At 41.9% G+C, this 288,358-nt stretch overlaps 1 protein-coding gene, 1 non-coding gene and 1 pseudogene across 21 annotated transcripts; all 3 read left to right on the forward strand.

Annotated features, from left to right (window-relative positions):
- Positions 1-3,145: 3,145 nt before the first annotated feature.
- On the forward strand, positions 3,146-241,508 carry KANK1 (KN motif and ankyrin repeat domains 1). 20 transcript variants are annotated; one of them, XM_031654160.1, is made up of 14 exons: positions 3,149-3,398; positions 83,047-83,172; positions 133,372-133,543; positions 173,292-173,411; positions 206,231-208,891; positions 225,718-225,915; positions 226,802-226,910; positions 228,057-228,296; positions 230,418-230,505; positions 233,770-233,989; positions 236,227-236,369; positions 237,334-237,534; positions 239,904-240,002; positions 240,580-241,508. In XM_031654160.1, exons 4-14 carry the CDS (start codon positions 173,375-173,377, stop codon positions 240,640-240,642), a joined length of 4,059 nt encoding a protein of 1,352 aa, XP_031510020.1. In that variant the 5' UTR covers positions 3,149-3,398; positions 83,047-83,172; positions 133,372-133,543; positions 173,292-173,374; the 3' UTR covers positions 240,643-241,508. The 20 variants fall into 20 exon arrangements, with proteins under 20 accessions (XP_031510024.1, XP_031510020.1, XP_003911811.2 ...); XM_031654159.1 differs by lacking the exon at positions 3,149-3,398 and adding an exon at positions 43,989-45,342; XM_031654158.1 differs by lacking the exon at positions 3,149-3,398 and adding an exon at positions 76,492-77,287.
- Positions 56,332-56,437, forward strand: LOC116270128. The gene has a single exon (XR_004178065.1). It is a non-coding gene; the product is annotated as a U6 spliceosomal RNA (small nuclear RNA).
- On the forward strand, positions 150,444-156,262 carry LOC110741435 (annotated as a pseudogene).
- Positions 241,509-288,358: the final 46,850 nt, after the last annotated feature.

The following is a 288,358-nucleotide window of genomic DNA, read 5'->3' on the forward strand; positions in this document are numbered from 1 at the left end:
TTGCAACTTAGGACTTTAAAACTCTTAAAAGTTCTGTTTTAAATCTATGCCAAGAACTTTCAACGAGGACCAAACAACTCACTGACTGGTTAAAGTGGCCTCAATAAGGTGTCTGCCTGCAAGGTCTTCAATACTAGTCTCTGTCTTTTCTTGAAAATGAGAAGAAATCAATCAAGGCACCAAGGACCAATCACAAACTTTACAAAAAAAAAAATATATAGTGTTGAATAGACCATTCGATATTTAGAAGCTATTTGTTGCCTCCATTTATAGCTAAGGGCTTATCCATTGACCAAAAATAATTCTTTTCTTTCATATATCTCAGTGTGAGCACATCTATTGCAAGAAGCCCAGCTAAAATATGCTTCATTGTTCCCAAATACAGGTATTCACACACACACACACAAAATTGGAATTTGTGAAAATTACTGCTGAGAGTATTTTAATTTTCTTAATTGTTAATTTTTTAAAATAGAGATGAGGTCTCACTTTATTGCCCAGGCTGGTCTCAGTCAAATTCCTGGGCTCAAGCTATCCTCCTGTTTTGGGCTCTCCAAATGCTGGGATTACAGGCACGAGTGCCCAGCCAAGAGTCTCTGTATAAATCCGAGGGCTTCTATGCTGACATGTTTGACAATCTTTCGCATGTTATATTTCAAGAAATGTTTCACTTAGTAAACAGTTCTATTCAAAGATTGTTCTTTTGTGACTGTTTTCCAGTACAATTCTATCATCAATAAATGGTATAATGGGTGGGGAGAGGAAGAAAGTACAGAAATATACTACAGCATGGATGAGCCTTGCAACTATTACCTTAAGTGAAAGAAGCCGGACCAAAAGTAGCATGTTGTTATGTTCCTAGTTATATGCAACGTCCAGAATCAGCAAATCCATAGAGACAGAAAGTAAATTAGTGGTAGCCAGCGGCTGCGAGTAGGGAGGAATGGGGAGCAACTAATGGGTATGGGGTTTCTTATTGGGATGACAATGTTCTGGAATTAGTAGTGGTGGTTGCGTGACTTTGGGAATAAATTCAAAACCACTGAATTATATATTTTAGGAGTAAATTGTATGGCATGTGAGTTGTATAAATCCACTAAAAATTCAGAATCTGCCATACTTTTGATTGATTAGTTTTGCTTACTCTTGAGGGCCTATCAATGTTTACTGACTAAATGCAAAGAAGGAGAAATAAAGGAGAGATGAAGGCTGGGAATTCTGGGGAGTTTTTGTTGTTGTTGTTTGTTTTTGTTTTTGTTTTTTTAAGACAAGAGACACGCTCTGTCGCCCAGGCTGAAGTGATTACAGGTGAACGTCACCATGCCCAGCGAATTTTTTTGTATTTTCAGTAGACATGGGGTTTTACCATGTTGGTCAGGCGGGTGTTGAACTCCTGGCCTCAAGTGATCTGCCCATCTCGGCCTCACAAAGTGCTGGGATTATATGTGTGCGCCACCGCACCCAGTCGAGGGCACTATTTATTTATTTTTGAGACAGGGTTACACTCTGCCGCCTGGGCTACAGGGCAGTGGCTCGATCTCTGCTCACTGCAGCCTCGACCTCCAGGGCTCAGGTGATCCTCCCACCTTAGCCTCCAGGGTAGCTGGGACTACAGGCCCGCGCCATCACTCCCAGCTAATTTTTTTTTTTTTTTTTATGGAAACGGGATTTCACCGTATTGTCCTCCTGGAATCAAGTGATCCACCTGCCTCTGCCTCCCAAAGTGCGAGGATTATAGGCCTGAGCCGCCGCACTGGGCCCACGAGTACTTTTTAAATGCAGGAGTCCTGCTGCCTCTGATATCTCATCCCTTATCACCATGGAAACAATTCTCCTTTTCATAGAATAGTAGACATTTGGGGCGGAGTGGGGGGGGGGGAGGATTTTAGAAAATATCTACTGCATCCAATGCCCTATTCTACAGATGAAAAAGGCCCAGGAGGAGGAAAGAGTTTGTTTACTGCCACCCAGTGAGCTGGCAAAGGGGCTGAGATTCAAAATGAGGTTTCCTGCCTTCACATCTCTTCCAGCTGCCCTTTACCTATTCCCTAAACAGTCAGGAGCCATCAAGTTCAGGAATTTGCAGGTGTGCTTCGCTGTGAACTGTGGAGAAGCAGCGTCTTCTCCCCAGAGGCAAGCATGTTGCCTAGTAAAGTTTGATGGCTCTTCACTTGCACACTTACAAAAAAGACTAAGCGTGTGCAACGCCCTGCTGGATGTGTGCGGTGCTAGAGAGCTTGGGGGTGAGGGGAGGACTCTCCCCCTTAAGAAAATCAGTTGATTGAAGAGCTGACATTGTTTTTTAAGTAATACCTGGTTTTATAAAGTCGTTCCTTCTGTTCCCAAGCTCTTCTGTTTATTCTAGCTACCTTCAATTTGAAAGACTAAAGTTACAACTTCTCAATCCCTACTAATTTCTCTTGTACCTACTGGATTGCTCCAAATCGCGTATTTAGGACTGAACTAGGAAGCCAGTTCAATCCTGAGTCCCTGAGGCAGGCATTGGGTCTTCTATGGAGTCCCCAGACACCTGGAACCTTCTGAACACGCATCCTCCCCTTTCCACTGAGGACTCTGTCCTGCCGCCGAGCCAGGGCGAATGCACGAAGGTCACAAGGGAGGTGCCCTTGTAGGCGGGAGGTTTCTGGCCGCTGATGAGGCACCTGTGGGAAACACCTCTGCACGCTCCCGTCCCTCTCTCATCCGCGGTCAGCAAACTTCTTAGCGGCGTGGAGGGAGGGGCGGTACAAACGCGCTGGGGTGGACGTTGCAAGGCCATCCTCGTTGCCAGGACCCCCCGCCCGCCCCAGTCGGAGATGGGAGGACCGCACCGTCTCACGGTGGGGTGGATTTCTTTTCCCCTTGCGGGTGTGTGTGCGAGGATGGAGGTGGTAAATACGGGTTGGTAGAAGGAGGAAGCCGGGGTGGAGGAAGCTCTTCTGCTTAATTCTCGCCGCGGCAAGGCCCGCGGGCCAGGCGAGGCGGCCAAGGTGCACGAAGGTGCCTCGTGGGCCTGGTGGAGTTGCAGCGGCGCGCAGGCGCAGAGATCCGCCCGCTGCCGGCTCCGCGGTACAAAGAGCGCGCGGCGGAGAGCCGGGCGTCCTCGGGACTGAGGGAGCAGTCAGAGCTTCACCAGGCGCGCCGTTCTCACGCGCCGCTTCGGAGTGCAGCCGCAGCCACAGCTGTCTCCCACCCCGGGTTGAGAGGCTTGCTGGTCTGCCCCAGCTTCCCCGCCCAGGCGGCGGCCGCAGAGCCCGAAGGCTCCTGTGCCATTCAGGGTTTAATTCTGGCGCTTGCCAGCCGGGGCCGACTCCGCCCCCTGCGCCCCGCCCCTCCCCGAGCTCCGGGTCCGCGGCGGAGTGAGCGAACGGCCGGCAGGTTGGGAAGAGCGGCTGAAGGTGAGTGACGCGAGAGGGTTGCGCTGCGCCCCTTTTCGCTAAGGGTTTGCCCCGGAGCGCCAGGCCCCTACCGCTGCCTCAGGCTGGCCCCCGCGCCGAGCCAACTTGGCGCGCGCTGGGGTCGCACGGTGGCCGTGGGGGTGGCGGAGGGCAGCCCCGCGGGCTCCCGCTCGCCCGGGTGAACCCGGCGGCCTCGGGGCGGTCCTAGGGAGGGGTCCGAGAGGTGGTGTCGGCCCCGCGGCTGTCGGAGTTTGGCGCGCTGTGCAGCGGCGGAGCTCGGCCGGTCTGGAAGACGGAGAGGCGCGCTGGGCACAGAGCAGCGAGAAAGTTCGGACTGGGCCGGCCGGCGGGAAGGTGCGGGCGCCTGCCCGCCCCCGGCCCGGAGCTCTGGCCTTTGGATGCCTCTGGGCCGTTCCCCAGCCCAGGGTGGAATGGGGGACCCTCTCTGAAGCGGCTCTCCGTGAAGTTCGGTGCTGTGCTCTGCAGGAGGGAGTGGCGGTCAAGACCCCTTTATCCTCGGCCCCAGAGGGGCAGGTGGCTTCAGGTCGCCCTCCGCCAACTCCGAGATGGCTCCGGCCAGGGTTGGAGGGCGGGGAGGTGGGGGAGGGGTGTGTGTGGGCGCTGCGGCGCTCAGGGCCTCTGGGGGCAGCCCAGCCGGGCGCGGACAGCGTGGGTTTCGGAGGACCAGCTGTTCCAGGTCGAAGGAAGGTGCAGGGGCCGTTAAGCGGGCTTGCCCCTGAATGTCCCGTTTTCCATGCCGCTTTGGCGAACACGCAGTGGCACTCGCAGCAGCCACTGCCCCTTGACCATTCGTCTTCTTCACCTGGGTCCCATGGAACTTTCAGAGGCAACTGTTCTTGGTGACTCTTGCAGGTCAGCACGAGCCGTGCTGCACGAGCATGACCTAGTGAAGGCCTTGGCCGTGTTAGCGTTAACAACAATTTATGGCGTCCCCCAGCGCTCGCTTTCTGCACATGGCCTCTACGGAGGGTCAGCCCATCTTATTAAATAATGGATTCTATTAGACCCTGATACCCGAGACTAATAAAGAAGCTTAATCATCCAGATCTATAATCGTGCAATTCCTTTCCTCACCTTCATTGCCCCCCACCTCTGGAGTTGAATGGAAATTAGGGTCTGTTTGCTTATTTTGGATTCCTGAGTTTATTCAAGTTCATTTTTAGGTGGTGTAACAGCTAACTAGCATTCATCTGCCAGTTTCTCTTTTCATCAAACTTTCTCTACTAAAGTGTTGAGAAGTGTCACGTTTTATTTAAAAAGTTGAAGTGTAATAAACATAAAAATTTACTCTTCTAAAGTGTAAAATTCAGTGGTTTTTAATATATCCATAAAGTGATGAAATCATCACTACTATCTAGTTCTGTTTTGTTGCCCCCAAAAAGAAACCCTATACCGATTAGCAGTCATTCTTAACGTCTCCCAGCCCTTCTCCCTCATTTTAAGGCAGCTACTTAGGAAGTTTTTCCAAGATAGAGGTTGAGTGAAAAAACGAGAGGTTATTACCTTCGGTCCTTTTTCTGTTACTAGGTTTGGGGAAAGGTGCTGCTGAAGCAATGGAAGAAAAATTAAGTATTGACTGTCCTATGGGGAGGTTAAAATGAATAAGGATGGACGAGAAGCTTCCAGTAGAGGAATAATTGCCTCCTTTAGAGATACACAAATTGGGAATACATTTTATCCCCTTAGGGCACAGGGATGCTCTCTGGACTCTAGACTTGCCTAGTCCATAAATCACTCTAGTCGAGGTTCTACCTCAGCAAAAGTGAGTTCTGGGTGTATATGTGTGTGCGCTCTCGGCAGGGAATGTTAGAAGGAAAAAAGACTGTAGGCTTAAAAATAATTTTTTAAAATATCCAAACTGGCCCCAAGGAAAGAAACCAAAAAACCACAGGCAAATGGCTACTGGAATTGATACACTGAAGACTAGTTTCATTTCATGAGTATCGGTGTCTGTTCATAAATAGTTCTGAGTTAGTGTGTGCATACATTAACTTTTTAGCCCAGGTGGGAGGAGGAGGATGGAAAAGGATCTAGTTGGGGGCAGTGCAAGGAACTGGGGAGAGGGATGGGAGAATGGCCTAAAGGGGCAGTGCTTGTGGGAGCTGAGGACTGTTAAGATGGAGTAACTGTAGGGTGAGCAGATTCTGAAGCAGCAGAGTGGGTCTGAAAAATTGGACCCTTTACTCTGGCTTTTTGTTGGATAATGTGTGCATGTATTAAAAATCATTTTTAGTAAGGAGAGTTGAAGCTATCCAAATTATGCAATATTCACTACACTTCTCACTCACCCTTCAATAAAAAGTCAACTTGTTTTCAAGTGTTTGGGGAAGTTTTAGGCCTGTTGCATGGGTGAGTTGGCTTATGCCATCTTTTTTTTTTTTTGTAATTTAGAACATTGACATAGCAAGACTCCATCTCTACTTAAAAAATAAAAAATAACCGGGTGTGGTGGCACATACATCTGTAGTCCCAACTACTTGGAAGGCTGAGGCGGGAGGATCACTTGAACCCAGGAGTTTGAGGTTGCAGTGAACTGTGATCATGCCACTGCACTCCAGCCTAGACAACCGAGCAATATCCTCTCTCAAAACAAGAGGAAGAGCTGTACCATAGGCATACATCTCCCACACCCCACACCCCCGCCAACGGAGTTTTGCTCTTGTCACCCAAGCTACAGTGTAATGGCACAGTATCAGCTCACTGCAACCTCTGCCTCCCAGGTTTAATCGATTCTCCTGCCTCAGTCTTCCAAGTAGCTGGGATTACAGGCATCTGCCACCATGCCCGGCTAATTTTTTTTTTTTTTTTTTTTGAGACAGAGTCTTGCTCTGTTGCCAGGCTAGAGTGCAGTAGTGAGATCTTGGCTCACTGCAACCTTTCCACCTCCTGGGTTCAAGCGATTCTCCTGCCTCAGCCTCCTGAGTAGCTGGGACTGTAGGCACGTGCCACCACACCCAGCTAATTTTTGTATTTTTAGTAGAGGCAGGGTTTCACTATGTTGGCCAGGATGGTCTCAATCTCTTGACATCGTGATGCACCCACCTCAGCCTCCCAAAGTGTTGGGATTCCAGGCGTGAGCCACCACACCAATTTTTGTATTTTCAGTAGAGACGGGGTTTCGCCATGTTGGCCAGGCTGGTCTGGAACTCCTGACATCAGGTTATCTATCCGCCTCTGACTCCCAAAGTGTTGGGATTACAGGTGTGAGCCACCCAGCTTGGCCCTTTTTTTTTCCCCCCCCGAGATGGGGTTTGTTCTTGTTGCCCAGGCTGGAGTGCAATGGCGTGATCTCAGCTCACTGCAACCTCTGCCTCCCAGGTTCAAGCGATTCTCCTGCCTCAACCTCCCGAGTAGCTGGGATTACAGGCATGCACCACCATGCCCGGCTAATTTTGTATGTTTAGTAGAGATGGGGTTTCTCCATGTTAGTCAGGCTGGTCTCGAACTCCCAACCTCAGGTAATCCGCCATGCCTTGGCCCCCCAAAGTGCTGGGATTACAGGCGTGAGCCACCGCGCCTGGCCCATAGCTGTACATCTTAAGAGTACATCTTCACAAAGTGAACGTAAACATATAACAAGTACCCAGGTAAAGAACCAAAATATTGCCAGCATTGCAGAAGTGCCCCTATACTCTTGTCCAATCACTGCCCCTCCCGAAGAGTAACCGTTATACCAACTGTGGATAGATTTGTCTGTTTTCATGCTCTACACAAACACACTATATAGCTTTTAGTATCCGGGTTTCTTTCTCTCAACATGATATTTGTGAGATTCAGCTGTGTTGTTGCTTGTGGCTGTACAATTATTTTCACTGCTGTGTAATATTCAATTGTATGACTATAATTTATCAATTTTTAGGGTTGAGGGGCATTTGCATAGTTTCCAATTTCTTCCATGGCAGATAGTGTGACTTTGAACATTCTAATTCTAGTATATGTCTTGATACACAATACCCAATACAAATGTGTACATTTGTACAAATTCTATTCAGAAGCAGAATTTCTAAGTTCTGAACTAGGATTCAGTTTAGAGGATATGGTCAAGCAGATTTCTGATGTGGTTGTAGAGTTTATACTTCTACCCGCAGTGTGAGAGAGTTCTGTGGCATCCTTTTTAAATTGGAAGAGCAGTAGATCTGCAGAGTTTGGCACATGGACAAAATATGACCTATTTATTGTTATTATTTTTGGAGACGGAGTCTCGCTGTGTCGCCAGGCTGAGTGCAGTGGTGCGATCTGGACTCACTGGAACCTCTGCCTCTCGAGTTCAAGCGATTCTCCTGCCTCCGCCTCCCGAGTAGCTGGAACTACATTCACATGCACCATACCCAGCTAATTTTTGTACTTTTAGTAGACACAGGGTTTCACCATGTTGACCCAGATGGTCTCCATCTCCTGACCTCGTGATCTGCCCACCTCAGCCTCCCAAAATGCTGGGATTACAGGCGTGAGCCACCGGCCCATTATGACCTGTATTTAACCCATCCTCTCAGACTAATTATTTGTTGTCTTCACTTCCAGTGCTTTTCCATGTCTGTTCATGTTTTTATGAAGTCACAATTCTAATATTCAATTTTGTATTTTGTTTCTTAACACAATATCTTAATACTGCTTTAGTCTCTATGACTTTTTAGTCCATGAATGTGTCTAAGGATATGCTTTCATTTAATAATCCTCTCATTAGAAATGTGTGTTAATTTCTGGTGTTTTACTAGTACATACTGTTGTGGAAATCATCTTTGTGCGTACAGTTTTTACCTCCGTCTTGGGTATTTCATAAATTTGAGATTTTTGTTTATGTGGCTTGAGATCTTTATTGTTAAACTGCTGCCTGCAGAGTTGTCCTTGAACCTAATATGGAATTGGTTAAAGAAATCTTTCTTTTAAAAATTTTTTTGAGACAGAATATCATTGTGTCACCCAGGCTGGAGTGCAGTGACAGGATCAGAGCTCACTGTAACTGTGAACTCCTAGGCCCAAGCAATCCTCCCGCCTCAGCCTGCCTGCCGAGTAGCTGGGACTACGGGCACGTGCCACTGCGCTCAGCTAATTTTTCCTTTTTTTTTTTTTTTTTAATTGAAGAGACAGGGTCTTGCTAGGTTGTCCAGGCAGGTCTCAAACTCCTGGCCTCAAACAATCCTCCCTCCTTGGCCTCCTAAAAGTGCTGGCACACAGGTGTGAGCCACTGCACCCAGTCTAAGAAATCTTTAAATTGCTAATACATTACCTGCAAAAGGGTGTCTCATTGGGTTAAACTGCAATTCTGAAAATAATGGTGAGGTTGACCCTGATAACTTCTTTAAAAATAGCATAAATTGAACTTTTGTGGCAGTTTCATTTACCGATCACTTACTAGTTTTCTTTATATGATACTGTTTGCAAAGGTATTGAGCCAAGAGCTTGAAAGGATATAAGAAGGATCATACCATTAAGTAGTTGATTGTCCAGAAATTGTATCTAAGAATTAAAAATACCAGTTAGGCAAAATTCTTATACATGACCAAGGAGTGTTTATTCTGCAAATGCAGTACTTGTTTAAGTTCTGAGGGAGAAATCTTTTTTGTCTGGATGGTTAGGAGTTGCTTCCCCCAAAAGTAAGACTTGAGCTTAGCTTTAAGGAATCTAGAAATTGGCTAGGGAGCAGACATCACTAAAGAGACACTGAGCCTTCTCAAGGAGAGAGATCAGCGGTGCACAGGGAGAGCCCCAGTTGACCACTGGACAGTGGGGTCAGTGATGCTGGCTTCCTTACCATTCTTTTTCTGGAAGATGCCAAAAATAAGTGAACTGATATATAGGCAGAAAAAAGTACTTAGAGCTTTTTGGGAGAAAGCTGTTTGGTGCATTCTAGTCAGCATCATGGAGTTTAATGGTAAACACCTGCCAGAGATTAGAATGCAGTAGGCTGCTGCTTTGCCTAATTGTAGATCTTAACTCCTCTCCTTTCCCCTCAGGTAAAATTCAGTGATAATTTCTCTAAGATGAAGGCTGCTAGACCAGCCTTCATTCAGAATAAGCCAGTATCACTTAACTTTAGTAAACAGTACTTAAATTTCTATTATGTGCAAGGCCTTGGTGGGGGAAATCAGAGACTAGAAAGCTAAGAGTTCATAGGGAATGAATGTATAATGATGCAAAATCATATTAATAATAGGCAAAATGATAGAAATACGCAATATTGATATGAAAAGTTCACTCTGGAAAGGAAGGAGATGGAGAAATTAATGCTGAGTAGAGAGATCCGGGTGATATGCCTTGAAAAATGTGTACAGGTGGGAGTTAGAGTAAAGGGCACTGCATTTAGGCAATAGGTTTTGAAAAAGTAAAAGTTGGCAGTGCTTGATTCATAATACCATGGTCAGTCATATGCTTGGAGACCCAGGTGAATGGCAGTTTGAGGTTGTACCTTTCCTCCTGTGACTTGTGACTGCCAAGCCAGCCTGGTGATCTCTGGAAATATTGCAGGTGTAGGCCCAGGCTGGCTACTTTTAATCTAGCATCTATTGCTTGCTGTGTGACCTTTGACACAGTTACTGAACCTCTCTGTGTGTCAATTTCCCATTTATAAACAGGGATAATAAAAGCACCTCCTTTATTGGGTTCTTGTGAGGATTGAATGAGTTAAAACCAACTCTGTTGGTTGAGGCAGTCACAAACCTGTCCAGACTCAAGAACACTTAGAAGGGTGGCTGGTATACAGTAAGTTTTAAACATGTTTGCTGTTATTCCCTTAATTTTTAGATATCTGAATTTTAAAATTTGTAATACACATAGTGTAAATAATATAAACCACAGGAGTTTAAAATAAAAACAAAACTCATCACTCTTGTCTGGTCCCAACTCAGCTACAGTCTTGGTTTAGGTGTGATAACTGCTGTTTCTGTTTTTAGTTCTTCTAGTTGTTATTTTAAGCAAATTAGCCCCCAAAATTTAGTGGCTTAAAAATTTGTTTTATGGTATTTTGAATTCTGTGGATCAGGGATTCAGGCAGGGCTGGGTGATTCTGCTGCTTTTGGTGTTGACTGAGGTCATTCCCTGGTACCCAGCTGGTGGATGTTCTGGTCCACAGGGTCCAAAAAGGCTTCGCTCCCGTGACTTTCTGCCTTGGTGGGACTAGCTGGAATGCTGGGCTCAGCAATGACTGTTGAGCAGAGCACCTACACATGTTGACTTCATTTGTCTTCATGGCAACTACGTGTCTTCGTGGTGACTTCAGCATGGTGGCTCCAGGTAGTTGAACTTGTGTGGCAGCAGGCTTCCCTCATGTATTGCTAAGGGTTCTCCAGAGAAGCATAACCAATAGTGTGTGTGTGTGTATATATATACATACATATGTGTGTATACATATATATGTGTATGTATACACATACATTGTGTGTATATATATACACAACACGCGCACACACACACACACACACACGAGATTTTTAAAACAAGGAATTGGCTTATTCAGTTTAGAGGCTGGCAAGTCCTAAATCTGCAGTGTGGGCCGACAGATGGAGACCAGGAGAATCTAGAAGAAGACTGAAGGTGGTCTGCTGGAGAATTCCCTCTAGCTCAGGGAGGCTGGTCTTTTTGTTCAGTTCATACCTTCAGCTGTTTGGGTGAGGCCCACCCACATTATGGAGGGCAGTCTCTTTTACCCATAGTTACCTAATTTAAATGTGAATCTCATCTGAAAACATCCTCCAAGTCAACACATAAAATTAACCATCACACCCTGCTACGAGCACCTCGGGCAAACCAGTTGGAAGCTGCATGGCCCTTTATGACATAGTGTCAGAAGTTACATAACTTCCCTTTTGCCAAACTATTGGTTGTAGCACAAAACTTGCTCAGACTCAAGAAGAGGGGACATCGACCTGCCACTTGATGGGAGTGTCAAAGAATTTGCAGTATAAAATATACTGCCAGTCTATCCTTGGGTTCATAAATTTGACAGTATCTGTTAATTTCCTGCTAAGGAAGAAGTGGAATTTATATTCCCTCACACCTTTCTTTCCTCTTCTCTCTGTCTCCTAGTTTTTATTAGATATCTTATTATTTTTGTCTTATTATTTTTAGTTGTCTTCTTTTGGTTACCTTTCTGATTTAAAATAAAGCAGTCTATTCTTTACCAGACCATAGAGATATGAAAAACTCAGGTTCGTTGAATGGTATGGTGTTGGGGAGGGACACAGCAGAAAAACAGCAAAATTGCCTTGAATGGGGGATGCTTGACAATGAGGCTCTTGTTAAAACACTGCAGCCACTAGAGATGGGAATTGTCTATGAGCATGTCCTCTTTGTGAGCCTAGCAGGTGGCATAATTTGAGTTTTTATTTTCTCTCTTTGGCTTTTAAACTCAGATACCTGTTTACCTTTTCCTTCCCTGCACTTTGCATTTAAATTATGAATGCTGGAAGCAAATGATATTTTCACCAATGAAGAATCTTATTACAAACACATGGCTGAGTTGAGTGTTTGTATGTGGATGTGCATGCAGAAAAACCTGTCAGAAATAGGTGCTCTCTTGCTTTTTTCATTACCAAAGCAATCAGTTAATTGGAAACAGTGTCAGGAGCCCTGTAACTCTGTTGGGGGTGTTTTGGGGTTTTTCTTTTTTTGAATTCATTTAGTTAATATAATTGAGCAATGGGGCTTAGTTTAACTCTCAGAACACATAACTAATCCCTTTTTATAATTATCTGATCACCCAAGAAACACATAAGAACCTCTAGTCTTGTTGGTTTGCATTCATTGTATATTGCAGATATAACCTCTTTTGATATTTGTCTTATTAATAAAATATGGCTTGGTTAGTGGCAAGAATGTAAATTTGTGTTTGATATCTGCATAATATTTTTGGCTAAATTTTTTCAGATTTCTGTTGTTAATTCTGACTGGTTCACCCTTTGACCTTGGGGAAAAATAGAATAAAAGCAATTAGAACAAAAGTAGATACTTTGGGAGGCCAAGGCAGGCAGATCACTTGAGGTCAGGAGTTCAAGACCAGCCATGGCCAACGTGGCAAAACCACGTCTGTACTAAAAATACAAAAATTAGCTGGGCTTGGTGGTGCACACCTGTAGTCCCAGCTACTTGGGAGGCTGTGGCAGGAGAACTGCTTGAACCCGGGAGGTGGATGTTGCAGTGAGCCAAAATCACGCCACTGTATTCCAGCCTGGGTGACAGAGCGAGACTCCATCTCAAAGAACAAAAGTAGAAATGAAACCTGAATACTGTATTCACCTTTTCTCTTTTCTTCCCTCCTTCCCTCCCTCCCTCCCTCCCTTCCTCCCTCCCTCCCTCTCCTCCTCCCTTCCTCCCTCCCTCCCTCCCTCCCTTCCTCCTCCCTCCCTCCTCCCTTCCCTCCCTCCCTTTCCTCCCTCCCTCCCTCTCCCCTTCCTCCCTCCCCTTCCTCCCTCCCTCCTTCTCCCTCCCTCAGTCCCTCCCTATTCATCTCAATAGAGCTGCTTTTTCCTATAAAAAATAATAGCCTAGTGGGTGCCCCTCTTTTAGGGCTGGCCGACCCTCATGAGATGGTTCAGTTCAGTGTTCTGCCAAATACTCCCTCATTTCCTTTACCCAAATGGAGCCACAGACCAATCTGACCATCTTGGTGTCATATCCCCTTCTAGTCACAACTCTTACCCCAGGGGTATCCTTATATCTAATATCATAGATCAATTTAGTCAGTTTTTGAACTTCGTGTACCTGAGATCACAGAGCATGTACTCTTTTGTGTCTAGCTTCCCTCTGTGTTATATTTGTGAGATTGATCCATGTTGTATGTGGTTATGGGTTCATGCTTATTGCTGTATAGAGTTCCATCATGTGAATACTGCTATTCATCCTATCGTAGATGTACACTGGGTTTCCAGTTTTGGACCAGTATGAACAGTACTGTCATGAATGATTTTGTATTTTCTGGTGAATATATCTACACATTTAAGTTAGATGTAAATCTAGGAGTGCAATTTTTGGGCCCTGCAGTTCAGCTGGAGTAGATACTGTCAAAGTGGTTTTATGAAGTGATATTCCCAACAGTGGTGTATGAGTTTCAGTTGCTTCACAGTGCTTGTTATTGTCTGTTGACTTATTTTAACTAATCTAGTAAACGTGTGTTATTGATTCCCTGGATGACCAATGAAGATGAACACCTCAAAAAGGGTTCATACTTTTTATTTTATTGCATAGCAAAGTAGAAAAACAAAGCCAATTAAAGAATTCATCTAGAGACATTGTATCAGTTCTTTAACCACTCTAGCTTTTCTGTTTCTCTACACTCATTCATTGTAGTTTTTTCTTTTAGTTTTATGAGAGATGTATTTCAAGGAATTTACTTCTAATAAAAATTTAAAGAACAGAGAAGTTTTTGGATAACTCTACTAGTTCTGAGAATTAAGGTATTTAAAGGGTGAAGCTTTGCTTGTACTGTATTACTCTTTCAGGTTTTCTAATTTGCTAAATCAATCTATTGATTTTTGCCTTTCAGTTTGATATTTTCATAGGAGAATTTGAATCATGTTCTGTAGTTTCCAGGAATTAAATTTCCACATAAATGTAAAAGAAAACTTGAGAAGCTGATGCACAATTTTTTAAACGGTAAAAGAGGAATTGTTAACATAGGGATAAGCTAGATAGTGTGAGGCGTCAATAGCAGTGCTGTAAGTTTTTGTAACTTCTTAGCAAGTGAAATGGGTAGTTTCAAGGAAAACTCACGTATGGTTTGATGTGTTTGAGTTTGTTTTAATTTATTTTCTGTTGACATTTTGAAATTTCTTCCTTTAGCCTTATTCTGGGCACCTGTTTTATCCTCCCAGTTGTTTCTTTTTAAGACCGGTATGCCTCTTTAGGAATCCAACATGCCACTGTCATCTAGCTTTGTACGTCTGTGCATATATTCCATCTTCCCTTAAATATTATTGGAGTATTGCTGATCACGGAATAGACACAAGGTAGTCTTAAATATCTGTAAGGTACTTACAGGTATTGTTTGACCTCTTGGTGGCAAGACTATGTCCTGGGTCGAATAATCTAAAGGGTTTTTGGAGAATTCAGGCTTCTGACCTTGAAGGCGAATAAGATATCTGTGCCTCCAGAGACACCACACTTTAAATTCCTTTTGGAGTTATAATTCAGGAGTAGGAGGAAAGTTTGCTAAATTCCTATGAAGGAAAGTTGATTGAGAGACATGATTGAAGATTGCTTAATTCATCGCGGTTTCTCAGCTCTGACATGTTTCAGTAACAGTTGGGAGAAGCGATTCAAATAACTGCTGATGAAAGTTGTATATTGTTTTTACTTTTTTAAAGTTTAGGGAATTCAGGGCTAGCTCCCAAATGAGATCATATGAACTTAGTGATGTTCTTTCTGGTGGGTCTTTATTAGAGTCAGTGAGCAGGGAAGGGGAGAGGTTTTGGCTGTAGAGTGGGATCTGAAAATTGTTCATAATGCTGGGAATGACAGAAATGTGGGTGGGAGGTGCAGTGCAGAGACACTGGCTTGAGGAATAGCAAGGCCTTTTATGATGTGCCCAGGTGGGAGGGGAGTTACTAGGTTATACTTTATAGACATTCAGAAATATTTGTTGAATGAATATGGATCATTTTATCAGTAGCATACTAAGGCTGTCAGATCTGCATGAAGCTATTGATTCAGTAGTTATCATTATAGTGGCTTAGCCCACTGGGTGGTACCTGTCCTTCAGTGTTATGAAGAGATTTGTCCTAATGAGGTTTGACCCCAGCTGCCCTGCCAGGTGTGCATCTGAGTGTGGTTTCTGTTCTTCACCACCCTCTACACACACACACACGCCCTTCTTGTGTTTTTTGGTGAGCTTAGAGCCATGAGGGAGCTATTAGTTATCCTTCAAAAATTCAGCAAGCTGCTTGTTTTTGTTTTTGTTTTTGAGACAGAGTCTCGCTCTGTCCCCCAGGCTGGAGTGCAGTGGTGTGATCTCAGCTACTGCAACTTCCGACTCCCTGGTTCAAGTGATTATCCTGCTTCAGCTTCCCAAGTAGCTGGGATTGCAGGCATGCACCACCATGCCTAGCTAATTTTTGTAGTTTGAGTAGAGACAGGGTTTCACCATGTTGGCCATGTTGGTCTCGATTTCCTGACCTCATGATCTGCCCGCCTCGGCCTCCCATAATGCTGGGATTACAGGCGTGAGCCACTGTGGCTGGGCTGCAAGCTGTGTTTTGTCAGGACAGTTTTGATTAGTTTTTAGGTTAATAAAGAACACTGTTTCTTTTTGTTTCTTTTTTAGGTTTATTTTAGCCAACCTCAGGAAACAAAAGCCTACTGTTAGGATATTCATGGGAAAATAGGAAAACCTAATTGGAAGCTTTTTTTTTTTTCCTTTTAGTGAAATCCTATGTGCTTATAGAGCTTTTTCACACTTTCTAGAGAAGGTAAGCATCTCTTATACTGAGAAAGAGAGGGAATAATATGTCTGGGCTCAGTTCTGCCTGTTGTGGGGAAGGGTGTGCCAGTGGCTCACCTTTTGAGGTTAAGAATGAGTAATAAGACCTTGAGGATTTTTTTCTTTTTCTTTTCTTTTCTTTTCTTTTTCTTTTTCTTTTTTTTTTTTTTTGAGACAGAGTCTTGCTGTCGCCCAGGCTGGAGTGCAGTGGTGTGCTCTCGGCTCACTGGAACCTCCGCCTCCCAGGTTCAAGCAGTTCTCCCGCCTCAGCCTCTCAAGTAGCTGGAATTACGGAGTGCCCCACTGTGCCTGGCTAATTTTTGTATTTTTACTAGAGACGGAGTTTCACATTATTGACCAGGCTGGTGTTGAACTCCTGACCTCAAGTGATCCACCTGCCTCAGCCTTCCAAAGTGCTGGGATTACAGGTATGAGCCACTGCACCCGGCCAACCTTGAGGGTTCTTAGCCATCCTCAAATGACCTGATAAAGTAGCCTTAGTACTGTGGAAAAAACTGTCACTCTTTCATGCTTTGTCAACTTTGATAGCAAAAGGAGGAAACACTGCTAAAGGGGCTTGACGTTTGTATAGTTTATGAATCATTTTCTTGGGAACGTTTCAAAGAAAGTGTTGTAAACCTCTGACCTCACATCCAGTTTGACCAGATAACTGTGCTTACCTGTTTAGGAGGCCCATCTGATTTGAGTCCTGGCTTAAAGCAATTGTTCACATGTTGAAGTCTGTATTTAAGCTCAGGTCCCAGGCTGGGTTGTTTCATCCTGAGCCTCCCCGTCTCCCTCCTTGACCCCCAGTGACCCAGGGCAGTTTTTACTTTCCCGTTTCTTCCTGGCTTTTTACCTTTATTTTTTGGCCAGACACTTCAAGGGGATCTGATTCAATCTAGGCTAGGGGTTAGGAGCATGGGTTTGGGAGCATGGGTTCTAGAATCGAAACTCTACTATTTCCTGCCAGGTGTATGTTTTGTTTGCTTCTTTGTGTTTGGAAAGAAATATTACTGTCATTCCATGGTGTTTAAGTGTGTAAGGAGGAGAAGCTGGGAGGAAGATGAAGGAAGACCTAGGATGTGGTATTTCTGGACTATAAAACTCCCTAGGAAAAGTCCCCAAAGAGCCACCTCATTTACTTTAGGCCAGAGGAGCAGAGAAAGGGCAGTGACCCTAGATGAGATACAGTGAACAAGAGAGGTAGAACTCTGGCAGGAAGTAAAGGGTAGAGGCAGGCTCAGAGACCCAAGTCTTGTAGGAAACCATAACTCCATGAAGCCTATGTGGACTTTCTTAGCATTGTGTTAATTTTTTTTTTTTTTTTTTTGAGACAGAGTTTTGCTCTTGTTGCCCAGGCTGGAGTGCGATGGCGTGATCTCGGCTCACCACAAACTCCGCCTTCCAGGTTCAAACGATTCTCCTGCCTCAGCCTCCCGAGTAGCTGGGATTACAGGCATGTACCACCACACCTGGCTAATTTTGTACGTTTAGTAGAAACGAGGTTTCTTCATGTTGGTCAGGCTGGTCTCAAACTCCTGACCTCAGGTGATCTGCCTGCCTTGGCCTCCCAAAGTGCTGGGATTATAGGCATGAGCCACTGCATCTGGCGTCTTTCAGCTTTTACTAGGCACCTTATAATTGTGTCTTTTCCCCCAAAGCCCGCTCTCACCACAGCCTCTGGATATCAAGATCTGTCAGCCTTATCTTAGTAAGTGTTCTGAGTTTCTCTGGACTTGCAGCTTGTCAGGATCTGCCACAAATTTGTAAGAGGTGGTATTGAGTGTTTTTCCTTCAGAAATTAAGTTTTTAATTCTTGTATATTTTCATGAGAGTAGCTATGAGAGGAGTCTTAGCTTTGGGTATTGTTTCTCTTTGGCTTCTAGAAAAAAGTTTGAGAGGTCTAGTAATTTTCATCAAATTCTTTTTTAAGCAGTCATTTGTGAAACTATTCACATCCTCAGATCTTGGTAAGATTTCCCATGCAGAGACGAATACTAAAAAGCTAAAGAAGAACCTGGACTTTTTGGAATGATTTTGACCTCTCATAAAATCCCAAACAATTATATTTCCTTATTTTGCCAGGAGACTAGTATGCCGGTTAAGTTTATAACCTCGATCCTTGTTTTATCCTCCATCAGTTAGAGATTAATTACATGCCTTTGGAATGGCAAGCTGTTGAACCTTGTCGTCTTTGAACGTACTATTGTTCTCAATAAGGTCTTCTAAAGGTCAAACAAGTCATTTAGATTTTTCTCCTCCCCTTAAATCATGCATTTATAAGGCAAAAACTTAATGATCATTCATTCCATTCCATTGATCATTGAAACAGCTTTAAAAATGAAGTGGTTTCATTACTTACGTTAGTCTAGTTATGCTCAGTGACTTAAAACAATATATTTTAATTTCTAGACTTAATGAGCCACTCTACTCTGGGACATACTTATGGTAGAGGGTAAGAAAGGAAATGACCATGGCCGGGTGCGGTGGCTCACGCCTGTAATCCCAGCATTTTGGGAGGCCGAGGTGGATAGATCACTTGAGCCCAGGAGTTCAAGACTAGCCTGGGCAACATTGCAAAATCCCATCTCTACAAAAAATACAAAAATGAGCAGTGTGTGGTAACATGCACCTGTAGACCCGGCTACCTGGGAGGGGGAGGTGGGAGGATCACCTGAGCCTGGGGAGGTTGAGGCTGCAGTGAGCTGTGATCGTACTACTGCACCCCAGCCTGCTTGATAGAGTGAGACCCTGTCTCAAACAAATAAATAAAAATTAAAAAGGAAATAACCAGTTCATTCATAGTTATTAACACTTCTGCTTGTGTGTCACTTCTACTCGCCTTCATTTGGCTGAAGAAAGCCAGATGGCCAGGCCTGCTAGCAATGGGGTGGAGAAGTGCGATTAATTCTTCCATCTGGAAATGCTATAAGTCACATGACAATGGGGGATATAATCCTCTTTCAGGGAGGTTAGCGAATAATTGAAAACAACAATATAATCTACCATAATGGAAAACTATATTTAACTCGAAAAGATTTACTGGCTTGTATTCTGATTCAGAAATAGTTTTTAGAATTGGTTAAATCTGTACTTTGAGTTTTATTTTGAAAAGGTTATGCCTCAGAAATCTGCCTAGATATGGAAAATAGGGTCTAGTTTTTGGACAGGACTGATTAATCTTTTATGAGTTGGAGAGCTGTACCAACAACTTGGTAACTTTCCATTAGTTGTTTCCCATGGCTCTAGATCTGTATTTTAATCAAGAAATTGCACTTCTTCTCTTGACTTTTATATCTTGATTTTCCATGCATTGTTGCTATCCTATTGGTCAGTTGATTTTTGTTTAATTGCCTGAATTAATATGGTTTTGGCAGCCAATTAAAAGTGGCAAAAGAAGGGTAGTGATGGGGCCTTTTGACAGAAATAAAATTTATTAAGGCCTCATCAGTCCGTCTTGGTATTTTTCTTTCAGAAATGAAACTGCTGAACTGTTGCTGATATTCTTACTAGGAAATTTCTGTCTTATGTAAAAGATATGAAATCAGAATTCTTTGAAGCAAGATGACAAAATATAATCACACATTGCCGTGAGGAACAGAACATTTGTGCCTCAGTTGGTTATTCACCATCTACATGTTGAGATTCTTTTTGTGGGGAAGCTTGGCCATTTCTGCATGTTCACCCTCACACTCTTTTTTCTGAGGTGTGGGGGCATCAGAAAAGAGTCTGAGGTAGATGCTGTAATTTTTATGAGAATGCTGACGTCTCTTCTGCTTGGTTGACTTTTAGTGTAGGCGGACCAAGCTTCAGCTGGTGTCAGACTGCTGCACTTGGAGTTCTTCCTGAGCTGTTAACCTACTTCCAACTCTTCATGAAAATTCGTTTTTGGGAAATAGTGTTCATTCATGAAATTTCGTCAAAACTCTGGGCACTTGGAATTCTGTGCTTTCTTTTCCCTCCAGATTCTTTTTTTTTTTTTGGAGACAGAGTTTTGCTCTTGTTGCTCAGGCTGGAGCGCAGTGGTGCAATCTTGGGTCACTGAAACCTCTGCCTCCCGGGTTCATGTGATTCTCCTGCCTCAGCCTCCCAAGTAGCTGGGATTACAGGTGCGTGCCACCACGCCTGGCTAATTTTTGTGTTATTAGTAGAGATGGTGTTTCACCATGTTGGCCAGGCTGGTCTCGAATCCTGACCTAAGGAGATCCACCCACCTCGGCCTCCCAAAGTGCTGGGATTACAGGCATGAGCCACGGTGCCTGGCCCAGATTCTTTTATTGAGTGAACATCTAGTATGTCTTCAGCTTACATTATTTAGAAATAGAGAATAGTTTAAGAAACAGCCACAGGAAACTCACACATGGTGATCCCTTTTGCCTCTCTCAGTGGCCCTTTTTTTGAGAACTGTTAGAAAAGTTGCTGTAGGCCTTGGCATTAGAAGATGTTGGCACATTTCTTGGGAAAATGTTTGATTTATTGAATAATGTAAATATTGTAAGAGATTGTGATTTCCTCATTGCTTTGACCAAATTTATATCCCACTGTTAAAAAGAAATGGAGAGCTTCATGATGGTTATTTACTAATTTAGGTCTCATTTTGCAATTCTGTTCTCCCTTGTGCTGAATTGTATTTATTTTTAAATTAAAGGTAAATATTACATCTAGTTTTGAAAGATGCTGCAGGTGTTTTGGACCAAGATTGGGTACAGATACATATATCATGGTTCCTTCGTTCTGTTAAAAGTTTTAAGAGGGCTCTGTGTAAGGGAGTGCACATACACACAGCTAGATAGCACTCCTAACGCTCCTTTCCATGCTCACTCGGTCTCCTGCATGGTTCTCACAAGCAGAGAGCATATGCTCGGTGTCATACCGAGAGTACTCAGTACTCTGTCTCAGTACGGAGACTCAGAGAAAGACGTTCTTTTTGAGCCCTTTTGCACATGAGGAGGGGGGGTCCTGGTGTGCCCCAGGGTCTGTTCTCCAGGCCTGGGACCCAGAGTGGGGTTGAACTGGCAGAAGGCAAATACCATAATGGTTACTTCTGCAGGGACAGACTGGAAGGGACTTCATGCTGACTTTGGGGTTTTTAAGTTGGTATTTTCTGATGAGTGACTTTGGTATCTAATGTAGTTCACTCTGTAAACTCTAATGCACTCTTTAGGCTTAGCAATGTGTGCCTGCCTGTGCTGTCCTGACCACCAGCCTCTGACCTGCCCTGGTTTTCACTTCATTACTCCTCCCTTGGTGCTGACAGCTCATGGGAATCAAGCCAGAATTGGCCCGAAAGCTAAATGCCTGCACTGCTGAGCTGTGGTTTCCCATGAAAATGCCTTCCCTGACTTAATGTTAGCCTTTTGCTTTTATTGATGGATAATGCAAAAAATCTTCTGTAAGGTTTCAGTTCTTGATCTCTTTTCTGTAGACACTCATTCTCATGGTGACCTAATCTTCTCTCATGACTTTAAGTGTGGTTGATATTCTAATCATTCCCACATTTAGGTCTCCAGCTCTGACTTTTTTTCTCCAGTTCCACTCCATAAGGTCCAACTACTTCCCCAGTATCTACACCCGAGTGCGTGGTGGCCACCTTAAATTCAACGTCACCCAAACAGAATTTCTTATTTCCCCCAAACTCCTTCTCCCCACAGGCTTCTGGTGGTAAAACCCCTAAACTTTGTAATCATCTTCACTCCCCTATCTCATACACCCTACCTTTAATTCAGTAGCAAATCCTGTTCCACCTTCAAATATGTGTAGAATCTGTGTCCTCCTCCCTCTTTCCACTGCCACCATCCTCTCTCACCTGGATTACTACACTAGCCTGATACCCGGACTCTCTGCTTCCCTTGCAGTCCATTCTCAACACCCATCTTTTAGAAACAAAATTCACATTGTGGCACTGCGTAGACTCTCTGTTGGCTCCTTGTTTCCCTGGGAAGACAAGTTTTTACAGTGAACTCCATGGCTGTCCTTGCCTGGTCCCTTGTTATTCTGTAACCTCTCCTGTGCTCGCCCCTTCTCTGCTCTTCCACAGATTACCCTGTTGCCTCCCTTAGGGCCTTTGCACTGACTCCTTCCTGTGCTTGAAGTGCTCTGTCCTCACCTCAGTGAGGTCCTTGCTCAGATGTCCCCATGTCAGTACCGTGACTGTTCAAAGTTATAACCTGTCTTCTCCTGGTACTCCTGGTCCCTCTTAATCTGCTTGGCCTCTTCTTCTTTTTTTTTTTTTTTTTTTCATATCACAAATTAACTAGTATTATTGTGGAATTTACCTATTATATTTATTGTTTATTTTCAGCATATCCCAGTAGAATATGGGCTTCTCCAGGGCAGGAACCTTTAGCTGGTTTGCTGATTGGTGGTACATCAAGCTCCTAGAACAGAACCGGGAAACACAGAAGACACTTGAATAGATGTTTGCTGTTAAATGAACTGCCGATAAGGATTTACTGTGCTGTTCAGAATCCATTATGTGAGGAAATATATATTTCAGTTCACTTTTTATTTCCTTGATGAACAGGAACTCCCAACTTACCTGATTCCCTTTTCTGCTTTGGCTACCAGGATGCCAGGAACTAAGTGTCATGCTTGCTTATGAAAGTGATTGGCTTCAACTTGCTGGTGAAATAATACAACCCTTTCCTTCCTTTCCCCTTTCCCCAGCCTTTACTTGATTACGTTGTTCTGTTTTTTTTCTTGACAACAACACTGCCTTTTATTGTTTGACTTTTATTTTTTTGTTTTTTTGTTTGTTTTTTTTTTTTTTGAGACAGAGTCTCGCTCTGTCGCCCAGGCTGGAGTGCAGTGGTGTGATCTCCGCTCACTGCAAGCTCCGCCTCCCGGGTTCACTCCATTCTCCTGCCTCAGCCTCCTGAGTAGCCTCCCATAGTGCTGGGATTACAGGCGTGAGCCACCGCGCCTTGCCTATTGTTTGACTTTTCAAGTAACTTTTGGGAGTGTATGGCATATAAGAATTCAAGTCAATCTTCAAAGGAAGAGAATTCGTTTATTACAGAGATTTGTTTATCTTAGCTTATGGCTGGTTTTATTTTAGCTTTGGCTAGGTTGGCACCATTGTTTCAGGTAGTATGTCACTTACTGTTTTTGCTTTTTTTTTTTTTTTGATGGGTCTTGGCCTGTCGCCCAGACCGAAGTGCAGTGCTGCGATCTCGGCTCACTGCAACCTCTGCCTCCCAGGTTCAAGCGATTCTTCTGCCTCAGCCTCCCAAGTAGCTGGGATTACAGGTGTCCACTACCACACCTGGCTAATTTTTGTATTTTTAATAGAGACGGGGTTTCACCATGTTGGCCAGCTGGTCTCAAACTCCTGACCTCAGGTGATCCACCCACCTCGGCCTCCCAAAGTGCTGGGATTATGGGTGTGAGCCACCGTGCCCGGCTAGTTACTGGTTTTTATCAGTGTTCTGAAAGTAATTTTAGGTATGCTGTCTCTCTACAGGGTTCTGTTTGATTGAATTTCACTTATACAGGTATTAACATGCTTGTAAACTACTGTTGTCTATTGCTTTATTGCTTTGGTTAGTCAATCCCAAATTCTTGCTGTTTTGTTTTTTTTTTTGAAATGGAGTCTCACTGTGTCACCTAGGCTGGAGTGCAGTGGCACGATCTCGGCTCACTGCAACCTCTGCCTCCCGGGTTCAAGCCATTCTCCTGCCTCAGCCTCCCAAGTAGCTGGGACTACAGGCATGCACCACCACACCTGGCCAATTTTTATATTTTTGGTAGAGATGGAGTTTTGGCATGTTGGCCAGGCTGGTCTCGAACTCCTGACCTCAGGTGATCCGCTCATCTTGGCCTCCCAAAGTGCTGGGATTGCAGGCATGAGCTACTGCTCCCAGCCAACTCTTGCTTCTGAAACCCAAAGACCCTCATTTCTGACAGAATATGTATATATACGTGTGTGTGTATATATATGTGTGTGTATATATATGTTTGTGTATTTGAGACAGAGTCTTGCTTTGTGGCCCAGGCTGAAGTACAGTGGCATGATCTCGGCTCACTGCAACCTCCACCTCTCTGATTCAAGCGATTCTTGTGCCTCAGTCTCCTGAGTAGCTGGGATTACAGGCATGTGCCACCATGCCCAGCTAATTTTTGTATTTTTTTAGTAGAGATGGGATTTTACCATGTTGGCCAGGCTGGTCTCGAATTCATGGCCTCAAGTGATCTGCCTGCCTTGGCTTCCCAAACTGAGGAATACAAAAAACTGTAGAATTTTGTATTTTTGAGCTGACCAGATTTGTCAATGGCTCTAATAAGTGTTATATTTTTATTTAAGGAGGCATGTGGTGACGTTAGCCCTGTGATTCAGGAGAATAAGCACCAAAGGTTGAGCTGGTTTCCCTGCTCCCCTGGCTGCTGTTTCTCCATTAGACCTGGAATTGGGGATTTCACAAGGACCCCTTGGAAACCGCACGGTTTTACAAAAAAAAATTGCATTTGTCACCCAAAGGATCAGTATTTTTCTAAACTTTCTAAAATAAAGGATCAGTTTGTTTCTGAAATTTGGTTACCTGAAGCCTTTGACAAATTAGTTGTTTCTTATTCAGGTTGCTTTTAATTGAGTTCTGCATGCAAACCCACATGTATCCCTCTCTGCCTCTGAGGAGAATGAGGCCTTTCTTGGAGAACACAAAAGTAGGAATTCTGATTTTATTTTGTGATCTTAGTCACTTTACAATTATAAAAATTATGGAGCTAATGAGAAACCTGCAAAATCCTGAAGTCTTCAAGGAGTGTGATCCTGGTACTGTCTCTCAGGCATTTCTCCCAGCGAATGGGATGGCAGAGCAATGACTGTTCCCCAGCCCACAGGTGGGAGCTGGTGGGCAGCACCAGCAGTGGTTGACCTAGAAGTCTTAGACTGTCTTAGATGTGATTTGAAATATGGCTTTTGTTATGGGAGCAGCACACATAAGACCATCATTGGTTCTCATATGGGAAAAACCCTTGAATATTGGCTCTAGGACAGATTTTAAGTCTGGGTGCGGTGGCTCATGCCTGTAATTCCAACACTTTGGGAGGCTGGGGCTGGAGGATTGCTTGAGGCCGTGAGTTCAAGACTAGTCTGCACAACCTAGCAAGACCCTCTCTGTACAAAAAAAAATTAAAATTACAAAAAATTCTTTAAATGAAAAAATTTAGCCATGTTTTATATACGTGTCTTCTCACCCTTCAAAAAGTCAAGTTCTACAAAACCGTCCATGAAAATAGTAGCTCTCTGCCCTGCTCTTCCCACCTGATTCCCTCTCCTCAGAGGAATCGCTCATCTATCTTCTGATGTTGAGCGATAAGAAAATGCTGATATTTGACTGCTTTAGACCTGTGAAAATGACGGTACCTTAAGAAAGCATTCTTATCATGTCATTTCTTGATTTTTTAAAATTCAATTTTGGATATTTACTTTCCTGACACTGTGGAAGATGAAGATAAACTCTTATGACTTCCCCCAACACATCTCTTCTCCTGCTCTAATATTAATGAGATTTTTATTTGGTTAATATATAATGTTTGTAGTATTATTTTTACTGGAAATAATTCACAGCCAAGACATGTAATTTAAATGACATTTCCTTCCTCATATAGCTTTTGCCCACCCAGAGTTAATAATTGTTTTGAGTGCTTGTTTTAAGTACCTGTCACTGACTCACTCCCAAACTGAAGCCTAACCCTGCTCTCTGTGTGTTTGCACACCTCAGGGTAGCTGTCCATTCATCCTTTCCTCCTGAAGGCATCCCTTCTGAAGTGTCCAGGCCATTCTGTATGTTCTCTTCCCTGGATACTGTGGTATCCTCCTTCCTTGTAGTTTCTTTTTGTCTCTGGTCTTTTTCTTTTTTTTTTTGAGATGGAGTTTCACTCTTGTTGCCCAGGCTGGAGTGCAGTGGCGGGATCTCGGCTCACTGCAGCCTCCATCACCCAGGTTGAAATGATTCTCCTGCCTCAGCCCCCCAAGTAGCTGGGATTACAGGCAGGTGCCAGCACACCCGGCTAATTATGCATTTTTGTTAGAGATCGGGTTTCACTTTGTTGGCCAGGCTGGTCTCGAACTACTGACCTCAGGTGATCTGCCCACCTCTGCCTCGAAGAGTACTGGGATTATAGGTGTAAGCCACTACACTCGGCTGCTCTCTGGTTTTGGTAGAGAGCATTGGCCAACAGCTTCTGCAAAAGGTTACAAGGGAGATAGTCTTCTTGAGATTTGGCATATCTAAATTGTCTTTTTTCTTTCTTTCTTTCACCTTCACACTTACTGGTTTGGCCACGTATACAGTTATAGTTTGAAAGTCCTTCTCCCTCAGAACTTTAAAGAGATTGTTCCCTAAAGTTCTAGCTTTTTATTAAAAAAAAAAAAGTTTCCCATCACGTCTCTTTAAAAGTTTTTAGGGGCGGGGCACAGTGGCTCACGCCTGTAATCCCAACACTCTGGGAGGCCAAGGCTGGCGGATCACGAGGTCAGGAGATTGAGACCTCCCTGGCTAACACGGTGAAATCCCATCTCTACTAAAAATACAAAAAATTAGCCCAGCATGGTGGCGGGTGCCTGTAGTCCCAGCTACTTGGGAGGCTGAGGCAGGAGAATGGCATGAACCCGGGAGGTGGAGCTTGCAGTGAGCCAAGGTCCACGCCACTGCACTCCATCCAGCCTGGGCAACAGAGCGAGACTCCGAGGCGGGAAAGTTTTTAGGATTTTTCTTTTTGTCCAGGTATTCTGATTGGTCTTTTTGCATTCATTTTTCTGGGCACACAGTGGCCTTCTCAAACTGGAAACAATGTTTTTCAATTATTGGAACATTTAAAAAATTATATTTAGATAACTTTCCTTCTTTTCATTGAATTTGCATTTTCTAATGTTGGTGGTCCTTCTGGGCAATCCTCTGATTATCTTACCCTTTTCTCTCCTGTTTTCTATGTCTTGGTCTTTTTATTCCATTTTCTGGTGGATTTCCTCAGCTTTACCTTGCAACCATTTTACTGATTTAAAAAGTAACTTTTTTTTTTTTTTTTTTTTTTGAGACAGAGCCTCACTCTGTCACTCAGGCTGGAGTGCAGTGGCTTGATCTCGGCTCGCTGCAACCTCTGCCTTCCGAGTTGAAGCGATTGTCCTGTCTCAGCCTCTCGAGTAGCTGGTTTACAGGTGCCCACCACCATGCCCAGCTAATTTTGTATTTTTAGTAGAGACCCGGTTTCACCATGTTGGCCAGGCTGGTCTCAAACTCCTGACCTCAGGTGATCCACCGGCCTCGGCCTCCCAAAGTGCTGGGATTACAGGCATGAGCCACCATGCCATTTTCAAATGGCTAATATGGCTCAATTTTTTTTTCTTTGAGGCAGGGTCTTATTTGTAAGCCAGGCTGGAATGCAGTCTTATGATCCCTGCTCACTCCAGCCTTGACCTTCTGGGCTTAAGCAGTCATCCCACCTCAGCCTCCCGAGTAGCTGGGACTATGGGTGCACACCACCACGTCCAGCTAATTTATTATTTGTTATAGAGATAGGGTCTCACTATGTTTCCCAGGCTGGTCTTGAACTCCTGGACTCAAGTGATCCTCCTGCCTTGGCCTCCCAGAGTGCTGGGGTTACAGGTGTGAGCCACTGGGACTGGCCCATAGCTCAAATTTAAAAGATATAAAAGGTGTATAGTGAAAAGCCACCCACTTCCTGTACTAGCTACCATATTCTCTCTTTAGAGGCACCTGGTATTCCTCCTTCCAGAGATAACTCTGTTCATATGTATATATGTGTATATATGTATATATGCATATATGTGTATATATATGTGTATATGTGTATATATGTGAGTGTATATGTGTATATGTGGGTATATATGTATGTGTATATATGTGTGTATATATATACTTTTTTTTTTTTGAGATGGGGTCTTGCTCTGTCGCCTGGCTGGAGTGCAGTGGCGCCTCCACACCCAGCTAATTTTTGTATTTTCAGTAGAGACGGGTTTTCACCGTATTGGACAGGATGGTCTCGATCTCTTGACCTCGTGGTCTGCTCGCCTTGGCCTCCCAAAGTGCTGGGATTACAGGCATGCGCCACCGCACCCAGCCTCATATATATTTTTAAAAGTGTGTGTGTATGATCATATTCTCTCTCCCTGTTAAATCACAGATGATGATAGACTTTATATATTGTTATGCATCTTTTTTTCTTAAAACCGTATGTCTTCAGACTGCTCCATATAGAGGTATGGGTTTTTAAAAAAATCATTTTAAATGGCAGCATAGTATTATTTTAACTCCATATTTTGTTTAATCGGTTTCCTATTGATTTTGCTACATCCAGCAATGCTGCAAGGGGTAACTTTGTACATGTATTATTATGCTCACAGGTGATAGTGCCATGTGTGATGAATGTGTAATTACCAGGTGAAAGGATATGTGCATTTGTACTTGTCAAAGATACTACTCTAACTGCCTTTCATGGAAGCTGTGCTAACATATGCCGTCACAGGCAAGGTATGAAAGTACCTGTTTCCTTATATCCTTGCCGGCACAGTATGTTACGACATTTCTTAATCTTTGCCAATCTGTTAAGTAAAAAATGGTATCTCATCTGGTTTTAATTTGCATTTCTCGTAGGAGAATGAGCATATTTTCACAAATTTGTAAGAGCTGTTTGTATTTATCTTTCTGCGAACTGTTCATATCCTTTGCCATTGGGCTGTTACCAAGTTGTATTACATTATACCTAAGGGAAATAAGCCCCTCATGTGATAAGAATTGGAGTCGTTTGCAGTTTGTTCATCTTTTGACTCAGGTTATGTTAGATTTTTCCATGCAGATGAATTTATCAGCAGCTTATTTTAAAGTCTTTGGATTTAATGTCATGAAGAGAAGAAGGAGTTCCCTATCTTAAAATTATTATTTTTCAAATGTCCAGGGTTTCTTTTGGAACTACTGTAGTTTCAGTATTTTTATATTTAAATTATTTATCCATATTGATTTTATTTTAGTACATATGGATCCCAGTTTACTTTTTTTCCCAGATGGCTACTGATTTTCCCAGTCATTTATTAATAGTCCATTTTCCCTCTGACTAAATCCCACATACCTGTGTGTCTGTTTCTTGACTTCTATTGTGTTGCTCTGCCTAGCTCTGTGGTGTTGAGCTATTCATGTTTTAGTTGTGACACTATTCTAATTGTTAAGAATATGTTTGTATTAGGGAGGATTGGGCTTGCATTAAATATTTTATTGTTGATGTTAACTGTCAGTTTTGTAGTGGCATTTAAAAATGAATTATGTGGCTGGGAGTGGTGGCTCATGCCTGTAATCCTAGCACTTTAGGAGGCCCAGGAGGGTGGAGTGCTTGAGCCCAGGAGTTCAAGACCAGCCTGGACAACATGATGAAACTCTGTCTCTATGAAAAATACAAAATTAGCTGGACGTGGTGGGGCATGCCTGTAGTTCGAACTACTTGGGAGGCTGAGGCTGCAGTGAGCCATGATTGTGCCACTGCACTCCATCCTGGGTGACAAAGTGAGACAACATCTCAATAAAACAAAATAATTTTTAAAAATGAATTATGCAAACTTTAAAGGAAACTGGTCATATTTTATGTAACTCAAAAAATGTTTAGGGATCCAGGCTGGTAAAGGTTAGAGTTTTCTAACACAAGATTTGCTTCCCTTTTTTTTTTTTTTTTTTTTTTTTTAATCCCTCCAATGAGGGGGAAACAGATGCTAAAACAATGGTGAGAAGTGCTTAATTGGCTGAGTGTGGTGGTTCATGCCTATAATCCCAGGACTTTGGGAAGCCCAAGCAGGAGGATCTCTTGAGGCCAGGAGTTTGAGACCAGCCTGGTCAACAAAGCAAGAACCTTCCCTCTGTAAAAAATAAATTAGCCAGATGTGGTGGTATGTGTCTGTAGTCCCAGCTACTCAGGAGACTGAGGTGCGAGAGTCACTTGAACCCTGGAGGTCCAGGCTGCAGTGAGCTGTAATTGTACCCCTACACTCCATCCTGGGTGACAGAGTGAGACCCTGTCTCAAAAAAGAGAAAATAAGGTAGTACTTAATTTGGGATCAAGATTGGCTTACAAATCAGAACATGCAGACTTGAGGAAGAGAAAAAGCAATTAAATAGGTCAACAATTACAAAGCAAAACTCAGTTTGAGAGTTGGATAAAGAGATTTGATTGTGGGGGCTCTCTGTCATTTGAGATGTGACTTGCGGTCCAGTCTCAGGTGATGAAAATACAGCATCAGTAGTTAACTGGAGTACAGCAGCATCAGTGATTTTCTTTCTGTGGAAAGTCTTTATTTGCCTAAGATGAAGAAAAGAGACTGTAGTGAACCAGAGACCATTGTATTCTGAACTGTGGCAGAATAAAATGCCTTGTGACGTATGTCCTCAGTATTACTCTGCAATAGCCCATATATTGGGAAAAAAGGTGGCTGCTTCTGTGTGTGTGTGTGTTGTGTGTGTGTGGGCTAGATTGTTGTTGTGTTATATTGTGATACCAAGAGAGAAGAGAACTTTTGTCTAGATGCTCACCTGAGACATCCACCTGGCCTCCAAGCAGCATGCACATGAGTGAGGAATTTCAACAACTTGTTTTTTTCCTATAGGATAATTAATGTAAAACATTGGACATGAGCACAAACACAGAGATATTATAGACTAGACTGTAAAATCATCTGTGGGCCACTCTGAGCCCCTGTGGTCAGTCCTTTTCTTGGATGACTCTAAAGAGGACTTGGTCCCCACTTAGACATAACAGTGCATACACATTTAAAAGGAGTTTGAGAGCATCCATCCTTTTTTTTTTTTTTTTTTTTTTTTTTGAGACAAAGTTTCGCTCTTGTTGCCCAGGCTGGAGTGCAATGGCACAATCTCACCTCACCGCAACCTCTGCCTCCTGGGTTCCAGCGATTCTCCTGCCTCAAGCCTTTTTTTTTTTTAACCATTTCAATCATTTTGAGTGTATAGTTCAGTGATGTTAAGTATGTTTACATTGTTGTGCAACCGTCATCACCATCCATCTCTAGAACTCTTTCATCTTCTTAAATAGAAACTGTGCCCCCATTCAATCCTTAACTCCGCATTTCCCTCCACTCCCTCCAGCCCCTGGTAACAACCATTCTACATTCTAATTGTTTTATTTTTAAATTTAGATATATAGTTGATACTCAGAAGCTTAACATTCCTTATACAAAAGTCTTCACGAAGCTACTTGGCTTGAGCATCTTATTTGCCGCTTAAGCCTTACCCTGGGAATAAAATACAGCCTTTATCACTGTTTTTGAAACATCTTGGAAGTGGGTAAAACTGTTTGAGTTTATTATGTAGAAGTGCATTTCCAGATTTCTGGAGTGTGAATCGAAGATTTTCATACCAGCAGTAGGGTCTCAACCTTGTTTTTCTTATCTCTTGGCAAGAAAGTAAAGCTGGCCATTTGGGTATAATAAACCTTGTGTACACAGCTGCAGGAGCAAGCAGGGAGGTGGCTGTGCTTGGAGGCTGGGTGTTTTGCCGAAGATAATGGGGCATCTCTGGCACCATGTTGCTGGTCGGAACAGTTTTCGAATTGGATTTTGTCCTGCAGTGATGTCTTTGAAGAGGAAAGCACTTTTGAATATTCGCATTGCTTTGAAGCAGGTGCCATGGAGATATTGTGACTTATTGCCAGTCAGAGGCACAGCTGCGTGTGTGAGGTGTTGAACAAAGGTTGCTGAAAAAAGGAGATAATCATTAATTTTTTCAGTAAAATTCATTGAACCCCAAGGGTGATTTGGAGGGGTCATAGCTGTTTTTAGAATCTGTTGCTGATCACCGTATATCATAGATATTAAGCCTAGGTTAAGAGCATTAGTGTGGGTGCAGAGTTTAGATTTGCCAGTTTGTGACTTCAGGCATGTTTGACCTTTTTAAGCCTGTTTCTCCATCTGAAGAAGGGACATAGAGAAAGTTTATCACTGGGCTCTTTGTGGGGGACAGATGAAGTAAGGCACAATGCATTTAAAGTGGCAGGCACAGTCTAAATACTACCTAGTGCTCCTGGACAGGCATAGAAAATGGAAAATTATTTGTATATTTTCCCCTCCTTCAAAACACTCTTAAGACCATCTGATCTTTATTTGACTTATCGGAATCCTGAATAGTTTTTACTGGATCATATTCTGGTATCTGGACTGTCCTAGTTTGAAGGTGGTGCTGCTGGGTGAGAAGCCAAGGATGAGAGAGGCTGTTTTTTGGAGGCCCAGTATGTCAAAACTGAGGTAGCATTTCTAGTTCCTGATAGAGTGAGACAGATGCAAAGGTCATGGGAGCTTTGAACAGTTTCTCTGCATTATGTGTTGTTTTTCATCTTCTGGAAGTAGGCTGGAATTTGTTTTCAGCTGCTAAGTTCATTATGTAGTTGCCTCTAAGCCATGCCTCCCCTTTTCCATGTTTGTGAAAAGCAAAACAAAACCACCAGGCACATTGTCTTTTAGGAGGACCTGGAGATTGACTAGCTGATTTCACATTTGTGTTGAAATAAGGAGAATAATGTAAGTCACCCAACCTTTTTTGTCATTTGGCATTTTTATTCACAGGGATGAACAGAGGCTTGCAGATTGGGAGAAAGGGGTGGGCAGAACCAACTCTGTTTTCTGCTGGACCCAAATAATGCATCTGCTTTGATAACTGCCTGTCTTGATTTACTTGGAAAGGGCATAGAGTAATAAATAGTTTGTGGGAGTGTGAAGAATGAGCCTTTAGACTGACCCAACTTGTGGAAATTCAGAAAATGCAGAAATGTACGTTCTTCCAGCTTGTGAATCCTGAACAATGGAATTGTTAGAAGAACTTTTGAAACTTGTTCTTTTTTTGAAAGCATTATTGTGCTCAGTTGGGTACATGTGCTTTGGTCTCAAAAATTTGTGCCTTAATCACATTGCTGTGGAGGCTGTGGATTTCACTATCAACGGAAAATGATGTAAGATGTGATATCTTCTCAGCAGGCACTAAGGAGATTTTCTTGAAAGAAAAGGGGAAAATGCTGCTCTTAAGCAAAAAATGTGGACCGTGTTGGCAGACATACGTCTTTAAAAATACCAGCAGAGAATTATTCAATTATTTGCCCCTTAGTTTTATCTTGATCACTCCTAGGGTGATTTTTCCCCCTCTTAGTTAGGCAGCAACCTACAGGCTGACATTTAACTATTGACTGTTCATCCTGGGGAATGAATTACTGTAATTTATAGTCAAGGGTACAGATGTAAAGAGACAGAAAGGATCAGATGTTTCTAGTGCCTTTTTTCTTCCTCTGATGGCTTCTCCCAGAAACTTGATAAAAGCACCAACACTAAAACGTGTTTACAATAAGAAAGCTGTTTATTCATCTTAAGTAGTAAATTCTGTGTTTCTGTAAAACTTTGCCCATGTAGGAACAATTAGTCTTTTAATTTGAGTTGTGTATTATAATTCTATGGATGGAGATGGGTGGAGGTTGGGGCAAGGGGAAGCTGAGGTAAGAAGCCAGGCCAGAGAATTTAAAATGATGTCTTTCTTTGAGGATGCCCCCTTTGCCCCTCCTGCTGGCCTCACAACCGTGGGATTGGCCACATCACTTCCTGTCCAAGTTGGCACTGACAGTGGCACAGTAACTCTGCCCAGTGTTCTCAGACTGCAGTGGGCAAATTTCCAGCAATAGAGTCACCCAAAGAAACAACGCAGCCTCCTTTTTTTCTTTCTCTGTTGCCGAGGGCAGTTTCCTCAGACTTCAGTACCTATGTCCCTTGCTTTTGGAATAACCCCATTAGGTCCCCAAACCTTGCCTTTGATTTATGTGGCTTCCTGAGGATCCCCTACATTTGCCTCTGTTGCCTTCCCTTATGCAGAGGCCCTAAGTCTTCAATGCGGGAAGAGTCCTCAGGGGCTTTCCTGTAGGAGAAAGGAAGGATCTATTCCTGCCCACCCTTCTTTCTCTCCAGGTAGAGAAATTGCTCACATTTTTGGTGCCTACTGTTTACTGGGCACTGTACTGTGAGTTTTCACGTGTGACCTCACAGGTACTATGATCATCCCTGAGTGATGTTCAGAGGGGTGGTCCGCCCCAGGTCACAGGGCTAGGAAATTAGTAACATGCAAGGAAAATGGCTTTACTCTCGGCGTGAAGTGAGACAGACAATACAGTACACCTGCTGGGTGACAGAGTTGTCCTGAATGTTAGGGCCTTTGCCCGCTTTGGGGCTCCACTTGCTTGGTGCACAGTAGGCAGCAAATGGGCTGTAGAATCACGGTATTTGTGATTTCCTGTGTTCTTGACAGTTGAGGTATTCTCTGAGGCTATTTATGTTCTCTCTACCATGCTCGTCACAAGCAGTCTTCTCAGTCCTCACAAGCAGTCTTTATTGTTTATATTTCTATTAACAGGTCTGTTTAAGGCAACGTAAACCTTTCCTACCATGTTCCTCAAAATTCTTCCAGGCTCCTTCACTACTCAGTTCCAAAGGCACTTCCACATTTTTTGGTATTTGTTGTAGCAGCACCCCACTTCCAGGTACTAAAGTCTATTAGTTTTCTATTCTTGCTGTAATAAAACCCACAAATTTCATGCTTAAAACAGCACACGTGTGGGGTGCGGTGGCTCACATCTGTAATCCCAGCACTTTAGGGGGCTAAGGTGGACGGATCACTTGAGGTCAGGAGTTCAAGACCAGCCTAGCTAACATAGTGAAACTGTCTCTACTAAAAATACAAAAAAAAAAAAAAAAAAAAAAAATAGCGAAACGTGGTTGCAGTCACCTGTAATCCCAGCTACTCGGGAAGCTGAGGCAAGAGAATCACTTGAACCTGGAAGGCAAGAGTTTGCAGTGAGTTGAGATTGTGCCACTGCATTCCAACTTGGGCAACAGAGCAAGACTGTCTCAAAAAAAAATAAAAATACACAAAAGCACAGACTGGAATAAAATCAAGGAGTCAGCAGGACCAGTTCCTTCTGAAGGTTTTGGGAGAGAATCTATTTCCTTACTGCTGCAGCTTCTAGAGGTCACCTGTATTCCTTGGCTTGTGACCCCTTCCTTCATCTTCAAAGCCACCAGTGGCAAGTTTAGTCCCTTTTACGCCTGACATTTCTTCTGGCTCCTCTTCTGTGATCCCACCTTTCTCTCTCTGACCACAGAAAGAAAAGACTTTTCTAAAAGACTCGTTAGATTGGGTCCATCTAGATAATTCAGGAAAATCTCTCCATCCCAAAGTCCTTAATCTTAGTGCCGTCTGCACAATGACTTTTGCCATGAATGTAACATATTCACAGGTTCGGGAATTAGAAGTTGGACACCTTTGGGGGGCGCATTTTTCTGCCTGCCACACACAGTAAGGTGTAAACACAATACCATTATCTCTCTTAGTTCACAGTCGGTACCCCTTTAGGTAAAGTGTGTGGTTTCTAATCAAGCATTTTATTCCGGGTGCGTCTCTTCCACCTGGATGGCAGCACACACCTTGCAGGCCAGGCGTGAGATGAACAAGAGCTTTTGGAAGACTGGAAGCTACCTCCTTGTCTCTTTTAAAGTAAGGAAGTGAGAGAGAAGCAAAGGAGATCACTTGAGTTGTGACTCTCTTGCTTATGGTGAAATTAAGAACTAAAACTAAAACAACAAGAACGCTTTCATAATGGAAATACTGAAATATAAAATTAAACCACCTCCTAAAGGACACTTTTTCCTTTGAAAACAAAGCTAAGCTGCGCTGATGCTTGCACCTCTGCTCTTTCATGGGAAAATTGGACCCCTCTGTGACATTTGGTAAGTTACTGAGCAGGGTTCCCTTGGGGAGGACGAGAAGCCCCCTCTCCACTCGACACTTGGAATTTGATGCCAGTTCCTGTCTGACAGCTGGTTAGCCTGTCAGGCCCTCACAAGTTAAATCTTGTCTCAGAAAGTAATTTGCTAGAAGATCAAAGCATGGATGGGGTAAATTAATTTTTCAACAAGCCACAGGTTTGGGATAATTGTCTCTCAAGTGTTGCTAATGTCTTTGATAAACAAGTAATTTGGGGGGGCTCTTTTTTTCTCTTGAGATTATAAATCTTGATTGATTTGTATGCTGAAAAAGAACTCTGAAAGCTTGCACCTAAGATGAAGCCCTGGAATAACCTGAAATAATAATAGGTATTTTTCAACACCTGTGTCATTCAGAGCAGTGATTCTCAACAGGTGGGGGTGGGAGATTGATTTTTTGCCCCCCAGGGGCATTTGGCAGTGTTCGGAGACATTTTTGATTGCCATGATTTTGGAGAGGGGTGCTACTGGCATCTTAGGGAGTAGAGGCCAGAGATGCCCAGAACAGCCCTCAACAAAGAGTTATAGATTGTTAGCAGTGCTGAGGTGGAGAACTCTTGATTGAGAAAGGAATATTTTCTATTTTACTTGTTTTCATGTGTCTTAACACTATTCCTGGATTTTATTTCTTTGAGGATAGGGTCCATCGTTTTATTTTCTCACTCAACACAAGTTGCCCTGAGTAGGCTCAAACATCTATTTACTGTTGATTCCCCTCTCTCTTGTTAGCTATTCATCCTTTTTTTTGTCTTGGAGCAGAGCTATTGAGGGCAGTGCTGGTAAGCAGATGGTAGAGCTGTGGCAGAATCAGCATGGTTGGGAGAGCGGAAAGAACACAAGCTCTGGACTTCTCTCAACCCCTGCTTTCTCATCTGTAAAAAAAAAAAAAAAAAAAAAAAAAAAAAAAAGTTAATAATAGTGCCCAACTTAGGATGGTTGTATTTGAGAAAGATCGTGTTGCAAAAACTTGGGGATGCAGTAAGTGCTCAGTAATGCCTTCTCAGGCAGCTGAACAGGAGACTGTGTGCAAGGTCTTCTGTCTGAGGACCCTATTTTTTGTAAAAAGTTGCATAAAGGAGGGGCAGACATCTTACACATTTCCAAATTGTTCTCAGTTCTCCAGGAAGAAGAGGAAAAGAAAAGCATTTATAGCATTTCAGTAAAGGTTTCTCCATGATTGACAAAACAATTTTGAGGTTCCTAAGAGGCACATTCTGCCTCAGGCTGGAGTAATTTTTAAAACTAAACTGACAGCAACTAGTTCAAGTTGGAACAGTCCTAACTTAATTATAGATACCTGCAGAGGTTCTTTCAAACAGGTGGGTTTCAGCAGCATGGTGCTATCTAGCAAAAGCTATTGTTTGCTTAGTTATTTGTTTGAGAGTCAGCTTAGAACATAAGGAAGGAGTCAGATTTGGGGTTGAATTCTGTCTCTGATGGGATCAGAGCCTCCATTTTTCGTATTTGTAATATGGAAATAATGATTGTCCTTCAGAGGATGGTTATAAGGGTCAATTGACAACATATTTGTTAGACATTTAGCATAGTAAGTACTTCATAAATGACACCTGTAAAAGTTTTAGTTTGAAAATTTGCCTGTTTTTTTTGTGTTTGTTTGTTTTATTTATTTATTTTTTGAGACAGTCTTGCTGTGTTGCCCAGGCTAGAGTACAGTGGCACAATCTCAGCTCACTGCAACCTCTACCTCCTGGGTTCAAGTGATTCTCCTGCCTCAGCCTCCCGAGTAGCTGGAATTACAGGCATAAGCCACCACGCCTGGCTAATATTTGTATTTTTGGTAGCGACAGGATTTCACCATGTTGGCCCGACTGGTCTTGAACTCCTGGCCTCAAGCAATCCATCTGCCTTGGCCTCCCTAAGTGCTGGGATTATAGGCATGAGCCGTCATGCCTGGCTTAAAACTTTCCAGTTTTTAAATGTCATGTACGTTTTTGCTCAAGATTGCTTTGGCTATTCGGGGCGTTTTTTAGTTCCATACAAATTTTAGAATTTTTTTCTTCTGTAAAAAATTACATTGGAATTTTGATAGGAATAGTATTAAATCTGTAGGTCACTTCGGGGAGTATGAACATTTTAACAGTCTTAATTCTTCCAATCCATTAATAGAGGATATCTTTCCATTTATTTATGTCTTCAGTTTCTTTACGCAATGTTTTATAGTTTTCAGCACACAGATCTTTCACCTCCTTGGTTATTACTTAGTATTTCATTCATTCATTCTTTCTTTTTTTTGAGACAGGGTCTTGCTGTGTCGCCTGGGCTAGAGTGCAGTGGTGCGATCACAGCTCACTGCAGCATTGAACTCCTGGGCTCAAGTGATCCTCTTGCGTCAGCCTCCCAAGTAACTGTGACTACAGGTGTGCACCATCATGTCTGGCTCATTTTAAAATTTTTTTGTAGAGACATCTCTCTCTGTTGCCCAGGCTGGTCTTAAACTCCTGGACTCAAGCAGTCTTTCTGCATCGGCTTCCCAAAGTGCTAGGATTGCAGGTGTGAGCCATTGCACCCAGCCTTATTCTTTCTTGATGCTATTGTAAATGAAATCATTTTCTTTATTTTTTAGATAGTTCATGATTAGTATTTATAATAGAAATGCTACTGATTTTTATATGTTGATTTTAGTATCCTACAACTTTACTGCATTTATTCTAACAATTTTTTGGTGAAGTTCTGAAGGTTTTCTATATATAAGATTATATCATCTGCAAACAGAGACAGATTAACTTCTTGCTTTCCATTTTTGATGTGTTGTATTTTTCTTGCCTAATAGCTCTGGCTGAAACTTCTAGTACTGTATTGAATAGAAGTGATAAGAGTGGGCCTCCTGTTTTGCTCCTGATCTTAGAGGAAAGGCTTTCAGCTTTTTACCACTGAGTATGATATTAGCTACGGGCATGCCATATGTGGCCTTTATTATGTCGAGGTCCGTTCTTTATACCTAATCTGTTGAGAGTTTTTATCATGAAAGGATGCTGAATTCTTTCAAATGATTTTTATCCATCTATTGAGATGATCACATGATTTTTGTCCTTCATTTTGTTAATGTGGTGTTAATTTTAATTAATTTACATATGTTGAACCATCCTTGCATCCCAGGGATAAGTCCCACTTGTTCATGGTGTATGATCCTTTTAATGTGCTGTTGAATTTGGTTTGCTAGTATTATATTGAGATTTTTGCTTCTAAAGCCATCAAGGATATTGACCCATAATTTTATTTTCTTGTAGTTTCCTTGCTGGCCTTGTGAAATGAGTTTGGAAGGATTGATTCCTTCCTCTTCAGTTGTGGGAAAGAGTTTGAGAAGGGTTGGTGTTAATTCTTCTCTTTAAATGTTTGGTAAAATTCACCAGTGAAGCCATGACGTTCTGGAGTAATATTCTTTGTTGAGAGGTTTTTGATTTCTGATTCAATCTCCTTACTTAACTATTGGTCTCTTCAAATTTTCTATTTCTGTATTATTCAGCCTTGGTGTAAGTTGTATGTTTCCAGGAATTTATCCATTTCTTCTAGGTTATCTAATTTGTTGGCATATATTTGTCTATAGTAGTCTCTTATAATCATTTGTATTTCTGTGGTATCAATTGTAATGTCTCATCTTTCATTTATAATTTTGTCTTTTTTTTTAGTTCAGCTAAAATTGATAAAATTTGTCAATTTTATCTTTTCAGAAAACTCTTGGTTTTATTAATCTTTTCTATTGTTTTTCTAGTCTCCATTTATTTTTGCTGTGATGTTCATTTTTTTCCTTCTGCTGACTTTGGGCTGTTCTTTTTCTAATTCCTTGAGGTGTAAAGGTAAGTTTATTTGAGATCTTTCTTCCTTAATGTAGGAGTTTATTGCTGTAAACCTCCTTGTAGTACTGCTTTTGCTGCATCTCTTAAGTTTTGGTTTGTTGAAAACCCCCCCCAAAAAAACTGGAGGCATCATACTATTGACTTCAAAATATACTAAAAAGCTGTCATCGAAACAGCATAGTAATGGCGTAAAAACAGACATATAGACCAATGGAACAGAATAGATACCCCAGAAATAATTCATATTTACAGTCGGTGGCTCTTTGACAAAGTTGCCAAGAACACACAATGGAGGAAAGAGTCTCTTCAATAAATGGTGTTGGAAAAACTGGACATCCATATACAGAAAAATTAAACCCCTTTCTCACACCGTATACAAAAATCAACTCAAAATGGACTAAAGATTGGGGGGCATGGCTCGGGTAGAGGATTTGACTGCAGAATGGACTAAAGACTTAGTAAGATCCAAAAGTATAAAACTACTTGAAGAACACACAGAGAAAAAGCTTCTTGACATTAGTCTGGGCAATGATGTTTTGGATATGACCTCAAAAGTACAACAGAAGCAAACATAGACAAATGGGATTGTGTTAAACTAAAAAAAAAATGCTGCATAGAAAAGGAAACACACAATAGAATGAAGAGACAGCCTGCAGAATGGGATAAAGTGTTTGCAGACCATACATCTGAGGGGTTAATATCTAAAATATACAAGCAATCCATACAACTCGATAGCAAGAAAACAAATAACCTGATTAAAAAATGAACAAAGGACCTTAATAGACATTTCTCAATAGAAGACATACGAATGACCAACAGATATATGAAAAGGTGCTCAATATTACTAGTCAGGGAAATGCATATCAAAGCCACAGTGAGCGGCCGGGTGCAGTAGCTCATGCCTGTAATCCCAGCACTTTGGGAGGCCGAGGCAGGCAGATCACTTGAGGTCAGGAGTTCAAGACTGGCCTAGCCACATGGCAAAACCTCGTCTCTACTAAAAAATACAAAACCACAGTGAGATATCACCTCACATCTACTAGAATGGGTATTATCAAAGGCAAAAGGTAACAAGTGTGCTGCGAAAATGTGAGATAAAGGGACCTTCTTAGACTGTTGATGAGAATGTTAGTACAACCAGTATGGAAAATAGTGTGAGTATGGAAGTTCCGCAGAAAATAAAAACTGAAGTTCCATATGATCCACCAATCCTACTTCTGGGTATATATCCAAAGGAACTGAAATCGAAGAGATACCTGTACGCCTGTGTCCCTCGCAGCATGATTCACAATAGTCAAGATATGGAGACAATGGAAGTGTTCATCAGTAGATGAATGGGTAAAGAAAATATGATATACGTGTACAATGGAATACTCTTCAGCCTTAAAAAAGAAGAAATCCTGTCATTTGCAACAATATAGATGAACCTATTCATAAATGAAATAGCCTGACACAGAAAGACAAATACTGCGTTTTCTCACTTATATGTGGCATCCAAGAAAATCAAACTCTCACAGAAGCAGAGAGTGGAGTGGTGGTTGTCAGGGTCTGGGAGATTAGGAGTACTTGGGAAGATGTTGGTTAAAGGTAAAAAGTTTCAGTAAGGATAAATATGTTCTGGAGATCTATTGTACAGTGTGGTGACTGTAGTTAATGTATACTTGGAAATTAAGAAATTAGCTCTTAAATGTTCTCAGCACAAATAAGTGTGAGGTAGATATGTTAATTAGCTAGATTTAATTTCACAAAGTCTATGTACGTCAAACCATGTACATTGTAAATATATACAGTTTTTATTTTTTAATTATAACCTTAATAAAAGTGGGAGGAAAAGTGATAAACCGTTAAAGGTAACAAGTTAACTTGTCACCCAACCTGTTTATTAATTTTTCTATACAATATAATGTATTTTGAGAACACTGAGACCGGGCGCAGTGGCTCACGCTTGTAATCTCAGCACTTTGGGAGGCCGAGGTGGGCATATAACTTGAGGACAGGAGTTCGAGACCAGCCTGGCCAACATGGTGAAACCCTGTCTCTACTAAAACTACAAAAAAAAAATTAGCTGGGCATGGTAGCGGGCGCCTGTAATCCCAGCTACTCGGAAGGCTGAGGTGGGAGAATCGCTCGAACCCAGGAGTTGGAGGTTGCAGTGAGTCAAGATCACACCATTGCAATCCAGCCCGGGCAACAAGAGTGAAACTCCATCTCAAAAAACAAAACAAAACAAAAAACATTGATGTTTGAAAATCCCCAGGCTTCAGAAGACACACTACTGTGTGTTTGTCCTTCTATGGAAGTCGGCACAGATCTCAGTGACTTGTTCTCATTTCACCAAAAAATGACCATTCTGCGTCATGCCATCAGTGCAGATGGAAAACTAGCAGCAGTTTACAAAGTTTCCACTTAAAAAAATGTAACTCTAATTGATTTTAAAAAGTAGTTGATTGTTGCAAGACTTGACATTTCTCTAGTTAATTTCTATGCCTGATGTTTTGCCCCTTACCATCTTCAAAATCTGAATCCACATCCAGGGCTTCTCTGTTAGGAGACTCCATATCATATCTATTTAATCCTGATAATTTCTCAATTTTTTGTTTCTTACCTACCTACCTATTTTCTTAGGCTACCTTTATTTGCTTAGTAAATATAACATTTCATATTCTGTTACTTTTGTTTTATTTTTATTTTATTTTATTTTATTTTTATTTTTGAGGTAAGCTTCTGTTGGCCAGGCTGGAGTGCAATGGCATGATCATGGCTCACTGCAACCTCCGTTTCCTAGGCTCAAGTGATCTTCCCACCTCAGCCTCCTGAGTAGCTGGGACCACAAGTGTACACCACCACGCCCGGCCAATTTTTTTTATTTTTTGTAAAGTCAGGGTTTCACCATGTTGCCCAGACTGGTCTCGAACCCCTGGAATCAAACAAGCCACCCCCGCTCAGCCTCCCAAAGTGCTAGGAGTACAGGCATGAGCCACTGCACCGGGCCCTGTTAACTCCTTATGTCATTTCCCCACTTTAATATATTTGAGGACTAGTTCTGTGTTGTCTATGTATTTTAACATCACTACAGCATCTGGTGCAGAGAGGGGCATTCTGTAGTCATGGTACTTATTATTTTTACTATTGCTGATGAGCCATAACAAATTTGAGATTAACAATTAATAGATGGACTGGCCAACAAACACTATGTGGAGGAATAAGTGAGGCCGAAGCTGATGGATGATGCAAAGCGGAGATGTAACATATTTCATCGGGAAACCAGACAAATAAGCAGAGTAAGCCCTCTGATAGGGGAAGTACGGGCTGTTATGGGCACGTAATACTGGGAACATCAGTGGGAGGTGGAGGTCAGAGAGTTGAAGCTGAAACCTGTTGGGTGAGGTGGAGTTAGCCAAGTGAAGTGGTAGATTTGGGGAAGAGGAGAGGAAGGGGAGCATCCTGTGTTTAGAACCAAAGAGAGTTTAGTGTGTGATTGTTGGGTGGGGGGGTGGGAGGGTAGGTCATAAAGGGCCTGGTAAACTGTTAAGAAATTTTAAACTTTATCTCAAGGGTGGTGGGAAATCACTGACAAGTTTTAAGTTGGTAGGTGAAGTGCCGGGTGGAAGAACCCCTCCAGCTTGGGTATGTGAGGGTGGCCTGAGAATGGAGGCACCTGTAGTAATCCCCCAGTGAGAGAAATTGTAGCCTGAGCTGGCCTTGGGACTAGAAAAAGTGGACAAATGGCAGTTTAGGAGTAGAATCTCTGTAAGTTGATTGAATGGGGAGAGGGAAACATCACGCCCAGTGCCCAGACTTCTGGGAGGACCTGGCTGCTACTCAGTGAAAGGAAGCCTGGGAGGTTTGTGAGGGTGGATGATGAGCCCATTTATGGACATACTGAGTTCAAGGATCTACAGGTCATTGAAGGGGAAATGTGAGCTTGAACCCTGCATTTAAGTTCAGAAAACAGAGCACAATGAATTGAGTTCTGGGAGTCTTTTCCATGTGGATGGTAACTGCAGCAGATGAGATGATAACATCACCTAGTTAGAGGTGGGGGAGCAGAAGAGGGCTTAGGGCAGAACTCTGAAGAGCAACCTGCAAAGGAGACTGAGGAAGAATGGACAGAAATCATGGAGGAAACCTTCAAGGGTACATTTCCAAGTGGCAGTGGTTACCAGCATTAGCTCCTGCAGAGCCATGAGAATTGAGTCATTTCTGCTGGGCTTAGCAACAAGAACTTTCAGGGGCTTCATGGCAGAGTGACCGCATATGGAGATGCAGTACTTCTCTTGGCCTGTACAGAGCCTCTCCCCCCCACCCCCCGCCCCATGAGACGGGGTCTCGTTGCTCTGTCACCCAAGCTGGAGTGCAGTGACGTGATCTTGGCTCACTGCAACCTCTGCCTCATGGGTTCAGGGGATTCTCCTGCCTCAGCCTCCCAAGTAGCTGGGATTACAGGCATGCACCACCATGCCAGGTAATTTTTTTGTATTTTTAGTAGAGACAGGGTTTTGCTATGTTGGCCAGGCTGGTCTCAAACTCCTGACCTCAAATGATCCGCCCACCTCTGCCTCCCAAAGTGCTGGGATTACAGGCATGAGCCACCGCGCCCTGCTAGTACAGAGCCTTTGAGGACATTAGAAAATGTGTGCCTTTCTGGATGGACATAGTCCCTGGTTTGGTGAGTGGACCGTGCGTGGGACTTCAGCTCTTAGGTACCACCTTAGCTGGGTGCACTTGTTTAGTATGCGGAATACACCTTCCATGCATGGTGGCCTAGGATATATCTGCACTGCTCAATCTAGGGCAGTGTTGCCTCCCAGGGGACATTTGGTAATATCTGAAGAAATTTATGATGGTTAAAACTGAACCAGAGAGGGTAGGTGCTACTGTCATCTAGTGGGTAAAGGCCAGAGATGCTGCTAAACACTCTGCAGTGTCCAGGACAACCCCCAACAACAAAGAATTATCCAGCCCCAAATACCAATTGTGCTGAGAAACCCTGGTGTCTGCGAACCTTTCAGGCTTAAGGGGAAAGGCGGTGAGAGAGGGTGATAGCTGGAGGTGGGTGGACCCGAGAACAGTCTCCTTACATACTTTGCTACAGTCTCATTTGCTTGTGGCAGTTTTCACTTTGCCTCTCCCACCTCTCTACCATAGAACTCTTATTCATCATGTTGTAGGTTTCATCTGTTTATTCTTATGTAGCCATTTTCACTATTCCCTCTCCCACCCCCACTCTCCCTGAGCAGTAAATTCTGTGCAATCTTGTGTCCTTAATTTCTGTTTCTGGGCACACTGTAAAACATCTGTATTTTAATAGTATCTGTCAGGAAATTCTATTTTGGCAACCAAGTACGGGCTAATCTAAAGTAGCCCATACTTCAATGCTGTGTTGATAAGGCTTTAATGCACAGTTAGCCCCTTGACTGTCAGGCTTGGAAAAAAGACAGGAAGTATTCCTTGTCTTTGGAAAGGAGCCTACTCTGGCTTTGGGAAGGAAAGAGTACAAATGGTTCTCACCAGATAGGGTTGCAGCAGCTCTCCCAGCATTTGGGGAACAAATCAGGTCATTATCTCAACAATGTCAAAACTGTGTTCCCAGATCAGTTGTTGTTTGAAACATTTGGGGCTGATACTGAGGAGAAGAATTAATTAGCAGCTCCCTCTCTTGGTGTTCTTTTTCAGCCTTCTCAAATTGCAGCACGAGAGTCCCTTAGACATGCTGGCTGCTCATTTGGTAATCTGTATTTTGCTCAGTACAAAAGGTTGCTGGCTAAGTTTTGTGAGCCCCTCTAATGTCAGGCTGACAGTGTCTTGGGTTCAATTAACAAGAACGTTTACAGTAACATTTTGTCAATGGGGAAGGACTTGAATTCACAGAACTGTCTTGGAAAGCCCTGGGTAAGTTTGAAGAGCAAAGTTGCCTTTTCTGTTTTCAGAAATATTTTACCCTGAAACAATGTATAAATCTAAAGTCTATGCAAGAATGAAAACAAGCTTGAATGTTAAGATTTGGCACAGAGTGCATGCAAGCAATGAGAGAGACTGGGTTAAAAACAGGAAGTGTCTAGATGGTGATGGGGAGACCGATTAAGATAAACTGCTGGCCATGTTGAATCTGAAATAGGCAGACCTTGGTTGTGGGCACATTCCCTTCTGAATTACTCTTTATGCAGATATATTTTAGACCTCTTTCTATTAAATTGTCTTTCACATTTAAGAGAGGGTTTCAAACATAGGGCTAGTGATAAGAATTCTCTTCCTGCATGGTGGGTACCGTTATATAAATGATATAAGCCTGCTTTTCTTGTGTCTGTGTATAACTGCTTGGTCTGCCACTCTACAAAATAGTAAACCACATTGGAGCTTTTACATTTCTGTAGTGGACTAACCCATGCTATGAAAGAGGAAGGTGGTGGTGGACAAAAAGTAGTAAGTTTTAGGCTGAAGGATGTTGATGTTAAAAAAAAGCCTGAGATCATCTAACTGTTTTTTTTTTTTCCTTAGGACTGCAGGAAGTGTTGTTAAACATCTGTTTAAGTTGCCTATACCATGAAATCCATAATCTTCGTTCATAACTATGATAGCATATGGTTTTCTGTAGTTAAGAAAACTATTTCTCATGTATTTCATGGTTTGGCCAAATCCTTTTATTACATTAGTACTAAACAATTCCTTATGATTTCTTGAGAAAAGAATATTTGTTGTGGATAAATAAGGGAAAGTAAGATAATTATGAAACCTTAGTATCAGCAGTCATTCTAAACCACATTGCACACCTTCAGTAAAAGTGGTTACAAAAGGTTTTTCTCACTTCAGGCAGCTAGCAAAAGATCCTCCAGGAAAGAGTCCTAGCTTTTTCTTGGTGTTATTTTAGGTATTAACTCAGGAGGGCTTTCTGAAGTTTTGTCAGTGAGATAGTTGGGGGGTTCCTGAGCTTTTTATTGCTGTAGGTGAACTTGGTACTTACTTCTTTGGCTTTTAAACCCTCAGCAGCATGTACAGATGCCCTCACATGCTTTCCGGGTTGACTTTAACACTAAATAGCAGGGGTATTTCTCAAGAATGTTTAAGAAAAGAATGCAAACAGATTTATTTGCACAAACAGATATTTGTGACTTCTGTGAAAAAATTCCAATAGTTGTAATAGAGGAAATTTTTATAAACGCACCCCTACCAACTAACCCATCGTGTATTTTTATGTGTGTATAGAAAAAATATGAAAGGATATACTAAAATGTTAATTGCAAAGTTTCTCTGGGAATTGAGAGAATTTAATTAAAATTTTTAATCAAGATTTTTAAAGTTTTATAATGACCATGTTATGTTTGTGTAATAAAAATAAAATAGAGGCTAGGCACAGTGGCTCACACCTGTAATCCCAGCACTTTGCGAGGCTGAGATGGGAGGATTGCTTGAGCCCAGGAGTTCAAGACCAGCCTGGGCAACATAGTAAAACTCTATTTTTAAAAAATAAAATAAGAGAGAGGGACAGTAAATGCAAATATATAAATGACAGAAATTTTATGGTCTGGTCAAAGAACTGTCATTGCATGAAATTACAGATATGGTCACATAGAGTTACCTTTTTTCGTTATAATCCCACCAATAATTGTAAAGTTTCTTTTCTCTTTTTTTTTCCTACTTCTTCCACAGAAAAACAGGACAAGGAAACCTGTGTGAATTTTCAGCTTTTCACCTTTTCTTCTCTGATTTTATTTTGTCCTCACTCTTACTCTGACAGTCCTCCCAGGCCTCTTGAGAGAATAGAGAAGAGCCCCTCCCAGAACCTTCCTGTAAGGTTTCCCCGCTGACTTTCTGTAGTGGATGTGACTGTGTGCCAGGTGCCTGCCGAAGACTCCTGTCACTGACTGTGCCCTTTGGGAAAAGAGTAAACAATGGCCTCCTCCTATGGCTGACTTCGTTCATGTTCAGGCTCTCCAACTTGCTGGTGAGAATTGCCAAGGAGTGGTTCATGGCAGGATAGAACTAAACTGATAGATGAAAGCTCCACAGTGCTTCAAGACAGGCTCCCGTTTGTGTTCAGCATTTTCCTTCCTTCAAAATAAAAAAACTAGCAGTCCTTAGGGAGGACAGTTTTTTCCTTCCTTTTCCTATTCTGGCTCCAACAGCTGTCTCAACACAGCCTGAGATGGGGATCAACCTGGCTTCCACTGGCAATAGCTGTATTGTGGGAGTGTGAGAGAGAAGCCACCTTTTCCTCCCTCTGCCTGAGCCACCTGGCCCCTTTGTTCTTTCTTCTCATCGTTCTCTGGGGTACAAGTGGCTGTGACTCTATGACATAGGAACTAGGAAGCTGGTGGGGGGAGGCGTGTAAATCCTCATGCAGGTGGCAGTTATTGTCTGTGTGGAGGAAATAAGCCCAATTCTTCCTGGAGATGTGCTTTCATCTCCTTCTAGCTTCCACAGGGTGAAATGAACCTTAATGGAGTTGGGGGATTGTACACACACAGTCCTGGGTTGAGGGGGCAGTGGTCAGAAAGTTCCCTAGGGAAATATACAAAGGAGAATTAACACTGGGGACACTGAGGTGGGTTTTGGTCCTTTCCACATAACTGACACCTTTCACGAGAAAAGACTTGCTTTCTTGTGTGGAATGTCAGCAGTCGCAACACCACTGGGTTGGATGCAGGATAATTATTCAGAATCACGAGTTACCTGTTTGCAAGCAATCACATTGCAGGTGGGATAAATAAGCAGTCTGTGGTAGGTTCCCCCCCTCAACCGCCGCCCCACCGGAGGAGATTGTAATTTTAAGTATTGTTTTGGATATTGGTAATTCTAAAGCTCCAATCTTAACTGGGTTTTATGAAAGCTGTTATAGGGTGTTTATTACTAAAAAAAAAAAACAAACCCCACTTATTTAATAACACAGTGCCTAGCCACTCCTTTCTTTCCACATCCGTACATGAAGCCTGATTGCAGATCTTGAACAGTATATTTCTTTGGGCTAAGCAGCAAGAACAGATAAGATATCTTACCAAAACACCACTATCAAGGCCAGGTGGCGTGGCTCACACCTACAATCCCAGCAATTTGGGAAGCTGAGGTGGGAGGATTGCTTGAGGTCAGGAGTTTGAGGCTGCAATGAGTTATCGCACCACTGCACTCCAGCCTCAGCAACAGAGGGAGACCCTGTCTCTAATAAAACAAAAACATTACACCATTGTCAGAAAATGACTTGGTCTCCTTTGTTGGATTAAATTCTCTCACGTGCAAGGTGGTGGCCAGCAGCCTAAGATACACAAGCTCTTCACTGTAGATGTTTGGCGGTGTGGGAGTTACAAGGTTAATTATGAGTGTAAGGGCCAGGAGTCTTTTCTTCCTAACAATTTCATGTTATCCTACTTCTTTTTCCATTCTTTCTCTGAACTGTCTTTGTACTTTATTAAACTCTTCTTTTTCCCAGATTCCAGAATAATTTCCTGTGATAATGTTTTAGCAGTTTCTCCAAGAAAAGGCTCCAGGAGTCTTTAAATCCAGCCCTCTTTCTGCTGTATCTTTGTGCCTCACGTCTTGAGAGAAGTTGAGTGGTAGAAAGTAAAGCTGAAAAAGAGATGGGTGAGGGAGGAAAGCCAAGATGGAAAATGGATGGGAATGAATGAGGAACGTGATGTGGGTTGGGGTGGCAATTCATGGTTAATACAGCATGTATGGCTCAGTATAACCAGATTGTCATAAGAAGCTCAGGCAGCTCTCCCCCTCTGTTGCCTGGGGCTTTTTGCAGTTACAATAAAGGTGGAAAGATGAAGAATGAGAGCAAGCAGAAAACACACATTTGCGTGTTTTCCCTCTTTTTACCCAGATTGAGTAGATGGGAGGCACAGCTTTTACCCATGATGGTATTTCATACCAGATTCAATCTACTAGTTTGTTTGGTTTTATAGGCATGATTCCCAAATTTTGAATCTGAAGTTAGCTGTCAGTTTAAATTCAGAGGGTCCACAGTTTTTCAGATTTTTCTTGATTCTGCTTTTGGAAACCAGAAAGATGTTGAATTTACTTTTCATCTGACAATATTGCACATCTGTGAACCCAACTGATCTGAAAGTGTTTACCTCTTAACTCTGTGAAGTCAACAGGTGATCCTGGATGGCTGAGACAATGGCAAGGACCGGGTGTAATGGTTACTGTCACCTGTGCTCCAGACTCTCCACTTGGTGCTAGAAATACAGCAGTGAACAGACATGTTCTTGCCTCCACACAGCTTGCAGTTTAGCAGGGCAAACTGACAACTTTAAAAGACACGATCAATGTTGTTATAATGGTGATAAGAGTTTCAAAATAAGGAGCCAGGTGCAGTGTCTCACGCCTGTAATCCCAGCACTTTGAGAGGCCAAGGCAGGAGGATTGCATGAGCCCAAGAGTTGGAGACCACCCTGGGCAACATAGCAAGACCTTGTTTCTTCAAAAAAATATCAAAAATTAGCTGGATGTGTTGGCGTGCACCTGTGGTCCCAGCTACTCAGAACGCTGAGGTGGGAGGATCACTTGAGCTCAGGTGGTCAAGGCTGCAACAAGCTGTGATTCCAGCCTGGGTGAGTGAGACCCTGTCTCAAAAAAACAAAAATAAAGGGAGCATGTAACAGGAGGATCTAATCTAGCCTAGGCAAGAACGGCATTCTTGAGAAGTGCCTTAAGACCTGAAGGACTGATCGAATTGTCCGTGTGAAGACTGGTAGTGGGTGCTCTGAGAGGGAAAAGCAGAAACGGCGTATGCAAAGATACTGAGGTAGAAAGGGAGCTCTGGCCTGCTTATGTGATTACTGTGGGAGAATGAACAGTAAGAAGACAAAAGTAGAAGCAAGAAGACCAATCAGGAGGTTGCCTAACTAAGGTTCAGTTAGCTGGTGATTGCCCAAGCCAAGACTCAAACTTATATTTATGAAGACCCCACACCCTCATCTCCTCAGCAGTTGTTCAACAATATTTGATGATGGTGTTCATGTCATCCTGGCCCATATCTAAAAGATTCTTAAGTGACTTTTTCTTTTCACATGGCTTTTTGACCTTTTAAATATAATATGTTTTAATATTATGTTAGCTGCACAAAGGAAGGGTACTGCTCATTTGAATTAACCAGAAGAAACTTGGAATTTTGCCTGCCTTCTGCTTTAGCCCTGCCAAAATGTAATTTCTTTAATTCATCAAATCACATTCTTGACTAATCTGCTCAAGTCTGTACTATTCCTTGGCCTTTTTCCCTATGACAGTTTAGGGATCTTTAAAGAATACATTTTGAAATGTTTTCTCTTGATGAGGGTGTTTGTGGTTACATATATTGCATACACTGCTTTTATTTGCAGAATGAGCTATTTTTCTACCATGGAATCCTTTGTTAGAAATCAAGGTGATTGTGGCTGGGCTCAGTGGCTCACGCTTGTAGTCCTGGCACTTTGGGAAGCTGAGGCAAGAGGATAGCTTGAGCCCAGGAGTTTGAGACCAGCCTGGGCAACATAGTGAGACCCCTTCTCTACAAAAAAAATCAGAAAATTATCCAGGTCTGGTGGCACACGTCTGTAATCCCAGCTACTTGGGAGGCTGAGATGGCAGGATCGCTTGAGCCTAGGAGGTTGAGGCTGCAGTGAACCATGATTGTGTCACTGCATTCCAGCCTGGGTGACAGAGTATTTGTAAAAGAATGCAATTGTAATTTCATCACCTTTATTTTTAGAAATCGTTTATCAGGTGCTTGCTGTGAAAATCAGTTTAGATGTTGACAGTCTCTACCTTCTAGGGACTTAAGTGTGTTCAGAAGTATTTAAAATGAAATAATTCTCTTAGCTAAAAATGACTAAATTACTGTGGAGCATTGAGGGCTACTTTGTGCCAGGCAGTCAGCTTTAAACACCTTTGATTTTCTCCCTGTGATGAGGGGTATACTGTAATTTTTATTGTACATTTGGGGAAACTGAGGCTTAAAGTGGCGGAGTTTTCTTAGAACACACAGGTGGAAAGCAATGAAGCTTAATCCTCAGCTTCATGTCTTCTCAGGGTCCTTGATCTTCAGCACCCTGTAATTCTGGTTCATTTTAGGCAATTATCAGAAGTCACCTCAAATGCCGAGAACCTGTGTAACACAGGGGATGAAGTAAATGTGAGAAATGTAATGAAGCATTTCCTTATAAACTGTTGTAAAGATTTTGTTCCAGAGACCAAGTATGAGAAAAACAGAAGCCAATTGTTCAGTTTCATATTAGTCACCCTCTTCTACTGAACTGTTGGTAAATTCAAAGCTTCCCTCTATACGAATTTACTTTTATAGGAATATTATAAAATCTATACTTAGCAATATTAGAAAATAAACTGTACTTAATAGGTTTAATGGAAATTAAACCCAAATGTTATGGAAATCTGAATGAATGCTCAATTAAAAAATGTAATTTATAGCAGTGGTTCTCAGACTTTAGCATGCATTTGGGTCCTCTGGAGGATTATGTTAAAACACAGATAGCTGGGCCCCAATCCCAGACCTTCTGATTCAGGAGGTCTGGGACTGGCCTACAGATTTACATTTTTGACAAGTTGCCAGCTGTATTAGATATTAGAGTTCTCCAAAGAGAATTAGGGTTCTCCAAAGAGACAGCATAGGTATATTAGGAAGGAGATTCGTTGTAGGAATTGGCTCATGTGATTATGAAGGCCAGGAAGTCCCAGGATGTTCCCCAAGAAGTCTCAAGATCTGCCATTTGCAAACTAAAGAACCAAGAAGGCCGTTGGTCTAATTCAGTCTGAGTCTGAGGGCTGAGAACCCGGGAGCACCTGGCATAAGTTTCCGTCTCCGTCTGAGTCTGAAGATCCAAGAACCAGGTGTGCTGATGTCTGAGGGCAGGAAAAGATGGAAGTTCCAGCTCAAGCAGAGAGCACGTATTTGCCTTTCCTCTCCCTTTTTGTTCTATTCTGGTCCTCAGTGATTGGATCCACACTGATGGGCATCCACAATGGCGGTCTTCTTAACCATTTTCCCACTTAGAAAAAAAGTGCAGTACATAAACATGCTCTTGGAGGCTGAAGCAAATTGGACTGATTTTCAATGTGAAAATAAAATAGAAAATATTATTTCTAAACAGAACTAACATCAGAATAATCTGAATGACCAGAGCTGTCATTCAGGTTGTAAGACAGTAGAACCCTTACATAGTAATAAGTGCTAGTGAAATGAGCTGGCCAGTAGATAATCCCTGAGAAAGCCATTTCCTAGTCTTATACCACATCAGTAATCCAAAGCAGGATGGTGATCTGAAGTCCTCCATAGTCAAGGGTGATAAGATGACTCAGTGGAGCCATCACCACTATTGGGAAGACAGTGGGGACACCTGCCTCCCCTACCTTCCACACCATGTACATGATGGCACGTGACTTAGGTGTGCAAAGTGTACACAGTGTCAGCTTTGATGATAAACTCTTCCACTCAGTCTGCTACGTATATGGCATAGTCACTATACTGCTAAATTAAATAAATGAGTGAACGTAAATCAGGATTGAGATACCAATTAGATAAAATACTGTAGTTTGTATATGGTGGAGATTATCCTTTTTCTGGAATGTTTCAGCATCAAACCTTTGCTGAGTTTCTCTTCTTGTAGTGACTAAGAATTAGCTGAAATAACTGTAAAAGCGTAAGATTCCCATTTGGCTGGAAACGGCGGCTGGTTTACTAAGCCTTAAGAAATTCCTTTAGATTTGATGTGTCCAGACTTGTACTGGAATATGAAATACTCAGTTTGACAAGATCTGTGAGTTCCTAGTACATACGTGTTTTTAAAAATGTGTTTCTCAAAATACAATTAGGAAAAAATCCCTTTGAAATGTTAAAACTACCTTTAGTGGTGATAAGGATGCCGACAACCCCTTCTGTTTAAATAAAAACAAACAACTTTTAACCTTCATGATGTTATAATACATCATTAACTTGTGTAGACAAACATCAGTGCTCACATTTAAAGTAATCATTAAACATTTTCAGAGTTATACTTAAAATGACTTTTTAATCATACTATAAAATATTACTGCAAAGTTGTTGGTGGGGTAGTTGTAATAAGTTGTAGTTCTTATTTCTTCTTTCTCTAGAGTCTGTTTTGGCTTTACCTTGGGGGGAAAATTCCCAAAGAATTGTAACTGAATACAGAAGCATTTTTAAAAAGCTTATTTTAAAGAGGAGGAGAAATTTTAGAGCTATTTCTAATAAACCTCAAAAACTGAGAAGTATTTATCTTGCTTCTTACCTTTTTTTAAAAAATTAATAAGCATGCATTGCTTATATAAAACATTTCTCTGTGTGTGTCCATATCTGATGCAGATAGAAGTTCAGTGTGAATTTAGTGATTCCCGGGGAAGACTTTGGGAACTTTGGTTTCTGAGTTGTGCTCTCCTCTGACTATGTGGTGAGTCTTAGTCTCTGGAGTCAGCCAGATCCAGATCTTAGTCTCATGGAGTTAGCCATGATCATTTTAAACTTATAGTTATTAAAGTGCTATGGTGTACAAAAGTGCTTATGAAACTAAAATGTGGGGAATTAAATTAGATACAATGACTGTGAGGTTTTGCTTTTTAGTAACTGTTTTTCATTACTTCATTGATCCAAAGTGAGATTTTTAAAGCTAAAAGTCCTTGTTCCATTAAGATAATTCTGTCATTTGTCCAATTACTCGCCTTACTGAAATTCCTAGCCCCTTTGGTACTTTCTCTCTAGCTCTTGCCCTGCTTGATGATGTTCCTGAATGGTTTTAGTTTTCTTTGTTTATTTTTCCACTTTCTCGGGCCAGGCCTCCAATTTAATTCTTTTAGTTGAATGAGCTTCTTTCTTCCTTGTTACAGACTCACTTAGAGCTCATTCCTCTCTGCCTTAGTCCCAGTATGGTCTCAGTAATGACATGCAGTATGGGGACTTTGTTTGGACTCCTATTTGAACAAACCAACTGTAACAAGACACCTTTGAGACGATAAAAATTTGGATATGGATCGAGTTCTTGATGATAAGAAATTGTTAATTTTGTTAGGTTAATGGCATGGTAGTTACTTTAAAAACAAATTTCTGGCCGAGTGTGGTGGCTCATGCCTGCAATCCTAGCACTTTGGGTGGCCAAGACAGGAGGATCACATGAGCTCAAGAGGCTGCAGTGAGATGAGAGTGCACCAATGCACTCCAGCGTGTGTGACAGAGCAAGACCCTGTCTCAAAAGGAAAAAAAAAAACAAATTTATTCATTAATTATAAACACACACTGATGTTCTTATAAGTGAAAAGATATATTGTTTTGGTTTTGCTTTAAGATTCCAGCAAAAATAGAACAGAAAAAGAGGGACTATGTTAAAAAGACTGACAAAATATGTATCATTGTTGAAGCTTAGTGATGGGCGCATTGTATTCACTATAGTATTCTCTTTTGTATATATTTGAAGTTTTTCATATTAGAAGGTTTAAAAAATTAGAACAAAAATGAATGTGGAGTTTCAGCATCCTACCAGATGTTTCTAAAGGAACTTTAAGTGACAATGGGGAAAAATGTCCATATCATCCTGGAGTTTAAGGCAGGGAATTTTTGGTAGGTGGCTATTGAAAAATAGCCAACCTGTTAGTCAAAAATGTATATATGATCTCATGGCCACAGATAGTCATGTAGAAGACAGATAACAAGAGTAGTAATCCTTGGGTGAGGAAGAACAGGAGAAGGCAGGCCAAGAAGTTACAGAGGGCCCCCAAGAACTAAGGAAATCTGTTTTGTAAAAGGACCTGTGCGGCCAGGTGTGGTGGCTCACACCTGTAATCCCAGCACTTTGGGAGACTGAGGTGGGAGGACTGCGTGAGCCCAGAAGTTTGAGACCAGCCTGGGTTGGTTTAATTAGCTGGGCATGGTGGCACATGCCTGTGATCCCAGCTACTCAGGAGGCTGAGGTGGGAGGATTGTTTGAGCCTGGGTGGTTGAGGCTACAGTGAGCTATGATCGTGCCACCACACTCCAACCTGGATGACAGAGTGAGACTGTCTTTCAAAAAACAAACAAACAAACAAACCTATACAAACAATGGTAGGAATGTCAAGAAACCCAGGAGTGAAGAGAGGATTAGTCAGATGCTGTGAGAGGAGGTGGAGAAAACCAGTGTAGAATGGGCAGGCACCTTTGAAAAGCCTAGAGGAAAATTTTAGAAGGGCATTAAGGAGGAGCGTAGCAAGGAAGTCTAGACCTATGACTTGGAGCTCAGTAATGACGTGCAGTATGGGGACTTCGTTTGGACTCCTATTTGAACAAACCAACTGTAACAATGTATATAACATTCTGTTATATAAATAGGATATCCAGAGATAGGAAATAGGGGAAATAGAGGATAATTTGGAAAAACACCCCACTGTTATTATTTGTGGCAGTTATGTTCTATAAAGTCACTAAGGACATAATTAGTGAATACTGAGCCATTGCTCCTAGGGGAACAATACAGAGTTAGATTCCTGTGAGCCTCTGGTTGTAACGATTTTGTCAACTGTCAACCCATCAATACATAGCCTTGTTTTACATGTGTTTCTGTTTAAAGATACCTTGTTTAGTATACATTGTTGGTTCATTGACATTGACCTCATGGCCAAGAGCACTATATCTCATGCCTGAATGAAGTTTATCCAATGCATCTCTTCTCCCTAAGGCACATCATGGCCTTGTTGTGATTAAGAACATTAGACAACACTAAGGCATGATGTTTGGGGCTCATTTTAAACAGCAAAATCACCAAGAAACCCACAAAAATGAAAAAAAAAAGTCCTAAAAACTGGTCACAAAAAGGACATTTGTTTATAGTATAAGGACTAAAAGGGTGTAGGCTGGTTTGGCTTCAGCTGTGCGATGGCCAATGTGGAGTGACTCAAATATTTTGGTGTGTACTTGCTGCAGTTGGCACATATACTAAAATTGGAATGATACGGAGAAGATTAGTATGGCCCCTGTGCAAGGGATAGCCAAATTAATTAAGCGTTCCATAATGAAAAAAGAAAAAAAAAATTGGTTCTCTCCACATGTGCGCAAATGACCATGAGTGTTGGTCTTGGGGTTATAAATAAGTTTTAGAAGATGAATTTGCAAATATGGAATCCATGAATAATAAGGATGCACTGTATTTTTCCATCTTTATTTCTTTTTTTTTTTTTTTTTTTTTTTTTTGAAACAGTCTCGGCTCTGTCGCCCAGGCTGGGGAGTGCAGTGGCGGGATCTCAGCTCACTGCAAGCTCCACCTCCTGGGTTCACGCCCATTCTCCGGCCTCAGCCTCCCACGATGCTTCTGGGACTGGCGCCGCCTCGCCCGGCTACTTTTTGTATTTCTTAGTAGAGCGAGGGGGTTTCACCGTGTTAGCCAGGATGGTCTCGATCTCCTGACCTCGTGATCCACCCGTCTCGGCCTCCCAAAGTGCTGGGACTACAGGCTTGAGCCACCGCGCCCGGCCCCATCTTTATTTCTTAATTGACAACTGTGATCTGTATTTTTAATGAGCCTTTTTTGGGGAGCTTGATAGGCATTGAGTGTTTTTCCCAAAGATTTGTCACCTTCTTGTGAATTGTCTAGTCTGTTCTTTTGGTTTTATAGATTTATTCTAAACTAAAAGTTAATGGTAGTTGCCATTTATAATTTCTTGCAGAGGTTTTTGCAGAGATCATCCATTTAATATTTTTGTGCACTGAAGGTTTTAATTGTACAGTCAACACTGTCATTCACTTGTGATTTTCATTTTTTCCAAGCTTAGAAAACTTGAAGGATGATGACTTTTTTATTGGAAAGGTTAAAAAAAAAATGTAGGTAAAAGTGATGGATGCCTAGGCTGAGGGTGGTGACTGAATATGTGGTACTTGAAATTGAGTTTGAGTGTCCAGCCCTGATTTCATTGTATCTTGGGATACTTTAAAAAGTCTTGCAGAGGCAGTCTGCTTGAAAATGCTGTATAAACCTTAAACCTCTGTAAACTGTCAAATGTAAGTGCATAATAATTTCTGATTTGTAGGCTTCTGTTGACAATCTTTCAAGACAGGAGAAAGGTGAAAAAGACTGAAAAGACAGATATTTTTCAGAAATTAAAACCTGTAAATTTTCTGAAATAGAGAATGAGAGATTTTTCTAAATGTGACCCAGAAGGCTTTCAGGTGATTTCCTAACAAGATTTGAGTTTTCTCAGGTTAAATATAGTTGTGGCTCTCTACCATGTGCCCCAGTCTTATCTTTGTTATACCCTTTCACACATACTCTGTTCTTCACAAACCCTTCCTTCTGCTGGCTAGTGCTTCCCTGTTTCTGGAACTTTCTTAAGCATTTTTACCATGTATTGTAGTTATGTGTCATCTTTCTTCCTCCTAGAAGAGAAGTTTCTGTCTTACTCCATGTTTTATATTGTAGACCCTAGTTCAGTGCCTTTTAAACAGCAGACATGAAATAATCCTTTAATGGAATAAATGGATAGAAGAAGGGATAGTTTGTGATTAGCTGGGAAAGAAGTGTGGTTAAGTCAGCATGGGTTTCTCAATAACAAGCCTTTCTTGAATTAACCTCATTTCCTGTATAAATCAGATACTTATTGGAGAGAGAATTTGGGTAATGTTGTTGTTAGGGGATATCAGAATAAAAAACCTCATGTTTCATTAAGTTTCTTAGGATTTTTTATGGATAAGCTGGAAAAGCTTGGGCTTGATTATAGTAAGATAGATGAATGTGTTGCAGGTTGATTAACTGTTGACTTTGTGCAATTTGCTGCCTTGCCAGTGCTATTCTAACTTTTCCATCAAGGAACTATTAAGGAAGAGGAAAGTTTGTACTTTATTTTGGAGGGTTTAGAGGGTTGAGGGTACAGGAATTAAAGGTTGGGTTATGGGTGGGTATAGGGAGACTTTAGAAGCACAGCCAGGAGCAAAATGTCTTTGAAGTCTCATGTTTTCACATAAAGATGCATTCACTTTGTATTTTCAACATACCTGTGTTTGTTTTAAAATATTTTAAATTATCACCGAATAAAATGTTTTAGTAGTCCTTTCCAAATGTCATGGTATTCTGGTTTGAGAAGAGTGGTCTTTGATCAAGAAAGGTGATCAAATTTGTGTCTATCCCATTTTTGGGAGGGAAGCTAACCAACTGGATGTCAGACATCATAATAGAAAAGGCTGCAAAAAGTTCAAGGCAATCAATATGAACACATATACAATTAAGCTCTACTGAATGCAGCTTCCTAGAGTCAGGGGAAAAAGTGCATGTTTATAGAGTGGGAGACCTGGATCAGTAGCAGCTCTTGTTAAAAAGATTTAAGATTTCAGCCAACCATTTGATATGGGTGGCCTTCTCTGGCAGCTTTAATGGCACAGTACTCAGAATTAAGGAGATAATCATCTCGTTGTTTGCTGACTTTGTTAGGCTGCTTCCAAGGGCTTGTTTTCAAACAAGTTCTACATTTTAAGAGGGTAAGCCAGGGAAGTAAGTGGACTAGAAACTATGCCCTACCAGGAATAGTTGAAAGGCTATCAGGTAGAAAGGAGAGCAAAGTTAATTCTCAACTTCAGGGGGCAGGATTGGAACTTATGAGTAGACATAAGAAGGACATGTTTTTCTACTTCAATAAATTAAGATTTTTTGCTCTGTAAACACACATAAAATGGATATCATATACTATTTAGTAATCAGTTTTCACTTGATAGAGCTTGTATATCTTATGTTACTATTTATATGTTCATATGATTTTTAATGGCTACATAGCATCTCTCTATATGAATGCACTCTTATTTATTAAAACCATCCCTGGCTGATAGTTACTTTGGTCATTTCCAATTTCTTAGTATAAACAACAACACGACAATGAAGATATCTCAAATACACCATCCCTGTATATTTGTTGAGTTGTTTCCTTAAGACAAATTCTTAGCAGCAGAATAGCTGAGTCGACATTAGTACTATTTACTTATGGCTTTGGATACTTATTGCCAAACTGCTTGTTACCAGTAATAGGAGCTGCATGTGTTAAAGAAGTCAGATCACCCCAAATTAGAGATGTTGTCATAGGGATTTTGGCAGTGGGTTGAATGTTGGACAGTGATCTCAGGCTCCTTAAAAAACTCGTGTAAGTTTTAATGTAGGACCAGGTGACTGTTTCATCTAGAATTTTCACATTTCAGTCTTACTATGTAAGTCACACTGTTACAGAAAACTGTTAAGAGTCTGTAACAGGGAAAATAACTGCAGAAGTTTTCTGTATTCGGAAAGCACTGTAGAAATTGACCAAGGAAGAGAGGCACATGGCAGGCAACAACACAATGCTGTTAGGTTGCATGTATGATAGAAATAGTAAAGGAGTCTTTGAGCAGATTAACCATTTTATAACTTAGGTAAGTTGGGGTTTTCCAGCTAAGTAAATTGCATTTTCTACATCCTGTCAGAGCTGGGTAACAACTGCTTCTTGGGAAGATGGGAACAGACAAAGAGCTGCTTTAGATCATGTTCCCAGTAAAGAGCTCAAAGTGATTTTGCACATGTTTTATCCTCATGACCTAAAGCTCAATGCAGTGAGATGGTGTAGTGCACTGAGATGATCAGCAAAGGGGACTCCAGCTTCACTGCTTGAGTAAGCCACTGGGCCTCTCTGAGCTGTAGTTTCTTAACCTGTATAGGAGATGAATTACCAATACAAGTCAGAGAGAGAGTTACAGTGAGGATTTCCTGAGATGATATATCGTATAGTGCTTTATGATCTGTAAAATGCTTTACAAATATTAGTTGTCAAGTTAGACAACTGATTCTAGTGGAACTTTCCAACTTAAAGCTTTCTAATGGATGAAAGAGCTAGTGAACTTCATCAAGGCAGAAGTTAGGTCTGATTTTGCTTAATTTTGCCTTACTGTTTGTGTTTGGCTCATAGTTGCAGTTCACTAAATATTTGTTGAATGAAAAAAATGAAATTGTTTTATTAACACGTTAGAGAGGCACCCTTGAAAATGTGTACTTCTTATCTTTGTGAAGTAAGTACTGCTATTCGTATCTTACTAGCAGGGAAACAGATCCATCGATTCTCAAATCACTCTCACAGCCAGATTCTGCATTTTTCAGGTGATTTCTAATTACATGAAAGAGATTAGATCAGGTACCTTTTTTGGTTATTTAAGAGGAAAGATGGAACCAAGCCTGTGTTCTGTAGCTCTGTTGTGTAAAATCACTTAGAGCAAATGAATGAAATATTTTGTCAGACTTTATTTTTACATTAATTACTGACCCTTAATAGAAAATAATTTTATGTGTAGCCCTCCCCAGAGTCTCTGTTGCTGGGAAGCTAATGTTGCTACCCCTAATATGGCAACTTTGTCTATTTTTCTGTTCTTTGTGCATTGTGTTTGGTCTTAAACTGTGAATATTCCATTAACTGAGAACTCTGAACAGCCATTGTGTAACTGGAGTGATAGTCTGTGTCAGTTGGATGTATTGTACTTGAGAATAAACATGCTGTTTCATTTGTGGTGGGACTTCTCTCATTGCCACTAATAATATGTTGTTAACTGAAGATATAAGGCTATTAATAAACCTCATAAGTACTTTGCATTGTTGAAACAATCCTTCAGTGTAGGATCACATGATTTAATAGATATGTATGTCTATATTTTCAAATAGGCAGTAGACCCATTAGTTTCTTATCCTTGGGTGTTAGGTCAGAAGTGTCAGTGAAATTGAGTCCAGAATTGTAGTTATGTGTGCTTTCCTAGGGAGAAGTTTCGTTTCTTTTCTTTTTAATCAGAATCTCAAATTGCTCTGTGGTTCAGAAATGTTTAGGGACCACTGACCCAGCAAATTCAATTCAGCCCTGATAGCTTATTTGATTCATGGTGACTGTGTCACTAGAAAGTGATATAAAATCCCTAGACTAGCACAGGGCACACATAGGTGCTAAACAAATATTTGTTGGAAACCCAATAAAAATCACTGGTGCTTTTTTTCTTTCTTCGCTGTAACACATTATGGCCTGTGAACCTCTAGAAGACAGGATCTTTGTCTTACTGTCCTTGGCAGCTGTCTTAACTTCTCACGTCTGTCTCCTAGTGTCATAGAATGTGCACTTTCTGTAGCAAAGTAGAATTTGTTAACTTTTTCTTACCAGACACCCTCATACATACAAAAAATCTGAACATGTATCCTCAATATGTACACTTAGTTGTAAATTATATACGTGAACATATCTCTATTGAGAATACATGTCATGTTCAGATTGTTTTATGCTAATATGAAACATAGTTGCAATGTTAAGAGATGAAAGGTAGTGTTTTAGGATGTATTGATAACCATGATGGCTTCATATTAATATTAAAAGCTATACCTATTTCTGCCCATGCCTACTTTTGGTGTTCTCGTAATCTGAGCGTGCACCCAGTTCTGGCTCTTTGCAGCTCCTCTTCCACTTCCCTAACACTCTTGCAGGAGATACCCTTACTGCTAACTGCTTATTCTCTATGCTTGTTAATTCATATTCTTGAGAATCAGTATCTGATTGATTCAGTTCACCTTGTCATTCCAGGTCAACTCATGTGAGTCTCATTGACATACAGTGTTGTTTTTGGCTTCTCTTGGGAAGCCCACTCTGGTCCACACAGGTGACTGCATGAGGTGGGAAATGAAGACACTGGCACAGACGTGCCTGGTAACAAGGAGTGTGTGCAGGGCAGCTCCACTGAGAAGTAGCCTGGTGAGGCTAGAATGGTGACTGCTTTCACTATTAGACAAATGTCGATGGTTGGAGAAGAGAGACCAAAGTGTGACTTTAGAAACAGAAAAATCCCCTTTTTTTCCTTTGCAAATCCATACCTATATCTTTTGAAGACCACTAGGCATGTCAGGTAAACCTTTTGCAACTTAAGTTAATCGGAGAACTGGAGAACATTTATTCCTGCTAAGATCTTTCCCACCCATTCAACTCCCTGACTAGTTGCTGCTGAAGAGAAAAATGGTAGCAGCTTCGTCTTTAAGATTTAGCCCATAGTTCTTGCAGTGGGAAAGTGAGCCCTAAAGAATGGTTTCATGTTTGCTCCCATTCTACCTTGTGCAGGCAGTAGTTTAAGAATTTCTTCTGCAGAGCACAACTTGTGTAGTCACCCGATAGGGTCTTCCAGTTCACCGAGACCATGGTATTGCAGTGAACAGTTTAATTGACGCAAAGCTGGCTAGCCACATGGGAAATGGAGTTATAACTCAAATGAATCTCCCTGAAGTTTTGGGGGTTGAGGTTTTTCAAGGATAGTTTGGTGGACAGGGGACTATAGAATGGATGCTGCTGATTGGCTGGGGATGCCATCATAGGAGTGTGGAAAACAGCCCTCATTCGCTGAGTCTGCCTCTGGGTTAGGGGCTATAGGACCAGTTGAGTCATGAGTTGCAGGTCCAGGTGGAGTCAGCCAGTCTTCAAAAATGCAACAGTCTGAAAAGACATCTCAAAAGGCCAATCTTAGATTCCACAAGAGTGATGCTATTTCCAAGAGTAATTGGGGAAGTTACAAATCTTGTGACTTCCAGAACAATGGCTGGTTATCATTTATACCTACACTTTAAAAAAACGTTTATTTTAGGTTCAGGGGTGCATGTGCAGGTTTGTTATATAGGTGAACGCGTGTCATGGGGGTTTGTTGTACAGATTGTTTTATCACCCAGGTGTTAAGCCTAGTATCCATTAGTTATTTTTCTTCATCCTTTCCTTCCTCCCACCCTCCACCCTCCATTAGGCCTCAGTGTCTGTTGTTCTCTACGTGCCCATGTGTTCTCGTCATTTAGCTCCCATTTTTATAAGTGAGAAAGTGTAGTATTTGGTTTTCTATTCCTGCGTTAGTTTGCTGTGGATGATGGCTTCTAGCTATCATGCAAAGGACATGATCTTATTCTTTTTTATGGCTGCATAGTATTTCATGGTATATATGTACCACATTTTCTTTATCCACAGTACCACTGATGGGCGTTTAGGTTGATTCCATATCTTTGCTATTGTGAATAGTGCTGCAGTGAACATACATGTGCATGCGTATTTATGATAGAATGATTTATATTTCTTTGGGTATACACCCAGTAATGGGATTTCTGGGTGGAATGGTAGTTCATTTTCAGAACTTTGAGGAATTGTCACATTGTCTTCCACAATGGTTGAACTAATTTATACTTCCACCAATAGTGTGTAAATGTTCCTTTTTCTGTGCAACCTCACCAGCACCTGTTATTTTTTGACTTCTTGATAATAGCCATTCTGACAGGTGCGAGATGTTATCTCCTTGTGGTCTTTATTTGCATTTCTCTAATGATCAGTGATGTTGAACTTTTTTTCCACATACTTGTTGGCCGCATTTGTGTATTCTTTTGAAAGGTTCATGCCTTTGCCTACTTTTTAATGGAGTTGTTTGTTTTTTTTTTCTTACAAATTTAAGTTCCTTGTAGATGCTGGATATTAGACTTTTGTCAGATGGATAGTTTGCAAAAATTTTCTCCCATTCTGTAGGTTGTCTGTTTACTTTGATGATAGTTTCTTTTGCTGTGCAGAAGCCTTTTAGTTTAATTAGATCCCATTTGTCAATTTTTGCTTTTGTTGCAATTGCTTTTGACGTGTTCATCATGAAGTCTTCGCCCATTCCTGTGTCCAGAATGGTATTGCTTAGGTTATCTTCCAAGTTTTTGAGTTTGACATTTAAGTTTTTAATCCATCTTGAGCTGATTTTTGTATATGATGTAAGGAAGGGGTCTAGGTTGAATTTTCTGCACCTGGCTAGCCAGTTATCCCAGCACCATTTATTCAATAGGGAGTCCTTTTCCCATTGCTTGTTTTTGTCAGGTTTGTCAAAGATCAGATAGTTGTAGGTATGTGGCCTTATTTTTGGGTTCTCTAGTCTGTTCCCTTGATCTGTGTGTCTGGTTTTGTACCAGTACCATGCTGTTTTGGTTATTGTAGCCCTGTAGTGTAGTTTGAAGTTGGGTAGTGTAATGCCTCCAGCTTTGTTCTTTTTGTTTAGGGTTGCCTTCTATGCCTACATCTTAGCAGAATTCAGGCCCTTCTGATAATCCTAACCTTGTGTTGTTTCATTAGTTTTACAAAATTGATTTTGTTTCAGAAAGTGCTATTCTCATTCTTGCTTTAAAGTTAAACTATAAACTAAATTTTCCCTGAAGTTAGCCTTGCCCATGCCCAGGAATGACCAAGCACAGTTTGGAGGTTAGAAGCAAGGGTCAGATATCTCTTACTGTCACAGTTTTGCAAAAGCAGTTTCACTTCCCTCTTCTAAGTCCCTTCTACATTGATTGGAGCCAGCAGAGAGAACTTTTGCAGCATTTCTTAGTTTGAATGTGCCATATAAATGAAACGTGTTTGGAAATGTGAAACCTAGTCATCCATGAGAATGTTTTCCTCTGAAAGGCAGCACTTCTTGATAAGTCCCTTCCTCATGGAACTTTGATGCAGTGTTGGCCCATTTTAAAATTTATTGGTTACCTTGGGAGATGCCCGAGCTTATCAGAATTAGACTTTCTCATTTGAGTGCATTCTTGCAGTATAGAAGGTTGCGGATGTTTTATAACTTTAAGAGGCCCAGTGGTATTGAATTTAGAGTTAATTTTGAAAACTGGCTCCAAAGTCATCAGCATGGACAAAGCTTACAGTCTTCCAAAGAGAGAGAGTGCCAAAGTTCAGCACTTGGCATTCTTGGTTTTATTTTTTTTCTCTGCACCCATATCGGGTAACTATGATTACCTTCATTTTACAGAGAAGAAAACAAAGCTCAAAAGTTAATTTGACTAAAGTCACAGATGAGTCAGGTATAAGGTAGAGAGTGATCCTGTGTGAGAGTAGTTTACATTTATCTTAATGATATGGTTGTAATCTTATCATAATGCATGTTAAAAATCAACCTCTCAAGATTTTTTACACCAAAGGCAAAAATGTTCAAATGTTGATATATTCCCTTCCATTCATTTTTGTATTTTTGTTTAAAATCTTCAACATCATACCCAGTTTTCAACCTAACTTTATAAAGTAAGCGTTTCCTTCATCTTCATAAACATATTTAAGATCTGTATCATAATTTAATCATGATTTCGTTTCTGAAATTTTTGTTTTACAATAGTGAGGCAGTGAATGTATTTATGTGTAAGTCTGTGGGGTTTTTTTTCTCTCTGTCTCCCATAGAGGCAGACTTGCTCTGTGGCCCAGGCTGGAGTGCAGTGGCATGATTGTCACTCTGTTGCCCAGGTTGGAGTGCAGTGGTGCAATCATGGCATGCTTTAACCTCAAACTCCTGGGCTTAAGCTATCATCCTGCCTCAGCCTGCTGAATAGCAAGGACTACAGGTGTGCATCACCATGCCTGCCTAATTTTTAAAAATTTTTTTGTAGAGACAAGATCTCAGTATGTTGCCCAGGCTGATCTCGAACTCCTGGCCTCCCACCTTAACCTCCCAAAGCGCTGGGATTACAGGCGTGAGCCACCATGCCTGGCCAAGGTTGATTTTTAAAAAACATTATTTCCTTAGTATGTGTATTATTAGAAGCAAAATTACAGGTCAGAAGTCACATTTTGAAAGATCATGATCACTTAAAAAATCCTTAATACATTTTGCCAAATTGATGTCTTTTAAAAATGGGATCGATTTCCATACTCATCAGGGTATGTTTGAGTACGTAGCTCACTGTAGACAGAGCTCCTGGGGAGGGATGGATGGCTCTGGTGCTCTTCTACCCAGCTGTAGAGCTTTATCTAGAGACCAGCTCCACTGTGGGGCAGTGGAAGGCTGTTAGTGCAGAGGTATCTTCTCAGTATCTGCCTGACACACTACTGTATCCAGCTGCCTGACCCAGTCCTGCCCACCTGCCTTTATTCCTGTCTCCCCTCTGTTTTATCAACTTTGTCTCAAAAAGCATAGCTTCCTATCCCTGTATGTTCATCATTCTCCTATTTATGGTCCCTCAGTACATTATAGTGCTTGCTAAGGTTTCAGTGTCTCATGTGAATCTCATGTTGAAACTTAATCCCCAATGTGGCAATATTGAGAGGTGGGGCCTTTAAGAGGTGGCTCTGCCCTCATGAATGGATTAATCCATTCATGGATTAATGGGTTATCACGGGAGTGGGACTGGTGGCTTTTAAGAAGAGGAGGGGACCTGAGCTAGCACACTGGGCCCTCTCACCATGTGATTCTCTGTGCTGCCTCGAGACTGCCAAGTCCTCACCAGCAAGAAGGCCCTCACCAGATGCAGCCCTAGAGTTTGGACTTCTCAGCCTTCGTACCTGTAAGAAATAAATACCTTTTCTGTATAAATTACCCAGTTTCAGGTATTCCGTTATAAGCAACAGAAAATTGACTGATAATACATTTATTCTAACTGTGTTCACTTTTCTTTCATCTAGACTTACAAGAAATTTACTTCTCTGGTTGGCTTTTCAAGGAAGCTTTTGAATTTATCACTTCTGATTTTTCTGTTAATGCATTCATTATTCGTGAAATATTTTGTAATCATTTTTCAAACAGATTGGGTTTTTTTTTTTTCTCATTTCAATATGTAGTTCACTTATGTTAATTATGTAGGGCTTACATTTTTCTTTGTTCTCAACCTGCATCAGATTCCATAACATTTGATATGTTGTAGGGTTTCTGTTTTCATTCATTATACACCTTCCCCACCCAGGCCTTTTCATTACTTTCAACACAGTCTCATATTAGGATTTATGTTTTTTAAAACATTTAGGAGAATAGAATAGTTTTTTTCTCCATGTATTGGTTTTTTGTTTGTTTAAATGTCTGTTATTTCTGTGATGGCTTTGTTTTAATCTGTGCTTGGAGAGTGGTCTTTCATTGCTACTTTGCAAAATGTATTTTTCTTTGGCCTAGTATGATTGTGTGTGTACATTTGGGGACAAAACATTTTTGTGGAGATAATGTAGACTTAATATTTTAAATCTGTAGCTGTGTTTTCATTACAATGAAAATTTGATGTCCTTAGCCTGCCCTGAGTATAAAGCCTTGAGTTGCTTTTTGAGCATAGTTAACAGTGTTGAGATAAGAGAGAGGTTTGCTGGCAGTTGCACTGATGGCTGCACTGTTGTCCAGTGGGCCCAGCTGGGTATACAGCGTGTCGTATAAATAGAAATCTAGACACAGGTCCCTAGAAGCCTAATCTGTGACCTAGACCCTGTCTCTGGGGTGCTCTTACCAGAAAGTTAATCTGTTAGAGGATCTTTCATCAACATAAAAGGCAGAAATAATTTTCTAAATGCTGTTGATAAAATGTGAGTGCATGCTGCTTCATTCTATTATGGAAACTGAGCATTGGAGACTTATTTTCCTTTTTAACACCACTTGCCTCCAGTAACTTACACTAATTGTCATATATACCAAGCCTTTGAAAATTTGTAGTTTTTGTAAGTTTTTAGGAAATATGCATGCTAATTAGTGACTAAATTATGTTGCTTTTCATGTGAATTTAGTAAAGTTGTTTTAAGACCCCTTGGCTTAGTTTTTCATGAGACTTTCTAAACATGCTTAATCTCTGCATACTATTTTAATAATAATGTAAGTTTTTGACTTTTTGCTATTATAATGGCCAGTGAATGTATTTGTGCTGAAGTGTGGAATTTTTTTGAACATTATTTTCTTACTGTATATTATTAGAGGTGAAATGTTTGGGTCAGGAGTTACAAACATATATTTTTTAAAAAACTAACCACTCTAAAGACCCTTGATGCATTTTGTCAAATTGATTTCTTGTAAAAATGGGACCAGTTTGCACCTCCGCTGAGGTATGAGAGAGTGCCCATCTCCTTGGGGACCTAGCCACTTGATGGTTCCAGCGCTCCATCCAAAACCGCTTCACTGTGGGGTGTTTTGTGTGACATGGTGGTGTCATATGTCTTCTCTACAAGAAAAGGCATTGTTACCAAGGCAAACAGAGATACTTGATACCGTTATGTATAAACCAGAGGAAGCCTTTGCCAGAGAGACTGTTGACAATTGCTAGAGGGTATGATAATGCAGAAGTTACAGAGTGTTCCTTTGGCAACATGTGTTAATGGATTTGTTCCAGTGTTAGAGCCCTTTTTAATGAAAATTCTGAACACCTACACTGGAAAAATAAAATAAAAAGCCTTAGTCAGGAATGTATTGCTTGTTAAGATTTAGCCAAGGAGGTCACATGTTATTTAACAAGGTAGATTACTTTTTTCTTTGTAGTAGGCAAGGAAATAGCTATGCTTCACTTCTAAATAAAAAAAATTTAAAAGAGAGAATACATTTTTTAAAAAGAAAAACATGATTAAGATAACTGTCTCATTCCTAGGCACTTTTTAATCTTATATAAATTTACATTTAGAGACTTAACAATTTGGCGTTTTTGAATGAATGCCTGAAATACAGTTGGACTATAGAGTCTCAGCTGAGAAACAGACATGTGGAGCTAGGTATATTCCGTCATTTATCAGAAAAGTTAAAGGCAATTCATTTTGTTTACAAGGCGGCACATAGATTATTCAGAGAGAGAAAAACATGGGTTTATAGGAAAATTCTTACCTATTTGGTAAGGACTCTGAGTTTGTACTTTAGCTTTATGTCTCATAAATCAAGTCCCAAGGTCACCAAGTGATAGTATTCCCAGGTTACTTGTGGGTCGAGGTGCAGAACGACTTGGAACGTTGTGGTTGGGCGTCTTTTTCTGCCATCCAACTTTGGAGGTTGCTGGTAGGAAATGCTTATTTTCCTTTTTTAGTGCATTTCAGTTTAAAACAAAATAAAAATGGAAAGTCAGTGTTTTCCCTCCACTAATACATCTCTAACGTATGGTTGTAATAAACAGTGATTAGAAATATACTTTTTTTTTTTTTTTTTTTTTTTTTAAGAGACAGGGCCTTGCTCATTTTCCAGGCTTGAGTGCAGTGGAGAAATTGTAGCTCACTACAGCCTTAAACTCCTGGGCTCAAGGCATCCTCATGCCTAAGCCTCCTGAGTAGCTAGAACTACTTGCTTGTGCTGACATACCCGGCTATTAAAAATTTTTTTTTTATAGAGACGGTCTCGATATGTTGCCCAGGCTGGTCTTGAATTCCTGGCCTCAAGCAATCCTGCTGCCGTGGCCTCCCAAAGCACTGGGATTACAGTATGGACATAAGCCACCATGTCCAGCCCTACTTTTGCTTTTTTGAAGGACACGTCTGTTAAGCAGAAATTTCTAATGTCAGTGCATTCTTTGCATCAGAACATGTTTTAACTCATGAGTTAAAAAAATATATATATTTCTAATCACTGTTTATTACAACTATAAGTTAGAGATGTATTAGTGGAGGGAAAACACTGACTTTCCATTTTTAACTCATGAGTTAAAACATCGCTGTTTCTGGCATAACAGTCTTTACACATTTCCATCTTTATATTAAAAACTTCTGAAATAAAATTTCTTTTGGGGCTAGAAAAAGGTAAGATTGGATCCAGTGACCTCTTTAGGACTTGCCTTTTCATACTTTGCAATCTCATTACTATTATCACAATTTATGTCCTAATACAATAAGGTTGAGGTTTAACCAAAAGTTCTCTTTTCTTCTGGCATGCTTTGTGAGAAAATATTTGAGCTGGTGTAAATTGTAATTGCTGGCAGATATGGAAGAGAGTCCGACTCTGAGTATTCATGATGCTGATATGCTGCTGCAATTAGTCAAGTGCTACATGAGTTAATGTCATTACCAAAGGACAGTCTATTATCAGAGAATAAAGTATAATTTGTAAATGTGGAGGACCTAGAGGAATAAAGTTGTTGCCTTACCAGTCACTAAACTTATCTAATAAATAAAAATGAGGATTTATTATTATTATTATTATATTTATTTATTTATTTATTTTTTAAAGATGGAGTCTCGCTCTGTCACCCAGGCTGGAGTGCAGTGGCGCCATCTCGGCTCACTGCAAGCTCCGCCTCCCGAGTAGCTGGGACTACAGGCGCCCGCCACCACGCCCAGCTAATTGTTTCTATTTTTTAGTAGAGATGGGGTTTCACCGTGTTAGCCAGGATGGTCTCAATCTCCTGACCTCATGATCCACCTGCCTCAGCCTCCCAAAGTGCTGGGATTACAGGCGTGAGCCACCGCGCCTGGCCGAGGATTTTTTTTTAAAGCCAGAAGTAATATAAGCCATTATCAGCGAGAAAAGGTGGTGAGGATAGCAGGGATTAAGTAAGTCGCAGGCATTTTATTTTTATTTTAAAGAAAATGTTAAAATGGTTGATATTTTCTAGCTCAGCAGTCCCACCCCCACCCTCACCCATTGATTGATTATTTGCTTTAAAAATCCTGAGTGAAAAGACAGGAATTATTTCATTGTGGTGGGAGTGACTGATGTCAGAAGGTCAATTTCCCTACATTTACAAGATTCATATACACTTTAGAAAGGTTTTTTGTTAAACTGGGTGGACTGTAGATTAACAGTGCGCTTTTTGTTTTGTAATTGCATTTAGCTTTAATTAGAGGTTTAGAGTAGAAAGCTGAGAGTTGCTTGGAGGAGCCAAGGAGGAGATTAATGGGCTGTGCCCATCCACCGCAGCTCTGTGCTTCCAAAAAGTTTGCCAGGGCAACCTGGATTTGTCTTTATTATAGTGGAAGGAGTCTTGTCCTGTAGAAATAGAAATCACTGATGCATCACTAGCATCATGTGGCCTTTGTTCTCTGGCTGGACATGTTTGAAAGGCCCAGCTCATACCCACTCCTTCCTTAGGAAAGGGGGCCAAAGCTCTGCACCTGTAACATTCTATAAAGGCTAAAGATCATGAGGATGTTGAGTGGGCAGGGTCCCAGTGGTCTTTACTGAAATACCAGAGTCTGCACTCTGATAATGAATGAGACTGGAGAGAACATTTCCTTGGTGTATTTTAATGCTTGACCTAGTTGACTGGAGTGCTCTGGGAAAATGAGCCTCACTTCCTGCTTTTCCACCTTAGATTGAAGTATATCATTTATATGATTGTTAATATTGAAATGAGCAGCTGTACCATTCTGTTCTCAACAGGGAGGAAACCTTTTTATTTGTAATGATTGTAAATATTCTTTCTCAGCCGGGTGTAGTGGCTCATACCTGTAATCCCAGCACTTTGGGAGACTGAGGCGGGTGGATCACCTGAGGTGAGGAGTTTGAGACCAGCCTGGCTAACACGATGAAACCCCATCTCTACTAAAAATACAAAAATTAGCCAGGCATGGTGGTACGTGCCTGTGGTCCCAGCTACCCGGGAGGTTGAGGCAGGAGAATCACTTGACCCTGAGGGGCGGAGGTTACAGTGAGCCGAGATCGCACCACTGCACTCCAGCTTAGGTGACAGAGTAAGACTCCGTCTCAAAAAAAAAAAAAAAGAAAATATTTTTTCTTTTTATGTGTGTATACATACATACATACATACATATATATATATATATGTATATGTTTTTTGTTTTTTGTTTTTTTGAGACAGAGTCTCACTCTGTCGCCCAGGCTGGAGTGCAGTGGCGCGATCCCGGGCTCACGCCATTCTCCCGCCTCAGCCTCCTGAGTAGCTGGGAGTACAGGCGCCCGCCACCACGCCCGACTAATTTTTTGTGTCTTTTAGTAGAGACGGGGTTTCACCGTGTTAGCCAGGATAGTCTCGATCTCCTGACCTTGTGATCCACCCACCTTGGCCTCCCAAAGTGCTGGGATTACAGGCGTGAGCCACCGTGCCTGGCCTATATTTTTTAAGTTGAAACTTGTATTTGCCTTGTCTTTATGCCCACAGTTAAACTTGAAGTCATTTAATATCAAAAGCATCTTCTCATATTATTCTGAATTTTGAGAAGGCTAACATTTGCTAGGCTTTATGTTTAAAAAAACAAAAACAGAAAAAGCTCCTGGGTTTCTCCCATCGTGCTTGGCATATGAGGGGTCTAGGGTACTTGTCTTAAATGTTCTGATGTATTTCAGTTAAAGCAGTGAACAATATTCTAGAAGATAAGGCAGCAGCTAATACTTGGTAATGGCCTTAAAACTGCATAGTAATAACCTTCAGTGAGATTTATATAATTTGGAGGTAAGCTCCACTTATATCTGGAAAGTTAAAGCACAGAGAAAGTTAGTACAGTATTTGCCTGAGGTAAGTCACACAGTTGGTGATAAAAGCCAGCATTCTTAGTACTTTATATGAGACTTCTGTTTTATATGCTAGATTATAGAGGCCAGGCGCAGTGGCTCTTGCCTATAATTCCAGCACTTTGGAAGACTGAAGTGGGAGGATCACTTGAGCCCAGAAGTTCGAGACCAACTGGGCAACATAGCAAGACCCTGTCTCTAAAAAAAAAAAAAAAAAAAGCCAGGAACAGTGATGAACATCTGTGTTCCAGCTACTCAGGAGACTGAGGTGGGAGGATTGCTTGAGCCTGGGAGGTTGAGTCTGCAGTTAGCCATGATCATGTAGACTGCACTCCAGCCTGGACAACACAGCAGGACCCTTTCTCAAAAAAAATTAATTACAGAGATAGTGTTCTAGTTAATAGCAAGGAAGGAAAGACTTAAACAATAAGCTTAGCTGGGCACAGTGGCTTGTGCCTGTAATCCCAGCACTTTGGGAGGCCAAGGCGGGCCGATCACTTGAGGTCAGGAGTTCAAGACCAGCCTGGCCAACATGGTGAAACCCTGTCTCTATTAAAAATACAAAAATTAGTCAGATGTGGTGGTGCATGCCTGTAATCCCAGCCACTTGAGAGGCTAAGGCAGGAGGATCGCTTGAACCCAGTAGATGGAGGTTGCAGTGAGCTGAGATTGTGCCACTGGACTGCAGCCTAGGCGAGAGTGCGACTGCATCTCAAAACAAAAAACAGTAAGTTTAATGAATGATTCCCAAAGTATGGTCTATGGACCAGCGTCATTCACATCATCTGGAAACTTACTAGAAATTTTAAATTCTTGGAACCTACCAGACCTACTACTCACTCTGAAGGTGTGAGTCTAGGAATCTGTGTTTTCAAAAAGCCCTCCAGATCCTTCTGATGCATGATAAAGTTTCAGTACCACTAGCTTCATACCATCCTTTTATAATTTTATGAGTTTAAATGCTTGGGGCTGCTGAGATAACTTAACCTTGGGTCCTGAGTATATACAAGGTAGGAAGCAGCTGGTAGCCTCCTTGAAGGCCCAGCATAGACAACCTTACTGGGCCTCCCTTGTAGTGTACAGATAGGTAAGAAAGCAGAAGAGGAACCAATATTTGAGCTGCCTATGCTCTGCCAGGCACTGTGTCTGTCTTTCCCACAGGTCCCCTGCATTTAGCCCTCATGCCAATCATGTGCTTGTCATAGTGTGCTCCTTATATCTTTTGGGTGCATCATCATTTTCTAGTTGTAATCTCATTCTTGAGAGCAGGCTTAGACATTTGCTTCAATTCTTTCACTGGCAATCAAGGAGACTTGACATCGTTTCGTTTAGGGGACTGTACATTTCCTCATGGGGCATGCAGTTTGTGTTGGAGATACAGAAAGCTTCATCCTGAAGTTGGTGCTTCTTCCTGGAACAGTAATTTTATTTCAGGTTTGTGGGAGAGGAGGAAGGGGACCTTGTCTTTTTTGCAAACCATGACATTCCCTGTACATACCATGTACCTGGTGCATGATAAATAACTGTTAGATTCCCATACTATTAACCGAAAGCTTGTGTTATGTCTGGAATTGGTTCCTTCTGGTGGGTTCTTGGTCTCACTGACTTCAAGAATGAAGTCGCGGACCCTCGTGGTGAGCGTTACAGTTCTTAAAGATGGTGTGTCCGGAGTTTGTGCCTTCCAGATGTGTCCAGTTTCTTCCTTCCAGTGGGTTCATGGTCTCGCTGACTTCAGGAGTGAAGCCGCAGACCTTTGCAGTGAGTGTTAGAGCTCGTGAAGGTAGTGCAGACCTAAAGAGTGAGCAACAGCACAATTTATTGTAAAGAGCTAAAGAACAACAAAGCTTCCACAGCGTGGAAGGGGACCCAGCGAGTTGCCGCTGCTGGCTTGGTTGGCCAAATTTTATTCCCTTATTTGATCCCGCCCACATCCTGCTGATTGGTCCATTTTACAGAGTGCTGATTGGCCCGTTTTTACAAAGTGCTGATTGGTGCGTTTACAAATCTGTAGCTAGACACAGAGTGCTGATTGGTGCATTTACAATCCTTTAGCTAGACACAGAGCGCTGATTGGTGTGTTTTTAGAGTACTGATTGGTGTGCTTACAAACCTTTAGCTAGACACAGAGCACTGATTGGTGCATTTAGAAACCTTTAGCTAGACACAGAGCACTGATTGGTGCATTTTTAGAGTGCTGATTGGTGTACTTACAAACCTTTAGCTAGACACAGAGCGCTAACTGGTGTGTTTACAGTCCTTTAGCTGGACAGAAAAGTTCTCCAAGTCCCGACTGGACCCAGAAGCCCAGCCAGCTTCACCTCTCAGTATTGTCTCCCAGATAGTTTATGCCCACCCTTCAAACTTCTTTGTTTAAGGCATTGATTCTCAAAATGTCCCTTGACCAGAAACAGCATCACTTGGAAACTTGGTAGAAGTGCACATTCTCAGGTTCCACCCCAAACCTCTTGGATCAGAAATTCTGAGGGTAGAGCCCAGGAATTTATGGTTCAACAAGCCCTGCAGGTGATTTTAATTTATGCTAACATTTGAGAACCACTGGCTTTACACATGAGAAGTAGGATTTTGAAATTGTACTTTTTATTATAATTTTCTGGGAAAGTAAAGCTGTTTCACCTGTAAACTCTGGGGATAGGAGCACCCTGAAGCTCACGATGGCATCCTGCAAAGCCCGAAAGAGTGCTAGTTGCTTATCATTACCTGTGCACACATCATTCCCTCACTCAGAGCCCAGCTAGGAGGCCTCCTTCCACCTTGTAACCAGGTCACCCTTAGATGTGGTCACTTCCTCCACAAGAACTGAGAGAGAAGAGAAAAACACCAGAGGTTATGGAACTGGCCATACTGGCTTATGGTTTAAAGGGCAGAACTGAGCCAAATGAGGATCCCTCAGAAAACTACTTTCTCATTGGATCACCCCAGAAATAAATCGGTAAAAGCATTCGCCTTTTGTTTTCTTTGCTTCAAACAAAGTAGGAAACATTCTTCTTGCTTTATATATCTAGATATCAAGTAAGGAAGTATGATTTGGATTCTTGAGTCTATTTTTATCTTTCAAGTGTGTGTGTGTGTGTGTGTGTGTTTGCCTTTGCCAAGCCATGGAGGGTAAAAATGATATATATTAGCAACATTGTTTACATGGACCACAGACAATTAAATGTTTCATTTCTTATTAATCCTGAAAGAAAAAGCCTTTTTTTGTGTATGTGGGGTGGTGCAGCCCTCTATACAAAAATCTTAAAAACTGTATCTATTCTAATTGTTTTCCCCTGGGACATCATCATAGTTTAGGGGTATATCTCAATGTTGATTTTTGAAAATACATGTGTAAACAGCTAGATTTATGCATTGTTACAGCATCAGTGCAAGTTTTAGAAAAAAATCAAGCGTGACAATTGAAAATAAAATGCCCATTACTAAGTTGGACTCTTCTTTAGCCTCGAGAAATTGTACTTGGATGTTTATGGGAGAAATTATTCCAGATTCTACCAGTTCTGTCAGAAAACTGATATTACTCTAGATAATCATTTTCACCCACCTCTGTGTAATATTTAACTTTTATTTGAAATGTAGGCTCAAGCCATGCTAAAAATTGCATCTCAAAGATGACGAGCTTATCCATGGGGAGGGGATGGAGGGCAGAGCACCCTCATAACTCTAGGAATTTCACTGTTATATCTTGACTTAATAAAATGTCTGCAGCTGAAAATAGGAAAACTTGACTATATGCATGTTTGAACACACAGACATAAAAAATGCCAGCTGAAGCAGAGTATTCCGCCTGCAAGCCTAGAAAAATCAGGTTCAGTGAGGCACAGTGTGGCAGGGAAGGCACACTGAAGCTGCAGGGATGGGAGGTCTAGTAACTGGGGAGGTATTCAGTTGAGGACTGGTGCCCTCCATGTAGACTTCCCCGACCCACCCACCCTGGGTCTGCTTCCCTCTGTCCCCAGTGTGGGCTCCCCTAGCACAGCTGGGTATTAGCTTGGTAATGGGAAAAGGATGGTATTCAACTGGGAATCTTTGGCTTCTAGGAACAAAACAAACTTGGGGAAGATGTTATCAGGATACTGAAGTCCTCCCCAAAATCCAGATCCTCAGAGAAAACCTACAATCAAAAATAGAAAAGCCCAAGGAAGTTGAAGAACTCTGTCTCTGTGTGTTGTCCCTGCTTCTCTGAGCTCCATCCTCACCTTTCTGCATTCCAGCTCTGTTGTGTCGTCCACAGCATGTAACACACAGATCCAGCTCCATCTGGAGCCTGCCTGGCAGCTCCTCAGCCCCAATTTTAAAGCCCTAGGGAAGGAGCATCTTGCTCAGCGTAGGTCTCACGTCTTTATGTGGTCCAGTGAGCCATGGTGGGGGAGGTAATTGAGTGCAGGGAGGCACTATGGGAGGTCCACCTCTGACCCTGTGACCCAGTTAGAAGACCCCAAAGGGGAGTAGCTTGCATAGATGGAACAAAAGCATTCTCCCTATGTTATTCCATTGACATGTTGCTGTAGGTTTATTCATTAACCCCACACTTGGAAAGTAATCATCTTTGGCTCTAAGAAAATCTGGAGGTTGGACGTGAAAAACCTCAGGCCAGACAGTGAATCAGTCCTGGATTGTGCTGAATTTTCCAAAGTGACTCCACCCCGTGAGGCTTCATGGCTGTCAGCATCTGCTGTCTCCAGTGATGCCTATCTTAAACAGACCCTTTACATGGCATTGGTGGTAAGTAAGACTGGAAGTTCTTTGTGAAATGCTTGCATGATACAAGAGCCTTCTCGTGAATCTGCTTTAAAAGGGTCCTTTATTCTGAATACCATTTTGATCTCTGATCCACTGATGGGAGTCAATGATGTTGAACTGAGAAAAATATATAGGTTACTAGCTATGAACCTTTCCTTCAGTAGTGTACTTGTTTACTAAGGGGTTAATTTGAATTGGGAATGAATCTTAGTCCACAAACTAGAGGTGCAGAGAATGTTGCAGTTTGCTAAATAGACTTAATCTTGACTGTAACCTTCTACTGCTTTTGGGTAGCAGAAAGATTCATCTCGATTATTCTTGGATTTGTTTCCCATATCACTCTCCCAGAGTTGTGCCAAGGTTCCAGGCTTTACTAATGTCATGATGTCAGGAAGACCTACTAAGTTATCCATTTACACCAGGCCCTACTGCTTCTGGGCTGCATTTGAGGCTAGGGAGGATGCTTTGTCCACATCCAGCCATCCCCCTTGGGTTGCTGCACACCTGAGGGTGCAGCCAGAGTGCAGGTATGGCCATCTGCCACTCAGAGTTTCACACTCATTCACTTCCAAGATCTCCCCTAAGTGTGGCAGACCTTTCTATCTTCTCACCCGCTTTTCTCCTTAAGGAACCCTACCACAACCTCCCTGAAGCAGGTAAGCCAGAGCCCTCGACTCTTGTGAGTGAGGAAATTTCAGAGAGAAAAACATTGAGAACTCTCCCTGCCCCAGAGTCGGTAACTGCTCAAATGCTGGCTGCCGCCAGGTGGTGCAAGAGACACTGCTTCCTCTGTGGTCACCTAGCTAACAGTCGCCTATTGGCCAGTTCCCCACGTAGAGGTGGCAGCTGCCCTTCCTCGTGGCTACTTGCTGGGGGTTTTGGGGAGGAGGGGAGTATGGGGAGGTGTGGCTGTACCTGCCCCAAATTAGCAGGAGGATTTGAGGTATTTCTTGTTGTTGTTATTGTCTGTTTCCAAAACCCATTTGGAAACCTGTTATTCCATAAGAGTAGCCTTCAAATTCCTAAGCATTTTCTGTAAGTCTTCAGTGAACTAATAAAAGTATTTCCTTTTCCCTTTTCTGGCAACGGGTAGTCTAGCTCTGTTAATATTACTGCAAAAATCTCATCTACCAGGCTCACTCACACTGTGCACTTTTGCCCTCGGAATCCTCAGTGGCCAGGCTAATTGAGTACAACCAGTTCGATGATCAGCTACGTTACTTTTGCCATTATTTCAGATGCTGCCTTGCCCATAGCACAACCAATGCATTTAAAAAATAAAAACACTTGGGGGTGGGGGAACTATGATTAAATAAAGGAGATCTCTGTAGAATATGGCAAAGCTTGCACACAATTGTGATAAAAATATGCTGTCTTGAGCAACCAGCATATTACAGAGGCTCTGTGAATGCCTCTTAATCTAGAATTTCAGTACAAGCTGTACATAAAATATTTATACAGCACGGTGTGCTTCGCCCCTGACAAAAGCATGGGTTCAGATGTATGCTGTTACTATAGACGTCACTAAGGTATAAGCCACTGGAGTCCCTTTAATGTATTTATAATGTTAGCAGAGTAACTGCCATCAGGTTAAACTTGTAGTGACTGATAATGTAGCCTTGGCTCCTAGCCAAAAATATTTTTCTTGCTATCAGAATGACACTTAATAGTAAAGATGTCATAGAGGAAGGGGAAGAAGAGAATTTAGAGAAACTTAAAAGAATGGTTGCTGCAGAACCTAGTAACTGGGTTTGTGGCTGGCAGACAAATGGGAGTAGTCCCTGGAATTACTTCTAAGGAGGAAATTTTACTACAAACACAGCTGGGATTAATTCTGTTACCAAGTCTTTTTTAGGATCAATACAGAGCTTATTTGTAAAAATTAAAATCTAACTATCACTTTACTGTCTATGGATATCTGTTACATTTTCTCTGTAAAAGAGGAATGGAAATGCCTGCCTAGTAGGTTCATCATAAGGACAGAGAATACGGGACCTTATTAAGTCCTAAGTAGCAGCAATTTTGTTTTTGTTTTTAGGATGATTAATTCCACTCATGACTTAATACTTGCATGTTCTTGAATCTTCAAAATAGATTAGTGAAGTAGTCATGTTTCCATTTTAGAAATAAAATACACTGGGGAAACGAATTGTAATACACACATGACAAAGCTTATATATTAGTATCCTTCTATGTGAAGGATCCCTCAGTATTCTTATATAAAGATCCTTTCTGGCTCTAATATGCTTGAGTTGATTTTGTTCCTTGTAGGCAAAAGTTTTAATAAATACACTATTTTCTCTCCATTATCCAGGATATATAGATTAATATTAATATATAAATGTAAAAATCCATTGTATATTAATATATCAATCTATACATCCTTAATTAATATTCTGGATATATGAAATTAATATCCTGGATATATGAAAAGGTATTCCAGATCAATAAGATGAACACACTAGTAGAAAAATAGAGAACATGAACAAGAGTCTAAAAAGGTACAAAGTGTTCAGCCCCAAAGATATGCTAATCAAAATTTTAAAATTAAATCTATAGAATACAATTTTAAAAATAACATGACCCAGTGTTAGAGGGGGTGTGGAAGAGTGGGTATTGTTATGTGCCGCTGGGTCAAACATTGTGTAGGGCAAATTGTCAATATCAGATCCTCACATTTTCTATACATTTGACCTTGACCTTATCCCAGGCAAATACTTGATGGTATACTGAAGGATATCTTTCTCAGCATTAAATATATAATAAAAAATTGGAGGTGACTTAAGTACTTCAAGGGAATTTATTAAAATGGATTATTGAGCAGTCATTAAAAATGAAAGCATACAAGACTATTCAGTGATACAGAATTTCCATCAGAATAAGTGGGAAAAACAAGTTACCAGTAATACCATATGATTCACTTTCAGTGAAACTTATATGCACTTACACATTGTGTATTGTTTATATGTGTCATGCATACATATCAAAGTGGAAGGAGGTTCAACAAAGTGCTAATTATCCTCATGATTTTTATTTTTTTCTTTGATTTTTCTAAACTTAACAGTAAAGAACAAAACACTATTTTGAAGGAAGAAAAACTATTTTTTAATAATTCAGCATAAATTACATAGGTTACCCAAAGATAGTAATATGGTAGTTGATCCGAACCTGGACTTCTGTTCTGTTGATTTGACACATTTTGGTGTCTTTCCTTTTATGTTAAGTAACTATCATTTACCTACAGCAGAAGAAGAATGTAACTTAGCTTTTGAGACCTGATAACATATAGCTGTTGAATAGTTCTGTAAGATTTGTTAGGGAACCAAAACCAGGCATGTGAAGGTGGTGTTGGAAGAAAAAAGGCGGGAAGGGTTTGCAGTCAACTGTCAGTTATCTCTGCACATGGACAGGTGAGAAGCAAGGGAAGAAGAGTGAGCTTTGGGTATTTTGTTGAACTGTTAAGTTCAGGATTAGAAAATGACCACTACAAACCTTTTGGCTTGAGAGCCAAAGTTCTTGGCAGGGAAGAAGAGTGAGCTTGGGTATTTCATTGAGCTGTTAAGTTCAAGGTTAGAAAATGACCAGCACAAACCTTTTGGCTTGAGAGCCAAAGTTCTTGGCAGGCAGTCTCTGCTTGTTTCCGTTTGCCTTCCTCCTAGTTTCTCCTCAATGCCCTGAGTCAGCATCCTGTATCTGCCATTTTGAAAATTGCCTTAAGGGGTCATGCCTTCCTAATTGTTAAACCCAGTGACATTTTGTCCTCATCTGCAGCATTTGATGTGTTACTCAACTCTCTTTGGGCTTGTGTGCCTCTCCACCCTTGTAGTTGCTCTCCTGCCTCTGTAACCACTCAGTGTCTTCTTCCATGTCCCTTGACCCTTCACTGTGTCTTCTACTGATTCCCCTTAGAACCTTCATTTATCCCTGGAGCTTCAACCATCATCTTCTGGTGAAACTCTAGTGACCAGTCATCTTTCCCCACCATGCATCATCCTTGCTGCCATTGAGAGTTTAGTCTTAAAATGGTACTTGAAATTAGAACATGTTCAGTTTGTCACAAAATCTGACAGACATTAGTCATACTTAGAACTCTTATCTGGCTTCATGAGACAGCTGTCAGATTGTCTGCCAATGGTCTACCCATTGATAATGGAACCAGCTCCTTGTGTGACCCTCAAATAAAAATGAGGGAATTAATAAAAGACTCTTATCTTAAGGCACAAAGGCCTATGAATTTCAAAAAGCATTGACAGAATCGATCCAAAAAATATGTAGTTTGTAAAAACTCTAATACAATCCACACTGAAGTAAAAAGCTTAACTTGAAATAATCGGAATAGTCTTTGTCAGCTGGACAGCTCATCTCGGTAAACATGAAAGAGTAGACAATAATGTTAAGGCAGTGTGTGAGGGTTAAATTATTTGCAAGGTCAGCATTGGGCGGCTTTGGATTCAAACTGGGTCTTGACAGAGGGGATAAGAAAAGTCTAGGGGAACTGATGGGCACAAAGGCAGGGTGTAAGTGTGTGTTCTTGGGGAAATGATCAGACTAATCTGATTGAATAGAAGGCATTTATTGAAAATTAGAGGAAGATAAAGTAGTGATAGATAATGGAAGAACTAAAGGTCAACAGAGGAGTTTATATGTGATGGAAGAGAAAATCATTATCACTATGGATGTAGATGTAAGAAAATGTTAAGTTTGGAAGTTATGAGACCAGAGAACTTCAAAGCTTGTGGGATTCTGTAAGGTGGGATGGGAATAACCAATATTGTTCAGTACCTGCTGTGTGATCTGCAAGGCATAAGATCCCATTATTATTTTACAGCAGCCTTTGGAGTAGATGTGCTAGCTCCCGTTTTATTTTATGCATTGTAAGACTGAATTGTGAGCAGACATACTTGTCTAAGTTTTGCAGAGTGGCTGGATCAGGATTCATGTCCAGTGACATCTGACTTCAAAGCACAGTGAGGATGGAGAAGGTTGAGACCATTTCTTCATTTTATAGTCAAAGGGATGGGCCCAATCCTGTTCAAGGTTACAGAAATAGGATGAAAGCAATTTTTCTGTAAGAGAGTGGATAGGCTGTGATGTGCAGAGGGGCCAAGTTAGAGGCTCTTGTTATAAACAGATGGGGTATGCCAAGGAAGTTTGGTTTAGCAGTGTGATAGGAGTGAAAAAGAAGGGGTAGAGAGCAGCTGGACATTCGGGGAAAAGTGGTGGTGGACTGTTAGTGGAAGGTAACGATAAGAGGGATGACTTGAAAACAGTTCCAAGGTTTTAGTCCCAGGGAACTGCCGTTAACAGTTTTAGTAGAAAGGCCATGTGTTTGTTATGGAGTGGTCTGAGTAAGTATGACGGAGTTTAAAAAATATATAAAAATAGAGAGGTATGCGTGTGCCTTCTTATGTATGTACTACCAAACACACGGAGGGGGAGAACAGGACAGAAGGTGGAAAGCTGTGAGGGATCCAGCACTTTTCTTTGCAGTGGTGGTGAGTCACAAGAGCAAATAGCTAGCCTTTACCTAAAGCAAAAGCGGCTCTTTGCATGGTATCTTAGGCTCCCTTTTATTCTGGCCTGCCCCTGCACCCCCAGCAGGAAAGTGGCTTAACTGTACTTTGATTTCCAAAATGCATAGCTGTCTCTAATAATTGATTCCTCTCTCCTGTGGATCTCAAGCCTAAAAATGAGTATTGTTCTATTACATTTCCCTCAAAGAGATTTCTTTTTCCTTTCAGAATGATGGTCACTATACTGGATGGACTTCTGAACTAGTGAATTACTTTCATCTTTTGATCACACTAGGAAATTGTCCATGGAGTTGAAATATTTATTGTAGTAATTTCTGACCTTACATAATTAAGGTAACATATCATTTTTTTCTTTATAACTATCATGAAGTTGTCATGTTTGTCTCCTTTAACTTTGCTTTTTAGAGATACAAATCCATTCTCTAGTCTTTTATGCTCCAGTGATCTGTTCAGACTGCTCTTGATCTACGAATGTATGATTGTGGAAAAGACTTTTATAGGATGAAATATGAGCAAGCTGTTTTACTCTGAAGAATAAAAGTGAATTGTATTACTCTTCAGGTTAAATCAATAAATACCCCATTTTCATAAACACAATATGCATAGACTGGATACTACTAGGGAAACTTAATAGATCAAAAGGAGTATTAAGACTACTTGAAAAAAGTGGAGATATTCAAATATTAATATGTTGCTGACTTTATTCAATAAATAAAATCTAGAAAATAGAGTTTAAATCAAAATCTGTTACACTGTTTCTAGAGATAATCAGTGTTAAAATTGTACTATATTATCTTCCAAGTTTTTAGAATATGTGTTTCTGTTGTGTTAGCTTTCTCTATGTTTGCAACTTGAGTAACATTTATTGCATGTTTGTGCTGTGACAAGCTAAATACCAAGCATTTTATATATATTAATTTATTCTCATAACCCTTGAGGATAGTACTTTTATTATCCCCATTTATACACAGGACAATTGAGGCTCAGAGAAATTAGCCAGGCACAGTGGCTCACTCCTGTAATGCCAGCACTTTGGGAGGTCAAGGTAGGCAGATCACTTGAGGTCAGGAGTTCGAGACCAGCCTGGCCAACACGGCAAAACCCTGTCTCTAATAAAAATACAAAAATTAGCTGGGCATGGTGGCACACGCCTGTAATCCCAGCTACTAGAGAGGCTGAGGCAGGAGAATCACTTGAACCTGGGAGACAGAGGTTGCATTGTGCTGAGATCACACCACTGCACTCTAGCCAGGGTGACAGAGCTAGACTTGGTAAAAAAAAAAAAAAAAAAAAAAAGAGAGGAAGGAAGGAAATGACTTGCCCATGTTCACGTAGCTGGTAAACCCACCAGTTCAGAACTTAACCAATCAGATACCAAAGCCCATATCAATGGGCTTTTTTACATACTTCTTTTCCTTAATAAAATGCTTATTCCTTTTTTCTGCAGCATCATTTTAAATGACAGCATAGTGTTCAGATATATGGAAATGTAATGGTTTCTCTATCCCATCTCCTTTTATTAGACATTTATATTGTTTCTTGTTATTTACTTTTAGAAATAACATTGCAGTGAACATCTGTCATGCACATCTGTGATTATTTCCCTAGGATAAATTGCTACAAGTGGCATTGCTGAACACTGATAGAATGTAGCACTCAGGTCTTGATGTATTCTGTTAATTTACTCTGTTGATGTACTCTGTTTTCTCGAAAGGTCACAGCAGTTTATACTCTCAGTAGCAGTATATTGAAGTACCTGGTAACTTTCAGCTCTCAGCAGCATTGGTAGTTAGCTATTTGAAAAAAGAAAGGTATGTGTTTTTAAAAAACATTCTAGGTATTCCTGTTAACCCATATTATCTCTTGCCTCTAATGCTGTAGTAATCATGATCTCCTGACTGGTTTATTTCTATCTGGCACCCACTTTGCCACTAACAGAATTGGATAGGGTATAGACTCTAGAGTTAGATGCCTGGGTTCAAATCATGACTGTGCTCTGCCTCAATTTCCCCATAAGTAAAATGAAAATAGTAATAAAACTCTCTGGTAAAGTACTTTAGAACAGCGCCTGACTTTTGGTATGTGTTCAATAATTATTGGCTTACTGCTATTGTTTTCCAGAAGTCCCTGCCCATATGATTAAAAAAACGCAAGGTTGTACTTGTTTTTGAATGAATTAAGCTAAAAAGCTGACATTGAAGCATTGTTACCATTAACACTGTGACCAACCTGAAGATCACAAATTACCTTGCCTGACTCAGTTGATGCTGAGAGGTCAGGGATAGAGTAATAACAGGAATAACTAGAATGTTAAAGTGCTTTATATTAAGCTGCCAGTGCACTTCCACACACATTATCTCATTTGATCCTCACAACACAGCTGTGAAGGAGATGGAGCAGGTGTTATTAATCTCATCTTACAGAGGAGGAAATTGAGTTGGAGGATTAAGTGGCTTGCTCACTGAAGGTTGTGGAAATGGTCAGTGGCAGAGCTGAATGTGTACTCTGGGCCTTCTGACTGTAAATACTTAATCTTGATGCTTCTTAACATCATGATAAGCTAAGGAGGTGCAGATGTAGAAGCCCAGGTCTAGAGATTTGCTGGAAAAGAAGGAGCAAAAGAGGATGCCACTGGGAGGAGGCAGCAGAGTTGGGGTAAGGAAACTTAGATATACTAAAAGAGAGGGAGGTACCCAGTGGGGAGAGAGGTGGGGGCGGAGAAGGAGTCATAAAGAAAGGGGAAAACTTAGGGGGCCAGGACTTCTGTGACTACAGGATTGGCTGAATAGATCAGGGTGGAGGGCTTTGTCTTTGAGACAGAAGGGATGCCACCCCTGAGCCAGGAAGGAGGGAGGAGATGGAGCAGGTAGACACAGGTGATTTGAAATAGAAAGGAACATTAAGAGGGCTGACGGGTTATGGCCTGAATAAAGGAAGAAGAAAGTATTTATTTCTGGAGAGTAAAAGTGGTAGGTTTGGGGTTTTAGATTTGAGAAAGGGAAACCATTTAGAGTATCTGTTGTGGGAAATGGGCCAAGGAATTAGAAATGCCTGCCAAAGACCTCTGCTGTGCGCAGGAGGCAGGACCCAGATAAAAACGTCTGGGCTCCAAGTCGACAGATTCTGTGAACGCCTTAGGCATGCTGAGGATATTCTTGCCAGATGTATGTAACCATCTGAGGATGTTTCTTTGTGAGCTCAGTGCTAGACAGGCACAGGAGCAATATTAGGATGGAAATATTTCTTAATTGCTTGAGGAGTGAGGAAAAAAACGGCACTCTGCAATAACCCTCTTGTTTCCAAATACCAAAGCAGCTGTCAGGCTGTGCTCTTGTCTGGGTACCTTTTACTCAGGAGTGAAGTGCCACAGTGATGATATTTATGGTTGCTTCTGACGGGGTACATGGTTTTTTAATTAGTGAAGACCTAGTAGCAATAGTTTTGTTTTGTGTTCTAATAGCCTTTGTTATTACAGTCAGGGAGATGAAGTGAGGAGATGGTAGATGTAGATGCTTTCCTAATCTGCAAAATGAGGAGTTGGACTAGGCAGATGCCCCCCAAAGTCCCTTTCTAACATTAACATTTTCTCATCCAACTCCGGTCTACACTGCCTCCTCTCCATCTCCTCCTTTACCATACAGTTTAGTATGTCTCAAGTTTTATTTTATGGTGCTTTATATATATATATATATATATTTTTTTTTTTTTTTTGCTTACAGACTTCATGCATTATTAAAAGCAGTATATAGTGACTAGAAAAATGAAAGATGTATCGATAAATAAAAAACCTGTTAAAAATGTGTAACTTTACCACCATTAAATAACCACTGTTTGTATTCTTCCAGAGATTTTTTTTTTAGGTGTATATGCCTAAATACGATTCTTAAATACAGAAACGTACCCTGCTTTTCTCAGTTGAAAATTATAAACCTCTCTCCTTATCAGTAGTCACTGCTGTGTAATTATTAAAGGTTGATGAATATTCTGCTTCAGGAATGTATTTTATCAAATCTCACTTTGGACATGTACGTTAATGTACATCCTTCTAACTATATTTGTGAGACTGCTCTTAATTATTTCCTTATAAGATTAGGAAAGAGGTTTAATGTATAATACATACTGCCTGGAAGACTGAACCAATGTACAATTCCATCACCAGTGTGCGAGAGATCTCTTCTCCCACACCCTTCTTAACATTGGATAGTGCAGTTTAAAACAAACAAACAAAAAAATCTTAACAGTTTTATAGATAGAGGAACATCTCTTCATATGCCATTTATATTCCTTTGTGATTTTTCTGTTCATATCCTTTGCCCATTTCTCCAGAGGGGTATTTGCTATTTTTGTTACTGACTTGCAACAATAAGATTTTAAAGATGTAAATTTTTAAAAATGTCTTTTATTATAAAAGTATGTTCATTGTTTTGATCATTTCTTCCAATTTTTATACTGCTTTTAAATGTATATATTTAAATTTAGGTTGTCAAATCTTTTCCTTTACGGTTTCCATATAGGCTAACTAGGACGTAAGAATGCCTTGGTATTTGTTGCCCACTGTCAGTTCTTCACATAGCAGAGTAATCTCTTTCAAGTGTGATCACATCTTGGCATACCCCTGCCTGAGCTCGTCATGGCATTCTTGTTACCATGGCCTGCAGGGCCTGGCATGATATTGCTTTGCCTGCTGTAAAGCCCCACCTATTGTCACTCACCCTTGAACACTGTGTTCCAGCCCCACTGGTCTCTTCTCAGTCCAGGGAATATGCCAGCCTCCTTCCTGTCCCTGAGATTCTGCAGGTGCAGTTTCTTTGCTTGGAAAATGTAGGCATGCATGTGTGTGCATTTCTCAGTATGCAATTTTTTATTTATATATTTACTTATTTTTGAGATGCAGTCTCATTCTCTTGCCCAGGCTCAAGTTCTGTGGTGCGATCTCGGCTCACTGTGCAACCTTTGCCTCCTGGGTTCAAGCGATTCTCCTGCCTCAGCCTACCAAGTAGCTGGGATTACAAGTGCCCACTATCATGCCCAGCTAATTTTTATATTTTTATTAGAGTCGGGGTTTCATCGCATTAGCCAGGCTGATCTCAAACTCCTGACCTCAGGTGATCCGCCCACCTCAGCCTCCCAAAGTGCTAGGATTATAGAAGTGAGCCACTGTGCCCAGCCATAGTTATTATTTCTTACTAACTTACTCTTTTCCTGTTTCCCCCTCTAGCCTGTAACTCCATGGGGGCAAGGACCTTGTCTGTATTGTCCACAGCAAGATCTCTCTAGTACTTAACATATAGTATTTGTAGGAGATTGGTCAGGGTGGGAGAAATTGTAGGAAAAGATGCAAACCTAAGGCAGCCAAATTCTCTTACCCGGAGCCTGAGAGCAAAGGTTAGATAACAAGGGGATGTAAAGGAATTGATCTAGAGAAGTTACTTAGGCCTTGGAGGCTGGCCTTTAATCATCTGTGTGCAGGACTGCTCTCTGGGCCGGGGCGTGCCTGGGGAGAGCTGTGGAAACCTGGGGGAGGGGAACCATGTTAATTACCCACAAGTATGTTGACTCAAAGCCTTTGTCATTAAATCTGTACTGAATAAATGCCCTCAGTGCTGGCTTGTCAGGGTCACAGCTGCTAGGACTCTTTCTGTGAGCAGCCCGGTCCCCTAGCCCTCTCTTTCACTGGATACTTGTGTCTGAGTACGTTTTTTCATCCATCGCTTGGCCAGGATCTGCCGGTCAGACCTGGCAAGTATTTATAGAAGAAGTGAATCAATATTACATCTCTAACCACAAGATTCACAGACATTTACCTATATTTACCTTATTGTAGTTTTATGGTTTCATTTCACATTTTAAAATATTTTATCTGTATGAAATTTAGTTTGAAATGTGATTTGAGATAGGAATTAAAATTCATTTCTTTCCCAAATGAATAGCACCTGCAATTTTTGTGGTTCCTGTTTTTAGAGAGTCTTACTCAAATTATAGTCCTTAAGCACTATTATATTGTTTTTTGTTTCTTTTGTTTGCTTTTCTCTCCTTGGGTAGTCCTTTGTGCAAAACGTAAATGCAGAAACTGTTCATTGACTTGAGCCAAATTCCTCATGAGCATGCTGGCTCAATACCAAGAAAGATGATCTTGGGGTCACTCACCATAGCCTACCTTCTAAGAGGAAAGAAGACACAGTGTGACTGACTTAGGGATTTGTACTATTTGCTCAATATCTAATGCTAGTAGACAATCTTGTTTTAGATTATTCTGGCTGCCATTTTTTTTTAAACCATTGAAACCTGGAAATTTGAACATTCCAGTGACTACTTTTCCTAACTGCCTCTTATCTCTAGATGTGGAATAAAAATTCTTTGGCAGACCACGTGTTCCAGTTTTTGGTTTGGAAAATACTGGTCATTATTCTTTTCCTTATTTTAACTCTTTGAAAATTAAGATTAATGGCAAAAGTCACATGTGCCCATTGTCACGTATTCAAACATTTATAGAGACAAAAAAAGGATTCTTGTATCCCACTTTTTGATCCTATTCCTAGTATAACCACTGCTAAATTTATTGTATATCCTTCCAGACATTTTTTATGCTTAGTGGATTTATTAGATCTTTACGCACATCCCCCCCCCACCATATACTTGCATGTTTTTTTTGACTAATGTCATAAACTTTGTTATACACCTCAGTGTTTTATACATTAGAGGTTGGAAGAGGAGAGACAGGGAATCTGAACTCTCCAGATTTTTATATTTGGTTTTAAAGGACTTTTCCTCGTTTAAAGTGTCATTATTAAAAATTATTAATTTTTTTAAAATTCTAGACACAAGCCTTTGTTTTTTGGCTGGTCGCAAAAAAACCAGAGTAACTTAGAGAAGTTGCCCATTGATGTTTTCATAGGGCTTTAAACACAAAGACCTGATTTGTTTGTGTAAATCATTGGGTGTGATCTTCCAGAGGGCAGGGGCTTGGGCACATTCAGAAACATGATATAATCTGATAATGATGATTTCCTTCCCACTACAGAGGAAGAAATGGAGACTCAAAAGGGACAGAAGTGAATTCTTCTAAATTTATGAAAATGAACACTTAGCTAAAATGTGTTCACTGGGTTATGACTGGAATTCTAGGGAATGGGATGGCAGGTGGGGTGCTATCAGTTTATAAAATTTTTTATAACCTTGTCTCTTATTTCTGCTTCCCCCGCACCGCCATGAGAACCCAAGATAAATTTGGAGTGAGTGAGGGTAGAGAGCAAAGTGACTCCCTGGGCTGTGCCCTTCACACTGGCTTTAGAAAGCATGCTGCTGACTGCCCTGGGGTCTGACTCTATGGCGCTGCACTCGAGAGAGAACTGTAAGGTCTGCTGTAAGTGATGGGGGCTGTGGACTGATGCAGAATTGCACTTGTTGGGGGTTTTCACAGTACCCACCTTATTATACTAGAGAGGCAAGTTTCATTGCTTAAGGGGACAATTTATGGCAATAGGCTTATCTCCTTGTTTTAGCTCTTTATGTTTTTCTGCCTTTAATAAAATGTGAAATCACAAAGCAATTAAATAGTAGTGTAGTTTTCAGGCAGGAGGTGGAAAAAGGCTAACTAGGGGGAAAAGGCCAACATGATTGACAGAGGCTGGCTGGAGATTTAAGACATTGAGAATAACTCGTCCTTCAAAACTTTCTTCACTTTCTGGTGAGAATTATGGGACAAATCATATACCAGAAGGATGGATGATTAAAAATGTAGGAGTTATGATTTCTTTTTGACTTTGTAAGTCTCTAAATCCTCCACCTTAACATAGAGTTCTCATTTCAAAATGGGAACCAGCCCTGCCAGAGACTAAAGTGAGCCAGAAACACTCTAAAGTCTTAAATAGTTAATAAGTGTGAGATTGTTTATATTTTGTAAAATGTCTTAAGATACAATGAAATGAAGTAGAGAATCCCTGAGTGTTTTTTTGATTTCCTAAACTCTGATCCACAATTATAGATGTTTTGGAATGTTCAAAAATATTGAATGTGATTTCAATTGTGTCTAGAATTTTTAAAAAATTAATAATTTTTAATAATGACACTTTAAATGAGGAAAAGACTTTTAAAACCAAATATAAAAATCTGGAGAGTTCAGATTCCCTGTCTCTCCTCTTCCAACCTCTAATATATAAAACAAATCCTTTCGGATTCAGCCATTCTGTATTGATAATGGCTTATTTATCTATTACAGTCAGAGGAATTAAACAATAAAGATATATAGATACTTTGACATCTTTTGTTACTATAGAAACAGTTTGATTTTAAGAATTTTTATTCAGCAGAACGCAGATTCAAAAAGAATTTTTAGAAAAGTTGCCTTTTAATTTAAATTTATTGTTTTGTCCTAATAATCACATTGAAATAGCCAAAACAAATAGTTTAAATTAAAATGCAATGATGGCCTGGCATGGTGGCACATGACTGTAGTCCCAGCTACTCAGAAGGCTAAGGCCAGCAGATTGCTTGAGCCCAGGAGTTCAAGACCAGCTGGGGCAACATAGTGAGACCCTGTCTCTATTTTTAAAATGTGGTGATTGATACCTGTTGAGAGAAGGGTTAACTGGAAGTTATTCACATGGCCCAGAAAGTGGCTAAAAGGACAGTGCCTTTTCTGGTGTGAATTTCTCTTGCTGTGAAAGCACTCTGAAGGGGAGACCTAATGCCATTGCAGGAGCACCTCAGCTCCAAACTTGAGCATTGCAAATAGAACAAGAACCCGAGGAAAAGCTTGCAAAATGAGCCTGCTGTGATTTAGGGTGTGCTTTTGGACAGTTATTCATAAGAATTTTCTTTTTTCTTTTTCTTTTTTTTTTGTAAGACAGGGTCTCACTCTGTTGCCCAGGCTAGAGAGCAGTGGCATGATCATAGCTTACTGAAGCCTCAAATTCCTGGGCTCAAGTGATCCTCCCACCTCAGTCTCCTGAGTAGCTGGGACTACAGGAATGCACCACCACATCTGGCTAATTTATTTTTTGTAGAGGTGAAGTCTTGCTTTGTTGCCTGGGTTGGTCTCAAACTCCTGGTCTCAGGTGATCCTCCTGCATGGGCCTCCCAAAGTACTGGGATTATAGGCATGAGCCACTGCACCCAGGCTCATGAGAAGATTTATGATGATAGATAGAAGAATTGTTAATTTCCACAGCTTAACAAAGGACAACAAATAACTTTCACAGTTTGAGCATCCCCTATTCCAAATGCTTGGGACTAGAAGTATTATGGACTTTGGACTTTTTTGAATTTGGGAATATTTGCATATACATAATGAAATTTCTTGGGGATGGGACACAAGTCTAAATACAGAGTTCGTTTATGTTTCATATACACCTTAGATACAAAGCCTGAAGGTAACTTTATACAATATTTTTAATAATTTTGTGCATGAAATAAAGTTTTGACCGCATTTTGACTGTAACCTGTCACATGAGGCGAGGTGTGACATTTCCACTTTTGGTGTCATGTTAGCATTCAAAAAGTGTTGGATTTTGGAGCATTTCTATTTCAGATTTTTGCATTAAGGACGTTCAACTTGTATACCAAGTTAGTAAATATTTTTTTAGTTCCTACCCACATCCCTGTGTATGGGCTCTAGAAGCAGCCATGGTTTAGTTTCCTCACCTGTAAGGGAGGGTGTGGAACTTCTTTTAATGTACATCACTGTAGGTTAAGTTCAGATAGAGAAAAGACTAAAGGCTACCAAGTCTGGCTGTCCTCTGAGCCCCTATGCTAAGCTAAACTAGGCTTTTGTTTCTGGCAGTGGATCATTTTGCTGTCACGGAGCCAGTGATTATTTACCATCCCTGGTTTTGAGTAGGTTTCCTTTTCCCCTGGCAATAGCTCTTTATTTAGAATGTTCCACGGAGAGGCAACGGGTTTCAGAAGATGCCCGTTTACAGTGGTACTACTGTCTCGTTACGCCATCATTACTTTACCAATTCCCCTTGGTATTTTGGTCTTACCTATGCATTATTTTTTTAACTTTTATTTATTATTAATGAGATGAAATTTACGTAATATAACAATAGGCAGTTTAATCATTGACAATTCAGACATACTTAGTACATTCGTAATATTGTATAGCTGCCATCTCTCTCTAGTTCCAAAACATTTTTTTCACTACAAAAGAAAACCCTCTAATCAGTAATCAGTGACACACTGTTCTCTCCTCTCTCTCATCCCTGATAATCATTCATCTGCTTTCAGTCTCTATGAATTTACAATTCTAGATACCACATGTAAAATAAATGTAAAATAAATGTTCTCGTTTATTATAAATGTGACCTTTTGTGTCTGGCCTCTTTCACTTAGTAAATTCATCCATGTTGTAATGTCTCAGCCATTTTATGGCTGAATAGTCCATGGTATGGATATATCATAGTTTGTTTATCAATTCATCTGTTGATAGACTTTTGATTTTTTTCCCCACCTTTTGATTCTTATGAATAAGGCTACTGTGAACGTGGGTGTACAAGTACTTGAGTCCCTGTTTTCAGTTACTTCAGGTTCATACTTAGAGGTGTAATTGCTGGGTCATATGGGAATTCTATGTAACCTTTTTGCAAAACTGTTTTCCATAGGGCCAAACCATTTCTAGTCCCACCAATAATGTACAAGGTTCCAATTTTTCCACATCTTTGCAAACACTTATTTTCCTTTTTAAAAAAATTACAGTCATCCTTGTGGACATAAAGTAGTATTTTATCATGGTTTTGATTTATATTTTCCTAATGATTAATGGTATTTATCTTTCCATGTGCACATTGGCCATTTGCATATCTTCTTTGGAGACATGTCTGTTCAAGTCCTTTGCCCATTTAAAAATTGTTATTTGTTGTTGACTTGTAAGAGTGCTTTATATATTCTGGATACTAGACCCTTAATAGATACATGATTTGCACACAACTTTTCTCATTTTTAAGGTTTTTTTTTTTTTTTTTAATTTTTTGATTTTTATTTTTGAAACAGAGTCTTGCTCTGTTGCCCAGGCTGGAGTACAGTGGCAAGATCTTGGCTCACTGCAACCTCTGCCTCCTGAGTTCAAGTGATTTTCCTACCTCAGCCTCCCGGATTGCTGGGATTACAGGCATGCATCACCACGCCCGGCTAATTTTTTTGTATTTTTAGTAGAGACAGAGTTTCACCATGTTGGCCAGGCGATCTCAAACCCCTGACTTTGGGTGATCCACCCACCTCAGCCTCCCAAAGTACTGGGATTACGTGAGCCACCGCACCTGGCCTCCGTATGTTTTCTTCTAAGAAGTTATGGTTTTATTTTTTATACTTAGGTTGTTAATTCATTTTGAGTTAATTTTCTATATGGTATTTTCTATATGGTAGGGGCCCAACTTTGTTCTTTTGTATGTAGATATCCAGTTTTCCCAGCACCATTTGCTGAAGAGACTATATTTCCCCATTTGAATGGTCTTTGTACCCTTGTTAAAAATCTGTTGGCCATATATGTGAGATTTTATTTCTGGACTCTTTATTAGTCCATACGTCTATCCCTATACTAGTACCACACCGTTTTTGATTACTGTAGCTTTGTGGTAAGTTTTGAAATTGAGAAGTGAGGGTTCTTCACTTTTTTCTTCTTGTTTTTTTTAGTGTTGTTTGGCTATTTGGATCCCTTTCAGCTTCATATGAATTTAAGGATCTCTTTTTTCATTTCTGCAAAAGGCTGTTGGATTTTTGATAAGCAGTACATTGAATCTGCAGATGATTTGGAGTAATACTGTCATCTTAACAATATTAAGACTTCGAATCCGTGAATGTAGGATGTATTTCCATTTATTTCGATCTTATTCTTCAGCAGTGTCTTGTAATTTCCAGTGTGTAAGTCTTTTGCCTCCTGTGTTAAATTTGTTCCTAGGTTGCTTGTTTGTTTGTTTGTTTTTGGAGACAGAGCCTCATTCTGTTGCCCAGGCTGGAGTGCAGTGGCGCAACCTTGGCTCACTGCAACCTCCACCTCCCGGGTTCAAGCGATTATCGTGCCTCAGCCTCCTGAGTAGCTGAGATTACAGGGTCACACCACCACACCCGGCTAATTTTTTGTATTTTTAGTAGAGACAGTCTCGCCATGTTGGCCAGACTGGTCTCAGACTCCTGACCTCAGGTGATCTGCCCGCCTTGGTCTCCCAAAGTGCAAGGATTACGGGTGTGAGCCACCATGCCTGGCCATCCTTAGGTATTTTATTCTTTATATGCAATTATAAATATAATTGTTTTCCTAATTTCCTTTATGAATGATTTGTTTTTATTCGTTTTTTTTGGTGGGGGACGGAGTTTCACTCTTGTCACCTAGGCTGGAGTGCAATGGCGTGATCTTGGCTCCGCCTCCTGGGTTCAAGCGATTCTCCTGCCTCAGCCTCCCGAGTAGCTGGGATTACATGCGTGTGCCACCATGCCTGACTAATTTTGTGTTATTAGTAGAGACGGGGTTTTTCCATGTTGGTCAGGCTGGTCTCAAACTCCTGACCTCAGGTGATCCACCCATTTCGGCCTCCCAGAGTGCTGGGATTATAGTTGTGAGCCACCATGCCCGGCAAGAAATAATATTTTTGTTTTTTAAAAAATGTTCTCTAGTGGTTATTTTAAAATTCAAGGTAAGAACCCCACTATTCCTCCAAATGTTCCTTAGAGTGGTCCCTGTTAAGTTTGATATACATCCTTCTACATACTTTCCATGCATTTATATACAAACATACTTTCTTACTATGAATAAAATCATATAATTTGTCTTACATTTTAACTTATTATTTTACATGATTATAGATTGTGTCTTTCTCTGTGAGTGTACTTATTTCTCTTAAGTGCTGCAGAGTAACCCATCATACTGATGTGCAACCTAGCTGACCCTTGAACAACATGGGTCCACTTAAGGGTCCACTTATATGCAGGTCCACTTAAATGCAGGTCCACATGTAGGTCTACTTTTATGCAGATATTTTCAACCCAACATGGATTGAAAATAAAGCATTTGAGGGATGCGCAACTTGCATAAAGAGAGAATTGATTTTTCATATATGCAGGTTCTTCAGGGCTGGCTATAGAACTTCAGTATGTGAGGATTTGGGTATTTGCAGGCAGTCATGGAACCAGTCCTCGTATATCAAGGGATGACTGTACTTTGCTTAAGGCTTTATTTTAATGATCATTTAGTGTGTTTTTGGTGTTTTATAATATAAATAATGCAACAGTTAACAATTTTGTACCCAAATGAGCATATACCCGTGTACGTCTTTAAGGTAATAAGAATTGCTGAGGAAAAAAAATGCACATAATTACCTTAAAATTTTTTTTAAAGTTTTGTGTTATACATAACATATAATTTGCCATCTTAACTGTTTTTTTAATTGTACAACTCAGTAATGTTATTTACATTCACATTATTGTGCAACCAGTCTCTAAAACTTTTTTTCATCTTTCTTTTTTTTTTTTTTTTGAGACGGAGTCTGGCTCTGTCGCCCAGGCTGGAGTGCAGTGGCGCGATCTCGGCTCACTGCAAGCTCCGCCTCCTGGGTTCCCGCCGTTCTCCTGGCTCAGCCTCCCGAGTAGCTGGGACTAGAGGCGCCCACAACCGCGCCCGGCTAATTTTTTGTATTTTTAGTAGAGACGGGATTTCACCGTGGTCTCGATCTCCTGACCTTGTGATCCGCCCGCCTCGGCCTCCCAAAGTGCTGGGATTACAGGCGTGAGTCACCACGCCCGGCCTTTTTTTCATCTTTCAAAACAAAGCGCTATATCTATTATACAACAACTCCCCACTCCCCTCTTCCCCTGGCGGCCATTCTACTTTCTGTCTCTGTAATTTTGACCATTCTGGGTACCTCATAAGTGGAATCACACAATGTCTTTTTGTGACTGGCTTATTTTACCTAGTGTAATGTCCTCAAGGCTCATATATGTTGTAACGTGTCTGAATTTCATTCCTTTCTAAGGCTGAATAATATTCCATTGTTGCATGTTGTACTTTTTAATGGACAGGAAAATATATTTTTTCCTTTTTTTTTTTTAAGTGCCTGTTTATATCATTGTAGATGCTATTCACTGTTATCTAAGAGCATCACATTGAGTAATTAAATACTTGGAAAGAAAGAAGAAAAAGAAGAGTATGTCTGACTCTTTTCATTCCCATACAATGTGGTAACATACGTAATAACCTAAATAGAATATAAATAAATAAAAAGAAGTCCTTTTAGGTATGTGTATGGGCTATATAAACAGGTATTTGTAAATGCATTGTGGATCCAACTTCATATTATTAGGTGAGGAAACAACTAGTAGCACATATATGTTTCTTGGGCTTGTACTCTTGCCCTCTGTTCACCTCATCTGACTCCCAACATATCTTTCATTATCCCTCTACCTATTGCTGGCAGTCATTTTTAAGTAGCTTTGGATTTTATGCCAAAAGATCTTCTGCTTGTTGACAGATTCTGTGAACACCCGGTGTTCTCTTCTTTTGCACTATCCAAGAAAGATGAGTTTGGGAATTTACTAACACATTCTAAAGTTAAATACTTTTTGTTATGGGATAACTGAAAAGTTTAGCTACACTCCAAAAGGCAGCCCATCTTCATTTTTCAGGGGGGTCACTATGATGTTCTGTCTTTCTGAGTCTCGTGTCTTGTACCTTTCTGTGCTCTTTCGCAATTAACTAAAGCAGAGGGAGATACTTTTGTAAAATGCCCAAAGAAAAGAAAGCCAGATGGAAGTGAGGAGTAAGAGTAACCACAGGTGCTTTCCTCTTCCATCAGTCTTTAAAAACTTTTTATTTTGAAGTAACGTTAGATTTAGAGAAATGTTGCAAAGGTAGTACGGAGCTCATGTACACTTCACTCAGTTTCTCCTAATGTTAACATCTTACATAACCATATTGTGTAAGATATTAATTATATCGTTAATATAATTATCAAAATTGGGAATTTAAATTGGTCTAATACTTCCAGCTAAACAACAGACCTTACTAGCTTTCTATCCAGTTTTCCACTATCCTTTTTTTCTGTTCCATGAGCCAATCCAAGATCCACATTGTATTGAGTTGTTCTGACTCCTTAAACTATCAGTTTGTGATAGTTCCTTGTCATTCCTTGTCAGTTGTTTCTGGTCAGTTATCTTGTGGAATGACTCTAGATTTGGGGCTGTCTGATGTTTTCTAATGTTTACTTTTAGGTTATGCTTTTTTTTTTTTTTTTGAAAGAATACCACAAAAGCAATGATGTATCTTTTTTATTATCTCATAACAGAGGTTACTTAATGTCAGTTTCCCTTATTGCTAGTGCCATTAGTGTGGACTCATCATGGACAGTTACTTCATTCTGTGGGTTATATCCCAATATTATCATCATTATTTTGTTGTTTAAATTATTCTAGCTTTGGCCACTGGGAGCTCCTTCAAGCTGACTCTGATGTCCTTTTGATGTGCTTCCATCTTTTTTCAAGTACTTTCTCACTTTATGGCATCCTCTGATGCTCCAGGCTAATCTTGTATTTTCCTTGCCCTACTTTTGGAATCAATCACTTCTCTAAGGAGCCTGGGTCCTTTTATTGGACAATGGTGTTTAGAAACCAGTATCTGGGTACCAGACAGGCACATTGCAACTGGGGTGGCATTGCTTTTGTCTTCCATGAGTTTTATGGTAAGCTCTTTCCTGTGAACATGGTTGTACCAGGTCTGAAACTCATTTTTGACACTTCTAGGTAGTCAGTCACTTTGATGTAAAGTCATTTGGATCACTTAATGTTGAGTTGTTAAAATCAATGCACATACCCTATAGAAAAATGGGTACTTTGATTATCAATGGAATAGATTAACTTTTTGTGGAAAAATGCTTTTACATTGACAGGCTAGCATTAGCATCCAGATGTTTTTGACATACCTTCAATAACTTCCTGGGTTTTTTACTCTCATTTTTAGCCCATTACATTTTTTAAAAAATTTGTGTATATATATATTTTTGAGATGAAGTCTTGCTCTGTCACCAGGCTGGAGTCCAGTGGTGTGGTCTTGGCTCACTGCAACCTCCCCCTCCTGGGTTCAAGCAATTCTTCTGCCTCAGTCTCCCAAGTAGCTGGGACTACAGGTGGGCACCACCATGCCCTGCTAATTTTTGTATTGTTAGTAGAGACGGGATTTCACCATGTTGGCCAGGATGGTCTCAATCTCTTGACCTCGTGATCAGCCCGCCTTGGCCTCCCAAAGTGCTGGGATTACCCAGGTGTGAGCTACCGCGCCTGGCCCCTATTCCATATTTTAATGAGAATATCTTTTGGTTAGTTATACAGGTAAATACCTGATTTACAATGTCTAAGTACAGATTCATCATCCTATAATAAAGTAACTCTTTTTGCATAAACTTTTGATAAGTTATTTTTGTCCTTATAATTTGATGTGTGAAGTCTTTACAGTCAGAGGACATTGACAAAATATTTAAGATTGAAAGCCTGTTCTCCTTGATGATTCAGTGATTCAGTAGAACTTCTTTTGACTGCTGTTTTTAGTTCTTGCAAGATAGATCTTGTTTAGATGAGATTCCAGCATGACTCCTTTATAATTTTTCATATTTCTGCTATTACGTCTCAACTCTTGAACAGTTATTTCTGTGAATACCAAACATGCAGTCAAGGGACATTCTACATGTGGCTGATGGGGTTATCATAGTTACAAAACATATTTATCCACAGTGATAATTATCTTCTTAAGCATTTTGTTCTATCTCAGAACTCATCTGTGGGCCTTACCACCTGTTTCTTATATATGGGTAAAGAGTCTCTTATTCTCTTTCAGAATATAGATCTAAGAGTAGATTTATATCAGGATTTAAAAGATGAATCTTTTTCAAGGATGTTTTTCCTCTGGACCATGGCATTTTGTAAGAAATTTCCCTATTCATCCCATCCCTGGTGCACATTAATTTGGAGGTGATGTTAAATGTGTCAGTGTGGCACAAATCTCAACTGGCAAATACAGCCTAGTATTGAATTGTGTGCAGTTCAGAAACATGGCTGGCTGACTCTGACCCTGAATGTGTAAATTATCTTTGCAGCAATAAGAGAACTTGAAGTAGCTTTGATACTCAGCCAGAAGAATTTACTAAGAGCAGTTTGTGTGTCTTCCACCTAATGTAAAGGTGAATAATGTAAGTCATATTCTTGGTGCCTTTAGACCTAGTTATGTAGAGAGACGTCACATTGACATTGAGTAATTCTTACTCTTAACAGTACCTTAACTCTAAAATCATCATTTTCTTTACCTTTCCCTACTTCTAGAACAGCAAAATAGTTTACTTCGATTCTATTATTAATTAATAAGTGTACTGGTTTGAATTTTTCTCTTCTAAAAAATGTAGGCCAGGCATGGTGGCTCACACCTGTAATCCCAGGACTTTGGGAGGTCGAGGTGGGTGGATCACCTGAGGTCAGGAGTCTGAGACCAGTCTGACCAATGTGGCGAAACCCTGGCTCTACTAAAAATACAAAAATTAGCTGGGCGTGTTGGTATGCACCTGTAGTCCCAGCTACTCTGGAGGCTAAGGCATGAGAATCACTTGAACCTGGGAGGCAGAGGTTGTAGTAAGCCAAGATCACACCACTGCATTCCAGCCTGGGTGACAGAACAAGTCTGTCTCAAAAAAAAAAAAAAGGTAAAATTATTTTGGCCTTACCATGCTTGGTTTCTTTGTCTTTGTTTTTTCATTAACTTTATGTTTGAGGAGGAGAATGGAGTGTCAGTGATTTCAGCAAAAAGGTTTCCCATCCTGTGGAATTTTGACTTTGGGGTACCAGTTCATAAATAAATTAGTGTCTAAGATTAATGTTACAGCTGATATTCAAAGTACCAAATATGTTATTGTTCTGATTATTATGGTCCTTAAATTTGTATTTTTCCTGGAGACATATGTGGTAAACAATAATGATGACTCTAATAATGACCATTTATTGAACGAGCACTGTGTAGCAGACGTTGTACTGGTGACATGATTTGGCTCTGTGTCCCTACCCAAATCTCATCTCAAATTGTAATCCCCACATGTTGAGGGAGGGACCTGGTGGGAGGTGATTAGATCATGAGGATGGTTTACCCCATGCTGTCCTCTTGATAGTGAGGGAGTCCTCATGAGATCTAATGGTTTAAAAGTGTTTGGCAGTTTCCCCCTTGCACCCGCGTCTCTCTCTGTCTCTCCTGCTGTCATGTGAAGAAGAGGTCCTTGCCTCCCCTTGGCCTTCCACCATGATTATACATGATTATAAGTTTCCTGGCTGGGTGCAGTGGCTCACGCTTATAATCCCAGCACTTTGGGAGGCCAAGGCAGGCAGATCACTTGAGGTCAGGAGTTCAAGACCAGTCTGGCCAACATGACGAAACCTGTCTCTACTAAAAAAATAACAATTAGCCGGGCAGGTGGCGCACACCTGTAATCTCAGCTATTCGGGAAGCTGAGGCAGGAGAATCAAATTGAACCTGACAAATGAAGGTGGTAGTGAGCCAAGATTGTGCCACTGCACTTTAGCCTGGGTGGCAGCAAGACTCTGTCTCAAAACATAATGATAATAGTAAGTTTCTTGAGGCTTCCCTAGCCATGCAGAACTGTGAGTCAATTAAACCTTTTTTCTTCATAAATTGCCCAGTCTCAGGTAGTTCTTTATAGCAGTGTGAAAATGGACTAATGCAATTGGGCAGTGTCTGACAGTTTGCAAGTACCATCTCATTTGTTTTTAATAGAAACCTCCAGCCAGGAGTGGTGGTTCACGCCTGTAATCCCAGCTCTTTGGGAGGCTGGGGCAGGCAGATCACATGGTCAGGAGTTCGAGACCAGCCTGACCAACATGATAAAACCCTGTATCTACTAAAAATAGAAAAATTAGCTGGGCGTGGTGGTGTGCACCTGTAATCCCAGCTACTGAGGAGACTGAGGCAGGAGAATCACTTGAACCCGGGAGGCAGAGGTTGCAGTGAGCTGAGATTGTGCCACTGCACTCCAGCCTGGGCGACAAAGTAAGACTGTCTCAAAAAAAAAAAAAAAAAAAAAAAAAAAAGGAAACCCCCTAATGCTAGCCATGAGGCAAGATAATCACTCTCAGATAGTAAAGCATGTGCTTAACTGTATGTTAAGTTCTGAATTCACACACAGGTTCCTGTGTAGACACAGGGAAGGGGCATCTAAAACAGGCAGAGAGCATCAGGAAGGACTTCCTGGAGGGGAGGAAGTGCCTACACTCAGTCTTAAAGAGCATGTGGGAGGAAAAACCAATGAAGCCCTCCTGCTGTAAACAGAATGATCAGCCTGGGCAAAGATGTAGAGGGGTAAGAGAGCATTAAACATGAGGCAGCTGTGTAATACTGTTTCCTGAAATCTCTTCTCTACAGGTGGAGAGGCAGGGAGAGACCAAATGATGAATGACTGTGAGTGCCATGCCATAGTAAAATTCTGGGTTTTAAAAGAGAAGAAGCATGATGAGGCTGGGGATGTTGAGGGGAAAGAAGGGGGATAGAGATGGGGACCACCCAGTGGCCCACTCTCCCTCAGTACTTTGGAATATGGGGAAATGAACAGAGAGCCACTGTGCCCAGATTTTATTATGGGTTGAGCAGTGATCAGGATGGGAGAGAGAAATGGTAATGGAACTCGCTGGCCCATACACCAGATGGCATTTGAGGGGAATGCCAGGTCTTTGTTGTCAGGGGGCCCTGTGTTCTGACTCCCTTCCCATTAGAATAGGTGGTGATTAAACAAGATCTGCCGCACCCTAAATTCTGGTTCTGGGTTTTACTATTCAGTCAGTTTTATCAAATTAAGATGATCATGTCTTCCCTTTTGAAAAATTATAGGGGAAGAAAAACCATAGAGCTTTCCCCCAGTATATGGCATTGAATTACACATATTCCTACACACACACACACACTCGCACATATATACGTACATACATATATAATAGAACTTTTATATAATATGTAAAATTTTAAAAAATATATTTTTAGAAGGGCTGGGGGTGGTAGGGGCGGTGACTCACACCTGTAATCCCAGCACTTTGGGAGGCCAAGGCAGGTGGATCACCTGAGGTCAGGAGTTCGAGACTAGCCTAACATGGTGAAACTCTGTCTCTACTAAAAATATAAAATTAGCCGGGTGTGGTGGTGCATGCCTGTAATCCCAGCTACTTAGGAGGCTGAGACAGGAGAATTGCTTGAACCCAGGAGGTCGAGGTTGTAGTGAGCTGAGATCCCACCATTGTACTCCAGCCTGGGCAACAAGAGCGAAATTCTGTATGTGTGTATATATATACACACACACATATATTTTTATATATTTATATATGCACATATATATTTTATTTACATCTATATTTTATATGTATACACATGTATTTTTTAGAAAATAAAAGATGCAATATGTCAGTGCTTTGTTATGACAGTGGTAGCTACAAAGGAAGATTAAAGCTTTTTAAAAAGTAGATAAAAATTTATCTACTTTTTAGTAGATAAAAATTTATCTACTTTTTAGTAGATAAAAATTCTTTTTTATCTACTTTTTTATCTACCTTTTATCTGCTTTTTTGTGGAGAGGACTGAAACTAGTAAGCTCTTGAAATGTATTCATCCTCTCATCAAATATATATGGACCTACCGTATGTTCTTACTACTGTGGAAACAGCAGAAAGGAAAAACAAAGTCCCTGCTCTCAGAAGGTTTAGAATGAGATAAGGCAGGCTACTGAGTTGGCTTAAAAACTAAGAAGAAACTAGTGAGGTGTAGTTGCCCATTCAGATTTTTATTTTTAAGTGTTTTATGCCCAAGGAAAACTGTGGGACTGGGACTTGAATTCTAGTTTTATGTTTTCCTGGGTCATTCTCTAAAACAGGGTCTTAGACTAGTAATTAATACAATGGCACTCTCTTTCACCTTCCTCAATTTCTTTGCATGCTTGTTGGGTCATTCGGAGTGGCACTGAGGTAAACTTTGGCATATCAAAATCCACTTGAAAGCAGATGGTTAGCAAGGTGCACTGGCTTATGCCTATAATCCCAGCACGTTGGGAGGCCAAGGCGGGTGGATCACTTGGGGTCAGAAGTTCAAGACCAGCCTGGCCGATATGGTGAAATCCCGTCTCTACTATAAATACAAAAATTAGCTGGGTGTGGTGACACACACCTGTAGTCCCAGCTATTTGGGAGGCTGAGGCAGGAGAATCGCTTGAATTCGGGAAGCAGAGGTTGCAGTGAGCCAAGATCGTGCCATTGCACTCCAGCCTGGGTGTTGCAGCAAGACTCCATCTCAAAAAAAAAGAAAAGAAAAAGAAAAGGAGATGGCTGTGCCTGTTGAACACTGGTTTGGTTGAGTACCTCTCCTGTGGGCTTGTTGGTTCTTGCGCAGATTCCTGCTCCTGCCCAAATCCAGGACCAGCTGCACATACCTGCACATGTGCCTCACCCAGTCCAGGATGGCTAGCCTTATTCTCTTCACCCAACCCAGCAGCAGAGTGCTAGGAAAATTTGCCAGCAGGGCTGTAAGAACCTCTGTAGTTTCTTCCCGTTTCCTTGTTCTCCTTACTATGTTGGGAGGAAATACTATGGTGTGGTGGTAAGGATTTTAGGCAAAGAAAAAAGCACTGAAATGGATGTGGTGTTAAAATTAGGCCAATCTTTTGGAAACACCTTAGCAACCTCCTTTCATGTTCTTGGTACGTTTACCTGGTTGTATTGTAATGTTCATTTTTCCTTGTGAAAATCTCTGTGTGTGTGCGTATATGTGTGTAATTTATCTAGTGTCATGGAATCTTTGAAGGAAAGACTAAAAAACTTTCAGAATTATAACGGTTTCATTTGTTGTGTAGCACATTCTACATGGCAATAGACCAACTCTCCTTTATCAGTATTTGTGTATTCTCTTAAAGAGCTAAAAGAAATAATTTTAAAAAATTTATTTGTATATAATGTTGGCCAATGTTACCTATAAGAAAAGATCATTGTTTCAGAGCATGTAGGATGAAGATGATTGACTTTAGGGTATTTACATGTGGAAACTGTCAAGGTAGTTGGAGTTTACAAGAGTGGGCTGTCTCTCTAGTCACTTCAGGAGGAGTGCCGTCATCACACCGGCTGATTTGGTCAGTCTGTCTTTCATCAAGCCAGGGAGATAAACAGTAAACAGAATTGAAAAATTGTTCACAAAGTTTGTCAGTTACTAGGGTGTGGCTGATGAACCACACCTGAAGAGCTACCTAGATGAGGACAACTCACAGAGTTACTTAACAGCCTCCACCCCAGTTGATGGTCCAGATTGTCTCCAAGGGAGGTGAACTAAGCCAGTGTTGAGACTGAGTGGGATAAGGCCATGGTGATATGCATAATAGATGCATTCATACACATTACTTCAATAGAGCATTTTCTTGGATGGAAGCATGGGAAATAACACATGGGCATATACTCACGCTTGTTAGCTTTTGGGGTCACTGCTGATCTCTCTCCTTCCTTGTTCAGTGAGACTTGAACTTCTGCAAGATCATTGAAAATCTTCATGTTCTCAGAACTCAAAGGGAGGAAAACTTGATCCCTAACCCTTCAGAAAGCTGGTTGAAAAAAAAAAAAAAAAAGATTTTCCACAAATAGCAATTGGCTTTACCTAGTATTATTTACCACATTATTAAACTACTAATTGCAGTGGTGTTATTATAGTGCCACTGTATTATTTTAATTTAGATAACACTTTATAAATTTATTGTTTATAAATTAAATAGATTTGCTTAACAGTTGTTTGGGAATTCCTTAAACTTTATTGCTAGCTACAAGTCCATTTTAAATAGAATCAATAGGCTGGGCACGGTGGCTCACACCTGTAATCCCAGCACTTTGGGAGGCCGAGGAGGGTGGAACACCTGAGGTCAGGAGTTCAAAAGCAGCCTGGCCAACATGGTGAAACCCCATCTCTACTAAAATACAAAAAATTAGCTGGGTGTGGTGTCATGCCACCCATAGTCCCGGCTACTAAAAGGGCTGAGACAGGAGAATCATTTGAACCCAGGAGGTGGAGGTTGCAATGAGCCGAGATTGCTCCACTGCACTCCAGCCTGGGTGACAGAGTGAGACTCTGTCTCAAAACATAAATAAATAAATTAAATTAAATAACGAATAGATTCAATAGACATTGATCCTGTTAACATATTTTGCCTTTTAATCTATTGGTACTTCTTTCATTCCCTTTGAAGTTAATTCTAAATAAAGGAGAAGTATCTTAATTTGATTAATGCCATAGTTTGGAACTATAGCAAAATTATTTTTTCTCAGGCTACTGGCAAGTATTTTATATTCACTAAAGAAAATTTTAAAAATTTCAAATTACCTATGAATTTTACCACTCTCACAATTGTTTTTATCTTTCTTATACATATATTTATGTGATTTAATTTTTATTTGGAATGCTTTTTTTATATGATACCTCTTATAAATGAGGTATCAGGACTTCCCACTCATTCATGAAGCCTTTACAATTATAATGATAAATATTGTTACATTAATGTACAATAATTTCTAAAACTGACTTTCTCATGTTTAAAATTTAGATTGTGTCTAATTCTTTGCTACTTTAAGTATCATCGCAGTGAAATCTTCAGGCCATAATAAGTTATTTCCTTGTGATAAATTCACAAGAATAACTAGATTAAAGGTATGAATACATTTTAATTTGGTTAAACACTTCTGTTTACCAAAACTCTTTATAAAAGTAGCACACAATTATCCTAATAAATTAGAATATTAGAAGTATATAAGATGGAAAAAAATTCTCACTGAACTTCAGTCCTGCTCTCCAAAGTGAACCATGATGAGACCTTAAGCAAATGTTATGTAGAATAAGAAAAGATAGTCCTGAAGAATTGAGTGATATGGAAGTGATAATGGTGTACTATATAGGTGAAAAAATAAAGTACTGGTTTAGATACGTGATATAAAAAATAGAATCCTGGCAGTTCCCTCTGCAGACAAGCCATAGAGGTGTCCAGTGTTGGTTTAATATAGCAGCTGGTTTGACAGAGTACCGTATGCTGCGTTAGGTAATGTTAAATGATGTCCGTGCCCCCTTGACTCTGATCAAGAGACGGCTAGAACCTGCAGGTTCCAGCTTTCCTGGGTTTAAGGGTCATTGAAGAATCCTTGTAGATAAGAGAATTGTACATTCCAGGAACTGGAGGCATAGCTAGCCTTGGAAAGCTCGGAGGGTTAGTTGAGACAACTTTAGACTTGCACATCTGTGACCTGAGTTTGAGATTTGATTCTATCTTCTAGACCTGGAGGCAGAAATAATGTTTGTGGTTATTTTTCTGGGCACTGAGACTAGGCAAAGGGAAAGAGTCCAGTACACAAGAGTGCTGTTTATAAATGGTTAACATTGTCCACAGTCCCATAGAAGAAGAATGCAATGGTATTCTCCTGTGTGGTGGTTTTTGAATTCTTTGTCTCTGACAGAAAGCGTCTTCTGTGTCCTTTATGTTCTCACTCACTTTATTACTCTGGCATGATTATAATTAGATTACCTGCCAGCCCTGTCTCCTGCCACTCCACCTGCCAGCCCTGTCTCCATCCCCAAGACCTAAAGGGATGGTTGACTTGACATGTGAGGAGGTTTTTTGGCCTTCAGAGATGTCGCTGTCAGCCCCCTGACTTCCATTTGCTAGTATTGGGTCCAGCCCACAGCTTTCTACTAAAAACAACAGGCAAACTAAAGAATCTTTTAGTAAGTCACCGACAGTTGTTGCTGAACCAAGAGCCCAGCTCACTGGGCCAGTTCCTTAGCGACTCTATGCCTTAATTTCCAATGTGTAAGCTTCGATGACTACACTTATCTCCAGGATTTTGTGTAGGACACAGAAAAAAGTACAGGACTCAAGTAATGATTTAACTTGGAATAAAAACCTTACGGCCCATGTCCTCTGTCTGTCATGCTTTTCAGATGTGTCTTAGTGCCTGCTCCCTGCACAGAAGCTGAATTCCAAACAAGCCACTGAGGAAGTTACATTTCACTTCACTTTTTCATAAGATAGGTATGTCAGTCCCATTAGATATGAGCATGTCTAAACTTCAGAACCTTTGACACTAATTATCTGTCAAATGACACTGTCATTCCATTTTGTAGGCATTTTTGATAGTTTATCTTCCCAGTAATATTTTCGTAACCTTCATCACCTTGACTTTGACCATCTCTTTTTTTTTCTTTTTGTTGGAGACAGAGTCTTGCTCTGTCGCCCAGGCTGGAGTGCAGTGATGCGGTCTTGGCTCCTTGCAACCTCCGCCTCCCAGGTTCAAACGATTTTCCTGCCTCAGCCTCCCGAGTAGCTGGGATTACAGGCGCATACCACCACACTTGGCCAATTTTTTGTATGTTTAGTAGAGATGGGGTTTCACTGTGTTAGCCAGGATGGTCTCGGTCTCCTGACCTTGTGATCTGCCCATCTCGGCCTCCCAGAGTGCTGGAATTACAGGTGTAAGCCACCATGCCCGGCCGATCATGTAACTCTTATGTATACTTGCCTGTACATATAAAAGTACATTTAAAAATAGGATTGGCTTTTATTTGCATAATGAGCACACATATTACCCATAGTACCTCCCACACAAACCCACCCATACCTCTTACTTTGCACTTTGTTAATAGGAAACTATCTGTTGTTTTGTGCTTTTGGCAGCTGTAGAGAAAATACACAAAGCCAGGTGTTGTGGCTCTCGGGTAAGACTGAGAATGTGATTTTTGTAATCTGTATTTTTTTAATAGCCAGTTATTGGAGATAAGAAAGAGAAATTCAGTACAAAGTCTAAGATGTCCCAGTGATGAACTCTCACTGGGTGTTACTATCTCAACAGGAATGAATACAGTTCAACAGTATGTAGGCCCGGCTTCTCAGACAAGCATGATGTCTGCTAAAGTGGGGATAAGGTATCCCACATTATCCGTTGTTTTTGAAGGAGAGCCTTTAGGGTTTCAGTATCATCATCTTTATGCCTTTTACTACAACAGTTTATGTTCTGCCTTTTAGTAAGCCTTTATGTTAAAAAAAGGTTCATATTTAAAAAAATTATTTGGGATACGTAGGTCAACTATCTAGGAATGGGACAAAGTACGGAAACAATGAGACAGGATTTGTGGGCTTAGAAGTAAAAAAAGCAGTCCCATCAGTTGAAGAAGCTGCAGAAATTTAAGCCAGACATCTCAGGCGGCCATGCTGGAATGGAATGTGGAAAAGGTAGCAGTTATACGTGAGCAATACCTTTGACTGTATCTTTCGAACCCCAGTTTAGACCAGCAGCAGCTCTCCTAATGGGGAGTTAAGAAGTAGAAAGAGGCCCTAAGAGTCATATAAGACACAAATCACCTTTGCCTGTGATATTTGCCATCCATATGCCTATGGTTACATGCAGAGGATCCCAACAGGAGCATCATACACACAGTAAATAACACTAATGTGTTTTATTTATATGTACCAAAGTAAAGGGGCATACAAAATAAAATTTAAAATGAGTAGGTGAACATATTGGGACAGAAGGAAGATATCAAGAGGAGGAAATATGGAGTGAAGATAGAGGTAGCATGTACTGTACAAGATCTTGTAAGTAGACTGAAATAGGGCAGTAATTTGGCTCCATGCTTCCTAGCAGCCAAGGCAAAGAAGGAATTGTGACCAGATACATAGTTCATAGTGTCTTTAAGATTCAGTAAGCTAGCAACTCAAGAAAAGTACAAGTACTCATCATATAGGGACAAGTGGACTATGCTCTGAACAGCACAGTAGATAGCAAGTACAGCTGTAACAATCATTGCTGGAGACAGTGCAGAGCTTCAGTCCTTTATGACAAGCTTGTCCAGCCCATGGCCCACAGGCCGCATGCAGCCCAGGACAGCTTTGAATGCAGCCCAACACAAATTTATAAACTTCTTAAAACATTAGATTTTTTTTTAAAGCTCATCAGCTATCATTAGTGTTAGTGTATTTTACTTGTGGTCCAAGACAGTTCTAGTGTGGCCCAGGGAAGCCAAAAGATTGGACTCCCCTGCTTTATGGAAAATCAAATTTGCTTACCTTCTCCTGTTGTATTCATTTTTGAAATTTTGAAATTCCTAAAAGGAATCCACAGAGTGCAAACTCTCTATTACTAACTTTTTTTCCTCTTCTCAATGTAAAATAAGTAGTATTTCAAATGAGATTAAAAACAGGATACTTACACTTCTTGAACTTTACTTTAAAAATGTAGGCTCATGAACTCTTTAAGTTTTATGACTTTCTGTTGTAAAAAGGACTGTATTCACTAGATGGCAGTATCAACAGCCTTTTGGGAAGTTAAATATGAGCATGACGGTCTTAAGTACTAAACATGCATCAAAGTAGGAAAACCATTTAATTGAGCATAAAGGATCTCATTTCTACAACCTATATGAAAGAGTAGTTTTCCATTTTCTCCTCCCCTCTTATTTGAGGCCAGGAAGAAGGCACTGTTCGTAGCAGCTCCAAGCATCTCTGGGTGGCACTCGAGGGCCATTTTTCGCAAGGAGCAAGTTGGCCAGCAGAGTGTTCAGTTCTTGGTCATGCCAGTGGCTGCAGGATTTCTAGCCACTTGTCCTTGCTTCTTTCTTTTTGAACTTTCAATCCGGGACAGGAGTTACTGATGAATTCACAAACCACCTGTGGGATAATGGTGTATTGATAAGGTACAAAAGTGTGTTTAGCAGATGGGGATAATTTTTTGACCCTCAGTGTTGGTTTAAATTGTTTCTAACATGAAAGCAATATGATCTCTCTCAGGAAATGAGATTATTTTCTCTATTCAGGTAATATGATCTTTTACCCATTTCCATCTTTGAGGAGTGATTATATACTTCTGCAGTGTTTTAAATGAAAAAGATTTATTTTTAAATCATACTGGCATAAAGTTAATGGTATTTTGTTAAATTTTAGGGTTTTTATAGCATATCTTGGGTGACACTGATCCTGGTCCTGTCCTAGCGGCAGTCTCTTAACAGTGGTGCTGCTGGTGTTATGAGTAGGACAGTTTCTCATTGTGTGGGGCTGTCTTGTGTGCGGCAGGGTATTCTGCATTCCTGGCCCTTGCCCACTAAATGCCAAGAGTGCCCATCAGACATAATTGCCCAGTAACACTCCCATGCATTTCCATGTGCCTCCTGGAGTGGGGGCAGTACTGTCTAGTGTTGAAAACTGCTGGACTAGAGGTTTTGGTGTAGGTTATGGACCTTGTGGATTTAGTGAGTATGATCTTTTAAATAAATGTATGTAAATCTACTTTATATTTTTAAAAAATCACAACTACAGCGCATCACCTTAAACTTCTACTCATTCATATTTATGTATGTATGCTGATTGTGATTACTCCTACATACAGTTTTTAACATAGTACAAAATTGTACATATATAACTTTATGGTACCTACCCCCCTGCCTTTTTTTTTTTGAGACAGGGTCTCAGGCTGGAGTGCAGTGATGCAATCATGGCTCACTGCAGCCTCCATTTCCTGGGCTCAAGCAATTCTCTTACCTCAGCCTTCTGAGTAGCTGGTACCACAGGTGTGCGCCACCATACCCAGCTAATTTTTAATTTTTTGTAGAGAGTCTCCCTGTGTTGCCCATACTGGTCCCAAACTCCTGGCCTACAAGGAAGTCCTCCTGCATTGACCTTCCAAAATGCTGGGATTATAGGCTTGAGCTACCGCACCTGGTATAGTATATCATCTTCTTGATACCAGCATTCTATAAATATATTTTATTGCATTTTATTTGAAACTGTTAATAGACAAATAATTTGCTGATGAATTGTATTCTTTGCTCTTTTAGTCCATCTGGCATCATGTGCTCTTCCTTTTTGCTAGAATTCCCTCTTTTTTTCTTCCTACAGAAGTATCATTGGGTGAGAGAAAGCCTTACCTGAGATGGTTTGAGTACCCACATTTTAAAATTGTGCTAGTTAAGAAGAGGGGAGATAATCTTGTTGCTTTTCTCTTTTTCTTATCAAATAGACTAAAAAGGTGACTCGAGCTGAAGGGCTAGAATTTGATTCCCACTTGTTCTTGTGGTACCTAGCACAGAGTCAGTCCCATAGTATATACTCTAGGTAAACACTTGATTAATTGGTGTGTTTTCAGTTTATTTTCCCTGGTTGGTCTCTTGCATTTGTTAACACCAGCTTCTGGATATTAGCTTACCATAAAGTATGTCCAAGACATCAAGAACAAATGTTATATATTCTCTTTGACATTTAAAGACAGAAGATGGTGGTAGAAGAGATCCCAAGTGATGCCTGACCTAGCTAAAGACCCATGAGGAATGAAAGAATAAACAGGGAAAACAACTGCTGAATCCAGGTGGGAAAATGCTGGCCTACTTCTAGTCCTTGGTATGCCAAGAGCCAAAGGTGGTGCCAGCTGATAGCATATGTTCAACACCTGTGTTGATGCCATTTGCCTGCCCAGACAAGCCTCTTCAGGCAGGAAAGCCTAAGGAAAGTTTCTCATAATAAGGATCAACAGGGACTCTTCTGTATCCATCATACCAATGTCACCTCCCCACCCAGCATCAGCTGAGCACCACACCCACTGAAGCTCAATAAAGAAATGTTTAATGCTGAAGAGTTTCAATCAACAAGATGTAATTTTCAGGTTTAGGTAAACTTAGGAACTTGTTTGGGTTACTAGACTTCTAACTTTTATCCAGTCCTACCTTATTGCATGACATATCCATGAAGACTAAAGTGAAGCCATTTCAGCAGTCACTTCAGTGACTCCTCAGCGCTTAGGTGATATTGTATCAACTCACATGTGAAGCAACTTGGAATAAAGATAATAGATCTTGTGCCAATAATTAGAATAGACATCCTGAACACCACTTAAATTACTATCAAACTGCATAGCCAGATCTTTAATTTATGAAACCTCTGTTTTGTCACTTCTCCAAGCTGTCATTTAACCTAAAAGCTGCTGTCTTTACACATATAAATCAAAGAAATATTTGATTTATATTCACTTGACACCTACCAAATTTCGCCCCTAGAATTTCTGAATACTTTATATCCTCTGTCCTTCCATCCAGGCTTGGCTTTACTAAGTGCCCTTTGTAAGCCACTCAGTATCAATCAAGATAGTAATTATTCTGCAAGACCCCAAATCTCAGTGGCTTTCAACAACACACATTGATTTTTCACTCATGCTACATGTCCATTATTTGTCAGCTGCAGCTCTGTTCAGTGTTGACCTCAATCTGTGATGGAGCAGCCTCTGTTTATGTCATTGCTGTTCTTCATAGCAGAGGAGGGAAAGAAAGCAAGGCAAAGTTCCACACTAGCCCTTAAAGCTTCTTCTGGGAAGCGAGACGTGGTATTTCTGCTACCACTTCATTGGTTAAAGCAAGTCACATGGCCACACCCGAGTTGAGTGGGGGGTGAGGATATGTGATTCCTCCTTATGAAGGAGCGGGAAATTTTGGTGAATAGTAATGTGATCTACCACATGTCTAAAATACAGTCCCTTCTCTAGAAGATCTCAGTAGTCTAAGAATATTTTTTTTTTAATATAGTACCATGAGTGAATGGTGGGTCAGTTAGGTCGATTTTTTTTTCTTTCTTGCAAGGAATCATTAAGTCTAATAAAATATAAAGAATTTATGATATATTTGAACTGTCCTTAATGTTATTTTACTGAGTCCAGTTCTTTTGGCAGTGGTTTGGTTTCTTTAACAGTCTGTATTCTACAACTGTCACTTGTTGCCTTCATTGTTTAACATTTATTTTTCAAAACCAGACTTGTCTTTTATCTTCAAAGGGTAAATGGAATTGGTTAGGAGAAGGATTAGGGAGGAGGAACATGTGGCAAATGTCTAATAGCCTACGTTTTATTCCCTTATTTTCTCAAAAATGTTAGCTCATGTTCACACGGGTTTATCTGTTTAGTCTAAGAAGTAGTTACTTTTCTTCTGTGGCTGAAGAGGTTCAGGACCCTGGAGCTTTGTTCTTTGGGACCCTGAAGGCAGCCTGGCAGGCAGAGCCCAGTATCACCTTTACAGCTACTTGATGTTGATACGGAGCCAGCTGCTCTTCTTTCACCTGGGTGTTGGGGGAGGCACACCAATATGGGTGGGCAGGAAAAGTTACTTCCCAGGCTGAAATTTTCCCATCATAAACTTAGGCTGATAGGCTGACACTCTGCACCTGTCTTCCTTGGCAGAAATTCAGCAGGCCAGTTTGTGACACGTGCATGTGCACACTTCAGATTGCTTCTTCCACTTTTCTCTTTCCTGCTCAGGTTTCTCATAGGAGTAGGCTCCATGTAAGACTTCTCTCTTTTGTGAAAAAGAAAACATGTATTTATAGAATGGAATTTCTTACTGAAAGAGGGTGTGGGCAGAGTGGAGGATGACATGAATCCTGACTCAGTCAGTAACATTTATGGAACCACTCTCCGGATGCCACTTATTGTAGGCAGTTATCAAAAAAATCAGTTTGGCCTACCTGCCTCCTACTATAATTCGTCCTGCACACAAGGCATTATCTTGAAGGTTATTTCAGTACTACCCATGGAATTCTGCTTCCCCTGGGTAAAGAAAAGTATTCCTAAGAATAAAATATACAGATTAGAGCCCACGTAATGTAAAATTATGGCATTCATTGAAGAAAATATAGGCTATTCTTATTCCAGATCACATTTATTTATTTATTTATTTATTTATTTATTTATTTATTTATCAGAGTCTTGCTGTGTCGCCCAGGCTAAAGTGCAGTGGCGTGATCTTGGCTCACTGCAATCTCCACCTTCTGGTTCAAGCAATTCTCCTGCCTCAGCCTCCCAAGTAGCAGGGACTACAGGCACACACCACCACACCTGGCTAATTTTTGTATTTTTAGTAGAGACGGGGTTTCACCATGTCGGCCCAGGCTGGTCTCGAACTCCTGACTTCAAGTGATCTGCCCACCTCGACCTCCCGAAGTGCTTGGATTACAGTCGTGAGCCACCGTGCCTGGCCCCAGATCACATTTTTAAAATGAGGAAACAGATATTGTCTCTTTGTCAAAATACTTACCGGAACAATTTTTTTTAAAGAAAAGATTGCATCGTTTAAAAAAAAAATATTCATTGCTAGGCATCTGAATCACTACTTCACATGCACAGTAGACATTCATGAAATGATTTTTTTTTTAAATGATGATGAATGCCAGAGCTTGCTTAATTTTTTTTTTTTTTTTTTTTTGAGTCTTCAAGCACAACACCCAGACTGCTGATTTGGGAAGTGGTGCTTCCCATTCAGTAAGAAAGCTCCTGCACACTAGGTGAACAGGCAGTGTTTCCTCCTCTCATCCCTGACATTTAATATCTGTCCTGAGGCAAAACTGGCTCCACCTTATTAATCCATTGCTCCTCACAAGCCTTAAAACAGAGAATAAACTTATCAAAGAAGAAAAGTAGAAAATTAGAGAAAATAACCACACTACTTATTTTCAGGCACCTTGTGACTTAAGAAAATGTTTTAAAATGTGAACTCTACATTTTCTGAACATAAATTTAGTATCTGTTGGTCAAAATCCACAGGACCTTTAGGAGAGAAAATGGCCATAACTAAGTACATGCCTCTCTTTTTACATGCTTACCCAGGTCAGTTAAAAGCTTCCTTGTAGGTCTGAATCCTCAGTTCTTGCTTTAGAGTCAATACTTAAAGGAACAGGGGAGAGCTACAGTGCTTTTGAAATTCAGAGAGGCCTCTTATTTGTGCCTCAAGAATAGTTTGTATAAATGTTATATTTCAAGCCACACAGCACTTAAAACCATCACACAGTTTAATTTATCTAGTTGGGTAGAAGAGGGGACGAGAGAAAAAAGTAGTATTAAATTAGGGCGGCAGCATCAGGGACAGGCTGATGTGAGAGCAACTTCTTTCTTGGGACAGGTACTATATAATTGTCCATTTGCCTATTGTCAGATTTGGGTGGCCCAGTTGCTTTAAATTTTGAAAACATGTGAATATTAATGCAAAGAAGAGCCAACATTAGTTCAGAGTAGCTGAATTCATCATTCTTTTAGAATCAGATTTGCTACTATATAATCATAATAACTCTTCAGCATTCATCTAGTGGTAAAGATAAGTGATGATCCTCAAGAAAGTTTACCTTTGACTTGCGGGTGCGCACGGACTATAGAATGCAGATGTTCGTAGATCAGCCGTACAGTAATTTTCAAGGATTTAATATGCAATACATTCCCATATTAAGATGTTGAAATGTTAAAATATTAATAATTTGCAATGATTTTTAAATGCTTTAAACAGAGTCTTCCACTGGTGGGAGTGTTTTTCCAAGTAGAGTTAGCTAGTTTAAATTCTTTTGTTGTGGCTGGGTGCAGTGGCTCACACTTGTAATCCCAGCACTTTGGGAGGCTGAAGTGAGCAGGTCACCTGAGGTCAGGAGTTCGAGACCAGCCTGGCCAACGTGGCAATACCCCCTCTCTACTAAAAATACAAAAATTAGCTGAGTGTGGTGGTGTGCGCCTGTAATCCCAGCTGCTAGGGAGGCTGAGGCAGGAGAATCGCTTGAACCTAGGAGCTGGAGGTTGAGCCGAGATCGCGCCACTGCACTCCAGCCTGGGCAACAGCAAGACACCATCTCAAAAAAAAAAAAAAAAAAAGAAAATTTCTTTCATTGTATTCTCAGTTGTCTAGTTCAGGTCTAGGCAGGCAAGAAAACTGTCAGGTACACTGTTGTCTTCCAAAATGCGCATACTCATACCCTCTATTACTCAGTGTCATTAAGCACATCCATTCCTTTCCCACCCTGTCTTGGAATAGGATGTTAACTCTTAAATGACCTGCCACCTAAATAAAACCTGCTCTCCTGGGCCAAGGTAAGCAAGACATAATTCTTTGTGAGAAAAGCAAAATAACAATGATAATTATAACTTTTTTTTTCTTTTTTCTTTTTTTTTTTTTCCTGAGACAAAGTCTTGCACTGTCACTCGGGTTGGAGAACAATGGCGTGATTTTGGCTCACGGCAACCTCTGCCTCCCAGGTTCAAGCGATTCTCATACCTCAGCCTCCTGAGTAGCTGGGATTACAGGTGCCCACCATCACACCCGGCTAATTTTTTGTGTTTTTTAGTGGAGATGGGGTTTCACTATGTTGGCCAGGCTGGTCTCAAACGCCTGACCTCGTGATCTGCCTGCCTCAGCCTCCCAAAGTGCTGGGATTACAGGCATGAGCCAACTTTTAAAAATTAAAAAAATTTTTAAAAACCAATTTTTAAAAAGCCAACTTTTTAAAATTTAATTTTGGAGCATAATAGAATTCAGCAATATGAGATTTGATTGGGAATAAGAAATAACACCTTTTTAAAATGACTACAGTTCTCAACAATTTTACTCTTAACCAATTTTGAGATACCGGTTTACTAATTGATCAAATTCCTGATTGGAAATTAGTCATCATTTGATTAACCAGAGTTAAGCCTCTTGAATCACATTCTCTAATTTTATTATCTCCCATCTGATCTAAATTCTCATTTATGGGATAAATTGCCAAAATGCTTTCAGAATGCCCAGTACTAGAAATCTAAGCTATTCAATTCAGTCTCTTCTCTGTTTTCAGGTTCCTTTCCTGACCCTTTGGGTAACCTAATATATTTAACTAAAAATTTTACTTTGGGGCCTCACCTAATAAAGGTAAATAGAAAACTGACAGCTGTCACATAATGTAGATACTGGTTAATAATTGCAACCAATGGTAAATTAATAATTTTGAGCTATTTATATTAGCTCTGCCAAAATTATATCATTAAATTTGGCTTTATGAAGTGTTGCTGACTGTAGTAAAAACAAGTGTGAGCAAAGTCTTCATATGCACCAAGTCAGGTTTGAGTTCCACGTAATACTGACTTGGCAAGTGTGGAAATTCTCAAGTCCTCATTACCAAAAAAAGAGAGTTCATACAGGGAGTGCTGACCATGTGACCCATTACTGGGGGAAAAAAACACACATACAAGGGCCTTTGACTCCAGTGATTTTGTACTGGTATATTTACTCTGATCTTAAACTGCAAGGAACATCCGCAATTAAAGTTTTTTGTTTTGTTTTGTTTTTTGTTTTTTAAGTCTGAAACTTGATAATCCATTTCTGCCTTCCCATGACTAGTGGACATTCCTCCAGCCAGTGGTGAGTTCCTCTTTCCTTTGATGTCAACAAGAGCATGGGTTGCGCTTCCATCTCCTAGCAGAACCTACCACAAATGCAACTCGAATCTGTTTCCAGCCCTGCTTACTCGCTTGTTCCTGAATCCCCACATTACCCATCGAGGCATCTTACTCTGTGGACTTCACATGTGAACTTTGCCCTCACCGGTGGAAGGGGTACAGTCCTCATGGGAGATGAAATCCAAATGCTCCACCAGAGGGCTTTGGTTTGTTCTGGGGAGCTCTGGTGCTGCCGAAGCCTCTTGAGAAGGAAGGAGGAAAGAGGGGAAGAAAAGTTTATACTGAGTTTGGTTTTCATTAAAAGTTTTTCCAGCTCTTCTTTAAACTGATAGGTTTAGGGTCTTTTTCATACAACAGTCTACTTTTAGAGTTTTTGTTGGTTTGTTGTGTCATGGGAATTTACAAGGGATGGAAGGAAAAGGGAAACAAGGAGTGGTCTAATTTGGGTCAGTAGAAGAATACCTGAAACTTATTTAAATTCATTTGGAACTGATGACTTGTACTTTTAGTCTCCATAAAAGACTTCCCTTGGAGCACAAAGAAGTTAATAATCTGTGTATGTCATCACTTCATGCTCTTCTTAAGCTCTGTGTGTTGGGGTACTGCTCTAAGTGTGGTGAAAGGCTGCTACAGGATAAATAAGGCATGGTCACTGCCCTGGAAAGAAGCTTAAAATCCAGTGGGAGTAAATGATAAATGCGTAATTACCTAAATGTCAGATGGATCTAGTACCTACCTGGAGGATTACACAGAAACACGCTGACAAGGGGTGCCAAGAATACGCAATGAGGGAAAGGACAGTCTCTTCGATGAATACTTTTGGGAAAACTGGATATCCACATGCTAAAAAATAAAACTGGACCCTTAACACTGTATACAAAAATCAACTTGAAATGGATTAAGACTTCACGGTAAGGCCTGAAACCATATAATTTCTAGAAGAAAACATAGGGGAAAAAATCTTCTGGACATTGACCTTGGCAATGGTTTTGTTGCTATTACCTCAAAGCACAGGCAACAAAAGCAAAAGCACACAAGTGGGACTACATCAAGCCAAAAAGCTTCGGCACAGCAAAGGAAACAACCAACAAAATGAAAAGGTAACATACAGGCTGGGAGAGAATGTCTACAAACCATATATCTGATAAGAGGTCAATGTCCATAATATATGGGGAACTCATACAACTCAATACTAAAATAAAAAAGTGAAGGTGGGGGCAAAAGACTTTAATAGACCCTTTTCCAAAGAAGACATACAGATAGCCAACAGGTAAATGAAAAGATGCTTTTCAGGTGCACTGGCTCATGCCTGTAATCTCACCATTTTGGGAAGCCGAGGCAAGTGGATTGCTTGAGTCTAGGAGTTCCCAACCAGCCTGAACAACATGGCGAAACCCTGTCTCTACAAGAAATACAAAAATTAGCTAGGCGTGGTGGCATGCACCTATAATCTCAGTTACCCGCAAGACTGAGGTGAGGAGGCTGAGGTGGGAGGATCACCTGAACCGGAAGAGGTCGAGACTGCATTGAGCCAAGATCATGCCACTGCCCTCCAGCCTGGGCAACAGAGTGAGATTCTGTCTCAAAAAAAAAAAAAGAAAAGAAAAACAAAATGGTGCTTGACATCTCTAATCATTTGAGAAATGCAAATCAAAACCACAATGAGATAGTATCTCACGTTTGTTAGGATGCCTGTTGTCAAAAAGACAAAATGTAACAAGTTTTGGCAAGGATATGGAGGAAAGGGAACCCTTGTACACTATTAGGGTGAAAATTGGTACAGCCATTATGGACATGAGTATGGAAGTTTTGTAAACATTCAGCTATATATATGATCCAGCAATCCCACTTCTGGATATATATTTAAAAGACATCAAATAAGTATGTCAAAGAGATATCTTCACTTTCATATTTATTTCAGCATTACTCACAATAGCAAAGATACAGAAACAACCCAAGTGCCATTTATCCTAAGAGTGGTTAAAGAAAATGTGGTGTATATATACAGGATAGAACAATATTTAGCCATAAAAATAAGCCTGCCATTTGCAACAACATGGATGATCCTGGAGTACATTATGCTAAGTGGAATAATCCAGACACAGAAAAACAAATACTGTATGATCTCAGTTATATGTAGAATATTAAAAAGTTGAATCCACAAGCCAAGAGTAGAATGGTGATTGTCAGGGTCTGGGGCATGGGAGAAACAGTGAGATGTTGGTCAAAGGGTATAGCTTTCATTTATAAGATGAATATGTTCTGGAGATTAGGAAGTATCCTTACTCTCTTCCCTCCCCATGCAGACGGTAACTAAGTGTGATGACAGATGTGTTGATTAATTTGATTAGTAATCAATACACAATCTATATATCAAATAATCATATTGCATACCTTGAATATGTACAATTTCTATTAATTATTCCTCAATAAAATTAGGAAAACCAGAAGCATCGTAAAAGTTGCATTAAAAACAAGGGTGACAACAGGCCGGGTGTGGTGGCTCACGCCTGTAATCCCAGCACTTTGAGAGGCTGAGGTGGGTGATCACTTGAGGTCAGGAGTTTGAGACCGGCCTGGCCAACATGGTGAAACCCAGTCTCTATTGAAAATACAAAAATAAGTCGGGCATAGTTGTTCCTGTAGTCCCAGCTACTCGGGAGGCTGAGGCAGAAGAATCGTTTGAACCTGGGAGGTGGAGGATGCAGTGAGTTAAGATCACACCACTGCACCCCAGCCTGGGCGACAGAGAGAGACTCTGTCTCAAAAAACAAACAAACAAAAACAATATCCCCTTTAAAAAATGCAACTGAAAAAAAGCTACCTTACCAAACCACCAATGAGAGCCCCTCTCTGAGGAAAAGGGGTGTGCAGCCAGACAGGCTTCAGTTTAAAAGCTTAAACCTTGACTTGGACTTACTTTATGTCCTGAGCAAGCTATTTAACTTTTCTGTTCCTTAATTTCTAAATTATGAAATGGCAGTGGAATGAAATAGAATATGAAATTGTGTTTGTACAATGCCCTGGGGTCTGAAAGGTGCTCCTAAGAGTGTGCAGCAGTTAGCACTATTAGTGTCCTGGGCAAACCCACAGCTCACAGATCTATTTGGCAACGAATTCCTGCAGATTAGCTGTAAGAGCCAGATTTCCTCATGGAGGAAAAGACTGCTACTGTCACGGGAAAGATTTGTTTAAACATATTTTTTAGTACAGTTTTCTAAGTCCTTATCAAGTAGGGCCAGCCCGCAGATAAAAACCGTGAAGTATTTAACTGTAAGCCAGAGGTTGAGAATAGGAAATATTTGAATCTTTAAGAACTTGAGTCCAACAAAAATGCTGGCTAACAGCCTGACTGAGGTGAAATAAACCTTGTTTCCAGTTTTCCAGAAAAATTGTTTATTACTGGGCGAATCTTGGGCCTCCAAGATTGCCTATGTTTTTGTTTTTCTTTTATCTTAATCTACAGGAAACTTGTGGGTTGGGTCTTCTCATAGTTATCCATTGTTAAAAGTTCTGTATTTCTACAAACCTTCTTGTGCGAGGAATATCTGGAAAACAACAACATTGAGATCACTCTTTAAAAATTAGTGTTTTAGACAGGTTTCTGCTTTTTCTCTGCTTTGTTAACTGAAACAGCCCCTATAGAAACATTCTGAAAGAGTTACTCAAACAAGTATTCAGACTAAAATGAATGGAAAGAAGTTTTGAGTCTCCTTGACCAAACATGGACCTGTGCTTTAAAAAGCTCAGCCCCTGAGTGTGTTGCACTGTGTACTGAAAGTCTATGATAGTTTAGCCTCTTTCTGGGCTGCCCATATCTCTCACCACTCAGTTCATTTCCCAATTTTAACCATTCTCCATGGTCCTCGTATGATCATTTTCATCCTGAGCCTCTTATTCCCACCTTAAATCACTTCAGAAACTCCCCTGCACTCCAGTCAACTTTCTGGCCCTCCCCTTTCATGCTTGGCCTTTGTGCATTCCACAGCTCTGTCCACTTGTTTTCTGACCTCAAGAGTCAGGAGAGGAGCTATCCCAGCTTCAATTCCTCATCAATAAGATACAGAAAATACTCTAGGATTACCGAAGAAATGAAATAAGCAACTGTATTTTAAATATTTTATGTACTATAAAAGCATTGTGCATCCGGGTACAGTGGTTCATGCCTGTAATCCCAGCACTTCAGGAGGCCGAGGCGGGCAGATCATCTGAGGTTGGGAGTGACTGACCAACATGGTGAAACCCCATTTCTACTAAATATAAAAAAATTAGCCAGGCATGGTGGCACACGCCTGTAGTCCCAGCTACTTGGGAGGCTGAGGTGGGAGAATTGCTTGAATTCAGGAGGCAGAGGTTGCAGTGAGCCGAGTCACAGAGTCGAGACTCCATCTCAAAAAAAAAGCTATGCCAATAAAATTATACTTACTATTCTAGATGTAAATATTCTGAATGTTCCTTTAGTGAGATTCTGTGTTTTCTCTTTTGTTGTTGTAATTTCCACTTAGCAGGAGGCTGTACATAAATCAAGCCCTTAGTAAATCCTTATTTAGTGAATAAATAAATACTGCCAACATCTGGCCCCAGCCCTATTTGGCCTCAGATTTCTGAGGGCTGGTTACCACTATTGCTGAAAATAGAAAAGGAGAAACAAAAAACAAAACCCATCAATTCAGGACGGAATATATTTGTGCTTAAACAAGCACACAGCACTCTCCCAACCACCCTCGGTCTCCCTGAAACTCAGACCTGCAAAACCAAGATACAAGCTGGAATGACATGATGCTTTCACAATAGCAGACTGAAGTTAGACTCCAGAAGACAGCTTTACAGTGTGTTAAATCAGATAGAAGACATACAGCTGCCATTGGTGTTTTGCACTGGTGTACACTGGTGCTTCTCTTCACATTCTAACTCATTCCTTTTGGTGTTCTGTGTATCTCTTTGGTCTTTATTTCATATTTATCTGATTTGTTCTTTTCTTGTACCCTTTATTCCAAGGGGGAAAAAAAAGGTGGGGTTGGACAACAGAGAATGAACAGCACAGAATTCCTTTCCTTAAATACTGCCATCCTGGAAAATCTAGAATCATGAAGTGTAAGATACAGATTGTGCCCTAGATCCTCCTGTCCTACTCTTCATTTTATGGACAAGTCCACCCAGAAACATGTGATGGATGAGGGCAGAGCCTGGAAGAACCCAAGTCTCCATTCCCTCCTCCTTCTCCCTAAACCACAAAGCCTACTTTGAGTACCCAGGGCTACCCAGGTTGGAAATGGAAGTCCTCATCTTCTGCCCGGGATTTCTCACTCCCAGCCACAGAACTTCTCCCCCTCCCACTGGAAGCATTGTGCCCAGGCGAGGACCTTTTTCTCTTATCTCTGCTGGTAAGCTTGATTATCAGGATATTCCTGGGGACCTAAAATTTAATCTCTTCTCCCAAGGTGCTCTTTGATGATGTTGTGGGTCTTTTTGCCAGTAATGAACAATCTTCTTGTTTCGAAGCTGCTGTTTATCTTGTTTAATACCTTGTAAAGTTGTCTTCTGGAGTCTTCCTCAGTCTGCTATCATGAAAGCATCATGTCATTGCAGCTCGTATTTTGGTTTTGCAGGTCTGAGTTTCAGGGAGACCAAGGGTGGATGGGAGAGTGCCGTGTGCTTGTTTAATTAAGCACAAATACATCCTGTCTTGGATTGGTGGGTTTTGTTCTTGTTTTTCCCTTTCTATTTTCAGCAATAGTGGTAACCAACCCTCAGGAATTTCAGGCCAAATAGGGCTGGGGCCAGATGTTGGCAGTATTTATATATTCACTAAATAAAGATTTACTAAGGGCTTGATTTATATACAGCCTCCTGCTAAGTGAAAATTACAACAACAAAAATGAAAACCAGAATCTGCCTTAAGGAGCATTCAGAATATTTGTATCTAGAATAACAAATATAATTTTATTGGCACAATGCTTTACAGTATATAAAACACTTAAAATACAGTTGCTTATTTCATTTCCTCAGTAATCCTAGAGAATATTTCCTGCATCTTATTGATGAGGAATTGAAGCTGGGATAGCTTCTCTCCTTACTCTTGAAGTCAGAAAACAAGTGGACGGAGCTGTAGCCCAAGCCCCAGCCTGCTTGTCTTCAACCTGCCCCTGGCTGCAGAGTGTTTAGTGACTCTGCCTGTCTCCAGTGTGCTTTCATTCCCTTCAGTGGGTAACTGGTCAGACCTCGTCTTGTTTTTGAGACTTTGGTTTCTGTCTTGCCTTCTTCCTAACTTTGGTATTCTTAGCTCCAAATCCTGAATAACTCCCAGAATGGGCCTCCCAGTAGGTGGGGGGTTCCTGTTTTTCTATTCACAGATGTACATATTTTTATAGTTAACATCTGAAATCGGGATCCATCTTAAAAAGTTGCCGTGGAAGTTCATTTCTTCAGTGTCTGCCTCTGCTGGTCACCTAAGGTGCTGGTAAACTAAGACCAAAGTTTAGATTCCCTGCTTGAGGGCATTTGAACCACAGTGGTGGTGTGAGTTCAGAATGCAAATGAGAGTAACTACTGACTTAGGATTCAAATCTTCAGGGGAGATTCTTCCCCTCTCTGCCCAGTTCCCAGGTTGAAACATGCAAGGCTCTTTGCCATCCCTTTCTGCATGGCAGGTTTCTTTGCAGCCTTTTGGTTCCCTGGATTCAAGTGGTCCCTGATCCCTGTTCAGTTTTCCATCTTGGGCTGGGCATGGTGGCTCACACCTGTAATCCCAGCACTTTGGGAGATCAAAGTGCACAGATCACTTGAGGCCAGGAGTTCGAAACCAACCTGGCCACCATGGTGAAACCCCATCTCTATTAAAAATACAAAAAATTAGCTGGGCATGGTGATGAGCACCTGTAATCCCAGCGACTTGGGAGGCTGAGGCAGGAGAATCACTTGAACCCAGGAGCTGAGGTTGCAGTGAGCCGAGATCATGCCACTGCACTCCAGCCTGGGCAACAGAGTGCAACTCTGTCTCCAAAAAAAAAAAAAAATCCCATCTTGCATGCTTTTCCTTTCTCAGTAGTATGTAAAATAATGTATGTTTATGGTCAGTGAGATATCAGATCTGATAAAACACTGTTTTGTCATGAGAGTTGCTCCCCACTGCTGATGGGGTTGCCTTGTTCACCACTTTTTAGCACCAGGGGAGTAAGCTGTGTTCTTGCTCCCCCTCCCTCAGGCTGAGGCTTTGCTTGGTCACCTGCTAAGACAAAAACCAGAGTGGATTACCAGTCACACTCTCTTCCCCCAGCCACAGTAGCAGCTGCCTAACTTGGTTTCTTGCTGGTTGCACACATATGACAGAAATACAATGTTAATAAATATTTCTACATGTAATGGAGAAGCAAGCCATAAAAGCAGTTGTTTGCCATCTGCTCAGATACATTGTTAGGAAAGACGATGACATTTTATGATTCAGTAACTTAACTATTCTAGTGTCTTCTGTAAAGGCACATCACATATGAATAAATTATACAACATCCAAACACATCCTGAGAGAAGTGTATTGGTCTCTGAAGCAGATATAAATAGCAAATGATGCCTGATTCTTCCTTCTTCCAGTGGAGATCTCGAAAAACTCAGTTACAGTGCCTCACAGTTGTAACCTATAGTACAAACGTGTTGGAGATATAACACCTTGTATACATATGTAGCGAGAAGTGGCATAACAAAGTAGAGAGGACAGTTAGACTAATGGGTACCCCAATCAGTGATTCAGGGAGAGGACCATATTTTAAACAGCAGGCAATAATAACTCATTTACTGAGTGTTTTCTGTGTGTCAGGCACTGTCCACTTTGCTCATCTATAAGTGGAAGAGTGCTTGTTTTTCAAAAACCAAGGGAATAATGATAAGAATAAAAATGAAGGCCAGGCGCAGTGGCTCACGTCTGTAATCCTAGCACTTTGGGAGGCCAAGAAAGGCCAATCCCTTGAGGCCAGGAGTTCAAGACCACCCTGGCCAACATGGCAAAACCCTGTCTCCACTAAAAAATACAAAAACTAGCAGACGTGGTGGCATGTGCCTATAGTCCCAGCTACTCAGGAGGCTTTGGTGGGAGGACTGCTTGAGGCTGGGAGGTCAAGGCTGCAGTGAGCTGAGGTTGCACCACTGCATTCCAGCCTGGTCAATAGAGCGAGACTCTGTCTTTAAAAAAAAAAAAAAAAAAGGCAGGGGGCCAGGCGCGGTGGCTCACCCCTGTAATCCCGGCAATTTGGGAGGCCAGGGTGGGCAGATCACAAGGTCAAGAGATTGAGACCATCCTGGCTAACATGGTAAAACCCCATCTCTACTAAAAATTCAAAAAAATTAGCCGGGCACGGTGGTGGGCGCCTGTAGTCCCAGCTACTCGGGAGGCTGAGCCAGGAGAATGGTGTGAACCCCAGAGTCAGAGCTTGCAGTGAGCTGAGATCGCACCACTGCACTCCAGCCTGAGCGACAGAGCGAGACTCCGTCTCAAAAAAAAATAAATAAATAAAAATTAAAAACAAAAAAGGATTAAAAAGTAATAATCTGAAGCTTTGTTTCAGGTGGAAGGTGAGAGAGGCTGCAGAAAGCTTAGGGCTGGACGCTGTGGCTCATGCCTGAATCCCAGCACTTTGGGAGGCCAAGGTGGGCAGATCACCTTAGGTCAGGAGTTTGAGAACAGCCTGGCCAACGTGGTAAAACCTTGTTTCTATTAAAAATACAAAAATTTAGCCAGGTGTGCTGGCAGGTGCCTGTAATCCCAACTACTTGGGAGGCTGAGGCTCAAGAATCACTTGAACCCGGGAGGCAGAGGTGGTAATGAGCCGAGACTGAGCCACTGTACTCTAGCCTGGGTGAAAGAGCAAGACTCCATCTCCAAAAAAAAAAAAAAAAAAAAAAAAGGCTTAGTCAAGATCTGGTTGTTGGTTGTTTAAGGAAAAGGCCAAGTGAGGATATGACTGGTTGGTAGAAATGTGTGTCTTGGTATAAGCAGTTCTAGGAGTGATAGGTATCTTTTGCTGTTGTTATTGTTGTTTCTGTTCGGTGTTAATATGTTTTGCATTGCACCACAAATATTTCCTTACTCCTTTGCCTTTGAGACAAAGGGCATGAATTTATAAGTTGAGATGAAAATAGATTAAATATATAGTACAGCCTATGCCCATCAAACAGAATTATCTATGCAAGTTATGCAGCCCACACAGAAAAAGAAATGCTGTGTGGCCTCATTAGCACCCCAGGATTTGTGGGGCTTCCCCCCTGGGCAGCCTTAACCAGGAAAATTTCATAGTCTCCTTGGTATTCCATCCCAAGATTTAAGACTTCTCCTTTCATCTCCTTGAGGACCATCAACTATACCCTTGAGCTCAGCCATCCCACGCACTGAGGCTTCTCATCTGTACTTCCAGCCTAGACCTCCCTCCTAATTCCCACACTATACCTCTGCACTGAAACAACCTTTTGGGATCTCCTTTTTAACACATTCTTCCTCCTCTAGGTAAGGCAAGTCATTTTCCTCATCTCAGCCAGAGCAGTAATTACTGAAAACTAACCCAGTACGGTGGCTTCTGAGCTCAGGTGTCTTTCAGTGACTCCTGCTGTTTCCAAAATAAAGTCCAACTGTTTAGCTTGGTATGCAAAACCCGTAGTCATCCATCCCTTGCATATTTAACTCCTCACACACCCCGTTCTGTGGTCTCTTCTTCCCTTTGCATCTGCTCTGGGTGCTCTTTGAAGACTGTACTTCCTCCCCTTGGGGGCCAATTTAGTCATCTTTAAGCCTCATTTCAGGGGTGGTGTCCTCAGATAACCCTTCTTCACATGCCAGTTTGGGTGATCTACCACTGTGGTTCTGTAGCTCTCAGCTCACACCAATAGGATAAGTATTTAACACACTGCTAAATTACAGTATGCCATAATAACTTCTTTTCCATCATTCTGTATTCCATGAGTACAAAGACTATGTCATTAATCCCTGTCTCCCTAGGATTGTGTCTAACCCTTAATAGTCACTTAACAAAGGCTTGAATGAAAAGGAAATAACATTTGACCCTTAATTTGAGTTTGACTAGGTATGGTCAAACTTTAAAAAGTGGCAGTGAACTTCTTTTGAAGTCAGAATTCATATTTTCCTTTAACATCAGATACTGGCAGCGAGCTTTTCCAGATTTTTTTGGCCAAAAATATTGCTGAAATTTCATGGCCCTAGATTTTGATCTCTAGGATGATACATCAACAGCGTGTAATTATTTGTCTCAATAATTGAGCTTTACCTTAGGGCTCTAAGAGAAGAGGTTAAAGGACAGTGGTTTAGTAATTGTATTGTTAATCTTAAAATGAAAGTTGAATGGAAAATATTTTAAAAACTGGTTGAGAAGATAAAGATAATTACTACATATACTGTAACTGGTGCAGATGGAGGTTTTGTGAAAAATAAAGCAGCTTGTAATTTTTTACAACTTCTTTCAAATGCAAGTTTAGTAACCTTCAGGCACAGGGCGAGTCCTTCCTTTTGGATGGGTCTTTTAAAATTAATTTTATAGCTGCACATAGACTGCCAAGGTGAGGGACAGGGGAGGACATTTTCATTCCGCTGAGTCACATTGAGGATTTATCTTGTAGTTATCACATTATCTGCTTTGATCCTCATTAGACAATGAGAGTGGTGTTTTGTTTTATTTGTTAATGTTTGAGACGGTCTCCCTTTGTCACACAGGCTAGCGTGCAGTGGCTTGTTCATAGCTCACTGAAGCCCTGAACCCCTAGACTCAAAAGATCTTCCTGCCTCAGCCTCCCAAGTAGCTGAGATTACAAGCACATGCCACCACACCTAGTTAAGTTTTTATTTTTGGTAGGGACAGGGTCTCCTTATGTTGCCCAGGCTGGGCCCAAACTCCTAGCCTCAAATGATTCTCTGACCTCAGCCTCCGAAAGTGCTGGGATTATAGGCATGAGCCACTGCACCAGGCCATAAATAGATGCAAGTCAAAATCCAAGAAAACCTTGAAACAAATTGCCTTACATGGTAAGAAAGGTTTATCTTTTTCGTAAGTTCAGAGATGAACTTCTGGGGTTGATTTGTAATTGCCCAACTGCACAGACAAAGCCAGTTCACTGAGGCTGTGGTATTGCAGTAAAGAAAGAGTTTAATGAATGCTAGGCTAACAATGTGGAAGATAGAGTTATTATTCGAATCAGTCTCCCCAAAGGCTCAGAGAGTTAGGGCTCTTCAAGGATAGTTTGGTAAGCAGAGGACTTAGGGAATGGGTGCCACTGATTGATTGGGGATGAAATCATAGGGGTGTGGAAAATGGTCCAATCTTGTGCCACCTCACCTGCACTGAGTCCATCTCTGGACTTCCTGGGTGAGGCACAGGATTGGTTGAGTTATGAGTCCTGGCTCCTGGTGGGGTCACTCAATTGCCTGAATGCAGAAGTCTGACAAGCATCTCAAAAGACCAATCTTAGGTTCTATAGTAGTGATGTTATCTATAGGAGCAACTGGGGAAGTCACAAACCTTGCAGCCTCTGGCCACCTGACTCCTGAGCAGTAAGGGATTATAGAAAGTATGCCTACATTTTAGGCATACTTTTCAGCATATTATTTAGGCCCTTCCCATAATTAATAATCTTGTGGCCTTTTATTAGTCTTACAAAGGCAGTTTCAGCACCTGAACAAGGAGGAGAATCAGTTTTAGGGCGGGACTGTTACCATCCTTGTTTCAAAGTTAAATTATAAACTAAATTTCTCCCATGGTTGTCATAGCCCATGCCCAGGAATGAGCCAGCCTGTGAGGCCAGAAGCAGGATGGGGTTGAACGATGCTAGATTTCTCTCACTGTCATAATTTTTGCAAAAGGGCTTTCAGATTTAGTGGCCCACTGATATCATTAGAGGCCCAGGTTCTTATTGTCACTTCACTCTGCCATCCACTATGCACTGGTACATCCTGAGACTTGCTCTGCCTGTTGGCAAAATGACTACGGAAGTGCCAGGCATCACATCTAGACAGGGCATCTTGTGGATCTTGTAGGAGTGAGGAAACATTTCCAGACACACCCTAGAGAACATCTTACATCACATTGACCAAAAATGAGTCACATGGTCCTTTACAAGCCAATCACAGGTAAAGGGAATGTTGTTACTATGGTAACCAGCATAGGGGGAACAGAGGTGGAGAGTCAACCACCAGGACTATAGGGCTTCCTTTTCTCCCTATATATCCCTCCTCCACCCTGACCTCATGGTAACCCTAAAAAGCCTGTGCCTGCCTACCACCAAACCTCTCTGCCCCTCTAGATCCTAGGTACCCAGCCCCCCAGGCCTTTACCCAAGTTCCCTTTGCTCCATGGAACTTTCCTTGCCCCGTCCCTGTTCTACCCCTTTGCCACCTGTGTGAAGGTCACATCTCTCTAGCTGGACCCTGAGATCCTTTGGGGCGTGCCTGTGCTGCTCTCTATTCCCTCACGTACTTCGCAGAGAACCACAAACGCTGACTTTATTTGTGTAAACCTTTTCCCCAAAATGCTGAGACTACTATAACCCACAGATGGAAGTACTCTTACATCGTATTCATAATCAGCCCCTTGAGACTGGAGCTAGTCTTTAAAATGGAGTAATAGCGTTCCCTTTCTATTATTAGAATAGTAAGAATTCTATATTAGTAGAATAAGAAAAAGTTAATGTGGCATTCACAATTTATTAATATCCCTTCATCTGTTTACTCACATTCCTTTTTATTACTTTTTTTTTTTTTTTTTTTTTTTGAGACAGAGTCTTACTCTGTCGCCCAGGCTGGAGTGCAGTGGCACAATCTCAGCTCACTGCAACCTCTGCCTCCCAGGTTCAAGTGATTCCCCTGTCTCAGCCTCCCGAGTTGCTGGCAGTACAGGTGAACACCACTACGCCTGGCTAATTTTTGTATTTTTAGTAGAGACAGGTTTCGCTATATTGGTCAGGCTGGTCTTGAACTCCTGGCCTCCGGTGATCCACCTGCGTCGGCCTCCCAAAGTGCTGGGATTACAGGCGTGAGCCACCATGCCTGGCTTTATTCCTTCTTAATGAGGCACTAACTCAGTTTCTGCATGGTACACATAGCCTTTAGATTTTCATAGTTTTACTGTTTTTCTGATATTCTCAAGACAAATGGTTGTACATCAGAATTATCGGAGGAGCTTTCAAAACATTTGCCTATCCAAGCATCAATTAAAGATTCAGTTTCAATTGGCCTGGGTTAGAGCCCAGGCTGTTACTGTAAAAGTTTGCAGGGATTCTAGTGGCGGCCAGGTTGAGAGCTCTGCTCTTAGATCTTTATATGCAAAACTCTCCTTGCTGAGAATTATCAGAATAATTTCAGACTTTTCAGAGCTCTTATCCAGACTGCTGCCATATATTACTGCTTCTCATATTAGCACCTCTGATCATGCAAGGTATGTCCTGATTTCTTTTATGTTCGATGGCTAAATATCCACCTTACCTTTTTCCTTTTTCCTGCCTGGATTGTAAACATCTCACTTCTCTTCTGTTCCACAGCATTCAGAACAATATTAAAGAGATCATGGAGGCTCAGTCAGTTCCCATCAACAGAGTCCGGAACATTGTCCACTTCACAATTTGCTGGGCATTCTGTCCTGTACACCTTTAAACAACCTTCCTGGCCAGGCGCGGTGGCTCACGCCTGTAATCCCAACACTTTGGGAGGCCAAGGCAGGCGGATCATGAGCTCAGGAGTTAGAGACCAGTCTGGCCAACATAATGAAACCCCATCTCTACTAAAACTACAAAAAATTATCTGGGCGTGGTGTTGGGCGCCTGTAATCCCAGCTGCTCAGGAGGCTGAAGCAGGAGAATTGCATGAACCTGGGAGGCGGAGGTTGCAATGAGCCGAGATTGCGCCATTACACTCCAGCCGGGCGACAGTGTGAGACTCTGTCTCAAAACAAAAACAAAAACCCTTCCTTTAGTCCCAGAGAGCCAACCTTTCCCTCAGAGACGTTTTTTAAACCAAGCCACTTCAGACTTTGCCAGCCCTTCTGTAGTCCCCTATTCAAAACTTTGTTTGTACCTTTCAGGAATATTTTATCTAGTGCTCTATTTATTTCATCCAGTTGTGTGCCCCTTCTCCCCATTTTTTAACAGTTTTTGCTTTATTCCATTCCTCCAACAACTGCTTAATTTCAGCTGTATCAGCAGAACTTCTCCTAGGTAATTGGAAGAGTTGTCCTTCTCTCAACCCTATTCTTTCTCAAGTTTGCTATTCCCAGGTCTTCTGTTTTCTTCAAACACTACCAAATAGTCTCATTATCTATATACAATAATGATGTGAAAGCTTTTGTTTCAGCATTTGTTGAATATTCATTTTTCTCTGGCCTTTCATCATCTATGACAGTACTTTGTTTAGAATATGGACAGTAAGGTGGCACTTGTATAGCCCATTTTGTATGGTTCAGCATTCATTACATTGTGACTAATGATGACTGATAGCTGATGACGTAAGTAGTGTTTCTTGCAGCAAAGTTTCATAAATTTTAGCATGCATCAGAATCACTTGGGATACTTACTGAAGTACATATTGCTGGGACTTACCTTCAAGGATATCTAACTCACCAAGTCAGGGGTGAAGCCTGAGAATTTGTATTTCTGTTAAGTTCCCTGGTGATGCTAATGCTTTATCTGGGGATCACACTTTGAGAACCACTGTCCTATGGGATCAAGAAATAAGCCAGGAAGGAGTGTATATTTTTTCTGGTTAAATATTTAATGTTAACATGTTTAGAGTTTTTTTAGGGAGGTGCTTGTCAGATACTTTTCTTAATAGTGGGTACTCAGAGTATTTTATGTGAGACTCCCAATATGTCATATATTTTAAAAAACTCTTAGACTGAGACAGATGGGAAATTGCCTTCAGCATAAGAAAAGCAAATATTTTTCGTAAGTTCCAGAAGCAGCTTTTGGGATTGATTGATTCAGTGGCTCAGCAAAACCATCAGAGACTCTGGTTCCTACTCTTCGTTCCACTGTGCCGTGGACCATGTGCTGGTACATGTTCAGACTCACTCTGAATGGCTGTAGAAGTGCCAAGCATCACATCCAGGTTACATACAGATGTATACTGTTTAATATCCAAGCTTATGCAGTATCAGTAACTATTAGAAGAACTGAAATGGAGGATCCAGAACTTCTTATCAAATATAATCCTTAAGATACAAACAGAGCAGTCATTGAGTAGTTTCTTAGCCCATTTTCTGTGGCTTATGATAGAATTCCTAAAACTGGGTGGCATGTAAAGAAATTTTTTTCTTACAGCTACGGAGGCTGAGAAGTCCAGGGTCAGGGCACGTGGTAAAAGCCGCCTTGCTGATACCAGTAGAGCCTACTGAGCGGGAGTGTCACTTGAATCATATTTTGCCACTTTTGCTTTCTCGTCCTACATTGGTCCTGAGGTTTTGCTCTCGTCATCATCTTGCCTTTTAAGAAGGTAAGTAACTTGTGACCCTCTGCTATGTCAGAGAGATTGTTTGGTTCAGGATAAGCATATAAACAGAGTTTCAGATAAATCTCTATTTCCTGGCCACTGGGGCTCAAGTTCTATTGTTAGCACCAGCTCTGTAAAGTGCCTCAATGTGTTTTTTCAACCAAAGGCAAAATATTTGGCAAAGAATATATTGGTTCTTTACCTCCAGGTTCTGGGCAAACTTTGAGTTTCCATTCTTTTGAGATAGATTGACTTTGTTGTCTTCTATAAACTTGTTAAATTTACTGTCTGCCCTTGAAGAAGTACTTGGTTCCTTCTAATTCTTTGCTGTAGATTCCACTGATCCTCCATCAGAGTACTGAAATTTTCTCTTCTAACCCTTCCAGAGAATAATAATTCTCTCTGCCATTCAATTTGACTGTGTTACTGCCAGGAAGAGACAGATAAAGGGGCATCAGCAATGTCCACAACTTAGAAGCAGTTCATTCCTTTTTCCTATGACTGAGCAAGTGGATTTGACTGTACTTATTTTTGTGTGTTTTAATACATTCACTTGAGCAAAGTCAATGATCTAGAAGCTTCATAAAATGAATAGTGCATAACAAAATCACACCTCAGTCCTACCTTCCTACAGGAGTCCCATAAAAACACTCTTAAGACATACTTTTCCCCCACAGATCTGATTGCTGAACACTTTGTTTCACTAGGCTTCAACAGGTCTCTTCAAAGCTGTCATTTTACTTTAGCTGGGATTACATTCCACCCTATTTCACTTAAATATATACCTTCCCTTTAATTTTCTCTCCTTCTTATCATTGGCAGTAATCAGTGTGGCAAGAGTTCACTTCTTTTCACATGGAGATTTGATCTTAGATGATTTTATTTTTATTTATTATTATTTTTGAGACAGAGACTCACTCTTATCGCCCAGGCTAGAGTATAGTGGCACGATCTTGTCTCACTGTAACCTCCTCCTCCCTGGCTTAAGCGATTCTTGTGCCTCAGCCTCCCAAGTAGCCAGAATTACAGGCACACACCACCACACCTGGCTAATTTTTGTATTCGTAGTAGAGACAGGGTTTCACCATGTTAGCCAGGCTGGTCTTGAACTTGTGGCCTCAAGTGATCTGCCCACCTTGGCCTCCCAAAGTGCTGGTATTACAGGCACGAGCCACTGTGCCTGGCCTGATCTTAGATGATTTACCAAACAGTGGCACACCCTCTGCCTTCTGTGTGTGTCTCAGGCTCTAAGGAAAGTCTCTGTCTTAGTCCATTCAGGCTACTGTAACAAAATGCTACAGGCTGTGTAATTTATAAGCAGCATAAATGTATTGCTCACAGTTCTGAAGGCTGGGAAGTCCAAGATCAAGGTGCCAGCAAATTCAGTGTCTGGTGAGGGCCTGTTCCTCAAGAATAGCACCTTCTATGTCCTTACATGGCAGATGAGCAAAAGAGCTAACAAGCTTCCTCAAACCCTTTGTAAGGGCACTAATCCCATTCATGAGGGTTCTACCCTGATGATTTAATCATCTTCCAGAGGACCCACTCTTAATGCCAACACGTTGAAGGTTGGGCTTCAAAATATAAATCTAGGGAGACACAAACATTGAGACCATAGCAGTCTCTCAGACCACATTGTACTCAGCTTCATTTTAGGGTAACTCCACATTTGAGTTAAGAAATCAAGAGTTTGTCTTCCCAACTGTATGCTTCATGAGATTAAAGACTCTTGGCTTCTCATTCTCACTGCTCAGGCAGGGGTAGTGCATCTGAACAGAAACTCCTTTTTGGAGGGCACGCATCATCATTTTTATTTTATTTATTTTTTATTTTTTGAGACAGAGTCTCGCTCTGTCACCCAGGCTGGAGTGTGTAATCTTGGCTCTCTGTAGCCTCCACCTCCTCGGTTCAAGTGGTTCTCATGCACCTCAGCCTCCCGAGTAGCTGGGATTATAGATGTGTGCCATGACGCCCAGCTAATTTTTTTTTTTTTTTTCCCAATGGAGTTTGGCTCTGTCTCCCAGACTGGAGTGCAATGGCGTAATCTTAGATTACTGCAACCTCTGCCTCCCGGGTTCAAGCAATTCTTTCACCTCAGCCTCCCGAGTAGCTGGGATTACAGGTACCCACCATCATGCCCAGCTAATTTTTGTACAGACAGGGTTTCACTGTGTTGGCCAGGCTGGTCTTGAACTCCTGATCTCAGGTGATCCACCTGCCTTCCCAAAGTGCTGGGATTACAGGCGTGAGCCACTGTGCCCAGCCTAATTTTTGTATTTTTAGTAGAGACGAGATTTCTCCACGTTGGCCAGGCTGGTCTTGAACCCCTGACCTCAGGTGATCTACCTGTCTCGGCCTCCCAAAGTGCTGGGATTATAGGCCTGAGCCACTGCACCCAGCCACCATTTCTAAATGTCTGTGTTGCAGTGAAATTTTAAAAGGGAGAGCTAAATTTTGATGTCAGTTTTTAAATAGATGCTGCCAAGAGCCATGTTGATAGCCCAAACCAATTTTCCATTTACACCAGTGATACACTTCAGGCCTGAAAAATGTAGTCCAGTGTGGGAAGAAGCCCTGTGATGGTGAGAAATGCAGTAAGAAACTGGGTTTTCCCATGGAACTGATAATTAATGCAATCAGATGTGAACAGTATGTTTCAGGATAGTCTGGACATGAATGTGTATAATCTGTCTTTATCAGATAAACAAATAAAAGTGTTTGAGCTAATCGTTGTTTCCTGAGTTAGAAGAATCCTCCTTATCAGATACCTGCTTTGGTCACTGGAAGGAAAGTAGAACATCCATCTTGGTGTTCCTCCTTGTTTCTTGGTACTCTGTATATCCTTTCCAAGAGACGGGTTTGTTTTATAAAATGGCTAAGATCATCATCACCACCATGAACAACATGCAAATGGAGCTGCTGCACAAAGTTTAGGGTGTTCTACTAAACGTTGGGATTCCAGATAATTTTAAGGCTTGTTACCCTGTACTGAAGAAACATGGAACAGAGGCATCGTCAAATCCTAAGTGCAACGAAGCTTAGCCCGTGTCCTTTGTTGATGGGGGAGTGATTCAGTAAGAAAGAATCCAGTGATTTTTTTTCTCTACCTATTTTTATCTTACACTCTTGCCATTTCTTCTAATACCTTTTTGTCCTATCTTAACCTTCACCTATCAACTTACCCGGATCTTAATGACAGGGAAATTCATACATTTTAGTTTTTTTAAGAACTACTTTATTGAGATATAATTCACAAACTGTACAGTCCACCCTTTAAAATATATGATGCAATGGTTTTTAGTAAATTCACATCATCATGTGACCACTGCCACAAACAACATTCGAACATTTTCATCACCCCAAAAAGAGAACCCATGCCCATTGGCAATCAAAAGCCCATTTCCCCCCCAACCACCACACAGCCCCCAGCACTAGGCAATCATTATTCTACTTTCTATGTCCATGGGTATATTAAATACTGTGTTTTAATTGGGGGATAGGATGCCAGTAGTCAGAAAGGTTGAGCTCACATGAACTGTTGGCTTGGATTTCTGTGCGGATTAAACCAGCTTACTTCTGACACGGCAGGTGCTGGACTTTTTAACCTCTTTCCTCATTGTGCTCTCTGGCTTGTTACCTCTGTATCATAAAAGCATGAAAGGTCCTAGAATAAATGGGTCTGCAGAAAACTGCATGGTTAAGTTACCCCATTTGTGTTTTACAAAGATAGCGGAAGGGAATAACCTTTATCTTTGAGGGTCACATACAAAAAGCGATTTTCTCATCCTGCCTAACCTTAAAAAATCGACATTATTTTTACAGCAGCTTCTCTAAATTGACTTACACTTGAACAAACTAAAAACTGCAAGAAGAGTAGAGCTTAGCTGGCAGACGTAGTTTTGAACAAGTTTTTGATTTTGCTAATCTTGGTAGTGCATAAGATCACTTGTGTAAATTTCCTGTAGAAAAATTCTTGGTTCTTGGACACAGAACAGTGTGATGGTTTACATTTCTATGAATTGCCAGCTGATAAAATTATCCTCCTTTGAGTGGGAGAAGAATTCAAGCCAGACAAGAACTTTTGTGGTAGGTAACTCTTACTTGAAATTTATTTGAATTTCTAGAGGCAAATTAATTTCTCTCTCTTTCACAATAAATAGGGGCCCGTCACCTTTTTTTTTTTCTCTCTATCTAGTGAGCTGCTTCTATAGATGGAAGAAAGTTAGTGCTTCCTTTTGATATTTTGAGAGTTTTATTTTTAGGCCTCTCCTTGGCTTTCTTTTCTCCTTGTAAAGCCAGTGTCAAAGTAATGGCAATGGTAAGTATGCTTAGCGTTCTAAATTTTTTTAATGCATGTTTATTACTAAGTAATTTATCTCCTTTTCTTCTACTTTTTAATAAAAAAGAGGAAAGCCTATTTGGAAACATATAAAAATAGCACAGGATAGGTCATTTTTAAGGTTCTCGTCAGATCACAATTTGGAAAGATCTTATCCTTTAAAACAAAAGTTTTGAACCAAGGATCCGTTGAAGGTAGGAAGTGACCCTCATTGATCTCCATCTTCCTTTGAAATTTCATACAGATTTTTTGATGTGTGTTTGGTGTGTATCTTTATTTTCTGGTGAGAAGATCCCTAACTTTAATAAGCATCAAAGTCACTGCCTTTAAATATCTTTTTGATTACTTTTACTGTAGCTACTTCTCAGTAGCTGGGATTACAGATGTCCACCACCATGCCCAGCTAATTTTTGTAGTTTTGTATAGATGGAGTTTTGCCATGTTGGCCAGGCTGGTCTCAAACTCCTAACCTTAAGCGATCTGCTTTTTGCCATTTAAAAACATCTTTCAAATACTAGTTAACTCTTAAATGCTTTTTTAGCAGATATAAGATCCTTTTTACAGTACCTTTTTTTGGTTTGTTTAATACCTACCCAAAATTTTGGTCCAAGCTTTAGGGGCCTTCTCCCATAAGAATTCGGTTTAAAAGCAAAAGATTTTTAACATAAATAAACTAGAATTTGCTTTTTTAAAAAAAAAAAAATTAATTAATTAATTATTTTTTGAGACAGAGTCTCGCTTTGTTGCCCAGGCTGGAGTGCAGTGGGATGATCTTGGCTCACTGCAGCCTCCGCCTCTGCCTCCTGGGTTCAAGCAATTCTTCTGCCTCAGCCTCCTGAGTAGCTGGGATTACAGGTGCCTGCCACTGTGCCCAGCTAATTTTTGTATTTTTGGTAGAGACGGGGTTTCACCATGTTGCCCAGACTGGTCTCGAACTCCTGACTTCAGTTGGTCCACCCACCTTGGCCTCCCAAAGTGCCGGGATTGCAGGTGTGAGCTGCCGCGCCTGGCCTTGATTTGTTTTTGCATGTGAGAAAATGTGTGTTCTAGTGCAGTGTCATGTGTCATAAGGAGCATGATTTGTTCTTATCAATGCAATGATTACATTGGTTCTTCTACATGTAGTAGAATGCTGCTAGTAATGTGGTAATGCTAGTCGCCAGTCTTTTTAATCTCTATAACAGAGGATGCAGAAGTAGAGCAGGTCCTGGCCTTGTAGGTCTAGAGACCGAGCTATAGTGTCTTCTGGGAATGCACTTAAACAAAACACAGGTTTATAAATTGCTATGGTCACTAAGGTTTCAGTCAAGATGGTAAGTACCTATGATTTGTGTGTATGTGCTACCCTTTTGAGAAGCATTGATTAGTCCGTTCTCTCACTGCTATAAAGAAATACTGGAGATTGGGTAATTTATAAAGAAAAGGGGTTTAATTGGCTCAAGGTTCCGCAGGCCATGCGGAAAGCATGGTGGCTTCTGGGGAGGCCTCAGGAAACTTAGAATCATGGCAGAAGGCAAAGGGAAAGCAGGCACATCTTACGTGGCCAGAGCAGGAGGAAGAGAGGAGAGAGGTGCTACACACTTAAATAACCAGATTTCACAGTAACTCACTGACTCACTATCACAAGAACAGCACCCAGGGGATGGTGCTAGCCCATTCATGAGAGCTCTGCCCCCATGATCCAATCACCTCCCACTAGGCCCCACCTCCAACACTGGGGATTACAGTTCAGCGTGAGACTTGGTGGGGACACAGATCTAAACCATATCAAGCATTAATATCACTATTAACCTGTGTGAAAAGGAACTGAATTCTGCTGTGACATTTTTTGTTTAAGAATTAGGCCCTAGCGGGCATGGTGCCTCACGCCTGTAATCCTAGCACTTTGGAAGGCTGAGGCGGGTGGAGTGCCTGAGCTCAGGAGTTCAGACCAGCCTGGGCAACACGGTGAAACCCCGTCTCCACTAAAATACAAAAGAAATTATCCAGGCATGGCGGTGTTCACCTGTAGTCTCAGCTACTCAGGAGGCTCAGGCAGGAGAATTGCTTGAACCCGGGAGGTGGAGGTTGCAATGAGCAGAGATTACGCCACTGTACTCCAACCTCAGTGATGGGGCAAGACTCCATCTCTACAAAAAAAAAAAAGAGAATTAGGCTTAGGGAGCGCGTGGTGTCTCACGTCTGTAATCTTAGCAGTTTGGGAAGCTGAGGTGGGCAGATCGCTTAAGGTTAGGAGTTTGAGACCAGCCTGGCCAACATGGCAAAACTCCATCTATACAAAACTACAAAAATTAGCTGGGCGTGGTGGTGGACATCTGTAATCCCAGCTACTGAGAAGGCTGAGGCAGGAGAATCGCTTGAACCCGGGAGCTGGAGGTTGCAGTGAGCCGAGATCATACCATTGCACTCCAGGCTGGGTGGCACAATGAGACTCCGTCTTAAAAAAAAAATAAGCAGTGAAATAAAAGAAGTCATATATTTAAGAAATGAAATCCCTAATGTTTAAAAAGTATTTAATGTATAAATTTGTCTATTTTTTTATATTAGGGATTTCATTTTTTAAAATATGACTTCAAGCCAGGCGTGGTGGCTTATGCCTATAATCCCAGCACTTTCGGAGGCCAAGATGGGCAGATCACCTGAGATCAGGAGTTCAAGACCAGCCTGGCCAACACGGTGAAACCCCATTTCTACTAAAAATACAGAAATTAGCTGGGCGTGGTGGTGGCATGCACCTATAATCCCAGCTACTCGGGAGGCTGAGGCAGGAGAATTGCTTGAACCCCAGAGGTGGAGGTTGCAGTGAGCTGAGATCTTGCCACTGCACTTCAGCTTGAGCGACAGAGCGAGACTCCATCTAAAAAAAATAAATTGGTCTATACAACAAAAACAAAGCATTAGGAAATTATCTCATGATTTAGGCACAAAATTAAAAGATATATTTCAACAAACATTTATTGAATGCTTACCCATTTGACTGGATGATGTGTAGGAATAACAAGAGGTCTGAGGCATCGTAGTGGACCCATGGAGCTGATAATTTCAAGGCAGAGTAGACACTTTGTAAGTTTCTCTAAGTTTGTTTAGGATACCTGTTTTGACAACCATACAGATCTTCAGAAAATAGGGATTATCACCAGGCACCACAAGGAAATAGGTGGAAAAATATTTAAAAATAAATTGTAAGCCAAGCATAGTGGTTAATGCCTGTAATCTCAGCATGTGATTTGGGAGGCCAAGCTAGGAGGATCACTTGAGGCCAGGAGTTCAAGACCAGTCTGGGCAACATGGTAAGACCCGTATCTACTTAAAAAAAATTTTTAATAAAATTTAAAATAAGTCAATTGTAGTAAAAATGTAGGTTATGTTTCTCTGTCTGAAAATAAGCTATTCTGAAAAGCTAAGCTTTCCCAATGGTACGTGAGTTCTCTCTCTAATTATATCTTCTGTATTCCTCTCTCACTTAAATAATTTTCTTTTCAAAACTTTTTGAAGTTATATGCTTTCAGTCTTTGTATAATAATATATTGAACATGATTTAATCATCTCTTAGGTTCATTGTTTTCAATCATATTATTGTATTGTACTGTGATGACAATGTCCCTAGGAACTGGACAGTTTATAGAGCAATTTGCCGGATCATTTTTGTTTTTTAAGTATCTTTTTTTTAAAGACAGTCTCTGTCACCCAGGCTGGAGTGCAGTTGTACAATCTCGGCTCCTGCAATCTCCGCCTCCCAGGTTCAAGCAATTCGTGCATCTCAGCCTCCCAAGCAGCTGGGATGGGACTACAGGTGCATGCCACCATGCCTGGCTAATTTTTTAAATATTTTTAGTAGAGACAGGGTTTCACCATGTTGACCAGGCTGCTCTCAAACTCCTGACCTCAAGTGATCTGCCCAGCTCAGCCTCCCAAGTATTGGGATTACAGGCATGAGCCACCATGCCCACCTTTAAACATCATTGTAAAAATCACTTCCCTTGCTATAGGAATTTGGCTTTGAGTTACTAGGCCTTCCAGAAGCAATTGCCATGAGTTTGTCATCTGGCCTAAGCTATAGCGTGGGGAGGGGGGAGGGAGACATCCAAAGTTCATTAGAACCAAGTATAAATTTGTCGTAGATTTAAGCCTTCTGTATAAGATAAATTCATCCATAGTATTTTTGGTAGTTTATTCACTTATTTGATTATTTCTGTTCTCATTAATTTTCTAATTATTGTGACTAGACAGCTAAGTTCTGGGTAAGATGTGTCATTATTACATAATGATTTATTAAAATTCTTGGCATTATAAATGACTATACTGTCTTGTACTTTTATTATATTTATGAAATATGAGAAATAAATAATAAACAGAAACTTTAAGAAGACTCTATCACTTCATATCTCTTTGGTCTCTTTCTCTGTCTTTAACATTGATCAGGTTCCAAACTAGTGAAAACTACAGAAACAAGTGCAGTTTTTTTAGTAGATATAGTCTTCTGCTTTACGAAAATATATTTAATCCCCACTCTTTTTTAAGTTTCACTTTGCCTTAAGGGGAGTGGTCTTGAGAAAACTCTTAGTGTAGTTGTGAGTATCCATAGTGTCAAATGAGGAGAAGCATTGTAAGAATGTTAGGATCAAAAGTTCTCACCACAATCTCGTCAGATGTCCTGAGCTATTTTTTACTTGTTAACTCAGAACAACAAATACTAAAGAAAGTGCCAAACAACCTCAGTTCTTCTGGCTCACACTTACATATAGCAGAGATATGAAACAGCCCCAATCCCAGATCTTCAGTGGGTAATTTTGGGAAAGTGTTCTTCGTAGAGTTGTTGTTGGAGTCCATGGAAATCAGGTAGAACACTAAAGGACCCAGTTGGTCCAGTACATTGCAACCCTCTGCTCTCATGTGCACCTTACACACAGCCAGTCTACAGATTAGAGACCACCATTTCTGGGTGTTCTTTTCCTTTTTTTGAGACAGAGTCTTGCTCTGTCGCCAGGCTGGAGTGGTGCAGTGGTGCAATCTTGGCTTACTGCAACCTCCGCCTCCCAAGTTCAAGCAATTCTCCTGCCTCAGCCTCCCGAGTAGCTGGGACCACATGCACGCACCACCATGCCTGGCTAATTTTTGTATTTTTAGTAGAGACGGAGTTTCATCATGTTGGCCAGGATGGTCTTGATCTCTTGACCTTGTGATCTGCCCACCTTGGCCTCCCAAAGTGCTGGGATTACAGGCGTGAGCCACGACGCCTGTCTGGTTCTTTTCCTTTAACTTGTCTTCTTTCTTTAATAGGATCATCTCAACATATTTAAGAAATATGCCATATATATATATATTTTATATATATATATAAAAAAAAAAGATTTGCCATCTCTGGGTGATTAAATGGCATCACAGACATAGAAATAGAAATGTACCAATTCCTTTCTTATGAAATTTATCCATTCATGCAAAAGAAGTATTATAATTAATTAAAAATAATTTTGAACATTGGGTATCCTAGGCTCTGAGTGTGAGGCTCTCAGAAAATTAAAATGACATAATCATCATACTTGCAAAGCGTAAAGCCCAGTGGGGAAGAGCAACATGATGGGAACAAAGGTAGAGTATAATAAGTGCTGTTGCGGAATCACAGGCCAAGGGGAGCTCACGTCTTTGAACTTCAATTTCTTTATCTGTTGCGAGGAAGAGTATCTCATAAAGCTGTTTTGAAGCATGTCTAAGATAATGCATGTGAAAACACTGTAAAATTATAAAGCTGTGGACATGTCAGTTGTCATGTGCAGTTTAAAATAGAAGCTGGGAGACTCTTTATTCTGAAACCATGTAGATAATCCAGGGATGAGACTCTAGTTAAAGTGAGGAAAACAATGTACCTACACGTCAAATGCAGTTCCTGGGAGAATGTTTGAGATTGTGTTATTGGGAGACTCTCATTCCAGAAATCATTCTGTTGGCATTTATACTAAGTGGTGATGACATTAAGAACAGCACAGCTTCATCTGACATCTCACATTATTGTCAGCCATTCTTAGTACCCATGGTATGTTTTTACTGTATCTTGCGAATAAGATAATATATTAAGTCTCCTGGCATATAAGGATATATATAAGATATGTGTTGTATAGTTGGTTTCTAGAGTGTCTTCATAGCAATCTTCCAGTATTTCTCTTTATTCCTATTCCCCCTCCCCCTCTGTTTTTTTTCCCATTAGTTCTTTACAGGTAGGGAGATTATATGTCCCAGTTTCCCTGTCCTAGTTTATGTCTCTTGTCCCTACATCCCATCTACTTAACATTTTAACACCCTCAAAAGCATCCCAACTTGGACCTCACCTTAACTGGTCACCCTGGCTCAAAGCATAGAAGAAAATTAAATGAAGAGCCAGCAAATTAATGAAATTGTACAGATCTGTGATAACTGACTTCAGTCACTGAGCTGAGCTGATTTACAGAGTGTGGATTTGGTCCAGTAATATCCTGGAATGCAACTTACAGAGTTAAGTAAGTAGTGCCTGATTATAGCTACACACTACAGCAGGTTTCCTAATGAGCTGTTAAAACGAAAGCATGTGTTTGTTCACTCTGGCACAGAACGGTAGCTTTGACACTTCAGTAGTTTTCACCATAGAATGGCTTGTTGGAGCTTGAAGACTGACATTCCTTCTTAAAGGCCCATCAAGGTTTTCATTCACTGTGAGCTATGTGTTAAGCTAGTATTGATCTTGTTTTTGACCATCATTCACCCATGGCAGCCAACCAGGGAGATGTAAAATGCTTTTGTCCCCCCTCTCATGGGATGACAGTTAACGATGCAGCTTGGAGGGATGGCCCTACATTGAAGCTTCTCTGCCTCATCCCTGCTACCCTTTTAGAATGAGAAAAGAGGATTGAAAGGTCCAAAAGCCTAGAGAGAAAATTCTGCAGTCCTGTGTTTTTCTGAGCGGAGGGGAAGGTGCCACTTTGTATGACTGCTTGCAATCCCCAATATAATAGAATAAAACTATCCCTACTGCCAGCATTATGAAATTTGTATAAAGGTGGAGGGATTACTTTACTGTTTTATTAATATGCAATCCTAATATTTTCATCGTAGGACAGCTTGCAAAAAGTTCATTGCAAATTGTGCTGAGTTAAAATCAAATACATAAATCTACCTTTCTCTGTTGGCAGCTGTACTAGAGTTTGGGTTTGGCCTCTCTGCTTATTAGAGCCAAGTAATGTATATTATTTAATTCTTGCAAAGTGAAAGTAAAAGATCAGGAAATAAAGAAAAATCAGGGGAATGAAACATTTTTAGTGCGATCCCTGTTTTACTCTCCAGCAAGGGAAAAGTGGCTTAAAGATCTCTGTTACAACAGGGCTTCTCACACCTTAATGTGAGACTCTTGTTATGTAGATTCTGACTCCGGGTCTAGGATGGGGGCCTACCATTCTGCATTTGTAACTAGCTGTAGAGCATGCTAGTGCTGCTGGACCACAGGCCATGACTTGAGTAGCAGGTTGTCAGGAAGTGTGTGCTTCAGCAGGCTCCGACTCCGAGTATCACTGTTGTAAAATATGCAGATTAGAGTGGCACACACCAGACCCTCAACTGTCAGGAGGAGCTGTGTTTTAGCTAGAGGTTAGGGTAAGAGGGACCACCCAGACTTTTACAGCCTAAGTATTGTCTCCGGTCTCTTTACCAATCTTAAAGTATCTCTAACAGAGGCCCAGTGTTCCTGCTAATGAACCGAATAAAGAAATGTTATAGTCCATGGATTTGGACTTCCAGTAACGGCTTATTTTACATCTATTAAAGGCTACAAGGAAAGAAGTGGAGGGAAGGGCTGGAAGACTAAGAAAATAGGAAATGAGAAGAAATGCAGAAAGGAGAGTTCCATTTCCTCCTGCTTCTATCAAAGGAAAAAAAATGTTATGTGCGTTCTCTTTCCACCTCTAAATAAAGCAACAGGGCCAGCACTAACTAGTTTGTGTGACTGTATTCTGGCTGTTTAACCTCTGCTATTTCACAAAAACGTCCTCATCTGTGAAAGGAGGAATTTGAACTCGGGACAGTTTTCAGAGCCCCTTCAATTGTTGAAGCATAGCAACGAAGAATTCTATGGTCATACAACATTAAAAATCATACATATGTCCTTAGGAATGGGGTTTTATTTCTGTAAGAGCACCTCCAAAACAAGTGTGTGTGTTAATATATGTGCATTTTATATTTTTATTTATATTCTTTGTTCTCTTCCTTTTAAGAAAATCTATTTTGTTTCATTGCTTCAAAATTCTTGAAAAATTTTCTATCTTTTTATATAATCCAGAGTTGGCTGTGTTAATTTCTGCTTCCATCATACTAATTTAGGAAACCTGGCCTAATAGTGGCAGAAATAGCTAGAACTTTCTTCTGTGACTTACTGGCATTTTCCCTAAGCATCTGCATGTGTTGGGTATATGTGTAAGTACCATGCATTAGATATGTCCTCTGTTGAAAGGATAAAGGAATACTTGTTCCACAAGTTACCTTGGGTCCAACTCTGTTCTGTATTCAGTCTGTTCTCTCAACACAATGACCTCTTCAGTCTTAGGACAGAAGTCTGGAGTTTATTCACATCTCTATTTTGACTAATTGTTTTACACATCAGGCTCCATATAATGTAGTGGATAATGAGATGCTCTAAGTAAGTTAGGGATTTTCCATTCTTAGACTTGTGGATGAGGGAATTTCAAAAATTATCTACAAATTTACCCTCATAGATAATGTCCGTATGATATACAGAGATTGAGTTTTATAATATATAAATTGCTCTGAGCCAGAAATGAAAAATAAACATAGAATCCCATGTTAAAAAACTAAAGTTGCTATATTAAAATTAATAGTATGCAGGGATTTTTGATACATTGTTTTGAGGATGTGTTTACTGTGTTCAAAGCAATAAATTTATGAATGGAATCTAGTTTCATTAGCCCTCCTATAATATTTTGGTGAGAATATAAATGAGTACCTCCTTTTTGAAGGACAACCTGACATTATCCATTAGAATGTGTAGTCTTTATTTTCTTCATCTCACAGATTCACTTCTTGTAATTTACCCATTTATAATTAATTATTGCACATATTCGTTTGGAATTATTGGACAGGTACAGAAAGCTGCATGTAAAAGTATGTTCATCAAAGTGTTCGCAGCATGGGCCAAGTGCGATGGCTTACACCTGTAATCCCAGCACTTTGGGAGGCTAAGGCGGGTTGGATCATCTGAGGTCAGGAGTTTGAGACCAGCCTGGCCAACATGGTGAAACCCCATCTCTACTAAAAATACAAAAAAATTAGCCAGGCATAGTGGTGCGCACCTGTAATCCCAGCTACTCAGGAGACTGAGGCAGGAGAATCACTTGAATCTGGGAGGCAGAGTTTGCAGTGAGCCGAGATCGTGCCATTCATTGCACTCCAGCCTGGGTGACAAGAGCGAAACTCTGTCTCAAAGATAAAATAAAGTGTTTGCAGTGTGAAGAAAGAATCTAAATATTCAACAATAAAGAAAGGCCAAACGACACAAATATGAAAGGGGAGTACTATGCAGCCATTAAAAAGAGATGTGGTTATTATCTTAGGAAGATTAATATGAAGTTAAAAGTTATAAAGGAACATTTGGGGAAAATGTATAGGTACATACATGCTTATATAAGCACAAGGAAGAACTGGGAAGCAATACACCAAAACCTTGATAGTAGTAGAATTACGGCTGATTTTTTTACTTTCTCTCTCATTCATTTCTTTATTGTTGAATATTTAGTACTAGTACGTGGAGAGGGAATAGAAAACTTAATTTGGAAGGAATGGGACAAAAGTAGCCACCCTGGGAGCTGAGTTAGAGGAGAACACAGAGCCCAGGTGTTTCAGCATCTCTTCTGGCATCGGCAATGGGAATTCTCTGACTAGTCCTCACTGTGCCAGAGAAGCTTCCTGCACACAGCTGGGTCCTGTGAGGCAAGACCTGTGTCCTGCTGACTCATACACAGCATCCCATATCGCCTTAACTTTATTTAGCAACGTCAGCTCAAGGGAGCCTTGTGTTCCCTGTGGGCCCAGGATTTAGAAGAGCGTAATCATAGAATGTCTGTCAGGCCTGGAAGTGTCATTAGGGCTGTCCCAGTCTGGACATGAAGAATCCGAGGCCCAGAGCATTTAAGTAATATTCCCAGAGTCCCAGAGGTGGTTTGAGGCCAAGTGGAAATGAAAATGCAGTTCCCAGGCTCTTGGTCTCTCCAGTGATACTACTTTGCTTGTCTCCAAGCTCTGCTGTGGTGGATGAGTCTCTAGTTCTCACAAGCAGTTTTTAAGGCCAGAGCAAAAGATTTCCAGGTAAGAGAATTTTTTTTCATGTAAGAGAAGATTAAATTAATAGGACTTTTGTTCAGATATGCATTCATTGAGATACGTGGAAATTCAGGGGTTGTTGACTTTCCTTGGGTCTGACTTCTTTTGGATACTAAATAAAGGCTGCAAAACCTCTCCCTTGAATGATGCATGTTTGCTGAAAACCACAAAACTTTGCATATGATTTCGGAGGTTTCAAGAGCTCTGTAAAGCCTGTCCCTGGGTTATAAATGTCCTTTGTCTTATGCTCCCCTGTTTTCAAGCAGTTCTCTTGCATTTGGAGGTAATGGAACTGTGATCTGGTTTGGTTTTCATACCTTTATTGCTGATATGTTTTCTTCAAACAAAAAAAGAGAAGGAAAGGAAAGCAACTAGGACAATGAACAAGCCTCATCACATTGGATACTTAGTGTTTTCTTTGTGTTTACAGTTGCTGTTAGATTGTCATTCCAATAAAAGTAAAATTGTGTAATACTTTTTAAAGCTCCCATCACACTAGCACAACTGCTTTCATTTTTTGCAGTGTGTTCCAATGTGTTCCTGTCCGCATGGATACTTCATGGTTACAGCCAAAGACTGTTCATTATGCCCTTTCATGCTTCCACATGAAAGACACAAACTGAGGCTGAAATTGAGTGGCTTCTTACTAAAAATTAGGTATTTGAATAAGAGCAGATAGTTTTTACTTAAAAGATATAAGTTTTGAAAGTGGCCACATGCAGTGGTTAACACACTGATGACTGGACTTACCTGAAAAGTTTCCAATTCAGTAGCCCAGTGTGGGGCCCAAGAATATGCATTTCTAATAAGTCCCCAGGTGATGCTGACACCACTGGTCCACGGCCACACTTTGAGAAACAGTGGCCCAGAGAATAAGAGTCTTAGAAGGCAGTGTGTTTTCCAAATTTTGCTGAAGACAAGAATCACTTGAGAATATTTGTTAGAAATGTAAATTTTAACCCTGTGTCAGACTCACTGAATCAAAATCTCTGGGAGAATCTTGGCATACTATATTATCAGATTTGGAGGAACTACTATTCTGTTGCTATCAGGTAAGCCCCATAGAGCGTCACTTGTTTGCAAACCACTATTTTTTCAAACACTCAACCAGAAGGGACAATATATTTACCACTCCAATAGTTTTCTCATCCATTGTCTGCTTTGACCCTATGACCACAGCAGCCCCTAGCAGCATCCACATTTTAAAGTGAATTTTAAGTCATCCTTCTAAGACATAAATATTTTTGTTTCAGGTACCAAATACATTGTATGAAAGAGATACCAGAATACCTGCTTTCTGAGAATTTCCTCAAGTTTTACTGAGTTCCTTTTTAATAAGCATAGTCAGGATATGCATTTGTGTGTGTGAGAGAGAAAAAAAAAAAAGATAAAGGGAGGAAGGAAAAAGAAATGTGGTTTTCTGACAAGTTCAAGTTGCCTAGTGATGGTGATGCTGCTGATCTTGGAACACGTTTTGAGAACCACTGGAATAGACCAATAACTCTCAAATGTAGCAGTTGAAATCTCCTGGAGGAGCTTTGAAATACACTTCTGCTCAGATCCCACCCCCAGAGAATAGTTTAATTGGTCTTTGGTAAGGCCTAGACAGTAATTCTAATAATCATCCAGCCGGGCGCGGTGGCTCACGCCTGTAACCCCAGCACTCTGGGAGGCCAAAGCAAGTGGATCACCTGCGGTCAGGAGTTCAGGACCAGCCTGGCCAACATGGTGAAACCCCGTCTCTACTAAATATACAAGAAATTAGCCGGTCATGATAGCACACACTTGTAATCCCAGCTACTCGGGAGGCTGAGGCAGGAGAATCGCTTGAACCCGGGAGGCAGAGGTTGCAGTGAGTGGAGATCACTCCATGGCACTCCAGCCTGGGAAACAAGAGCAAAACTCTGTCTCAAAAAAAAAAAAAAAAAAAAAAATCCAAGATTGTGAACCATCACTGTAGGTCGCTCCAGATAAAAAGGTAATGGGGCCGGGCGCGGTAGCTCAAGCCTGTAATCCCAGCACTTTGGGAGGCCGAGACGGGCGGATCACGAGGTCAGGAGATCGAGACCATCCTGGCTAACACGGTGAAACCCCGTCTCTACTAAAAATACAAAAAACTAGCCGGGCGAGGTGGCGGGTGCCTGTAGTCCCAGCTACTCGGGAGGCTGAGGCAGGAGAATGGCGCAAACCCGGGAGGCGGAGCTTGCAGTGAGCTGAGATCCGGCCACTGCACTCCAGCCCGGGCTACAGAGCAAGACTCCGTCTACTTGATGAGGAAAAATAAAGGTCAAACCAGTGCTCCTCCCACTTCAATGTGCATACAAATCACCTGGGGGTCTTGCTGGAATGCAGATTGAGTCCATAGGTCTAGGGTAGGGCCCAAGATGCTGCTTTTTTTTAATCAAGTCTGACAGATGCTGCTGCGATTGCCTGGGGGTCTGCACTTTGAGTAGTGAGGTGGTTACAAAGTGTTGACCTGTGTAAGTGCTTATCAACACACAGTTTTTATATATTTTTAAGTAGTCTAGAACAAATAAAAGCAATGTCATTGAGGTTTCAGATACCTTAACTTAGAAACAACAAATATTTTGCCATTAATGACTATTTCCCTTCCTTTGATAGCTAAAACATTTTGTTTTTGCTTCTCCCTACCTGCTTACTCAGAGTTTCAATCAAATGTTTGTAAATTAATTTTGCTTTAGTATGACACATGTATTAACAGGCCTTTCCCCTTTATAACTGAGTCCCAGGATTCATTGAGTTTGAGAATCTTGCCTTCTGGCTTCCTCCTTGCCTTAGACCTTGCCCTTTAGGTGTTACTGCCCTAGGAGGCTGAAAGTTTAGTAATGCCCCAGGGCCTCGTTGCAGGAGCTAGTCACTTTTGGTACTTTCTTGCTGTCAGACTGCAGGCTCTGGGAGCCAGTCTTCTTGTGACATGAGTTCATCCTGTGTCTCTGGCTTGAGCGCAACCTTTCAGGCCTGGGTTAGGGGTGAAGCCTTTTCTCTGGCAGGTCCCACAGTCTGGCGCCTTTCCTAGTGTGGTGGAGTTGAGACCTTGCTGTCAGAGCCTATTCAGAAGGAGAGAGGGAGAGACAAGACCTCCGTGTGAGGAAGAAGGAGTTTAAGTCCCTTCTGTGGAATCTGTTTCCTCTGGCCTGTTGCATTTTCTCAGCTGAACATGGCGGAAGTGGTTGATATTTGAATTAGAGGCTCCGAAAGCTTCCTTGGGAAATGGATGGGGCTGAGCCAGTGGTCTTCCCCTTCTGCCTCTACCTCATGCTGACCAGGGGACAAGGCTCTGTCTCCTGGGTGTGGCCTGTCATTGGTCAGTCTCTGACCATACTCCTGTTTTCCAAGACATTCCTCAACAGAATGGGATCAGGCTTTTTCAGTCATTTCTTATTTTTAAATAGGCATCTCCATGGCAGATGCCCCTACTCCCTCCCTGTGCCTGAATATTTGCCTGTCTAGCATGAGTAGGCGAACGTCAGCAGAACTCAAAGAATCATGAAACGGATGTGCTTGTCCTAGCAGGAGAGTCTGTGACAATAAAAAAGAAGATATTGTTCTGAGTCTCCTCTATTAAAAAGTGAAAAGCTTAAGCGAGATTTATTTCCACTAAAGGAAAGCAACATAAGGCAGCTTGACCTTGAGTGTGATTGGAGCACTGTAAATGCTACTTCTACTTTTTTCCTTTTTTTTTTATTGTGGTAAAAAACACATAGCACAGATTTACCCTCTTAATTTTTAAGTGTACATTTCATTATTGTTAACTGTATGCACATTGCCATATGACAGATCTCTGGAACTTTTCCATTTCACATGACTAAAATGCTATACTCATCAAACGACTGTTTGTTTCCCCCTCCCCCTCGCGCCAGCCCCTGGCACCAACCTTTCTACTTTCTGTTTCTGAGTTTTTAAGTACATGTATATGTCATAGAAATTTGGCTTTTTGTGATTGGCTTATTTCACTTAACTTAGTGTCCTCAAGTTTCCATTCTATTCATGTAGCATGTGATAGAATTTTTTTTTTGTAGGCTAATAGTCCATTGTATATATATACCACATTTTCCTTAGGCACTCATCTGTTAATGGACATTTAGGTTGCTTCTGCACCTTGGTCGTTGTGAATAATTCTGTAGTGAACATGGGGTACAAATATCTCTTTGAGTTCCTGTTTTTAGTTCTTTTGGACATATACCTGGAAGTAGGGTTGTTGGATCATATGGTAGTTCTTATTTTTTTGAGGAACCTCTATACTGTTTTCTATAGCAGCTGCACCATTTTACAATTTCAACAACCCTCACCAATGTAGGGTTCCAGTTTCTCCACATGCTACCAAATGCTTTGGTTTTTTGTTGTTTGTTTTTGTCTTTTTTTTTTTTTTAATAGTGGCCATCCTAATGAGTATAAGGTGATAATTGTGGTTTTGATTTGGTTCTGCCTTTTTAAACTCTGAATTCAATCTCTGGTTCCAGCTTTTCCCATATCCATTTTCAGCTGAGGTGCGTATGCTGTGTTGGTAACATAAATTTAACATTGTGAGAGCTTTTATCAGGCAGCAAATTGTAAAGCCCCCTCTAGGTCAGACACTTGACCTCTTTAAAGCTTAAGTTAGGAACTTGTATGTTCTGAAGAAAACACAAGAAAAACTGGGAAATTTCCATTTAGCATGAGCCTTTCTGTTTTCTTGGTGGTGGTGGTGTGGGGGTGGTATAGTGTCTCCCTAGGTTGCCCAGGCTGGAATGCAGTGGCTCTTCACAGGTGCAATCATAGCTCACTACAGCCTCGAACTCCTGTCTCAGCCTCACAAGTAGCTGGGACTACAGGTATGTACCACCATACTCAGCTCCTTTCTGCTTTAAACAGTGGAAAAAATACATGTATTTTTTAAATTGAAGGGCTGGTTATATCTTCAAGGTGAAATCCTCTATGTGAAATCTGAATAAACTATTCCTGGAATATCCAGTGTCCTTTCCCCATGATGATAAACTAAGGAAGCCCAGAGCTGCCTCTCTTTAAATATAGTAAGAAGCCTATGCATAAACATAACACTTAAAAATAAGATCATTTATTTTATTTTACTCATCAGCTTAAACCCATCAATGACTTTTAACTTAGAAGAAAACCTAGTCTTCCTAGTATGACCAACAGGACTAAGCACATCTCATAAGCTAGCCTCTGCTTACCTCTCACTTCAGCCCAGCCTGCTCTTTCCCTCTCTTAAAAACTCAGTAGCTCAAATATATGGAGCTCTTTCTGGCCCTGAGCCTCCAGACCTTTTAAAGAAAAAAAAAAGATTGTAATTTTGATGAAGACCACATTGTCAATTTTTATTTCTATGGCTTTTACTTTTGGTATTGTGTCTAGACCTCTCCAACCCCTAGGCCTTAAAGATCTTCTAGGTTTTCTTAAGTTTTATAGTTTTTTGTTTTAATTTTAGATTTAAGATCCATTTGGAATTAACTTTTATATAAGACAGAAGGTCAAGAAGATTCATTATTTTGACTATAGATATCAGATTGCTGTAACACTGTTTGTTGAAAAGACTTTCCTTCCTTTTCTGAAAGAGTTTTTCTTTTCTGAAATGCCTTTGTCAAAAATCACATGGGCACATTTGTGTGGGTCTATTTCTGGGCCGTATGCTGTTTCTGGGACCATTTTCACCTTCCACCTTCCCCCTAGTTAACTCCTACTTATCCTTCAGGTCTTAGTTTCAATGTTGTTTCCCTGGAAAGACCCTTAAGGACCACCCATTCCTATGCATCTGCATACGCTCAACTTCAGTCTTAAGGAAGGTTGCCTCTGTTATTCTCACTCATCACCTTTTTTTTTCTCCTTCATAGCATTTACGATAATATGTTTATAACTTTTTTCGTTTGTGCACATACAGTTCATGCCTAAAGCCTCAAAAAGGTAAGAACTGAGTTTATTTTGTTCACCACTGTAGTGCCTAGTACTGTGCCTATTGCATACTGAGTTCTCAGTTACTGTTTTTGAATAAATGAGTGAAACAAAGTTAGGCCTCCTGAGGGATGTTTTCTAAATCCCTAGGTGTCATTTTCTTAAAATCAGAGGATATTCTTGGCTCTTGGAGCCTTAGGGCATAATTTTTTCCCAATTAACCCATCTTTGAAGATAGGGGTTTTGACAACTTTTGGCCTACCTCAGAGTCACCTAGAGGGTTATCAAAATGCAGATTGCAGGGCCCCAAACCCAGAGTTCCTGCTTCCACAGGTCTGGGATGGACCCAAAAATTTGGATTTCTAGCAAGTTCCCAGAAGATAATGCTGATGCCGCTGTTCTGGGAGCCCACTTTGAGAACTGTATTAGTCTGTTCTTGTACTGCTACAAAGAGCTACCTGAGACTGGGTAATTAATGAAGTAAAAAGGTTTCACTGACTCACAGTTCCACAGGCTGTAAAGGAGGCATGGCTGGGAAGCCTCAGGAAACTTACAGTCATGGTAGATGGCAAAGGGGAAGGTGTCATGTCCTACATGATGGGAGCAGGAAAAAAAGAGGGAAGAAGGTGATGCTATGCACTTTTAAACAACCAGTTCGCGGGGGAAGTCCGCCCCTATGATCTAATCACTTCCCACCAGGCCCCTCTTCCAGCATGGAGGATTAGAACTTATAAGATTTGGGTGAGAACACAAATCCAAACCATATCAAGCACTAGTGTTTAAGGTTAAGAATCTGAGGAGCCCTGAGTCACTGAGTCACCGCCACTGCCAAGGACTCAGCTCCCCCTTCTCCTGCCACTTCCCCCTTTTGCAGCCATTTCCACTGAGGACAAGGAATCGTATGTCCACAATCCAGAACCTCCATTCTTTCCACCCCTTTGCTGATACAAGTAAGGGTGATGACCTGCTCCCTGCTGGCACTGAGGATTATGTCCGTATAAGAATTCATCCAACAGAGAAACAGCAGGAAGACCCTTACTCTGTCCAAGGGATTGCTGATGATTATGATAAAAATAAATCAATGCAGGCATTTAAAAAGAAATTTGCCTGAAATGGTACTGTAATTGAGCATCCAGAATATGGAGAAGTCATTCAGCTACAGGGTGACCAGCGCAAGAACATATGGCAGTTCCTCATAGAGATTGGAATGGCTAAGGACAACCAGCTAAATGTTCATGGGTTTTAAGTGCTATGGCTCGCTGAAGCTTGAGTGAAGATTTCCTTGCAATGAGTAGAATTTCCTTTCCGTCCCTTGTCACAAGTTTAAAAACCTCACAGCTTGTATAACGTAACCATTTGTGGTCTGCTTTTAACTTGGCCTAGGGTAACTCCTTCATGCAGTAAACTGAAAAGAACCGTGCTGTCTAGTCTTGAAGTGCCTCATTTAAACAGAGGTCAAGCAGTAGGCGCCTGGCAGTGTCAAGCCTGAAACAAAGCAATACCATCATGTTTCAGCCACACTCAGCCCTAAGATCATAGACAACTACGTCTGGCCAGATGCTCCTCTGCTCTCCCTCTGCAGAGTTCCCTGTCCTAAGAGAATGTCACCACCCGAACAATCCTCGGTGAATCTGAGAGGAGAGGATGGGGTAAGGCAGCAACAGCAGCTCTACCACTGGAAGGGAGCCTTTGGTGGTCAAAGAAAGATCCCCTGGTGTCCCCAACCTGACCAGGAGCAGAGTTTTAGAGAGGCCCCCTTCCCAGTAGTGAGATGATAGGACATCTGGCTTGCCACAGAGGTCTTTTTGACCAGACATATCCTAGCTAAGGGATGTCCAAACACCAGAATGTGAGGCCAACCTTCCATCAAAGTTAAACCTTTGACAAGGGAACAAATCTCAAACTGATGTAGCAGTCATGTAGCTAGCTGTAGAGCTTGCAACTTAATGGCAACAGCTGTCCAGTGCCATGGGAAATAACAAACTGGTTTTGAGGTTTGGTTTTGTTTTGTTTTGTTTTCCCTCCAGTTTTAATGTTATGTGTAATGTATTTAACCCCCCCCCCTTTTTTTTATTTAAGTTCTAGGGTACATGTGCACAACATGCAAGTTTGTTACTTATGTATATATGTGCCATGTTGGTGTGCTACACCCATTAACTCGTATTTGCATTAGGTATTTCTCTTAATGCTATCCCTCCCCGCTTCTCCCACCCCACAACAGGCCCCGGTGTGTGATGTTCCCCTTCCTGTGTCCAAGTGTTCTCATTGTTCAATTCTCACCTATGAGTGAGAACATGTGGTGTTTGGTTTTCTGTCCTTGTGATAGTTTGCTCAGAATGATGGTTTCCAGCTTCATCCATGTCCCTACAAAGGACATGAACTCATCCTTTTTAATGGCTACATAGTATTCCATGGTGTATATGTGCCACATTTTCTTAATCCAGTCTGTCATTGATGGACATTTGGGTTGGTTCCAAGTCTTTGCTGTTGTGAATTGTGAATAGTGCTGCAATAAACGTGTGCATGTGTCTTTATAGTAGCATGATTTATAATCCTTTGGGTATATACCCAATAATGGGATCACTGGGTCAAATGGTATTTCTAGTTCTAGATCCTTGAGGAATTGCCACACTGTCTACCACAATGGTTGAACTAGTTTACAGTCCCACCAACAGTGTAAAGGTGTTCCTGTTTCTCCACATCCTCTGCAGCATCTGTTGTTTCCTGACTTTTTAATGATCGCCATCCTACCTGGTGTGAGATGGTATCTCATTGTGGTTTTGATTTGCATTTCTCTGATGGCCAGTGATGATGAGCATTTTGTCATGTCTGTTGGCTGCATAAATGTCTTCTTTTGAGAAGTGTCTGTTCATATCCTTTGCCCACTTTTTGATGGGGTTGTTTGATTTTTTCTTGAAAATTTAAGTTCTTTATTGAATCTGGATATTAGCCCTTTGTCAGATGGATAGAAGCCAAATCATGAGTGAACTCCCGTTCACAATTGCTTCAAAGAGAATAAAATAATCTAGGAATCCAACTTACAAGGGATGTGAAAGGACCTCTTCAAGGAAAACTACAAACCACTGCTCAACAAAATAAAAGAGGACACAAACAAATGGAAGAACACTCCATGCTCATGGATAGGAAGAATCAGTATCGTGAAAATGGCCATAGTGCCCAAGGTAATTTATAGATTCAGTGCCATCCCTTTCAAGCTACCAGTTACTTTCTTCACAGAATTGGAAAAACTACTTTAAAGTTCATATGGAACCAAAAAAGAGCCCACATTGCCAAGACAATCCTAAGCAAAAAGAACAAAGCTGGAGGCATCACACTGCCTGACTCCAAACTATACTACAGTCTACAGTAACCAAAACAGCATGGTACTGGTACCAAAACAGAGATGGAGACCAATGGAACAGAACAGAGGCCTCAGAAATAACACCACACATCTACAACCATCTGATCTTTGACAAACCTGATAAAAACAAGAAATGAGGAAAGAATTCCCTTTTTAGTAAGTGGTGCTGGGAAAACTGGCTAGCTATATGTAGAAAGCTGAAACTGCATCCCTTCCTTACACCTTATATAAAAATTAATTTTTTTTTTTTTTTTTTTTTTTTTTTTTTTTTTTGAGACAGAGTCTTGCTCTGTCACCCGGGCTGGAGTGCAGTGGCGTGATCTCCGCTCACTGCAGTCTCCGCCTCCTGGGTTCAAGTGATTCTCCTGCCTCAGTCTCCTGAGTAGCTGGGATTACAGGCACCTGCCACCACAGCTGGCTAATTTTTGTATTTTTAGTAGAGATGGTGTTTCGCCATGTTGGCCAGGCTGGTCTCAAACTCCTGACCTCAGGTGATCCACCCACCTTGGCCTCCCAAAGTCCTAGGATTACAGGCGTTAGCCGCCACGCTGGGCCTAAACCCTTATTTAAATAAAACTTGTTTTCAGAAAAAAATGAATCTGAGGATGTGTTACATGTCACCCTTTTACTTAGTGACAGTCCCAGGCACACTTGAGCTTGTTGTTAACAGTATTCATCAATTTAAGAGTTGATCAGAGAAGGTCACATAAGAATCCAATCTCAGTGGAATTAAAGGAAAAATTTTTGCTAAAGCAGAAAATAAATGAGAACTGTACATTTAAAATAAGAAATGAACAGAAAGCCTTTCAAATCACGCTAAACTAACTCTTATATCTGTGGCCACTACATTGTTGTTCCTTAATGCTTAAATAGGTAAAATTACTGATACTTTAGTTGAAACTACCAGCAGTAGGAATGTTTGCTCAGTAAGAGCAAGACTCCACTAATACAATCATGTTTATAAGGTCAAGGTTTAGGTTTCTGCTAGGGTCTGTTTTCCCTAGATCGATTACAAACAAATGAATACTGTTTTATTGTACCTATACTGAGTCATAAAATTATTTTCCTCCCAACTCAGGAAGAAACATAAAGGTGGTTAACTGAAAAAGAAGAAAGTGTAATCATTCTGATTTTCATTCAGATGCTCTTCTTTAGACTATCTATTGCTGCTTTCTTTTGTAGCAGAACAGCTGATTTTCAGCCTGGGTTTTCATGATCTGATAAACCTTCACTGATAAGTGTCAGTTTTCTTTAAATGTTCAGGAAGCTGTGTGGGTCTCAGAGACTCAGCTGGAGCAGAGCCAGCACGGGATTCTGAAAGCATTTGCAGCTCCGAGATGGTTTTAACCTGTTCGTTGGCAGTGCAGCCCTTGTGTACGCTCTTGGAAAGATACTGATGTGTACTTTCATGATGTAGAATGGATGAGCAGTGAGGGTTTCTAGAAAGGCTGAACACGGCCGGGCGCGGTGGCTCAAGCCTGTAATCCCAGCACTTTGGGAGGTCGAGACGGGTGGATCACGAGGTCAGGAGATCGAGACCATCCTGGCTAACACGGTGAAACCCCGTCTCTACTAAAAAAAAAAAAATACAAAAAACTAGCCGGGCGAGGTGGCGGGCGCCTGTAGTCCCAGCTACTCGGGAGGCTGAGGCAGGAGAATGGCGTGAACCCGGGAGGTGGAGCTTGCAGTGAGCTGAGATCTGGCCACTGCACTCCAGCCTGGGCGACAGAGCGAGACTCTGTCTCAAAAAAAAAAAAAAGAAAGGCTGAACACACTCATGCCCACTTTGGGACACAAGGAGGCAGATGCTATCATGGGAACTCTTCAAATAAGGTGGTATGTTTGGCTGTATCCCCACCCAAATCTCGTCTTGAATTGTAGTTACCATAATCTCGTGTATCGTGGGAGGGACTCGATAGGAGGTAATTGAATCATGGGGGCAGTTACCCTGATTCTATTCTTGTGATAGTGAGTTTACACGAGATCTAATGGTTTTAATAAGGGGCTTTCCCCGCTTTTGCTTGGCACTTCTCCTTGCTGCTGCCATGTGAAGGATGCGTTTGCTTCCCCTTCTGCCATGATTGTAAGTTTCCTGAGGTCTCCCCAGCCATGCTGAACTGTGAGTCAGTTAAACCTCTTCCCTTTATAAATTACCCAGTCTCTGGTGTGTCTTTATTAGCATTGTGAGAATGGACTAATACCTAAGGCAAAAAAGATGAGTCAGGAATTAGCTTTTAGTACAGCTAATCTGTTAAGCACAGTATGAACCTAAATTTAATTTTCTTTGGGCTCAAAGCACAGTTCTCTAGTTAGATTACTTTTGGGGGAGAGGGTGGGTAGGTATCTAATTTGTTCATTGCTCTATCTTCAGTGCCTGGCACACAAAGGGCACACAAATTCATTTGTTGAATGAATAAATTAATTTATTTACTGTTGTTTCTTCCATATTTTCTCTTTATTGTCTACATTTTTATTTGTTTCTGTGCCTGTGATAAAAATACCTCCACCAGCTTCTTACCTTTATTACCGCAAAGAATAAAGTTGCAAGTATAATTGTTTGGACAAACACAGCATAAAATTTCCCTAATAGGCAAATCTCAACCTTTTTCCTACATTAGAAATGAAAGCCAGTATCCAAGTAAGATTCTGATCTGGTTTGGATCCGTGTCCCCTCCAAATCTCGTGTTAAAACGTGATCCCCAATGTTGGAGGTGGGGCCTGGTGGGAGATGTCTGGATCACGGGGGCAGATCCCTCATGAATGGCTTGGTGCCTTCCTATATAGAAATGAGCTTTTTCCCCTGACTTCATAAGAGAGCTGGCTGTTTAAAAAGAGCCTGGCACTTTCTCTTTCTCTCTCTTGCTCCACACCTCACCATGTAATATGCCAGCTCCCCCTTTCCTTCTCTAAGTTTCTCGAGGCCCTCACCAGAAGCAGATGCTGGCACTGCACTTCCTGTACATCTTGCAGAACCATGAGCTAAAATAAACCTCATTTCTTTATAAATTACCCAGTCTCAGGTACTGCTTTGTAGCAATAGAAACTAACACAGATTATAATTTAGATCTTGATCCGTAATTGAGATTTCTTTTCACCTCTAACCCACTCTTACCAAGAAAATTATCTACTACGTTCGAAGAAGCCAAATGGGATTAGGTCATGTTGGGTAATTTGGTTGCAAAATGTCTAAGAGCTGGTTAATATTACCCCTACTCTTCCTATGGTAGGAGCCAGTATTGGAAATCACCAGAAGATAATCAGATAATAAACTGTGGTGAGAGTTTCTACTCCAGCATACTTTTGTTACTTTAATTATTGACGTTTTTTGTGTAGTCTACAGGAATATGTGAGTAATCATACTTGATGTATAATAAGATAGGTTTTTAGTTGCCCATACGAAAGACTAACTTACTTGAAGAAGTCAAATGAGCTCTGCATTTTTTGTTAGGGTAAAATATTTGTATTTGTGTGTGTGCATTTTTCAGTTTGGTTCTTGTAGAATCTAGTTCCTTAAGGTTCCTCTTTATTACCCAGTCTCCTTAGGTCACTTGTATCTCAGGCAGTTTGCTTCATTTACGACTAAGTCCTCATAAGGAGACCATGCTCTGGCCCCAGCTGCTACTTGCCATGCACTTCTTCTCATCTTCCGCCTTTGCATGTGCCATCCCCTCTGCCTAGAATGCCCTTCCACCTTTCTTGACCTGAAAAGCACTCACTCATCCTTTAAGACTTAGGCCAAGTGATCTCTTATTATGAATAATTTTTTTGGCCACATGCACCCTTGTCAGGCAAAATAAGACCACCTTTCTATGGACTGGAATTGAACTGTGTATACACTACTCTTCTAATTGTTTCTATAATATTTGCCTCCAGCCCAAGTGTATGAACTTCTAGGGAAGGTACAATGCCTTAGTCTATGTTATGCCTCCAACATAGAAACTAAAGAGTGCCTGGTACAAATTCTAGGATATTGTAGATCTTTAAAATGTATTATGGTAAGTAATTAAAATATTCATACAAGTATATAAAATATTGAAAATAGCTTCCAGTGATAACAATTGTTAGGGTTGCAAGATTGAATAATTTTTGTATATTCTGTCTTTTCCAGATTTTAGGTAAAGTTAATTATATTGACTTTTCAATTTTATTGTTAAATGAACAAAAATACTGTGATGTATTATAAAAAGATTCTAGAACTTTCATATCAAAATGGTGGTCTCTCCTTTCATATTTTTCATTTTTAAAACTGATATATATTGTACATATTTTGGGGGTCCATGTGATAATTTCATACATTCATACAATCAAATCAGGGTAATTGGGATATCAGTCACCTTAAATTTTTATCTGTTGTTTATGTTAGGAACATTTGAATTATTCTCTTCAAGCTATTTTGAGTGTATTAATAATACACTTGATTAATGTTAACTGTAATTATCCTCCTGATCTATCGAACACCAAGTCTTATTTCTTCTAAGTGTATTTGTACCCATTAGTCAACTGCTCTTCATCCCCCATCCCCTCTACCCCTCCCGGCCTCCGGTAACCACCAGTCTACTCGCTGTCTTCATGAGATTCACTTTTGTAGCTCCCATGTATGAATGAGAACATGCGATATTTGTCTTTCTGTGCTTTGCTTATTTCACTGAACATAATGACCCCCAGTTTCATCCATGTTGCTCCACATGACAGGATTTCATTCTTTTTATGGCTGGATAATATTGTGTATTTTTACCACATTTTCTTTTTAAATATTTATTATTTTGTAGAGATAGGGTCCTGCTATGTTGTCCAGGCTGGTCTCAAAGTCCTGGACTTAAGCGATCCACCTGCCTTGGCCTCCACATTTTCTTTGTTCATCCATTGAGGGACACTTAGGTTGATTCCATATTTTGGCTATTATGAATAGTGCTGCAATAAACATGCAAGTATAGATCTCTCCAATATGTTGGTTTTCTTTCTTTTAGATATATACTCAGTAGTGGAATTGCTGGATCATATAGTATTCTACTTTTAGATTTTTGAGGAACTTCTGAACTGTTTTCTACAGTGACTGTCATAATTTACGTTCCCACCAACGTGTGAGGATTTTTCTTTCTCTATATCCTCACCAGCATGTTAGTCCCTGTCTTTTTTGATAAAAGCTATTCTAATTGGGGTGAGATTATATCTCATTGTGGTTTTGATTTGCATTTTCTGGATAATTACTGATGTTGAGCACTTCCTATACCCATTGGTCATTTGTTGAGAAGTATCTGTTCAGGCCTTTTGCCCTTTTAAAAATCAGATTAATGACTTTTTGCTGTTGAGTTGTTTGAGCTCCTTATATATTCTGGTTGTTTATCTCTTGTCAGATGGATAGTCTGCAAATACTTTCTCTCATTCTATGGGTTGTTTCTTCAGCTTGTCGATTGTTTCCTTTGCTGTGCAGAAGCTTTTCAGCTTGATGTAATCCCATTTGTCCATTTTTGCTTTTGTTGCCTGTGCTTTTGAGAACTTAAACAAAAATTTTTTGCCCAGACCAATGTCCTGGAGCATTTCCCCAATGTTTTCTTTTAGTAGTTTTATAATTTCAGGTGTTAGATTTAAGTCTAAATCCATTTGTATTTGATTTTTGTACATGGTGAGAGATAGAGGTCTAGTTTCATTCTTCTACATATAGTTATCCAGTTTTCCCAGTGCCATTTATTGAAGAGACTGTCCTTTCTCTGTTGTATATTGTGGGCACCTCTGTCAAAAATCAGTTGGCTGCAAATGGCATGGATTTATATCTGGGTTCACTATTCTGTTCAGTTGGTGTTTGTGTCTGTTTTTTATGCCAGTACCATGCTGATATGGCTACTGTAGCCTTGTAGTATATTTTTAAGTCAAGTAGTGTGAGACCTCCAGCTTTGCTCTTTTTGCTCAAGATTGCTTTGGTTATTTGGGTTTCCGTATAAAATTTAGGATTGTCTGCTCTATTTATATGGGGAGTATCATTGGTATTTTGATAGGGATTACATTGAATCAGTAAATTGCTTTGGGTAGGGTTGTCATTTTAACAGTATTCTTTCAATCCGTGAGCATGGAATAATATCTTTTCAATTTTTTGTGTCATCTATTTAATCAGTGTTTTATAGTGTTCCTTGTAAAGATCTTTCACAACTTTGGTTAAATTGATTCTTAGGGGCCAGGCACAGTGGCTGACACCTGCAGTCCCAACACTTTGAGAGGCCAAAGCAGGAGAATTGCTTGAACCCAGGAGTTTGAGACCAGCCTGGGCAGCATAGTGTGACATCATCTCTACAAAAAAAAATCAAAATATTAGCCAGACATAGTGGCACGTGCCTGTGGTTGCAGCTACTTGGGAGGCTGAAGTTGGAGGATCGCTTGAGACCAAGAGATCAAGACTGCAGTGAGCTGTGATCATGCTGCTGCACTGCAACCTGGGTGATAAAGCAAAACGCTGTCTCAAAAAAAAAAAAAAAAAAAAAAGATTCCTGAGTATTTTACATTCTGTGTAGATATAATAAATTAGATTGCTTTCTCTCTTTTCCAGATTGTTCACTGTTGGTATATATAAATGCTACTGAATTTTGTATGTTGGTTTTGTATCCTGAAACTTTACTGAATTCACTTATTACTTCTAGTAGTTTTTTGATTTTTAAAAATAGAAGATCCTGTCATCTACACTGAAAGCTAATTTGACTTCTTTCTTTCCAATATGAACACCCTTTATTTATTTTTCTTGACTAATTGTCTGGCCAGGACTTCCACTTTACGTTGAATAAAGGTAGTGGAAGTGCACACCCTTGTCTTGTTCCAGATCTCAGTGGAAAGCCTTTTAGGTTTTCCCTGTTTGGTATGATGTCAGCTGTGAATTTGTCATATATGGCCTTTATTATTTTGAGGTATGTTTCCTCTGTACCCGATTTGTTGAAAGTTTTTAAAATAAAGGGATATTGAATTTAATTGAATACTTTTCAGCACTTATTGGAATGATCATGTGGTTTTTGTTCTTGGTTCTGTTAATGTGTATAACATTTACTGATTTGCATATACTGAACCATCTTTGCATCCCTGGGATGAATCCTACTTGATAATGTTGAATGATCTTTTTTATGTTGTTGAATTCAGTTTGTTAGTGTTTTGTTGAGGATTTTTCTGTCTGTGTTCATCAGTGAAATTAGCCTATCATTGTCTTTTTTTTTTTTTTTTTTTTCATTGTGGCCTTATCTGATTTTGGTATCAGGGTAATGCCAGCCTTGCAGGATGAGTTTGAGCATTCCCTCCTCTTTTTTTTTTTTTTTTTTTTTTTTTTGAAGAGTTTGAGTAGAATTATTATAGTTCTTCTTGAAATGTTTAGTAGAATTCATCAGATCCTGGACTTTTCTTTGATAGGAGACTTTTAATTATAGCTTTGATCTTATTACTTGCTATTGGTTTGTTGAGGTTTTCTCTTTCGTCATGGTTCAATTTTGGTTGTATGTGTCCAGGAATGTATCTTTTTATTCTAGATTTTTCAATTTGTTGGCAATTGTCTCTAATGATTCTTTGTACTTCTATGGTCTCTGTTGTTTTGTATCTTTTGTTTCTGATTTTATTTATTCCTGTCTTCTCTTTTTAGTCTAGCTAAAGGTTTATCTTTTTTTTTTTTAACTAAACTTTTGTTTTGTTGATCTTCTGTAATGTTTTAATCTCAATTTCATTTATTTTTCTCTGATCCTTATTTCCTTTCTTCTAGTAAATTTGGGTTTGGCTTGGTCTTGCTTTTCTAGTTCCTTGAGATGCTGCATTCTTAGGTTGTCTTTTGAAAGTCTTTCAACTTTTTTGATGTAGATGTTTATTGCTATAACCCTCCCTCTTAGTACTGTGTTTACTGTATCCCATAGATTTTGGTATGTTGTGTTTCCATTTGTATTTGTTTTGAGGAATTTTTAAATGTTCTTATTTCTTCATCAACTCATTGTTCAGGAGCATGTTGTTTAATTTCCATGTTTTTGTATAATTTCCAAAGGTTTTTGTTTTTGTTTTTTGAGATGGAGTCTCGTTCTGTCATCTAGGCTGGAGTGCAGTGGCACAATCTGCAACCTCCACCTCCTGGGTTCAAGTGGTTCTCCTGCCTCAGCCTCCCAAGTAGCTGGGATTACAGGCATACACCACCACACCCAGCTAATTTTTGTATTTTTAATAAGACAGGATTTTGCCATGTTGGTCAGGCTGGTCCCGAACTCCTGACATCAGATGACCCGCCCACCTCAGCCTCCCAAAGTGCTGAGATTACAGGCATGAACCACCACACCCGGCCCAAAATTCCTCTTCTTATTGATACCGAGTTTTATTCCATTGTGGTCAGAAAAGATACTTGATATGATTTCTGCTTTTTAAAATTTGTTGAAACTTGTTTTGTGGCCTAAAATATGGTTTATTCTTGGGAATGTTCCATGTACTGATGAAACAAATGTGTATTTGAACAGTTGAGTGAAGTGTTTTATAAATACCAGTTAGACTTATTTGGTCTGATGTGTAGTTTGATACAGTGGTTTCTTTGTTGATTTTCTGTCTAGATGATATGTTCGTCGGTGAAAGTGGGGTATTTGACGTCCTCCACTATTACTGTATTACAGTCTCTCTCTCTTTGTATCTATTAATGTTTGCTTTATATACTTGGGAGCTGAATTTCAGTCTATCAGATGTATTAGTTCTAAGATTTCTGTTTGATTTTTTGAATAATGCCTCTTTGTTAAATTTCTCCAATAAATTTCTGAATGGAGAATTACCATTTTGTTTCTTGTATTCTGGTTGTTTTATAACTCTTGTCCTCCTTTCTTCCTGTCATCCTTTATGGTTAAGTCACTTTCTCTGATACTATGTTTTAATTTGTTGTTGTTTATTTTTTAGTGTGTTTATTATGGGTTTTTACATTGTGGCTACCATGAGGCTTCTAGAAAATACCTTATAGATATAACAAGTTATTTTAAAGAGATGACAGCTTATCTTAGATAAGCAGTCCCCAGTCTGTTTTGGCACCAGGGACCAGTTTCATGGAAGACAATTTTTCCATAGAGCAGTGGGGATGGTTTTGGGATGAAACTGTTCTATCTTAGATTATCAGGCATTAGATGCTTATAAGGAATGCTCAACCTAGATCCTTCAGACTTGCAGTTCACAATAGGGTTTGCACTCTTATGAGAATCTATGCTGCTGATGATCTGACAGAAGGCAGAGCTCAGGCCGTAATGCTTGCTGGCCTGTGCTCACCTCCTGCTGTGTGACCTGGTTCCCAACATGCCATGGACCAGTACTGGTCTTTGGCTCAGGGGTTGGAGATCCCTGTCTTAGATCACAAAAAAAGAATAAATAAAAAACTTTAAAACAACCCTCCATCTTTAATTCCATCTCCTGACATTTTGACTTTTGTTGGTCTCAATTTATGTATTTTTATATTGCCTGTCTCTTAACAGGTTGCTGTCGCTGTTATGGTTTTTGATAGATTGTCTTCTAGGTGTCATACTAGACTTATGGGCTACTTACGGGTGGACTGCATATGACAATTATAGTATTTGAATATTCTGGGAGTTTCTATACTTGATGTTACCTGTAGGTTTTATACCTTCAAATGTTTTCTTTTTGCACATTAATGTTTTTATCATTTCAGATTGAAGAACCCTCTTTAACATTTCTTGTAAGACAGATCTAGTGATGGTAAATTCTCTTAGCTTTTGTTTGTCAGAAAAAGACTCTGTCTCCTTCATACTTGAAGGCTATTTTTGCTGTTTGCTGGATAAAGTGTTTGAGGATAGCAGGGTTTTTGGGGGTTTTTCTTTCAGCACTTTGAAAATATCATTCCACTTCCTCCTGACTTAATATGGTTTCCATTGAGAAGTCTGTTGCCAAATGAAGTGGAGTTTCTTTGTATGTTATTTCCTCCTTTTTTCTTGCTGCTTTTAGTATCCTCTTTTTGTCCTTGACCTTTGAGAGTTTGATTATTATATGCCTTGGGGGTAGTTTTATTTGGGTCATATCTGTTTGGTGTTTTCTGACCTTCCTCTACCTGGATATTTTTCTCATATGAGTAAGCTTTTTTCTACCCTCACTCTTGCTCAACTTTTTCTTGAATACCAATAATTCTTAGATTTGGTCTTTTAAGGTAATTTTCTATATCTTGTAGGCAATCTTTCTATAATATCTTTCCATTCATTTTACTTTTTCTCCTCTATGTAATTTCAAAGAGCCTGTCTTTGGGCTCGCTGATTCTTTCCTCTGCTTGATGCATTCTGCTGTTGAGAGCCTCCAATGAATTTTTCAGTTAGCAAATATATTTTTCAGTTTCAAGATTCATTTGGTTTTTTTTTTATCACTTCAATCTCTGTTAAATTCCTCTGATAAGTTTCTGAATTGCTTTTCTGTGTTATCTTGGAGATCCCTGAGTTTCCATAAAACTGCTATTTTGAATTCTTGGTCAGAGAGCTCATGAATCACCATCTCATTAGGGTCAGTCACTGGTTCCTTGCTTTATACATTTGGGGAGGTCATGGTTCCATGTTCTTGTGGATATATGTCTGTGTCTTTGCATTAAAGGATTTATTATTATTCCAGTATTCTCTGTCTAGTCTATTTTGGTTTTTACTGGTTACATTTGCTTAGAGATTATTTGTAATTTATCTGTTGAATTTCTTACACATTTTTCTGCTAGGTCACTGCCTGTTTTTCTGCACTAAGTGGTACTTAAAACCCAGGTTTGCCTCTGTTCTTCTAGCAAAGGATCAGAGGATTGCCTGGCTGGAATGGGGGAGGTTCCAAAAGAGCTATCCCTGTGGTATGGAAAGGCTGGCTAGGAGTTCATGCCCAAGAGACCTGTGGAATCTACCTCCTACAGCATAGTGCTGCTGAACAGCCACGCTGATTTGGCATCTCCTTTGGTTGAGTTACAGAGTGGAGCTTCCAGGGCTGGAGATGGTAATCCTACCTCCTCCCTTTGTGTGCGGCTGTCCACAGGGTGGTGTCTCCCTTCAGGCACCCTTGATGCTTCTCATGGGTAGAGGCATGGATAGGTCTCCTGCCAAAGAAGCCAAGATGGTAGGCAAGTTATGTGTCCACCTTAATCTCACTTTTTCCAGTGTAGACTCTGAGTTGGGGGAAGTATTACATGTGCTTGATACCAAGCAGAAGGGTGTCACAGATATGAAAATCTGATTCTCTTACTGTCTCCTGGAGTTTTTTTTTTTACTTCTCAGTGGCCCCAGGAACTGACCCATTCTGTTTCATGAGTTCTGGGAGATTGCTGGTGATAATCTCGATGACGTATATTTATTTTGGTTATTCTGTGGGGAGAAGTGAAGCCAGCTGTCATCTACATTTTTTAAGTATAATTCTTATTTTGAGTGGCAAGATTCTGATTCCAATATCCTGCCCTAGTTTTTATGCATTTTGGAAACTCCTACCATCGCGTTTAGAACCTTCCACCTGGTGGATTTTTTGTTTTTTGTTTTTCAGTTTAGAAAGTATTTGATTTTTTGAAACAGTTGACATTCATGTAAAGAACAAGGTTGTTAGTCAAGCCTGCTCTACTAATACTGTGCAGTCTAGAAAAGAGTGTACTGGGGCCGGATGTGGTGGCTCACGCCTGTAATCCCAGCACTTTGGGAGGCCAAGGCGTGTGGATCACGAGGTCAGGAGATCAAGACCATCCTGGCTAACACGGTGAAACTCCATCTCTACTAAAAATACAAAAAATTATCTGGATATGGTGGCGTGTGCCTGAAGTCCCAGCTACTGGGGAGGCTGAGGCAGGAGAATGGCGTGAACCCACGAGGTTTTGCAAGAGTGCTTTTTTCTTAGCTAGGGGAACTAAGCCACCATTGTACCACTAAGATTTACTGGTTTGCACTCTCCTCTGAGGGAAAAAAGAAGCAGTTTATCGATCTGTAACACAGGAATGGACTGTGGCCAAACCTTTTCTGGTTTATATGATGTACCGGCATAAGAATCTGCATAGCATTAAGAAGAATGAGCCCTCACAATTTGAGGCCGCCTGTCAGCATGAACAATAACTGAGAAAAATCAATGCACAATATACAGCCGTTCTCTTTGCACAGACACTGCCAGGATCCACACCCAGTGACAGTGTCTTTTTTTTTTTTGAGCAGGCTGGAATGCAGTGGCATGATCTTGGCTCACTGTAGTCTCTGCCTCCCTGTTCAGGTGATTCTTGTGCCTCAGTCTCCCAAGTAGCTGGGATCACAGGCGTGCACCACCACACACAGCTAATTTTTGTAGTTGTAGTAGAGATGGGGTTTTGCCATGTTGGCCAGGCTGGTCTCGAACTCCTGGCCTCAGAAGATCCACCCATCTCGGCCTCCCAAAGTGCTGGGATTATAGGCATGAGCCACTGTGCCCGGCCGACGGTGTCTTGTTATTTTACCAGTGATATGCTTATAGTTCCTAATTTTAGGTTTCCTACTTATTTTGGTTTTATTGTTCAGTTTGGGGAAGGGTGGGAGGCACCAATTTGGATCTGAGAAAAAGATCTGCCAGATGAAAGAGTTTCAATAGCGGGAGAGGACCTTGGGCCAAAGTTTATTAAGCTTGACTAGGAAGATTCTGGGCACATCTCCATCCAAATACCTTGACACATACTTCATTCACCCCCAGCACATGCAGCTTGTCCCTTCTTGTCTTCTGTTTGCCTTCAAGGTTTTACATGGTGGTATTTACAAGCCGTTATGGAGCAAGAGTGCAAACACACAAGGCTAGGAGGGGGCCAGTAAACAGGGTTTGGCTTAGGGTTTTGTGGTTATTAGCTTTCAAAAGTATGCTTAGTTGAATAATTCCAGAAACTGGGCTTCTTTCCTTTGCCCCTTCATTTCCCCACCGCCTCCCTCTCTGGTCTTCCCAGTCTCCCCTTTTTTTTTTTTTTTTTTTTTTTTGTTAAATCTGCGTTTGTCAGAAATTTGTAGACGTTCACTCCTATTCTTAAAAGACAGTATTTACTCTATCCCTAAAGCCTGCCTTTTGATTCAGCCACCAATGACTGTGCACACAAAGGTTATTGCTCTCCAAGTTCAATGTTGTGGACCTGAACCAGTGCCTCTGTTTCCAAGAGAAAGTCAGGTGATTACCCCTTCATCAGGGAGCTTGGAGCCATCCTGTCCTGGTGTGCCACCAGCCAGAAACTAAGGATCAGCAGGGAGTGGACGGTTTAGAATCTCCTCTCTCCAGGTGAACACAGTGCTAGTCAGTGTAGCTGGAAAAGCCATGCGGGGGGCAGGCTTGTCAGAAGCAATCTGTTTAAAAAAGAAAAAAAAAAGAGAGAAAAAAGGTTCCTTTTCAGTTTACCCTGAGTTGCTTTCACAGTAGTTAGCTTTGAACTGTGGTGCAAACCCATTTAAACAATGAGGAAAATTTCACTAGCTAAGTGGCAAGAAATTCTCACCCTGTGTGATCAAAGCAATCAGCCATTTCCTTTTCCTTCCTTTTTATTTACTTATATTTCCAACCCCTATACTTCATGATTGTAGCCTGATAGTTTCCTTTTTTGCATAGCATTTTAAAAAATACCTTTTCTTTTCCCTGAGGATTTTAAAGCAAATAAAACAACATTGACAGAAAGGGTCTAAATATTTATATTTTATTTTTATTTTTTGACTCGTTCTGTCACCGAGGCTGGGGTGCAGTGGTGCAGTCTCGGCTCACCACAACCTCTGCCACCCCAGGTTCGAGTGGTTCTGGTGCCTCAGCCTCCCAAGTAGATGGGATTACAGGCATACACCACCAAGCCTGGCTAATTTTTGTATTTTTTTAGTAGAGACGAGGTTTTGCTGTGTTGGCCACGCTGGTCTCAAACTCTGACCTCAGGTGATCCGCCCGCGTCGGCTTCCCAAAGTGCTGGGATTACAGGTGTGAGCCACCGCGTCCGGCCTAAATATTTATTTTTAATAATTATTATTACAAAAATAAGAAAAGAGCTAAAATCCATGATTTCATCAGCCAGAGGCAACCACAGTGAACATTTTGGTACATTTACTTCTCATCGTTTAAATTAAATATGTACGTATACACATACGTATTTTTAATAAAATTAGATTGAGGATAGTACACAGTTTTGTTTTTCTTTTAACTAACATGCTTTGAATATTTTACCTTATTAAAAACTTACATGATTTCAATGGCTGCATTAGAATTAGTGTATACAGATATTATTCTAGCATCCTGTTGCTAGGAGGTCATGTGGGTTTCTGAATTGACACTTCAGTTCTCAACTTAGAATTTGTTTCACCCCAGTTCTTCTGATTTCATGGGTCTAGAGTCAGAGTTTGAGCACCATGGAAATGGAATTTCTATATATACTATTGTTTACTGTTTGCTAGTATTTTTCAGGTGGTATTTGGAAAAACCAAAGGGGAAACAAGTGTTTTTTTCATTTTTTTTCTTTTTTTGTTTTAAATTTTGTGATTGAAATATAAGTCTTATTATGGTAATCTCAGGTAACTTTTAAATAGAAATATCAATATAAAATGAATATACTGCCCAGTGTGGACCCCAGTGTTTCAAAACTATGTGCCATGCTCTATCATTTTGTTACCAGAAAGGGGTCCTCATCCAGACTGCAAGATCTTGGATCTCTCACAAGAAGGAATAAGAGGCAAATCCATAGAGTAAAGTGAAAGCAAGTTTATTAAGAAAGTAAAGAAATAAAGAATGGCTACTCCATAGGCAGAGCAGGAGCATGTGCTGCTCAACTGATTATACTTACAGTTACTTCTTGATTATATGCTAAACAAGAGGTGGATTATTCATGAGTTTTGCAGGAAAGGGTGGGCAGTTCCTGGAACTGAGGGGTCCTCCGCTTTTTAGACCATATAGGATAACTTCCTGACATTGCCATGGCATTTGTAAACTGTCCTGGTACTGGTGGGAGTGTTTTTTAGCATGCTAATGCATTCTAATTAGTGTATAATGAGCAGTGAGAATAACCAGCGATCACTTTCATCACCATCTTGGCTTTGGTGGGTTTTGGCCGGCTTCTTTACCACAACCTGTTTATCAGCAAGGTCTTTGTGACCTGTATTTTGTGCTGACCTATCTCATCCTGTGACTAAGAATGCCTAACCTCCTGGGAATGTAGACTTAAAATAAAGGTCTCAGCCTTATTTTATCTAGCCCCTATTCAAGATGGAGTTACTCTGGTTCGAATGCCTCTAACAATTTGAAGTTTATCCAACAGCACAGTGGGAGATAATGATTTTTGTTTGTTTGTTTTAAGAGGAGGAGGACTGACTGGATCAGATTTGTGCTTTAGAAAGCTGGTTGCATGTAAGAAGGAGGCGTTGGTAGAAAGACTTCAGATATCTCAAAAGAATTTCCATAAAGTTAATCTTTTTAAAAATGTAAACATTTGGTGCAGTAATTGCTTTGAAATGCAGTTGAATAAATGAACCTTTTGAACCAGAATTTGGAAAGGAAGATATGGTTAAAAAACAAATATTTTGTAGAGCGCTACACATTAGGAGGTCATTTGTATTTGGTGACCGCTTTCCTAAAATAGTCACACTTCTAGAGAACCAATTTTGTTTCCCATAGAGTATTATGTGTAGAGACCTCCTTTCAGTATGTAGCCACTGGTACATTCATGGGTGTTATCTCCATACTGCCAGGTCCAGTGCAGTCACCTCCTGGATCTACAGTCTTTCTTCCCCCATTCTGATTTGCTTTCTCTGTTAGCAGTCATCTTTGTAAATAGAAGTCTAAGATTTAGTGTTGTACATATTTTTAAATGATCCGTTTTGATGGGGCTCTCTTTATTGTTTCAGGTTGAATGCCTTTGAGAACTTGATGCATAAAATTTGCATGACTCCTCACTCCTTTCTGGATCTATCATTGGGCTCAAGCCAGCATGGCTTATACCACAAAGGTTAACGGCAGTGCCTCAGGTAACCCTGTGCTCTGGAGTGTGTGTTTAAATGTATGTCTTTTCTCAAACTAATTTTTTATTCTCTTTAATAATGAACGGATAATAGCAAGTTGCCTAGATAACTAGGATTTCAAAGCAATTTTCTATCCATTGAAGTTTGGTTTGGTTTTATTTTACTCTCAGAAAATTTACTTTTATATTAGAGTCTTGCACTGAAATCAGCTGAGTAAATTATTACCTAAGTCACTTCTGTTGAAGTGTTGAAAGACAAATTTAAATCCTGAATGCTGATGCAAATGTAATGTATACTCCTCTTGCACTTCTTTCTGAGGGATTGAATGAGGAGAGAGGAAATTAGTTTGGATGCTTAAAACCAATTCCTAGTATCCACTCCCAAGCAGCTTTTGTTTGATGTTGCTAAACAAAGAGAAAGGGGGGAAGAGAAGTATATATTCTGTAAAGTGATTCTATTAGGAATATGCAACAAGCCGTATTATGAATCATAAAGACCTGTATTTGAATTCTTATTTTGGTTATATTAGAGATTTATATAGTTTCACTTTCTGTTCCAATATTGCTCCTGTGAGATTTGGGAGAAATCTACACGAAATGCAGAGAAGATCCTCCTAAGAGACACATCACCATGGGGACAACCTGCCCAAAATGGCATGCCGAGTGTTCATTTCTTTTTTGAGTTATCTACCAGATAGCTGAATGAGTGAGAACAGTAATCGTCTATGCAGAAATTTTTTCTGAGCGTCTGAGTTCAGAGTCCTACCTCTGTCATTTGAACACCTTCAAATGACAACATTATATACTGGAGCAAGTGTAGAATTGGAGCCAGGAAACCTGAATTTGAGTCCTAGTTCCAGCACTAACCATGAAATATTGGGCAGGGCTATTTCTCCACATGTAAACCATCGGTAAGTATGTCCACCTGCCAGTTTAGGACCAGTGAGCGTACCAGAAACATACTTACAGGAGCTATGTAAACTGTAAAGCACTTTTGAAGACAACAGCAGGAAATGACCTCTAAAGTGGGCATTCCCAGCCCATGAATGTGACTTTTTATTCTAGCAGTCTCAGCTGCAAGTATCTCCTCTGGGTAGAACACTGTAACCCAAACCCAGATAAAGTCAGTTGTTTGTTCTGGGATGACTGATCTTTCCCTGTCCATTCCATTTTTGACCTTTTCACTGCCCAGCTTCTTGAGACTTTTGTAGATTCTGCTGTGGGACTACTATCAATAATAAAGACATGAATGATAACATCTAACATTCATTGAACACTTAATATGCACCATAGTGCCTAAAATGCTTTGCCTGCATTTTCATACTTAATCCTCACAATAATCTAATGAGATTAAGCTATTATTTTACTGTCATCATCATCCCTATGTAATGTCACAGAGAAGTTCAGGGACTTACTTAAATGAAATAAGATAAATCAGAATTATGGGCGGTGGCTCACACCTGTAATCCCAGCACTTGGGGAGGCCGAGGGGGTTGGGTCACCCAAAGTCAGTAGTTCAAGACCAGCCTGGCCAACATGACGAAACCCCGTCTCTACAAAAATACAAAAATTAGCCAGGCATGGTGGCGCATGCCTGTAATCTCAGCTACTTAGGAGGCTAAGACAGGAATGGCTGGAACCTGGTAGGCAGAGGTTGCAGTGGGCCCAGATTGCACCACTGCCCTCCAGCCTAGGTGACAGAGTGAGACTCCATATCAAAATAAACAAATAAATAAATAAATCAGAATGATGATGGCTTTCTCTAGTAAAATATTTGATGAGAGAGGAAATTGAAACATGAAATTTCAAGTGTAGTAGGTGGGTTTCAATTCCCTCTGATGATGTGGTTTCCTCCCTTGCCCTCCATTTGCTTCCATTCACACGCTCAGGAGAAGAGGTGTTTATGGTTGTTGGTGCCTCAAGACCTCAACTTTCTTCTGGTGCCTTGGGCAAAATCCTTTCTTCATAGGTTTAAATACATACCCCACTAATTCCTTTCCAACTTGGTTTGTTCTGTACTTACCTTTTTTCTTTGTTCCTGAGATCTAATAAGCAAGCTATAACTTTTCCTTCCCACCTGGTATCCTGCCTAACAGGTCTAGGCATTGAGGTGGAAAGCAAAAGAAAGCTCTCTGATTTGCGGCTTTCAGGGTGTCAGAGTATGAATTGTTACTGCAGACGGGTATCTGGACTGTGCAGGGGGAGATTTTTTACTTACCATGACCCCTGTACGTCTGTAAGCAAATCTAATTAGAGACTCAACCATAAACAGTAATATATACACAAACATACATATATGTGTATGTGTCTGTATATGTATATACGCACACAGTAATACACATCCGTACATATATGTATATACAAACACAAATGTGTGTACACCATATATATGACACTCATAGAAAAAAAAATTTTCTTTTTTTTTTTGAGATAGTCTCTTGCTCTGTCACCCAGGCTGGAGTGCAGTGGTGCGATATCGGCTCACTGCAACCTCTGCCTCCTGGGTTCAAGCGATTCTTGTGCCTCAGCTTCCCAAGTAGCTGGGATTATAGGCCCATGCCATCACGCCTGGCCAATTTTTGTATTTTTAGTAGAGATGAGGTTTCACCATGTTTACCAGGCTGGTGTTGAACTCGTGACCTCAGGTGATGTGCCCACCTCAGCCTCCCGAAGTGCTGGGATTACAGGCATGAGCCACCGCACCCAGCTGAAAATTTAAAAGTGTCGTATTGCCTGAAAACAAAACAAAACAAAAGCAAGAATTACTGATAATAATACCACCTACAAATAAATGTCTTCCTATTTTTTATATAGTCTTCAAATGTTATATATATCACATGGTTGAGAATATGTTTATAAAAATCATTCCTTTACCTTTTCCCACTTTGTTTACAAAAGAAACACCTCTCCGATGTTTAAAAAAATACTCAATGTAAGAGATGCGGGTTATAAATACACTTCTGTGCATATAAATAACATTTAGAGAGCCTAGATGAAGGTGAGATAAAAAGGGCTTCATGGCAGCTAGTGAGGGCCAATTACTGGTCTCCTGTGAGAAAAGGATAAGCTATTTGGGTTTAGTAGGAGTTTTAGATGTGGAGTAAATTATATGTTTTTTCAATTTCCGAAAATTGCTGCTCGGGCTCCATAGAGCATGAGGGGAAATTTCATGTGACGATGGAGTCAGGGCAGTGGCAAAGTAAGCACTTTCCATAGTCTTAATAAAATAAGACTATGGAAATAGTAATAAAACAAGCCAAAGAGGAGCCTCTGGGAAAGGCCAAACCATGCCCTTAGCACAAAATACATCTGACAACTGATCATCTCAAGTTGACATCCCCATGTAACATTTAAATGGGGCGTAAGGGGTGATTCACAACTTTTTATACTCTGACTTCCCATTGGAGTCCTTCAGTGAGGTGGGATAAAAGAAACTGCTTTTAAAACGAGCTATTCATTAATGCTGTAATTTGTAAAACATATTATGCCACACTTCAGACATACATAATGTGTGAAAGTTATATAACAAGCACCTTTGTACACACTACTTAGCTTAAGAAATAAACCTTATTAGTATAGGCCAGATACACATGAGCACCTACTATGTGCTGTTTTAGGTACTGGGGATACAGCAGTGAACAAAAGAGGCAAACATTTCTGCCCTCAAGGATTGTACATTCTAGGGAAAGTTGAAGTCTGTGTACACAGTTGCCAGAAAAAAAAGTACTAAAAACGTGTTCATTGTTTATCTAAAATTCAGTTTAATGGTGTTCTACTTTTGTGTGCAGCCCTACCTATGTACCCCTTCTGGATTGCACCCCCTCCTGCCCTTCCTTACCACCGGCCCATCAATATCAGTCATTCCTCATAGTGTTCTCTCTTTTTCACCAGATCCTCCATCCTACTTCTCTTGATCAGTACAGTATTGTTTTCTTTAATTTAAAACATTTTAGGCCAGATGGCATGGCTCATACCTGTAATCCCAACATTTTGGAAGGCCGAGGAGGGAGGATTGCTTGGGGCCAGGAGTTCAAGACCGGTGTGGGCAACATAGCAAGAGTCTATCTCTATCAAAAAAAAAAAATTTTTTTTTTAATTAGCCAGGCATAGTGGCATGCACCTGTAGTCCCAGCTACTCAGGAGGCTGAGGTGGGAGGATTGCTTGAACCCAGGAGTTTGAGGCTGCAGTGAGTTATGATGGTACCACTGCACTCCAGCCTGGGTGAGAGAGCCAGACCCTACCTCTAAAGCAAAAAACAAAAAACATGTTATTATGGTACTGCTAACAGTACTCTAATGTCTTTTGTTAAGGAGATAAGAGCATCATAAATTGCTCTTGACTGTTCTCTCATAGCCAGCTAGGAAGTAAATGGTGATCGTTGGTTAGGAAAATAGCCGTATCTCTTTGGGGTGTGGGGATGAGGCAGTCTGCTTTTTCCCCAAGTTTTTGAATCATGTTGTAAATTGGATGCACTGATTGATACCTCTCTAAACACTAATTAATGTTGTGAAACTTTAATTAGAGCTTAGATGTGCTTTAAAAGCCAAATAACAAGTGGCTTATTTGTGAAAGAAAGATAATAATAGCTATCCTACCTTCTTCACAAGGTGGTTGTGCGGGGAAAAAATAAAACAATAGCTGTAAAAACACTTTTTAAAACATAAAGTGCTGGTCAGATATCAGGGGATAGCACCATTCCCCTTGTTCTCTTGTCCCTGTCACGAGCTGCTCATCAGGAAACACCCCAGGTACCCTCCTGTCAGGCCCTGCTGGACGCCATGATATGGGGGCCAGAGTTGTATTAACATCCTCATTAAACCCAGTTAAATGACATAATGGATGAGCACTGGGAGGTGACTTTTTATGCCTGCTCTCATCGCCTTTATTTTTGCTAATAGTTGCCTTCCCCAATTTATTATAGCTTTTGCCTCATGCTATTTCTTTTTTTACAGCCTGGATATATATTGTTTCAGAAAAATACATATTTATTTACTAAAGATGCTTATTGAATTGCATTAAAATGTTATTTAGGCCGGGCACAGTGGCTTATGCCTGTAATCCCAGCACTTTGGGAGGCCGAAGCAGGTAGATCACCTGAGGTCAGGAGCTCGAGACCAGCCTGGCCAACATGGTGAAAATCCGTCTCTACTAAAAATATAAAAACTAGCCGGGCGTGGTAGTGGGTGCCTGTAATTCCAGCTATTCGGAAAGCTGAGGCAGGAGAATTGCTTGAACCCAGAAGACGGAGGTTGCAGTGACCTGACATGGTACCACTGCACTCCAGCCTGTGTGACAGAGTGAGACTCCATCTCAAAAAAAAAAAAAAAAAAAAAAAAAATTATTTAAATTAATGATAACATAAAATTTGATAGGAAACCAGAAGAGAAGAATTACTCAAAATTCCACACTACGTCTTATTTTTAGTATTCCTTTTTCAACCTTTTCAGGCTAACAAACTTAAATGCAGTTTCAATAAGCTTTTATAGATTTGGATATCAACTCTTGACTTTAACATTCTTTGCATTTTTCCAAGTCTTCATAGAAAACAATTTTCAAATTATTATTTTCGATGACTGTATAATATTCCTTATGGTGTTTCTAGCAGTTGAATTATTCTCTTTTTGTTTGGATGTTTGGACTGCTTCCAGATTTTCCCTGTGGTAACTGATGTTGCAGAGAACATCTTGCCTGGTCTTTTTTCTCCTCCTTTTTTATTATTTCCCAACAATTTCAAAGAAGCAGGATGACTGAGTTAAAGGGCACAGTGTTTTCATGGCTTTAGTAACTGTTGTGGGGCTTGAATCTTGTTATCTTGGTCAGTTATTTGGCTCCAGCTTTTGTCTCTATGCTGATCTCAAATGAGTACAAAGGCCACTGATAAGACCGGGTCAGACAGAGCCAGACTCATGGCAGGGTAGGCAGAATGCTGCAGTGCGGTGCACCCCACTCTCACTTGTGTAAATATTTTTCTGGGCAGGAGCGTTTCTCAAACAGAACTCTGAGCCCACTGCGGTGAACCTGACAGCAGGAATTATGTGCTGTTTGTCGAGTATAAGACTAGTTTGCACTGACTGGTCTGGCTGAAACCAACCTGGTGTTTTCTGAGACCATCTGTAAGGAAAGACACAGCACAGCAGAGGCGGTGTACCCATAGTGGTGAGTCTTAGACCTGTCATCTGTGTTAGCATTACCCCGAAGGCAGAGGGTTCGCTGATTAGAAACTGTGGCTGCTTTAATTCATGGGTACCCTCCGTGACTTTTCAGGGTCTCCTAGTTGAATGAATTTGCAGAAGAATTAAAACGTATGTTCTTATTTGTGCTTTGTATTCTCCCATAAGTAGTGTGTTGGATACTATTAGAGTAGCTGAGAGGGTAAAACATAAACACATAGATAGGAGCCTACCATAAGCTTGTAGGTAAGAACTAAAAGGGCGTCTTTTCATTTCAGTTGTCCAGGCTTCCTTCCATACTCTCAGATGACAAAACACAGCTTGCTGAGCTCACACAGCTAATGACTAAGCCAGAAATTAGACATGTAGAACGTTTTTCCTTTGTTCAAGGTTCTTTATTATGTTGACATTCAAAATCAGAAGTGTGATATCTGTGAAGTTCTGATTAAACAGATGAAGGGAAAAGTATATATTTCAGAAAACTGCATAAAACCCTAAAGTATAGTGGTTGAAAATAAAACGTCCTCCCTGACAGGGATTACGTTGGTAAGTTATTTTTTTCTTAGTGTGGATTATTTCAAATTAATAAACATATTCTAATTCCTTTATTTATTGCATTATACAGCTTCATCCTAGTATTAGTGTGTTTAATAATTGCATTTAATTAGATTATGCATTTCAACTTTCAGTGAAACTGTAGTTATTAGTCTTTTGAAGGCTAATTTCATACTGAAGTTTATAGATGAAATAATTTTCTTATAGTGGTGGTGTTTGAGAAGATAATGTAACTACTTAGATTTCAATTTCATAACTCTTAAAATGCTGGGAGCACCTACAAATAGGGGACACCCTGGGTTTCGAAGTCTTGCTTGTCGGTTAATCAGAACCCCAGAATTCATCCACTCCCCGGAGAGGTTTGGAAAAGCCCCTCGCTCATCAGAGCTTGCTTGTTTTATAAACTCTTAAGGCTTTGTTTTAACCTGTAGCCAGCTTCACCTTATAAGCTTTCTTGCTCCAAGCCTTGAGCCCAATCATAATGGCTTAAGCATCAGATTTCAGACAGGCGATTAGCTCTTAAGCTAAGCCAAGGAAGGATGATTTATCTTCCAGTGAGTACCAGCCTATTTGAGTGTAGGAAGGAGAAAATCTGTGCTCCTGCTCCTGGGTACTGAGCAAAGAAACCCTTTGGTTGGGGATTTTTGTCCAGTACCAACTTTATAGATGCCAACAAGGAAAAAAAAAAAAACCACACACATACAAAATAAATACCCAACAGGGAGATTCGCTGTGTTAAGGACTCGAGCTGTTGCTATTATTCTAAGAGACTGGGTGGCCACTCAAAGGATTAAAACGGCCCTTCCTACAAGGATTTGAAAACTCTGTGCTCTGCTCTTCCTCAGCAGACTTCCCATTGTGAGTATTGGCATTTATTTCTGATTATGCACTTCCCCTCTTTCTTGAATGACTTGGGTGGGCTCGCTGAACCCATCAAAGGTATAGCTCGTTTGCTTCCTTTTCCAGGGTTTGCCTTCTTCCTGTGGCTGGGATAATTTCAGTTCATCTCCTTTGTGCAGTTTCTGAGAAAGGTTTGTATGGGCTTGGAGGAAAACGATTGTGACTAAAGCTCACAGCCACTGCTTTGGCTCCTTTTCTATAAAAGGTGGTTTGATTTGATCTGGCATGAAAAATATTATCATAATTCTCAAAGTCACAGAAACGATAAGTTCTTGCTCTTTCCTGGCAAAAAAAAATTAATTGCATTGGGTAGACTTCTCTAATAAAACCTTTTAGAAGACCCATCTAGGAAATCAGATTTTATAAGATTCATTCAAACAGTTGTAGAAATTCTAAGTTCAAAAAACCAAAAGCAGACTATTTTCTTTTTCCTTCCTTGGCTTCTCTGTTGGATATTTTTGGAGTGAGCCTTAACTGAGTTACTCACTTCCACATGCTTTAGGAAAAGTATGCTCATGTTTTACAGGCTAAGCCTGGTTCTGCTTTTGGGCTGCTGTTCATTATGAATCCTGAAAACACAAGTTTTTGAAATGCAGCCCATTTGTACGTATAGCATTAGTCATCTCAGCTGGTAGGTCTATATGATGAGTTATCTCACCACTTAAAAATAAGTATGCTGCTATTTTGAGATTTAAAAATATATATAGTGACCAGATTTCTTGTCCTAGTTAAAGCAAGCCATGGCTGAAACTCAGATTAAATAATATTCTATAAAAATGAGAAGGCCATTCTAATCAACAGATAGAAAAACAGAACTACAGACATAAGGGAGAGCTGTGTTAAGGGACAAATTGTTGGATTTGTGGGATTTGTTCTTATCCTGAAAGTTAAATCTTTGTACTCTTACCTTGTTTATGGCCAGATTTGCCTGATCCCTGCTTTCCCTCCCAACTGGATTAGAGGTTGTGGAATTGGAATTTCACCATACAAACCTTTACTTAAAGGAGGTAGTACTAGAGTAACCATTTATGGAAACAGTTTGCTACTAACAGTTACTAGTACCGAGTTTATTTTATTTCCTTTTTCATGATTTTATTCCATTGGAAAAGTTTTCCCTTAGGGATCTTTTATACTTTGGACATGATCTCTGTTAGGTAGAATCAAAAGATAGCTGTGTGGCTTTCTGAATTTAGTCTCACAATATTTGGTTTAGTTGATAAATCCCATCCATCCGCTTTGCAAATAATTTTGTGAAAACATTGATTCAGCTTGTCCTGCCCAGTTTTCCCATCCCTGCCCAATTTACTGAGTGCCTTTTCCATTTGCATCAACTGTCCATTAGGCCAAGGCGATTGAAGTATTTCTGTACAGCAGGTACATTTAAGACTCTCCAGGAAGAAAGGGGGAAGAATATTCCCAACTAAAAACATAAAAGAGAGAGATGGGGTATTTCCAGTAACTTATATGCCCAGTGCTTAATATCTTAAAAACCCTACTCGCGTGCATCAGCTCTTTTTTCCTAACTAAAACCAGAAAAAAGTTCTCTCTTCCTCTTTTCTCAGTATCCCCCTCATGTAAGTCCGTATACCCAACACAGTGCAGCTGATTTATTTATTTTTCCCTCAGCGTTTTTAGGTGGATTGAGTGGGATGCTTTATTCAACTCAGGGACGCACTGTGAATATGTTTTTTGGGGCAACCCGTTTGGCATGTTCCCCCTCAGCTATGCGACAAAGACTGGTTTGTCTTCTTGTGACCTGGCAGAGGAGGCAGAAGTACCTGCTGAGCTTATGCAGCACGTAACCCAACCGGTGTCCCACCTCTTCAAGTGGTGAATCAGCCTGATGATACACTGATTTTTAGAACACACTAGGGTGGAGACCTGGAAGTCTGTACACTGGTCGGGAGGGAGGGATGATTTGCATGTCAAACCATTTCAACAGTGAAGCTTACAGGAAAAAAAAAAATTAATTGCAAAACACTGATGCCCTTTGCCACCGGATTTTTCCATTAACACCACACTTTACACGCTTCCAAATCTGCCCCAGGGACAGCCGTTTGGCAGTGTGAGGGGAAATAGCAGCATCGCATCATAAGAGCAATGATTCTTACCTATGAGCCTATCCGGTAAGGGATCCCAGTGGGCCCGAGCATCACACACGTGCTGGAGCTGCGTGTTCTCTGAGGAACATGCTAGATGTTACTTGGGTGCTAGAAAACAGCAGCTGGAATTCACAACACCTCAGAACACTGATTGTAAATGAAGAAACCTGAGACAGAACATCTTCCAGAAAGGTAAAGGGAGCTTAGGGCTGGGGGCTTTTCCTCTGGGGTATTACCCTTTGGCATATTGTCCCTGGACGCTTTGATGATGAGACTTTGCAAATACTGCTGAATTTAAATTGGGGTGGTGTTTGGGGACTACTGGAAGGAATGCTATGTAACTCCATAGAAATACTTCAGTTCAGTGAGTTCATTCATTCAGTCACTCACTTTTCAATGACCATACAGGTTTATTTGGCAGAAGGGTGGCCATTTTCCTTCTTTGTGTAATGGACCAGCCCTGAGGCTGTGAGCATTGGTCCTTCTTTGCCTTTTTCTCCCCACTTTGTGGTTTTGTATACATAAGGATGGCTGGCAAGATTAAGGATCATTGAGCTTTGTATTCTTCTGTTACTTTTCTGTCTCCCCAAACATTCTCACTTTCACAAACTTTAATCTCTAACTATTATTTCCTTCTCTTAACTCTGAACTTTTGTTTTGGGCCTTATTTTGGCTGAAATCATGGTCTGTTTCTGTTTCTTCTGTTCTTGTGTGTATAAAAATCACAGTAGGCCTTTCCAGAGGTCCGTGACAACAGGTACTCAGAGACCAGCTGTATCCAAAGAGTTGTGTAAGAAATAGGGGCATCTGCTCCCTCCCAGCGCTGTTTCCCAGTCCTACCCTGTCCTGTTTCCCAGTTAGTGGCTTTGTTCTCTTAACATGAACATCTTTCGCATATCTATTAATATAAGCCCTTCTTATCCTTCAAGTCCTGCAACCTCTCTTACCTCTCCCAACAAGCATTCTCAGATACTCCCAGTGGGAGTTCCTCTCTTCCTCTTCTTTATTCCTATTCTGTTATTATTCTATTATTATTTCTATTAAATAGTTGCCATCAGTTGCTTTTAATTAAGAGTTACGGTTGTGTGCCTCACTAATCTTATAAACTTGAGTGTTTTAAGAGGCAAGAATCATGTCATCTTCTTTGTATGCCCAACAATGCTTTGCTTAGTAGTCCTTGTAGAGTCAGCAGACTCAGTGTTCAACCAGCAAATATTTGCAGAGCACCTACTTTGTGCTGGCATGATGCTGGGCATATATACAGGTCAAAAATCAGGCCCAGCACCTGCATAAGAATTTGTGGGCCTGAGCCCTGCCAGTTGCCAATCTGATGTGCTATACACTTTGCAATGTTCTTGCTGCTTTTTCCCCTAAGTTCCCAGTTGGTCGCTCTGTGAATCCATGTGTGACGCTTCACCTGGGTATGTTTCCTGGGTGAACATGGCTTTCACCATGTCACACACACGCTCTTGCGTTCTGCCTCCTCTTGTGAAAGTTGTAGTTATCTGCTTTCTCTCCATCACTTGCTCTAAGGCAGGCTTAAGCTGGTATTGCCGCTGGTGAGGTGGCTCAGGCCTGTAATCCCAGCACTTTGGGAGGCCAAGGCAGGCAGATCACTTGAAGTCAGGAGTTTATCATTCTGGCCAACAGGGTGAAATCCCATCTCTACTAAAAATACAAAAATTAGCTGGGTGTGGTGGCAGGCGCCTGTAGTCCCAGCTACTTGGGAAGCTGAGGCAGGAGAATAGCTTGAACCCGAGCGGCGGAGGTTGCAGTGAGCCGAGATCTGCACTCCAGGCTGGGCGACGGAGCAAGACTCTGTCTCAAAAAAAACAAACAAAAAAAAAGAGAGAGAAACATGGCATTGTCTATTAAATGCCTTGGGTTCCAGAGAGAGGTGACCAGGTACATTGTGGCTGTCCAAGGGGGAGATTATTGTCAGGGGCCATTGGGAACATTCTTTCTAGCTGCCATGGCCTTTCTTTGCCTGTTGCGGCTTGTTAACAACACAGCCAGAGAGAGAGGAGGTAGGACTCCAGTTGGTTCCTTTTGTCTCAGGCTTATTCTCTGGTGCAGCTTGGTGGGCTGGTTGCAACTGGAGGTAAGAACCTGAGCTGGTAGCCCCTGGGACTATGGCTGGCTGGCCTGCTTTCCTTCTTTCCCACTGTTTTCTTGGGAATGTCTCTACAGACCTCACCTCTTTTAGGTGTGAGGAGATAAATAGTCCTTATTATCCCTTATTTACATCCTTTATAGAGTCTTTGTAGTAATCTAAGTTAAAGTCTTAATTCTCTTATATAGTTCTGTGTCCCCCAATTCATTTGATTTTGGTTTTCTTAATGCTGATTTCAAATCTTGGATGAAAATATATTATGAGACCGTCTCTTACTTAGATGTGATAAAGGTAATAACCATGGGGCAATCCAGACTGTAAAGAAAATCTAAGGTGTAGAAAGTCCACGCGACACTAGTTTTAAGCCTTCACATATATTTGGGGAAATGCATTTGTTGAATAAAGGATAAGAAGACACAAGACTTTTTATTTTTCTTGTCTTTTAAGATAGGACCATCAGATAGCATCCTCTTCCTAGTCACTCTCCTGTCAAGAATCAGACCCCTCTGCCAGGGCACACCCTCCTCATGTGGAAGACAGGGTGGCCTCTCCTTGGAAAATCTCCCCTCACATTAAATCTTCTGAGCAGATCCTGCTAATCCAGGCATGTAAAGGAGGAGTCCTTTTCCAAGACCCAACGTGGTGCACACCTCACAGGAGGAGGAATGGAAAAGCAGGCGCCTTTGCTGGACTTCCCTTTTAATCCCCTAAATCCTGTCACACCCTAAGACTATGAAAAAGGTGGGTGGAGAAGAGCCTTGGTGCTGTGGAAAGGGCCATACCCACTTTCTCCCTCATTATAGCTCAGACAGTGTAGGTCTCACACCCATCCCAAGCATCTAAGGGAAGGGGTGGGTTAAAGTAGCACAATACAATATTTGAACTCGTTAGGGGTTTGGGGAAGTCCAGTATAACAGAAATAACCCAGGCCCTTGGTGTGGGTTAGCAGCGCATCCTCGTTTCAGTCTGTCTCTAAGGCAAATACTCATAGGTAGAGTTTTTACAAGGTAAGCTTACCTGAGACAGAAAGGGTGGGAGGAATGTGAGATTGTTTTGACTGTTGTCCTTGGGTTTTGTTGTTGTTGTTGTTGTTGTTTACATGAGCTACAAGAGGCTGTGCATGGTGGCTCATGCCTGTAATTCCAGCACTTTGGGAGGCCAAGGTGGGTAGATCACCTGAGGTCAGGGGTTTGAGACCAGGCTGCCAACATGGTGAAACCCCATCTCTTCTAAAGATACAAAAAAAAAAAAATTTAGCTGTGTGTGGTGGTGGGCACCTGTAATCCCAGCTGTTTGAGAGACTGAGGCAGGAGAATTGGTTGAACCCGGGAGGCAGAGGTTGCAGTGAGCCAAGATCCCGCCATTGCACTCTAGCCTGGGTGACGGAGCGCGACTCTGTCTCCAAAAAAAAAAAAAAAAAAAAAAAAAAGAACTATAAGAGAGAATGTCCCTAGTTTGTGGCTTTTCAGTACCAAAGTAGTATGAATTCAACAGTAGAGTAGGCAGTAGCAGTAGAATAGTAGCATGCTTACGCATGACATACACGTCACCTGTGAAAGACCGAAATAATCATACCTTGCTGTAGGCTTGTGAGGATTAAATGAGTTCGTATATGTAAAAGGCACCTGGAGCAGCGGAATCCAGAAGAATTGTGCACAGCGGGTGGTGGGGAAAGACAGGGACAGGGAACATTGGGGAAGAAAGGTAAATTCAGTGGATGTCAGGAAATAGGCATCTTGACCTGTCCACAGTATAATTCAGGCCACCACAAACTACTTAATTTAACTTTGTTCTTATCTCTAGACAAAGGGAGCAGGCCCTCTGGGGGGAAAAGTCTTGCAGCAGTAATCCTGTTAAACATAAGAACTGAAGGTTCAGGTCTCAAAGTTCTGAAGTCACTATCCCAGGGATAAAGACTGTACTGGTATACTCTCATCCAGCTTGTATCACAGAAGGCTTTTGTCTCCATCAGGTTCCTTTGCTCACTGGGCGTCACCTTTTCTGGCTACTCTCTGCCTGTCAGAGGCCAAGCCTTGAGTACATCTTCATCTTCCCACATCTTATTTGGCTTCTTTCTTTGTACGTATATTGAGAGAGTGAAGGCAGATAGGTGTGTCTTTCTCTCTTCAGTGGGAACCTTTGTGACTGATGGTTTCCAGGCAGAAGGGGTTCATATTTTTAATTGTTTCCCTTCCCAGCCCTTGTCATCATCTGATAAAGGACTAGACATTTATTTGCATACAATGACTTTTTCTGCTGGACCTCACCTTCACAGAAGCACACAGGCAAACACCCACAGGGTCAGATACAAGCTACTTTAGCAAAATAATTGCTTCGACTGCTTTATATAATCTATACTCTTACCAGAACACAATATTTATGAATAAAAGTGTAGCAGAATTTTTTTTTTTGCAGGATCAAGAAACACTACATTCAGTACTTTACTCGTTTAACATTTAAGAACAAGTCTTTTGATATTTTTTAAATTACGTGTGTGTGTATTTTTTTTTTTTTTTAAATAGAGACAAGGTCTCACTGTTTTGCTTAGGCTGGTCTCAAACTCCTGAGTTCAAGTGGATCCTCCTGCCTTGGCCTCCGAAAGTGCTAGAATTGCAGGCATGAGCCACTGCACCCAGCCCATATTAATCCTTGGTTTGGAATATAGTAATGTAACTAAGGAGTAATACCAGAACACTCTGTCACCCAGGCTGGAGTGCAGTAGCACGATCATAGCTCACTGCAGTCTCAGCCTCCCAGGCTCAAGTAATCCTGCCAGTCTCAGCTCCCAAGAAACTGAGACTACGCGGGCAAGTCGCCATACCTGGCTAATTTTTTTTTTTTTTTGGTAGAGACAGGGTCTCACTGTGTCATCCAGGCTAGTCTCAAACTCCTGGGCTCAAGTAATCCTTCCTCAGCTTCCCAAAGAATTGGGATTACACACATGAGCCACCACACCCCCACACCCCCAGAAAAGGGTTCTTTTAAATGCCTTCTTCACCTGTGTCTAAGTACATTGAGTAAATGTGGCACTAATTGAACAAGATTTACTGAATTTTATCACATGGCAGGCAAGCAAAGCCAGTTCTAAACAATAAAACAGATTAACAAAGATGAGGGATGACTCTAAATAGCTTGTTTTGTAAAATTCAAAACAGGGGACAGCTGTGTAGAGAGAGGCACCGTTTTATGAGAATCTACTAGACCTGCCTAGTTTGGCTCATCTTGGTGCCTGCACATGCCCTGCCTTATTCCATTTACTTTCCTTCTGTCTGTTCTCTTACTGGTGACCACAGTTACTGATGGGAGACCTTAAAGGTGATTATCTTTGAGACACACATTTTCCTGTGTGAAGATACAAAGATTAAACTCTATAAGACCATGGCACTTACTTGGGCTTGGTTTATAACAAATAAACCAACAGATTAAAAAATAACTAACAACAAAGCTTCAAGTGCCAGATATTTTGAAATAGCAGATCCAAATAATTTCATATTACTTTCCACAAGACCTCCATTAGTAAGAGATTTGGGTTACGTTATTTCTTCCTTTTTTTTGAGTTAAAAATTAAACGTTATTGAGCTGTTTTACATACCATAGAATTCACCCATTTTAAGTGTATGGTTTGATAAGTTTTAGTAAATGTGGACAGTTGTATATCCACAATCCAGTTTTAGAATATACCTATAACTCTAAAAATTCTCTTGAGCTTTATTTTATCATTTACTTTTGACAAAAATGTTTTCTTCTGCTTTTGAAAAAAAAAAAATTCTGGGCCATGTGTGTTGGTTCATGCCTGTAATCCCAGCACTTTGGGAAACCAAAGCCGGAGGACTTCTTGAGCTCAGGCATTTGAGCCCAACCTGGGCAACATAGTAAGACTCCATCGCTACAAAAAATACAGAAATTAGCTGGGCATGGTGTCATATGCCTGGAGGCTGAGGTGGGAGGATCACATGAGCCCAGGAGGTTGAGGCTGCAGTGAGCTGTGATTGCACTGCTGCACTCCAGCCTAAGTGACAGAGTGATACACTATCCCAAAAAAACTTTTTTTTTTTTTGAGGTGATGAATTTAAATCATTAGGGGAACATACCATTCTTACTAACTTTTTGAAACAAAAACAAAGGTTGCTGAAGATGTTAGCAATGCAGTGTTTTAAGTGTATGAAGGTACAGAGCAAGGGAAAGAGGCTTGGGCCTATGGTTTACAAATGGTAATTGTTTTTAGCTTCTAATTATATGTTGAAACCAAAAAGGAACCACTTGCCTCCACTCCAGCCTCGGTTCAGCATAAAACTAAATCATTTCCTTCACAAGCCAGCTGCTGTGCTACAGCTTAAATTATAACAGAGAGCCTTTCTCTGCAGTGGAGGGTTGGGAAAAGAGGGAGTAAGTCAGCACAAACAATAAGGAAACATTTGCTGCCTTTCTGATTTCTTCCTAGAATTAACAGGCTTACAGCTGCATTTCTAGGTCAGCATTTCATATGTCTAAAGAGTATGAGGATAGTGTGAAAAATCAGAAGGGAGATGAGAGAGGTCTTTGTCTCTTTTTTAAGATCTTGCTAGCAGTTTTGTTAGTTGGTAATTTTTGCTGTCTCACTGACGCCGAGAGTCCTGGAATTAAACCCCGTGGCCAGCAGGCTGTTAGTTCGTCAGGAAATTCCAAATGGGTATAAATAAATTCTCTGCAACAGTTCCTGGGCTCTATGCCTGCTAATGTGTGGAGTCCCTTTAATGCTGAGGGAAGTTTGCCTGAGACCTGGCTTCCTGCTCACTGAAAATCACAGTTATTTTGTTTCTGGGTGGGTAAGTAAGAATGCCCACAAAAGAAAGAGAGGAGGAGAGCATGATGTTTGAGTGGGGGTTGGTGAAATATAAACTCGAGCTCTGTGTGTTGTGAAAAAGATTTGCTTTTACTTCAAGCCAGAAAGAATAACCCAGTACTTGATTTTTGGTCCCGTGAAAATTTCAGCTTTACCTATGACTTTAACATAAAGATGTCATTGTTGCAGGAGTGAATGGTTGTACATATATATATGCTAACATTTGAGTTTTTAAGTTTAAGGTTTAGTTCAATTCAAGAATTTCCTTTTTTGTTGCTAAGTCCATCTTTGGGTATTTGTTTTCAGCTCTGTTTTTCTAATAGGGAGTTGCTCAATATTCATTAAAGCTGGCTTCTTTTTCTCTTATAAACACTATAAAACAAAATAAGGACAGGGATTCATACAAATAATAGTTTTCCACTGCCCCTCACCTCCCCCTGGCCAAAAAACTGTAATGTTTTGTTAGAAAAGCCTGTTTTATCCCTCAGTGAGCCGGTGCTCCTTTCTGCTTTTCACAGAGTTACTCTCTGAACTGGCACATTTCCTTTTTACGCTTAGAACAGCATGTTACTTTTGAAGAAAGTTTGGAAAATAACAGTCCAAGCTCATTCTCTTCTGTGCATGCATGATCGATTTGGGCTGTATTTCAGCAATAACTTTTAAAATTAGACAGTGGACATTAGAGAGCAGCATAGTTGGGGTTGCACTGAGGTACCCATGGCATTTTGGCTCTTTTGAGACAGATTTGGGGTGAAGAGTTGCTGCCTCTTGTAGTCGGCACTGAACAGTGGAGAAGAGGGCCACTGTATGAACCGCAAGGCCCCTGTTACCATCACATGCCTCCCTAGCACAATGTGCCCTTTATTAAGACAGGCTGTTCCACTACTGAGAATAGTAACCCTTTCCACTGTCTTCCCCTCACTCTTACGTGCAGCCTGGCTTCTGGCCTCTAAAATCATGCCCAGAGTAGAACTGGCAATACCCAGGAGGGACATTGCACTGGGGATCGTTAGGTCATGCCAGTTAGGATGCAGCTGGAAAGGTGCCACTGAGTGGGATGTGCAGAGGGGAAGACTGCAGGCTCTGTCTGCCTGAGCTCATCTGGTCTGACACCTGCTGTGATTCATTTTTCTTCACTTGGTTACATAGCATGCCATGTTAAGAAATTTTGTATCAAGTATAGTCAACAGCTACTCATAGCCTGGAAGGAACTTTGGAAATCAGAGTCCCACTGACCCCCTCGTTTTAAGGGTATGAATCACATCACTGCATTGTATGATTCCAGGGCTCTCCTGCCCATTGCTCATCCATGAACTAGGAAGTGATCATAGTTCCTGTTCTTGTTTTATGAAAAGAAAAGTATACCTTCCCCCAGCCTAGGCAGGCCATTCAGGATGACTACCATGGAGGTGCTCTAGGTGGTTTAAAGCACTGTCTCTGCATGGTATGTTAGAGAGCACTGTGCCCTGAGGACTTCAGGAGAGCTGCAGAATGAGTGTGCAGAATAATCAGCACTCACCTTTGTCCTCATGTTGTGAGATGGAGATATTTTAACCTGGCCATAATATACTCTAAAAGTTAGGGGATGTTTGTCTGCTTTTGCTTTTATTTCCTTCCTGTGCTGGACTAGGACTCCCCCTTATCTAACTAGTACATACCTCTCTGCCCAAGCAGTGCATGCACACACTCACACATCCCCTACAGGGCCCTGCTGGCATCTCCCTCATCCACTCTAAGAAGAAGAAATCAAAGTAGAACTCAAGATTTTAGCAGACTTACTTGATCTTGAACAAGTATCACAAATACCTTAAACCCTGACTTCATGGGGTTGGGGGCAGGGTATAGAGGAGGAAGAGTTCTAGATCCTCTCTGGGGGGCCAGGGTTGTGTGCTTCTCCAGACAACAGAGGGTGATCCGGTACCACTAGTAGTGACAATAGAACCCACACATTGTTCTAAGTGACAACACACTGATGCAGGTACTATTATTTTCTCAAACAATTGGAATATAATCTAATTTGCTGACAGCTGCAAAGCAGCAGAGCCAGGATTCAAACCCAGGTAGTCTGGTCCCAGAGTGCCTGCTTTAAATCACTACATGTCTTCCTCTCTTCCTCTGTTATACTTATTCATCAGTAGATGCCTAGATGTGGGGCTTTTCACTTCAACAGATACTAAGAGGGCCATGTACCAAGCGCCAAGTACTGAGGAATACAAACATAAATACTGCTTGAGGGCCGGGTGTGGTGTCTCACGCCTGTAATCCCAGCACTTTGGGAAGCCGAGGCGGGCGGATCACGAGGTCAGGAGATCGAGACCATCCTGGCTAACATGATGATACCCCGTCTCTACTAAAAATACCAAAAATTAGCCGGGTGTGGTGGCGGGCGCCTGTAGTCCCAGCTACTCAGGAGACTGAGGCAGGAGAATGGTGTGAACCCGTGAGGCGGAGCTTGCAGTGAGCCGAGATCGCGCCACTGCACTCCAGCCTGGGCGACAGAGCAAGACTCCATCTCAAAAAAAAAGTTTGACTTCTGCCTCCCCTAGACACTTAGAGTCTGGTAGAAACACAGGCATGCGCCTGCTAACAGTTCGGCATATATAGGCAAAGTGACTTAGGAAAAAAGAGGGAAGAAGGGGACCAGTTCTTCCCAGGACAGAGCAGTTGAGAGTAAGTAGGGCTTTACAAAAATGAGACATCTGGGTTGGGCCCTTTAAAAAGGATGATGCAGCTGATTTTGACAGATGGGAGAGTATGGGGAAGGGTAGAGGTATAGAATGAGCTGGGTAGAGGGGATAGAATGAGCAAAGATAGATAAGCTTGAAAGTTTCCCAGTATGTTGAGGTTTGGGCTGGGGAGAAACCTGGGAGGTGCTGGATTGGGGTTAAATTGTTGACATTTTATGCCACAGAAAAGAGCTTTTAGGCTTTATTCTTTAAAATGGAGCTCCTGGCACATCAATTTGCAAGGATAGTAATTGAGAAGTTGTAGACGTTTCCAGGAATACCTGAAACAAATGTAAAATTTCTCAAATAATATGTAATACAGGAAAGCAAAGCCATCTGCCCCTGAAAACAGGCTGCATATTTGCATTATGAGCAATAGCAGAGTCTGGTCTGTGCTCCCTGGTGACAGGCTGACTGCACTCATGCACCCTAAGGACACTGATGCGCAAACGAAGAAAGACATAAATAAAATTTATTTTTAAATAATTTTAATCATACAGAAAATTTGTTAAAAGAGCTCTCATGGCTCCCTCACCCAGATTCAGATTTCCCAGTGGTTAACATTTTACCATATTTGTTCCGTGTGTGGGTGGGGGGGGGGGGTGTGTGTGTGTGTGTAGAAATGCAATTGTCATGTCTTTTTAGTCTCCTTCCATCTGAAAAGTTCTCATTTTTACCTTTTATTCATGGCCTTAATGGTTTTAAAAAGAGAGGCCTGACGTTCTATAGAATGTGTTTCAAGCAGGGTCCAGGCCATGTCTTCTCGGCAGGACAGCGCAAAAGTGACGCTCTGCTCTTCCCTGTGCAAATACGTGATGTCAGCTTTGATCACCTGGTCGAGGTGGTTATTTGTCAGCTTTCTCATCAAAGAGTCACCTTTTTTTTTTTTATGATTGATGTTATTTTCTGGTGAGATATTCTGAGACCACACCAGTGTCCTAGTCTTTGGTAGGAAATATCTATCCACTAACCTTAGCTAGTAATTCCTACCTGAATCAGCCACTGTTCTAATAATTGGTCCATGGTGATTTTCTGTTTACATAATTCCTTGTATTAGTTGGTATTCCAACATATTTATTATAGCATAGTGGACTCACAAGTAGATACCTAGTTTATTCACTGGATTGTAACTTGTTACTATCATTAATTATATTATTTCAATGCTCAGATTATCCTAGATTTGGCTAGTGGGGGTTCAAAAGAGTTTGAATCAAATAGACCCTTGACACTGGCATTAAATAGCCAATCTGATGTCTTATGACGATTGAGAATAATAACTGGTAGGCAGAGGGTGTTATCTGAGTTCTAGATATGTATTTATCTCTGACAGTATGGGTCACCTGCAACAAGATCTGTGGTAGGCAGTAACACTTGGGATACTAGAGGCAAGCCAACCTGAAATTCAGCTTGTCAGAGACCATCTGGTGGGTAGAAGTTTTGCATTTTCAGAGTATATTGCTTAAGTTCCCCAGACCCTATCATCTGCCTTTAGCTTTCCCTATTGGCCAATTCAGGCCCTGGTCAGGTGTGGGTGGAGAGGTACACAAAGCTGGAAACAGCGTGCTGCCCGCCTTTCTCTCCTGCCTCCAGAGACACTTGCTGGCTGCCAGGGTCTGCATTGTCTTAGCCTCATGGGCATTTTCAGTCCTTGCTCTTCCCATCCTAGAGTTTCAAACACAGAGCAAGTCTGTGTTCTGCATCTCAACATGCTAAATCAGAACCTGGATTCCCTAAAATGTTGTCTCCTCTTTCTTCCTGCCCTCACTCATGCCATATCCGTCCTTCCCAGGTTAGATTTCTCATACTTTAATAACCTTCAGAAAAGGAATCCCATCACTTTTCTCTGCGGTGAGTCATCCACTGGTTTAAAGAAATTTTTTTTTTTTAGTAGCAGAATGATGTAACAGCCCTAGAAGACAAGCCTGGAGACCTGATCCTGGTCTCCAGTCAGCCCAGAGTAGCTGGAATTTGTTGGGCCTTCTCAGTTTCCTCCTAAGTATTAGGGGCAGACAGAGTTAAGGCTACAGGCTGGCTAGCCCAAATGCAGACAGTGTCAAAGTTCTAGTGGCTGAGTACCATCAGAACTTGTCTTACTATTACCACTTATTTTCTAATTGGGTAGATAAAATTCACATGGTGCAAAGGAATTTGTTATACCTAGACAAAAATTCATGGGGACTTGAATAATCCATGGAAACCCTAATGGAGGATACTGAGGAGAATTTTAATCTCCAGCATCTAGCCAGAGCAATCTTATTAAAATGCAAATCTGATCATTTCACTCCCTTGTTTAAAACCATTCAATAGCTTACCAATGCATCTGTGATGCAAAAAACTTGATCCCCAGGGTGCTGTTGGGTTAGGGCTCTGTCTGTCCCCTTTCTGCCTCACTGCAGTCTTTGCAAAGTCCCCTTCCCAGTTCTTAAAAGTGGCAGGTTTTGCATATGGTCTTTCCTCTACCTAGAATTTCTCCCATCCCTCCACACATCCCCAGCACACTGCCCGGTGGATTCCTTAGCTACCACTCCCTTGAAGAACCCTCCCCACCCGTAGCCTAGGCGGGGTCCCTGCTCTGTTCCAGCTTAACGCCTGTATTTTACTTTCACAACACTTAGTACGGTTGTTATTTATGTGATCACTTGTCTGTCTCCTCCTATGCTTCATAAGTTCTACCCAGACAGGCTCTGTGTCTGTTTTGCTTAGCACCTAGCAGTGTTTGGCCTATTGCAGGCACTTAATAAATATTTGCTGAATGAAAGAATACGTCCATCTTTCAGTGTAACAACTGCATCTTCCTTAGATCAGCATTCTCTTTACGGAGTGTGGGAACAGGTAAACATGGAAGATGGAGCTGGTATGGAGAGGGGTAGTGATGAGAGACAGTGGAAGATATAGGAGTAGTGTGCAAGTTAATGTCTGTTAAAAAAAGTCAAGATAAGAGTATCCATGAGAGGAAATCCAAAGATTGAGGGGGGAGAAGCCAAAAGGAGTTAGAAAGAGGAGTACAGGAAGCAACACCACATTCTAACTTAATCATATAAACAAACCAAGCCTGTAAAATTGCAGTTATGCTACATATTTGTCAACTGACCTGATATTTCTTATGAACTTCTGGCAAATACTTTTGCTGTCTTTTATGTTACAATTGTATTTGCATGAAGTGTTTAGGTAGCTATTTAAAACAGCTATACTAGCCTGGGCAACATAGTGGGACCCCATCTCTATAAAAAATTTAAAAATTAGCCAAGTTTGATGACACACATCTGTAGTCCTAGCTACTAGAGAGGCTGAGGCAGGAGGATCACTTGAGCTGGGGAGTTCAAGGCTGCAGTGAGCTGTGACTGTGCCACTACACTCCACCCTGGGTGACAGAGCGAGACCCTGTCTCTAAAAGAATGAATGAATACATACTTACCTACCTACCTATAACCTGAAGAGGTATTGGTGAAATTACAATAGGCAGTATAAACTGTGAGGAGAAGGATTTCAGGCTTCTTAGAAAAAGCCTAGCACTTGGCAGGTGCCCATCATTTGAATGACTGAATGAGTGGGTTTTATCTGGGAGGGAAAAGAGCAGGCTTAAAAAGAACTCTTTGGTAAATGCAAGAGCAAAAGAAAATCTTATTTGCTATACATTCTTTTAAGCCAGAAGGAGGAACACTCATATTGCTACCCTTTTTATTGCGTGTTCTCTAACAAATGGTGTTCCTCACACAAATTTGATATAGGAAGCGAAGCTGCTGGGTCTCAAAGAGCTTAATGCGAACAGTGTCATCAGGAGATGCCGCCTGCTAAACCCGTTCAGAAGGACGCTGTTGTACTTCCCTGTCTTCTTAGAACACTTTCCACTCTTGGAAAAGTTGATGTGCTAACTTAATTACTTTCATACTCTGAGTAATTAGCTTCATGAGAACTTGCCTCTCTTCCTGAGTTCATCCTACTTTGCTTTCCTGCTGACATGGAATCTTTTTGACTGCTTTGAACAGTAGGATGCTTACACTCTGGGGCTTTTAAATGTGGAAATCTGTGATAATTATGTACTTCTCTAGGACTGACTCAGCTCTTCAGGCAAAATCTTCATGCTTCATCTGAGAGGGGACAATAACATTAATGGGAATTAGCAGTGTTCTTCAGTTTCAACAGTCAGGTGTGGTATCTGGTGAAGAAAAACACATAAATAGTGTGTGAAAGTTGTGGCACAAGAGTGTGATTATTTTTCACAGCACCATCAGTCAGTAATTGGGCCTAGAGTGTGCAGCAGTGAAATCAGAACAAAGAAGTCAGTGTGTCCTAATTAATAGATAAAGTAATAATATCAAAGTCTCTTCCGTTATAAAGTCCACAGGACACATTATTTCACCCCAGTGCTTTTTGCTCATGTTAAAGAATGGCTCATTGTGGTAGAGTATGTAGAAAAGTATTGAATGCTTTTTTTACTCAAAAGTGGCGTTTTTGTCACTCTGTCACCTGAGCATAGTGTTATTGGCCCCAATAGGAAATGAAAGACTTGAAGAGTACAGATTTTTTTTTTTTTTTTTTTTTTTCCTGAGACGGAGTTTCACTCTTGCTCAGGCTGGAGTGCAATGGCACGATCTTGGCTCACCGCAACCTTTGCCTCCCAGGTTCAAGCGATTTTCCTGCCTCAGCCTCCCAAGTACCTAGGATTATAGGCATGCACCACCATGCCCGGCTAATTTTGTATTTTTGGTAGAGATGGAGTTTTTCCGTGTTGGTCAGCCTGCTCTTGAACTCTCCACCTCAGGTGATCCACCTGCCTCCGCCTCGTAAAGTGCTGGGATTACAGGCGTGAGCCACCGCGCCCAGCAGAAGACTACAGATTATACAGCCAAAATTTCAGTTGCTATCTGTGAATTTTTATTCTTCTCACTGTCTCTAGCACAGGCTGTCTCAGCCTCAGCGCTACTGACATTATGGGCTAGATAATTCTTTGTTGGGGGAGGGAGGGCCTGTCTTGTGCATGGCAGAATGTGTGCAGCAGCTCTGGCCTCTCTCTACACACTAGATTCCAGTAGCACCCCAAGCAGTGACAAGGATAAATATCTTCAGGCATTGCCAAATGTCTCTTCATGGGGCAAAATCACCTCCACGCCTCGTTCGGTTGGTTTAAAAGAAAAATTACCTCCAGTTGAGAATTACTGCAAGCAGGTTAGTACTCCCAGACTAGTCTCCTGTGATCTAATCTTCTTCCTGGTAAGTACGTTAATTTTTATGTCTTTCCAAACCACGTATTATTTGGACAGCAAGTTTAGTTTCACTGAAAGTTAAAATCATATAGTACTTTATGAATCTAGATGAATGATTGTTGAAATACCCGTAACTCCATTTCACTTTGTTAATGCAGAAGAATTGCAAGCAAATGTCTCACTGTTCTCGAGGCTGTAAATTGGGCCCCTCTCACAGAGCACTAAGTTTTATAGGAGATAAATATATAAATAAGGAGCAGACTTGCCATCAGTTTGTTGATTTCACCTTTTCTCTGAACACATGGGAATTTGGTCTGAACTTGGAGAGTTTTCTCTAATTGATGCCGTCACATTGGTGTTTGGTTACCCCAAATTGCAGACTGTGCAAACTTAGTTGGGAGAGAGAGGGAGGAAATGGACTCTGTGACCCTTGGTGTCTAGGAGTAAGTTTGCTCAGAGATGATGCCAACCTAAGACGACATGGAGCCCAGTGTTAGTTAGCAGTCCATCCACTTACCTTGAGACACTGGTATAATTTCTGGCAATGACAGCTGTCATGTAGCTGTTTGCTTCACTTCTGCCTTTAATTACTTTTCTATGCACCCCCTCCCCAGTAGACTGTGAGCCTTGCGAGAGCGGAGGCTTTGTCCCTTTTGTTCAGTGTTCCCAGCTCCTAGAACAGTACATGCTAAATAGTAAGTGAAGATCCACAGAAAACTAGAGAGATAGAGAAAGAGAGACAGAAAGTAGATACTAATTCATGTGCCTTTATTATCAATATCAATTATAAATGTAAGTTGAATGTGTGAATAAATGTTTTATTCAGTCTACACTGCCCCCTGGGTACTGTAACATTTTAACTGGTCCCATTGAATTTAGCCTCTTTCCCTACATCAGTCTCACACACACACAATTGTCAAGACACTCTTTGTTGACGCCTTTTAGTCCCTAGTTTCAGTGGAAAAACTTGCCCTGCTCCAGGCTGTGAGATTGGTGGCCTCTACTCATCGTCTTCTCCTTGTCTAACCTTGGCATTCCTTCAGCAGCACCAACAGGTGCTGCCCTGGCCCTTCACCTTTTTACTCTGTCATTTACGTTGTCTTCAGCACTCATCTCTGGTTAACTTGGTTCTGTTCTGATCACTAGTTTACATACTTTCATACTGCACTGTGTTTTGGTTTTTCAGAGTGGGGTCAGGGTTGTTGTGTTTTGGATTTTTTTAGACTGAATCTTTCTCTGTCGCCCAGGCTGGAATACAGTGGTGTGATCTCGGTTCACTGCAACCTCCGCCTCTTAAGTTGAAGCGATTCTCCTGCATTCCGCCTCCCAAGTAGCTGGGATTACAGGCATGCACCACCACACCTGGCTAATTTTTGTATTTTTAGTAGAGACAGGGTTTCACCATGTTGGCCAGGCTGGTCTCAAACTCATGACCTCAAGTGAACTGCCTACCCTGGCCTCCCAAAGTGCTGGGATTACAGGCATGAGTCTCTGCTCCCTGCCTGCATTGTTGACATATGCCTTTGTAACTGGTCTCAATTAGTGTTATGTTAAGGGTGTTTGGTAGTCATCTCTCAGCTAGACTGTATCTTATTTTATTTCTTATAAATTTTTCCTCCTACTCCTTACACTGAATAGGACCATTTTCTGTACCCAGTTAAGCTTTCAATAAATGTTTATATAATGAAGGTAGAGGTGGTGCCAGGAGCAGTCTCCACCGCTGGATTTCCAGACATTCAAAAAATTCTTGTAAACACCAGGGACAGCCCTCCAATTCCAGAATATTTAGTTGGAAGCTGTTACTCTCAGGATTTCAGTTGCAGATATAGCCAGTGGAATTTTGACTGTGCGAAAGCAGGCATAGTTCTGTTAGTCCAAAAAGACTTTTAAAGCAGTTAACAGTCTCTTTATTAACCCAGGTAGAGGTTTTTTTTTTTAACTTTTTTTTTTTTTTTAAGATGGAGTCTCGCTCTGTCGCCCAGGCTGGAGTGCAGTGGCGTGATCTTGGCTCACTGCAACTTCCACCTTCCTGGTTTAAGCAATTCCCCTGCCTTAGCCTCCTGAAAAGCTGGGATTACAGGTGCACACCACCACGCCTGGCTAAATGTTTTGCGTTTTTAGTAGAGACCTAGTTTCACCATGTTGGCCAGACTGGTCTTGAACTCCTGACCTCAGGCAATCTGCCCACCTTGGCCTCCCAAAGTGCTGGGATTACAGGCGTGAGCCACCGCTGCCAGGCAAAAGTGTTGTTTTTATACTTCCTCTTCATCCTGAATAATTTAAGTTTTATTGTGACACTTTTCCAGTTAATCATTTAGCATCTTTCTCCTTTTTAAGATCTAGTCTTAATTTTTGAGAGGGAATGGGGGAAGTAACTGCAGTATCTGTTAGAATTCAGTGTGACGCCAAGTAAACAAGACCAAAACAAACAATATCTAAAACAAAATAGACCTTTGTATCTTTTTCACTTAAAAGTATAGAGGTAGGCTTTTCAGGAATGTTATAGTAGCTCTGATCCACAAAGTCCTTTGAGGCCCAAGTTCCTTCTGGTACATTGTTCCTCCACCCTAGATATGAACTCATGTTTCAAAGTTACACTAGTGTTCTAGTCATCACATCTGCATTCCAGGCAGCAGGACGGAGGAAGGCACAAATAAGAACATAGATGAAAGAATTATTTCTGTTTTTTTAATGGAAGTTCCTGGGGTATACTACATGACACTTCTGCTTATAGACTTTTATTTGCCCCCATTAGTGTGGAAGGAGGGGATGATGTATACTAAAGAACATCAAGCTGTCTTTGCCCCCATTCATTCACCTCCCAAATGAACTTTCTCAGTTTATTGCAATCAATTCCATTTGCCTTCCAAACAGTGACTTCTTGTAATATATTTTAAGACAAATGCCCAGGCCAGGTATAGTGGCTCATACCTGTAATCCCAGCATTTTGAGAGACTGAGGTGGGAGGGGCTTGAGGCCAGGAGTTCAAGACCAGCCTGAGCAAAATAGCAAGACCTCGTCTCTACTAAAAATAAAAAATAAAAATAAATAAATAAAAATTAAAATTGTCAGGCATGGTGCTACATACCTGTAGTTCCCAGCTACTCAGGAAGCTGAGGCAGGAGGATCACTTGAGCCCAGGGGATAGAGACTATAGTGAGCCATGATCGTACCACCACACTCTAGCCTGGGCAACAGAGTGGACCCTGTCTCAAAAAAAAAAAGGACAAATACCCATGTGTTGTAAAAATTATAAAATATAAAGAACAAAATAAAAATCACCTATAATTCCACAACCTAAAGATAACAAGTGAAATAGTATCATGTAAGAAATGTCCTTAACACTAATACTTAACAAACAACTTCTGTCTTCAGAGCATCAAGATGTTTTTCAAAGTTTATTCTCTTATACTGTTAGCCAGGCACAGTGGCTCACAGCTGTAATCTTAGCACTTTGGGAGGCCAAGGCAGGCAGATTACCTGAGGTCAGGAGTTTGAGATCAGCCTGGCCAATATAGTGAAGCCCCATCTGTACTAAAAATACAAAAATTAGCTGGGCATGGTGGCACGCGCCTATAATCCCAGCTCCTTGGGAGGCTGAGGCAGGAGAATCCCCTGAACCAGGGAGGCGGAGGTTGCAGTGAGCCAAGATGGTGCCACTGTACTCTAGCAAGATTATTATGTTATACTATATATTCAGTTATTTATTCCTTCAGTAAACATTGTTAAACATCTCCTTTCTTCCCAGCATATTGATAGTTGGTGGGTGGTTGGGAGAGGAAGCAATGAAAAAAAAAAAAATATATATATATATATGTATATGTATGTGTGTGTATATATATGTGTGTGTGTGTATATATATAATTGCAGTGTTCTCAGCTCACTGCAGCCTTCACCTCCCAGGTTCAAACGATTCTCCTGCCTTAGCCTGAGTAGCTGGGATTACAGGTGCCCGCCACTATGCTTGGGTAATTTTTTATAGTTTTAGTAGAGATGGGGTTTCACCATGTTGGCCAGGCTGGTCTCGAACTCCTGACCTTCAGATGATCCACCCTCCTTGGTCTCCCGAAGTGCTGGGATAACAGGCCTGAGCTAGCGCTCCCTGCCAAAAAAAAATATTTTTTAATTAAATTTTTTGCTGTCCGCATGCTTACAGTCTGGTACAAAAGACAAAAAAGTTCTTTGGTCTTGTTCAAGTTTGGAAATAAATCAGGGACTCATAAATGCCTAATTTATGTTGATGTATGCAAACATACACTAGAAAGCAGGATATTAAAAAAATAATGACACTAGGTAGTTTTATTGTAGAATAATTTTTACCATGGACAATTGTTTGTGAAAATGACACCTTGAAAACACATCTCACTTTTTTACTTGCTGGAGAAGGAAGCTTGAATTACAAGTCTTTTGGGTAGCCTGGTTTGAGCAGTATTAGGAAATAAGCAAGCCTAACTTGGTTAAATTCTAACCTCTCCTGATTCCCAGAAGTCCAAAGTTCATTTGGGGGTAATTCAGCGTGATCCATGTCTTTTGTGATTTCTACAAGGTGAACTAAAGAAATAACTAAAGATGGACCAGTTAGGTTTTGGTAAAAACTGTGATATGTTTTGTTGTGTTTTAAATACTGATGTTGAGTCAGTTCATCTTTCCTACTGAAAATCCTTAAGTGGGAAAAGTAGCTATGTTAATAAATACATAGAAAAACTAGGAGTTACACCAAAATATTAACGCTTGCCACTAGATGGTAAGATCTGAGTGCCTTTTCTTACGTTCTTTAAATTATCTGTATATGGCTTTTTTTTTTTTTTTTACAAGCGTGTACTACTTTTGTATCTGGAAAAAAAGGTTTGTTTTTGTTTCATTTTTTAAGAAGCTTTCATCAGTGGCAAAGGCTCAGTTGAAATTAATGATAAAGGATAACTACTTGCCACGTGTCATGAGCCCAGGGCTGAGCAGAATCTTGCAGTGCTCTGAAACCAGTGAGTGCTGCTGGGACCCTGAGAATCCACAGAGAACAGTGGGGCTGATTGTGCCTCTGCACCTCCTCAGGTGACCGAGTGCTGAGCAGGAGAACACAGACTCTTTCATGAAGAAGTGACTAGTATAGGAAAAACAGAGCCTCTCTGTAGAGATGCTTGAAGTGCTAGCTTTATTTAAAAATCAACTGGCAAAACTGGAGTGAAGAACACACATTTTCAGAAGATCCCGGTTTCCTGTTTTCATTAAGAAAACAAGGAATGCGGAACAGCTGAGTGTGCTGGGGGTGGTGTCACTGCAGCCGGAGGGAGACTTCATTGGTGAAAACTCAGCCTATGGCATTTGTGCGTGGCTGGCTAAGTTAACACGAATGTTGAAACTTCCTTGTGGGGTGAGGATCGAGGAGGACGTCTGAGGCTGGGTCCTGGTGAGCTGGGAGCGAGCTGGTGTGCGGTGCAGCGCGGGCCGGCAGAGAGCGCAGCGGGCGCCACCTGGTAGGTGAGCTGCGAGTGGCGTGGGGTGGTCACCGCTGGCCGAATCCCCGGGGGGCCTTGGGCGAGGGTGACCGGGAAGGCTGCGCGCTGCTTGGCCACTTTACTCGACCACAGCGACCCCACAGGTCTACAGGGGTCCAGCTTAGACTCACCGGCTCACACACACACATCCCGGGTGGGCCAGATTAGCCTGCCTGTCTGACACCCAAGCTGTAGTTTCTCTTTGTTTATGGAATTTCAGACAGTACTGGAAACAGGTCTGGCTGCATATTTTGAGTGATCACCTTCTCCATGTGGAGATGAAAGCTAAAAAGGAAAGAGAGAAAGACAGCTACATTCTATTAACATGAGCACTATGAACATGAGCATAAATTTCCAGGCACAGCGCCCCCGGCCAGCCCTCCCATTCTTAGGCTAGGGCATGACCGCTGCTGGGCACTTCTTTCACATAGAATTCACTTCCCACACGTGTTAGAATCAAACAGCTAGAACAATATAATATTGTTTTAAATTGGGACATAAAGAATATATGTCCTTTTTATTCCTCTGCTTGGCAAACATTTTTGTACTTTTCTTTCCAACATTTGAGAAGAAAGCGGGCAGATGGAGACAGAAGTGTTCTTCAGAGCATTCACACTGGCGGTGTAAATGTTCGGCAGTGCTGGGGGTTGGGAGGGTGGACAGCAACCAGGTTTGCTGGAAGTTCTTTCAAACTTGACAGCCGTCAAGTGGGTTTGTATACTCAGAAGAGGGCAAGGACACTGATGGCTTACATTTTCACTCATTGCTTTTGGGTTCTTTCCATAGCTCTAAAAATGCACGGCTTGTTAGTGTGGCTCTGGGAAAACACAACACATGACTTGATCCTACAATTTAAACAAATAAAAATGACCTTGCTTTTAAATTTGAAATGCATAGCCCAGGTCAGCGACAAGGTCTGTGCTTTGAAAGGTTCTTGTGTTTCCTCTTTTAAATGTCTGGTTTGGCCTTAAGTAGTATTTACTGAATGCCACATGATCCAGTGGTTGGAGTATGTAGGTTTTGCCCTTATCTTCATTCTTTGCATCTGTTTGAACTCATCACAATACAAAACAAGGTGTTCCTGGGATAGGGAATGTTTTGTCCAAAAGAAGTCAACACGGAGAAAACTTTTCCTATAGTTAAGACAGGGTTTGGTTTTGTTTTTAAATGAGGAGAGAAACTGAGAAGTGGAAGACACGAAATAGAGTTGAAGTCTTTCTTCTGTGTGCCTGTACCCTTGCTGCCAGAGTTAATCACTAAATATCCCATGCCCCAGCTTTCTCAGCCAGGGAGGTGTCAAGGCAAATTGTAATCCTGTGGAGGTAGTCAGGAGCTGAGTGCCCTTGGCCTCCATTTAGAAAGGCAGCCCAGTCTGCAAAAGACAGGGGCAAGGACATCTCATCCCAGGCCTCCTGGTTCTGCTGCTGACTTTGTCTGTCTGCTGCTGACTTTTGGTTTTTTTGTGTGCCTCAGATAACACTTTGAAAAACAGGAATCTTAATGTCTGCTGTCTATATTCAAAGAGACTGTAGATGACCAATGAAATTATCTACTGGACAATGCTTTCATGTCTTTTTTTTTTTTTTTTGAGACAGAGTTTTTGCTCTGTTGCCCAGGCTGGAGTGCAATGGCGCGATCTCGGCTTACTGCAACCTCCACCTCCTGGATTGAAGTGATTCTCCCGCCTCAGCCTCCTGAGCAACTGGGATTACAGGCACCTGCCACCATGCCCAGCCAATTTTTGTATTTTTAGTAGAGACGAGGTTTTACCATGTGTTGGCCAGGCTGGTCTCAAACTCTTGATCTCAGGTGATCCACCCACCTTGGCCTCCCAAAGGGCTAGGATTATAGGAGTGAGCCACCATGCCCGGCCTTTCGTGTCTTTTATAATGAATTCTTTTAAAAATAGTAAGGACTTACTGTGTGCTTGACTCGTTGAAATCATTATCTCTGAGTACTGATGGACATAAAGATGGAAAAAGATGGAAATAGTAGACATTTTAGACTACAAAAGTAGGGAAGGAGGGGAGTGAGGGTTGAAAAATTACCTATTGGGTACAGTGTTCACTATTTGGGTGATGTATACACTAGAAGCTCAAAGCTCATCATTACACAATAGATCCATGTAACAAGCCTGCACATGCACTCCCTGAATCTAAGATAAAATTTTTAAAAAAATACAATCATTATCTCATTACATTGTTTTAAGCCTGTGAGTTAAATATTTGCATCTCCGTTTTTACTCAGGGAGAAACTGAAGTTCAGAGAGGTTTATTAACTTGCTTACCCAGGCCAGGTGCAGTGACTCATGCCTGTAATCCCAGCAGTTTGGGAGGCCGGGGAGGGTGGATCACCTAAGGTCAGGAGTTCCAGACCAGCCTGGCCAACATGGTGAAACCCTGTCTCTACTAAAAATGTAAAAATTAGCCAGGCGTGGTGGTGTGCCTCTATAATCCCAGCAACTCAGGAGGCTGAGATAGGAGAGAATTGCTTGATCCCGGGAGGCGGAGGCTACAGTGAGCCGAGATCGCGCCATTGCAACTCCAGCCTGGGTGACAGAGTGACCTGTCTCAAAAAAAAAAAAAACTTGCTTACCCAGTTGTTGTAGATCCAGGTTTACAACATAGGTGTGTCAACTCTTAAAATCATACCAGCTTGCTGTACTGCAACAAACACAAATACTAGTTTTTACCATTATGTGTATTGCGTGTCATTATAATATTCTTTTCTCCCTCTTCTAGGAAAAGCAGATGATATTCTGAATGGAGACCAGGACAAGGAACCAAAAGACCCTTACTTTGTGGAGACCCCCTATGGTTATCAGCTAGACTTAGATTTCCTCAAATATGTGGATGACATACAGAAGGGAAACACCATCAAAAGACTGAACATCCAGAAGAGGCGGAAGCCATCCGTGCCATGCCCAGAACCCAGGACCACATCTGGTCAGCAAGGTATATGGACTTCCACCGAATCCCTCTCATCCTCCAACAGTGATGACAACAAGCAGTGCCCCGACTTCCTCCTAGCCAGAAGCCAAGTTACGTCAACTCCAATCTCAAAGCCACCTGCCCCTCTGGAGACCTCACTCCCTTTTCTTACCATCCCAGAAAATCAACAGCTGCCACCTCCCTCACCACAACTCCCAAAGCATAACCTTCATGTCACCAAGACACTGATGGAGACCCGGAGAAGACTGGAACAGGAGAGAGCCACCATGCAGATGACACCAGGTGAGTTCAGGAGGCCCAGGCTGGCCAGTTTTGGAGGCATGGGCTCCACAAGCTCCCTCCCCTCTTTTGTGGGTTCTGGAAACCACAATCCTGCCATACACCAGCTTCACAATGGATACCAAGGTAATGGGGATTATGGTGGCTATGCCCCAGCTGCTCCCACCACTTCCTCCATGGGGAGCTCCATCCGCCACAGCCCCCTGAGCTCAGGGATCTCCACCCCAGTGACCAACGTGAGCCCTATGCACCTGCAGCACATCCGTGAGCAGATGGCCATTGCTCTGAAACGCCTGAAGGAACTGGAGGAGCAGGTGCGAACCATCCCTGTGCTCCAGGTAAAGATCTCTGTCTTGCAAGAAGAGAAAAGGCAGTTGGCCTCACAGCTGAAAAACCAAAGGGCTGCATCCCAGAACAATGTCTGTGGTGTGAGGAAGCGGTCCTACAGTGCAGGGAACGCCTCCCAGCTGGAACAGCTCTCCCAGGCCCGAAGAAGTGGCGGGGAACTATACATCGACTATGAGGAGGAAGAAATGGAGAGCGTAGAACAGAGCACCCAGAGGATAAAGGAGTTCCGGCAGCTTACAGCAGACATGCAAGCCCTGGAGCAGAAGATCCAGGACAGCAGCTGTGAGGCCTCCTCAGAGTTCAGGGAGAATGGAGAGTGCCGGTCTGTGGCTGTGGGTGCCGAGGAGAACATGAATGACATCATCGTGTACCACAGAGGCTCCAGGTCCTGTAAGGATGCAGCTGTAGGGACACTTACTGAGATGAGGAATTGTGGGGTCAGTGTGACAGAAGCCATGCTTGGAGTGACGACTGAAGCTGACAAAGAAATTGAGCTGCAACAGCAGACCATAGAAGCCTTGAAGGAAAAGATCTATCGCCTAGAAGTACAGCTTAGAGAAACCACCCATGACCGGGAGATGACTAAACTAAAACAAGAGCTGCAGGCTGCTGGATCGAGGAAAAAGGTTGACAAAGCCACGATGGCCCAGCCACTTGTTTTCAGTAAGGTGGTGGAGGCGGTAGTGCAGACCAGAGACCAAATGGTCGGCAGTCACACAGACCTGGTGGACACGTGTGTTGGGACCTCCGTGGAAACAAACAGTGTAGGCATCTCCTGCCAGCCCGAATGTAAGAACAAAGTCGTAGGGCCTGAGCTGCCCATGAATTGGTGGATTGTTAAGGAGAGGGTGGAAATGCACGACCGTTGTGTTGGGAGGTCTGTGGAAATGTGTGACAAGAGTGTGAGTGTGGAAGTCAGCATCTGCGAAACAGGCAGCAACACAGAGGAGTCTGTGAATGACCTCACACTCCTCAAGACAAACTTGAATCTCAAAGAAGTGCGGTCTATCGGTTGTGGAGATTGTTCTGTTGACGTGACTGTCTGCTCTCCAAAGGAGTGTGCCTCCCGGGGCGTGAACACTGAGGCTGTTGGCCAAGTGGAAGCTGCCGTCATGGCAGTGCCTCGTACCGCAGACCAGGACACTAGCACGGATTTGGAACAGGTGCACCAGTTCACCAACACCGAGACGGCCACCCTCACAGATTCCTGCACCAACACTTGCCTAAGCACTTTGGACAAGCAGACCAGCACCCAGACTGTGGAGACGCGGACAGTAGCTGTAGGAGAAGGCCGTGTCAAGGACATCAACTCCTCCACCAAGACGCGGTCCATTGGTGTTGGAACATTGCTTTCTGGCCATTCTGGGTTTGACAGGCCATCAACTGTGAAGACCAAAGAGTCAGGTGTGGGGCAGATAAATATTAATGACAACTATCTGGTTGGTCTCAAAATGAGGACCATAGCTTGTGGGCCACCACAGTTGACTGTGGGGCTGACAGCCAGCAGAAGGAGCGTGGGGGTTGGGGATGACCCTGTAGGGGAGTCTCTGGAGAACTCCCAGCCCCAGGCTCCACCTGGAATGATGACCGGCCTGGATCACTACATTGAGCGCATCCAGAAGCTGCTGGCAGAACAGCAGACACTGCTGGCTGAGAACTACAGTGAACTGGCAGAAGCTTTCGGGGAGCCTCACTCACAGATTGGCTCCCTCAACTCTCAGCTCATCAGCACCCTGTCGTCTATCAACTCTGTCATGAAATCTGCAAGCACTGAAGAGCTGAGGAACCCTGACTTCCAGAAAACCAGTCTGGGTAAAATCACAGGTAGGTGGTACCCTGAGGACCTGGGAATGAGGAAGATTGGGGGAAAATGTCTTTCCAGGAGCTAAGGATTATTTTTTAACTGCTGGAACCATTTTTGGAGGAGAAATGGAGAAAGCTTTAGAGTGGTAATCTGTAGAATGGAAACTAAGAATCAAAATCCATAAGCACCTCTGCTGATTCTTATTATCTGGTAGCCTCACTGGCCTCTGGCTGAGGACTAACGCTGGAAGAAAAGTAAACTGGTGTTGGCTGGCCTAGAGGTTGTCTTCTGGGGCTGCTAGTTTGGTAAGATGCTTTATTCTTTGTCTTTCAGTTATTTACTTGCTCATTATTTATAGAACTGCCTTTAAAAAAATCCTACCCTGTTTGTACCCACTATTACCAGTATATTATCAATTAGAAATGCTGACATAAAATGTTTTCAGTTAAAACGTTTATGAGAGGAGAGACTCCATTAATTCATTCGTTAAATTCAGCAAATAATTATTGAATTTGAGCCAGGTGCAATGGTACACATCTGTAGTTCCAGTTACTCTGGAGGCTGAGGCGGGAGGATTGCTAGAACCCAGGAATTTGAGGCCAGCCTAGGCAACATGGTGAGACCTCCATCTCTAAAAAAATATGAAGTAAAAATTGTTACTTAGATTTCTACTCGGTCTCAAGCATAGGTATAGGCTGTGAATATAGTGTGAACAAAACAAGAACAGAGCCTCTGTCCCTGCGGTGCTTACATTCTAGGTGGGGTGCAGGAGATAGACAGTAGACCTATAATATGTCAGGAGGTGATAAATACTGTGAAGAAATTAACTCCAGTTGTGGGAACAGCAAGTGGTAGTAGTCAGGGTGAGGGCTGTTTGAGATGAGGTGGGCAAAGAAGGGACCCTTGAGCAAGAACTTGGAGAGAAGGGAGTCTTTTCCCAGTCTTCATTTGGATAGGTGCTTACTTTTTTTTTTTTTTTTTAAAGACAGAGTTGCCGTGTCCCCCAGGCTGGAGTGTAGAGGTGCCATCTTGGCTCACTGCAACCTTTGCCTCCTGGGTACAGGCGATTCTTGTGTCTCAGCCTCCCGCGTAGCTGGGACTGCACGTGCCCACCACTATACCCAGCCACCTTTTTGTATTTTAGTAGAGATGGGGTTTCACCATATTGGTCAGGCTGGTCTCGAACTCCTGACCTCAGGTGATCTACCTGCCTCAGCCTCCCCAAGTGGTGGGATTACAGACATTAGCCACTGCACCTGGTCTGATAGGCACTTACATTTTTGTCTTTCTTATTCTTTCTCGTATTCATTGGGATTCCTGCTCACCCTTCCTTCTTGAAATTGAAGCTAATTATCAGAAAACTGACCTGGATGATTTTATGACTTACAGTAATTCCCTGTGAGCCTCACCAACCTGATTTTGCTTGTGACCACGTGCACTGCCTCTCACAGTGTATAACATTATCCTCAGCTTGGGACCATACTGCCTGGCTTCTGTTTCTGGCTCTCCAATTCTCATCAATCAGTGTGACCTGGGAAAGAGTTTGCATTAGATTAATTTTACTTGAAAATGTGTAATACAGACTTAAGTAAGCCATCCACAGAAATTCCAGTCTTTCTGACTATTAGTGTCCGATGGAGCAATGATTAAAATAGACTGAAATATATTATTTTTATATCTTCCTAAGTTTCCACTTTCCTTTTTTTTTTTTTTTTTGAGACGGAGTCTCGCTTTGTAGCCCAGGCTGGAGTACAGTGGCGCCATCTCGGCTCACTGCAAGCTCCACCTCCCAGGTTCACGCCATTCTCCTGCCTCAGCCTCGGAGTAGCTGGGACTACAGGTGCGCACCCCACCACGCCCGGCTAATTTTTTGTATTTTTAGTAGAGACGGGGTTTCACCGTGTTAGCCAGGATGGTCTCAATCTCCTGACCTCGTGATCCGCCCTCCTCGGCCTCCCAAAGTGCTGGGATTACAGGCGTGAGCCACTGTGCCCGGCTGGTTTCCACTTTCAAACCTCAATTATTGTTAATTTTCAGTATCTGTGCTATAGGACAGTTAGTTTGTTGTGGAAGAAAAAACTGAACGTGACAGTTCACGTGTGGGGTTTTGCCTTTTAGAATCCAGAGTCTAATAAAGATACAGAGAAGTCATTTTAGAAGAAACAGGATTAAAATGATCTGTGGACTGAAACAGCGTCTGCAGGAACTCATGCCATGTCTGCTTTTGACATCCTTTTAAAAATCATGATGTCAGATGAAGTCAAAATAAATTTCTTAAATACCTCCAGACACAGATGGCACAATGGATCATCCATTATAAAAGCATTTTGTTCCCAGCCTTCCACCCTCCTCCCCAAACTGGGGTTTCTATTTCACATTCTTGCCAAAAATATTCAGCTGTAATAGTGAAGTAATTTGCTGACCCCCTGAGCACGGAGACCAGGGAGCAAGTTTGGTCTGGCCGTGTGACAGTGTTTTTTGGTCTATTTCCAGTTACACTGACATGCCACACATCACTGGTTAGATCCGACCTTGTTAGCAAACACCTAATTAATCAGCTAAAATACAGGAGACCTACAGCACTTGTGAACAAAACAATAAATATTTTTAACAGCACTTATTTAGTCACAATGGCAGCCCCTCTCAGCGCACTCAAGAACAACTTTAAAGTATTTCTGTAATACACATCATATTTGTGTGTTCACCAAGTTCTAGTGAGGAATGAATTAGGAAATGAACGCAGAGTGTTCCATTTTTGTTATCTGGCATTTGTTACGTGTACTGAAAATTAAAGCAACTTGGTATAGTAAAGTGGAGATTCTCAACACTTAGAAGCTTTCAGAATCCAGGTGGCTCAGGGTGCACCGTGCATGCCTGTGTACACCATGCCATAGAGAATAGCACTCACCACAGTCTAGAATGCATTTCTGTACCAAAAGATATACTGGAGTATAGAATGGTATTCATCTCAATGTTTTCTTCCCCCAAATAAAACAGTAGGGAATTTGGGTCTGACACCTACCAAAAACAGCATATAAATGATCACTTATATGAACCTAACACAGTATTCTAATTTAAAGAAGTTGTTGAGTTTGGGCTCTGAAACCAGACAGTGTGGGTTCACATTCTTTCTCTGTCACTAGAACAAGATTGTCTTTGTTCCTTCACAGGGTTGTAATGAAGATTCAGTGAGTCAATAGGAGTAAAGCACAGAGTATAAATGCTCAACGAAAGCTGACTGATGTTGTTGTTAGAGTATTTCCAGAAATAGAAATGTAGATCTAGAACAAATGATGCCACACAGAAATTGTACAAATGGTCTTTTGTTTTCAACCTAAATTTTCATCTTCATTATTCTGGGTGATGCCCCCGCCCAATTATTACACCTCTCCAACTAACTGTTGTATCAATATAAAGAAGTAAATAGATAACAATGGGAAACACAAAATAAATTGATAAATTTTCAGTCCACAGTCATTCAGAATCCGTGTCAAAGCTCAAAACGAAGAGTATTAGTGGCCAATCCATAGAATTCTGTTCATTTCTCCTAGAGTTGAAGATTTGTTGATGCTGTCACTTTTCAGTATGCAAAAAAGTGTTATTTTTAGCAGTATCATAATGCTTAACACTATATTTAATTTCTTAAAATTACAACTGGAGCATGCATCATAAGAAATTAATAGTTCAAACCTAGGCAACATAGTGAGACCTTGTCTCTACAAAAGAATTTGTTTTAATTACCTGGTCATGTTATCCTGTGCCTGTAGCCTCAGCTACTCAGGAAACTGAGGTGGGATGATCTCTTCAGCCCAGGAGGTTGAGGCTGCAGTGAGCTGCAATCACGCCACTACACTCCAGCCTGAGTGACAGAATGAGACCTTGTCAGTAGAGAGGGGGTGGGATTGTGCATGGTGGCTCACACCTGTAATCCTAGCACTCTGGGAGGCTGAGGCTGGCAGATTGCTTGAGCCCAGAGTCAGAGACCAGCCTGGGCAACATGGTGAAACCCCGTCTTTACTAAAAATACGAAAATTAGCCAGACATGATGACGGACGCCTGTAGTCCCAGCTACTCAGGAGGCTGAGGTGGGAAGCTCACCTGAGCCTAGGAGGTGGAGGCTGCAGTGAGCTGTGATTGTCACCCACCCTAGCCTGGGTAACAGAGTGAGACCCTGTCTCAAAAAAAGAAAAGCAAAAGAAATTAAACGTTCAGAAGAGTGTATAATAAAAGAGTTAAAGCCTCCCTGGCACACTCCCGTGATAGCCCACGTGTGTTTGGTATTTATAGATGTGCATGCTTGCAGGTCTGTATTTTAGAAACATACATTTTTGTAATAAAATTTGAATCATACATAGTTTGCTTCTGTGTTTTTTCACCTAAAAGGTCACGAACATTTTTCTAGGATTTGAGAGACAATGTCTTGGGTTTGATGGAACCTGATGGTGACCAGAAGTGTTCTGTATTTTTTAATTCCTGATAGTTTGAGTTTAATGCATTTAATATTTTCTTTTATAAAATAAAGTTAAGAGGAAATGAGTTTCTGTTATAACAAAAACGTTGGTGAAAAAAGTTTATTCTTCCTGTAAATCAGTTGGATTGTTTTCGTTTGAGGCATAGATTAGTGTTTTCTTTTTTTAATTACTATTTTCTTCTAGAGAGGGAAGAGGAGAGAGAAAATTCCAGACAAATGACTTACAGTTACGAATACTCTAAAAATACATAACTGTCTGTGAGCAAATACAAAAAAAACTGTAACAGTGGAATTTAACTGCCCACCCCATGATTTATAGAACATTCATCTCTCATACTGACAAGAACTGCTTTTTAAAATCAGCTTCCATATTTATACTCTTGGTTATCTTAGTTCATCAAAAGTTAATGAACTCGAAGTCATTCCCATAACTATGAAAGTAAGTCATAGACAAGAGATCTGAGCCAAAGCAAAAGCAGGGAAATAAGTGATTACAAAATACATTTCTAGGTAGTTTTCTCCTTGTTCAAATAATATATCATTTACCTGTCTTATCACTTGGCTTTTTAATCACTTTCTTTTAAAAATGCTCAAAAGCACCAAAACAATGCAGTCAAGTGTTTCTGGGTCCAGGTGTTTCTGGGACTCTGCAGGTATAAAAGCATGATGTAGGTAGTGGAAGGCCTAGATGTCGGAAGAGCCGACCTCTCATACTGGCTATGTAGGTAACTTGCTGTATGTTTTGTTTTGTTTTTTTTGTTTGTTTGTTTGTTTTTACTTTTGAGACGGTCTCGCTCTGTCACCCAGGCTAGAGTGCAGTGGAATGATCACAGCTTGCTGTAGCCTCAACTTCCCAAGCTCTAGCCATCCTCCCTCTTCAGCTTCCCAAGTAGCTGGGACTACAGGTGCATGTCACCATGCCTGGCTAATTTTTGTATTATTTTTAGAGATGAGGTCTCCCCATGTTGCCCAGCTGGTCTTGAACTTTTGGTTTCAAGCAATTTGCCTGCTTCAGCCTCCCAAATTATTGGGATTACAGGTGTGAGCCACCACGCCAGGCCACTGTATCATTTTAGACAGGGAGATTGTGGACTTCCATGGCCTCCTGTGTCAAACGAATAGGGTAAGATTAGTTTTTCTCCTACAGTCCCTTCAGCAGGATTAGTCTATACAAGTGTGAGTTAACTGTTTATGTTGTCGACCACACATGCATTAGCATTCAGGCTGAGTTCTAAGAGGAGAGCGTAGAAACAACATATTTGTCCTTTCTCCTCTATCAAAGCTACATGCTTTTCCTCACCAAGTAGTATGTACCAAAAAAGAAGATGGTCCTTCATGAATAATCTCTACTGCCTGTTCCCCAAACCATCATTTGGGCTTAAAGAGTGAATTCATACTCAAGCCCTTTTTCTTCTTTTTTTTTTTTTTTTTTGGAGATGGAGTCTTGCTCTGTTGCCCAGGCTGGAGTGAAAGTGGCACAGTCTTGGCTCACTGCAACCTCTGCCTCCCAGGTTCAAGTGATTTTCCTGCCTCATCCTCCTGAGTAGCTGGGATTGGAGGCATGCACCACCACGCCCGGCTAATTTTTTTTTTATTATTATTATTTTTAGTAGAGACGGGGTTTCACCTTGTTGGCCAGGCTGGTCTCGATGTCCTGACCGTCATGATCCACCTGCCTCGGCCTCCCAAAGTGCTGGGATTACAGACATGAGCCACCGTGCCTAGCCTCAAACCCTTTTCCTTAAAGAAAAACAAACATTATTTCAGATCCCTTTGAATTTTTAGTCATACTTTGGGAAATTAACCTGAATATTTGAAAGGATTCTATAATGAATTGGAAATTTCAGTCCTACCTATTCTCAACAAGTAAGCTTAGATGTTCTTTAAAAATTAAATCAGAATGTCAAGCTGAAAATTTGGCACAGCAACATGGTTAATTAGCTGGCTACACTCTTCTTTTTTGTGTTTTCAGAAAGCACTTGGCACTATCAATAGAAATATAGATCAGCATACCAGAACAGTTGGAACAGATGAACAGAGAAACTTTTAAAATCCATTTTAATATATATTTTAAAATCAATTTTCTGATGAATTTGGAAGCCCATTGCTATATACCAATAACTAATACCCATTTTGGAGAGATAAATGTTACACAAAACTGGAGAAGTGATCTCTTTAAAACCCGTTCAGCTCTAGTTTTGGGTGGTTTTTTTTTTGTGTGTGTGTGTGTGTTTTTCTTTTTTAAGAGATGGGGTCTTGCTTTGTCACCCAGACTAGAGTGCAGTGGCATGATCGGGGCTCACTGCAGCCCCCAAATTCTGGGCTTAGGGCTCAAGTGACCCTCCCACCTCCCAGCTCTAGTTTCATTGAATTATTTTTCTTGTAAAACAGTTTGCTTTTAACATTCCTAAAGTCAAGGACATAAAGTTTTCATTTTAAGTGACTTGTTTTTCATTATAGTCATTTCATTTGCCTTAGAATTTAATATATGGATAATTATAAAAGCTAAGTGCACTTTGGAATGATAATTAATACATCGAAGGTGTTCCTCTTATTTTCCAGAACACTGAGATTTCTGTCACTTGTTGTCCTTTAGTGATCACTAGTCTGACCAAGTCGTAAAATGAGGCTCATGCTTTATTGGTGTTTATGGCCAATAAGTTTGAGTTAATGACAGAAGACTTCACAGTTGCCCACTCTGCTGTTCATTAACTTCCCAGTTGCGCCTGTGAAAACCATTGCCACCCAGTGAGAATTTTGAGCATCTAGACCAGAGTGCCAGAATTCTGAAGGTGTTTTGTAATTACTCCACATGTTGTTGTTTTGTTTTGTTGAGACAAAGTCTCACTCTGTCTCCCAGGCTGGAGTGCAGTGGTGCAGTCATAGCTCACCATAGCCCCTAACTGCCAAGCTCAAGCTATCCTCACACACGAACCTCCCAATAGCTAGGACTACAGGCACTTACCACCATGCCCAGCTGTTTTTTGTTTTGTTTTGTTTTGTTTTGTTTTTCGTTAGACAGGGGATCTCACTATGTTGCTCAGGCTCGTCTGCAACTCCTGAGCTCAAGCAGTTAACCTACCTCAGCCTCACTAAGTGCTGGGATTACAGGCGTAAGCCAATGCACCCAGCCTGTTTTTTGTTTTTCCATAGAGACGGGGTTTCTTTCTGTCACCCAGGTTGGAGTGCAGCCTCAATCTCCCAACCTCAAACCATCCTCCTGCCTCAGCCCCTCAAAGTACTGGGATAACAGGTGTGAGCCACTCCCAGCCCGTAAATACTCCTGTTTTTATCCCTATTGTTCAGGTAGCATTTACTGTCTGTTTAGCATGAACATCTACTATTAGTGGCCCAGAGCTGTTAATTAAACCACCAGCAATTCCTAAGAATTCACATGGATCCAAGTTGATGGGTTGAAACTAGAGGGGAGTCCAAACTCTTATTTTCAGTAGTCAACTTTTATATTGGTTAATTTAATTCAGTGGATCTCAATCCTGGCTGCACAATAGAATCACCTAGGGAGACGTTTAAAAATACTGATGCCTGCAATTGGAGACACTGGTTATATTACCAAGGCTTTGACTGGAATAGCATGTTTACGGACTACTTTGGGGAACTGAAGTTGACCTTTAGAGCCAGTGAAAGCCCCTTGGAAAAACTGACGTCATACCTTGTCCTTTACAGGGTTCCTAACCTGTGGTAAGTAAAGAGTGTCACTTTCTGACAAGCTCAGGAGCCCCAAGTTATTTTGGGCCCTTAGGAAAAGAGGAAGTCACCTAATTTATATAGGTATCTGCAGGCACAAATAAATCCTTGGCTGGGCTCAAAAGGTTTTTATAAGGTCTAATCTGAGATTCCTTATGAAAAATTTCAGCAAAGTCAATGTTAAAAAAAAGGGGGGCGGGGGGTATATGGCAGATACTTATTCTTGCTGCACTTTATGCAAATAATTAGCCCAAGCATAATAAAACTAAAACTTATTTTGGAAATAAATTGGTCCTACTATGATTGGTCTTTGGTAGAAATAGAAAACCAGAGAGAGAAAAATTATGTTTCAGAAAAACTGTAGTACCCCTTTTGTTAGATTCCAGCCTTGTCCATTTTTTTGGACACGGTTATCTGCTGATAACCCAATAATTGATTGGTTCTCAGGGTCATTTACCTGGGTCCCTCAAGGCTTCAGGTTGGTTCTACAGGGACTCCTGAAGCTAGGACTTTCACTCCTTATGGTAGGGCTTATCATTAATCTTACAGTCTGCTGTTCACTTACGTGCTGTACTAAAACTGTGGATAAGAATGACCGCAGCCAGACACCAGTGAATGCATACAGTCAACTTAAAGACAGTTTCACTCCTCTTACCTTGGGGGCAACCCCTTCCCCAACCGTGTCCCATAAGCAAGAAGGAATTAGAGCTGTCATCAGCCTTTCCCTTCTCCATAGCTCACACCTCAGGATTGAGGTGTACTGAAACCCAAGGGGGTGGGGGCATTGAAACTGCCTTTCCAAAATCATGACAGTAAAAGAAACCTGACATAGCTGATTCCGTCTTACCTCTGACCTCCAAGCTGTCCTTGTTCATTCCTAGGCACAGGCCACGCTGTGGGCGGAATTTGGTTTATAGTTTAACCTTAAAGCAAGGATGATAATAGCCCTTCCCAAGACTAAACTGCCTTTGTAAAACTAATGAAAGCCCACAAGGTTAGAATTATGGAAGGCCCCTGAATTCTATTTTATTTTTTTATTTTTTTGAGATGGAGTTCTACTTCAACTGCAAATATATGTTCTCTCTCTCTCTCATACCTGGACCCACCCAGATAGTTTATTGTATCTACATTTTTTAAAGTCCCACCCTCAATTCAAGTGATTCTAAAGGGTAGCTAGGGTTGAAACTGTTGAATTTTGTTTGTTGGCCTCCTTTATTCTTTGGTTTTCCTGGCTGCACATTTTCTTTGTTTTGCTCAAACACAGCAGTCATTTGTCAGTCTTATGTTGATGCAGGTGGTGCCTACAACTACAAATGGGTGCTTATCAAGTTCAGAGAGTTGTTTATAGGCCACTCAAGACCAGCCAGAGTTTCAACACCATCCAAAGAACGTTTTCTGGCAATATAGGAGACCAGTTCCCTCTGACCTGACAAATGAGAGCCAGTTTGGAATTTAATGAGGTTCTTTGCCTTACCAGTTAGCCTCAGTAGAATCCTTATGACCTTCAGTTGAATTACATGGACACTTATTAAAGGCTCTCAATGGTCCAGCACTGTTCTAAGCACTGGACAGGACACCAAATAAGAATGTAGCATGGAGGAACTCAAGATGCTGACTGTCTCATCGAGGAGACAGGGCATATTTTAGTCTGGATAGTAAGTGTTACAGGACAATGATGGGGGAAAAAGATCTCTGTGGAATGGTTGGAATGGTATCATAGAAGAAAGACTAGAGAAGATAGAATTTGGGCCAAGCCTTGAAAAGAGTATGGGTCGAATTCAGCTGGTGAAGGATGGTGAATTTCCAGACCTGTAGGACGATCTAATTACTCCCCACTCGTAATTAAGTCACGGGACCACTCTGAACAGAAAGGACAGAGTGGAGGAGTAGTTGAGAGGTAAAATTCCCACAGGCAAGATGAAACCTTCCACATTGACCCTTGGATGCCTGCACGAGGAAGTGGACCTTGATTGGAGAAGCTTTAAAAAGCCCTGGTTTACAAAAGTAAGCTGTGGTGAGAAAAATTATAGCACCGGGTATCACTGGGTGACACTATCTGGAAGGGGTGGGAGGCAAGGCTTACCAGGTTGTTAGAAATGTTCTGTATCTCTGTTACAGAGGTGGTTACACAGGCATATACATTTACCAAGTTCCATCTGACTTACACTTAAAATCTGTGCATTTTCATGGGGCATGGTGGCATGCACCTGGGTCCTGTGGTCCTAGCTACTCCAGAGGCCAAGGTGGGAGGATTGCTGGAGCCCGAGAGTTCAGGGCTGCAGTTAGCTATGATCACATTCCATTGCACTCTAGCCTGTGAGTGTGAGACCCTGTCTGTAATTAATTAATTCTGTGCATTTTGTTGTCTATAAATCGTATTTGAATTTTTTTTTTAATTTTAAGCTGTATTTAAACAAAGATAACTTATGGATTAAAAGACTTTAATAGCAGCCAATGGAAACACATGACTGGGATTCTGATGCAAACACCCTATAAAAGAAATTTCTAAGAGACTATTGGAGGTTCGGCACACTAGCTCATGCCTGTAATTCCAGTACTTTCAGAGGCCAAGGTGGGCAGATAGCGTGAACCCAGCAGTTCAAGACCAGCCTGGGCAACATAGTGAAACCCATCTCTACTAAAAAATACATTAAAAAAAAAAAAATTAGCCAGACGTGGTGGTGCACGTCTGTGGTCCCAGCTACTTGGAGCAGGGGCTGAGGTGGAAGGATTGCTTGAGCCTGGGAGGCAGAGGTTGCAGTGAGCTCACACCACTGCAGTCCAGCCTGGGTGACAGAGTGAGATGCCATATCAAAGAAAAGACTGAAGAAATTTGATTACTGACTGGATTATGTGATAATCATAAAGAATTATCTTTAAGGTTTGATAGTTTTAGCCTCAATGGTTTGCATTTTTTAGAGTTTGTTCTTTTAGGGACATATACTGAAATATTTATGGATGAAAATGATAGAATCTCTAGCTGTTGCTTCAAAATAATCCAGTGTGAGTGGGCAGAGGGAGTTATCAGAGAAACCAGATATCTTCTAATCATTGTTGAAGCTAGTAATGGGAACACAGGAGTTTATTAAACTAGTATCTACTTTTTTCATGTTTATGGTTTCAGTAATAGTCAAAACTATCATGTATTTGCATTTAAAAAGTCATTGTTGGTTCTTGAAGAGGAAAATGCTTCGTACAAGCGTTTCTCTAAAAAGAGTGTTCTGGCAGCCAGGTGCGGTGGCTCATGCCTGTAATCCCAGAACTTTGGGAGGCCGAGGTAGGAGTTCATGACCAGCCTGGCCAACATGGTAAAATCCCATCTCTACTAAAAATACAAAAAATAGCTGGGCGTGGTGGCGAGCACTTGTAATCCCAGCTACTCAGGAGGCTGAAGCAGGAAAGTCACTTGAACCCAGGAGGTGGAGGTTGCAGTGAGCGGAGATCACGCCACTGCATTCCAGGCTGGGCAACAGAGCAAGACTCAATCTCAAAAAAAAAAAAGAAAAAAAAAAGTGTTCTGTCACTCTGATTAACTAGTGAGACTTTTTGGCGGCCACTGCAATATTTTCTAAGTAATGATGAATGGACTTGGAGAAGGAAAAATGAAGATAAATGTCCTGCTTTATTTACTTTGCTTAAAATAAGTCAAAGGTAAGTTAGGCTTTTCATATTTGCAGTTAGGGGACATATAGGGGACATCAGGTTACATGGCGTTAAACATTGTTTGGACCACTGAATTCAGTATTGTGTGTGTGTGTTGAGGAAGTTGGATTTGTAAAGGAATTGTCCAGGTAGGCCCCACGTCCCACAGCTAAAGGAGAAAGAATTGTGCTGTTGATATGTGGACAACGGACTGTTCACAGAATTAGGAAACGTGAGTTCTAGTTCAGCTCTGTGGCCTGGGGCAAGTCACTGAACCTAGCTGGTCTTCAGAATCCTTAGCTGGAAGTATGAGAATTAAAATTTAGATGATATCCCTTGAGGTCAGAAATTTGAGGCCAGGCTAACCAAAATGGCAAAACTCAGTCTCTACTAAAAATACAAAAATTAGCCAGGCACAGTTGCGCGCACCTGTAGCCCCAGCTACTTGGGAGGTTGAGGCAGGAGAATCACTTGAACCTGGGAGGCAGAGGTTGCAGTGAGCTGAGATTGCACCACAGCACTCACTCTAGCCTGGGCGACAGAACAAGATTCAGTCTCAAAACAAACAAAAAACAAACAACAACAACAAAATTTAGGTGATCTCTAATGCCTCACTTTAAATTTTTTGCCAACTTTCATTATAGTGTCATTGTTTTAAACCAGCTTTCAAAGTGGGCCACCTGCATCAGTGATTCTTGTAGGTGGTGGGGAATGTCAGAAGTACCGTCACTTGGCCCCCATCCCAGAACTACAGAATGATCTTCTGGCACTGTGTGCCTGAGAATCTGCATTTTAGCCAACGTCACAGGTGATTCTTATGAAGAGTAGACCTCAGAGCAGTTTTAGGGCTTGTTATTAGTTCTTTTTCTTCAAATTGCCTCAAAATACAGTCAACACTTAAACTGCTTTTCTTCTAAGAATCTAAGAGATTTCAGAGCTTTACTTTGAAAGGGATAAAGTTGTAATCACCTGACATTGTGAGTAGATTTAAATGTTTAATTTTTGTTTGTAATTTATGTTTATAAAGTATAATTTAGGAAATATTAGAGACAAAAAGAAAAAAGTTATAGTAGCCTTAGCAAAGCAGTTTTCCTGTATATCCTTCCATGATTTTTCTAATACATATATATGTAAATATAATTATTTACTAATGCCAGTAGGCAGCAATGAGAACAAAACCTCTTTTGTATATTTGTTTCCCATGAGTAAAACTTAAGACTTCAGATTCAGATGAATTCTGGTGTGTTATAAAGCAGGCCTTTCCTACAAGGGGTGGAGAGGCCAGCCTTTCTTCCCTTGGTGGGAATGGCCTGAGCTGTGTTGTAGATGCTGATTTGTGTTATGTATCATAAGAGGGAATCAGCCTACTGATCTTTTCTAGTTTCCATTAAACTTGAACTGAGAGGCTGGGCACAGCGGCTCACGCCTGTAACCCCAGCACTTTGGGAGGCTGAGTCAAGTGGATCACCTGAGGTCAGGAGTTTGAGTCCAACCTGGCCAACATGGTGAAACTGAATCTACTAAAAACACAAAAATTAGCCGGGCATGGTGGCATGTGCCTGTAGCCCCAGCTACTGGGGAGGCTGAGGCAGGAGAATTGCTTAAACCTGGAAGGTGCAGGTTGCAGTGAGCTAAGATCACGCCACTGCACTGTAGCCTGGCAATAGAGTAAGACTCCGTCTTGAAAGAAAACAACCTGAACTGAGACAAAAATTAAAAATAAGGCCAGGCGCGGTGACTCATGCCTATAATCCCAGCACCTTGGGAGGCCAAAGCAGGCAGATCACCTGAGGTCACAAGTTCAAGACCAGCCTGGCCAACATGGTGAAACCCCATCTCTACTAAAAATACAAAAATTAGCCAGGCATGATGGCAGGTACTTGTAATGCCAGCTACTCGGGAGGCTGAGGCACAAGAATCTTTTGAACCAAGAAGGCAGAGGTTGCAGTGAGCCGAGATCACACCACTGCACTTTAGCCTGGGCAACAGCACAAGACTCTCTCTCAATAAAAAAAAAAAAAAGTATTTACCAAAGTAGGTTTATTTTCTCCATACTATTGTATGGCCTATTTTTAATACACACCATGCTCATCTTTCTATGTTAATATTCTCCTACATAAAGATTTGTAATGGCTGTGTAGAATTCCTTTGTATGAATATACCAGTGCTTATGTGCTAGTTGCTTATAGGCAGACTGTCTGCCTCTTTTTACTGTTTTAAACATAGAAACAATAGCCTTCTGTATCTTTTTCTACATCCTTAGGATAAAATTTTTAGACAATTAAGTCAAATAATTTTTCATTTTTAAAAGTGATTTTGAACACAGTTAACCCATATTCACTACAGAAAAAATGGCAAATCCAGAGATTTTTTTTTTTTTTTTTGTGGTGAGACAGAGTCTTGCTCTGTCACCCAGGCTAGAGTACAGTGGCACAATCTTGGCTCACTGCAACCTCCACCTCCCGGGTTCAAGTGATTCTCCTTCCTCAGCCTCCCGAGTAGCTGGGATTACAGGCACTCACTACCATGCCCAGCTAATTTTTGTATTTTTGTAGAGATGGAGTTTCACCATGTTGGCCAGGCTGGTCTCAAACTCCTGACTTCAAGTAATCTACCTGCCTCAGCCTCCCAAAGTGCTGGAATTACAGGTATGAGCCATCGCGCCCAGCCTATTCCAGGGAAAAATTAAAACTACCATAGCTGTTTCATTTAGCACAGAGTCTTTCAGATAACTTTGTGTGTGTGTGTGTATGTGTGTGAATGTATTTTAATAGGATCACACAATACATGGAATTGTATTATCTGCTGTTTTCAATTAACCATATATTACAAACATTTTTGCACATCGCCCACGTTGAAAATTCTGTGATATACCTGTAAACCAAAAATAAACTTCTAAGCCCCCTAACCAACTGAATAGGGCCAGGGGATTCTATAGTAAACCTGAAAAACTAGTTCAGGCTGTGATGGGAAGGAGGTGTCAAACATGCCTCATTATACCCTCCTCCCTTTGGAATTCAGGCACAAGTGACCAGCATTAACATTAAAACAGAAATCTTAGGAGTGACAAAACAGACTCTTTATAGCAATAAGATAACAAATTCCAACCTGACTCTAGTATAGTGTCACATAACAAATAGCAGACCCTAAAAGAAATTGAAGTATTTTACCCTGAAATATATTTCTTCGATGTATTTTGTCTTTTTTTGTTTTGTTTTTTGAGATGGAGTCTCACTCTGTCACCCAGGCTGGAGTGCAATGGCACAATCTCGGCACTACAACCTCTGCCTCCCGGGTTCAAGCCATTTTCCTGCCTCAGCCTCCCAAGTAGCTGGGATTGCAGGCACCCACCACCATACCTAGCTAATTTTTGTATTTTAGTAGAGACAGGGTTTTACCATGTTGACCAGGCTGGTCTCAAATTCCTGACCTCAGGTGATCCACCTGCCTTGGCCTCCCAAAGTGCTGGGATTACAGGCGTGAGCCACCACTCCTGGCCTCTTTGATGTGTTTTGAAATGGCCCTGCAAAGGTTGTCTCTTGTGGGGAATATCTACGTTATGCAGAGAATCCCTTTACCTGTCCAGGTCTTTTCCTGATCCAGGAGAGATTAAGAGTCTGGTACCTATTTAGATCTGAAAAGAGACATTTACCATCTGTGTAGATGAAGCCTGCTACCTGGAGGCTTCATCTACATAATAAGAACCCTGGTCTTCACAACCCCTTATCTTAACCCACACACTCCTTTCTCTTGATTCCTAGGCCTTTAGATAATGAGTTAACTTTTTCAACCAGTTGCCAATCAGAGTATCTTTGAATCTACCTGAGACCTGGAAGCCCCACCCTCATTTGAGTTCTACCACCTTTCTAGACTAAACCACTGTACACCTTACATGTATTGATTTGTGTTTGCCTGTAACTTCTAGTCCCCTAAAATGTATAAAATTAAGCTGTAACCCAGCCACCTTGGGCACATGTTCTCAGGACCTTGTGAGATTGTGCTTTTGGCCTTGGTCATTCATACTTGACTCAGAGTAAACCTCTTTTTTTACAGAGTTTGACTCTTTTCATTGACATATCTGTATACATTAATTACAAAGTATTATTTAATCCAAATTTTCTGCTTTGGTCAGTGAACAGATTTTAAGTGGCTAACACATACAGAAGCACTCTAGTAGATTTGGTAAGAGAAACAAGGTTGATCAGAACTGTTTGATGCCCTCAAAATATTTACCATCTACAAGGGAGTCTAAAACCATCATCCACATCATCTTATACCTTGTATCACAGATCCCAGGAGAAGGTACAAAAGATGGGCTGTGAGAGTTCAGGTCAAGGAACGTTGTTGGCGAAGGAGATCAGGAAAGGGTCTGAAGAGGCAGTGATGGGAGGGTGCCACTGTGTGAAGATGGGGGAGGAAAGGTATTCCAGGTAGAAGGGCATAAGCTGAGGCATGCTGCCAGGAAACAAGACCTGCATCTCGGTACAGTGAGTACTGGCACTTAATGGATGCAGTCCCTGTACCAGTAAGGATGACAGTAGGAGTGGGAAATGAAGTTGGGAGGGTCAGCTGATGCCAGATTATGGATAATTTAGAATCTCTGGCTCTGCAGTGTGGACTACATTTCCTGAGCAGTGGGTGCTATTTAGGCGTTGTCACATTTTGTTTTAGCTAGAGTAACAATGGCACTGGAGCTGGCTGGGAGTAATGCTCTGAAGCATTGTGCCAGAGTGGAAATAGTGATGGAAGAGAGGCAGTAAGGATGCTACTTCCATGACTAGAAACCAAGGCTACGATGGTAGCAGCCAAAATAGAAAAGAAGAGATGCTGTGGAGTTAGAATGACGAGGCTCAGCAGTCTGCCTATGCTAATGAAATCAGGAGAGGTGAAGAGTCAAAGGGGGTTCTGAGTTTTGGTGGCTGGGATAATAGTCCCATTTTAAATTATGAGTTGCAAGAGTTGTGTTTTTTTAATCCTGCTTTTTCAGTCCTAGCATCACATACTCTGTACCTTTCTTTTTCCTGATAGGCAGTAATTTGAGATATACCTGTAAGTGTGGAGGCCTTCAGTCAGGAAGTCCCTTAAGCTCCCAGACATCCCGGCCTGAGCAAGAAGTGGGGACTTCAGAAGGAAAGCCAGTCAGCAGCCTGGATGCCTTCCCCACTCAGGAAGATACGCTGTCTCCAGTGAACCTGACAGATGACCAGATCGCCGCTGGCCTCTATGGTAACTTTTCTTACAGTCATTGGCATCAGGATTCTAGGGCCAGCATTGCCAGCATTTCAATTTAATGTCAGTGTACCTTTTAAATTGACCTAGAAGAAAGTTAATATCGTTGTTTGGAAGGTAGGCCCAGAATATCTTTAAATAAGGTTCCCACAGAGGCCGGGCATGGTGGTTCACACCTGTAATCCCGGCACTTTGGGAGGCCAAGGCAGGCAGATCACTTGAGGCCAGGAGTTCGAGACCAGCCTGGCCAACATGGTGAAACCCCATCTCTACTAAAAAATACAAAAATCAGCCAGGCATGATGGTGCGCACCTGTTAGTCCCAGCTACTCGGGTGGCTGAGGTGGGAGAGTCACTTGAACCTGGGAGGTGGAGGTTCCAGTGAGCTGAGATCATGCCACTGCACTCCAGCCTGGGTGACAGAAAGCGACCCTGTCTCAAAATTACCAAAGAAAGAAAGCTTACCTGATACTACAAATTATGAAATATTTTAAATAGCCTTTTATTCACATTCTGGCAGGTTATCACAGCTGAAGAAAAATAATAATCCCCGTTTAGTGCCTAAATGGTCCTTGAGGCCCAAATGAGACACGACATCACTTTATAAGCACTAAAGCCGGATACAAATGTCAATTGTCACCACTTTGTTATGTCTGGAAGTACTAATTGATTTTTTTCCCATGTGAAGAATGTTATTAATGGAACTCTGAATTATTTTCTTTGCATGCCCACACTTTCCCATTGAATTTTGTGGAAACTTCTCACATACACATGCCAAGATCTACATTTACATGTGTAAGAAAAAAATTGTACAGGAAAAAAGATTATTCATTTAACATGTATGGGTATGAGTTTTCATTTTTATTACCTTGACTTTTTCACAGCATGTACAAACAATGAAAGTACACTGAAGTCCATCATGAAGAAGAAAGATGGTAACAAAGATTCAAATGGCGCGAAAAAGAATCTTCAGTTTGTTGGCATTAATGGAGGGTAAGGAAAGATGGTGGTTCTAAAGGCTAATGCTGTCGGTCTCCTTTGCCTCCTGCCTATCTAAGTCACATTTCAAGGTGCCTAGTCGGGGAAACGGCCACAGCGCGGTGATGGAAGAGTCCCCCCTCAGAAAGGCAGAAAGGTGCATTTGGGCTTCTTTTCTTTCCTCCTCTTGCTGTCTTTTAAGGATTTGTCACTGTCTTAAGGATACCTGATGAAGCCGAGCAGTTTACATCTCCTCACCTCTGAGCTGAAAGAAATAGTCTTCAACGAATGCAGCAGGTTCCTGCACTGTGTTGGACAACTTGTACTTAACCTGTATGAGAACTCACAGTTGAGCAGAAAAAGACTGAGAGCATCACTCTCTGAGCCAACAATAGTCATCTATTCCTTCAAAATGGGTTCTTTTGCTTAGCTCTCCATGTTTACCACCCAAATCGTAGGGCCTTTCACAATTGATAGCCATATCACCAGTTTGCTTTCTAAATAGAATGGTTATTGTTTGTTTCTTCTCTTTCCATTGCCCCACGTATATAGTTAAGCCTCTTTGTCATCCTACAATTGAATCAAATCAATGAATTGATACATGGCCTCCGTAAGAAAGAATACAAAGTTAGTTAAGATAATGTTTATAGCAAAGTGTACCATCAGGGTTTAACCTTATGGTGCCTGTTTTCCAAATCTTAAAAGTTTTATTCAGTGATACGACCAGGAGATTTTGGAGGGCAAACACCAGCAGAACTATTGATTGCCTATGTAATCTATTCACCTTGATACTAGGAGGATTAATAGTATGAAATAGGAAGAAATGAATGAGGTGGGGGGGGGACAAAAACTTGGCAACTACCAATCTGTTTTCCATAAAATGTTTTCTCTTGATTTATACTAAGCCCGAGATGCCGTTATTTTCTTTAACAAGTGTTACATGATACCAATTGGTTATATGATACTGATTACCAATTTAAGTTAGAATCCATTCAAAACCACCAGGCATTTAAATAGACCTTACTTTGAACTTCTAAGTGCAGGATCTAAAATCACTAGTGGAATTTCTGGAGTCAATTAGCAAATCCCTTCATAGAAATTTCTATCACTGGGGCTTTGTGGGCACAGCTTGCATCTCCTGAAATCCCAATTGCCACCTAGGTATGAAACAACTTCAAGTGATGATTCCAGCTCAGATGAAAGCTCTTCTTCCGAGTCAGATGACGAGTGTGATGTCATTGAGTATCCTCTTGAAGAAGAGGAAGAGGAGGAGGATGAAGACACTCGGGGAATGGCAGAAGGGCACCATGCAGTTAATATTGAAGGTTTCAAGTCTGCCAGGGTGGAAGATGAAATGCAGGTTCAAGAATGTGAACCTGAGAAGGTGGAAATCAGAGAGAGGTGTGGTACATTCCCCTTCCCTCCCTTGCCCCTCCCACATTTAATGTACTTTGGCAATCGAGTTGGCCAGTTCAGAGTTTTTGTAATTAAATGTGTTTGCTTTTATCTGTTCCTCAGAGGTACACACATCTTGAGATACTAATATATACAAGTGCAGATTATGGCAACTCTTAAATCTCTTATGGTAGAAAAGAGAATGGCCTGATACCTAATCACCCTTGTTTTCTGAAACCTCAGCTCTGCTACGTAATTTAATATATGGAACCACAATCCACTAAAACTTCCATTGTTTGAACACCTTACCTTAAAGACTTTTTTTTTTTTTGGTGGCCAGCATACTTTAAGACTTCAGATTTTATCTTTAGCTATTTGTGTTGATGCGGATGTCAGTATCATTATTACAGGATCATTGTGTGGATGAGGCTTCAGCCAAAGATCACATTTACTGTAAAGATGATGCAGTATCACGTGTTTGTATTTTGTTATACATTGAGTGATCAGGAATACCACGAGAATGGATTTGGGTATATCATAAATAGTATCTGAAAAACACTGGTTGGCTGAAACACGTGCCTAAAAATGTAAGCTTTCAAGACCATTGATAAGGATTTGATGCTCCTAAAATAGAGAATAGAAAAGATGGAAACCTCAGTATGGTTTTTCACTATGTGAAGTATAAATAGAACATTTCAGAAAACTTAACCTCTATTTAATTTGGCAAATGAAAGTTTAACTGCATTAACACAAGGTAAGTGTTTTTAGTTTATATTTCCAAGTGTTTCACATGGCTCTTTAACAGCTTTGAGATGTAATTTATATACCATATGTCATTTTTTATATGGGTTAAACACTTGAGTCACCAAGTGTGGGTTTGGATGTGTGGTTTACTGGTCAGCACAATGGATATACGGTAATTTGTGGAAAGTCAAGGCAAGAGGATCGCTTGAGCACAGGAGTTCGAGACTAGCCTGGACAACATAGACTTCATCCCTATAAAAAAAAAATCAATTACCTGGACATGGTGTCATATGCCAGCTACTCAGGAGGATAAGGTGGGAAGATCACTTGAACCCTGGAGGTTGAGGCTGCAGTGAGCCATGATCATGCCAGTACACTCCAGTCTGGGTGACAGAGCAAGACCCTGTCTCAGAAAAAAAGTAATGTGGGTCTCCCTTCAACCCCCTTAAGATTAAAAATATTTTTAAAAACTTAGAACAGGTTGGACACAGTGGCTCACACCCATAATCCCAATACTCTGGGAGGCTGAGGCAGACAAGCAGATAACTTGAGCCCAAGAGTTTGAGAGCAGCCTGGGCAACATGGTGAAACCCTGTCTCTACAAATAATACAAAGCCGAGTGTGGTGGCACACACGTGTATTCCCAGTTACTTGGGAGGCTGAGGTAGGAAGATTGCTTGAGCCTGGGACAACAAAACTGCAGTGAGCAGGCTGGGCAACAGAGTGAGACCTTGTCTCAAAAAAAACAAAAAAACAAAACTTAAAAATGGCAAAAAAAAATCTCTAAATGTTACTCCAGAGTGTCATAAAGGCCATATTGGTGACACCGAAAGTCACCCTCCCAAACAAGGCCTCAATCTCTGGCTGGAGGTATTGGCTCTGCACAGTGCACATGACCCTTGGACACCTAAGGATGCCTGTGCTGCCTCTATCCAAGCACCTTGTGCCATAATGACCCGCTTAGGCTGGCTTGGGGCCGCTTGCCTTTTAAAAATACATTTTTAAAAGTTGAAGCTGGACATAGTGTCTGTCCCACACCTGTAATCCCAGCACTTTGTGAGGCCGAGGTGGGTGCATCACCTGAAGTCAGGAGTTCAAGACCAGCCTGGCCAACATAATGAAACCCCGTCTCTACTAAAAATACAAAAATTAGCCGGGCCTGGTGGTACATACCTGTAGTCCCAGCTACTAGGGAGACTGAGGCAGGAGGATTGCTTGAATCCAGGAGGCCGTGGTTGCAGTGAGCCAAGATCATGCCACTGCACTCCAGCCTGGGTGACAAAACAAGACCCTGTCTCAAAAAAAATTTATATATATATTTGGGTTGAAATAAAAATGATTTTCCTCTTGTGCCCAATCATAAGTTCTTTTTTTCCTTTTCAGGTATGAATTAAGTGAAAAGATGTTGTCTGCATGCAACTTACTGAAAAATAATATAAATGACCCCAAAGCTTTGACCAGCAAAGATATGGTGAGTCTGACCTGCAAACACCGTCCCCCGTGTGTACAAGGTGCACAAGTGGGCTCATTGTCAAGGCCAACTGTAGGCTGCCCGAGTTGTTGCTTGCGTGCTTTTCTCCTGAACTGTTCGCAGCATGAGTGGGCTGGGTGAACATCATGTCTCGCTCCCAGGATCACACTGCCAGTGTTTCCTTGAGGCCCAACTTCGGACATCCTTTACCCACCCTGTACTTTTTTTGGGGGTGGAGGCATCTGTGAGGCATACACTTGCAGACAGAAAGGAGCGCTAATTGCAGTCAGTCATCTTTCTACATATTTCATTTCTATTTATAGAACATTAAGATCCAGGGAGCAGCATCCAAGAATTTTTTTTTTTGTTAGGTTTCTTTTAAAAACATATGCTATCTGGGCTGAGGTCAGCATTCCTTTCAGTTATGAAACTGTATGCTATGCTCTGATGTGGAATGCAGGTGGCCACTATTTTTCAACATAAAAATAACTGTACTTGTCATCTTCTCACAGTCTAAGAGATTCAGAGCAAACAGCAGAGTTTGTGGTTGCCTTAGTGATCATGAATGGTACAACATAGGACACATAAGTGTTTCTATGGCAATGGTTAATCTGACACCAAGGCCAAGAATGACACATTCTCATGTGTTGAAGTTATGTGCACATTCTTTCATAGGCCAGACTAACCCACTGGTTGACAGCTGTCTTCAGTGCATTGAGAAAATGTAGGATCCCCTAAGGATACCAAAATGCACAGATGCTCAAGTCACTTATGTAAAATGGTGTAGTATTTGCATATAAACTACACATATACTTGAAATTCTGCCATATATTTTAAATCATTTCTATATAACACCTAATACAAGGCCAGGCGCAGTGGCTCATGCCTATAATCCCAAAACTTTGGGAGGCCGATGCGGGTGGATCACTTGAGGTCTGGAGTTCCAGACTAGCCTAGCTAACATGGTGAAATGCTGACAGTGTCGCCCAGGCCGGAGTGCAGTGGCACGGTCTCAGCTCACTGCGAGCTCTGCCTCCCGGGTTCAGGCCATTCTCCTGCCTCAGCCTCCCAAGTAGCTGGGACTACAGGCACGTGTCACAACGCCCAGCTAATTTTTTGTATTTTTAGTAGAGATGGGGTTTCACTGTGTTAGTCAGGATGGTCTCAATCTCCTGACCTTGTGATCCTTCCATCTCGGCCTCCCAAAGTGCTGGGATTACTGGCGTGAGCCACCGCACCAGGCCTCAAAAACTTAATACAATGTAAATGCTATATAAATAGTTGTTATACTGTATTGTTTTGTATTGCATATTTTTCAAATATGTTCACTCTGCCAGTGGTTCAATCTATGGAAATGGAACCTGTGGATACAGAGGGCCAGCTGTACTAAATAAAATTCCTGGTCAAGGCCAGGCACAGTGGCTCACACCTGTAATCCCAGCACTTTGGGAGGCCAAGGCAGTGGATCTCTTGAGCCCAGGAGTTCAGTTTGAGACCAGCCTGGGAAACATGGCAAAACCCTGTCTCTACCAAAAATACAGAAGTTAGCCAGGCATGTACCTGTGGTCCTAGCTACTTGGGAGGCTGAGGTAAGAAGATAGCTGGAGGCCCAGGAAGTTGAGGCTGCAGTGATCCATGATCATGCCACTGCACTCCAGCCTGGGAGACAGAGCAACACCCTCTCAAAAAAAAAATCCTAGTCAAGGGGAAACCTAGAACTACATATTGAAATTCTTGGATTTGTATTCACGAAAATACCTGGCTATATGTTGGTCACTAGTAAAACCATAAAATCTCACTGCAGTGTCAATATTTCCCATCAGGTTTAACCTAATCTTAAAACGTGGTGCTTTACAACCCCAAATTTTATAGCCATAATATACTTTTCTTTCCCTGCTGTCAAAATACGTTACATGGCCATTGGGAAGGATTTTGTTTTCCTGCATCCTACAAATTGCCAAGCATAGTATCATCCACACCCTCTGTGATGGGTACATTTTTTTGTTAATTGGATTTTCGTTTGGTGTGAAAGTGTTGTGTTGTGAAAAGTAGTGGACGAGTGAACACAGTGCCAGGGCTAGATAATCATATCAGGATACCAGTTATTTAGCAGTAATAGAGTTAGGATGACCAAAAGACATAATTTCCCTTCTTTCAGTGTGACAACTCCAAAGAAATAGGAATCTGATTACATAAAATACAGGGAAAAAAGGATACTTTTCAAGTGACCCAAAATGTGATTGAAAAGGTTAAAACTAAATAATCAGTAGCAGGATGATAAAGAGATGGAAGCTGTATAATCCCAACTCTACCTATTCTGCAGAAAGAGGACTTCTTAAGTTCTGATGCTTTTGACATAGGCTGTCTTTCTTTGATATGTTTTTAAACTTTTAAAGAGTAAGCACAGCAGAAATGAATATTAAACTCATATGAAGGAAGGTCCATTGAAAAGACATTGTAGTCATCCTCATCACCAGCACTGACTATGCTCAGTCTCCATTTGAGCTTCATGTGACCCAGGTTTGAGTTGATCATCCACAAAGCAAGTGCCTTCTTCATGTGTCCACAGCTTAAGAAAGTCAGAGTGGAGCTGATGAGAAAATGAAATTAGTTCCAGATGGGCTTCCTTTTTATTTTCCCTTTCCATGGTTGAACAGTTGTATTTGGGATTGGGGTGGGAATTGGGTTGGCTATACCCTTACAGTCTCCCAATCTAGTGCTGTGCTGAGGAGTTGAAGGAAGTGAGTTTGGATAGGAAGGAAGCAGCATAATTCAGTGTAGGCTAGTTAATTTCTTCCTAATTGCTATGAAAATTGTTTTCAAGGCCAGTATGATTACATATATTAATAGCTTAATAAATTGAGTCAAGCCTTAGTGTTTATTCTCATCACAAAAACTATGAAAGAATGGTATTATCCCAATTTTTCAGATGAGGAAACGGAAGCAGAATAACTTCCCTAGGGTCATAAAGGTTTTAGGTAGCAGAGCCTGCATTTGAAACTCGGTGGTCTGGCTCCAGAGCCTCTGCTTCTGCACGGTGCTGTCTGGTCTCCTTTATAAACATGAGATCTAATCTACGTGTGGTTTAAAATCAGGAGGAATGTCCCAGTTTGGTGTTTGAAGCTTCCCTTAGCACTGTTGGGTTTTGAGAGCAGATTCTAACTGCATATATACTTTGACTATAAAAGGACAGGTTACTTGCGCTTTCAACTAGGTCTCAAAAAGTCTATAAATAGAACTAATGACCACACTGTGTTTTGGCAGAGGTTCTGTCTGAACACCCTCCAGCACGAGTGGTTCCGCGTGTCCAGTCAGAAGTCAGCCATTCCAGCCATGGTGGGGGACTACATAGCTGCTTTTGAGGCCATCTCCCCAGATGTCCTCCGCTATGTCATCAACTTGGCAGATGGCAACGGCAACACAGCCCTCCATTACAGCGTGTCCCACTCCAACTTCGAGATTGTGAAGCTGCTGTTGGATGCCGGTATGTGGGCTGCCCCTCTACCCCATCTCTTCTCTAACAGCACTTGGGTTGTGACTCATCTCAGAGAACCTGGTTGAGCTGCTCCCGAATTCTCTGACCATGCTAAAATCCTTTTTATTGCTTTTCCACATGACACAGCAAGAGTTTTCTTGAGTCGAGAAGGTTGAAGTTTAAACAAAACTGGGTGACACAGATTCCAGATCTGTTTTGAAAGGAGGTTTTGAGAATCTTCTTGCTACTGCAGTTCAGCTGCATTCAAGTGAGAGGTGTATCCCTGGTAAGCAGCATGACTCACGTTCCCTCCTGAGCTGAATCATGCAGGCTTGGCCGGTTTGCACTCAGGAGGCAGAGTACTGCTTACAGGCCCAGAGTCACAGCCTTGGTGCTTGTGGACCACTTGATTTGTCCTTACTCCATGACTGCTGTCCTTGCAGAAGTGTGTGGTTAGTCAAGATGGGGACTAAGCAAAGCCACCATAACAGATGGTCAAATGATCACCATTCACACCAAAATATTCTATTGGGGAAACAGCATAGAGCAAAGGGCATATGATTCTTGTCTCTCAACCATAATAGAATAATAGAAACTTGTCATCCCAGAATAGAGCCAGTGGACGTCTTAGACATGAAGTGAGGGAGGGGCACATACACAGGTGGTCCCCTCAGGAAACTCTGAGCTTTCAACTTCTTGTTCAAATGGAGCAACCCTGTGTCACATAGTCCCCAAATCTTTCAATTTTTGTAGTACGTATTTTTACTTCCAGTGTGTCACAGAGAATCCACAGAACCTCAGTCTGATTAATGAGGATACAATGTGAACCTGACTTAAATTGGACAGTTTTATTGCATATTCTTCCAAAATTTTTTCTTCATCCACTGTCCAATCTCTTCTGCTCTGTTTTGGGAACTTGGAATTGATGCAGAGAAGAAACCCAAGCAGATTTATCCTCCTTTTATAAGTGTTTGTTCCCTGTTTTTGGAGCCATGTTAGGATATAACTGCTTCCATCTTACAGGAAGGAATTTCAAGCCGCTCCTCTTCAGGCTTTCCAGACTATAAACAGAGCTGGTGATACGGTCAGCTGGAGTGATTAAACTGTTTAAACAGAAGTAGATAATATCCAGGGAAGCTGAAAACAAGATTTCACTATCACTCCTGACAGGAACAGCTTAGTATTCTTAGAAGTAGATAAAACATCTTGGCAAATTAAATAATTTTAATGCCATTGTTGGATGGTTTGGGTTAATCACTTTTCTTAATGAAGTATTACTGCTCATCCTTCTAGACTGAGATTCTGGCTCCATAAGGTGCAGATCTAGGATACTTCAGCATCTATGCAGAGCAAAGTCTGAGAGGCTGAGGAGCCCCGAAGCGCACACGAACTCACCCGCTTCTCCACCACAGGGCCTTTTATTTTCTGCATAAAAACACCCACTTTTAAAAACATGTCCTTAGCATGGAGTTGTTGTTCATGGTACCTTTTATTTTCCTTTATGATAGAAACATTCTAAACATTTTCACTTCATATTTGGTCCCACATAAAAGCTGCTTTCTAACACTCACCATTCCGGTCATTTCAGAGAAGGCGCTGAAGGAACTTTTAAATGCCCGAAGGATAATTTAATCCCTGAAGACTCCTTAAGAATTACAGGAATAGAAAAGGTCTGGTTCATCGAGTCTATTAAGGGGACTTAACTGCATTTGCTCTCAGACCATAAATTCTAGAGCTGGGTGTTACATGATTGGAATTCTGCTTCTCAGGACCCCTGACAGGCTAGAGTAGTAAATTCAGAGTCTCAGAATGAATGGTGTTTGGATAAGTAGGTACCACTCTGTCCAACGTTCCATACATAAGCTTTTACAAACACTTCTTTGATGAGTAGCTCACTACCTGCTTCACTTTCCAAACACAGCTAAGTGCTTAGATTCCATATGATCATTTATTCTCAAGAGCAGCCATTAGAACCACCACCCAGACTTCCAAGCCATTGCATTTCTGCTACCAGTTGCAAACAAGATATGCTGTAGAAGCTTACCGTTGCTTCTGTTGCTTCAGGTCTCGTGAAAAAAGTTTTTGGTTTAGCATGAAAACATCTCTTACATTTCATTCTAAGTCACTCTTGGTCTCCAGCCACCTGGTGCCATTTCACTGGGCTCCTGTAAACACCATCCCTTCAGTGGCTCTGTAAGCAGCTGCTGTTAGAAGGGTCTGCTTCCTAAGAGACTTTTTTTTTGCAGATGTGTGTAACGTCGATCACCAGAACAAGGCAGGCTACACCCCCATCATGCTGGCTGCCCTCGCCGCTGTGGAAGCAGAGAAGGACATGCGGGTTGTGGAAGAACTCTTTGGCTGCGGGGATGTGAACGCCAAAGCTAGTCAGGTTAGCGCGCTTGGTTCCCGTGCTCAGGAATGCACCCCTGACCAGCAGACAGGACTGTGGTGGCCACTCTCGCAGAGCAGGCATAGTTGCCACACTCCCACCACGTGCACTTGTTCGCAGGCCTGCCCTGAGTCCATGCACTGCCTGGTGCTCCTTGCTGAGCCAACACACCAGGGAAATATGGGCTTAAGTTTCACACTGGAAACTTCTCCCTCCTTTGCCTTGCCTTTCCTCCGCTTGCATAGTTTGCATGGAAATGCTGTTAGTTCCCTTACATATAAATGACTGGGCATCCCCATCAGATACTTGGTGACTGTTGCTTCCTGTCTCTGTGTTGCAGTGTCTTCGTCGCAGGCGATGTCCCAGGTCCAGATGTGTTCACAGCTTGACTTTTTTTTTTTTTTAAAGAGACAGTCTCGCTCTGTCGCCCAGGCTGGAGTGCAGTGGCATGATCTTGGTTCACAGCAACCTCCACCTCCTGGGTTCAAGCGATTCTCCTGCCTTAGCCTCCCGAGTAGCTGGGACTAACAGGCATGTGCCACCACACTTGGTTTTTTTTCTTTTTTAAAGTAGAGACGGGATTTCAGTGTTGCCCAGGCTGCTCTTGAACTCCTGAGCTCAGGCAATCTGCCCGCCTCGGCCTCCCAAAGTGCTAGGGTTACAGGCGTGACCCACCACCCACAGTTTGACTTTAACCACCTGGACTTCCAGCCCCTCACTGTACCGAGACATCCTCCACGCTAAAGGGAAATTGGCTCCTTACTTTATGCCCTTCCTTAGCTCATAGCTCATGGGAAGCTGGTTTCTCCCTGCTTGCCACCACCCACCCCAAGTAGTTCCATGGCCAGTTCTTTCCCTTCTGTCACCACACTGTTTTCCCCCTTTCCCTAGCACAGCCCCACCAGGAGCCACCACTGCCAGCTCAGTATGTACTTCTGAAGTCCCCTGTGATCTCTTCCTACAGGCGGGACAGACGGCCCTCATGCTGGCGGTCAGTCACGGACGGATAGACATGGTGAAGGGCCTGCTGGCCTGTGGGGCTGACGTCAACATCCAGGATGACGAGGGCTCCACGGCCCTCATGTGTGCCAGTGAGCATGGGCATGTGGAGATCGTCAAGCTGCTGCTGGCCCAGCCCGGCTGCAATGGTCACCTGGAGGACAACGTAAGCCGTCTCCACTGGGCCTCCTGGCCAGGGGTCTGGGGGACTCTGGGCGGGAGCTCTGGGAGTGCTGTTTGGCCAGGGGAGACCAAATCCTCCTTTATTCTCCTCTTGGATTTGTGTTGCCATCCAGGCGCCTCCCTTCACAGCCAAGCTTGGCTACACTTAGTGTGTGCAAACTAACACTCTCATAAACTAGTGCCCAAACCAGAATAGGTCCTACCCCATAATTCATGACATGAAAAAGTGACTTAACGGGCATGTCCAAGAGGTACCTACTAAAGGGGAATCAATGGCTTTGCACTGCAGAATCAAATTCACTGTAGGTGACTTCTGACAGGTCCACTTGGAAATCTGGATTATTAATCATTAGAGGCTGGGGTTACACAGTGACTAAAACCAGTTCCTACTACAGTGAACCTTTCCCACCCAAAGTGAAGGCACTGTGACCCATCAAAGTGAGTAGCTTATGACACAGCATACCCCAGAGCCTGCAGACTAGCTTGACTTCTTGAAGCATTTTCCCATTTCTTCTCAGTCTGTCCCATCAACACCACTCGGCTCTCTTCTCCCAGTTCCCAGGCTGTCCACATTTCCATCTAACTCCTTGACCGGGAAACTTCTGGGTGTCTCCAGGCCAAAGGAGAGGCGTGGCGATAGGTAGAAGGCGTGGGAACTGGTGTGTAGGCAGTGAGATGGTTTAAAGGTCATAGAGGTCGGGCTGGCTTGGTTCTGTTTGTGAAAGTTTCTCTCTACGGATCACAGGTTTGGATCAGAGCTTCTTCAGCTCAAAACACCAAAAAGTTAGGAAAATATCCTTTGTAGGTCAGACCCTTCTGGGCCCAAGCCAGTAGGGAGAACAAACCAGCTGAGCTTTTCACTGGTATGAGGGACTGACTAGCTTCACACTCAGCTACCTCCACAGAGAGCACACAGGAGCTACAGCTGTACCAGATTCCCTTCTTCCCCTGTGGGAGGGAGAGCTTCTGACTTGTTTCTTCCAGAAGAATTTGTTAGCTGTGCTGTGGTTGTTGTTTGATTTTACTTCTATTCTCTTTCAAAATTCAAAGCGTGTGAGGGAAGGATCCTAAGATTAAACCAAAGGAGAACTGTGTCGTCTCGTCCTGCTGCTGCTGACCAGAGGGAAATCCTTATTTCAAGACTAGATAGGCTGGGCACAGTGGGTCACTCCTGTAATTCCAGCACTTTGGGAGGCTGAGACAGGAGGATTGCTCTAGCCCAGGAGTTCGAGACCAGCCTGGGCAACATAGTGAGACTCCCATCTCTACAAAAAAAAATTATCCAGGTGTGGTGGTACACACCTGTAGTCCCAGCTACCTTGGAGGTTGAGGTGGGAGAATTACTCGAGCCCTGGAGGTCAAGACTACAGTGATGTGTGATCGTCCCGCTGCACTGCAGCCTGGGAGGCAGACCCTGTCTCAAAAAACAAAGACTAGACAGAAAACAAGTTATGTTCTTTCCCTTGATACTCCTGTATATCCATCTATAATTGCTGAAATTTAATGGAAATCAAGCAGTTAAGTGAAGCTTTTTTCCCCCATATGTAGTGTTTCCCCTCTTATTTCCAGAATACGTATCTATGTAACCCACTGGGATTGTGTGCTTACACACAGATGTTCCTTGGAGCCTTAAACAGAGGTGGTTAGGGTTTTAGGATCACAGTGCCCTCTCTAAGAGGAAAGGTAGGCCGGGCGCGGTGGCTCAAGCCTGTAATCCCAGCACTTTGGGAGGCTGAGACGGGCGGATCACGAGGTCAGGAGATCGAGACCATCCTGGCTAACACGGTGAAACCCCGTCTCTACTAAAATACAAAAAAAATTAGGCGGGCGAGGTGGCGGGCGCCTGTACTCCCAGCTACTCGGGAGGCTGAGGCAGGAGAATGGCGTGAACCCGGGAGGCGGGGCTTGCAGTGAGCTGAGATCCGGCCACTGCACTCCAGCCTGGGCAACAGAGCCAGACTCCGTCTCAAAAAAAAAAAGGAAAGGTAAAAGATCTTTGGGAAATTGCAGAGTCTCTAAACACACACTACTGCTGCTTGCCTGGTCATTCATAATTATAAGAAAAAAAAAGCTTTCTGTCCCCATCTTCTGCTTCCCCCTCCTGGTGGGCAGAATGCTTGGATAAGATAATTCTCTTAACTAGGACCTCTGGAGGGTGGAGGCTTGCCTCCTTCATCTTCACATCCTCAGGCCTTCAAACTTACAGGTCCTGAAAGTTTCCCAGAGGACGGAACAAGGAGGGATATTTGGGGAACCTTGCCAATTACTGGAGGGTGTTTTGTTCTGCTACCTTTTGGTTGCCTGGAGGTTTGAGAAACCCAACATGGCTTATTCTTTCCGTCTTATCTTAAGGATGGCAGCACTGCGCTCTCGATCGCCCTGGAAGCAGGACACAAGGACATCGCTGTTCTTCTGTACGCCCATGTCAACTTTGCAAAAGCCCAGTCTCCGGTCAGTGTTGTGCATTTGGCATTTGTAAATAGGCTGAAATCCACCAGACTGGTGGACCCCCTTCCTCCAGGAACTGACATGAGACAGATTTTATGTTGATTCAGAAAATGGAAGTTTTAGTCTGGAGCTTAAGAGTTCTTCCTTTCTGCCTCTGCCCCTAAAGGGCAGGAGAACTGTTTTAGCAGAGGCTGGGCCCTGCTGGTCCATGTAAGACAGATGCTCTCACAGCTTCCCGTAGAGGTTTTGATTCTGTGCAGAATTATCCAGATAGCACCCTCCGAGCCCATGGGGTTATTTCACCATGGTTCTGGCATTGTTCCTGAAGCAGATGGCAGGCAGCCTGTAGTCCACAGTTCACTCTGAGTGGGAAGGTGACTTCCCAGGACAGCCGGACATAGCACTGCTGAGCCCAGCTGGCCTTGGAGCTGTGGACACCTGTTCCCTCTTCTCACAGCTCTCCTGGCTCGGGCTCACAGCTGGTTGTTGGCTGTGGTGGGCCAAGATCCTATGTCACAGGGTACACATCTGCCTGAGGTCACTTATTAACCCCCAGTTTTTTTCCTTTCCTGGTCTCTAGGGCACCCCTAGGCTTGGAAGGAAGACGTCTCCTGGCCCCACCCACCGAGGTTCATTTGATTGATTGTATGCAAATAGCCCTCATTTACATGCCACCATTAAGCTGCTAATTGTTCCTGTTGGGGTGACAGATACTGAATGTATATGTATTGTGCCTGAGCTCACCAGCAAACGGAAGCATCAAGCCCAGGGGTAAAGGCTGAAGCTTTCATAGTGCAGGAGATTGCCAGCCTGGGCACGCGCGCCTCCTTTCTGGCCATCTTCTCTCTGTGTAGGGCACGCTTTAACCCAGTCTCTGTTGCTGTTGAGTCTCTGCTCCGTTTTGTACAGTCATAGGAAATTCTGACCTGATCTGAAGGGGCACCTTCTGTTCACTCCCACAAAGAAGTGTCAGGTTCTCATTGAGATGTTTTAAAATTTTTCCTCAAATGTGGAACTATTAGGAAGCTCTTCCATGAATCTCATTTCAGCATAGTTTTGATTTTTTTCTTATTTTAAAATAAGGAAGTTGAGATGACTTTGATCATCGGTAACTTGGGCCTGGGGTAGACAAAACTCTCAAAGTATAAAACTTACAAAAGAATATTCTCATTTGGTTTTATCTAGGTAGATGTAATATATGACTTTTTATAAAGAGTATCTATATGAAATTGACACAGTATTTTCAACTTTTATAGTCCATACTAAAGATATGAAGAACTACATGTAACATTATCATTTTTATTAATTGCACAACTCTAATGATAAAGGTTGGATTGTGTTAGAGGAATTGGCTCTTGTATTTGCCTCTAGAGAAACATGGTATAGTTCTCTTTGTATTTATGGATTCCTTTATACCATGTCACATTTCCTTTGGTCCTCTATGTATTTAAATGTTTGAAGTGCCTTAGACTCTTGCCATATTTTCAAAATAAAATTTCATTAAGCTCTTTTGCTTGTCCCTGATTCATCTCTGACAGCTGTCCACCCCGAGCCGATTGACTTAGCAGCAGTGGCAGCACACGCTGATGGACTGAGCTGAGCAGGGAGGGCGAGTATGCCAGTCCACTGGTCACAGGCTCCGACAGGGAGACAGCATCTTCCAAGGGCACTTGTCCACTTCCAGAGCTTGACTCCTGACTGGGATTGCGAGTCAGGAGGCTGAAGTTTGAGGCCTCCTTAGGCAAAGCACTCTTCCGATAGGTAGCCTCCAAGGGGAGCCCGAGGTGGTTCTTCTCAGGTGCGGAAGCACTAGTCCTTGACTCTGAGTACAACTGCCAGGTGACTGGGTGAAACATGTAGTGACAAGAAAGGAGAGATGAAGCCGGGCTTTTTTTTTTGTTTTTTTGAGACAGAGTCTCGCTCTGTTGCCCAGGCTGGAATGCAGTGGCGTGATCTCAGCTCATTGCAAGCTCCGCTTCTCAGGTTCACGCCATTCTCCTGCCTCAGCTTCCAGAGTTTAGCTGTGACTATAGGCACCCACCACCACGCCCAGCTAATTTTTTGTATTTTTAGCAGACACGGGGTTTCACCATGTTGGCCAGGATGGTCTTGATCTCCTGACCCCTCGTGATCCACCCACCTCGGCCTCCTGAAGTGCTGGGATTACAAGCATGAGCCACTGCATCTGGCCTCAAATTCTTTTTAAACAGTAAAGGAAATTGGAACCATCTCATTAAATGAAGCAGCATGACAGCCAGAATTCAAACTAGGTGTTTTGGCACAATTGCTGGTGGTGAATTTTGACCAAGGCCATCTGTGAGAGCCAAGTGCACTGGAGAAATATCAGACTTCTTTCCCTCCTTCCCCTTTTTAAAAATTAAACATTATTGAGCTCAGGAAAAAGGCCAGAGAATAGACTTTTCCCATAGGTGTTTCATTATGAGGTCTGTTTCAGAGTCAAGGTCTAGAACCTTTTGGAGGAAAACTTGGGGGGGCTGTGAGAGCCATGCAGGCAGACCTGGGCAGCAACAGACCAGCTCTCCCAGGACCACATGGGGAGAGGAGAGGAGAGGGGAGAGGGTGAGAGGGAGAGGGTAAGAGGGAGAGGGAGAGGGGAGGGGAGGGAGAGGGAGGGGAGGGGAGAGGGAGAGGGGAGGGGGAGAGGGAGAGGGGAGGGGGAGAGGGGAGGGAGAGGGAGGGGAGGGAGGGAGGGAGGAGGGGGAGAGAGAGAGAGAGAGAGAGAGAGCTGTGCGTGGCCTGCCCCTGCCCCTTATGGGCATGACCTACCTTTTGAGCAAATAAGGTTGTATCTCTGGTGGTTTGGGCCTGGAAATTTTCTTTGTTCCATCTGAGAAAGGAAAGGCATGAATGTAAATAAATGAACAGATGAACCCCCGGGTCTGCATGCTGCCCTCTGATTTCTCATGCTAGATTTTGAAAAAGAAAATGAGTGCTTGTTTTATCGTTGAGTGAGGTCTTACACGGTATGTATCTAACCTCTATGTAATGAATGCTAGCTGGTACCTTGTTTGCTCTAATCACACTAGGCATTTAAGAATGCCTTTTATCGGCCGGTCGCGGTGGCTCATGCCTGTAATCCCTGCACTTTGGGAGGCTGGAGGCGCTGATCACGAGGTCAGAGATTGAGACCATCCTGGCTAACACACGGTGAAACCCCGCCTCTACTAAAATACAAAAAATTAGCCGGGCGGTGGCGGGCGCCTCTGTAGTCCCAGCTACCGGGAGGCTGAGGCAGGAGAATGGCGTGAACCCGGGAGGCGGAGCTTGCAGTGAGCCGAGATGGTGCCACTGCACTCCAGCCTGGGCAACAAAGTGAAGACTCCGCCTCAAAAAAAAAAAAAAAAAAGAATGCCTTTTATCTTGGGATTCTGGTACACTTTATAAACAAACCTGATTATCCCCATTGGTACGGCTGCAGTTTATTGAGGTACAAACTCCATAAAAGGGATTTGTGACAGGAGGCTTGGGCAAGGTTCCCAAGTAAGGCCAGCATGGGGTTGGCAACTCTTGAGCTTATTTTCCAGCTTAAGAGAAGTCTAGGCAGGTGTGGTGGCTCGCACCCATAATCTTAGCACTTTGGGAGGCTGAGGCAGGCAGATCACTTGAGACCAGGAGTTCAAGACAAGCCTGGGCAATATAGCAAGACCCCATCTCTACAACAGATAAAAATTAGCTGGGTGTGGTGGCATGCACTGTAGTGCCAGCTGCTTGGGGGCTGAGACGGGAGAATCACCTTGGCCCAGGAAGTCAAGGCTACAGTACGCCATGATTGTGCCACTGCACTCCAGCCTGGGTGGTAGAGTGAGACCCTGTCTCACACATACACAAGGTTTAAACCTTTAAGTGACGAAGAGCCAATTTCCCAGAAACCTTGCCTGGGAAGTCAAGCCACTGACAGTTGGGAGCCACCCCAAGACAACAGGAATGGAACCATGGGACTTTTGAGAGTTTAATGTTAAGAAAGTAAAACTAAGCCAAGTGTGGTGGCTCATACCTGTAACCCCAGCTACTGGGACAGAGGCTGAGGTGAGAGGATTGCTTAAGTCCAGAGGTTTGAGGCCAGCCTGGCCAATGTAGTGAGACCCCCATCTCTTTTTTTAAAAAAAAAAAAAAGGAAAAAGGAAAAAGAAAAACTGGCAACTTGTCCTGACACTATTACGACTAAACTGACAACTAAATGCCTCACCAAAGGGGAGGAAGGGTGCTTCTGGAGAAATTTACTAGCAACATTTCATCTAGCACTGGTCTCCAAAATAAATGAAGCACTGAGCCCTTTCCTTATAAGTTGTCAATACTTGGGAGAAGAACAGTATCCCTGATTTTTGTAGTACTGAAGTACTGATGGTATCTGACAGTCCTTGCAGATAGAATCACATAAGAAAACCATTTCTCCTTCAAAGGAAATAATGACCAAATATAACCTGTCTGTAAATCCTGCTAGATCTTTTGGGGGGAGCTTGCTACAAGTAGAATTACATTTTTATGATTTCATATAAGCCTTCCCTTCACAGGATGCTTAAAAATTCCCAGAGGGAGCAGGTAGAGAATGCAAATTTCAGTCGGGCACGGTGGCACACGCCCATTATCCTAGCACTTTGGGAGGCCGAGGCAGGCAGATCACCTGAACTCAGGAATTCAAGATCTGCCTGGGCATGGCGAAACCCCATCTCTACCAAAACTACAAAAAACTAGCTGGGCATGGTGGTGCAGGCCTGTAATCTCAGCTACTTGGGAGGCGGAGGTTGCAATGAGTCGAGATCACCCCCATGGCACTCCAGCCTGGCCAACAGAACGAGACTCTGTTCTCAAAAAAAGCGCATTTCCAGCCTGCTCTGAGGATTCTGTCTTTCAGTCTGAGAATCCCTGTCCTTAACAAGCATTCCAGGTGTTTCTGAACATAGCCTTTGGTCCACATTAAGAAGCTGTTGCTCCCAAAGTATGAAACATGATACATCTATTCTTCCCCAAATGTGTTAGGCAAGGTGGGGGAGCTGCATCAAAACAAACATTGGCTTTCCCTTAGCTCTATAAGGAGCCGCCTTTCACTGGTGATCAGGATCCCACATAGGCTTTCTGTGCTGCACATCCATGTTCAGTAGCATTTCTGCATCTCCTGGAATAGTCATTTCTAGAAGACCAGTAACCACGGCTGCCACAGATCCATTTTTCTGTGCTTATAAGGACCAGAGAGGGTGGCTCAGTATATAGATGACAGTGGCTGGGTAGGCAGACAGCTAAGAATATTTTCCCAAGCTCATCTTTTCCATTTCCACTTCCTCGTGGAGCTGGACTGTTACTGCTCAGGAGGAGGCCATGAACCATTGCTTTGGCTTTGGAATAAAGACAGTTTTCCATTTTCTTTTTTTTACTAAAAGCACATTTTTTAAAGCCCTGGGCCTTAGCCAGACTGTTCCACTTTCTACATAAGGAAATTACTAATCATATGTTTTCTCTGCTCTTATTCAGCATGGCTGTAATTTAAAAGCCAACTGATTATAAAAATATATTTAAAGTACATTTTGTTGCAGTTTATTACCACAAAGGATGTGGCTGAATTGTAGACCACAGTGTCCCTGAGCTGCTCACTCTCGAGCACCTCCCCACTGAAGGCACCAGCTATTCCCTACAGGGACCCTACAGTCACAGCTTTTCAAGCATGAAAGATGGAATTATTTGGAACTTGTAATGGTATCCTTGAGCTACCTATCCTGAATTCTGGCAAGGATCTTGCAGTGAAGCTGGAAAACAACATACCATTTTTGCAGGTGCATGCTCAAACAGAAATGTCTGATTTAGAGGATACTGGGAAGGAGCTGGCATTTTAAGAATCCAGCTGTCCACTCCTCCATTAAGACCTTTGTTGATTAAATAGAGGGTGGGAAACGTATCCCTAATTTTCATAAAATGGAAGCTGCATAAGAAATATTCCTATTTCTAAAACCAAATGTCAATCTTATATTTGAGCCAAAATAAGTTGTACACTTGTTCCCCATTCCCCAACCCAGAAGGAACTAGTTACCCAGCCCTAGAAACCTCCTGGAAGGCTGAGGCTGTGAGACTGAGAGCGAGAGAAAATACCTGAGCTGTAGACAGGTGGGTGCTGCTTTGCTGTCACTGGTGCAGGCAGCTCGATGCTATGTTGAGGCTGGTTGTAGGACAGCAGGTGCCAGCTGGGCAGGCTGCTTCTCATGTGTCAGGCAGCAAGGAGATTCTTGCTATGGTCCCATCTGCTCTTGTAGGAAGTACTGGATGTGCTTAAATAAACAGGTAATAAGAAAAATATTTATTAGGTAAAATCCCTGAGAGTTCAGAGCTCACCCACCCCCAATCCTGCCTAAAATAGGTCACGCCCCAGAAAATCCAGTCTACCAACAGGAAGCTTACTAGGATAAAATCTTGTGTTTGGGTTTGTAACACCATCTGCCAGGACTGAGAAGTTCCGGTGCCTAGCTGAGAAATACTAGTTGAATGAATGAGTGTAAAAAAAATAGCTGAAGTATGGTGTTGGAAATCAGGAGTGTTGCCATGAGGGAGCTGGAAGGAGCCCAAATGGGGCTGGTGAGCTCCTGGTAATGGTTGATTTCTTGCCTGGGGGGGTAGCTGAACTGTTATGCTCACTTTGTGACCATTCGTCAGGCTGTAGACACACGGATTTGTGTGCTTTCCTGTATGTATATTCACTTCTTTTAAATGAAAAAGTTTGATCAAAAAAGATCTTCGGAAGGAGGGTGTAGATTTGAGAGTCAATATGATCAAAGAGATAGTGAAAGAATGTAAAAACTGGAAAGTCTTAGCCCTGCTATCTCTTGAATGTGAACACATAGCTTTGCATGATGGCCCTTGTGGCCCACTCATAACCTTGAATAGCAGTCACGAGGGCTGTTCTCAGATACTCCAGTTCTTTTTCTGGGCACAACAGGATAGGATGTACTACCCACCTACTTTTGAAGTTAGACATGGCCATGTGACTTCTCCAATGAAACGGAAGAGGTTATGTGTCAGTTCCAGATGGAAGCTTTAAAAGCCAGTCCAGTTTACCATATCTTACACTCCCTTGTCATAGTGATGATCACGGAAGCAAGTGTTGACATAGACATCCCATCAGCGTCGTTCCTGAGTGACTACGTGGAATAGAGTTCCCTTGCCAAGCTGTGCCGCAGGTGTATTAGGAACAATAAATAATCCTCTATCATGCTAAGCCAGAGAAGCTAGGGAGTGATTTGCTGGCACAGCATAACTTAGGTTTCCTTTATTGATACAGAAACTGGTTCCTCGGAGTGAAGTGCTACTGTGTAACCAAAAGGCTTAGTAGTTGGTGGCAGCAAAATTGTCACTGGGGACTTAATCATAGAACAGTGACAGCTATTTGGATGACTTTCTTAATAATCCCCAGGGATGGTACAGACCAGTACCATCCTAGTTGCAGAGAGAGAAAGTAATCTATTATCTACAATGGATGCCTTAGGGCACTAGGGACTAAATATTTTTGTGAAAGGAAAGCCATTTCCTTTGTACTGTCTGCCTAGATTGTCTCTTAGAAACGTGTAGCTCTCAGACTTTGGTGTGCATCGGAATCCCCGGGAGGGCTTGTGAAAACACATTGCTGGGCCTCAACCCCGCGTTTCCAATTCGGTAGGTCTGGAAAGGCTCAAGAATTGGCATTTCTAACAAGTTCCCAGGTGATGCTGGCGCTTCTGGTCCAGAAACCCCACTTTGAGAAATGCTGCTGTAAAGGAAGGGCTCTGATAAAGAGGATTCCTGTCCATCGGGGAGCTCTAAGTGTCTGTTCTTTCATCTTTGTAGGGCTTTCGTCTATTTGCAGTTTCCAGTGACTAAGCCTTAAGGGGTTAACCTGTTCCTTGTGGAAATTTTGCTCCCCAGTATAAACAAATTCTGCAAAGATACCATTGCCCAATAGGAAGTCTGTCTTTCTACAGCTTGGACAATATATCAAGTGTTTATAAATTCTGTATTCATCCAGAATTTAGCCGTAGAACTTGACTCATAGCAGTCTTGTAAGAAAAAAAAAAAAATGACTCATACATTTCACTTGGAAAGAAATGTTTCTTTATGCTAATCCCATGAGTCTGTGTCGGCTCACTCCCTTATGAATGCATATTTTAAAAATCATAGTTGGCCGGGCGCGGTGGCTCATGCCTGTAATCCCAGTACTTTGGGAGGCTGAGGTGGGTGGATCGCCTGAGGTCAGGAGTTCGAGACCAGCCTGGCCAACATAGTGAAATTCTGTCTCTACTAAAAATACAAAAATTAGCTGGGCATGGTGGTGGGCGCCTGTAATCCCAGCTACTCAGGAGGCTGAGGCAGGGGAATCGCTTGAACCCAATGAGCCGAGATAGTGCCGTTGCACTCCAGTCTGGGCAACCAGAGCGAAACTCCGTCTCAAAAAATAAAAATTAAAAAAAATCATGGTCTCCTCTGGAAACCCGGGTGGTATGGAGGATAGTGTGCTGCGCTGCTGCCCTCTCAGCTGCTGCCTCTGCATTCCTTCCTGGGCTCTGATTCTGCCATCGGGCAGAACTGCACAGTGTTTTTCCTTTCCAGAGCAGAAAAACGGTCATCCTAGGTGTTCACACTAAGATCCAAGAGACTGAGTAATCTGTGTTGGAAAGCCACAGGGGCCCAGTGGACCCAGAAACCAACTGAAGAGCCTCTTGCCTAAGGACACATACTGTATGTCCACAGCTGAGGCCAGAGACTAAGATGAGTCTGAGTTAGAAGAGGGAGAAGACATCGTGTTTCACTGGGAAAGGAGGCAACTTGTTTACATCTTCTCTCATCTATAAATTAACCTCCAGGAGACAGGACACTCAAAGTACACTTGCTGAGACTGATTGATGGGAGGCCTTGAATGACCAAAGGAACGTTAATGAAGTTTCCCATATGCTTCAATCATCGTCAGAGATATATGATCACTACATAACCAAATAGCCAGAAGCTTGTCGTCTGTCTTATTAACTTTGCTATAGATAGTGGTCTGTAGAACTTTTTTTTTTTTTTTTTTTTTTTTTTTTGGTGAGGCAGAGTCTTACTCTGCTGCCCAAGCTAGAGTGCGCTGGCGACATCTTGGCTCACTGCAACCTCCACCTCCCGGGTTCAAGCGATCCTCATGCCTCAGCCTCCCAAGTAGCTGGGATTACAGGCACACACCACCATGCCTGGCTAATTTTTGTATTTTTAGGAGAGACGGGGTGTCATTATGTTGGCCAGGCTGGTCTCAAACTCCTGATGTCAGGTGATCTGCCCACCTCAACTTCCCAAAGTGCTAAGATTACAGGCATGAGTCACTGTGCCTGGCCTACAGTATTTAAAAGGATAGAGCACAGTCATTTTAATTACCTTTGTGTGTCGGAGTTTAGGGACTCCGGCTGAGGACAAACCTCCTACACTTGCCAGTGCACAACAGTCTTGGGCTCAGAATTTGTTTTGCCAAATTCTTGTCACTACTTCTAACCCTTTTTTAAATTAGGGGACCCAAACACTATCATCACCCACCAATAAGTCTTCTGAAGATTACCTTTTGGTCAGGCATAGTTGGCTCACACCTGTAATCCCAGCACTTTGGGAGGCCAAGGTGGAGAGGGGCATCACCTGAGGTCAGGAGTTGGAAACCAGCCTGGCCAACATGGTGAAACCCCGTCGCTACTAAAAATGCAAAAATTAGCCAGTTGTGGTAGCTTGCCCCTGTAATCCCAGCTACTTACCTACTTGGGAGGCTGAGGCAGAAGAATCCCTTGAACCCAGGGGGCAGAGGTTGCAGTGAGCTGAGATCATACCACTGCACTTCAGCCTGGGTGACAAGAGTGAGACTCTGTCTCAAAAACAATTAATTAAAGATTACTTTTCAATGATCTGTACCTACATTTACCTCTGCATGGAGAGGAGTTTCACCCAGGTGCCAACATATGAACATTAACTGCTATTAGCAATCCACCCATCTGGGTGGACAGGCTGTTAGCCAGAGTCTACAGAAATGTAGGCAGTCACTCTTCCCTTTGCTTCCCCCTCCTATTCATCTGATGCCTAATAAAGAATGACTTTGCACTTGTGCTCACTGTCCAGTTTTTACCAAGATATGAAATACATCTATAGCACTGAAGATCAATGAAAGATACTCAGTTTGGGGCAATGCAAGGAAAGAAGCAATCTACAGGGAACTATTTTATTTGAAGGTGAAAGTTGCTTCTGATAACTCTTCAAGTAGTGCATCATTCTGATTTCTAAGTGGAACATGTCAGTTATTTATGGTCACAATATTGTTAGGTAACAGTCCTCAAAGCCTCAGTAGCCTACCATAGTATGCATGTATTGCTCACACCTCTGGGTGCCCAGCGAAGAGGCTCTGTGACCTTGGCCAGTCTCACAGCTGTCACCTGACCTAGGCTGGATAGCTAAAGTGTGTTCTCATGGCCATAACAGAAATGCAACAATACAGGTGGACAAGGATCCTGGAGGCTCAGGCTCAGAACTCATACTCCATTAACTTCATGGCACTCCATTGGCCCAAGCAAGTCACAAGACCAGTCCAGATTCCAAGAGACTGGGCAACAGATCCTTCAGTGAAAGGAACTGCAAAGCCACATGCCGCAACGTTTGGCTATAGAAAGGATTTGGAGCCATAAAATGCAATAAATCCATCAGAGTGGGATCCTCTCCCAATAATAGCTCCAGCCAGGATTCTGGAATTGCTCAGGAGACATACTTCTAATAACCTACTTAAATACTTGTGGGGAAGGGTGGAGCTAGAAACTCTGGTCCACCCTTGAGACTGATGACTGCAGAGCCTTTTCTGTGGTGGAGCCCTTTTGTAAGCTCTCAGCCACACCATTATCACTACCCTGAGTGCTGCCATCAAGAAGCCCCTGTAAAGAGCCATCATCTGCTAAGTGTCCGGTGACTGTGAATGTAAACGGAAGGTAGAAAACGGTAGCTTGTTGGAAAATATGGGGGTGGTAACCCGAAAACAGCTGTAAGAGAAGACAGCTATCATAAAAGTCTTGGGGCTAGTTTTTGGGGGGTTGTTTTTTAAAGCAGAGTGTCACTCTGTCACCAGGCTATAGTGCAGTGGTACGATCTCAGCTCACTTCAACCTCTGCCTCCTGGGTTCAAGCGAGTCTCCTGCCTCAGCCTCCTGAGTAGCTGGGATTACAGACATGTGCCACCATGCCTGGTTAATTTTTGTATTTTTAGTAGAGACGGGGTTTCAACATGTTGGCCAGGCTGGTCTCGAACTCCTGGCCTCAAGTGATCCATCCACCTTGGCCTCCCAAAGTGCTGAGATTACAGACATGACCAGCATGCACGGCCTTGGGAGCTAGTTTCAAGTGGTATTTTTGAGGAGTACCGGGGTGAGGCACCCATGAGAGAAGAATTCCATCTCTAGCCTGTTCCCACTGAGGAGACTGTACCATAAAGCACTGGGGAAATCTGACCTCCACAGCCTTTGGCTTCCAACTGAGAATCAAAGCAGGGACAGGCATGAATCATAGAGTCCCCTTAAACCCTTAGCTGGTGAGCGTTATTTCACCACAAGCCATGGCTATTTTCTGTGGCCAACAGGAAAAGACTGCAGAGTCATTTCTGAATTCCTGTGGAAGAACTACTCTGAGGCAGTCTTATCCAGCAAGTCTAGCTCTGTCTCTGGGCAGTGACCTGAAGGCATCTTCTTTACCTTGACAGCTGATCCCAGACTAACTTGTCACATAGGGGTTGGACATTGGTTGTGCCATACTGACCCCAGGAGGTGGAAGTGGAGGAGCTGACTGAGAGGAGAGCATTACCGTCTGCTAATAAAGTTAAGGGAATCCTCATTGCCCAAGGACTTTTCAGCTCTTCCACCTGCTCTGAAGGTGGAGCATGCTGCAGTCATCACTTTGGTCAAGCATGAACAACAGCCTTATAGGAGAGCAGGTGGAGCTAATGGGAGAACACAGATAAAAATCATGTTCAACATTTTTGGAAGCACTGAAGATGATGGGGTTAATCAGCCAGTGATCTGATCCTCCTTGTGCTCATGGAGGGAGGCTGAAATGCCTGAGGACCTCTGGCTTCTCCCTGCAAACACTGAAGAGATCCTGGAGCTAAGATAGGGGACTTTTTTTTTTTTTGAGGAGTCCCGCTGTCACCCAGACTAGAGTGCAGTGGCGCGATCTCCGCTCACTGCAACCTGCAACTCCTAGGTTCAAGTGATTCTCTTGCCTCAGCCTTCCGAGTAGCTGGGATTACAGGCGCCCACCACTACGCCCGGCTTTTTTTTTTTTTTTTTTTTTTTTTTTTAGTAGGGACGGGGTTTTGCCATGTTGGCCAGGCTGGTCTTGAACTCCTGACCTCAGGTGATCCACCCACCTCGGCCTCCCAAAGTGCTGGGATTACAGGCGTGAATCACTGCGCCCAGCCAAGATAGGGGACTTCTCACACCTGCTTCAGAGAAAGCCCAGGGCAGGCAAGGCAGTCCCCGTTGCAGCTGGCTTCTGACACTGCAGGGCTGCTTCTCTATGCTGCTTCCCCGCTGAGCTTCAACTCCCTTCTAGGGATGCCATTTTCCTAACAACCAAAATGGCAGGCAGAACCAGCCTGATTTGCTGAGGTTGAGAGGAGGGCACCTGACGCACAGTAGGGTTCATAACCTGTCCAATGGGTGAATTTTGCAGGTTGTTCATGGCAAGTCTTTTTTTTTTTTTTTTTTGACAGAGTCTCACTCTGTCACCAGGCTGGAGTGCAGAAGCACAACCTCGGCTCACTGCAAGCTCCACCTCCCAGGTTCACATGATTCTCCTGCCTCAGCCTCCCGAGTAGCTGGAATTACAGGCACCCACCACCACACCCGGCTAATTTTTTGTATTTTTTGTAGACACCGGGTTTCACTATGTTGGCCAGACTGGTCTCGAACTCCTGACCTTGTGATCTGCCTGCCTCAGCCTCCCAAAGTGCTGGGATTATAGGTGTGAGCCACCGCGCCGTTCATGGCAGGTCTTCAGTCTGTCAGTAACACATCTGAAGGGGGCCATTATGCCAACAGGAAAGAGACATGTTCTGTGTTTCTCCAGGAGGAAGAGGGTCCAAGTGCTGAGCCAAAAATCCAACTAGCACACATTTAAATGGGCTCCCCCCAGCCGGGAATGAGGCAGGAAAGGTTTCTTCAAATAGACATTCGTTCAGCTAAACTCCAAACAAGCACCACCCGCCCCGCTGTGAAAGGCCTTAGTAAGGAGTGCAAGAGGTTAGCTGAGTGGGGTCCCAGCCAGCAGAGACTACGACCACCTGCAACCCCACCAGTTCCCTTCACTCCTTAGCCTGAGGAGTGAAGCTCCCCCTAGTGGCCAGTGGTAGACACATCCAAGCATGAGCCAATCTCCCAATAACAATGTTTTTTATTTATTTTTTATTTTTTTATTTTTATTTTTTGAGACAGCCTCGCTCTGTCACCCAGGGTGGAGTGCAGTGGTGCGATCTCAGCTCATTGCAACCTCCACCTCCTGGGTTCAAGCGATTCTCCTGCCTTGGCCTCCCAAGTAGCTGGGATTACAGGCACAGGCCACCACATAGGCTAATTTTTGTATTTTTAGTACAGACAGGGTTTCGCCACGTTGTCCAGGCTGGTCTCAAACTCCTGACCTCAGGTGATCCACCTGCCTCGGCCTTCCAAAGTGCGGGTATTACAGGCATGAGCCACCGTGCCTGGCCAACAATGAACAGGACGTAATGGGTTACAAAATTAATGTAACTACAAACATTTTTAAAAGTGGAATGAATCTGAAATTTTGATTGTATCAGATATAGTAATGGTCAACATCATTTCATGAAACTTTACGTGTGTGTACACATATGTATTATCTCAGTCACAAAATAAGATGTGTTTGGGGTTTTTTGGTTTCTCCTTAAGACAGGGACTCACTCTGTCACCCAGGCCGGAGTGCAGTTGTACAGTCATGGCTCACTGCAGCCTCAACCTCCTGGGCTCAAGAAATCCTCCCACTGAAGCCTCCCAAGTGGCTGGGACCACAGGCACACTCTACCACACCCAGCTAATGCTGAGGCAGGATCTCACTATGTTGCCCAGGCTGGTCACTTTTTCTTTCTGGTAGCCTCATGGTCTAGAAAAGTTTCAAAGTTTATAGCAAGTAACTTTTTCTTTCAACATCAGCCTACTTCACTCTTCTTTTTAATTATGTTTGATTTTTTTATTGTAGTAAAACATATATAGTATGAAATTTGCCATTTTTACTATTTTAAGTGTATAATTCGGTGGCATGAAGTGCATTTACAATGTTTTCTAACTAGGACCACTATCCATATCCAAAACGTTTTCATCACCCATAAAAGAAACTCCATAACCATTAAGCAATACTGTCCATATCCCCTCCCTCATCCCCTGGTAGCTTCAGTCCCACCTCCTGTCTCTATGCCTTTGCCTATTCTAGATAGCTTACATAGTGGAATCATGCAACAGTTGGCCTTTTGTGTCTGATTTATTTCACTTAGCATAATGTCCTCAAGGTTCATCCATGTTGTAGCACATGTCAGAACTTAATTCCTTTTCATGGCTGAATAATAGTGCACTGTCTGTATATTCCACCTTTTGTTTATCCATTCATCTGTTATCACCACCTCATCTTATTTGAGACAAGGTCTTACTCTGTCACCCAGGCTGGAGAGCAGTGGTGCAATCATGGCTCACTGCAGCCTGGACTTCCCAGGCTCAGGTGATCCTCCCACCTCAAGCCCCCCAGGTAGCTGCAATTACAGGTGTGCACTGCCACGCCTGGCAAATTTTTTGTAGAGATGGGGTTTCACCATGTTGCCCAGGTTGTTCTCAAATGATCCTCCTGCCTCGGCCTCCCAAAGTGCTAGGATTACAGCCATGAGCCACCACATCCAGCCACCACCTCATTTTAAAATAAAGGAAGTGAAGCTCAGACTGGTTCAGGGTGAGCCCACTACTTAGTGGGAAGCCTGATCAGAAAGAGCAGGCCTCCTGCCTTCTAAGCCAAGACTTTTGTCACCACTCCAAGTTACTGAGAGCCTGCTTTGCCTTGACACCCTTTATTTCATATTCTGTTCCAATTTCAAGTCGTGTAAAACAACAAACCCTCAGATAGCACTTAACTACACAGCAGGCACTGTTCTGAGTGCTCTGTTCATGTTAACTGACTTTCTCCTTACCACAAACCTATGAAGTAGTTGAACACCATTCCTATCTCCTTTTTATAGATGAAGCAACAGAAACATCAAGAGGTTAAGTAACTTGTCCAGGATCACACAGTTATTAGTGAGAAAGCCAGGCAGAGCTGCGCCCAGTCCCTGCACTCAATCACTTCGCCGCACTGCCCCTCTTGCAGAGAGAAGAGCATTCTTCACCAAAGCAACATGGTGTTTCTAGTGATAAGAGACTCAAATTCCAGACAAGAAATCAAATAAGGTGTCCTGTAACAGATTAACTTAGGAAGACAAATATATTCCAAGGGAAAGACTGCAAGTTACACCTGCCTTTACACAAACAACGGTCCCAAATTCTGCATGGGGCTTGTGCGACAGTCTCTTCGTCTGACGATGACAATCTAGGAACGACAGGAAAAATGACAATTCTTCAGGCCCAGAATGGGTTCCCTGACACATTCTAGACCCTGCTTAAGGACACAGAAGTCTGATTCTGGAGATGCCCTTGCTCCTGGAATTCCCAGCTGTGCAGTGTTCCGTGTGCCTGAGTCCCACACCCCAGCCTACCGTGGCCCCCATGGCGGGTTTGGCCAGTACTCTACAAAGCCCAGAAGTGTCACGCAGGCACCTGAGGGTTACATTTAAGTCATGGGACTCATCGACTAGGAAGACAGAAACTTCTAGAAAGAAAGCCAAAGAATCCACAGCTGCTTTCTCCAAGCCAGATTTACTTGGAAATGCAAGTGATGAGGCTGTCACTCCCACCCCGAGGATGGGGGAAAAGAGGAGGGAGGCTTTGCTGTCTCCCAGAAAACCAACAAGGACACCATTTCCAGGCGCTGTGGAGAAAATAATATATATTAGAAAGTCTGAGCTCCAAGAGACTCCTTGTCCTTGCAGTGGGGCCGTCTGCGTTCTCTAGGTTGTGGTTTTCGCCGGCAAGTCTGAACACTTCCATCGATCGGTCAAGAACAGAACTTATTTACCTGCCACAGTACCTCGGGCTGCAGCTCTGATAAGGGCCCCTCAAGGCGCCCTTCCCAAGCGACCAGCCTGCTTGTTTCTGCTATCTCCTTTTTATTCGGGAATGCCTCATGCTACTACAATAGGAGACAAGGTTTAAATGCACTGCTACTTTGTGTGTCTAGCCATTCTAAAAAATTATTTTCAATCTTACCACCAGTATTAACATCTCCTACATCATAAGGAAGGTGTCACAGGAATCAGGGTGCTACACAGCATAGGGTTTGGGGGGCACAGTCCCATGATACTCCTTTGTATTAGGGCTCTCCGGAGGAGGAGAACCAATAGGATACATATATAGATATATAGAAAGTGATGATTACAAGGGATTGGCGTATACAATTACTGAGGCTAGGAAGTCCCATGGTCTGCCATGTGTGAGCTGGAGGCCCAGGAAAGCCCACAGTGTGGCTCCAGCCCAGACCCAAAGGCCTGAGAACCAGGGAAGCCAGTGTCTGAGGGCGGGAGAGGATGGAGGTCCCAGCTCAAGCAGAACAGGACTCTACCTTCCTATACATTTTTGTCCTATTCAAGCCCTCTATAGACTGGATGGGACCACCCGCAGCAGTGAGGAAAGCCGCCTTTACTCGGTCACCAACTCAAATGCCCATCCCTGTCAGAGACACCCGCATAGAGGTTTGCCAGCTTTCTGGGCATCACCCAACACAGTCAAGTTGACACACAAAAGAACATTACACCTTCTTGTCCAGAAGTCTTTGCAGATAGGCATCCTTGAATTCTAACAAAGGCTGGGAACCCAGCCAGAGCTGGGGCAAGAAAGAGTCCATGCAAGTAGGAAACCAGCAAAACCTGCAGGTTCCCGCGTCCTGCCCGTCATCCGCAGACCCCAGAGGAGTCCACAAGCAAGCATCCAACACCGTCCGAGTTACACTCAGGTCATGTGGCTTCCTCACCAGGAAGAGAGAAACTTCAACAAAAGCCAAAGAGAATCCACAGCTGCCTTCTCCAAACCTGTGGTAGCCGGAAAAGCAAGTGATGAGGAAATCACATGAGCTCATGCTTGTGAAGCGCTCTGGAAACAGGCACTGCGGAAGTGTTTGCTGTTTTGCTAACAATAAGGTCATTTTTTCCCTTGAGGTCAGGTTGTTCATTCCAGTTTCACTCACTGGCGTCTCTCCCCGGAGCACACAGGCACTCCCACAAAAACAACCGTCTTCCAAGTTATCCCCCAAGTATGGGCAATAGCTGGTCTGACCCCCTGGACCATCCGCTGCATTGCTGAGTTCCAGCAGCCTGCTGCGATGGGGAACAAGGAAAAGCAACCTGTGGGCAGTGAGGAGGTTTTTCTGAGGAATCCGCATAGACTGTCCATGTCAAATGTAGGAGGAAAGGGGTCCTCCCGGGAATCAGGATCTGCTGCGAGGCTGTGCGCAAGCATCCATGCCCGTGTTCCTCAGTGTCAGCCTCGCTGACCCCACCGTCCCTCCAGGTGCGCTGTAGAACTTCCAAGACTCTTTCCCAGAAATACGTCAGCGAGGTGGCCAAGTCTACAGGTTCTTCCCCCCAACAGCTCTCGGGTCCACCCTCTTCTCCCACTGCTGCTAGCATAGTTCAGAGCACCGGCATTTCTCCTGGATTGCTGCAAGGACATCCAAACCGGTCTCCCCACTGCCAGCCCTGTCCCCTTCAGTGCAGTCATGTTATTCCTGTTGAAAGTCACTCAATGGCTTCAACTTGGTCTGGCATGATGGAGCTTCCTCTGTAATCTGGGTTCAGCTCCATCACACTCCTCCCACGCCTCCAACTGAGCTAAACCAAAATGCCACGGGAGTTCTTGACCTTAAGCCCTTGTGTCACTCACTTTATTATTCATAGTTTGTCCCCAGTGTTACAACCAAGAGCTGAAGCTCTTTGGGCTCATTTTGAACATCAAATGCAGGTCTCCTTTGCCACCGAATGTGACTGCCTGATTCACAGGGGCATGGCCCTACAAGGGTATGCCAGGTGGCCCTACCCATATCAGCAGATACCCTGGCAGACAATCAGGATTGATCAGGATCCTCTCTCTGAATATATCCATCCATTTGGAAGGAAGGCAATTAAGATGGAGATTAAAACCAGCTTAACACGGGACTAAAGAGGCAAAATAGCCTCCCCTTGTGAGGTTCTGAGTTGTAGGGTAGGAAGGTGGCATGTCCTTGGCTCAGTGTCCCTTCATTTCCATTCGGTGGCTGACAGCTTCAGTTTCTCATTTCTTATTAGACTAAAGCTTGACTCTTGCTCTGCTGTTTCTTTTCATTGATGAAGCTTAAATAACCAGTAATCATGGCATGCAAAATAGTGTGCTCCAGACTTCATATGGTTAAAGTGAGAGTCTGCATTTTTGAAAACATGCTCCAGACAACTTTGGAAAAAGCAGAATTACTTCCTCTTGTAGGCCACTGGACAGACTCTACTTTGTCCTAAAGTAAGATGAGGGCCAAAAGAGGGGCTTCTGGAGCCAGCTACACGAGACCTACCTCTTGCCTTAACTTTATTCACTTATGGGCAACATCAAGAGATGAGTCTATTTTGGGGCCGGGCACAGTGGCTCATGCCTGTAATCCCAGCACTTGGGAGGCCGAGGCAGGCAGATCATTTGAGGTCAGGAGCTTGAGACCAGCCGGGCCAACATAGTGAAACCCTGTCTCTGCTAAAAATACAAAAATTAGCCATGCATGGTAGCATGCACCTGTAATCCCAGCTACTCAGGAGGCTGAGCCAGGAGAAGGACTTGAACCTGGAAGGTGGAGGTTGCAGTGAGCCAAAATCATGCCATTGCACTCCAGCCTGGGTGATGGAGACTCCATCTCTCTCTCACACACACACACACACGCGTGCGCGCGAATAAATTTTAAAAGCCTATTTTTACCTATAGTAGAAACACATGATTTTGAGTCTTAGTCTAACACTCTAAAATACTGTAAGACTATAATAAATCATCAAACTAGACTTCTTTCTTATAAAATGATACATGCTTTCCTTCCAGAATTGGAAGAATGATATTTTTCCCTCCAGTAAAACAAAGGAAAAGAGAATTGGCCGGGCATGGTAGCTTGCGCCTGTATTCCCAACATTTTGGGAAACTGAGGCAGGTGGATCACCTGAGGTCAGGAGTTCGAGACCAGTCTGACCAACACGGCAAAACCCTGTCTCTACTAAAAATACCAAAAAATTAGCCAGGGGTGGTGGCAGGAGCCTGTAATCCAGCTACTTGGGAGGCTGAGGCAGGAGAATTGCTTGAACCCAGGAGGCGGAGGTTGCAGTGAGCCGAGATCATGCCATTGTACTTCAGCCTAGGCGAGGAGCAAGAATCTGTCTTTAAAAAAACAAAAAGAATTCAAAGAGATTAACTACTTCTTTCAAAAACTAGGCGGAGGCTGGGCACGGTGACTCACGCCCATAATCATAGCACTTTGGGAGGCCCAGGCAGGCGGATCACTTGAGGTCAGGAGTTTGACACCAGCCTGGCCAACGTGGCGAAACTCCTTCTCTACTGAAAACAAAAAATTAGCTGGGCATGGTGGTGGGTGGGCACCCGTAATCATAGCTACCCTGGAAGCTGAGGCAGGAGAATCGCTTGAGCTGAGGCGGAGGTTGCAGTAAGTGGAGATGGCACCAGTGCACTCCAGCCTGGGCAGCAGAGTAAAATAAAAATAACAATTAAAAAAACTAAGTGGAAATTAAAGGAAATTTAATATTAAATGTTTCCAAATAAAACATTATAATTTCTTATTAAAATTCTTTTTAAAAAACTTTAAAAATCTTTTTGAAAAACTTTTTAAACAGCAATGTAAAGGGAATCTTTGCCTTTTACAGTATTGAGTACACTGCTCTTCTCCTTTCCACTTGTGTTTTTCGTTAATTCCTTCATGTCTCGCAATAAAGGATGAAACACGTACAGTTTGAGCATATATCTAGGTGCACATATCTTGGTTCTAGTGTAAAAGACCGCAGGGTTTACAGGAGAGCGTAGCCTTTTCTTAATTTAAAAGAATTCAGGACGCAGGAGAGAACCACACCCCGCAGACCCAGGCATAGGGAGCTGTCTGCCCTGTGGCACTCTGCCACCTAGTGTCTGAATCTGCATACTGCACTCTCGATATTCCTTGGTCTGCGAGGGATGAAGTTCCTTCTACCGTATGGCCACCGCCATCACCATCACCTTATGACCATCCCCAGTGCTCTGCAATGGAGAACAAGCGCCACCATGTTGCAGGGTTCGAGAAAGGAGGAGCCTCTGGAACCAGACAGACCTAACGTAGACTCCTAGCTTCCGGTTTACCAGCCGAGACTTTGAGCAAGGGACTTTACCTTTTCAAGCCCGAGTTTGTAGAATATGGATGGTAAAAATGCCTGTCCCTAGACTTGTAACCACTGAACTTCTAGAAAGGCAAATGGGTGTGATGTTATAAACATTAAATGAAATATCACAGATAAAGTGCTTGCAAAGCATATGGTCAGGCTGGGTGCAGTGGCTCATGCCTATAATCCCAGCCCTTTGGGAGGCTGAGGCAAGCAGATCACTTGAGGTCAGGAGTTCAAGACTAGCCTGGGAAACATGGTGAAACTCCATGAGGACTAAAATTTGATTTTTTTTTTTTAATCTTGCCAAAATTCCTATCTAAGGGGTCGGGGGAGTCATGCCCTACAAATAATAAATTCTCATCAGATGGGTTTTATTTAGCCCTATATATTGTGACTTATTTTCCAACCTGACTCTGGCATAACATGGTGAAACAAGGGATAAAATCAAAATATTTTACCCCAAAACATGTTCGTCATATTTTGTAACAGCCCTGCAAAGCTGTTATGAGGGAAAATTTGCATCTGTAAAGAATCTCTATTAACATAGCTAGATCTTTTTCTTCCAGACCCTCCCAATCCTAAAGAGATTAACTAAGAACATTCCTTTTCTATGAATCGCAGGTCTTTAGACAAACTCAACCAATTGCCAACCAGAAAATGTTTAAATTCACCTGTAGCCTGGAAGCCTTTGAATTGCCCCACCTTTCTGGACTAAACCAATGTATTTCTCAAATGTATTTGATTGATGTCTCTTGCATCCCTAAAATGTATAAAACCAAGCTGTACCCTGACCACTTTGGGCATCTGTTTTCAGGACCTCCTGAGGGCTGCGTCACTCATATTTGGCTCAGAATAAATGTCTTCGAATATTTTACAGAGTTTGACTTTTTCATCGACACTCTCTAAACCTTGCCTCAGTCTCTCCCTCTGCCTTATGCTCCTCAAATTCTTTCTTCTGAGGAGGCAAGCATCAAAGTTGCTGCAGACCGTACAGATTCGCTGCCAACATCCTGACCTGTCATTTCATGGGTAAGGAAACTAAACCACAAGGTCCTTAAATGGCCTCTCCACAGTATTAGCCAAACCTGAACAAGATGCCAGGTGTTCTAGATTCCCATCCAAAAGAAAAGGGGAAACTCAATCCCGTTTCCATCTCACCCAGGATCTCCTGTCTTCCCAAAGCACTTTACCTTCTTTCCTGCCCAGCTGTTGAAATATCAAACTATACCAAGATTTTGGCCATGATGGACTCTGTCCTCTGCACACTAAGATATTTATCTTCCTGGTCATCAGTAGAAATGTTAATAAATAATATTGGTTGCCATTTATTGAGCATCCATGTTATTTAATGAATGTTTTTCTTGCTGTGTTTTAAAGTTTTAAAGTTGCAGCATTTGAATGAATGACTTCTGAGCCAAAGTCAGAAAAGCAAACAAGACACGAATGTTTTCTAAACAATTTTTCTCCCCAAAATTAGCTCTGCTACTTTGCACAAGTCTCCTTTTCTAAGATCTAGCTTCTCATCTGTTCAATGGGGATATGAACATCTACAAGGTTAAAGTTTAAAAGCACATCTGTCTGATACTAAGTAGCCAATAAATAATCATTACTGTCATTACTCCAGTTGGCAATTTGGGCAGGGCTCGACAGGGATTTGGGGTGACCGGTGATAAGGTAAAGGACATTATGGAAAGCTTGAAAGAATGTAATAAGGATAATATATTTTAGATGTATTTTTCTCTTTTACATTTTGTGAATGACGTTTCCCCTAGTTAGCCTAAGGTAATTCTTATGCCTCAGGGAGGTTTGAGATTGTTATAGGAGGATTGCAAATAGAAAAAAAAAAAAAAAAAAAAAGATCTACCTTTTGATTTCCAAATTTGAATTCCTAGAAAAACTGAGGATTGGGGGTGGCTCTGGCAAGATGGCCAAATAGGAACAGCTCTGGTCTGCAGCTCCCAGCAAGACCAATGCAGAAGGCAGGTGATTTCTGCATTTCCAACTGTCGTAGCCTGTTCATCTCATTAGGACTGGTTAGACAGTGGGTGCAGCCCACAGAGGGCAAGCAGAAGTAGGGTGAGGCATTGCCTTACCCGGGAAGCGCAAGGACCCAGGCGCCTCCCTCCCTGAGCCAAGGGAAGTCATAAGGGACTGTGCTATCTGGCCCAGGTACTATGCTTTTACCATGGTTTTTGCAATCTGCAGATGAGGAGATTCTCTCATGTGCCTACACCACCAGAGCCCTGGGTTTCAAGCTCAAAACTAGGTGGCTATTTGGGTGGACACCAAGCTAGCTGCAAGAGCTTTTTTTTTTTGTACCCCAGCAGTACTCAGAACCCCAGTAAGACAGAACCGTCCACTCCTCTGGAAACGGGGCTGAAGCCAGGGAGCCAAGTGGTTTCGCTCAGCAGGTCCCACCCCCATAGAGCCCAGCAAGCTAAGAACCACTGGCTTGAAATTCCTGCGGCCAGCACAGCAGTCTGATGTCCACCTGGGACGCTCGAGCTTGGTGGGGGGAGGGACGTCCACCATTACTGAGGCTTGGGTAGGTGGCTTTCCCCTGACAGTTCTAAGAATGCCAGGAAGTTCGGACTGGGCGGAACTCACCACAGCACTGCAAAGCCGCTGTGGCCACACTGCCCCTCCAAATTCCTCCTCACTGGGCAGGGCATCTCTGAAAGAAAGGCAACAGCCCCAGTCAGGGGCATATACCTAACACTCCCATCTCCCTGGGACAGAACACCGGGGGGAAGGGGCTGCTGTGGGCACAGCTTCAGCAGACTTAAACATTCCTGCCTGCTGGCTCTGAAGAGAGCAGCGGATCCTGACAAGGAGGATTCTCCCAGCACAGTACTCCAGCTCTGCTAAGGGACAGACTGCCTCAAGTAGGTCCCTGACTCCAGTGCCTCCTGACTGGGAGAGACCTCCCAACAGGGGTCGACAGACACCTCATACAGGAGAGCTCTGGTTGGCATCGGGCTAGTGCCCCTCTGGGACGAAGCTTCCAGAGGAAAGGCCAGGCTGCAATCTTTCTGTTCTGCAGCCTCCACTAGTGATACCCAGGCACACAGGGCCTGGAGTGGACGTCCAGCAAGCTGCGGCAGAACAGCAGCAGACAGTCCTACTAGAAGAGAAACAGAAAGCAGTAACATCAACATCAACAAAAAGGATCTCCACACAAAAACCCCATCCAAAGGTCACTAGCCTCAAAGACTGAGAATAGATAAATCCACAAAGATGAGGAAAAACCAGCGCAAAAATGCTGAAACTTCCAAAAACCAGAATGCCTCTTCTCCTCCAAATGATTGCAACTCCTCTCCAGCAAGGGCACAAAACTAGATGGAGTGAATTTGATGAATTGACAGAAGTAGGCTTCAGAAGGTGGGTAATAAACTCCTCTGAGCTAAAGCAGCATGTTCTAACCCAATGCAAAGAAGCTAAGAACCTTGATAATAGGTTACGGAGACTGCTAACTAGAATAACCAGTTTAGAAAAGAACATAAATGACCTGATGGAGCTGAAAAACATAGCATAAGAACTTTGTGAAGCATACACAAGGATCAATAGCCAAATCAATCAAGCAGAAAAAAGGATCAGAGATTCAAGATCAACTTACTGAAATATGGCATGAAGACAAGATTAGAGAAAAAAGAATGAAAAGGAATGAACAAAGCCTCCAAGAAATATGGGACTATCTGAAAAGACCTATGACTGATTGGTGTACCTGAAAGTGACAGGGAGAATGGAACCAAGTTGGAAAACACATTTCAGGATATTATCCAGGAGAACTTCCACAACCTAGCAAGACAGGCCAACATTCAAATTCAGGAAATACAGAGAACACTCCTCACCAAGACACATAATTGTCAGATTCTTCAAGGTTGAAATGAAGGAAAAAATGTTAAGGGCAGCCAGAGAGAAAGATCAGGTTACCTATAAAGGGAAGCCCATCAGACTAACAGCAGATCTCTCTGTAGAAACCCTACAAGCCAGAAGAGAGTGGGGGCCAATATTCAACATTCTTAAAGGATTTTCAACCCAGAATTTCTTATCTAGCCAAACTAAGCTTCATAAGCAAAGGAGAGTTAAAATCCCTTATAGACAAGCAAATGCTGAGGGATTTTGTCACCACCAGGCCTGCTTTATAAGAGCTCCTGAAGGAAGCACTAAATGGAAAAGAAAAACTGGTACCAACCACTAAAAAAACACACCAAAATGTAAAGACTAATGACACTATGAAGAAACTTCATTAAATATGCAAAATAACCAGCTAGCATCATGATGACAGGATCAAATTCACACATAACAATATTAACCTTAAATGTAGATAGGCTAAATGCCCCCAATTAAAAGACACAGACTGGCAAATTGGATAAAGAGCTAAGACCCATTGGTGTGCTATATTTCAGGAGACACATCTCATGTGCAGAGACACACAGAGGCTCAAAATAAAGGGATGGAGGAATATTTACCAAGCAAAGCAAATGGATAGCAGAAAAAAGCAGGGGTTGCAATCCTAGTCTCTGATAAGACAGACTTTAAACCAACAAAGCTGAAAAAGACAAAGGGCAATACATAATGGTAAAGGGATCAATGCAACAAGAGCTAACTATCCTAAATACGTATCCACCCAATACAGGAGCATCCAGATTCATAAAGCAAGTTCTTAGAGACCTACAAAGAGACTTAGACTCCCACACAATAATAGTGGGAGACTTTAACACCCCACTGTCAATATTAGATCAATGAGACAGAAAATTAACAAGGATATTCAGGACTTGAACTCAGCTCTGGACCAAGTGGAACTAATAGAATCCTACAGAACTCTCCACTCCAAACCAACAGAATATACATACTTCTCAGCACCACATTGCACCTTTTCTAAAATTGACCACATAATTGGAAGACACTCCTCAGCAAATGCAAAAGAATGGAAATCATAACAAACAGTCTCTCGGGCCACAGTGCAATCAATTAGAATTCAAGATTAAGAAACTCACTCAAAACCTCACAACTACATGGAAATTGAACAACCTGTTCCTGAATGACTACTGGTAAATTACGAAATTAAGGCAGAAATAAGTTCTTTGAAATCAGTGAAAACAAAGACACAACATACCAGAATCTCTGGGACACAGCTAAAGCAGTGTTAAGAGGGAAATTTATAGCACTGAATGCCCACATCAGGAAGCGGGAAAGATCTGAAACTGACACCCTAACACCACAATTAAAAGAAGTAGAGAAGCAAGAGCAAACAAATTCAAAAGCTAGCAGAAGACAAGAAATAACTAAGATCAGAGCAGAACTGAATAAGAAAGACACAAAAAAACCCTTCGAAAAATATCAATGAATCCAGGAGCTGGTTTTTTGAAGATTAACAAAACAGATAAACTGCTAGCCAGACTAATAAAGAAGAAAAGAGAGAAGAATCAAATAAATAAAAAGTGATAAAGGGGATATCACCACTAATCCCACAGAAACACAAACTACCGTGAGAGAATACTATAAACACCTCTACACAAATAAACTAGAAAATCTAGAAGAAATGGATAAATTCCTGGACACATACACCCTTCCAAGACTAAACCAAGAAGTTGAATCCCTGAATAGACCAATAACAAGTTCTGAAACTGAGGCAGTAATTAATAGCCTACCAACCAAAAAAACCCCAGGAACAGATGGATTCACAGCCAAATTCTACCAGAGGTACAAAGAGAAGCTGGTACATTCCTTCTGAAACTATTCCAAACAATAGAAAAAGAGGGACTCCTCCCTAACTCATTTTATGAGGCCAGCATCATCCTGATACCAAAACCTGGCAGAGACATAACAAAAAAAGAAAATTTCAGGCCAATAGCCCTGATGAACATCAATGCGAGAATCCTCAAAACACTGGCAAACCGAATCCAGCAGCACATCAAAAAGCTTAACTACCATGATCAAGTTGGCTTCATCCCTGGAATGCAAGGCTGGTTCAACATACACAAATCAATAAACGTAATCCATCATATAAACAGAACCAATGACAAAAACCACATGATTATCTCAATAGATGCAGAAAAGGCCTTCAATAAAATTCAACACCCCTTCATGCTAAAAACTCAATAAACTAGGTATTGATGGAACATATCTCAAAATAAGAGCTATTTATGACAAATCCATAGCCAATATCATACTGAATGGCCAAAAGCAGGAAGCATTCTCTTTGAAAACCAGCACAAGACAGGGATGTCCTCTCTCACCACTCCTATTCAATATAGTATTGGAAGTTCTGGCCAGGACAATCGGGCAAGAGAAAGAAATATAGTGTTCAAACAGGAAGAGAGGAGGTCAAATTGTCTCTGTTTGTAGATGACATGATTGTATATTTAGAAACCCCATGATAGCTGATAAGCAACTTCACCAAAGTCTCAGGATACAAAATCAATGTGCAAAAATCACAAGCATTCCCGTACACCAATAATAGAGAGCCAAATCATGAGTGAACTCCATTCACAATTGCTATAAAGAGAATAAAATATCTAGGAATACAACTTACAAGGGATATGAAGGACCTCTTCAAGAACTACAACACTGCTCAAGGAAATAAGGACACAAACAAATGGAAAAAAATTCCATGCTCATGGATAGGAAGAATCAATATCATGAAAAATGGCCATACTGCCCAAAGTAATTTATAGATTCAATGCTATCCCCCATCAAGCTACCATTGACTTTCTTCACAGAATTAGAAAAAACTACTTTAAATTTCATATGGAACAAAAGGAAGAGTCCATATAGCCAAGACAATCCTAAGCAAAAAGAACAACGCTGGAAGCATCATGCTAGCTGACTTCAAACTATACTACAAGGCTACAGTAACCAAAACAGTATGGTACTGGTACCAAAACAGATATATAGACAAATGGAACAGAACAGAGGCCTCAGAAATAATACCACACATCTACAACCATCTAATCTTTGACAAACCTGACAAGAACAAGCAATGGGGAAAGGATTCCCTATTTGATAAGTGGTGTTGGGAAAACTGGCTAGCCATACGCAGCAAACTGAAACTGGACACCTTCCTTACACCTTATACAAAAATTAACTTAAGATGGATTAAAGACTTAAACATAAAAACTAAAACCATAAAAACCCTAGAAGAAAACCAAGACAATACCATTCAGGACATATGCATGGGCAAAGTCATAACTAAAACACCAAAAGCAATTGCAGCAAAAGCCAAAATTGACCAATTGCTATCTAATTAAACTAAAGAGCTTCTGCACAGCAAAACAAACTATCAGAGTGAACAGGCAACCTACAGAATGGGAGAAAATTTTTGCAATCTATGCATCTGACAAAGGTCTAATATCCAGAATGTACAAGGAACTTAAATTTACAAGAAAGAAACAACCCCATCAAAAAGTGGATGGAGGATATGAACAGACACTTCTCAAAAGAAGACATGTATGCAGCCAACAAACATATGAAAAAAAGCTCATCATCACTGGTCATTAGAGAAATGCAAATCAAAACCACAATGAGATACCATCTCACACCAGTTAGAATGGGGATCATTAAAATGTCAGGAAACAACAGATGCTGGCGAGGACGTGGAGAAATAGGAATGCTTTTACACTGTTGGTGGGAGTGTAAATTAGTTCAACCATTGTGGAAGACAGTGTGGCAATTCCTCAAGGATCTAGAACCAGAAATATGATTGGACCCAGCCATCCCATTACTGGGTATATACCCAAAGGATTAGAAATCATGCTACTATAAAAAAACACATGCACATGTATGTTTATTGCAGCACTATTCACAATAGCAAAGACTTAGAACCAACCCAAATGTCCATCAATAATAGACTGGATAAAGAAAATGTGGCACATATACACCACGGAATACTATGCAGCCATAAAAATGAATGAGTTCATATCCTTTGCAGGGACATGGATGAAGCTGGAAACCATCATTTTCAGCAAACTAACAAAGGAACAGAAAACCAAACACCACATGTTCTCACTCATAAGTGGGAGTTGAGCAATGAGAACACATGGACACAGGGAGGGGAACATCACACACTGGGGCCTATTGGTGGGGTGGGGGGCAAGGGGAGGGAGAGCATTAGACAAATACCTAATGCACGTGGGGCTTAAAACCTAGATGGGTTGATAGGTGCAGCAAACCACCATGGCACATGTATACCTATGTAACAAACCTGCATGTTCTACACATGTATCCCAGAATTCAAAGTAAAATGAAATAAAAAAAAGAAAAACTGAGGATTAAGAATGCCCCATCTATAGACTCTAGACATTGAACTTCTAGAAAGCCAAATGGTATAGATTGATTTTTCTCATTCATCTGCCTCTAAAGAGTCAACTGGTGCAAGTATCATTTTTATTCCTATCTTAAATATAAGAAAATCAGGTTGGGCACAGTGGGTCACACCTGTAATCCCAGCACTTTGGGAGGCCGAGGCAGGCGGATCACCTGAGGTCAGGAGTTCGAGACCAGCCTGGCCAACACAGCGAAACTCTGTTTCTACTAAAAATATAAAAAATTAGCTGGGTGTGGTGGCACGAACCTATACTCCCAGCTACTCGGGAGGATGAGGCATGAGAACTGCTTGAACCCAGGAGGCGGAGGTTGCAGTGAGCGGAAATTGCACTGCAGCCTAGGCAACAGAGCAAAACTCTATCTCAAAAAAAGAAAAAGAAAATGAAAGCCCAGAGAAGTGAACCCAGGTCCTCCACATTCTAGTTTAGATCTCCTTCCATGACAGCCTCCAGAGGAAACATTTGGATTTCTAGAGACAACCCCATGAAGGTTTGATGAGAGGCATCGCCTTCTGGACATGACCCCCATTGCCAACGAGTGCGCTTTTAATCTTTTTTTTTTTTTTTTTTGAGATGGAATCTGACTCTGTCGCCCAAGCTGGAGTGCAGTGGCATGATCTCGGCTCACTGCAACCTCCACCTCGCCAGTTTAAGCACTTCTGTCTCAGCCTCTGGAGTAGCTGGAACTACAGGAGCCCGCCACCATGCCCAGCTAAATTTTTTTTTTTTTTTCAAGTAGAGACAGAGTTTCACCATGTTGGCCAGGCTGGTCTTGAACTCTTGACCTCAGGTGGTCCACCCACCTAGACCTCCCTAAGTGCTGAGATTATTTTAATTTTTGGTGACCCTCCACCTATCTGAGGTAAGGTTTCAGGGGGGGGAAAAAAAAAAAAAAAAAAAAAAAAGCCTGTAATCCCAGCACTTTGGGAGGCTGAGGCAAGCAAATCACTTGAAGTCAGAAGTTCAAGACCAGTCTGCCCCATCTCTACTAAAAATACAAAATTAGCTGGGCATGGTGGCGTGCACCTGAAATCCCAGCTACTCAGGAGAATGAGTCAGGAGAACCACTTGAACCCAGGAGGCAGAGGCTGCAGTGAGCTGAGATCGCACCATTGCACTCCAGCCTGGGCAAGAAGAGCAAAAGTCCATCTCAAAAAAATAAAAAATAAAAAAAATGCAATCTTTCCTATTAGCTTTATTAAATACACTTTAACTTTAGAAGCACAATAATTAGAACTGAGCATAACTTTAAAAAAACTTTTCACAAAGAAATTAGTACCCTGTAGGGTCATTTATAATCGTTTTTTCTGTTGAATTTTTAAAGTTTTAAAACTTTAATACATTATTCATTTTTTGAGAGTCTTGCTCTTGTCACCCAGGTTGGAGTGCAATGGTGCAATTTTGGCTCACTGCAACCTCTGCCTCCCAGGTTCAAGCAATTCTCATGCCTCAGCCTCCCAAGTAGCTGGGATTATAAGCACTGGCCGCTATGCTAATTTTTTTTTTTTTTTTTTTGAGACCAAATCTTGCTCTGTCACCCCAGCTGGAGTGCAGTGGCACAATCTCAGGTCACTGCAACCTTCGCCTCCCAGGTTCAAGCCATTCTCCTGCCTCAGCCTTCTGAGTAGCTAGGATTACAGGTGCATGCCACCACACCCTGCTAATTTTTACATTTTTAGTAGAGACAGAGTTTCACCATGTTGACCAGGCTGCTCTCGAACTCCTGACCTCAGGTGAGCCCCCCGCCTCAGCCTTCCAAAGTGCTGGGATTACAGGCAAGTGCCACCATGCTCAGCCAAATTGTTTTGTATTTTTAGTAGAGATGGGGTTTCACCATGTTGGCCAGGCTGATCTGGAACTCCTGACCTCAGGTGATCTGCCCACCTCGGCCTCCCAAAGTGCTGGGATTACAGGCATGAGCCACTGCATCTGGCCCAATATTTTAAAAATAGTACATTATTACAGAAGCTAGATGTGCACTTCAAATTATTAGAACATTGGCCCAGCACAGTGGCTCATGCCTGTAATCCCAACGCTTTAGGAGTCCGAGGCGGGTGGATCACCTGAGGTCGGCAGTTCATGACCAGCCTGACCAACACGGAGAAACCCTGCCTCTATTAAAAATACAAAATTAGCCAGGCACGGTGGTGCATGCCTGTAATTCCAGCTACTAAGGAGGTTGAGGAAGGAGAATCACTTGAACCTGGGAGGCAGAGGTTGCAGTGAGCTGAGATCGCGCCATTGCACTCCAGCCTGGCCTACAAAGAGCAAAACTCCATCTCTCTGTCTCTCTCTCTTCCTCTCTCTACCAAACCCCCCCCGCCGCCTCTCTCATATATATATATATATATAAAATCAGAAAATTAGTGTGGCAGACAGATTCTATGGTTGTCCCATCATCTGGGCCTGTGACATTCACACCTTTGTGATGTTCATCTTCGACTGTGGGTGGGACCCGGGACTTGCTTCAATCAAAACAATATGGCAAAGGGTGATAGAATGTCACTTTTGATCATATGACGTAGCAGCCTTTTTTTTTTTTTTGAGACAGAGTCTTGCTCTGTTGCTCAGGCTAGCAACGTTACCATTGCAGTGATGCATTCTCGGCTCACTGTCTCCTAGGTTCAAGTGATTCTCGTGCCTCAATCTCCCAAGTAGTTGGGATGCATCACCACACCCGGCTATTTTTTGTATTTTTAGTAGAGATGAGGTTTTGCCATGTTGATCAGGCTGGTCTTAAACTCCTGGCCTCAAGTGACCTGCCCGCTTTGGCCTCCCAAAGTGCTGAGACCACAGGAGTAAGCCACCACATCTGGCCCATATTACGAAGCTTCCAATGCCTGTCTTGTGAAAAAGACTCTTCCCTGCTGGCTTTGAGGAAGACCAAAAAAACCAAAAAACTGTATTTCGACTACAGTGATGGAGAAAGAATGCTGGAAAGTACCACTGGAGTGGTGAAATCCCTGCAGGGCACAGCAGCTCAGGGTGGCACCGCAGAGGGAGCGGGAGGCATCGTGCCTCTGACACACTGTCTCCCCAACTGGATTCAGCTCAGAGCCAGAGGAGACCTCTTCTTATGGGGAAAAAGGTAAACTGAAGACCCTTTACGGGTCCCCGTGACTGCCACAAATACCGGAAGTCATTGCTATAGGAGGGTCTCCCAGTCCTCACAGGCCTTAAATCCAGGAGAAAGAGTTGCCAGGAGTCCACACCGCTGCCCTGCCCTAAGACAGGAACACTCTTGGTACTCCCAGCCTCCATGATCTAAGCTGGTAGGGCACAATGCCATCTTAAAACCAGACCCATAGCTGGAGCACATCCTGTCCTAGCAACCAGTAGCCACTAACCCCCTGCATTCCTGAGGCCCTGCCATCATCCCACTACATTCACATGGGACTTGCAGCACCAATACTCCAACTGCTCAGAGCCTAGGCCTGGAGGAATGACCAAAACCCCAATGTCTGAACCCATGAGACACCCTATTCCCTAGGGAAACAGGAGGACCTGCACAGTGGGGAAGTGTGACAGCAGCCTAGCCTGCATGTGCCTGCCCCTGGCATGACAGCCAGCCTAGAGATGCCCCCTGCTTCCCAGAGAGAGCTCCTCATAGCCACCAAGCTCTTATGTACTCACCCTCAGGCAAATATCCAGCCAAGAGGATGCAACCCTGTTCCTCCAGAGAGCCCCACACAGCTCCCTGGCATGCCATGCCTGCACCCAGTCTAGTGGTGGCCCTGCCCTTTTGCAGAGCCCACTGCACAGCTTGCTAACTCATGACACACACACACCCCCTCTGACCTGACAACCAACCCAGTGCCCCCAGCCCCAGCAAAACTGCAGCACCACTGTCATGAACCCCCATGGCCTAGGTCACTGAGACAATTGCAGACATCACAATCAAGAATTACAGTGGAAGAATCTGTACAAATACCATGTTACTGAGTTCATCCAGAACCAAAAGCAATGCACCATTCCCAATCAATATCCTAGGACCCAACTACAGGGAAAAAACCTCTTCCTACAAAAGCCACTCCATAAAATCGGAAAAAGTGCCTGTTCCACTAGATGCAGAGATATCAATGTACGGATATAAGAAACATAAAATAATCAAGGAAACATGACACCCCCAATGGAACACAATACATCTCCATAATAGATCCCAAAGAAAAGGATACTTATGAAATGCCTGAAAATAAATTCCAAGTAATGATCTTAAGGAAACACAGCAAGATACAAGAGAATACAAACAATTTAGTGAAACCAGAAAACAATTTATAATCTGAATGAGAAATTCCACAGAGATAGATACCATAAAAAGGAATCAAAAAAGAAATCTTAGAGCTGTTCAATGAATGAAATAAAAAAATACAACTGAGAGCTTCAGCAGCAGACTAGATTAAGCAAAAGAAAGAATTTCTGAACTTTAAGACAGGTGTTGACTGGGCATGGTGGCTCTTGCCTGTAATCCCAGCACTTTGGGAGGCTGAGATGGGCGGATTGTTTGAGTTCAGGACTTCAAGATCAGCCTGGGCAACATGGCAAAACCTCATGTCTACAAAACATACAAAAATTAGCCAGCCATGGTGGCAAGTGCCTGTGGTCCCAGCTACTCAGGAGGCTAAGGCAGGAAGATTACTTGAGCCTGGGAGGTTGAGGTTGCAATGAACCATGTTCACACCACTGCACTCCAGCCTGGGTGACAAAGCATTTAAAAAAAAAAAGAAGGAAGAAAGAAATGAAAATATAAAATGAAGAAAAGCATACGGTACAACATTAAGCAAACAAGTATTTATATTATAGAAACGTCAAAGGGAGAGGAAGTGAAGAAAGGAATACAAAACCTATTTAATGAAATAACAGCTGAAGACTTCCTAAATCTTGAGAGAGATGTATATCCAAATCCAGGAAGCTTAAAAGTCCCCGATGAGACCAGGCATGGTGGCTCACGTCTGCAATATTAGCACCTTGAGAGCTGAGGCAGGAGGATCACTTGAGTCCAGGAGTTTGAGACCAGCCTGGGCAACACAGTGATACCCTGTCTCCAACAAAAAAAACAATACTAATAATAACTACCAGCTACTTGGGAGGCTGGGGCAGGAGGATCACTTGAGTCCAGGAGTTTGAAGTTGCAATAAACTATGGTCACACTATTACACTCCAGTCTGGTCAACAGAGAGCAAGATCCTGTCTAAAAAAAAAAAAAAAAAAAAAGGGCCCAGGCCCAGGCGCAGTGGCTCACGCCTGGAATCCCAGCACTTTGGGAGGCCAAGGCAGGCGGATCAGGAGGTCAGGAGATCAAGACCATCCTGGCTAACACAACGAAACCCTGTCTCTATTAAAAATACAAAAAATTAGCCGGGAGTGGCGGCGGGCACCTGTAGTCCCAGCTACTCGGGAGGCTGAGGCAGGAGAATGGCGTGAACCCAGGAGGCGGAGCTTGCAGTGAGCTGAGATCAGCCACTACACTCCAGCCTGGGCTACAGAGCGAGATTCCATCTCAAAAAAAAAAAAAAAAAAAAAAGGTCCCTAATAAGATTCAACCCCCAGAAACCCTTTCAAGGTACATTATAATCAAACTGTCAAAGGCAAAGTAAGGATTCTAAAAGCTGTAAGAGAAAACATCAAGTCATATATAAGGGAATCTCCATTATACTATCAGCAGATTTATCAGCAGAAACTTTATAGGTCAGGAGAGAATGGGATTATAAACTTCAAAGTGCTGAAAGAAAAAAAAAACTTTCAGCCAGGAATAAACTATTTGGCAAAGCTATCCTTCAGAAATGAAGGCAAAATAAAGACCTTCTCAGACAAGCAAAAGCTAAGAAATCTCAGTAGGCCACAAAACAAGTTTTAACAAACTCAAGAAGTATCTTTTTGGAACACAATGGTATAAAACTAGAAATCAACAGGAAAATCTTTAGAAACCCTGTAAATAAATGGAGCATGCTTCTAAATAACCAGTGGGTCAATGAAGACAGTAAGGGGGGAAAATTTAAAAATTCCTTAAAACAAATAAGACTGGAAGCATGTTCCAAAACCTATGGGTCACAGCAAAACAGTTCTAAGAGGGAGAAGTTCACAGCAACAAATGCCTACATCAACAAAGGAGAAAGATTTATAACAAACAAGCTAACCATGCACCTCAAGGAACTACAAGAACAAACTAAACCCAAAATTGGTAGAAGGAAGAAAAGAATAGCTCAGAGCAGAAATAAAATATAAACTAAACATTTCAGAAGATCAACAAAATGAAGAGTTGGTTTTTTGAAAAGATAAACAAAATCAATAAACCTTTAGCTAGACCAAGAAAAAAAGACCCGAATAAATGAAATCATAGATGAAAAAGTAGACATTACAACTTACATCATAGAAATGTGAAGGATCATAAGAGACCATTATGAATAACTATATGCCAAGAAATGTGAGAACACTGAAGAAATGGATAAATCCTAGACACATACAACCTACCAAAATTAAATTATGAATAAATAGAAAATCTGAACAGATGAATAGCAACTCAGGAAATTTGAAGTCTTCCCCAAAAAAAAAAAAAAAAGGCCCAGAACGTGATGGCTTCACTGCTGAATTCTACTACACATTTAGAGAATAACTAACACCATTCTCCTCAAACTATTCCAGAAACGACAGGAAGGAATACTTTCAAACTCATTTTATGAGGCCAATATTACCATGATTCCAAAACCAGACAAGGACACAAGACATAAAACTACAGGCCAATATCTTTGATAAACATAGATGCAAAAATTCTCAACAAGATACTAGTAAAGAAATTCAATAGCACACTAAAAAGATAATTCATTGTGATGAAATAGGATTCATCCAAGAGATACAAGGATGGTTCAATATACTCAAATCAATAAATGTGATATGTCACATTAACAAAAAGAAAAATAATCATCATTTAAATCTATGCAGAAAAGTATCTGACGAATTCAAATCCCTTCATGAAAAAACTCTCAACAAATTATGTAGAGAAAGAATGTACCTCAACAATAAAGGCCATATATGACAAACCCATAGCTAACATCCTGAATGGGGTAAGATCAAGAACAAGATAAGGATGCCCGCTTTTACCACTCCTATTCAACATAGTACTGGAAGTCCTTGTCACAGCAATTAGACAATAAGAAAAGGCATCCAAATTGGAAAGAGGGGAGTCAAATTGTCCCTGTTTTCAGACTACATGATCTTACATATAGAAAACCCTAAAGACTCCACCAAAAAGCTGTTAGAACTAATAAATGAATTTAAAGTCACAGGAAACAAAATAAACATACAAAAATCAAGTGTTTCTATTTGTTAACTATCTGAAAAAGAAATTAACAATTCTATTTACAATAGCTACAAAACCAATAAGATACCTAGGGATAAACTTTACCAAGACAGTGAAAGATCTCTACAATGAAAACTATAAAACACTGATGAAAGACGACACAAATAAATGGAAAGGTATCCTATGTTAATGGAGTAGAATAATTTTGTTAAGATGGCCATACTACCCAAAGTGATCCAGAGATTCAATGCAATCCCTATCAAAATGCCAATGACATTTTTCACAGGAATAGAAAAAATACTAAAACTCATATGGAACCACAAAAGACCTCAAATAGCCAAAGCAATCCTGAGTGAAAAGAACAAATCTAGAGGTATCATACTACTTTATTTCAAATTATACTCTAGTAAACAAAACAGCATGGGTAAATCTGGCATAAATACAGACACCCAGAACAATGGAACACTATAGAGGGCCCAAAAATAAGTTCATGCACCCACAGCAAACTGATTTTTTGTTTTTGTTTTTTGGTTTTTTTTGAGACGGAGTCTCACTCTGTCACCCAAGCTGGAGTGCAGTGGCACCATCTCAGCTCACTGCAACCTCCACCTCCCAGGTTCAAGCGATTCTCCCACCTCAGCCTCCTGAATAGCTGGGACTACAGGCACGGATCACCACACCCGGCTAATATTTTTGTATTTTTAGTAGAGAGGGGGTTTCACCATGTTGGCCAGGCTGGTCTCAAACTCCTGACCTCAAGTGATCTACCCACCTTGGCCTCCCAAAGTGCTGGGATTACGGGCCTGAGCCACCATGCCCCACCTGATTTTCAATAAATGTATCAGGAACATACATTAGGGAAAAGGTAGTCTCTTCAATAAATGGAACTAGACCCCTACCTCTCACCTTATACAAAAATCAATTCAAAAAGGATTAAAGATTTAAATGTAAAACCCAACACTACAAAACTACTAGAAGAAAACATAGGGGAAATGCTTTACAACATTGGGCTCAGCAAGGATTTTTTTAAAGAAGACCTCAAAAGCACAAGTAACAAAAGCAAAAATAGACAAATTGGATTACATCAAACTAAAAATCTCCTGCATAGCAAAGGAAACAATTAACAGAGTGAAGAGACAATCTACAAAACGGGAGAAAATATTTACAAACTCTACATCTGACAAGGGATTAACATCCAGAATATATAAGGAACGTTTTTCCCCTACCCAAGACAGAGTCTTGCTTTGTTGCCCAGGCTGGAGTGCAGTGGCCCAATCTCGGCTCACTGCGACCTCTGCCTCCCAGGTTCAAGCAATTCTCCTATATCAACCTCCCGAGTAGCTGGGATTACAGGTGCATGCCACCACACCTGGCTAATTTTTGCATTTTTAGTAGAGCCGGGGTTTCACCATGTTGGCCAAGCTGGTCTCGAACTCCTGACCCTCAGGTGATCCACCTGCCTCGCCCTCCCAAAGTGCTGGGATTATAGGCATAAGCCACCACTCCCAGTCCAGAATATATAAGAAACTTAACAGCAAATAATAACCTGATTTTAAAAAGGGCAAAAGACCTTAATAGACATTTCTTAAAAGAAGACACACAACCCAGCACTTTGGGAGGCCGAGACAGGCGGATCACGAGGTCAGGAGATCAAGACCATCCTGGCTAACACGGTGAAACCCCGTCTCTACTAAAAAATACAAAAAACTAGCTGGGCGAGGTGGTGGGCGCCTGTAGTCCCAGCTACTCGGGAGGCTGAGGCAGGAGAATGGCATAAACTCAGGCGGTGGAGCTTGCAGTGAGCTGAGATCCGGCCACTGCACTCCAGCTTGGGCGACAGAGCGAGACTCCGTCTCAAAAAAAAAAAAAAAAAAAAAAAAGAAGACACACAAATGGCTAGAGGGTACAGGACAAAATTTTCAACATCACTAATTATCAGGGAAATGCAAATCAAAACCACAGGAGATACCACCTCACTCCAATTACAATGACTACAATAAAGAAAACAAGAATTGTCAAGGATGTGGAGAAAAGGGAACACACAGTGTTGATGGGATTGTATTTTAGTATAGTGGAAAACTGTACAGAGGTTCCACAAAAAATTAAAAATAGAACTACCACATGATCTAGCAGTCTCACTACCAGATAGCTAAAGGAAATGCAGTATCTCGGAGAGATAGCTGTACATCCATGTTTATCGCAGGACTAGTCACAATAGCCAAACTATGGAATCAGCCTAAGTGACCAACAACTGACAAATGGATAAAGAAAATGTAGTATCATACACAATACTATTCCACCATCAAAAAGAATGCAGTCCTGTCATTTGTGACAATATGCATGAACCTGTAGGACATTAAGTGAAATAAGGACTGGGGAGGGGAGAAGGAAAGGGGAAAATGGGGAGAAGCTGGCCAAGTACCAGGTTATAATTAGATAGAAGTAAGTTCTGGCGTTCTGTTAGTCAGGTGACGATGACTAACGGAAAAGTATCGTATAAAATAGCTAAAATAGAGGCTTTTTCATGTTCTCGCCACAAAGAAATAAGTGCATAAGGTGACACATTAAATACCCTGATTTGATTATACAATATAAATCAAAACATCAAATTGTATTTCATAAATATCTATAATTACAAGATGTCAGTTATTTAAAAAAAGCACCTGAAAATGTTGTGTCCTAAGCAGGTCTATATAAACCTACCCTCAAATTCTGAGGAAGCTGAGGGCCAAAGGAGGAGGCAACAAATCCATTTTCTCGAGGGGCAGGTGGACATCTAACAGGCCCTTAAAAACAAAAGCCATGCCTCAGGCTGCAAGTGAAGAGATGGTGTATCCCCTCTCTGTTACCCCCACCCCAGACCCAGGGCTTACATATTAGAGGGAATTTGCCTCAGGGCAGAATTTATAGTAAGTATGTGTTTACATTAACGTCAAGGTAAACGATGGAAGGGCAGGATCTGTGGCATATGAAAGTAGAAATCTTACTCAGGCATTCCCAGGATTAGCATCAAAGATGGAGCTGCTTTAGCCTCCACACTGACTAAAATAGTCAAGAAGTTAACCATGTTTTTAAAAGAATCACTAGCCCAGCCTAAAAATGTGACTGCTTGAGATTTTAAATGATCCTTGTAATGACATCTTGTAATTACAGATATTTATGGGATACAATTTGATGTTGTGATATTATATACTGTATAATGATCAAATCAGGGTATTTAATGTGTCACCTCATGTACTTATTTCTTTGCAGCGACAACACACAAAAGCCTCTATTTTAGCTGTTTCATAATATTCAGTACCTTACCGTTAATCATCGTCACCTGACTAACAGAACACCAGAACTTACTTCTATCTAATTGTAGCCTGGTACATGTTGGTCAGCTTCTCCCCATTTTCCCTTTTCCTTCTCCCCTCCCCAGTCCTTATTTCACTTATTCCTCCCCTCCCCGCCGCCCATCATCACTTTGGAGCAGCAACCAGTCTGAGAATGCTGTTCACCCGCCAAGGAGGTTGTAAGGTCAAATCACCAACTGTCTTTCCTCTATGCTTATTCCACAATAATCAACACTGAGGGCTTCTGTGACCAGATGTGTAGGGGTTTTTCCCTATATGCCAAGCAAGTAATCAACATGCAGTGACATCATCTGGGTGTCCTCCAATCCAGTTCAACTCCAACACTATCTACCTGGAGACAGTGTCAGATACCACATGCTGAGAGCTCAGTCCCACAAGACTGCCCCCAATTCTGATGCCAGTTGAAAGCCTAAGGTTGTGTTACATGCTTCTGACCAACTAGCTGTAAATTGGGGATCCCACAACCTCCTCTGACTTTGATTAATTTGCTAGGATAGCTTACAGAACTCAGGGAAACACTTAGGTTTACTGGTTTATTAGAAAGAATATCACAGGCCAAGCACAGTGGCTCATGCCTGTAATCGCAGTACTTTGGGAGGCCAAGGCAGGTGGATCACCTGAGGTCAGGAGTTCGAGACCAGGCTGGCCAATATGGTGAAACTCTGTCTTCACTAAAAATGCAAAAAAAATTAGCCAGGCATAGTGGTGCGCACCTGTAACCGCAGCTACTCAGGAGGCTGAGGCAAGAGAACTGCTTGAGCCCGGGAGGCAGAGATTGTAGTGAGCCAAGATCATGCCACTGTACGCCAGCCTGAGTGACACAGCGAGACACCATCTCAAAAAAAAAAAAAAAAATTACGAAGGATACAGATAAAAAGATACATAGAGATGTATGGAAGGAGTGTGGAGCTTCCATGCCCTCCCTAGGGACACTGCATTCCAGGACCCTCAATGTGTTTAGCTATCCAGAAGTTCTCCATACTTTTAGAGAGGTATGGAGAATCCATCCCCTTGGGCCTTTTACAGAGACTTCATTTGATAGGCATGACTGAAAGATGGATAGCCATATGGAAATGGCTGGACAAAAAAGGTATGATTAATAAATACTAATAGACTGAGTGGGGAAACCCAGCAAGGCCTGCCTGTTCAGATTCTTCTTGGCCTCTCTGTGCAGCATTCCTTCCTCCTGCATATGGGGCAGGACCCTTTCTTTACATCTTATGACCTATATAATCAACAAGACAGATCAGAGAATTTCTTTATGGTCAGCTCCAAGACAGAAAGGCTGGGGGAGATTCCTACCTCGGAAAGAAAACGAGCGAGTGAAAGGAGGGCAGGAGAAAGTCAGAGATTCTGTTTTCTAAGGCCTAAAGCGCCCTAACATTGTAACAAGGGCCATGGGAGTTATGAGCCAGAAAATGTGGATGAAAACCTGTATGTATTCTTTCAAATATATGACATATATATCATAATATTTAACAGATCATCTCACTAGTGCCCTCTTCAGATGATATCCAGGAAAGTAAAAACAAAGCAGAACCAAGGGCCATGGAGAACACAGAAGGAACTACTCATGGGAGTTGACTCAGGGCCACCCGATTCAAGAAACACACCGTCTCTGCAGGAGTGGCGGCCTCAGAATGTCCGCCCACCCTTAGTCTACTTCAGGATTGCTATGGACCAGCGAATGCTGTATTTCTCCCACTTCTCCCATTTCCACTGGGAGCATTTAATGCTGTTATCCCAGCCTTATTCAACTATTGCATTTTTAGAGAGGAGAACACGAATCGCTCATTTTTCTAGTTCACTGGCTTCAAAATCAAGAGGAGCCGTACTCCACGTCAATGAGACTGTGCCTCATTCACTAAAGTAGACTGTCATGAGATCCTAAACTTTGAGCTGAATACTGAAACTGGATGGGACACTTGGGCTCCCTGGGAAATGGGAGGGGGATGGTTATATTGTGTGTGAAGGAGGGGTGAATTGAATATTTGGTTACCAGATGGGTAGACTGCTACAGATATTAGTGATGTTCACCAAGTATTCTAGCTCTCTCCTAGTCTGGGGACAGGGTAGGGCTGCACTTCCTGTCCCCCTTGTAGTTGGTAGAGACTGACTAGTTCTGACCAATGAATCATGAGCAGAAGTGACATGTGTCACTTCTGAGCCTGAGCATGTAATTATCAGTGTGAGACCCTCCAGAGCTCCCTTTCCCTTTACAATGACTGGGAATGTTCTAGAGAGTGGCTGCTCTATTAGTCTGGGGCATGCAGGAAGGATGCAAAGTAGAGCTTCCAACCAACCACTGATGGACAAGTGGGATGAGCAAAAACCCAAAAGGCCAGGCTCAGTGGCTCACCCTGTAATCCCAGCACTGTGGGAGGCTGAGGGGGGTGGACTGTTTGAGCTCAGAAGTTCAAGACCAGCTTGGGTAACAAAACCTGTCCCTACAAAACAAACAACAAAAACAAAAACATTAACTGGGTGTGGTGGTGTGCACCTAGAGTCCCAGCTACTTGGGAGGTTGAGACGGAAGGATCACCTGAACCTCAGAAGCAGAGGTTGCAGTGAGCTGAGATCATGCCACTTCACTCCAGCCTGAGCAACAGAGCAAAGCTGTCTCAAAAACAAAAAAGCAAAAACATGTCATTTAAAGCCACTTAAATTTTTAGCTTGTAGGTTTCTACAGCATAACCCAGCCCATCCTAATACTAGCACAGAAAGGACTAAACATCAAGCCTTTTCCTAATAGCTACTCCAAAACTCTTTCTACGGTGATTTAATCCCTAATAAGCAAGGGAGAGTCTGCTCAGTTTTTAGGAACTTTCCATAAAGTTGAGACCAAAATACTCTTTGGGAGCTAAAAGTTATAAATCTTAGTGTCTTCACTGATTATATCACACTGTAGTTCAGGCCTTTTTGTGTAGATATCCCTAAAGACTTGATTAAACCACAAAATCTCCCTGTCCCCCAACCTTCTGGAACCTAAAGAGTTTGACCTGTTAATGTGCAAGCCACTGTATTCGGTTCCTAGGGCTGCAGGAACAAAGCACCACAGACTGGGTGGCTCACAGCAGTGTATGCATCCCAGTTCCACAGGATGGGTCTCAGAGCAAGGTTTCTGGAGGGTCGGTTCCTTCTAAGACCACAAAAAAAGAGCTGTTGGAGCTTCTCTTTAGCTTGTACATGGTCGTCTTTCCCAGGTGTATTCACATCTTCTTCTTTCCATGTAGGTTTTTTTTTTTTTTTTTTTTTTTTTTTTGAGACAGAGTTTCACTCTTGTCACCCAATCTGGAGTGCAATGGCCCAATTTTGACTCACTGTAACCTCCTCCTCCTGGGTTCAAGCAATTCTCCTGCCTCAGCCTCCCGAGTAGCTAGGATTACAGGTGCCCACCATCACGCCTAGCTAATTTTTGTATTTTTAGTAGAGACAGGGTTTCACCATGTTGGCCAGGCTGGTCATGAACTCCCGACCTCAGGTGATCTGCCTGCCTTGGCCTCCCAAAGGCCTGGGATTAAAGCATAAGCCACCGTGCCAGCCAAATTTCCTCTTCTTAAAAGGTCACCAGTCATACTGATGAGGGCCCACCCTATTTATCTCATGTTAATGAAATTATTTAAAGACCCTATCTCCAAATATAGTCACTTTCTAAGGTCCTGCAAGGTTAGGACTTCAACATAGGAACTTTGGTGGGGAGTACACAATTCAGCCCGTAAGAGCCACCCTCCAAAAGGTACTGTTTGGAGTCTTCATGAGCTTCAGAAGATATCTGTATATGGTCAATTCATTTGCAGGATGCATTTGGTTGAAGAAAGATGAAAAGGATTGAGAAAATCTTAGCTCTGTTCTCATCTATGTGGTCTTATCCTATCACATGCTTCTGTAGCAGGGGAGGCCACCCTTTTGAGGCCCCTTTTGCCCAGTATGTAGCAGAGAGGACAGAAAGGGGTGTCATGACCTTGAACCCACAAAACTGAGCTGAACACACTTGATTCCATGACAATAAATGAATACTCATTTGGAATCAGTTAATGTAAATTGTTGTCACTTCCATTCAACAGACACCTTGGAGCACTCAGCTTATCACTTCTAGGCATCACTTCACTTAACAGTTCTAAAGTTAGATTTCCTATTTTATAGATGGAAGAAAATAAAGCTGAGGTCTTCCGGCCAGGATCAAAGCTTGTAGGAAAAGGTGCTGGGAAGTTTCCAGATGGGCTCCTTGGAGGGTGGGATTGTATCTTACTCTAAGAGACACACAGGCCTCAGTGGTAAAGAACATAGGCCTTGAGCTGGTCTAGCGCTGTGACCAGCTCATAGACCTAGCTGATCTAGTTCTATGACTTTGAACAAGTCACCTGCCATCACTGGGCCTGTTTCCTCATCTGTAAAATAGAAAATTTTCTATGACCTATTGAGTGGGGTTGTGAAGATTGGAAGGGATAATATATGCAAATCCTTCAGCACAGTGCCTAACAGAGTGCTAAGGATCTGCTGTTATTCCCAGCATGTACAGTGTTCAGCATATAAATGAGCTCCATCTATCTATGCTGAAAATAAGGAAATGGACATTTGAATGGGGAAAGACGGTTGGCTAAATGGCAGTAGCCAGGGCTGCAAGATGGAGGAACAGTTTTTTGTTGTCGCTTCAATTGATTTTGTTTAGTTTAGGAGCGATATAGATGTGTAGTAAGCAAATAAATGAACAAGACGCTGTGCGGGGCTGGAGCCCAGCTAGGATGCTATGGTAGGGTGCGGCTGCTTTTTGGGCCACTGCACGTACCCTGCAGGCCAGCGCACAGGGTCTAATGAGGGAAGGCTGTGCCACACTGAGTGATGCTGGTTTCTCACTTGTTTTCTGTTGATGGGCACTTTACACTGTAAAATACCCTAAACTGCACAGTGGTATACAGACTCTCAAAAGTCACAGGGGGCCAGGCACAGTGGCACAAGCCTGTAATCCCAACACTTTGGGAGGCCAAAGCGGACAGATCATGAGGTCAGGAGGCTGAGATCATCCTGGCCAACATAGTGAAACCCCATCTCTACTAAAACTACAAAAATTAGCTGGGCATGGTGGCACATGCCTGTAGTCCCAGCTACTCAGAAGAGGCAGGAGAATCGCTTGAACCTGGGAGGTGGAGGCTGCAATGAGCCAAGATCATGCCACTGCACTCCAGCATGGCAGAGTGAGACTCCATCAAAAAAAAAAAAAAAGTCACAGGGACTGGGTGTGGTGGCTCACACCTGTAATCCCACCTCCCTGGGAGGCCAAGACAGGAGGATTGCTTGACTCCAGGAGTTTGACCCCAGCCTGGGCAACATAGTATGACCTCATCTCTACAAAAAATTTTAAATCAGCCAGGCATGGTGGCACATGCCTGTAGTCCCAGCTACTGGGACAGCTGAAGTGGAAGGATTGCCTAAGCCCTGGTTGAGACTGCAGTGAGCCGTGATGGTGCCTCTGCACTTCAGCCTGGGCAACAGTGACACCTTGGCAAAAAAAAAAAAAAAAAAAAAAACACAAGTCACAGGGAAAGCTTCTGTCAGTGCTGCTGCTGCAGCAACATTTCTGAGTTCAACAGTAATTAATGCATGTTCTAAGATCCTCCTCAATCTGCTCGCATGCCTGATCATTAGTATCAGCTACAGCCCATTTGTCAAAACCCTAAAGTCTTGTTCTCATAATCTCATTCATGCGAAAATTTCCAACTAAAGAAAGCAAGAGGCTTTAGCTGAAGGCAGGGCATAAGGCCCGCTCCATGCAGTGTGGTCTCTGCTAAATGACTATTAGTTTGCAAGGACTACTATAACAAAATTTCTACAAACTGGATGACTTAAAACAATATAAATTGTCTCACAGTTCTGGAGGCTAGAAGTCCAAAATCAAGGTGCTGGCATCACTAAGCTTTCTTTGAAGACTAGGGGAGAGCCCTTGTCTCCACTCACTTCCAGTGGTGGCCAGCAACCCTGGCATTCCTTGGTGTGTAGATGCATCTCTGCAAACTCTGCCTGTCTTCATGAGGGCCTCTTCCCTGTGTCTGGGTCTTCACATGGTGTTCTCCCCCATGTGTCTGTGTCCATATCCTCCCTCTTTGTATAAGGATACCAGGAATTAGCCCTCTCTAATCTAGTCATCCAGTATGATATCAATTTGGTTTATGTTGGTTTTTTTTTGGACAGGGTCTCCATCACCCACGCTAGAGTGCAGTTCATCCCGACTCACTGCAGCCTTGACTTCCAGGGCTAAAGCAACCCTCCCACCTCAACCCCTTGAATAGCTGAGACTACAGGTGCATGCCACCACATCAGGATACTTTCTGTATTTTTGGTAGGGATGGAGTTTTGCCATGTTGCCCAGGCTGGTCTCCAACTCCTAGGCTCAAGCAATCTGCCCCCGTCAGCCTCCTAAAGTGCTGGGATTATAGGCATGAGCCATGGTGCCCAGCCTGACCTCACTTTAAATTGACTAATCACATCTACAAAGATCCTATTTCCAAATCAGATCACATTCTGAGGTTCCAGGTAACCATGAATTGGGTGGGGGTGGTGGTACGACACTTGTCAACCCAGGACAGTGACTAAATCTTCCTGTGTGAGAGCTGGGGGCATGCTCCAAAGTGGCTGATTAGCTTACTCTCCTGAGGATACCTTTACCTTAGCCCCTGGTCTGCCCCTAGGTAATGACAGGTGAGCACTTATTCTGGGCCAGGCTGCATCTAATTTTACAGGCTGTAGCTCATTACATTACCACAAAAATCTTAAGAGGTTCTTATCCTCATCTAAAAAAGGAGGGCACTAAAGGCTCTCAGATGTTAAACGAACTACAGAGGCCCCCATAAGTGAACCAAACTACCTCTGTGCCCATGTTCTTAACCCACACGCTCTGCTGCGTATGGGGGGCCACTAGGGTATCAGCGCACTTAGGTCTGAACAAAGTATGCTTCTTTTATGCTTATTTTACTTTTTGTAGTTTTAGGAAATGTAAAACTATAATATGTGGGGGAATACTACATCAATGTTCACATTTTTATCTTTATTTTTTGAGACGGAGTCTCACTCTATCGCCCAGGCTGGAGTGCAGCGGCACAATCTTGGCTCACTGCAACCTCCGCCTCCCAGGTTCGGCTCCAAGTGATTCTCCTACCTCAGCTTCCCGAGTAGCTGGGACTACAGGTGCACACCACCACGCTCTGTTAAGTTTTGTATTTTTAGTAGAGACAGGGGTCTCACCACGTTGGCCAGGCTAGTCTTGAACTCCTGACCTCAAATGATCCGCCCGCCTCAGCCTCCCAAAGTGCTGGGATTACAGGTAAGCCACTGCACCTGGTCAATGTTCACATTTTTAAAATAAAACAAAAATATCTGAAAGGAAATTAACCAGGATAATTAGAACAACTGCGTAGCAATGAGAAAGCAAAAGCCTACCTATGAGAAACAGTACAAATCTCTTCAAATCAGTCACACACAGCAAATTTCAACCAAAGACCCTGGGTAAGATACCTTCGTGTCGTGTCATGATTTGGGTTTCTTCCCTGAAGCCATGAGCACCACGTAGGGAAGGTGCTGCCTCTAGTTTCTCCTTGATTGAGAAGCTGGTTTCCAGGTTCAGGAGTAGCCTGGAGGAAACAATCGTTCTGGCACAAACACAATCCTTCCCGAGGCCATGCTCGAGATGCCTCTTCCACGGGGTGCCTCCCTCCCAGCTGTGCCCTGTGAGCCTGCTCTACCCGTCTCTAGAGGAAAGAACAGGCAGGAATTTTTTTTTTTTTTTTTTTTTTTGGACAGGGTCTCGCTCTGTTACCAGGCTGGAGTGCAGTGGCGCGATCTCAGCTCACAGCAAACTCCGCCTCCCGGGTTCAAGAGATTCTCCTGCTTCAGCCTCCCGAGTAGCTGGGATTACAGGTATATGCCACCATACCCGGCTAATTTTTGTATTTTTAGTAGAGACGGGGTTTCACCATGTTGGCCAGGATGGTCTCCATCTCCTGACCTCATGATCCACCCACCTCGGCTTCCCAAAGTGCTGGGATTACAGCGCGTGAGACACCGCGCTGGCCAGAACAGGTGGATATTTTAAAGGAGCCACATCCAACATCACCTCTCCCACCTGCGAGGTGAGAGATGGCTTCCCACCACACTCTAATGACATCAGCACTGCAGCCCTGGGGCCACCCAAACTCACTTGTTCATTCCACAATATTCATTGCATTGTGGGCCTATTAGACACTGGGGAAGGCAGGCATGGAGCCGCCATGGTGAACAAGATGGACCAGTCCCTCCCCCATGGAGCTTCTGTTCCACCAGGGAAATAAACATGAGCTCATTTCAGCCTGCTAAGTACTGAGAAGCTGCTGATGCAGGCGCTATGATCCACGGTGACCTCTGGGTGGACAACGTGAGCTGTGTGCTCAAGCAGAGCCTCTTTAAGGATATGATGTTTGAGCAGAATTACAAGGAGGTACAGCTTTGTTAGGTTGAAGCGGGGCCTCAAGAGACAACGCTGAATTTATTTGGTCTTCCTGGCCTGCCTCCACCTGGGGCAGGCAGAGCCTACCAAGTAAATGAACTTCTGCTGTTGGTAATGAGCCTTGATAGACCTTCCAGTTAGTACTGTTAAAGCAATGCTACTTAATAGGATACGTGTAAATACAAAAAACGTATTTACAAAGATTTTGCTCCGATTGTGAAATGTGTGCACGCAGTTGGAGATAAGCTTGTTAACTGTTCAGTATTGGGAAACAATCCACTTCATCAAGGCAAGGAAGGGATGTTCCCTTGGGAACAACTTCTACCTCGATTTACTGTTTTAAAAGGGAGCTAGGAAGAACGTTCTTTTCTTTAAACCACAGG

The sequence above is a fragment of the Papio anubis genome, chromosome 13, assembly GCF_008728515.1.
Source record: "Papio anubis isolate 15944 chromosome 13, Panubis1.0, whole genome shotgun sequence".
Classification (NCBI taxonomy): Eukaryota; Metazoa; Chordata; class Mammalia; order Primates; family Cercopithecidae; genus Papio; species Papio anubis.

Excerpts from the sequence above, each read along its gene's own strand:
- KANK1 (XM_031654160.1), top strand. The coding sequence starts at position 173,375 with ATGGCTTATACCACAAAGGTTAACGGCAGTGCCTCAG. Across the intron at positions 230,506-233,769 it reads CTTTGACCAGCAAAGATATG|AGGTTCTGTCTGAACACCCT; the intron begins GTGAGTCTGACC and ends GTGTTTTGGCAG. Across the intron at positions 237,535-239,903 it reads ATGGTCACCTGGAGGACAAC|GATGGCAGCACTGCGCTCTC; the intron begins GTAAGCCGTCTC and ends TCTTATCTTAAG.